The 288358-nt window shown below is 51.1% G+C and overlaps 5 protein-coding genes across 9 annotated transcripts; 3 read left to right on the top strand and 2 right to left on the bottom strand.

Moving 5' to 3' along the window:
* Positions 1-6917: 6917 nt before the first annotated feature.
* On the top strand, positions 6918-24715 carry ttc19 (tetratricopeptide repeat domain 19). 2 transcript variants are annotated; one of them, XM_059646280.1, is made up of 10 exons: positions 6918-7111; positions 8414-8505; positions 10701-10811; positions 12936-12974; positions 13166-13222; positions 13811-13872; positions 17836-17930; positions 21541-21695; positions 23565-23727; positions 24547-24715. In XM_059646280.1, exons 1-10 carry the CDS (start codon positions 6952-6954, stop codon positions 24699-24701), a joined length of 1089 nt encoding a protein of 362 aa, XP_059502263.1. In that variant the 5' UTR covers positions 6918-6951; the 3' UTR covers positions 24702-24715. The 2 variants fall into 2 exon arrangements, with proteins under 2 accessions (XP_059502263.1, XP_059502264.1); XM_059646281.1 differs by lacking the exon at positions 6918-7111 and adding an exon at positions 7939-8106.
* Positions 24716-38079: 13364 nt separating this feature from the next.
* On the bottom strand, positions 38080-50297 carry LOC125451521 (leucine-rich repeat-containing protein 15-like). Its single transcript, XM_048528697.2, has 2 exons — positions 50243-50297; positions 38080-42460 (listed from the first exon to the last, which is right to left on the bottom strand). Exon 2 carries the CDS (start codon positions 42453-42455, stop codon positions 41235-41237), a length of 1221 nt encoding a protein of 406 aa, XP_048384654.1. The 5' UTR covers positions 42456-42460; positions 50243-50297; the 3' UTR covers positions 38080-41234.
* A 15715-nt stretch (positions 50298-66012) lies between these two features.
* Positions 66013-91057, top strand: riok3 (RIO kinase 3 (yeast)). The gene is made up of 13 exons (XM_048528696.2): positions 66013-66206; positions 69195-69316; positions 72440-72582; positions 74848-74955; positions 77466-77575; positions 77942-78085; positions 80329-80456; positions 81377-81559; positions 84819-84978; positions 86078-86158; positions 87848-87937; positions 89448-89555; positions 90693-91057. Exons 1-13 carry the CDS (start codon positions 66150-66152, stop codon positions 90786-90788), a joined length of 1530 nt encoding a protein of 509 aa, XP_048384653.1. The 5' UTR covers positions 66013-66149; the 3' UTR covers positions 90789-91057.
* Positions 91058-93815: 2758 nt separating this feature from the next.
* rmc1 (regulator of MON1-CCZ1) lies at positions 93816-228666 on the top strand. 4 transcript variants are annotated; one of them, XM_048529999.1, is made up of 20 exons: positions 93816-94011; positions 179542-179618; positions 198510-198594; positions 198705-198761; positions 198857-198943; positions 200959-201099; positions 206903-207000; positions 208163-208252; positions 208341-208446; positions 209131-209242; positions 210140-210184; positions 211908-211961; positions 213923-214051; positions 216532-216638; positions 218951-219070; positions 222881-222958; positions 223045-223149; positions 225285-225353; positions 228012-228237; positions 228379-228666. In XM_048529999.1, the coding sequence occupies exons 1-20, from the start codon at positions 93847-93849 to the stop codon at positions 228456-228458; spliced, it is 2031 nt and encodes a 676-aa protein (XP_048385956.1). In that variant the 5' UTR covers positions 93816-93846; the 3' UTR covers positions 228459-228666. The 4 variants fall into 4 exon arrangements, with proteins under 4 accessions (XP_048385956.1, XP_048385955.1, XP_048385957.1 ...); XM_048529998.1 differs by having other exon boundaries at positions 222878-222958; XM_048530000.1 differs by lacking the exon at positions 210140-210184 and having other exon boundaries at positions 222878-222958.
* On the bottom strand, positions 228451-265530 carry npc1 (Niemann-Pick disease, type C1). The gene is given in 26 exon segments (XM_059646273.1): positions 228451-228819; positions 228821-228846; positions 229504-229666; positions 230995-231108; positions 232674-232905; positions 233883-234083; positions 236243-236372; positions 237754-237869; positions 238503-238693; positions 238774-238863; positions 240121-240249; positions 240842-240969; positions 241224-241338; positions 241421-241603; positions 243235-243424; positions 243972-244074; positions 244827-244927; positions 248113-248339; positions 249195-249565; positions 249765-249844; positions 249930-250179; positions 250718-250885; positions 251770-251930; positions 253348-253454; positions 254787-254918; positions 265364-265530. Coding segments are annotated over 26 exon segments (3825 nt in total). The 5' UTR covers positions 265427-265530; the 3' UTR covers positions 228451-228765.
* Positions 265531-288358: the final 22828 nt, after the last annotated feature.

Genomic DNA, 288358 nt, shown 5'->3' with positions numbered 1-288358 from the left:
CCTGAACTGGGACTCACAATTTTGGGACCATTAGGCAAGACCTAGCAGAGGTCAGTTGGGATGAGTCTGTTTGAAGGAAAAGGAACAACTGGCAAATAGGAGGCTTTTAAAAGTGAGATATCAAGTGTCCAGGGACTGTATGTCCCTGTGAGGGAGAAGGGGAAAGCTGGCAGGTTTAGAGATCCCTGGCTGACAAGGGGTATTAAGACTCTGGTCAGGAAAATGAAGAAGGCATGCATTAGGTTTAAGCTATTGGGTTATAGGGATAAGGCAGGAACAGGATTCTAATTGTGGTTGATCAGCCATAATCATAATGAATGGTGGTGCTGGCTCGAAGGGCCGAATGGCCTACTCCAGCACCTATTGTCTATTGTCTATTGTCAAATGAATCGCTAGATAACTATAAAAAGTGCAGGAGCACACTTAAGGGGGAAACCAGAAGGTCAAAACATGGTATGAGATGGATTTGGCAGATAAGGTTAATGATAGTCCCAGGGGGTTCTGTAACTATATTAAAAGTAAGAGGGTGGCTAGGAAGAGAATAGGTCCCCTTAAAGACCAGTATGGCTGTCCATGTATGGAGCCACAGGAGATGGGGGAGATTTTTAATGAATATTTCTCCTCAGTGTTTACTGAGGAGAGAATTGTGGATGCTATGGAAATAAGAGAAACAAGTGGGGATGTTTTGGATCGCACATATATTACCAGAGATGAGGTGTTTTCAGCCTTAAAATGTATCAAAGTGGATAAATCCCCTGGGCCTGATCAAGTCAATGCTGGGATGTTGTGGGAGGCTCTGGAAGAAATTGCAGAGGCCGTTGCAGAAATGTTTGCTTCAACTTTAGTCACAGCTGAAGTTCCAGAAGACTGGAAGAATGTTGTTTCATTGTTTAATAAAGGTAACAAACACAAGCCAGGGTACTACAGGCCGGTGAACCTGACATCAGTGGTAGGCAAGTTATTGGAGAGGATGCTGAAGTACAGGATCAACCACCATTTTGATAGTCAAGGTTTGATTAGGGATAGTCAGCATTGACTTATACGCAGGAAGTCATGTCTGACAGATCTTTTAGAGTTTTTCAGAGGTAACCAAGATGATAGATGAGGATAGGGCAGTGTACGTTGTCTGTATGGACTTTAGTAAGGCCTTTGACAAGGTCCCTTAAGGCAGGCTGATCATGATGGTTAGGTTGCATGGGATCCAGGGAGATCCAGCTAACTGGATTCAAAATTGGCTCAATGGTAGGAAGCAGAGGGTGACGGTTGAAGAGATAATGGGAACTGCAGATGCTGGAGAATCCAAGATAACAAAGTGTGAAGCTGGATGAACACAGCAGGCCAAGCAGCATCTCAGGAGCAGGAAAGCTGACGTTTTTTCTGATGAAGGGTCTAGGCCCGAAACGTCAGCTTTTGTGCTCCTGAGATGCTGCTTGTCCTGCTGTGTTCATCCAGCCTCACATTTTATTATCTTGCAAACTCCACACAGTTGCCTGAGACTGGGACTGAGCCTGGTCCCTAGTGCTATGAGGCACATTTTCCCATGCACCAAAGTCAAACTAGAAGGCGATGGTTGAATGTTGTTTCTTGGACTGGAGGCCTGTGACAAGTGGTGTGCCACAGGAGTCGGTTCTCGGGACCTTTGTTATTTATTATTTACATAAAAGAACTGGATGTGGATGTACAAGACATGATTAATAAGTTTGCAGATGATACAAAATTAGGAGGTATCGTTGATAACGAAGGTTATCAAAAATCACAGAGGGATCTTCCATCAGATAGAGAAGTGGACTGAGGACAGGTAAATGCAATTCAGTACAGATAAGTGTGAGATTTCGCACTTTGGAAAGTCAAACTGAGGTAAGACTTATACAGTAAATGGTAAGGTCCTGAGGAGTGTTGTGGAACAGAGGGACCAAGGAGTAGAAATACATAGTTCATTGAAAGTATCATCACAGGTGGACAAGGTGGTGAAGACAGCATTTAAAATGCTGGTCTTCACAAGTTGAGGTATTGAGTATAGGTGTTGAGACGTTATGTTACAGTTGTATAAGTTGTTGGTGAGGCCGCACTTGGAGTAATTTGATCAATCTGTAATGGGAAAGACATAGTTAAACTGGAGAATGTGCAAAAAACATTTATGAAGATGTTGCCAGGACTGGTAGGCCTGATTTACAGGGAGAGGTTGGCCAGGATAGGACTTTATTCCTTGGAATGTAGGAGAATGAGGGGTGACCTTACTGAGGTGTATAAAATCATGAGAGCTGTAGATAGGATGAATGCATACAGTCTTTTTTCCGCAGGGACGGGGAATCGGAAACTAGAAGGGCATAAGTTTAAAGTGAGAGGGGAAAGATTTTAAGGGGTATCTGATGGGCAACTTCTCCAGACAGAGAGTGGTGAGTATATGGATTGTGCTGCCAGGGAAAGCAGTTGAGGCAGGTACAATAGCAACATTTAGAAAACATTTGGATAGTACATGGATAGGAAGGGTTTAGAGGGATATGGACCAAATGTGGCCAATTGGAACTAGCTGAATGGGCACCATGGTCAGCATGGACCAGTTTGGGTTGAAGGGCCTCTTTCTATGATTCTATGACTGAGTCCCTTTGTGCTTCAGATTTCTGAAGCCTTTCCCCATTTAGAAAATGGTCTCAGCCTCTACTCTTCCTACCAAATTTCCTACCAAAGCTTTCCCACATTGTATTCCATCTGCTACTTCTTTTCTCACTCTTCTAGCCTGTCCAAGTCATTCTGCAGCCTCCCCACTTCCTCAGCATCACCTGAGTGTTCTGTCTTCCTCACTTTTTGAATAATAGAATTGCATTTGCTATCACAGGAGAGCTGGGGCCTCAGCTTCTTGCAATTTATATCAATGTTTTAGAATTTGCTGGGAGTCCATTGAGTCCATACTGTGCTTATTAAAATTATTGAATGATGCTAAATAATGATAGAAAACAAAACAGGACAAACAATGCAAACTAAGGACAGAAAAAAACAACCATCAGGGCAATTACAAGAGAACAAGGAAAAACAGCAGAAATTGACAACATTGTAAGAAATGCCTTTTTAGAATTAAAATTGTGCCCCTTATCTAAGAAAAGATGTCCTTGCATTGGAGACAGCCCAGAGAAGGTTCACGTGGCTGATGCGAGGTACAGTGTAACCGTCTTATAAAGAGAGGTTGAATAGATTGGGCCTGTACTCATTGTCATTTAGAAAAGCGAGAGACAACGTTATTGAACCATGCAAGTTTCTTACGGGCTTTACAGTGTCAATGCAGAAAGATCAGACAGTTTAGGACCAGAGGGTCTAATCTCAGAATAAAGGCTCGTACATTTAAGACAAAGATGAGGAGGAATTTCCTGTTTTGGAGGGCTGTGAAGATGTGGAATTGTTTACCACAGAGGGCTTTTGAGACAGGGTCATTAAGTATATTTAAGACTGATTTTTCATCAGCAAAGGGAATCAAGGGTTGTGAAGAAAAGGCAGGAAGGTGGAGTTGAGGATTATCAGATTAGCCATGATCTCATTGAATTGCGGAACAGACTCGATGGGCTGAATGTCCTACTATTGCTGGTCTAGGGCACTGCTGAAGCTGGTTCTGTAAAGAAAAAAAGTGATTAATTGTTTCTCTTAGGGCTATATTTAGTGACTTGGATAAGCATATGGATAATGATGGGAGAATGTAGGGGGAGGGGCTTAGATTAGTTCACAGGTCGGCGCAACATTGAGGGCCGAAGGGCCTGTTCTGCACTGTATTGTTCTATGTTCTATGACTCTTAGAAACATATTAAACAGCCCAATAAAGATGCTGTCACAATAATGTCACTGGACTTAGATTCATTTATTTGTCACATGTACTAAATACAGGAACACATAAAGTACAGCAAAAAGTGCACAAAGATACCACTCACTAGTGCTCACTTGGTTACAAAAACTTAGCATTAACTAACCAGAAGCTTCTCTGAAGTCAGAGTCAGTTGGATAATCAACACCCCATGATGGGACTGGAATTCCAACTATTGTGTTATAAAGTGCCACAGAGACTGATTGTTCCTGGGAAGAATATCATCCTCAATAAAATTAGAAGGTAGCCCTATTCTGTAGCAGACGTGTTTATGTGGAATGCAACTGTTTGTCTCAAAATAACTGGTTACACCCCTCTTCACTCTGCACCCCTCCACCAACATGCCCTCCCCCCTGGAAGCTTGATCACATGGTTCCTTCAGTTCTGAACCTTTTAATTCTGCTGTATGTATTTATTTACAGATATATTCAATGATATCGAAACACATAATTCCAGGCGACAAAGGAGAAGACTCTGCCATGTAAAAAGCAGTTAATAACGTGCTTTTTGTATAAAAGCAAAATACTACAGCATCTGGCAAACAAATTTGAAAAGCACAGAAATTGCTGGAGAAACCAAATAGGTCTGGCAGGTTCTGTGGAGAAAAAAAGACGTTAATGCTTCGGGTCAGGAATAACTCGTCAGAACCTGTATGTTGTGTGCTCTCAAAGTAATCATCCTTCTTTTGTTAAAGCAGTTAAATCAAAATTAAATTACAGCAATATTAGGCAGCATGGTGGCTCAGTGGTCAGTACTGCTGCCTCATAATGCTAGGGACCTGGGTTCAATTTCACCCACATGTGAAATTTTCACATTCTCCCTGTCCCTGTGTGGTAAGATGCTGCTTGTCCTGCTGTGTTCATCCAGCTTCACACTTTGTTATCTTGGATTCTCCAGCATCTGCAGTTCCCATTATCTCTGTTTTTTTTTCCAGGTGCTCTGGTTTCCTCCCACAGTCCAAAGGTTTGCAAGTTATGTGAACAGGCCATGGGAAATTGCCCACAGTGTCCAAGAATTGGCGTGGATTAAGCATGGGAAAGGCAGGGGATAAGACAGTTGGGATGGGTCTGGATGGGACGCTCTTCAGAGGGGTGGTGTGGACTTGATGGACTTTAATGGCTTGCTACCACACTGCAGGGATTCTATGAATATTCTTGAGTTGAGTTTATAAGGAATTTTTAAGGGGAACAAATTATCTCTGACTTCTGAACAGCTCGTCAGCCAATCGATCACCATTCATCCTCATTTCATGCTGCGACTTCTGGCCTCAACCATTTGGTTTCTATTTTCAAAATCAAAGACACTGATGAACTGGTATCACTCGGTTTGTTAGAGATAATGGGGACTGCAGATGCTGGAGATTCCAAGATAATAAAATGTGAGGCTGGATGAACACAGCAGGCCAAGCAGCATCTCAGGAGCACAAAAGCTGACGTTTCGGGCCTAGACCCTTCATCAGAGAGGGGGATGGGGGGAGGGAACTGGAATAAATAGGGAGAGAGGGGGAGGCGGACCGAAGATGGAGAGTAAAGAAGATAGGTGGAGAGAGTGTAGGTGGGGAGGTAGGGAGGGGATAGGTCAGTCCAGGGAAGACGGACAGGTCAAGGAGGTGGGATGAGGTTAGTAGGTAGCGGGGGGTGCGGCTTGGGGTGGGAGGAAGGGATGGGTGAGAGGAAGAACCGGTTAGGGAGGCAGAGACAGTTTGGACTGGTTTTGGGATGCAGTGGGTGGGGGGGAAGAGCTGGGCTGGTTGTGTGGTGCAGTGGGGGGAGGGGACGAACTGGGCTGGTTGAGGGATGCAGTAGGGGAAGGGGAGATTTTGAAACGGGTGAAGTCCACATTGATACCATATGGCTGCAGGGTTCCCAGGCGGAATATGAGTTGCTGTTCCTGCAACCTTCGGGTGGCATCATTGTGGCAGTGCAGGAGGCCCATGATGGACATGTCATCAAGAGAATGGGAGGGGGAGTGGAAATGGTTTGCGACTGGGAGGTGCAGTTGCCAAGGAGGCTTGGGGACCGCTTTGCAGAACACCTCCGCTCAGTTCGCAAAAAACAACTGCACCTCCCAGTCGCAAACCATTTCCACTCCCCCTCCCATTCTCTTGATGACATGTCCATCATGGGCCTCCTGCACTGCCACAATGATGCCACCCGAAGGTTGCAGGAACAGCAACTCATATTCCGCCTGGGAACCCTGCAGCCATATGGTATCAATGTGGACTTCACCAGTTTCAAAATCTCCCCTTCCCCCACTGCATCCCTAAACCAGCCCAGTTCGTCCCCTCCCCCCACTGCACCACACAACCAGCCCAGCTCTTCCCCCCCACCCACTGCATCCCAAAACCAGTCCAACCGGTCTCTGCCTCCCTAACCGGTTCTTCCTCTCACCCATCCCTTCCTCCCACACCAAGCCGCACCCCCAGCTACCTACTAACCTCATCCCACCTCCTTGACCTGTCCGTCTTCCCTGGACTGACCTATCCCCTCCCTACCTCCCCACCTACACTCTCTCCACCTATCTTCTTTTCTCTCCATCTTCGGTCCGCCTCCCCCTCTCTCCCTATTTATTCCAGTTCCCTCCCCCCATCCCCCTCTCTGATGAAGGGTCTAGGCCCGAAACGTCAGCTTTTGTGCTCCTGAGATGCTGCTTGGCCTGCTGTGTTCATCCAGCCTCACATTTTATCACTCGGTTTGTTTGCACTTTTTACGAACTGAACAATTGCCTTATCCTTTTCAATTTAATCCTTGTGCAGCCATGTCAGCATGTATCTGTTGTAAAGTATTGCCCACCGTACACCTGACAATGTGTGAAATAAACACTATTTCTGGTTAAATTTACACCTTAACTTTATAAAGTCCACCAAAAAAGCAGTGAGAAAACGTGTTCTCACAAAATCAGAAATCAGTCTGACACACATCCCGCCACCCAGACACTTTAATTCCAGACTCCTTTAAGAACATGGGGGTACCTGGCCCTTTAAGAACATGGGGGTACCTGGCCCTTTAAGAACATGGGGGTACCTGGCCCTTTAAATGTCTGTTGATCAAATGTTCCGCTACCTGTTTCCGGTGTTGACGTGTTTCCGCCCCGTTGCCGGGGTGATGCTGCCGTCGGCAGTATCCCGGGGCCTGAGCTGCGGCCGAAGGGTCAGGATTCGCGGCGCCTGGGCCGCGGCCCCCGCCCCCGCCCCGGCCAACGCCCACGCCCGAACGGAGAGCCGCGGCCGCCCCGGAAATGGGAACCTGAGCGCGGCGGCAGTGGGTAAGAGGGGTGGAACCGGTCGGTCACCCGGCCCTGGGCGGAGCCTGCACTGACCCCGCCTCCCCCCGACGTCCTCAGTCCCGACCTGATTCCCCTCTCTGTGGGCTCCCGTGGCCCGGGCCGCAGGGTCCATGCAGTGCTCTGACCCTCACCGTGATCCCCACCCCTCCCCGTGACCTTGCCCCACCCCTCTCCCCGTGACCTTGCCCCACCCCTCTCCCCGTGACCTTGCCCCACCCCTCTCCCCGTGACCTTGCCCCACCCCCTCTCCCCGTGACCTTGCCCCACCCCTCCCCGTGACCTTCCCCTCCCCACCCACCCTGTGACCTTCCCCTCTTTCCCCCCCCCGTGACCTTCCCCTCTTCCCCCCCCGTGACCTTCCCCTCTTCCCCCCCCCGTGACCTTCCCCTCTTCCCCCCCCCGTGACCTTCCCCTCTTCCCCCCCCCGTGACCTTCCCCTCTTTCCCCCCCGCGTGACCTTCCTCTCTTCTTCTCCCCCCCCTCCTCCACCTACCCCGTTCTCCTCTTCCCCGTGACCCCCACCCACCCGTCCCACACCCACCTGACCTTCCCCTATCACCCCCCCCGTCCCACACCCACCTGATCTTCCCCTATCACCCCCCCCCGTCCCACACCCACCCGACCTTCCCCTATCACCCCCCCCGTCCCACACCCACCTGATCTTCCCCTATCACCCCCCCCCCGTCCCACACCCACCTGATCTTCCCCTATCACCCCCCCCCGTCCCACACCCACCCGACCTTCCCCTATCACCCCCCCCGTCCCACACCCACCTGATCTTCCCCTATCACCCCCCCCCCGTCCCACACCCACCCGACCTTCCCCTATCACCCCCCCCCACGGACTATGGGGAGTCTTTCCTGAGAGGTTTGAAGTTGCTCTCTCAGTGGGGGGCAGCCTCTCGGGAGACGGGGCTGTTGTCCTGGCATCGATGGGACATGGAGCTTGTCAGGCGGTGTGCCCTGCCTCTTGGGGTAGGGCAGTGAACAGTGATCTCCAGCTGATCTCACTCCACCCAGTGTTGTGATCCTGTCCTCATGGATGTTGGTTCCCTAGTTACAGGATCAAGAGATAGGTTTTTCATGTTCTGTGGACATATGTCGCCCTCCCTCCCTGCAGTGTTCACCCCTGTTCCTCCCCCTACCCTGGTGATTGCCCCATTATAGTCAGCATGCCAATCCACTTACTTCACTCTGGACTCTCTCATAATTGTGATCACCAACCAGCCTCCTTTTCTTTCACTTTCTCTAAAGTGCTGTTTTCTGATTTCCTTCTCTCCAGCGTTTCTTGCTGCCATCCAGTTGTTCTCGCACCATGAGAAGGAGCAACAGGACCCTGAGGATGCGATCATCCTACTGATCAAAAAGTCCAAGGTTCAGAATGGTTTGCTTCTCACTCTCCCTTTATGCCAGCTCAAACATTGTCATCTCATCAGTCAGCAGTAGGTCCTCTGGCTGTCCATTCTGGCCCAAATGACGTCCACCCTTACCAGGAGGAATAAACTTGTGGTGTCAGCACGGATCAAGTATAATAAAGCTGCCAATGTAACACCTTAATTTGAAAACAGAAGCAACCAAAATGCTTGGTAACTGTAAGCCAGTTACCTTAACATCACTTGTTGGGGAAAGTGCTAGCGTCTTTTATAAAGGATGTAATAGCAGAGCATTTAGAAATATAATCAAGCAATAGTAAGATGGCTTCATCAATGGGAAACATGCCTGATAAGTTCTCTAGAATTCTTTTGAGGTAATAATGAAGAGGATTAGATAAGGGGAAAAGTGTGAATGTGATGTGTTAGGATTTTCAGAAGGTGTTTGAGAAGGTACCACACATAATGCTATTTAATAAGAGAAGGAGGCACTATATTAGCCTGGATAGAGAATTGGCTAAAACATCAGTTTGTATAACGGAGGGTATTTTCAGATGATAACCTATAACTAGTTGAGTGCCATAGGGATCAATACTGTTCTTGCAATTATTTGCAATATATCACAGAATTGTTATGGTGCAGATTGATGCCATTGGGCGCGACAGTTCCTCAAATGAACATTGTCATGTGTGACCGATCTCCTACGTCCTTGCTCCGCCACACTCTTGCATGTTATTGTATCCAAGTAATCAGTGAATGCTGCCTCGACCATGTTTCCAGGCTGCACGTTCCAGACCCTAATTGTTCACTAGGTGGAAAAGAATGAACTCTCATCACATTTGCTGCTTTTGCGAGACTTCTAATTTACGCCATCTCATTTTCCTTCCTTTTGCAAGTGGAAGGAACTTCTCACTATCCACTTCTATCTACCCTTTTCATGATTTGTACTGTAGTCCAATTTGTGGACAGCACAAAGATAGGTGGAAAGGCTCGTAGTGAGGGTGACACAAAGACTTTGCAGAGGCATATAGGCAGGTTAAGCAAGTGGGCAAAAACTTTAAATGGAATATTATGTGGTGGACATGTGAGGAAGAATAGAGGAGGCAAATATTATTTAAATAGAGAAAGCCTGCAGAAAGCTACAGCATAGAGTTTGTGATTTCTCATGCACGGATCTCAAATTGCCAGTATCCAAGTTCAGCAGGTAATAGGGAAGACAAATGCAATCTTCGCTTTCCTTTTACAAAGGGAATGAGTCATTTTGCTAAAACTATACAAGGCCTATACAAGTCAGACTGTAGTTGAATACTTGAAGCAGTTCTGAGCCCCTTATCCAATAAAAGGCACACTGGCATTGGAGACAGTTTAGAGAAGGTTCAGTAGTTTGATCCTGGATAAGGAGGGATACTCTTGTGAGATAGTTTGAGTAGGTTGAGCCTGTACTCTGAAGTTTAGAAGAATAAGCAGGGACCTACTGGAACATGCAAGGTTCATGGGTTAATGCAGAGGTTGTTTCCCCTGGAGGGCATAATTTCAAAATAAGGGGTCACACATTTGAGACAATTGAGAAAGAATTTCTTCTCTCAGATGATAGTGAACGTTCAAAATCCTTCCAGAGTTTTTATCTGGTAGGGAATCAAGAGTTGTTGGGGAGAAGGAAGGAAAGTGGACTTGAGGGTTATCAGTTCAGTCAGAGAAAACTTGATGGGTGTATGGTGTACCCCTGCTCCTAAACCTTCTGGTCTTAAAAGCAAAATACTGCAGATATTGGAGGTCTGAAATAAAAAACAAAACACTGGAGAAACTCCAAGACCTGGCTGTATCTCTGGAGAGAGAAGCTGTTAGCATTGAGTCTGATATTACTCTTCTTCAGAACTCCCTAATATAGTTGGGAAGGGGTGCGTGACTAAATCTGGAACCCTCTTCCCAACTCCCCTTGCACCTCCCCACAAAAGGCTGAGATGTTTGGAGAGATTGAGGGTACAGTTTTATGGTAGTAAGGGTCTTCTGTGCCATTGAACAACCAACTTCATGCTCTCTGTCCACAGTCAAGTTTGGAAAACCCACAGATGTTTGAGCAGTTTCCAAGCTGGTGCTCTGGCCAGTACATTTTTTTGTGTGAGCTCTGGTTAGACATTGTTTCTGTATTGATGAGGGAGGTTGTTTGGCTCCCTGTTAACCTTCCCTGCCTCTCTACAGCTGAGTGCCATGACAGGGGAGCTTGAAGATGCCGACCGTTACTTGCACCAGGCGCTAAAACTTGCCCAGCAGTCACAGAACAACCAGGCCATCACTTATACCTACACACAGGTAAGCAGCGCGGGCCTAGGGTTCAAAGGCCATGGGGAGTCTGTCCTGAGAGGTTTGAAGCTGCTCTCTCAATGGGGGACAGCCTCTCAGGAGAGGGGGCTGTTGTCCTGGTGTCTATGGGACGTGGAGCTTGTCAGGCAGGGCTGTTTTCCCTGTGCCTGGAGTGTGTGCAGCGTGTTGGGGTAGGGCAGTGAAGAGTGATCTCCAGCTGATCTCACTCCACCCCGTGTTGTGACCCTGTCCTCATGGATGTTGGTTCCCTAGTTACAGGATCAAGAGATAGATTTTACATGTTCTGTGGACATATCCACCAGTGCAGACAAGCCATTGCCTGCTGAGCATTTGCTTGCTTCACTTTTAGAGACTGCAACTATAGGGTGAGTGACACTAAGACACAACATACAGAGTAACCAGCCATGTAGTTCCCAGGTCAATCTAGAAGTCACCCCTAAATCTTGATCAAGGTATATTCTAGAGAAATGGATACATAATCAAGGCATCTCAATGGCAGCGCCAAAGGAGGGCCGTGCTGTCAGAGGGTCAAGACGGTTCACAAATGTTTCTAAGAACTGACTTTGATTTGAAGATTTTTAGTTGTTGCTAATCAGGACTGATACACAAGGATAATAAAATGTGAGGCTGGATGAACACAGCAGGCCAAGCAGCATCTCAGGAGCACAAAAGCTGACGTTTCGGGCCTAGACCCTTCATCCTACGTCAGCTTTTGTGCTCCTGAGATGCTGCTTGGCCTGCTGTGTTCATCCAGCCTCACATTTTATTATCTTGGAATCTCCAGCATCTGCAGTTCCCATTATCTCTGATACACAAGGATATTTTGCCTCCAGACTGTGAAGTCCTACGTGAGATTGAATGTGTCTTCTTGCATGATCAAATAAAGGACGTTATGTGCCTGACTGCTAATCATTCAATTTACAGTATAGAAGGAAGCCATTCAACTGATTGTGTTGGTACTGGCTCATGAAAGAGTTCCCAGTTAGTTCCCTTCTCCAGCCCAACCTCTCAACTCATCAGTTTCAAATACATAAATAGCTCTCTCTTGAAATCTCCAATGGAATCTGCGTGCACCATTTCCCAGGCAGTGCATTCCAAATCTGAGTAAAGAAGTGTCATCCCAGCTGTCTTGCTGATAGTCTTGAAATTGCAACCCCTAGTTACTGACACACTATCTAGTGTAAACAAAATATCTTTCTTCACCCTTTTAACATTGTTCATGATTTTGAAACATCTCAATAAGATCTTCTCTACTCCATGGAGAATAAGCCCAATTTCACTAATTTTTCTTTTCAAAGAGAGTTTCTGGTGAATTCTTAGTGCAATCAATATTTAGTCAGTGTTGTACAGTCGAATCACATCTATTATTGTCAACTGTGTTCTGAGTTTTGCAGCCTTTGGATGCTCATGGAAGGATTAACACTGCCACATTAGAACAGTATCCAGTGCACACACTTGCCTCAGTGAAAGAAAGAGGCGCAGTTGATAGTCAATCCCTACTACATCCCCACAGCAGGTACATTACCATCTTGCCTGTCTTGAATTTAATCTGTTAGTAAGAGAGTTAACAGTTCCTGCAGAACCTCCACGCCACCATGACTGTGATCAATCAGCACCCTCTCGTATTCTGTATAAATCAATGCTTCCTTTGTTTAAGCAGTGTGCTCAGACATGTTATGAAACTGTTCTGAGGCATGTGGGATTGAGAGTAGGGACACTATCACTGAGCAGCAAGGCTCTTTTGCTTCCTTTCTGAAGTTGGGTTTTCTTGCATATGAGTCCTGACGAGCAAGGTAGAAAGCTTTGACTCCACATCTCATGTAGCAAAGGTCATTTCCCTCTGAGGTGATTACTGCACATATTGTCTATATTTTGAATGGACCATGTTTCTCTGATGCATATTCTCTCCTTGTCCCTCCTTCCTTCCCCCTCCCTCTTCTCTCTGTCTACTCTTGTCTTTCTTTTCCTCATCCTGCTGCCCCCTCTCTCTGTCTCCTCCCTCTCCCTGCCTCACACTGTTTTATTTTCTCCACACACTTTGTCTTTCTCTCTGTCTCTGTCTCTCTTTCTGTACTCCTGTGTACCCCATCCCTCTGCCCTGATATTTTGCAGATGGCCAACCTGGCGTTTCTCCGAGGAGACCTACTTAATGTAAGTGATCGGAATGTTCAGTCCTGTCAAGCTTAAAACATCTCTGCCCCTCCTCAGCCTCCAACCCATTTCCCCTTTTGTCCTCCTCTTCCTCCTCCTCTCCTCTCTGTCTCTCTATTGCCTCCCGTTCCTGGATCTAGCTTGTTTTGTTAAATAATCAGTTCTCATTTTTTTTTTCTATAACTCTGCAGGCTGAGAAACTTTTCAAAGCAGCAATGAGCCAGCTGTTACAAGCTGGGACTCCAGAGGTAAATGTCTTTATAATCTGAGCTGTGCCAGATCAAAAACAGTATTCATTCTTGGTGTGGGGGGGGTCAGGCGTTTATTGCCCGTCCCTAATTGCCCCTTGAGAAGATGGTGTTGAGCTGCCTTCTGGAACTGCTGGAGTTGTTATGGTGTGCAAAGACACCCAATGCCCTGAGGGAGGGAATTCCAGGATTTTAACCCAGTGACAACGAAGGAACGGCGATATATTTCCAAGTCAGGATTGTGAGGGCTCGGAGGGGAACTTGCATGGGTTAGTGTTCCCAAGTATCTGCTGCCCTTGTCCTTATAGATGGAAGTGCTTGTCGATTTGGAAGGTGCTGCCTGAGGGTCTTTGGTGAGTTTCTGCAGTACATCTTGTCGATGGTACACGCTGCTGCTACTGAGCGTCGGTGGTGGGGGGAGTGGATGCTCTGTCCTGAATGATATCAAGCTTGTGTGTGGGGTACAGTGTTGGCTACTTGTGGTGGCCACAGTTCCTGTTGTGAGATCACTGAAACTTTGAACAAAGCAGAGTGATGAGTCGAAAACATAGATGGTGATTTGTAACTCCTTCCTTCTTGATCACACAGGATGATAATGCAATGATTGAGATGTCCCTCAAGTTGTGCAGCATCTACGTGAGCACTGAACAGTGAGTACACCCGCAGCAAACCAGATGCCTCGAACTTTAGCAATCCGTTTGCAACCCCTCCTCCCACTTTCCCACAGGCACTGGTGTACATGATTCATGGGCACAGTCTCTTCCAGCGGGCATTTAATCCACTCCCCATGCCAGGACAGTGCCCCTGCTCAGTCTACAGCATCCACACAGGAGGCGAGAGTGACTGCTCAAGCCACTGTCTGACAACTTGCCTGGCACTGTCACTTTCATGTGTCCCCAGCTTTGGTGAGTGCTACTGCACTGTTTGCTGAGACGTCTTCTCCATCCCCGACCCTGCACCTTGTTCCTGCTCTGAGTATAATGTCAGGATTGCAGACTGACTGAGGGGAAAGAACTGTGACCAATCAGATGGTCACCATATTGGTGTGGAGGTGACCACATACCTAAACATAACCTCGACCTTTAGCTGAACGCTCAGTTGCGAGTCGCTGACAGTTTGCTGTTCGTGTTGAGTTTCTCCAGCACTCTGTTAGTTGAAGCAACATATTAATTTCAATACTCACCTTATTTACTCTTTTCTTGCCTTCTAAATGCCTGCAGAAGCTTTTGCTGTTTGTTTTACATTTCAAACTAGCTTCCTCTCATACTCAGAGATAATGGGAACTGCAGATGCTGGAGAATTCCAAGATGATAAAATGTGAGGCTGGATGAACACAGCAGGCCAAGCAGCATCTCAGGAGCACAAAAGCTGACGTTTCGGGCCTAGACCCTTCATCGGAGAGGGAACTGTAATAAATAGGGAGAGAGGGGGAGGCAGACCGAAGATGGAGAGAAAAGAAGATAGGTGGAGAGACTATAGGTGGGGAGGTAGGGAGGGGATAGGTCAGTCCAGGGAAGACGGACAGGCCAAGGAGGTGGGATGAGGGTGCGGCTTGGGGTGGAAGGAAGGGTTGGGTGAGAGGAAGAACCGGTTAGGGAGGCAGAGACAGGTTGGACTGGTTTTGGGATGCAGTGGGTGGGGGGGGAAGAGCTGGGCTGGTTGTGTGGTGCAGTGGGGGGAGGGGACGAACTGGGCTGGTTTTGGGATGCGGTGGGGAAGGGGAGATTTTGAAGCTGGTGAAGTCCACATTGATACCATTAGGCTGCAGGGTTCCCAGGCAGAATATGAGTTGCTGTTCCTGCAACCTTCGGGTGGCATCATTGTGGCACTGCAGGAGGCCCATGATGGACATGTCATCTAGAGAATGGGAGGGGGAGTGGAAATGGTTTGCGACTGGGAGGTGCAGTTGTTTGTTGCGAACAGAGCCACCACTGCATCCCAAAACCAGTCCAACCTGTCTCTGCCTCCCTAACCGGTTCTTCCTCTCACCCATCCCTTCCTCCCACCCCAAGCCGCACCCTCATCCCACCTCCTTGACCTGTCCGTCTTCCCTGGACTGACCTATCCCCTCCCTACCTCCCCACCTATACTCTCTACACCTATCTTCTTTTCTCTCCATCTTCGGTCCGCCTCCCCCTCTCTCCCTATTTATTCCAGTTCCCTCTCCCCATCCCCCTCTCTGATGAAGGGTCTAGGCCCGAAACGTCAGCTTTTGTGCTCCTGAGATGCTGCTTGGCCTGCTGTGTTCATCCAGCCTCACATTTTATCATCTTCCTCTCATACTCAGTTTCTCTTGAATAATCTTGTAGCTGTTCTTTGCCATTCTGTATGTTCTGTCCAGCCATCTGACCTGTCACACACCTTTCTGCAGTTAAGTGCTTTTTTGTTAAGCTGATGCTTTTCTTAACTTCTTTAGTTAAACACAGATGGCAGCATCTCCCTCAGAATTTTTCTTTACAGTAAGTAATTGTTTATTCAGAACATCTGAAATCACAGAATCCCGTGAGTGCAAATAGAGGCCATTCGGCCCATCAAACCTGCACTGACCCTCCAAAGAGCATCTCACCCAGAACCAGACCCCAGCCTATTCTGGTAACTTCACGTGTACCATAGTTAACCCACTAACCTGTACGTCCCTGAACACTACGGGCAATTTAGCATGGCCAATCCACCTAACCTGCGCATCTTTGGACTGTGGGAGGAAACTGGAGCAAACCCACGCAGACATGGGGAGAATGCGCAAACTCCACACAGACATTGTTTTCTGTGGAGGCTGGAATTGAACCTGGGTCCTCGATGCTGAGAGGCAGCAGTGCTAACCGCTGTGCCACCCTTAATAGAAAAATCCCTTTAAATGCCTGCCACTGAGCCTCTATTGATCTATTAACAATCTCCGATCCCAGTTTGCTTCAGCTAGCACAGCTTTCTTGCCTATTTAGTTGCCTTTATTTAGGTTTAAAATGCTAGTCTTGGATGACTCTTCTCCCTTTCAAACTGGGAGTACAGTTCCCCCTCAATGCTAGTTAAAACTGCTGAGGGTCGTCTTAGCTCTGAGGCCACTAACTAAGCCTGTCACATGCAATACCAAGCCTAATATAACCTACTAACCTGCTCTCTAGTTGGATCCAGAATGAGCTGCTTTAAGGGACTTCGTGGAAAGCATTCAGTGAACTCCTCACCCTGGCTACCATTGCAAATCAAGTTTTCCCGTTAATATGTACATTAAAGTTACCAATGATGATTGCTGTCCTTATCACAATCACCCAATATTTCATTTCCTTTGATTTGATGTAATCTTTCACTTCTTTCATTAAGCATGATTGATTCACCTTTCCCTTTGGGTAATAGAAATGAGGAGGTGTAGGCCATGTCCTTTCAGTTTGCTGCACCATTCAGTGTGTTCATGGTTCAATTCTCTCTTCAACACCATATTCTTGCTTTCTCGTGATATCCCTGATGGCTTTAAAATCTAAAAATGTGTCTATCTCTTTCTTGAATATAATTGCTTTGTAGAGGAACGTACATCTGTTGTAGACAATGTGATGCTTCTTTAAATACTAGCCATTGCCGATCATAGAACATAAAACAGTGCAGCACGGTACAGGCCCTTCGGCCCACGATGTTGTGCCAACCTATTATCCTACTAAGATCAATCTACCCTGCATACCCTACATTTTACTATCCTCTATGTGCCTATCCAAGAGTTGTTTAAAAGTCTCTAAAGTATCTGACTTCACTACCACTGCAAGCAGCACATTCCACACGCCCACCACTCTGTGAGATGAACCTACCTCTGACATCTCCCCTATACCTACCCCAGTCACCTTTCAACTATGCCTCCTTGTAATAGTCATTTCTGCCCTGGGGAAAAAGTGAATAATGTAGTGTTTCTCACAGTATCTGCAGGGAATCGTGTATATCTTGTATATGACATTGATTCTGCCTATATATCACGGCAACTGCTCACCCAAACCAAAGACCCACTACCCACTATGGACAGGACCAACGTCATATACAAGATTCCCAGCAGAAACTGTGACAAACACTACATCAGATAAACAGGAAGGACATTAACAACAAGGGTACGTGAACGCCAATTGGCTTCAAAAAGACGTGACCAATACTCGCTCATCTCAATCCACATGGATAAGGAGAACCACCAATTCGATTGGGACAACACCAAAATCCTGAGACAAGCAAAGCAGAGGCAGGCACAGGAATTCCTACAAGCCGGTACTCCACGAAGAAAACCATCAACAAACACACAGAACTTGAACCCAGATACACTCCACTGCGAGGGAAAACCGGAAGTGAGGTAATCCAGCTGAACAGACTCCAGGGTGCAAATAACCAGCGGGAAAACACAATAGCGCTTCTTTGGAGGCTGCACTGATGATGCTTCCTGGCAGGATAATGAAACGTCTGTGGAAAAACAGCGAACCAGCTCGGCAAGCCAACCAACCACAACACTCTATTAATTCTTTCTCCCCAGCGTCAGAGCTGACTTGCTTGATCCAGCTCTATCCGTACTTTGAGTCACCTATCAATACTGTTACCTGCTTACGTGGATAATACTCTGTGAGCCATTTTAATGTTTCTTTCTCCTTTTACAGGCATGGCTTAGCTGTTGAGGGCTATAAGTGGTGTATAGAGACATTGGAGGAGAAAGTTCAGAGAGAGAAGGATGTTCCTGAAGTATCCTTGTCAGGTAGGATCGTCTGTTGATGGAATCGAAACCGTTGCAGCATTTTAGTCTGGAGAAAGTGCATGGATTGATGCTTGTCATCACCTGCGCACCATGTGGATTTCAGTGGCTCAGGAAAGCAGCTGACCACCTCAAGGGTGGTTAGGGGTAAATGAGTAATAAATGCTGACCCAGTCATCAATATCCTTGTCTTGAGAATGAATGGCAGCTAAAGGCTGCCCTCTGCTGTTTACATACCCACATGTTCACATATAACACACACTATCCCGCACACACACACAAATGAAAAGGTGAATTTGTATTTGCAGATACATTCTATTTTGTTCAGAAAGTGCACAATGTATAGACAGTCAGTCAATGTGATGTTTTATAAATTCCTTCTTTTGAAATAAAAACAGTCTGACTCCAAACTAAAGCACAAACAGATTCTAAGTAAGGCCTCACTCCTAACTTGTGTTGCCTGACCGAAAATGCCACCTCTTTACACCAATAAACCTTTCATTCATTCAGGACTGACTTGAAAGGAATTTGGTGATTTACATATACATATTAATCAATTAAAACCTTCAAACTGATTAAAGATTTGACAGCATCTTAGGTTTCTTAAGTCCATCCTCAGCAATGGTGTGACCCTTTGAACATAGAACAGTACAGCGCAGTACAGGCCCTTCAGCCCAAGATATTGTGCTGAACTTTTACCTTAGGTTTAAGGTCTATCTAACCTCCACCCCTACCTTATACTATAATCCATATGCCTATCCAATAGCTGCTTAAATACCCCTAATGAGGCCAACTCTACTACCCTCTATGGCAATGCATTCCACACCCTACCACTCTGAGTAAAGAACCCACCTCTGACGTCTCCTCTATATCTACCTCCATTCACTTTGATCTTTTACTTGTAAATTCTGTGTCGGATACTTCTTCTCTCGCTAACATAGAACATAGATAGAACATAGAACAGTACAGCACAGAACAGGCCCTTCAGCCCACAATGTTGTGCCGACCATTGATCCTCATGTATGCACCCTCAAATTTCTGTGACCATATACATGTCCAGCAGTCTCTTAAATGACCCCAATGACCTTGCTTCCACAACTGCTGCTGGCAACGCATTCCATGCTCCCACAACTCTCTGCGTAAAGAACCTGCCTCTGACATCCCCTCTATACTTTCCACCAACCAGCTTAAAACTATGACCCCTCGTGCTAGCCATTTCTGCCCTGGGAAATAGTCTCTGGCTATCAACTCTATCTATGCCTCTCATTATCTTGTATACTTCAATTAGGTCCCCTCTCCTCCTCCTTTTCTCCAATGAAAAGAGACCGAGCTCAGTCAACCTCTCTTCATAAGATAAGCCCTCCAGTCCAGGCAGCATCCTGGTAAACCTCCTCTGAACCCTCTCCAAAGCATCCACATCTTTCCTATAATAGGGCGCCCAGAACTGGACGCAGTATTCCAAGTGCGGTCTAACCAAAGTTTTATAGAGCTGCAACAAGATCTCACGACTCTTAAACTCAATCCCCCTGTTAATGAAAGCCAAAACACCATATGCTTTCTTAACAACCCTGTCCACTTCGGTGGCCATTTTAAGGGATCTATGTATCATCTGAAGGAGAAGTGAGGCTCCGAAAACGTGTGTTTTCAAATAAACCTGTTGGAGTATAACCTGGTATCTTGTGATTTCTGACCTTGTTAACCCCGGTCTAGTGAGTGGGATCTTGCATGGTTTGTTGCAGGTTAGCCATGAAGTCTGGATAGAGAATTATCACCATTTGGCTGTTAGTGTCTGGAATGTCTCCATACCACCCTGTGCTCTGGGATTTGCTGCGCTTAGCCTGGTGCTGTGTATACTCAAACCCTTGGATTCACTTTGTTTAAAGGTTTGTGTAATTTGAGAGTTGCTGGTGTTTACCCCTAGTTGCCCCTTGAGAAGGTGGTGCAGAAGACTGCTTCAGTCCGTGTGCAGTGGTTGTCATAGTGTGGAAAATAGGACATTCAGCCCAACAAGTCCACACAGACTTTCTGAAGACCACCCAAACGGATCCCCTAATCCTATCCCTGTATTTCCTATAGCTACTGCACCTAACCCATATGGCCCTGAACACTAAGGATAATTTAGCATGGCCAGTCCACGTAACCTGCTCAGCTTTGGATTGTGGGAGGAAACAGGAGCACCCAGCGGAAATGCATGCAGACGTGAGAAGAGCATGCAAACTCCACACAGACAGCCGCATGAGGATGGGTTCAGACCTGGATCCCTGGCACGATGACGCAGCAGTGCTAACCACTGAACCACCGTGCCACCCAATCATTAGTTAGTCCCATCATTCTGTTGGGCAGGGAATTCTGGGATTATGACCTAGTAGTTTGAAGGAACGGTGATATATTTCCAAGTCAGGATGGTGAATGGTTTGGAGGGGGACTTGTAGTCGGTGATGTTCCCATGTATCTACTGCCCACGTCCTTCTGGATGGAAGTAATTGAAAGTTTGGAAGGTGCTGTCTGAGGAGCCTTGGTGAATTTCTTCAGTGAATCTTGTAGGTAGCACACACTGCTAGTGTATACTGCTATTGGTGGTGAATGGGGAGGTGATGGTTTCGTGGGATAGTTGTTAAACTACTAATCCAGAGACCTAGATGATATTCTGAGGACATATTAGTGGATCCTGCCAATGGCAATGGTGGAATTTGAGTTTAATAAAATTCTTTCTTTATTTAAGAGTCTAATGGTTAACATGAAAGCCATCGTTGATCGCCCCACTTCAGAATGTCTTGTAGACATTCTGAGACATCTTTGATCCTGACGCTTGGGGTGTGGCACACGATCCTGGAGCATTGATCACAGCTGCACAGCCATCTATCTGCTCCCTGAAATTGAATCTCCAGTTACTGTGGCATTTCTGCTTGTTTTCTTGCTTTCCAATACAGCAAAGCCAACTGCTACAACTTTCCTCTGAGACCATCACCCTGACATTGTCTAAAATGTGATATCTGTATTGTAGGGGAATGACCACTGGGGATTTATGCACTGTCTGCCTCATCCTTTTACTCTTTCTGATGGTCATCCATTCCTTCATTGGCTGTGGAGTGACCAACTCTGTGTGCGAGCTCTGCATGATACTGTCAGCCTCATGCTCCACAGTCCTCAGCCGCTGTTCCAACTCTGAAAATCTGGCTTCCAGGAACCGCAGATGGAGACACTTCCCGGACACGTGCTGGGTCTGGGCACCGGAACTGTGCCTGACCTCCCACAGAGAGCAGGAGGAGCACAACCCACAAATAAGACTGTCGGAGGTTCAGTGCTGAGGGAGCGCCGCGCTGTCGGAGGGTCAGTGCTGAGGAAGCTCTCCAAGGTCAGAGTGGCGTTCAGGGTTGGCACATTTAAAAATGCAGCAAATGCACCAATGTTCTTGGGCCCATATTTACATCAGTGGCACTAAATTTGGTTAATTAATCGTTATTACATCACTGTGGGAGCTTACTGTGCAGAAAATGGTTGCTGCTTTTCCTGTATAATCACTGTGACGCTGTTTCTAAATGCTGGAAAGTGCATTGGGATGTTCTGAGTAATGGAGTGGTTGCTGTAGTGACACAGTTATTTGTTTTCCCAGCTGCTGAGAAGGACAATACCCGCCTGCTCTTGGGAATGTGCTTGGACTCATGCGCTCGCTACATGATGAGCCAGAAGCAGCTGGTGTTAGCAGAGAGTCTGTATGAGCAGGCACTAGCGATCTCTCAGCAAGTGCAGGGGGAGACTCACCCACAGGTAATAAAGCACCTGATGGTACATGGGCTGCAGTGGTTCTCCGCAGCACTGCATGTCTGTTCAGTCACGTTTAATCTGTCTGCACATACTTGCTGTCTCACTGTCAGATTTCCTATCCCTCTGTAATTTATCCTGTCATCATTTGACAGATACATGGAATGATTTGTGTGGTTTTCATATGGAATAACATCCACACTTTGATTATTTTGGCTATTTGCCTCCAGCCCACTATCTGGGAGGCTGTTTATTTGGTTAGTTATCTAGATATGGAAAGACCAGTGTTTGCTACATATCATTAGGTACTGCAGAGCCGCACTGTTTAATCCTGCGTAGCACTAACCAAACTGGTGCCAGACCTCAGAAACCTGGGAATGTGGAAGAGAAAATGCTGGAAATATTCTGTAAATGCAGAGAAAGAAACTGAGTAAACATTTCAGCCAAGACCGTTCAATGTTTGAAAGGTTGTCAGTAAATCATTAATGGTAACAGTATCCATTAACAAAGTGTTTGGGAATCTGGATGTTATAAATGGAGGCACAGAGTACAAGTTCAAATAGTTCAAACAAGCCTTTATCTAACCCTCAGCTGGAGTCTTTATTCATTCATGGGATATGGGTGTTGCTGTCTGTTGCCTGTCCTGAATTGAGTGACTTGCTTGGCCATTTCAGAAGGCAGTATAGAATTTGCCACACTGCAGTGGGCCTGCAGTCACGTGTAGGCCAGCTGTGAATAAGGAAAGGGTATAAAGTATGATTATTGACAGTGTTTCTATGGCCAGTATTAAATTAATTCAAATGTCACCATCTGCCATGGGGGTATTTGAACCCTCTCAGTGGCTAGTCCAGAGCGAATACCACCACCTCCCTCAGTATTGTGTGCAGTTCTAGATGGTGACTTTCAGCAAGGATATCAAGACTTTGGGGAAGGGGTCGAGGCGGAATACTAGATTAGGAACAGAGCTGAGGGACTTTAGCCGAAGTGGAGAGACTGAAGAGGAGACTAATAGGAGATTGAATAGAAATGCTTAAAATCATGAAGGGATGAGATGAGAAATCTGTAGCTGAATGAGTTGTGAATGAGAGGATTCTGGTCTGAGATGTTCAGCAAAAGAATTGGGTACAATCACAGTTTGTTTTCAATCAGACAGTTGTGATTTTGAGTGCACTGCTGACAGGTGAGCTGCAACAGATTCAAGTGTAACTTTGAAAAGGGAGTTGGCTGAGTACTTGAAGATGTAGAAAACATTGAGATGTGGGACAGAGTTGGGAAGTCGGACAAAAGTACCAGTCATTGAGTGAGTCAGCACAATCTTGATGGGCAGAATACCCACCTGTGATGGCTTTGCTATTTGATGACTCCTGAGCTCAGAGTCTTACAGTGTAACTCATGGATATGTATCATTCCACTCCCACTTACTAACTTGCACAGATGCCTGTGTTTTTGCCACTGACTCTGTCCTTCTCTTTTTCCCCCCATCCCCGTCTGTTCTCTCTCTTCCCTGTTCTCTCTCTTTCTGTCTCTCTCAATGTCTCTCTCCGCCCCCCCCCACCCCATCCTTTCCTGTCCCCCACTTGCTTGCTCTCTCCCTCTCCCTCCCCTCCCCCACTCGTGCTTGTGCTTTCTCCCTCCCCCACGCTTGCGCTCTCCATCCCCCACGCTCGCGCTGTCTCCTTCCCATCCCCCCCCCGCTCGTACTCTCTCCCTCCCTTCACTCCCCACTCGCGCTTACTGTCTCTGCCTTCCTTCCCCGCTTGCACTCACTGTCGCTACCTCCCTTACCCCTGCTCGCGTTCACTCTCCCTCCATCCCTTCCCCACCACTCATGCTCACTGCCTCTCCCTCCCCCTGCTTGCTCTGTCCAACACACAGACAGTGGTGTTGATGAACGATCTTGCCACCGTACTGGACATGAAGGGACATCAGGACCGGGCCTATGAATATGTGACAAGAGCCTCAAACCTGGCGAGAGAGACCAGCCACCCAGACCAATGTGTGATTCTCAGTAACTTGGCCAGGGTTCTAATGCACAGAGGTAATGGCAGTGCTGAACCACTGAGGAATGGGCAAGGTGGGTGTGGAATAGATGGAGGCCAGATTCTTGCACTGCATGACCACGAGGAAAGGGTATCTTTTCTTGCTCTAGCCCCACCACAGTATTAGCATCTTCACACTGACCTTTTATTTTCTCAATAACCTTTGATATGACACCTGATCAAATGCCATCTGGAAATCTAAGTAAATCCATTTGTTCTGGTTTATCCATAAGACATGTTGCCTTCCCAAAGAACTGCAGTAAATGGATTAAATATGCTTTCCCTTTCATAAAGCCATGGGCGGGCCCTGCTTTGGGCTTGTACAAGTGCCCCAGCCTACCTTGTTCCTATTATGTGTCTGTCCAAGGTTTCAGGGAGAATGTGGGCTAAGTGAATCTAGTTCTATTGGTGAGCAGTACAGACACAATGGTTGCATGGTCTCCTCCTGCACTGTAACCATTAGCTGCCATTACAAATGGCTGATAGGACAAGGACTTGGCGACACTGATGGAAAGTTTTAGCAAGAGATGGTGAGAAAGTGAAGCAAACTTTTCAGCGGCAATGACTAGAAACTAGTTGACTGTGAATGAGCTGGAAGCAGAGATGAAGAAGAATTTCAAAAAGAAATTAGATGGGAATTTCAGAGAAATAAACTTGCAGGATTGAAAGGGTGTGGGACTCTGGCATACTCCTGTGGGAGTCAATATAGATTTAATGGGCCAAATAGTCTCCTTCTGACCCACAAATAACTCTGCTTTAGGAAACTGCAAGTATGTTGTTCAATATCAACCTCAGATTTCCTTCTCCTTTACCAACAGGGCAGTACGACAAAGCCAGGTGTGTTTATGAAGAGGCTTTGACACAAGCAGAGTCAAAGGCTGACATGCCAGTCATTCAACATATTCGCAGTGGAATGGAGGAACTGAAGGCTAAGGCTCAGAAATCCCAGGAAGTCAGGGAAAGTTCTCATTAAATGCAAGAACTCAACAGTTGTTGTTTTTTCGATGGTGCAATAGTTTTGTAGAGTGGTTCCCCATGACATTTGGGTGTGATTAACGCAACACCAATGACTCAGCGAGCAGCGTTCTTATCTGAGTCAGAGGGCAACAGGTTCAAGTTCCAGTTCAGACACTAGAGCAAAATTATAATCCAGCGCTGTCGGGGCGCCATCTTTTTGGTGAGAGTTTTAAACCAAGGCCCAGCTTTAGCTGTCAATGCCTCTGTTTGTAACAGCAGGACAGTTCCCTGCATGGATATCATTTATTTTAAGGAAAGTACTTGCTGGGGCAGTGCCCTGTGTGACATTTGAGTGCAGTTATTTGTAGTAAAATAATCAGACCAATGCCATACCCATGGTGCAGCCTGGGGAAAGGTAAGTGTTCAAAAGAATGACAGCATTAGTACAAACAGACAGCACATTAAGCAGTTGGTTGCTGGCGGAGGGTAGTGAGGTGGGGAGATACAGTATGTACAGATAGACTCGTAGACTTGATAACTCCTGCTGCCGCCATTGCTGGCTGCCTGTCTCAGCATGAGGAGTTTAGCTCTTTCTCCCAGAGATGTATCTGATTCGGTATTGTTAGCTTTATAGTTCCTGACCTGAGTGGGAGGATTTTGTATTCCCCAGCGAGCTGGTTCAGTCATGTTCTGTGGGGTTTGCTGGTGCGATCACCATTTACTGCCTTTCAAGTGCTGGCATAGTTTCTCTCTTTGAACAGCTGCACCTTCTTCAGGTAAACCAACTTTCATGGTAACCTCAGCTGGTGTGAGGATTGAACCTGCACTGTTGGTATCACTGTGGCTAACTGAGCCCAGAAGCAGTATCTAGTGGATGGGCCAGCAGCAATTAGCAAGCTTTTAGAGATCATTCAAAGCAATCGTCCTATCACCATGTTTACCATGGATGGAGAGTTTGTGGGGGGGATGATGGCAGGGTATGGAGAGTTTTATAATCGGAGTGTTCCGGTTCCTGAGTCAACTGATCAAGTTCAAATACCACTGGGAGCAGTTTGCAAGTTGAGATTTAGTTTAAAGAAAGCAGGAGCAAGTAAAAGTGGCCATTCGGTTGTCAGTTTGTTAGTAAACGTTTCAAACTAAGACACGGGTCAGGATTTTCATTGGAGTGTCTCTCTGTCATGGTGGGTGTGGCTGAAAGCCAGGGATCATTCTGCTAAGTACAGTACCTCCTGCTTTTACGGAGTGGATTGCATTTGGCACATGTACTTTTCACATGTATGTGGGTGTGGGTGACATGGTTGTGTGAAACAAGGAGGGTGCACTAAGACCTGGGAGGAGCAGGTCTGAGCCAGGTGGCTCTTTTTGAATAGCTTGGGACACCTATGGAAGGGGTCAGTTTGCTACTGGATGGGGATAGGAGTCTTTCAGTCTCAGTACCATGCCAATATGCAGGGTAGTCTGTCTGCTCAGCCTGTCACTGCCCTCAGCAGCTTCATCTCTTCTCCCAGGGAACTCTGGCAGCCGAGAATGAGAATCTCAACTTCTGGGCCACTTCATCCCATGCTGGGCTTGTGGAGCTGGAATATATCCCAACCGCGAGCACCCACAGAGAGGGAAATTCCAGACATTAATCTTGGTATTAGCACACTGACATGGGGAGAATGTGCAAACTCCAAACAGTTGCCTGAAGCTGGAATTGAGCCTGGGCTCCTGGCAGTGCTTACCACTGAGCCACTGTACTGCCCATTGGCCATCCGTGATTTTAAAGGAGCAGAAACAGAGAGCAGTGCAGTGAAGTTTAGAGAGTGAATTTCTGAGGTTACAACAGACAGGCAGTTGGAGATATGACTGCCAGTGTTGGAGTGAAGGAATGAGAGTGACAAGATCGAAGAAGTGTAGGGATCAAAAGGGTTGTCAAGCTGGAGGAGGTATTGGAGATAGAGATGCAAGAGGCTATGGATGGGTTTGATTGAAGGATCTGAATTTTAAAATTGAGTCATTACTGAACAGAATTAACAGGTGTTCTGAGGAAGAGTTAACGGACCCGAAATGTTAACCCTGTGTTTTCCTTCACAGATGCTGCCATACCTGCTGAGCTTTTCCAGCAATTTTGTTTTTTTCCGTACGATCATTGCTGATCATCCAACTCATCCCACTTTCTCCCAATACTCTTTGATCTGTTTTACCATTAGAATTAGATCTAACCCCTCCTTGAAAACACTTAAGTGTTTCGGCCTCAACCTCTTTCTTTGGCAGAGAATTCCACTGGCTTCCCTCTCTCCAAGTGAAGACATTCTCCTCATCTTAGCCCTAAATGGCCTGCCCTGTATCCTTAGACTGTTATCCTTGGTCCTGGACTAGCCAGTCATCAGGAACATCCTTCTTATGGTAAATGTTATTCGTTTCTATGAGATCACCCTTCATTCCTCTAAATTCCACTAAATAGATTCCTGACTGATCCACTTTATCTTCAAAACTTGTGTGTGTGGAGTTGAGAAATACCAAGGAGCAAAAAAAGTAGTCATGTATAGACCCCCAAACTGCAATGGTGATGTTGAGAATGGCATTAACATTAGAGATGCATGTGATAAGGGAATATCGGTGATCATGGGTGATTTTAATCTGCACATAGATCGGGCATATCAAATTAGCCACAGTGCCCTACAGGAGGAATTCCTTGAAGTATGTAAGGGATGGTTTTCATGACTAATATATGGAGGAACCAACTGGAGAGTAGGCCATCTTAGACTGGATGCTGTGTAATGAAATGGCAATCATTACCAATCTAGCTGTGTGAGACTCCTTAGGGAAGAGTGACCATAACACGATAGAAAGTTTTTTTAAAAATCAAAATAGACAGTGAAGTTGTTGATTCAGAGACTAGGGGCTGAACCTTAATAAAGGAAACTATGAGGATGTGAGGCGTGAGTTGGTCTTGATAGATTGGGGAGAGTTATTTAAAGCAAACATTAAAGGAAGGCATGGGGGAAACTGTAACAATTGTTTATTCCTTGTCTGTTTCAAAAGCAAAATGGGTAAGAAGGCCAGTCCATGGCTTACAAAGGAAATAGGAGGATAGTATCTGATCCAAGGAAGAAGCATACAGATTGGCCAAGAAAAATACTAACTCTGAGGACTGGGAGCAGTTTAGAATTGATTGATTAAGAAGGAGAAAATAGAGTACGCAAGTAAGCTTGCAGGGAACATAAAGGCTGACGCTAAGAGTTTCTGAGTATGTGAAGAGAAGGCGATTGGTACAAATATATATAGGTCCCCTATAGACAGACACACGGGGAAATGTATAATAGGGGACAAAGAAATGGCTGAGGAACTGAATGCATGCTTTGGTTCTGTTTTCACGAAAAAGGCACACAAATCAAATACCAGCTTTGTTGGAGGATGCAGGGTTTAGTGAGACCAATATTTGTAGAGAAATGGTGCTAGGCAAATTGTTGGGATTGAAGGCTGACAAATCCCCAGGGCCTGATAATCTACATCCCATAGGACTTCAGGAAATAGCTCTGGAAATCGTGGATGCATTGGTGGTCATCTCCAAGGATTCTATAGACTCTGAAACAGTCTGTGCAGATTGGAGAGTGGCTAATGTCACTGCAATATTCATAAAAGGAATTATAGACTGGTGAGCCTAACATTGGTAGTGGGGAAAATTCTCAAATCCATCATCAAGGATTTTATAGCAGAACATTTAGAAAGCAGCAGCAGGATCAAACAGAGTCAGCATGGATTAATGAAGAGGAAATCATGCTTGACAAATCTGTTGGAATTCTATAACAATGTAGAGTTGAGTTGACAAGGGGGAGCCAGTCAATGTAGTATATTTGGACTTTCAGAAAGCATTTGACAAAGTCCCACGTAAGAGATGAATGTGCCAGATTAAAATGCATGGGATTAGGGGAATTGTACTAAAATGGATAGGAAACTGGTTGGCTGAGAGGAAATAGTAGGAATTAGAGATAACGAGGTGTGGAGCTGGATGAACACAGCAGGCCAAGCAGCATCAGAGGAGGAAGAAAGCTGACATTTTGAGCCGAAACCCTTCTTCAGAAAATTCAGTAGGAATTAATGGGTCCTTTTCTACTTGACAGGCAGTAACTAGTGCCATGAGGACCAGTGCCGGGACCCCAGGTATTTACAATTTATATTAATGATTTGGATGAGGGAACAAAATGTAACATCTCCAAGTTTGCAGATGATACCAAGTTGAGTGGGAGGGTGAACTGTGACAAGGATGCAGAGACCCTTTAGCATCTCCTGGACAGGTTGGTGAGTGGGCAGATGCAGTGGATAAATGTGAGGCTACTCAATTTGGAAGAAAAAACATGAAGGCACATTACTACCTGAATAGCTGTAAATTGGCAGAGGGGAGTGTGCAGTGGGATCTGGGTGTCCTTGTGCACCAGTTGCTGAAGGTGATCTTGCAGCTGCAGCAGGTGGTAAAGAAGACAAATGGTACGTTGGCCTTCATTGTGGGAAGTTTTGAGTATGGAGCAGGGATGTGTTGTTGCAATTGTACAGGGCCTTGGTGAGACCACACCTGGAATATTGTGTGTAGTTTTGGTCTCTTTTTCAGAGGAAGGATACTCTTGCCCTTGAGGGAGTGCAGCGAAGATTTACCAGGCTGATTCCGGGGATGGTGAGTCTGATGAATGAGGAGAGATTGACCAGATTAGGATTGTTTTCACTGGAGTTCAGATGAGTGAGGGGAGTATCTCATAGAGACTTATAATATTCTAACAGGACTGGACAGGGTAGATGCAGGGAGGGGGTTCCTGATGGTGGGTGTGTCCGGAACAAGAAGTCACAGTATGAGGATTGGGGTAGACCATTTAGGACGGAGATGAAGAGACATTTCTTCACCCAAAAACATTGAATCTATTCAAGAGGCGACTAGATATAGCACATGGGGCGAATGGGGTCAAGGGTTACGGGGAGAAAGTAAGATTAGGCTATTGAGTTGGACAATCAGGCATGATTGTAAAGAATGGCAGAGCAGGCTTGAAGGGCCAAATGGCCTCCTCCTTATCCTGTCTTCTATGTTTCAGATGTCAATCCTGCCATCCCAGAAACCCATCTAATAAAACTTCATTGCACTTTATCCAAACAGACTATCTTCCCCCAGGTAAGGAAACCAAAACTGCACGCAATGCTAAGGTATGATCTCAGTGAGATCCTTACAATTGCAGCAAGACATCCCTTGGGCTGAAGGGCTTTTTACTATGCTATAAATCACTCTGACTTGATCCCTCCTCCTGTACAAGAACCATCTCACAATGAAGGCCAACATACTATTTGCTGCTGTCCCATGCTGACGACACTAATGTACAAAGACACCCAGTTCTCAATGCACCTTCTCCTTTCCCAATCTTTTACCATCCAGAGAATAACCTGCCTTCCTGATTCAACAGGAACTTTCAGAAAAGATATTGGATCAATGCATGGAAAGGAAAAAGAATGCAGCAGTATTGTGAGGAAGTAGACATTTCATGATTAATTATGATCCCACAAACTCCATTCATTGGTTACTGTTAAACAGAGCATATTAATCAATGTAGATTTTAGTGATTCAACATCACGTCATTCTGCTCAGCCTCTCTTGATACCGCAACACATTGTGGGATTATGACAGAATGAAAGGAGCAGCATACCAGGCTCCTGCATTTGGCTCTATTCAATTTCAAAATCTTTCTGATACTGCCATTAGTTGATTGAAGCTTAACCAATTCAAAACACATCTTCCTCCTCAAACCTAGAGCTTCTTTCCCAGGGACAGGGATATTACCAACTACTCCTTCACCACCCACCGCTCCTTCCCCACCCACTGGTCTGCAGTTCCTCTTCAAGTAGGATAGATCTTACAAAGAGGCAGGCCAGGCCAGATCAGCCATACAGACTCGTGCTGTACTGTCTGATCCTGCGGGAGAGACGGATTTCACACCCTCCTGCTGGTCGTTTTAAAGATGGCTGTCTCCATGAAATTCTCTGGGTGACTTTACAAGCACTTACACAAACATCAGAAAGGTGCTATGTAAATGCAACTCCTGATATTGCACACACAACAAACTTTGATGTTTAGCAAGCAGTAGGATAAAGATGCACCTAAGTGCATCTTAGTATCAAACTCTCTCACTTTTCTTCACACAATCCGAATGTACCATTGCACAGGAAAGTTGAGTCTCAGGGTCGGTACTTCTTTGATGTTGAAGTTATCATTCCTGAATTTCCAAGTATCGGAAGTTAATCAATTCTATTCAGCTATTCCCACCCACATTAAAATCACCAATATCCATTATGGGTACAATATCTTGAATGGAATACATTGTCAGAACAAGCCGCTTTTAACTTCCAACACAATTGCAGAAATCTTGGCATATTTACTCATGAGGTTTATACTCCTAGAATCATTGTCAATCTCTTATTGCCATAGCCAGTTTGTCTAAGAGACATAGCATTTGACTGGTTAAGGTGAAAAATCTGCTGGTTTTGTCATTCCGGTGGTGACCTGTGAGGCTTGGGACACTTTCATAAATCATTCCTGTATCAGATGACCTGACACCCCGTTTTGTTGTCTGCTTTCAGTTCATTAATGAACAAGGTTAGCGAGTCACACAGGCTAGTCACTCACTTGGTGACAACGTGAGTGTCACTGAAACGAGACTGTTTCTGACTGTTGGAGAAAACAGAGTTCTGAGGAACGGTCACCGGACATGAAACATTAACTTTTTTTTCTCCTCCACAAATACTGCCAGACCTGCTGAGCTTTTCTAGCAACTTTCTTTTTGTTTCTGATTGTTTCTTTTGGTTTTTATTTTGTTTCTGACTCTTGTTGCTTTGCTCTTGTCAGGACAAATGCAAGAATGCACAACAATTTACACAAAAACGAAAGCAGAAATTGCTGGCAAACTCAGCAGGTGTGGCAGCTGTGGAGAGAAGGCAGAGTTCATGTTTTGGGTCCAGTGACAAATCTTTAGAATGATGCACAACAATTTACATGACAGAACAGGGTGATAATTAGTTGACAGATCAATTGGCCGAAACACCATCACAGAAAAATGGCATAGCAGTATTATCACTGAACTGAACTGCATCCCTTACTAATTTTAATTTTAAAGATCTGACATGCAAACATTTGCTTGTATTTACATTTGACTATATTGTGTTCCAACTTGCATACAAATGATCTTATGAATATACTGAAAAACAGGACAGTGCTCGTAACCCAGGCCTACTCGAGATACTTGGGATTGTTGGGCAAGTTCTGCCGTCCATTGAATCACAGCTAAAGATCTCCTAACAGTGGTTTACTGTCAGTGACTAGGGTTTATCCAGAATGTGTGGATCTACTTGACCCTGCACTCAGAGCTCAGCTGCTAATGTGTTGAGCAGTTTCACAGATGCAACATTTGAGGACAGGCAGTGGCATATGGTAATGTGCTAGTCATCCTGACCCCAGGCCCATGTTCTAGGGACAATGGTTTGAAATGTACTGTGGTACGTGATGAACTTTGAAATCCATAAATTAAGGAAATAAATGTTTGCCTCATGGCGTCTTTAAAAAGAAAATTGGACTTACTTTTGCCCTTTGGTGAAGGAAATCTACTGTCCTTACCCAGCCTGGTCAGTATGTGACTCCAGATCCACAGCAATGTGGTTGATTATAGTTGACCTCCGGAATGGCCCAACATGTCACTCAGTTCAAGGGCAATTAGACGTGGATATCAAACATTGGCCTTTATAGCAATGTCCACATCCCATGCAAGAAGAAAAAGTTATGATTATTAGAATCTTGCAACACAGAAAATGACCATTCAGCCTATGAAAAGGGAAAGGCACCATAGCCCTACCAGGCCATTAGGCTGTTCTCCCATTACAGAGACAGAGATGACTGGTGGTGGTTTAACTTGAGGCAAGGGGAGAGGTTAAGAAGAAGAGTCCTTTGTGATAACCTGAGCCAGTGTGAGAATTGAACCACAAACCGACCATCCAACTGGTGAACTGCCTTGATGCCCAAGCTGAACCTTTGAAAATACTGTCCAATAATCCCCACTCACTCGCTCCTTCCTCAATCCTAAGTAAATCTTTTTGAATATGCTTGTAATTCTGTTGGGGTTGGGAAGGGTAGTTCCCTGTTTTGCTCTTGTGACACTCTAAGCTGCAAGACTCTATCTCCTTTACCCAATCTCCCTCCAGTCAGTTGCACAAAGCAGAAATCCCAACAATCTTCCCAGCATGGCACGGCATCATGGTGTTTGTGCAACATGCAGTTCGGTTTGATGGGGACAGCAGACAGGCAGGGAGATGGTGGATAGCTGCAAGTCTTTCTCTTTGTGACGGGTTCAAATGGAGTTGAGATCAATGATGGGTTGCACAGTTTGCTGCATCTGCATCATTTCAGTCTCTCAGCTGACCATGAGCTCCTGTTAACAACTTCCCCCTACCCAAAAGCACACCGTTTTCATCAGCCATTGAGATAACTTGGTTTAATATTTCCAGATTGGATTCCTCATTAGGACTCAGAGACTTATGTTTGTATTTCAGACTGAAGACATTTACAGTCATTGGATTCTCAACTGCTATTAACATGAAGCTGCCTTTTAAAATGAAAAGACCTTCTGCAGTAATGAGCAACATCAATGGATGGGAACAGATACAAAGCTTGGCCATAACTGGATGGGATCTGTCTCCAGACCTTAAACATCAACTTTCCAGCTCCTCTGATGCTGCTTGGCCTGCTGTGTTCTTCCAGCTCTACACCTTGTTACCTTAGACACCAGCATTGGCAGTTCTTACTATCTCTGGGTGGGATCTGTGCCAGATCTGCCGGTTTTCCATTTGTAGAGGCAAAAAAGAAATGATATTCTGAGTTAATAAAATGTGAGGCTGGATGAACACAGCAGGCCAAGCAGCATCTCAGGAGCACAAAAGCTGACGTTTCGGGCCTAGACCCTTCATCAGAGAGGGGGATGGGGGGAGGGAACTGGAATAAATAGGGAGAGAGGGGGAGGCGGACCGAAGATGGAGAGTAAAGAAGATAGTTGGAGAGAGTGTAGGTGGGGAGGTAGGGAGGGGATAGGTCAGTCCAGGGAAGACGGACAGGTCAAGGAGGTGGGATGAGGTTAGTAGGTAGCTGGGGGTGCGGCTTGGGGTGGGAGGAAGGGATGGGTGAGAGGAAGAACCGGTTAGGGAGGCAGAGACAGGTTGGACTGGTTTTGGGATGCAGTGGGTGGAGGGGAAGAGCTGGGCTGGTTGTGTGGTGCAGTGGGGGGAGGGGATGAACTGGGCTGGTTTAGGGATGCAGTAGGGGAAGGGGAGATTTTGAAACTGGTGAAGTCCACATTGATACCATATGGCTGCAGGGTTCCCAGGCGGAATATGAGTTGCTGTTCCTGCAACCTTCGGGTGGCATCATTGTGGCAGTGCAGGAGGCCCATGATGGACATGTCATCAAGAGAATGGGAGGGGGAGTGGAAATGGTTTGCGACTGGGAGGTGCAGTTGTTTGTTGCGAACTGAGCGGAGGTGTTCTGCAAAGCGGTCCCCAAGCCTCCGCTTGGTTTCCCCAATGTAGAGGAAGCCGCACCGGGTACAGTGGATGCAGTATACCACATTGGCAGATGTGCAGGTGAACCTCTGCTTAATGTGGAATGTCATCTTGGGGCCTGGGATGGGGGTGAGGGAGGAGGTGTGGGGACAAGTGTAGCATTTCCTGCGGTTGCAGGGGAAGGTGCCGGGTGTGGTGGGGTTGGAGGGCAGTGTGGAGCGAACAAGGGAGTCACGGAGAGAGTGGTCTCTCCGGAAAGCAGACAGGGGAGGGGATGGAAAAATGTCTTGGGTGGTGGGGTCGGATTGTAAATGGCGGAAGTGTCGGAGGATAATGCGTTGTATCCGGAGGTTGGTGGGGTGGTGTGTGAGAACGAGGGGGATCCTCTTTGGGCGGCTGTGGCGGGGGTGGGGTGTGAGGGATGTGTCGCGGGAAATGCGGGAGACGTGGTCAAGGGCGTTCTCGATCACTGTGGGGGGAAAGTTGCGGTCCTTAAAGAACTTGGACATCTGGGATGTGCGGGAGTGGAATGTCTTGATACTGCATCCACTGTACCCGGTGCGGCTTCCTCTACATTGGGGAAACCAAGCGGAGGCTTGGGGACCGCTTTGCAGAACACCTCCGCTCAGTTCGCAACAAACAACTGCACCTCCCAGTCGCAAACCATTTCCACTCCCCCTCCCATTCTCTTGATGACATGTCCATCATGGGCCTCCTGCACTGCCACAATGATGCCACCCGAAGGTTGCAGGAACAGCAACTCATATTCCGCCTGGGAACCCTGCAGCCATATGGTATCAATGTGGACTTCACCAGCTTCAAAATCTCCCCTTCCCCCACTGCATCCCTAAACCAGCCCAGTTCGCCCCCTCCCCCCACTGCACCACACAATCAGCCCAGCTCTTCCCCCCCACCCACTGCATCCCAAAACCAGTCCAACCTGTCTCTGCCTCCCTAACCGGTTCTTCCTCTCACCCATCCCTTCCTCCCACCCCAAGCCGCACCCCCAGCTACCTACTAACCTCATCCCACCTCCTTGACCTGTCCGTCTTCCCTGGACTGACCTATCCCCTCCCTACCTCCCCACCTACACTCTCTCCACCTATCTTCTTTACTCTCCATCTTCGGTCCGCCTCCCCTCTCTCCCTATTTATTCCAGTTCCCTCCCCCCATCCCCCTCTCTGATGAAGGGTCTAGGCCCGAAACGTCAGCTTTTGTGCTCCTGAGATGCTGCTTGGCCTGCTGTGTTCATCCAGCCTCACATTTTATTATCTTGGAATCTCCAGCATCTGCAGTTCCCATTATCTCTGATATTCTGAGTTGTTGGATTAAATCAAATTGACAGTTATGGAACTCCGGATGTTAAAGGGCTGAAACAAAAACAAAGATTGCTGGAGAAACTCAGCAGGTCTGGGAGCATCTGTGGAGAAAAACAGAGTAATCATCTTGAGGCCAGTGACCCTTCAGAATTTTGTAAGAAATTCTGTTTCTCTCTCTGCAGATACTGGCAGACCTGCTGAGTTTTTATTTCCAGCACTTTTTTTTAATGGTGGTATTAATTTTTTTTTCATTCTTGATATATGGGCATTGCTTGGCATCATTGCCCATTCCTAGTAACCAGTTTTCATTTGATTGAGTTTCATTGATGGAACATTTGGAAAGGAAGGTAAGAGTTAATTTTGCAGTAAGCCTGCAGTCACAGGTCAGCAGATACTAGAGTAAAAACATAAGATTTCCTTCCCCAAAACACATTGATGAAGCATCATGAGAATTCAAAGTGTGGAGCTGGATGAACACAGCAGGCTAAGCAGCATCTCAGGAGCTCCTGAGATGCTGCTTGGCCTGCTGTGTTCATCCAGCTCCACATATTGTTATCTTGGATTCTCCGGCATCTGCAGTTCCCATTATCATGAGATTTCAACATGTGTTCTCAGGATTGCTGTAACAATTAGAGCAAGTTTTACTTACTTGTTATAGCAAGTAATTAGGAAGGCAAATTGCATGTTGTTCTTTATTGCAATGGGGCTTCAGGCAAAAATATGGAAGTCTTGTTGCAACTGTACAGGGCTTTAGTGAGATGTCTCCTTGATTGTGTGCAGTTTTGGTCCCAACATCTAATGAGGGCTGTACTTACACAGAAAGTGAAGGGTCTATGAGTTGCTGCCTGGGATCAGCGGCTTGACTGTTGATGAGTAAATTGAGGCCACATTCTCCGGAATAACAAGGTGTACAGCTGCATGAACACAGTGGGCCAAACAGAGTTTGACAGAATGAGAGGTGACATTGCTGAGGTAGACAAGATTCTGAAGGGACTTGATCAGGTCAACACTGAGATTGTCTCCTCTGGTCAAAGCATCTAGAACACAGGGTGGGGGTCACAGCCTCAGAATAAGGGGTCAATGGTTTCAGACTGAGATGGGGAGAAATGTCTTCACTCAGATGTTACAGAATCTTCAGAATTCTGTACACCCGAGAATCAGGGGTGGTCCTTTGTGGAGTATAGTTAGGGCTGGTCCAGACAGATTCCTGGTCTTTAGCAAATCAAGGGATATGGGGAGTGGGCAGGAGAATGGATTTCCAGACCAAGATCAGTCGTAATCATAATAAACGGCAGAAGAGGCTAATTAAAATAACTGTCAATGATGGTTTCCGCTTATATTGGCATTCTGGTGACCTGTTCTGATCAGTCTGAGATTAAAAGACTCAACTGAGTGGGTCTTTAGCCCCTCACAATACTTGGGTTTTACAGAATCGAGAATTGTTATGGTGCAGAAGGAAGACATGCAGCCCATTCCACCTATGCCAGCTCTTCAAATGAGCATCATTAGCCAGTGCCAATCACCTGCTGTTTCCCCATATCCCTGCAAATTCTTTCTGTCCAAATAACCATCCAATGTCCACCCTGAATGCCTCAATTAAACCTGCTTTCACCACATTTCCAGGCAGTGCTTTCCAGACCCTAACTACTTGCTCTGCGATCACCCTCACATTGTTTGCATGTCACTTTAAAAACTACACCCTCTCACTTCTCTTTTACAAGTGGGAAAAGCTTCTCCCTATCTACTCTGTCCAGCCCACTCGTGATTTTGAAAATCATTGTAAAGTCTCCTCTCAGATTTCTTCTCTCCAAGCAGAATAACCTCAATTTATCCTCACCACTGCAGTGTCTCATTCCTGAAACCATACTTATAAATCACATGTGCACTCTCACCAGTACATTCACATCTTTCCTGTAATGTGGCACCCACAAATGTACACAATACTCCAGCTAAGGTCTAACAAGTTCAACATCATGTCCTCGCTTTTTCACTATATGGCCTACTAATAAAACCGAGGACACTGTAGCCTTTATTAACTGCTCTCTCCACTTGTTTTGCCACCTTCAATGATCTGTGTATATATGCAACCAGTTCCCTCTGCTCTTGCATCCCCTGTAGAATTGAAAATCTTTCATAATGACTATTTATATACAGGCAGCTTGAGATGAACAGGAAGGGGTTGTACAAAATATAATGCTAAGGGCCAAATGGCATGTTTCTGTGCTGTGCACTCTTTTTATTTCCATGGACAAGCAAATTATATTTACACATTTATAAGGTAAAGGCTAAACACCATTTTACTCTAATATGAAGATTAACCCTTTTGTATGCAGAGGGAAGGAATAGATGAGACCTCACCACTGGAGTTCAGAAGATCGAGAGCTTGCCTCAATGAAACATACAATGTTTATCACGAACTTGATGGAAGACAGGTTTCCCTGGTTGGAGAGTCCAGGACACAGTCACACTTCAGAATGAGACATCAGCCATTTAAGATAGAGACAAGAATCACAGAGATGTTTGTTAAGGACAACTTTAATTTGTATTTTATATTTTTTGAGTTAACAAGGGGGAAACATAGTTTCATTTCGTTTTTGAGCATTCTTGTGAGCTTGGTGTTGAAGTGTGTGGAAGTATGTAGTTTACATGCAATTTAGTGAGATTTTACAACCATGTCTTGGATAGCTGGGGGTTAACAGGTCAGTGCAGTAAAGAGTGCCCCAAGAAAATAAAATGTGCAGTTTGCCCAGTGACAGAGGTCCAGAATCACACTGAGAGACGGAACTGTGCAGATAGCAGTGAGTCTAGACGGGTGTGCTAGATACTGGAAGGCTGAACTGTTAAACTCTCTGGCAAGAAAACTGCTGGAAGTGGGGTTAGTGGACTCCTGTATTTGCTCTGAATTAAAGTAAATTGTTTACAGTTTATTGGCTCAGCTAAAGGAAATCAACTTCTTGTGGCAGCACAGAAGTTCACTGGGAGGAAATTGATTACAGTGTGCCAGGCAAAATGTGGATATGGTGGTAACCTTTGGTGAGGGTTGGCTTTTCTAAAGATATTGCAGGAATAATGTGCATCTGAATTCTTTTTTCTGGTGTTTGTAGTGATATGTTGACAGCTGATTTCTCCAGTGGAATATAGTTCATGTTTCCCTTTCTTCATTGAACACTGTTACTTCGTGTTCAGAGTACATCAGCAGCCTCTTGTGAGTGTGTTCAAAAACTGACCTCAACGGCTATAACAAAAAGTTTACATCAAACTAGCGGGTCCCAAACTGTTCACAGCGTTCCAGCTGTGGTCTAGTGGAACCTCCACATTTTTATACTCCAAAACCTTTGAAATGAAGACGAATATTCCATTTACTTCCCCTATCATTTTCTGAACTTGGATGCCAGCTCTCTCTGTTCTGTAGCTGAACTTCTGGTCAATGGTAACCCCCAGGATGTTGATGGTTGGGGATTCAGTGATGGAATACAAAGGAGAGGTGGTTAGAATCTCTCTTGCAAGTGCTGGCCATTGTCTGGCCCTTGTGTGGTTTGAATGTGTTTGGCCCAAGCCTGGATATTGTCCAGATCTTGTTACATTTGGGCACAGACTGCTTCAGTATCTGAGGAGTCATGAATGTTGATGAACATCCTGCAACCATTGGCGAACATCCCCATTTCTGACCTTATAATGGAGGGAAGGTCATTGATGAAGCAGCTGAAGATGGTTGGGCCGAGCACACTGCCCTGAGCAACTCCTGCAGAGATGTCCTGGAGCTGAGATGACTGATCTCCAACAACCACAACCATGTTAAATTAAAGCAAAACATTAGTGGATGCTGGAGATCTGAAACAAGTGAAAACAGAAATTGCTGGAGAAGCTCAGCAGTTCGAGGAGTATTTGTAAAGACAGAACAGAATTAACATTTAAGTCCAGTGATCCTTCTGTTCGGTTTGGAACATTCTGAAGAAGGGTCACTGGACTCAAACATTAACTCTGTTTCTGTCTGTACATATGCTGTCAGATCTGCTGAGTTTCACCAGGAATTTCTGTTTTTATTTGTGCAGCAATCATCTTACAATGTGCTGGGCATAATTCCACCCAATGGATGGGTTTTCTCCTGATTTCCATTGACTCTAGCTTTGATAGGGCTACTTCATGTCATATTTGGTCAAATTGCAGTCCTTGCGGGAGGCACACTGTGAAGTGATATTGTCCCTGGCATGTTATCAGCAAGTCACCAGGGTTCCTTTGATATCAATATAGATTGGAAGTAATCGTGGCCCCATCACTGATCCCTTTGATAGGTTACAGGTTGCCATCCTGAAAATGCCTCCCTTGTCCTAACAATGGCATCTACCAGTTAGCCAATCCTCTATTCATGCTTACAAACAGCCCCCAGTACCATGGGCTCTTCCCTTAAAAGTGGCCTAATGTGTAGTACCTTATCAGATGATAACTGGAAGCTACTGGGCCCAAATTTCGGCAGCACTTAAATGTAAAAGAATGTTAAAAAAAATCACAGTGCTGCTTCTGAGATTTGGCTGTGTGAAAATTAGTTCCTTTTGTCTCTTTTATTCCAACAGGGAACTTACTTCAAAAGTCCTTTGTAGTTGGAAACTGCTGTGAAACATTGAGACTAGGAGCAGGAGTAGGCCATTCAGCCCTGCTCTGCCATTCAGTAGGAACATGGCTGATCATCCGACTGAGTTCCCTGTTCCCACTTTCTCCCTCATACCCTTTGACCCCTTTAGCCCAAAGAACTGTATCTAACTCCTTCTGGAAAATATTCAGTGTTTTGGCCTCAACCACTTTCTGGGACAGAGAATTCCACAAACTGCCCACTCTCTAGGTGAAGACATTTTTCTTTATCTCAGGGACTTCTTGAGGCTGTAAGAGGCATGATTACAATATACATTTTTCTGCTTTATTTTCATTCTTCAGAATAAATAATGTTTTTCTTTCTAATTTGTTGATGGGATTGGGTGTCACTGGCTGGGTCAGCACTTATTACCTATCCCTAATTGCTCCAGAGAAGGTTGGTTGGGGAAAACAGTGCAGGGTTACATTAGGGACAATGATTTTTGGGTCTTTGCAGAGTTCACAATTGAAGATAAGAATGCAGGTGTTAATAAACCAAGACTTTGATCTGAAAGTAACAACATTTATTAATGTGATGTGCTCATTACTAGCCAAGCCCTATTGCTTCCTTCTAATAGTCAATGTTGTTCAAAAAGCAGGTGTGTTTCTGAGCTTCTTGCTTTGCCCTCATCAGGACTAATGCAACAATACCAAATTTCAAACCATCACAACAATTTACAGTACAGGAGGAAAGGGTGTTGATTCATTGACAAGTTGGCTCTGATTGGATCTAGACTTACTGGGGAGAGAGCTCCTGTTTGACTTGATCAGCCAATCACTGGTGGTCCATGGCCTATGACCCTGACATCATGCAGGGACCTTGCTTAATTGTGTGACAAAATAGCTACATCCTGTTGGTGGAAAATACCCTTCATGGGGCCACTGCGTAGAAACAATGTGAACCAGTTGTTCAGCATGTTGATCCAGTTTCAAAAATGTTTCTCTTTTCAGCAAGTTCTCACGCTACCAAGAGGCTGAGGCAAATCTGCAATATTTTAAAACATAAAACTGAAAGGAGATTCTTTTCAAAATCATTTTCAAGCTGATTAACATTGTGCCTTTGTACAGTCAATGTCGGTGGCTTGTCTTCCTGAGCCCTTAACTGTGCAAATAGGGTTGTTCCTCAGGAGCACAGAGGTGATGTTTGGAAACACTCTGATATCCCATTGCTCAATGAGGTTGTCAGTGACTTGGAGACAGTTCAGCTTTACCAGGTTATCAGCAAATCCATTTGGAAAGCCTCGCAGCCTATTAAAGGAGAGGGTCAACTCTTCTAACTGTGAAAGCCCATCAAATACCGGCAGACTTCTGAGGTTGTTGCTATCTAAATGCAGATAGACGAGTTTCAGATTATATTTGAATGCGTCAGCTGCCAGGGTGTCAATGAAATTGTCAGAGAGTTTTAACAGTTGCAACTCTCTGAGATCGGAAAGGAAGTTCAGTGGGAGAAATGTTAATGAGTTGTTGGACAGGTCGAGCTTCAATAACTTTGTCAAGTTAGCAAACTGTTTAGGTGGAAAATAACTGATGATGTTTCCGGAGATGGTCAGATCCTGGAGATGATGCAGTTGGGAGAAGAGAGTTGCACTGAAGGTTTTGAATCTGTTTTTGTCTAATCGCAGGTCGGTCAGTTTGTGGTGGTGATTGAGGAATTGGGAAGGCAGGGAGCTAAGCTTGTTGTTTGACAAGTCAAGTATTTTGAGGAGAAGCAGTTGACTAAAACCTGTCTCTGGGAGTGTCTTGAGTTGGTTACTGTTGAGAAACAGAGTGTCGAGTTGAGGAAAATGTTCGAATGTTTCTTGGAACACTGTGAGGTTATTGTTGGAGAGATCCAGGTAGGTCAGTTTAGTGAGTGATTTCCCTAGGTGCAGGCTGTGTAAGTTATTGTGGGCCAGGTTTAACCAGGTGAGATTGGAGAGGTTTCCAAATAGATCTTCTGGGAGTTCTGACAGGTGGTTTGCACTTAGATCCAGAGCCTGCAGTCTTGGCAGAGGGTCGAAGATGTTGCTCTGAAGGAGGAGACAGTTACTGGATAAACCGAGATAGCTCAGCTGTCTCAGGTTCCTGAAGGAATCGAGAGGAATTCTAGTCAGAGAGTTTCCATCCAGGAATAATGTCTGTGTGCTGGGATCGATATCCACTGGGATGGTCTGCAGGGCAGTGCTGCGACAGTCGACAAGTTTTGAAAGGCAAAAGCATTTCTCGGGACAGGCAGAGAGAACCCCGGCCCCAAAGAGAACAACTATCAACTCTAGGATTCTCCCCATGGTGCCTACAGCAGAGAAATAAAGCCCAGTTATTACACAGGCAACTTTCAGGAAACAAGTGCTGGCAGTTCATACCATTTCATTTCCACACATATCCTATAAAAGCAAAATACTGCGAATGCTGGATATCTGAAAAACAAACAGCACTTGCTGGTAGAAACTCAGTAGGTCTGGCAAGATCCGTGGTGAGAAAAAGAGAGTTAACATTTTGTTTCAGAATTACTATTCTACCCATGCCTATTTGGCTTTGTGGTTACATCCTCACTAACACCTTCAGCTCTAAGATACATAGAGACAGTGCCTAGCCCCTTCAAACAAACCAAAAAAAAATTCAAACTCTCGCATTCATATAGAACCTTGCACAGCCTCAAGTGGCTCCAACACATTCTAAACCAATGACGAAATTTTGAAGCGTGACCATAGCTGTAACATAGGAGACACATCAGCCAATTTGAGCATGGCACGCTCCCATCAATGATAATGTGGTCGATGATCAGATAATTTGCTTTGGGCCATTCTGCTTCAGGGATAAATATTGTCCACAGGACGTCAGGGTTCTACTTCATACGGATTTCATAATTACTGATGGCATGGAATTCTGCTGTGGATTTAACAAGCAACACTAAAGAACCAATTTGACAACTGCATTCCTGACATTGCAAGTGAGAAAAATCAAGGTGGCACTGTTTTACATGTGTCATAGAGTTGTAGTGGAAACAGGCCCTTCAGCCTATCTTATCCATTCTGTTTTCCCATCTTGTCCCATTTGCCTGCATTCGATCCATATCCGTCCACACCGTTCCCATCCATGTACCTGTCTAAATGTTTCTTAAATGGTAAAATTGTATTCATCCCCACCATTACCTCTGGCAGGCCATTCCAGACACTCAACACACTCTGTGTGAAAAAATTGTCCCTCTGGGCCCTTTTGTATCTCTCACCTCTCACTTCAAACCTGTTCCCTCTAGTGTTAGACTGACCTACCATGGGGAAAGCTGTTGGCTGTCGATCTTATCCATGGCTCTCATTATTTTGACCTCTATAAGGTCACCTAGCAGACTCCCACACTCCAGAGGAAAAAAAATCCCAGCCTATCCAGCCTCTCCTTATAACTCAAACATTCTAGTCAAGGTAGAATCCCATTAAAACTTTTCTGCAGTCTTTCTAGTTAATAATATCCTTTCTATAGTATGGAGACCAGAACTACACACAGTGCTCTGAATGTGGCTTCATCAATGTCTTGTAGAACTTAAATACAACGTCCCAACTCCGACACTCAATCCTCCGAGCGACGAAAGGTAGCATGCCAAAAGCCGCCTTCATTGCCCTGTCTACTTGTGACTCCACTTTGAAGGAGCTATGAACCTGTACCCCTAGATCTCTTTGTTCTAAAGCACCCCCAGGGCCCTACCATTGACTGCATAAGTCCTACTGTGGTTTGCCTTATCAAAATGCAACACTTTGCACTTTTCAAATTAAACTCCATCTGCCATTCCTTGGCTCATTGACCCAGTTGATCAAGATGGTTTTGTAATCTTAGATAATCATCTTGACTGTGCACTATACCACCAATCCTGGTGACATCTGCAGATTTACTAACAATACCTCCTAAATTCTCATCCAGATCATTCAGATAATTGAATAACAGTGGACCCAGCACCAATCCCATGGCACACTGCTGGTCTGCCAGGCCACCAGTATGAAAAACACCTCTCTACCACTACCCTGTGTCTTCTACCATCAAGCCAGTTTAGTATCCATTGGCTAGCTCTGCCTGGATCCTGTGAGATTTAATCTTACTGAACAACCCACTCTGCGGTACCTTGTCAAAGGCCTTGGTGAAGTCCATGTGAATAACATCTACCGCACTGTCCTCACCTACCTTCTTGTTCATTCCCTTAAGAAACTAAATCAAATGTGAGAGATGATTTCCAATGCACAAAGCCATGCTGACTATCCCAAATGAGTCCTTGCCTTTCTAATTGTCTGTAGATCCTGTCTCTCAGAATCCCCTCTAACAGCTTACCTACCACAAATAGTGGTCTGTAGTTCCCAGAAATTTCTCTGCAGCCTTTATTGAATAATGGCACAACATTAGCCACCCTCCAATCTTTGGGCATTTCACCCATGGCTGCCTAGAGTACAAATATCTCAGTTAGGGGCCCCACAATTTCCTCCCGACCCTCCCACACTTCACAGATTCCCAGGGATTTATCTACCTCAATGCATTTTAAGACTTCCAACACCTCCTGTTCTGTAGTGTGGGCTCTCTTCAAGACATCACTGTTTATTTCCCCAAGTTCCGTAGCATTCATGTCTTTTTTGATGGTAAATACTGCCAAGAAATAAACATGTAGGATCTCACCCATCTTTGTGGCTCCGCACATATCCGACCTTGCTGATCTGTAAGGGGCCCTATTCTCTCAAAAGAGTTACTCTTTTGGCCTTTATTTATTTGTAGAATCCCTTTGGATTTTCCTTTACCCTATCTGCCAAAATTATCTCATATCCACTTTTAGCCCTCCTTCTCGCTTAAGCGTACTGCAACACTCTGCATACTCCTCAAGGAATTTACTAACCCCAGCTGCCTATACATGCCATATGCTTCCTTCTTTTTCTTAACCAGGGCCTCAATAACTTGAGTCATGCATGGCTCCTTACTCCTGCCAGCCTTAGCCTTCACTCTAGCAGGAACACGCTGGCCCTGAACATTAAGCCACTATTGAAAACCTTCCTCTTACCGGATGCCCCTTTGCCTCCAAACAACCTCCCCCAATCAACTTTTGAATCCCCTATCTCTTTCTCCGTTACATTGATGACTGTATCGGCGCCACCTCATGTTCCCATGAGGAGCTCGAACAGTTCATCCATTTCACCAACACCTTCCACCCCAACCTTAACTTTACCTGAACCATCTCTGACACCTCCCTCTCTTTCCTGGACCTCTCTGTCTCATCTCTGGCATCCACCTGGAAACCGATATCCATTTTAAACCTACCGACTCCCACAACTACCTGGAATATTCCTCATCTCACCCACCTTACTGGAAAAAGGCCATTGTCTATTCCCAATTCCTTCACCTCCACCGCATCTGTTCCCAAGGTGAGGCATTCCACTCCCAAACATCCCAGATGCCCTCTTTTTTCAAAAACCGCAACTTCCCCTCTAGTGATCAAAAATGCCCTTGACCATGTCTCCTGCATTTCCCGCATCTCATTCCTCAACCCCCTACCGCAATAACAACCAAAACAGAATCCCCCTCGTCCTCACGTACCACCCCACCAACCTTCAAATCCAACGCATCACCCTCCGACATTTCTGCCATCTGCAATCTGACCCCACTACCAAAGACATTTTTCCCTTCCCACCCTTATGTGCTTTCTGGAGGGATCACTCTCTCCATGACTCCCTTGTCCGCTCCGCACTCCTCTCCAGCCCCACCACCCCCGGCACTTTCCCCTGCGTCTGATGTAAGTGCTACATCTGCCCCTATAACTTGCCCATCACCCCCATCCCAGGCCCTAAGAAGGCTTTCCACATCAAACAGATGTTCACCTGCACATCTGTTAATGTGATATACTGTATCTGCTGTGCCTGTTGTGTCCTCCTCTACATCGGGGAAACCAAGTGGAAGTTTGGGGACCGCTTTGCAGAACACCTCCGCTCAGTTCGCAACAAACACCTCCCAGTCGCGAACCATTTCAACTCTACTCCGCACCACCCCCCCACCCCCACTCCTTGGACGACATGTCCATCCTGGGCCTCCTGCATTGCCACGATGATGCCACCCGAAAGCTGCAGGAACAGCAATTCATATTCCGCTTGGGAATGCCTGCAGCCCAAGGGTATCAATGTGGACTTCACAAGCTTCAAAATCTCCGCTCCCCCCACCGCATCCCAAAACCATCCCAGCTCGTCCCCTCCCCCCTGACCTGTCCATCCTCCCTGGACCGACCTATTCCCTCCCTAACTCCCCACCTACATTCACCTTCACTGGCTCTAGCCCCGCCTCTTTGACCTGTCTGTCTCCTCTCACCCTATCTTCTCCTTTATCCATCTTCTATCCGCCTCCCCCATCTCCCTATTTATTTCAGAATCCCCTTCCCCTCCCCCATTTCTGAAGAAGGGTCTTGACCCGAAACGTCAAACTTCCTGCTCCTCTGATGCTGCTTGGCCTGCTGTGTTCATCCAGCTTCATGAGATAACAAAGTGTGGAGCTGGATGAACACAGCAGGCCAAGCAGCATCTTAGGAGCACAAAAGCTGACGTTTCGGGCCTAGACCCTTCATCAGAGAGGGGGATAGGGAGCGGGTTCTGAAGAGATAATGGGAACTGCAGATGCTGGAGAATTCCAAGATAATAAAATGTGAGGCTGGATGAACACAGCAGGCCCAGCAGCATCTCAGGAGCACAAAAGCTGACGTTTCGGGCCTAGACCCTTCATCAGAGAGGGGGATGGGGAGAGGGAACTGGAATAAATAGGGAGAGAGGGGGAGGCGGACCGAAGATGGAGAGTAAAGAAGATAGGTGGAGAGAGTATAGGTGGGGAGGTAGGGAGGGGATAGGTCAGTCCAGGGAAGACGGACAGGTCAAGGAGGTGGGATGAGGTTAGTAGGTAGCTGGGGGTGCGGCTTGGGGTGGGAGGAAGGGATGGGTGAGAGGAAGAACAGGTTAGGGAGGCAGAGACAGGTTGGACTGGTTTTGGGATGCAGTGGGTGGAGGGGAAGAGCTGGGCTGGTTGTGTGGTGCAGTGGGGGAAGGGGACGAACTGGGCTGGTTTTGGGATGCGGTGGGGGAAGGGGAGATTTTGAAGCTTGTGAAGTCCACATTGATACCATTGGGTAGCAGGGTTCCCAAGCGGAATATGAGTTGCCGTTCCTGCAACCTTCGGGCGACATCATTGTGGCACTGCAGGAGGCCCATGATGGACATGTCGTCTAAGGAATGGGAGGGGGAGTTAAAATGGTTCGCGACTGGGAGGTGCAGTTGTTCATTGCAAACCGAGCGGAGGTGTTCTGCAAAGCGGTCCCCAAGCCTCCACTTGGTTTCCCCAATGTAGAGGAAGCCACACTGGGTACAGTGGATGCAGTATACCACATCAGCAGATGTGCAGGTGAACATCTGCTTGATATGGAAAGTCATCTTGGGGCCTGGGATGGGGGTGAGGGAGGAGGTGTGGGGGCAAGTGTAACACTTCCTGCGGTTGCAGGGGAAGGTGCCGGGTGTGGTGGGGTTGGAGGGGAGTGTGGAGCGGACCAGGGAGCCCCATAGAGAGTGGTCTCTGTGGAAGGCAGACAAGGGTGGGGATGGAAAAATATGTTGGGTGGTGGGGTTGGTTTGTAGATGGTGGAAGTGTCGGAGGATGATGCGTTGTATCCGGAGGTTGGTGGGGTGGTATGTGAGGGCGAGGGGGATTCTCTTAGGCCGATTATTGCAGGGGCAGGGTGTGTGGGATGTGTTGCGGGAAATGCAGGAGACATGGTTGAGGGCGTTCTCGACCACTGTGGGGGTAAGTTGTGGTCCTTGAAGAATGCGGACATGTGGGATGTGCGGGAGTTGAATGCCTCATCATGGGAGCAGTTGCAGCGGAGGCGAATGAATTGGGAATAGGGGATGGAATTTTTGCAGGAGGGTGGGTGGGAGGAGGTGTATTCTAGGTAGCTGTGGGAGTCAGTGGGCTTGAAATGGACATCAGTTTCTAGCTGGTTACCTGAGATGGAGACGGAGAGGCCCAGGAAGGTGAGGGATGTGTTGGAGATGGCCCAGGTGAACTTGAGGTTGGGGTGAAAGGTCTGGACGCCTTGTTATCTCAGGTTCTCCAGCGTTGGCAGTTCCTGCTATCTGTGTGCCAACTTCTGAAAGTTCCTGTCTAGGATCATCCAAATTGGCCCTGCCCCAATTTCAAACTTTAACTGGTGGATCAGACCTATCCTATTCCATAACTTTTTTAAAAAACTAATTAATTATGATCACTAGTCCCAAAATGTTCCCCTACTAACACCTCTGTCCTGCCTTATTTCCTAAAAGCAGATTAAGTTTTGCCCCTTCTCCAGTAGGACCATCTATGTACTGCATGAGAAATTCTTCCTGAACACACTTAACAAATTTCTCACCATCCAAGCCCTTAACCCAATGGCAGTCCCAGTCTATGTTTGGAAAGTTAAACTCCCCTACTCTTACAACCCTATTACTCTTGTAGCTATCTGTGATCTTCCTACATATTTGCTCCTCAGTCTCCCTTTGACTATTGGGGCACCTATAGTACAATGTTATCAAAGTGATCACCTCCTTTTCATTTCACAACTTTACCCATATAGACTGAATGGATGAACCCTTGTGAAATATCTTCTTTCAATACTGTCATGATATTCTCCCTAATCAAAAATGCAACTCCCCCTCCTCTCTGGCCTCCCCTTCTATCCTTAGTGTCTGTATCCTGGAATATTGAGCCACTAGTCGCGTCCCTCCCTTAGCCATGTTTCTGTAATAACTGTGACATCCCAACTTGCTCTTTTGTCTCCCTGATGGTTTGGAACTCACCCCCCTCCATTCCCACTGCCTCCCACCACTCGCCAGGTTAATTTAAACACTCCTGAGTGACGCTAGCAAATCTCCCCACTAGGATATCTGTCCCCCTCCAATTTAATTGTAACCCGTCCCTCTGGTGCAGGTCATCTCTACCCCAGAAGAGATCCCAATGATCCAAGAATCTGAATCCCTGCCCTATGCATCAGCTCTCAAAGCCACACATTCATCTGCCAACTCCCCCATGTTCCTACTCTCACTAACACAGTCCGGAAATTACTCGTCTTGAGGCCCTGCATTTGAAGCTTTTGTCTAACTCCCTATAATCCCTGTTCAAGACCTTGCCCCTTTTCCTTCCTGTGTCGTTGGTAGCAATATGTCAAATGACCTCTGGCTGCTCACCCTCCCCCTTAAGAATTTCATGCAACTGCTCAGAGATGTCCCTGACCCTGGCATCAAGGAGGCAATACATTGTCTTGGAGTCTCGATTGTGGCCACAGAAATGCCTGTGTGTTCCCCTGACCAGTGAGTCGCCTACTACTAACCCACATGGACTAAGCTCAACACTGCTCTTACAGCAGAGCCAGTGTTGGAGCCACAGGCCTAGTTGTACTCCCCTGAGAGGCCATTTATACTATGAGTTGAGCGTGAACTAGATTTGAAGGAGAGGAGGGGAGTTCTCCCTATGGCTTGATGCTCAGTGTCATCACAAGAACCAGCACACTGTCACATTCTAGTGGTTTCCTGCTGTGTACAGATTCCTACCTTACAACAGTAACTACACTCCAAAAGTTCTTCGTTGGTTGTGAAGGGCCTTTTGCTTGGTTTGACATTGTGAAAGATACTATTTAAATGAAACAACTTAGTGAACTGCACACACTAATGAATTGAAGCGGGTCAATTAGCTGGTTTGCGATGCAGAGTGACGCTGACAGTGTGAATTCGATTCCCTTATGAGCTGAAGTTATTGTAAAGGTTGTCCTTCTCAAGTTATCCCCTTGGCTGAGGCATGGTGACCCCCAGGGTAAACCAGCACCAGTCATTTCTCTCCAACGAGAACAGCCCCAATGTCTGGTAAGACTACCAGTGACTTTTATCTGTATTGAACATTAAAAATGAAAAAAAGACAAAAAGAAAACTCAGTCGAACTTAGCTGATGTCCCGTGACGGATTGCAGATAAAATGATTTCCCCTCTCTTCCTGTATATCAAACATAAATGAGCTGGATGAACTTATTCCGAATTAAACACACTAATACTCACCAGTGAACTCCGTCCTGCAAACCTCTTCTGAACAACTCCTTTATGCCAGTCCACGCCAACGCAGAAATTTGTTTTCTTGGTCATGTTTGTTCATGAGGTTAATAATCCTGGAATCATTGTCAGTCAGTTATTGACACAGTCTGTTTTCCTAAGAGCGATGATCTTTAATAGGTCAAGGTCAAAAGTAAACCTCTCTTTCTTTGGTGTTTCCAGTGTTGAATGTGATTATTTTTTAAAAATTGATTCATGGGACACGGGTGTCGCTGGCTGGGCCCAGCATTCACTGTCCATCCCTAGTTATCCCTGAGAAGGAAGAGGTGAGCTGCCTTCTTGAACCTCTGCAGTCCACCTGCTGCAGGTCGACTCATGATGTCCTAATGGAGGGAATTCCAGGATTTTGTCCCAGCAATGGTAAATGAACAGCAATATATTTCCAGGTCAGGATGGTGAGTGGCTCGGAGGGGAACTTGCAGGTGGTGTTCCCATGTATCTGCTGCCCTTGCCCTGCTGGATGGAAGTGGTTGTGAATTTGGAAAGTCCTGTTTAAGGAGCCTTGGTGAATTTCTGCAGAGCATCTTGTAGATAGTACACCCTGCTGCTACTGACCGTCAGTGGTGGAAGGAGTGAATATTTAAGAATATGGTGCCAATGCTTTGTCCTGGATAGTGTGAAGCTTCTTGAGTGTTGTTGGAGCTGTACTCACCTGGAGAAATGGGAAGCTTTCCATCACGCTCCTGCCTTGTGCCCTGGTGCACAAGCTTTGCTAAGTCAGGAAGTGAGTTCCTCACTACAGCTATCCCAGTCTCCAGCCTGTGTTAAAATTCAGGAAGTGAGTTCCTCACTACAGCTATCCCAGTCTCCAGCCTGTGTTAAAATTCAGGAAGTGAGTTCCTCACTACAGCTATCCCAGTCTCCAGCCTGTGTTAAAATTCAGGAAGTGAGTTCCTCACTACAGCTATCCCAGTCTCCAGCCTGTGTTAAAATTCAGGAAGTGAGTTCCTCACTACAGCTATCCCAGTCTCCAGCCTGTGTTAAAATTCAGGAAGTGAGTTCCTCACTACAGCTATCCCATTCTCCAGCCTGTGTTAAAATTCTTTCTTTATGAAGTAACAATTCTCTCTGTTTTCAGTTCATTTAACCAACTGGGTAAGAAAGGTCAGATAAATAACTTAGTTCAGGAGTTTTGATGATATTTCTCTGAATCAGGGCTAGATGTTGTGCTGGTATGACTTTTTAACTCCAATAAACAGATAGCAGCAGAAGGAGGCCAGTCAGCCCCATTGTGTTTTTCCTCTCCATTCAGTGTGATTATGCTGATATATACCTTAGTTCCTTCTACCTAATCTGACTCTTGAACATGACTGCCCCTGTTGAAAATAAATTAGTAATTTCAATCTGCAGTCCGCAATCTTTTGAAGAAGGGTCCTGACCCGCAACATCAAAATTTCCTGTTCCTCTGATGCTGTCTGGCCTGTTGTGTTCATCCAGCTTCACATTGTGTTATCTCAGATTCTCCAGCATCAGCAGTTCCTACTATCTGTGGCCTCCCCTCTAGTCGGCCTATTGACATATTGAGTCAGAAATCCTTCCTGGACACACCTGACAAAATCTGCTCCATCCAAACTATTCACACTAATGAAGTTCCAGTCTATGTTAGGGAAGTTGAAGTCACCCATGACAACAACCCTATTACTTCAGCGCCTTTCCAAAATCTGCCTCCCAATCCTAATTAGCACTATGGATCGAGCACCCTCCTCCCATCTACTACCTTATCACATTAAGAGTAAGCACTTTGTGAATATCTAGGTGTTTTACAACATATGTTCTGATCTAGATTCTGGCAGAATTGGCTTCATATCCCATCATACCTAAGCTACTGGCTATAGTTCCCATCATGCTTACAGAAAATGGTCATAGCTACATTTACTTAAGACATTGTGTGCTAATCAACATCAATCTTAGTCAATTGTCTCGAAGTGTCGCCCTTCACCAGCAAGACAGTATCCAACATGATATATACAAAGTCCACAAAGACCATTGGACTAACACATGTCAGAAGTCCAGGCACCCAGAGAAATCTAAAGTGTATAGTGTTCAAGATATATGTATGTTACATGGATTAACATATAGAAATCTACAAAGTGTATCACTCTGAGCACTTTTGAGCCATAAATAAGCCATAAAGTACAACATTTCCACATTGAAAATATTCATTAGAGCAGACAAGTTAAAACAAACTGTTTTTTCACTCAATTCAGTTATTGACTGTTCAGTCTTGTAAAATAAAATCAAATGGAAAATGGTTCCTGTTTTATGATAATAAGTATTACAATCATAAAGTACGTTACTAACAATGTACTAGCAATTCTCTCCCTAGAGTCCTTTGTCATCTAACAATATACAATATCTGTTATTTGCAAATAAACAGCTACAAATGATGTCTTAATAACCATAATGGAAACTAATTTCATCAGGATATCTTGCATTTGACGATCACTTTGGATGAAGTTTCACTGAAACTTTGTCTATGCAAGGAAATGTATTTTCAATGATGGAATGGGAAGAATGCATTTGGAAATTTAATTCTATCTATCTTCATTTAAGGCCTAGCAATAATTCTGCCAAAAATTGTGTTGTAAAATATTGGGCTGGGTTTTAGGGCTCCCAAATTGAACGTATTTTCAGCAAGGGAAGGGGCGCGCACTAAAAATATCAAACTGCTAACCCTTGATAATAAAATGTGAGGCTGGATGAACACAGCAGGCCCAGCAGCATCTCAGGAGCACAAAAGCTGACGTTTCGGGCCTAGACCCTTCATCAGAGAGGGGGATGGGGTGAGGGCTCTGGAATAAATAGGGAGAGAGGGGGAGGCGGATGGAAGATGGAGAGAAAAGAAGGTAGGTGGAGAGGAGAGTATAGGTGGGGAGGTAGGGAGGGGATAGGTCAGTCCAGGGAAGACGGACAGGTCAAGGAGGTGTGATGAGGTTAGTATGTAGGAAATGGAGGTGCGGCTTGGGATGGGAGGAAGGGATGGGTGAGAGGAAGAACAGGTTAGGGAGGCAGAGACAGGTTAGACTGGTTTTGGGATGCAGTGGGTGGAGGGGAAGAGCTGGGCTGGTTGTGTGGTGCAGTGGGGAGAGGGGATGAACTGGGCTGGTTTTGGGATGCGGTGGGGAAAGGGGAGATTTTGAAACTGGTGAAGTCCACATTGACACCATTGGGCTGCAGGGTTCCCAAGCGGAATATGAGTTGCTGTTCCTGCAACCTTCGGGTGGCATCATTGTGGCAGTGCAGGAGGCCCATGATGGACATGTCATCTAAAGAATGGGAGGGGGAGTGGAAATGGTTTGCGACTGGGAGGTGCAGTTGCTTATTGCGAACCGAGCGGAGGTGTTCTGCAAAGTGGTCCCCAAGCCTCCGCTTGGTTTCCCTGATGTAGAGGAAGCCACACCGGGTACAGTGGATGCAGTATACCACATTGGCAGATGTGCAGGTGAACCTCTGCTTAATGTGGAAAGTCATCTTGGTGCCTGGGATAGGGGTGGGGGAGGAGGTGTGGGGGCAAGTGTAGCATTTCCTGCGGTTGCAGGGGAAGGTGCCGGGTGTTGTGGGGTTGGAGGGCAGTGTGGAGCGAACAAGGGAGTCACGGAGAGAGTGATCTCTCCGGAAAGCAGACAGGGGTGGGGATGGGAAAATGTGTTGGGTGGTGGGGTCGGATTGTAGATGGCGGAAGTGTTGGAGGATGATGTGTTGTATCCGGAGGTTGGTGGGGTGGTGTGTGAGAATGAGGGGGATCCTCTTGGGGCAGTTGTGGCGGGGGCGGGGTGTGAAGGATGTGTTGCAGGAAATGCAGGAGACGCGGTCAAGGGCGTTCTCGACCACTGTAGGGGGAAAGTTGCGGTCCTCGAAGAACTTGGATATCTGGGATGTGCGGGAGTGGAATGCCTCATCGTGGGAGCAGATGTGGCGGAGGCGGAGGAATTGGGAATAGGGAATGGAATTTTTGCAGGAGGGTGGGTGGGAGGAGGTGTATTCTAGGTAAGCAGATGTGGCGGAGGCGAACTGCTAATCCTTCATTGTTTTCACTTAGTCACCCATGCTTAGTGCTTTTGAGGCTCTTAACCACCCAACTAGAATTGTGGACTTGAGGTTGGCATATTCTGGGGGGTGTTGGCACAGGAGGTGTCACAGAAAGCTCCATTAATGTCGCGGAATGCCAATGGTATGACACAGGCAGTTGTAGCTAGTTTTGCTGTTTGGAGACATCAAGGGGGAAATATGATCTTAAATTCAGAGCTGTACCCATCAGTGAACACGCCACTGCAATCTGCAAGTCTCAGATGGTCAGTTTTCATGCTAAACTATACAAAATATAGGGCTTCCTGGCAGGAAGTTTGCCATGAAGCTAATCCTGGGCATTATTGTTTGGAAGGTATTGCAGTAACAAGGTTCCATGGTAAATACTGACTGTGAGTGACTGTGCAGACAGAAAATAAAAAGATACCACACATATATTAAAGACAATTCAGATGTTTGTGAGTACATTTTGGGGGAAGGGATGCAAACAGCTTGGCTGTGCAACTCCATCTGGCTTATTCTGACATATTCCTAGTGCCTGCGATGCTTTTTTGGACACAGGTTGGTATTGGCTGGGCACTGAAATCATTAAATGTTAGCTAGCATGTAATTACTACACTGCTTGCATTGAAAGTGATGGAAAATGTGAACCATACACCAAGATCCTCCAGCCCAAATTCAGGAGCCAAGGAACTAATGTGATTACATAGTTTATGTGTGAAGTATTGCAATTTGACTCATCTTCATCCATAACCCAAACTTTGCATTGGCAATAGGTACGGTGGGGAAAGGTGACTGGTACAGAAATGATGCAAATTTCAGCTGTAATACTTAAAACATAATTTTGACCAGCAATTTGATGCTTTCTAAGCACTGAGACAGGGAGGTGTAATTTCCTGAAGAAATGGAGAAAAAAATCCTTGACGATGCAATATTAGTTTTCCAATATTATATTTGAACCAGCTATCCACCATAGAAAGGCATGCCCAAGTGTTCATACAGGATGGATCAATTCAGAACCAACAGTGAGCTCGTTTTTCATTGTGTCTGTTTCTCGTCCACAGAATTACAAAAAAACACTTGTGGAAATCCTGGTGTACACGGAGGCATTGTTCATGGCACAGGCTTTGATGTTGGAGACAAGATCATTACTCATGTGTGCATGGTTATATTCTCGACGGATATCCTCAACTTACCTGCGTGGCCAAGGATATAAAATTAATTTCATTGATTCTTCAATTTACTAATTGAAGAACTATCCAGTATTTACCAACGTTATTTATTGTTGGAAATTACATTGATGCTATTTCATTTTCTTACATCCAAAGACTATCCTGTAAGAAAGTTCCTTAGAAGTAAATCTTCTCCTTAACACTGAAACATTTTGTCGGGATAACAAAATGTGAGGCTGGATGAACACAGCAGGCCAAGGAGCATCTCAGGAGCACAAAAGCTGACGTTTCGGGCCTAGACCCTTCATCAGAGAGGGGGATGGGGAGAGGGAACTGGAATAAATAGGGAGAGAGGGGGAGGCAGACCGATGATGGAGAGTAAAGAAGATAGGTGGAGAGAGTATAGGTGGGGAGGTAGGGAGGGGATAGGTCAGTCCAGGGAAGAACGGACAGGTCAAGGAGGTGGGATGAGGTTAGTAGGTAGCTGGGGGTGCAGCTTGGGGTGGGAGGAAGGGATGGGTGAGAGGAAGAACTGGTTAGGGAGGCAGAGACAGGTCGGACTGGTTTTGGGATGCAGTGGGTGGGTGGGAAGAGCTGGGCTGGTTGTGTGGTGCAGTGGGGGGAGGGGGCGAACTGGGCTGGTTTAGGGATGCAGTAGGGGAAGGGGAGATTTTGAAACTGGTGAAGTCCACATTGATACCATATGGCTGCAGGGTTCCCAGGCGGAATATGAGTTGCTGTTCCTGCAACCTTCGGGTGGCATCATTGTGGCACTGCAGGAGGCCCATGATGGACATGTCATCTAGAGAATGGGAGGGGGAGTGGAAATGGTTTGCGACTGGGAGGTGCAGTTGTTTATTTCGAACCGAGCGGAAGTGTTCTGCAAAGCGGTGCCCAAGCCTCCGCTTGGTTTCCCCAATGTAGAGGAAGCCGCACCGGGTACAGTGGATGCAGTATACCATATTGGCAGATGTGCAGGTGAACCTCTGCTTAATGTGGAATGTCATCTTGGGGCCTGGGATAGGGGTGAGGGAGGAGGTGTGGGGACAAGTGTAGCATTTCCTGCGGTTGCAGGGGAAGGTGCCGGGTGTGGTGGGGTTGGAGGGCAGTGTGGAGCGAACAAGGAAGTCACGGAGAGAGTGGTCTCTCCGGAAAGCAGACAGGGGAGGGGATGGAAAAATGTCTTGGGTGGTGGGGTCGGATTGTAAATGGCGGAAGTGTTGGAGGATGATGCGTTGTATCCGGAGGTTGGTAGGGTGGTGTGTGAGAACGAGGGGGATCCTCTTAGGGCGGTTGTGGCGGGGGCGGGGTGTGAGGGATGTGTATATTCCGCCTGGGAACCCTGCAGCCATATGGTATCAATGTGGACTTCACCAGTTTCAAAATCTCCCCTTTCCCCACTGCATCCCAAAACCAGCCCAGTTCGTCCCCTCCCCCCACTGCACCACACAACCAGCCCAGCTCTTCCCCCCCACCCACTGCATCCCAAAACCAGTCCAACCTGTCTCTGCCTCCCTAACCGGTTCTTCCTCTCACCCATCCCTTCCTCCCACCCCAAGCCGCACCCCCAGCTACCTACTAACCTCATCCCACCTCCTTGACCTGTCCGTCTTCCCTGGACTGACCTATCCCCTCCCTACCTCCCCACCTACACTCTCTCCACCTATCTTCTTTACTCTCCATCTTCGGTCCGCCTCCCCCTCTCTCCCTATTTATTCCAGTTCCCTCTCCCCATCCCCCTCTCTGATGAAGGGTCTAGGCCCGAAACGTCAGCTTTTGTGCTCCTGAGATGCTGCTTGGCCTGCTGTGTTCATCCAGCCTCACATTTTGTTATCTTGGAATTCTCCAGCATCTGCAGTTCCCATTATCTCTGATAACGTTTTGTCGGGAGTTGGCTATGTTTGTTAAATATCCATTTTGAATCCTAAATCTTTTTTGCTGAGATTACATTGCTGTTATTTTATCTGAAGTGCTTCAGATTATGATATCATGTGTCATACTTATATTTTGGATCATTCATAAACAAATTAAAGAAACTGAAATTTAATAAAATTGAAAATATTTCATCCAAAGACATAAATATTGTTTTGTTATTTGTTTTGAATATGGGCTCCATTACCTGTCTATATTTGTAAAATAGAAACCTCATGTATCGTGAGTTGGTGGTTTAATGTTATAGGCAGGTTACTAATACCATGATTTTTCATTATTTAAACTAAATGCCTGTGATCTCTGAAAACGTATATTCTGCTGTACATGATGTGATCAAACTAGATAAAAGAATGCTGATGCTTATATTTCCAAATTACTAGTTTTTTTAAGCACTACTAGACCTGGTTCTTGGGAGTGAGTGAGCCAAGTTGAATGAGTGTCAGTGGGGAAGCATTTAGGCACACTAATTTAATTATAAGGTTTCATATCATAGACCAATTATCTAACATCAGTAGTGAGGAAAATGCTGAATCTATTATAAAAGACATGATAAGACTGAGACGAAAAGGAATTTCTTCTCTCAGAGGTTTGTAAGTCTTTGGAACTCCATGCCACACAGTGGGTAAAGTCAAGGCTCATGGGAAGGGGGCAAGCATTGAGAACTGGTTGACAGGGATAACTGGAAATAAATGGGTCTTTTTCTGAGTAGCAGGCAGTGACTGGTGGGATCCTGCAAGGATCAGTGCTTGGGCCCCAACAATTCACAACATATATAACTAACCTGGATGAGGGAATCAAATACAATACTTCCAAGTTTGCTGACGAGACAAAAACTGGGTTCATTTGTGAGTGGTGAGGAGGATCTAAAGAGGCTCCAAGTTGATTTAGACAAGTTGAGTGAATGGGCTGATGCAGCAGACCCTGGCTAAATGTGAAGTTATATCCTCTGATGTGGAAAATGGAAAGGCAGAGTATTATTTAAAGGAAGATATCGTGTGGATCTGGGTGTCCATCAATACCGGTCAATGAAAAAAGGTAGGTGCAGAAAGCAATTAGGAAAGCAAATGGAATATTGATATTCATTGCAATGGGGTTTGAGTTCAGAAATAGGGATGTCTTACTGCAGTTAAACAGGACCGTAGTGAGACCATACCTGGAATATTGTGTACAGATTCGGCCTTCCTAGCTAAGTAAAGATATACTTATCACAGGGGGAGTGTAGCAGATGTTCACTGGGCTGATGCCAGAGATCGCAGGACTGTTGTCTGAGGAGAGATTGGTTTGACTGAGCCTGTATTTTCTAGAGTTTACATTACTCTCAACAGTGCATGTTTACCTTCAGTGACTGGTGTGCAAAGAATTTTGAAAGACAACCAAGAATTCATTTACTATTTCTAGGGCCACTTCCTTAAGTATTCTGGGAAGACCTTGGGAATTTATTGGCATTCAATCCCATCAATTTCCCTAAAACTGTTTTCCTATTTATACTGATTTCCCTTCAGTTCTCTGTCTCATTAGACCCTGTGATCCCCAACATTTCTGCACCATAAGACTATTATGCTCATTCTCCTTCTGAAGGCTGAACCAAAATATCTATTTCCATGTCTTTGTTCCCCATTACAGCTTCCACTGTTTCTAACTGTAAGTGATCTATATTTGTCTTCACCAATCTTTTTATTTTTAAATACCTATAGACTTACCTACTTGGCTAGGACATTGATTCACAAATCGCTTAATGCCAGGGTCACCACTGATGTTAATAATTTAGATTAGACTGGATTCCCTACAGTGTGGAAACAGGCCCTTTGGCCCAACAAGTCCACACCGCCCCTTGAAGCATCCCACCCAGACCCATCCCCCTATAACCCACCCATCCCTGAACACTACGGGCAATTTAGCATGGCCAATCCACCTAACCTGCACATCTTTGGACTGTGGGAGGAAACTGGAGCCCCCGGAGAAAAACCACGCAGACACGGGGAGAACGTGCAAACTCCACACAGACAGTCGCCTGAGGCTGGAATCAAACCCGGGTCCCCGGTGCTGTGAGGCTGCAGTGCTAACCACTGAGCCACCGTGCTGGCCAAAGCATTTAATCAAAGCTTACAAAATCCCAATTTACCGTCAAGTGGAATCACTCAGCATGTTCCTGTACTTAAAAGAACTACTATTTATTTTAGAGATAATGGGAACTGCAGATGCTGGAGATTCCAAGATAATAAAATGTGAGGCTGGATGAACACAGCAGGCCAAGCAGCATCTCAGGAGCACAAAAGCTGACGTTTCGGGCCTAGACCCTTCATCAGAGAGGGGGATGGGGGGAGGGAACTGGAATAAATAGGGAGAGAGGGGGAGGCGGACCGAAGATGGAGAGCAAAGAAGATAGGTGGAGAGGGTGTAGGTGGGGAGGTAGGGAGGGGATAGGTCAGTCCAGGGAAGACGGACAGGTCAAGGAGGTGGGATGAGGTTAGTAGGTAGCTGGGGGTGCGGCTGGGGGTGGGAGGAAGGGATGGGTGAGAGGAAGAACCGGTTAGGGAGGCAGAGACAGGTTGGACTGGTTTTGGGATGCAGTGGGTGGGGGGGAAGAGCTGGGCTGGTTGTGTGGTGCAGTGGGGGGAGGGGATGAACTGGGCTGGTTTAGGGATGCAGTGGGGGAAGGGGAGATTTTGAAACTGGTGAAGTCCACATTGATACCATATGGCTGCAGGGTTCCCAGGCGGAATATGAGTTGCTGTTCCTGCAACCTTCGGGTGGCATCATTGTGGCAGTGCAGGAGGCCCATGATGGACATGTCATCAAGAGAATGGGAGGGGGAGTGGAAATGGTTTGCGACTGGGAGGTGCAGTTGTTTGTTGCGAACTGAGCGGAGATGTTCTGCAAAGCGGTCCCCAAGCCTCCGCTTGGTTTCCCCAATGTAGAGAAAGCCGCACCGGGTACAGTGGATGCAGTATACCACATTGGCAGATGTGCAGGTGAACCTCTGCTTAATGTGGAATGTCATCTTGGGGCCTGGGATGGGGGTGAGGGAGGAGGTGTGGGGACAAGTGTAGCATTTCCTGCGGTTGCAGGGGAAGGTGCCGGGTGTGGTGGGGTTGGAGGGCAGTGTGGAGCGAACAAGGGAGTCACGGAGAGAGTGGTCTCTCCGGAAAGCAGACAGGGGTGGGGATGGAAAAATGTCTTGGGTGGTGGGGTCGGATTGTAAATGGCGGAAGTGTCGGAGGATAATGCGTTGTATCCGGAGGTTGGTAGGGTGGTGTGTGAGAACGAGGGGGATCCTCTTGGGGCGGTTGTGGCGGGGGCGGGGTGTGAGGGATGTGTCGCGGGAAATGCGGGAGACGCGGTCAAGGGCGTTCTCAATCACCGTGGGGGGGAAGTTGCGGTCCTTAAAGAACTTGGACATCTGGGATGTGCGGGAGTGGAATGTCTTATCGTGGGAGCAGATGCGGCGGAGGCGGAGGAATTGGGAATAGGGGATGGAGTTTTTGCAGGAGGGTGGGTGGGAGGAGGTGTATTCTAGGTAGCTGTGGGAGTCGGTGGGCTTGAAATGGACATCAGTTACAAGCTGGTTGCCTGAGATGGAGACTGAGAGGTCCAGGAAGGTGAGGGATGTGCTGGAGATGGCCCAGGTGAACTGAAGGTTGGGGTGGAAGGTGTTGGTGAAGTGGATGAACTGTTCGAGCTCCTCTGGGGAGCAAGAGGCGGCGCCGATACAGTCATCAATGTACCGGAGGAAGAGGTGGGGTTTGGGGCCTGTGTAGGTGCGGAAGATGGACTGTTCCACGTAACCTACAAAGAGGCAGGCATAGCTGGGGCCCATGCGGGTGCCCATGGCCACCCCCTTAGTCTGTAGGAAGTGGGAGGAGTCAAAAGAGAAGTTGTTGAGTGTGAGGACGAGTTCCGCTAGGCGGATGAGAGTGTCGGTGGAGGGGGCCTGGTCGGGCCTGCGGGACAGGAAGAAGCGGAGGGCCTTGAGGCCATCTCCATGCGGAATGCAGGTGTACAGGGACTGGACGTCCATGGTGAATATGAGGTGTTGGGGGCCAGGGAATTGGAAGTCCTGGAGGAGGTGGAGGGCGTGGGTGGTGTCACGGACATAGGTGGGGAGTTCCTGGACCAAAGGGGAGAAAATGGAGTCCAGATAGGTGGAGATGAGTTCGGTGGGGCAGGAGCAGGCTGAGACGATGGGTCGACCAGGGCAGGCAGGTTTGTGGATTTTGGGAAGGAGATAGAAACGGGCTGTGCGGGGTTGGGGAACAATGAGGTTGGAGGCTGTGGGTGGGAGGTCCCCTGAGGTGATGAGGTCATGAATGGTGTTGGAGATGATGGTTTGGTGCTCGGGTGTGGGGTCATGATCGAGGAGGCGGTAGGAGGTGGTGTCGGAGAGTTGGCGTCTGGCCTCGGCGATGTAGAGGTCAGTACGCCATACTACCACTGCGCCACCCTTGTCTGCGGGTTTGATGGTGAGGTTGGGGTTGGAGCGGAGGGAGCGGAGGGCTGCCCGTTCTGCGGGGGAGAGGTTGGAGTGGGTGAGAGGGGTGGAGAGGTTGAGGCGGTTAATGTCTCGACGGCAGTTGGAGATGAAGAGGTCGAGGGAGGGTAGGAGGCCTGGGGGTGGTGTCCAGGAGGAGGACTTGTGTTGGAAGCGGGTGAAGGGGTCAGTGGAAGGAGGGTTGGGTTCCCGGTTGAAGAAGTAGGCATGCAGGCGAAGACGGCGGAAAAACTGCTCTATGTCCGACCGTGACTGGTATTCGTTGATGTGTGGTTGTAGGGGGACAAAGGTGAGCCCCTTGCTCAGGACTAACCGTTCGTCCTCAGTCAGTGGGAGGTCTGGGGGGATGGTGAAGATTCGGCAGGGCTCAGGGTGGCTGTCTCCTCTGGGGTTGCAGGCTGTGGAGGTTGTGGGCGGAGCGATGATGTCGTCGGCCGTGGGCGGGGTTCCGTCGGCCGTGGGCTGTCGAGACATTAACCACCTCAACCTCTCTCACCCACTCCAACCTCTCCCCCGCAGAACGGGCAGCCCTCCGCTCCCTCCGCTCCAACCCCAACCTCACCATCAAACCCGCAGACAAGGGTGGCGCAGTGGTAGTATGGCGTACTGACCTCTACATCGCCGAGGCCAGACGCCAACTCTCCGACACCACCTCCTACCGCCTCCTCGATCATGACCCCACACCCGAGCACCAAACCATCATCTCCAACACCATTCATGACCTCATCACCTCAGGGGACCTCCCACCCACAGCCTCCAACCTCATTGTTCCCCAACCCCGCACAGCCCGTTTCTATCTCCTTCCCAAAATCCACAAACCTGCCTGCCCTGGTCGACCCATCGTCTCAGCCTGCTCCTGCCCCACCGAACTCATCTCCACCTATCTGGACTCCATTTTCTCCCCTTTGGTCCAGGAACTCCCCACCTATGTCCGTGACACCACCCACGCCCTCCACCTCCTCCAGGACTTCCAATTCCCTGGCCCCCAACACCTCATATTCACCATGGACGTCCAGTCCCTGTACACCTGCATTCCGCATGGAGATGGCCTCAAGGCCCTCCGCTTCTTCCTGTCCCGCAGGCCCGACCAGGCCCCCTCCACCGACACTCTCATCCGCCTAGCGGAACTCGTCCTCACACTCAACAACTTCTCTTTTGACTCCTCCCACTTCCTACAGACTAAGGGGGTGGCCATGGGCACCCGCATGGGCCCCAGCTATGCCTGCCTCTTTGTAGGTTACGTGGAACAGTCCATCTTCCGCACCTACACAGGCCCCAAACCCCACCTCTTCCTCCGGTACATTGATGACTGTATCGGCGCCGCCTCTTGCTCCCCAGAGGAGCTCGAACAGTTCATCCACTTCACCAACACCTTCCACCCCAACCTTCAGTTCACCTGGGCCATCTCCAGCACATCCCTCACCTTCCTGGACCTCTCAGTCTCCATCTCAGGCAACCAGCTTGTAACTGATGTCCATTTCAAGCCCACCGACTCCCACAGCTACCTAGAATACACCTCCTCCCACCCACCCTCCTGCAAAAACTCCATCCCCTATTCCCAATTCCTCCGCCTCCGCCGCATCTGCTCCCACGATAAGACATTCCACTCCCGCACATCCCAGATGTCCAAGTTCTTTAAGGACCGCAACTTCCCCCCCACGGTGATTGAGAACGCCCTTGACCGCGTCTCCCGCATTTCCCGCGACACATCCCTCACACCCCGCCCCCGCCACAACCGCCCCAAGAGGATCCCCCTCGTTCTCACACACCACCCTACCAACCTCCGGATACAACGCATTATCCTCCGACACTTCCGCCATTTACAATCCGACCCCACCACCCAAGACATTTTTCCATCCCCACCCCTGTCTGCTTTCCGGAGAGACCACTCTCTCCGTGACTCCCTTGTTCGCTCCACACTGCCCTCCAACCCCACCACACCCGGCACCTTCCCCTGCAACCGCAGGAAATGCTACACTTGTCCCCACACCTCCTCCCTCACCCCCATCCCAGGCCCCAAGATGACATTCCACATTAAGCAGAGGTTCACCTGCACATCTGCCAATGTGGTATACTGCATCCACTGTACCCGGTGCGGCTTTCTCTACATTGGGGAAACCAAGCGGAGGCTTGGGGACCGCTTTGCAGAACACCTCCGCTCAGTTCGCAACAAACAACTGCACCTCCCAGTCGCAAACCATTTCCACTCCCCCTCCCATTCTCTTGATGACATGTCCATCATGGGCCTCCTGCACTGCCACAATGATGCCACCCGAAGGTTGCAGGAACAGCAACTCATATTCCGCCTGGGAACCCTGCAGCCATATGGTATCAATGTGGACTTCACCAGTTTCAAAATCTCCCCTTCCCCCACTGCATCCCTAAACCAGCCCAGTTCATCCCCTCCCCCCACTGCACCACACAACCAGCCCAGCTCTTCCCCCCCACCCACTGCATCCCAAAACCAGTCCAACCTGTCTCTGCCTCCCTAACCGGTTCTTCCTCTCACCCATCCCTTCCTCCCACCCCCAGCCGCACCCCCAGCTACCTACTAACCTCATCCCACCTCCTTGACCTGTCCGTCTTCCCTGGACTGACCTATCCCCTCCCTACCTCCCCACCTACACCCTCTCCACCTATCTTCTTTGCTCTCCATCTTCGGTCCGCCTCCCCCTCTCTCCCTATTTATTCCAGTTCCCTCCCCCCATCCCCCTCTCTGATGAAGGGTCTAGGCCCGAAACGTCAGCTTTTGTGCTCCTGAGATGCTGCTTGGCCTGCTGTGTTCATCCAGCCTCACATTTTATTATCTACTATTTATTTTAATTTAGTAAATTCTCATCAGCAAGCAAACAGCTATGAACTTTCAACATATGGTGTTATTAGTAAGAACTCTTTTAGCACACACACAGGTACAGATAGACAAACAAAGAAAACAAAACACAAGTTGTAAGGGTAGAGGGAAGAAATCTGGAAACCACAGTTCAATAACACAGGCTGAGAATATTCTCCTGGATTGTCAGAATTTTCTGTTCTTCAGTTTCTATTCTGAAGTCCTTTACCTCTTTGGGGAGGAATGGGGCAATTCGTGCACTAACTGCAAAGTCTCTTAATTACTGGTTAAAGGCAACATATTACTGCAACCAGAAGAAGATAAGCTTCAGGTATTTTTACAGCTGAAATGGAGACACAAAATCTGTCCTTCTGGAAGTCTGAATACTTTTCACCATATCATTCACACTGACAAACGGTTCAGTGACCAGAAACCAATCAAAGAGTTGTCTTTGTCTGATGACTTTTGATATTGACAGTGGTTCACAATTATACAAATTGGTCAGCTACTTGTTGCCAGCCAGATCTCAGCCTGCACATAGCCCCTGGGACTAGGCTATCTACAGACAACTTTCCCCTCTGCTCGAACAAAGCAGCAATATCTACAACACACAAAATGAGTTTCAGTAACTTGTTTTTAAAATGGCAATTTTTGCATTTTAGTCTCCAATCTAAAACCATGAAAATAAAAAGATGCATTTTACAGAAGTACATGAAGGTCTTGGAGACAGTTTGCTTGAATGGTTCCAGGGATAACAGCTCCAGTGGTAAAAGTAAATTGCAGGAGTTTGCAACTATTTTCATTCTTGACTGGGAAGCTGAGAGGGCATATCCTAGGAAGGTACAGGGGTTTCATAAGTCTAGGCAAAGTAGGTAATGAGAAACTGATCTCACGCCTTAAAGAATCACGAACAAGAGAGCACAGATTGAAAGTAGTTGATAAAAGAAGCAAAAGCAATGAGAGGGAAAGAGTTCTTCTCATTTTGTTTTTGTAGTTTGGGTCTGGATTGCACTACCTGAGAGGTTTGCAGTGAGGTCAGGGGAATGGTTCAGTTAAAGGATTTGAGAGGGGTTTAGCTTGATTGAAAATGAAATAAAGGTGTAGGGTTACGAGAGATGAGAAGGGAATGGCATTTCCCCTCCCTCCTCTCATTGACATTGAAGGAGCAGGATCTCAGGAGGTGGCAATGGCAGCCCTTTGCCCCGCCCCCTGACATCACGGGAAAGCCCTCTATGCGGATCACCGGGGCGTCTCACCTCTGACCCCGAGCACGGTCCGGTTTCCGGTTCCGGCCGCCGCCATTTGCAGCGGGAGCGGTTTCTCCGGTTGTGGGGGACGCTCCTGATTTCCCGGACTCTAGGCCCCAGCTCGACCCAGCGGCCAGGATCCCATCCGTCACCCGGGAGGATGGAGCAGGTAGCGGCCCCGGGTCCGGCCGCCGGATCCCAGCCCTGGAGAAGCCAGGTACCAAAGGGTCATTGGACCCGACACGTTAACTCCGTTCCCCTCCCCCCCTCCCCCCCCCACCCTGTCTCTCCCCCCCCCCACCCTGTCTCTCCCCCCCCCCCACCCTGTCTCTCCCCCCCCCCCCACCCTGTCTCTCCCCCCCCCCACCCTGTCTCTCCCCCCCCCACCCTGTCTCTCCCCCCCCCCACCCTGTCTCCCCCCCCCCACCCTGTCTCTCCCCCCCCCACCCTGTCTCTCCCCCCCCCACCCTGTCTCTTCCCCCCCCCACCCTGTCTCTTCCCCCCCCCCACCCTGTCTCTTCCCCCCCCCCCACCCTGTCTCTTCCCCCCCCCCCACCCTGTCTCTTCCCCCCCCCCCACCCTGTCTCTTCCCCCCCCCCACCCTGTCTCTTCCCCCCCCCCCCCACCCTGTCTCTTCCCCCCCCCCACCCTCTGTCTCTTCCCCCCCCCACCCTCTGTCTCTTCCCCCCCCCCACCCTGTGTCTCTTCCCCCCCCCACCCTGTGCCTCTCCCCCCCCCACCCTGTGCCTCTCCCCCCCCCCACCCTGTGCCTCTCCCCCCCCCCACCCTGTGTCTCTCTCCCCCCCCCACCCTGTGTCTCTCTCCCCCCCCCACCCTGTGTCTCTCTCCCCCCCCACCCTGTGTCTCTCTCCCCCCCCCACCCTGTGTCTCTCTCCCCCCCCACCCTGTGTCTCTCTCCCCCCCCACCCTGTGTCTCTCTCCCCCCCCACCCTGTGTGTCTCTTCTCCCCCCCCCCACCCTGTGTGTCTCTTCTCCTCCCCCCCCCCCCACCCTGTGTGTCTCTTCTCCTCCCCCCCCCACCCTGTGTGTCTCTTCTCCTCCCCCCCCCCCCACCCTGTGTGTCTCTTCTCCCCCCCCCCCCCCCACCCTGTGTGTCTCTTCTCTCTCCTCCCCCCCCCCCACCCTGTGTGTCTCTTCTCTCTCCTCCCCCCCCCCCCCACCCTGTGTGTCTCTTCTCTCTCCTCCCCCCCCCCCCCCCCCCCCTGTGTGTCTCTTCTCTCCCCCCCCCCCCCCCACCCTGGATGTCTCCCCCCACCCTGGATGGTTGTTAGATAGAATGGACTGGATGCAGTTCATCTGTGTGGAATGTGAGGGAGGAGCACAGGATCTGTGGTAGTCAACCTGGACCAACAAACAAATGTGATAGCATAAATAGGATCATCTAAATCAGCACAAGGCTGTTCTGTTCCCAAGTATAGGGATAGTGTGGGGAAAACCATGATCTGGAATATTTGATTCAGCTCAAATGCTGAAAGCCTACCCCTCTGATAATACCTCTGTTCTCTCCCTGCAGTCCTATAAATGTTTTTCTTGTATGAGTCTCAGGTCTGACTCACAGGCTGTCAGCTGATATTTTGTAATTTTGATGTGGGTGGGGATGTGCTGTTCTGCCTCTCGCCTCTTGTGGAGCTCCAGCCGTAAAAAGTTTCTTCTGTTATGAAAGCTACTGTGATAAAATTGAAATCTCTTCAAACTGATTTCATTTTGCCTCCTTTTTGATTTTATTTACTATATTGCAGTACTTGGCTAATTTACAAAGAGAAGTATTGGCTTTTGATGTAGGTGTGATTTGTTCCTTCTATTTAATGCTGGTCTACACCTCGGGAGAATGATCTGAGCATTGTAGGGTATGCTTTGAAAACTAGAGAGATGCCTCTAGTCATAGTCACCATGACCTTAGGTGGAGGAGCCTTATCTGCTTTTAAAAGCAGTGCAAGCTTTGTTAAAATGATTGATGCCATACAGATCCAGAATAGGAAGCTCCGACTGAATTAAACCTACATTTTAATAACACGTTTGTGAAGTTGAGACTTCCCAAGATGGAGGTCAGAATCACAGATGGGATGGTGCTAGGGCAACAATGTGTATTTCTGACTGAGTGGCACTGATACTCCTGAATAACAGCTTTACATACACTCTTACACAAGCATACGTTAAAAAACCCGTCTTGACATTGAGGGATCATTGTTTTTATGCTTCAGAGTAGGGTCACAGCGGGAAAGGCTTAGGAAGCACTTGCTATAAGTCATGACATGAAAGATAGAAACAACCTGATGGCAGTGACTGTTATAATAACCTGTAACTTAGTGAAAATTAATGCTGGAAAGTTGTAAAAGGGCATTTGTTTTGATATGCATAAAGATTCACATCTTGCCATAAAGAAGAAATAATCTTTGAATGTCATTCTGTATATCTTCAGTCAAGTGGAGCAATAACTTGTTTCTAGTCACCCTGAAAGCTGGAAAATGAGAGAATTTTCAGAAAAGAGATAATAGGAACTGCAGATGCTGGAGAATCTGAGACAACGTGTAGGGCTGGATGAACACAGCAGGCCAAGCAGCTTCCTGGGAGCAGGAAAGCCTTTCAGTTTTTAAAAAAAACGCTTCAGATCAGTTAACTCTTTCAATGCCTAATCTGTGCAATGGTCCACAAGCCACCACACTCTGACAGTGCATCCGCTAAGCTACAGAAAGTTAAGTGCAAGTTGTTTTTAAATATGAGCCAACATACACTTGTGCTTAGAGCTTCTCTCCTAAAATCTCAATCACTATAGCAAAAGACAGGATTATGTCAAAATTGCAGCAGAAAAACAAGCTCATAACAGTGCATGAGATAAGGGGAACTGCAGATGTTGGGAATCCGAGATAATAAAGTGTGGAGCTGGATGAACACAGCGGGCCAAGCAGCATCTTAGGAGCACAAAAGCTGACGTTTTGGGCCTTGACCCTTCATCAGAAAAAGGGCCTAGGGCCCGAAATGTCAGCTTTTGTGCTCCTAAGATGCTGCTTGGCCTGCTGTGTTCATCCAGCTCCACACTTTATCTCCTAACAGTGCACGGTTCATTAAAACAAGTCTCTTAAGTGTGCTATGCATCACAGTAAGTATCCTGAGGAACCAGGATTGCTCCCTTTGTGTCACTGTGATTGAGATTCTCTCTCTAAACTGCTTTTGATGTTGTTCACAGTGTCCTTGGGTGTCAGTACCTTCCACCGTAACTCCCTGCTCCCTTTCTGATGTAATGAGTGAAGAGCTTGCCAAAGAACTGCAGCAACAAGAGGAGAGCGCAGCATTCCCTCATGCCATTAGGTATGTGATAGTTTTTCAAAAAAATGCTAGTGTGGGGTGAGAAGGAGAGAACGTAGTTTGGTTCAGGGCTTCATTACTGTCTGCTAAGTGAGATCCACTGTGCAACTGTGATCATAGCAAAATTGGCAAGGACGAGGTCGAGTATTTTCAATCTGCCCTTGACAGAATTGGTAAGAGTGACCAATAACACCATACAGTCGTTATGAGATGATGTCCTGCTTTGAAGCTACCAAACAGGACTACTTGCAAGCTAAATAGCATGAGCAGCAAGTGATAAAGATAAGTGATCCCACAGCCAATGGATCAGATTTAGGTTTTGCAGGCCTGCCGGGCCCGGTCATGAATGGTGGTGGACAATTAAACAACTCACTGGAGGAGAATGCTCCACACATATCCCCATCCTCAATGATGGAAGAGCCCAGCACATCAGTGCAAAAGATAAGGCTGAAGCATTCGCAGCTACCTTCAGCCGGAAGTGCTGAGTGACCACCAGTAATCCCCAGAATCATAGATACCAGTCTGCAGCCAATTCAGTTCACTCACATGAGATCAAGAAACAGTTGGCAGCTCCAGATAGCCCAAAAGCTGTGGGCTCTGACAACTTGCCACTCTCCTGGCCAAGCTGTTCTAGTCCAGTTATAACACTGGCATCTATCCAACAATATGGAAAGTTGTCCAGGGTGCCCAAGTAGGACAAATTAAACCCAGCCAATTACTGCCCCAGCAGTCTACACTCCCTCATTAATAAAGTGATGGAAGGAATCATCAGTGTTATCCAACAGTAGCTGCTCAGTGATGTCCAGTTTGAGTTTTGCCAGGCCCACTCCGCTCCTGATCTCATTACAGCCTTGGTTCAAACATGGACAAAAGAGCTGAATTCCAGAGATGAGGTGAGAGTGACAGCCATGTTCGACCAAGTGTGGCATCAAGGAGTCCGAGGAAAACTGTAATCAGTGGGTGTCACGTGGCATCATACCTGACCCACAGGAAGCTGGTTGTGGCATTTGGACATTAGTTATCTCAGCATCAGGTCATCTCTGCAGGAGTCCCTAGGGTAGTGTTTACAACTAACCAGCTGCTTCATTGATGACCTTCACTCATAAGGTTAGAATGGGAATGTTTGATTGCACAACGTTCAGCACTATTCACAACTTCTCAGACACTGAAGCAGCCCATGTACAAATGCAACAACATCTGGGCATGGGCTGTCAAGTGGCAAGTAATGTTTGTACCACACAGATGCCAGGCAATGACCATCTCCAGTACAAGAAAATCTAACATTCAATAGTGTTGCCATCACTGAATTCCTCACAATCCACATTTTGGGGCTATCATTGACCAGAAATGTAACTGGACTTGCCGTATAAACGCTGGCTAAGTAAACAGGTCAGTGGCTGGGATTACTGCAGCGAATAACTCACCTCCTGACTCCTCACAGCCTGTCCATCATCTACAGTCCACAAGTCAGGAGTGTGATGGAATGCTCCCCACTTGCCTGGATGGTTGCAGCTCCAAAAACACTCTAGAAGCTTGACACCATCCAGGACAAAGCAGTTTGCTTCTTGGTACCACATCTGCATGCATCCACTCCCTCCAGCACTGACGCTCAGCAGCAGTGTATACTATCTACAAGGTGTACTGCAGAAATTCGCCGAGGATCCTCAGACAGCACCTTCCAAATCCACGACCTCTTCCATCTGGAAGGCCAAGGGGCAGCAGATACATGGGAACACCATCCCTGCAAGTTCCCCTTCAAGCCACTCACCACCCTGACTTGGAAATATATTGCTGTTCCTCCTGTGTCACTGGGCCAGAATCCCTAAGGGCATTGTAGGTCAACGTGGACTGCGGTAGTTCAAGGAAGCAGCTCACTACCACTTTGTCAAGAGCAATTAGAGATGGGCAATAAATGCTGGACCAGGCAACAATACCCATGTCCCATGATGGATTTTTAAAAAAAAACTCCTGGTCTCTGGAGATTTTGAATGTCTGTTTCCTCATACTTTTTCCCTTGACATAGTTCCATTACACTCTGTCCAGTTATACTCTGGGATCTCCTACTACGTTTTTGTACTCCGTTCCTAAACTGTTAGGTCTGGTTTCACTCAGACCTATCCATAACTACGTGTCAGGAACAAAAACAGAAGTCACTGGAAAAGCTTGCCAGGCCTGGCAGCATCTGTGAAGGAAAAAAATCAGGGCTAATGTTTCGGGTCCCACCTGTGTTACTTGTCCATGTGCTGCCCGTTTAGAAAGTCAAAACAAAGTCTGTGTGTATACTGACAGTACCCAGTTCTTCTACTTTAGACTCCCAACTGCCTATCAGTTTTCCCATGCTTAATACTGGATGTGTTAGTTTTCTTCATCTGAACTTGGGATGACCAGAGTTCAGCACCTAATCGCTAATTCTGTCTCCTTTGAAAATCAGTATCCGAGGCATAATCATCCTGTTAACAAACTCTGTCTATGTGAGCCAAGTTTTCACCGTGTTCTCCATCACCTCTCTGTCTCGGCTCATGTGCTGCAGAAACTCTCATCTTTACCTTTATCTCCAGACTTGACTACTCCAGTGCAGCTCTGACCAGGCTCTTGCCTTCCATTCTTATCTATTGCTTGTGGCTTTATGGGTCCCAAGCTGTGTTTACTTCAGTGCGCACTGAGCTAGGTTAGCTCCTGGTCCATCGGGGCCTTGATATTGAAATTCTCTCTCTCCCTATCTCTGTGCCCTTCTCATCTTGCCTGCATGCACAGGGATCTGGTGGCCGACTCCAGTTCTAACTCAAGATTTCTGTGCTTCTCCAATTCTTTACCTTTTGAATAACTCCTGCTCCCTCCTTTGCACTGTTGGTGGCCGTGATTTCAGCTGTTGCCTTTGCAGCTTTCTTTTCAAAGACATCTGCACTCCTCCTCCTTCCCCCTCTCAGTCCTTTGAAGCACTCGTTAAAGTATACTGATGTAGACAGTCTTATAGTCCTAAAAGTTGTTTGGCTCACTATCTGTATTTGTCTGATTACTTTCCTGGGCTGCGCATTCTAACCATTTTCATACTGGAAAAGTTTGAGCTTTCATTTTAATTTTCATAATCCCATGGGTTAAAAAATTAAACCCCCTTCTTGTGTTCAGTATTGATACAACAGCTCTGATTGGAGAAGGGACTGAAACCTCCAGTGATCTCCTGCTAGCACAGATGTTGCAGATGGAGTTTGACCGAGAATATGACGCGCAACTTCGCCGCGAGGAAAATAAATTTAATGGTGACAGCAAAGGTGGGAGCTCATGTACCTCGATTTTCACTGTGTTGGCCTGTTTATTCTATTGTAATCATTTTGACACCTTCTGGAAATAAAAACATTAATATGAAGTGCATGGTGTGTAAAGCAGAGAGATCATCCAGCCCACTGATCAATGCTGATATTTATTCTCCATTACCTCCTTTCGCTTCATCTCACCCCACGTCATATATCTCTATTCCTTTTTCACTTGTGTACTCATCCAACTTCCCTTTAAATAAATTTACTATGTTTATCTCAAGCCCTCCCTGTGCTAGGGAGTTCCTCACTCTGCCTGCCCTCTGTGTTAAGATGTTTCTATCGAAAGCCTTATTCAAGATGTTATAAGTTTGTTGATTGGAGATAATGAGAACTGCAGATGCTGGAGAATTCCAAGATAATAAAATGTGAGGCTGGATGAACACAGCAGGCCAAGCAGCATCTCAGGAGCACAAAAGCTGACGTTTCGGGTCTAGGCCCGAAACGTCAGCTTTTGTGCTCCTGAGATGCTGCTTGGCCTGCTGTGTTCATCCAGCCTCACATTTTATTACCATAAGTTTGTTGATTGCTTTATTTTCCCCCCTACTCCAAGGGCAACAGGAAAAGCCAATGGCCTAGTGATATTATTGCTGGACTGTTAATCCAGAGACTTGGATAACGTTCTGACCCACAGCAAATGGTGGAATTTGAATTCAATAAAATATCTGGAATTAAGAGTCTAATGATGGTCATGAATCCGTTGCTGTTTGTCGAAAAACCCATCTGGTTCGCTAATGTCCTCTAGGGAAGGAAACTGCCATCCTTACTTGGTCTGGCCTACATGTGACTCTAGACCCACAGCAGTGTGGTTGACTCTTAACTGTCCTCTGGGTGATTAGGGATGGGCAATAAATACTGCCTGGCCAGTGATGCCCTCATCCTGTGAATGAATAAAGGGGGGTAAAAAAAGTAGATAGTTTTGAGACAAAAAGCAAAGTAACCAAGGATGCTGGAAAGTTTAGAATGTACAGCATAGAAACAGGCTGAACTGGTCCATGCTGTTTATATTCCATACCAGCCCATCAAAATACCCTTTTATTCCCTTTTGCTTGTGTCAGTCTTCCCCTTAAAAGCATGTGTGCCATTCACCTTAACCACTGCCATGAGTTAACAATATGCCAGTTGTGTAAGGGATCGCTTGTGGTTCACATCAGCTTAAGCCAACCAGGCTGAGTGCTGTGCTGCTGGGTTTTGACTCTGCAACTCTAAAGTAATTCTTCCGCACTGTACAATGACCTGTAGAAATTGCCTGTCTCTCTTCCCTTTACAGGTACTAACAGAACTCTACTAATCCAGTTTTGTTTGTGTACTTTGTGTAGTATGATACTTGCATTCCTGAAGTAGTATTTCACAAACTGGATAAATCTGCCATTTTGATAGTGAACAGTCACAATTTAACTCCTCAGATTTCAATTTCTTCGGTTTACTGCAGAAATGATTTATTATAACTAAGTATTAATATTGTTTTAGAAGGTTTGTTTAGTGTCACTGGGTCAAATTTCTGATATCTGAATATTAAGCTGATGTGAAATCTCTCCCTTTATGGTATTGTCGCTGTCCCTACACTCCTTAAGTTACTTCAAAGAGGTAGTTCATTCTCCTGCTCGCCATGGCAATTAGACCAATTCTGACATCCCATGAATGAGGAAAAATGCTGATATACTGTAAAGAAATTGAGACCGTTTATTCCTATAGTTGCGAGCTATTTTGTAATCTCCCTAAGAAGATAAATTGGGATGTTCTTTATTGAATTACTAAACTGCATCATATAGAAAACAATCCTGTCTTGAAGAGATTCAGAAAATGGATCAGTGTCGTTATTCCTTGGGGTAGAAAGATGCTCCATGTAGTGTGTTATTGCCCCTGTAAAGAATAAAACTGAGTGTTTAGTAATATGAATACTAAATTATTAAACAATTTTTCTAAAAACCTCTGGCTGGCACATCAACACTGTGTTGGAGTGGGGGTGCCAAACAGCAGGAATCATAAGGAAGAGTTTATTTGAATACACTCTCTAAACTATATCAAACAGACCTCATCGTCACAACTACAGCATAGTCTCTTGATTAATCAGGATTATTTCCTTTGCCTCAATAATGGAACATAGTAATATATAGAAATGGTGTGAAATTAGTTCCACTTACAGCATTGTAGTTGTCATTAGTGGTAGGGTTTATGGTGTTTGCTTAGAAAATAAGGTTTATTGCTGTCTCTTTTGTCCAGTATCTATTTCATTTGAGAATTATCGAATGGTTCATCCTTATGAAGACAGTGAAAGCTCAGATGATGAAGTCGATTGGCAGGATACACGGCACGATCCCTATGGACCTGGTAATGTCTCCACTGATGTGACTGAGTTTTCTTTGTTTCTGACTGTATTAATTTAGTCCAGACCTTCTTTACTTTTCATGTGCCATGTGATACTGATTCAGGAAGACTACTTGAGGACATTTCTCATAGAATCCCAATAGCATGGAAACCGGCCACGGCCCAACAAGTCTACACCACCCCTCCATACAGCACCCCACCCAGATCCATCCCACTACCATTTCCCATGGCCTGTCCTCCTAGCCTGCAAATCTTTGGACTGTGGGAGGAAACTGGGAACCCGGTGGAAACCCGCGCAGACACAGGGAGAATATGCTGACTCTACATAGGCTGCTGCCTGAGGGTGGAATTGAACTTGCCTCCCTGTGAGGTAGCAGTGTTAACCACTGAGTCATTATGCTGCCCTTCTCCTTTGCTTTTTGAGAAATCCTTTAAGAAATCATAACTGTCTGATGTTGCCTCCAGAGTGAGAAAGAATACAATGAAAATATTTTGTAGCAACAGCATTTTGAGTTCAGGTTTTAATTTTTTCAGCGAAAGCGCCTGCAGGTGTTGCTAAACCAGTTGGCTCACTTGTGTTTTTAAGGTAGGAATCTTGTTTTTATTACGCTGTCTGAGCCTATACCTATCTCACAGGAACAGGAGCAGGCCAGTCAGCCCCTCGAGCCCGGTCCACCATTCAGTATGGTCATGGCTAATCTGTAGCTTAACTCCATGGACCTGCCTTTGGTCCATATCCCTTTAATACCTTTGCTTAACAGAAATGTATGTATTCAAAGTTTTGGCAAAGATTTATAGCTCTGGTTGTGGGTGAGGTTATTGACTTGCTCGCCGCACTGGCTTGTTCTTGTTCAGATGTTTCGTCACCATGCTGGGTGACTTCATCAGTGGACCCTCCGATGAAGCGATATTATTCTACTCCGCTTGGAAGTTACACTGTCTGATCTGTCATGGTGAGTAGTGTCATTACTCACTCACTCACTCACTCACATGACAGTACTCACCATAACAGATTGGTGTAACTTCCAAGCAGAGTAGAATAACCTTGCTTCATCGGAGGGTCCGCTAAATAATATCACCTGGCATGGTGCCAAAACATCTGAATGAGAACTCGCCAGCTGGGTGAGCTGGCAACAACCTCAGAAATGCAGGTATCTCAGATCTAAAACTGTATCAGAGATAATGGGAACTGCGGATGCTGGAGAATCCGAGATAACAGAGTGTAGAGCTGGATAAACACACAGCAGGCCAAGCAGCATCTTAGGAGCACAAAGGCGGACGTTTCGGGCATAGACCCTTCATCAGAAAATTTCTGATGAAGAGTCTCGGCCCGAAACGTCAGCTTTTGTGCTCCTAAGATGCTGCTTGGCCTCCTGTGTTTATCCAGCTCTACACTCTGTTATCTCGGATCTAAAGCTAACAACTGATCTAGCATCCACTGTCACTTGCAGAACAGAGTTCCAAACCTCTACTGCCCTTTGTGTGTCGAAGTGTTTCCTAACATCTCTCCTGAATGGTCTGGCTGTAATTCTCAGACTATGCCCCCTTGTTTTCAAGTCCCCAACAGATGGAAATAGTTTAGCTTTATCTACCCTATATTTTCCTGTTAATATATTTGATGAGAATACCCTTTAAGCCTCTAAATTCTAGGGAAAACAGGGAGGTCTAACCAGGGACTTGTATGGTTGAGGCATATCTTCTTTATTCTTATACTCCAGTCCAATATTCCTCTCTGAGTAGGTAGGGTCAGCTCTTAATTGTTCTTCGTTGTTCCCTGAATTGGCCATCAGTTTTAGTGTTGACCAATAAATGCTGTCCTTGTTAGCAGTACTCACATCTCAAGAATGATTTTGTTTTTATATCCCAGCTGCACTAGCTGTTTGAAAGGGTTGGCTTCTCATTCCAGTGGTGTTTTAAATGTTCCCTTTTTAAAAAGAAAGTCAGTCTGTGAATCTAGTTCCCTTTTAAAAAGTTTTTGCTGGCTAAGGTCAGCTGTGACTTGGTAGATCGGTCTGCTGCCTGAGTCTCAAGGCTCTGGGTGAAGTCATAGTTCTTTGCTTGAGTGCAAATGTCTAGCTGACACTGCAGCGGTGTGGTACTGTGATAATGGGAACTGCAGATGCTGGAGAATCCAAGATAATAAAATGTGAGGCTTGATGAACACAGCAGGCCCAGCAGCATCTCAGGAGCACAAAAGCTGACGTTTCGGGCCTAGACTCTGATGAAGGGTCTAGGCCCGAAACGTCAGCTTTTGTGCTCCTGAGATGCTGCTGGGCCTGCTGTGTTCATCCAGCCCCATGTTTTATTATCAGGGGTGTGGTACTGTCAGGTCTTTCAGATAAGACATTAAAACTAGGCACCACACAGTTGTCATGTTGCCACAAGTTAGATATGTTTCAATTTTGATGCTCAGAGCCTAGAATGAGTTTTTTCACATTTTAATTAAGGCTTTTTCTTATCTATCTTTATTTTCTGAAATAATATGTAAGGTCATGAAATGTGTGTGTCACCAGATAAACCTTCACCAATTGCAAAACGAGGATTTGTGGGAAAGGGCAAAGAGATTACTACCAAGCACGATGAAGTGACCTGTGGCAGAAGGAATACTGCACGAATGGAAAATGTAAACATTTCTGTTTTTGTATTTCTAGTGTCGTCATGAATTTATATTAGGAGTAGGGTAGGAGTGGTGGTGTTTACCTTTATTTAAATGATTGTTCCTACCTGTGAATAACGGATATTGATGAACTTGTCATGAAAAATGGCATTAAGCATTAACCACGTGCTTACCCCTCTTGTAAATGGAATCATTCCTTTTCCTAAACTGCAAAGCAAATTGAGGTGCATGGGCCTTGTGCTGAAGATATGTTGTAGGTAGTACTAGGTAAACAGATGAGATTCTTGGTAGCAATAAATACTGTCAGAGACACTCACCTTTGATAGGAACAAATTATAAAAGTTTAACAGCTCAAAATGTGTTTGTGTTCAGTTTGCTCCAGGGTTCCAGGTGGGCGATGGCATCGGGATGGATTTGAAGCTACCTAATCGTGTCTTCAATGCACTGAAGCAGTATTCTTATTCTGAACAGCGGCGCAGTGCTAGAATTCATGAAACAAAAGAACATTCTACTTCTGTACGTCTCCCTTTGTTAAATATGCCCTCATACTTGATGATATAATGTAGTAGGAGGCCATTCAGCTCATCACAACCATGCAAGCTAGTGAAAAGAATGATCTAATTTGCCCTATTGCACCCCTCCTTTCTCCATAACCTTGAGAAATTTTCCCCTGCTAGTATTTACCCAGTTCTCCCTTTTGAAAATGATTTGTTAAATCTGCTTCTCGTCCCCAACCAGTTCTTCTGATGATCCTTCGGTTTCACGCCCTCCTGCCTCTGGGAGCAGAGTAATGGATGAGAAGCTATCGGGAAATCAGAGTGACCAGTGTGGGTTTGATGGAAATGTTGACATTCTCTCTCCTACCTAGTCTTTGTTGAAATGACTGGTTCTTGAAATTAGTTTAAAATCAGCAGCTGGTGATTTATTATAAAAACAAAGTGCTGTGGATGCTGGAAATCTGAAATAAAAGCAGTGCTGGAGAGTTTGAGCAGGTCTGGCAGCATCTGTAGAGAGAGAGAGTTAATGTTTTGAGTCTGGTATGAATCCTTCAGAACTGAAATGGTTAGAAAATTGTGGTTTTTATGCTTGTGACAGTGAGGGAGGAGCAAGTGGAGCAAATGGTGAGGGTACCCAAAGCAAAAGGCAGTGATCCTGGTGAGAAAGGAGTAATAGAGTAAATGAAGGAGATAATGGGCCTATGATGTTTATTCTCTCCACCACCCATTCACCTTATCCTGCCAACACCCAAACCTAGACTAGAGATAGGAAGAACTGCCGATGCTTGAGCTGGAGGAATTCAGCAGGCCAGGCAGCATCAGAGACTTTCCTGCTTCTCTGGTGGCTTGGCCCTGCTGTGTTTCTCCAAACCTAGACTGCACTCCCTCACATCCCAGATGTCCAAGTTCTTCAAGGACCGCAACTTCCCCCCCACAGTGGTCGAGAATGCCCTTGACCGCGTCTCCCGCATTTCCCGCAACACATCCCTCACACCCCGCCCCCGCCACAACCGCCCAAAGAGGATCCCCCTCGTTCTCACACACCACCCCACCTACACTTGCTACACTTGCCCCCACACCACCTCCCTCACCCCTATCCCAGGCACCAAGATGACTTTCCACATTAAGCAGAGGTTCACCTGCACATCTGCCAATGTGGTATACTGCATCCACTGTACCCGGTGTGGCTTCCTCTACATTGGGGAAACCAAGCAGAAGCTTGGGGACCGCTTTACAGAACACCTCCGCTCGGTTCGCAATAAACAACTGCACCTCCCAGTCGCAAACCATTTCCACTCCCCCTCCCATTCTTTAGATGACATGTCCATCATGGGCCTCCTGCAGTGCCACAATGAAGCCACCCGAAGGTTGCAGGAACAGCAACTCATATTCCGCTTGGGAACCCTGCAGCCCAATGGTATCAATGTGGACTTCACCAGCTTCAAAATCTCCCCTTCCCCCACCGCATCCCAAAACCAGCCCAGTTCGTCCCCTCCCCCCACTGCACCACACAACCAGCCCAGCTCTTCCCCTCCACACACTGCATCCCAAAACCAGTCCAACCTGTCTCTGCCTCCCTAACCTGTTCTTCCTCTCACCCATCCCTTCCTCCCACCCCAAGCCACGCCTCCATCTCCTACCTACTAACCTCATCCCACCTCCTTGACCTGTCTGTCTTCCCTGGACTGACCTATCCCCTCCCTACCTCCCCACCTATACTCTCCTTTCCACCTATCTTCTTTTCTCTCCATCTTCAGTCTGCCTCCCCCTCTCTCCCTATTTATTCCAGAACCCTCTCCCCATCCCCCTCTCTGACGAAGGGTCTAGGCCCGAAACGTCAGCTTTTGTGCTCCTTGGCCTGCTGTGTTCATCCAGCCTCACATTTTATTGTCCTAGACTTGTATGTGCTTTGTTCACTTTGCTAACTTTGCTTTCAGCCAAGAAATTTCATTTTCACCCTTTCATACCTTTAATTTACACTTGTCTTACTCCTTTATTTTGCTTTCAACGTTATTGGCCACTGTCATTTGCATTCAGTACCGAATGGTTTGTCCCATGGTTTGTCCTCTGCCTCTGTCAAAGTGTTAAAAACCACCATTACCCAACCCTTTTCAATTCTGAAGAAGTCATACCAAGCTTGAAGCATTAACTGTTTCTCTCTCCACAGATGCTGCTGGTCCATGCTGAGTTTCTCCAGCATTCTGTTTTTGCTTGCCAGTGAGCTGGACAAATTCTGTTCTCACGTTTTTCTTACTGTTTCAGGACCAAGCCATAGACTCAAAAACCCGCTTGCTTCTGTACAAAATGGTGACTGCTGGGGTGTTGGAAAGCATCAATGGTTGCATCAGCACAGGCAAAGAATCTGTGATCTTCCACGCTAATGGTGGAAGGTATGTATCCATCCAAACACACAACTTTTCCCATCCCTGGCCAGCACCCAACTGCAATTCCACTTATCAGAAATTGAATTAGAAAAGTGAAGAGAGTGAGTGGGTCAACTTCTTCAAAAGGTGTATTCATAGGGCAGAATTGTGGAGTTCGGACCACTATCACATCAGTCTTGGTGTCAACGAATGAGGGAGAAAGCTTGAGGATCAAATGGACAACTCCTAATGATAAATAGTCATCTGTGATTATGTTGAGAATCTAAACTCGGGGTTATAAACGTAAAATGATCTGTGATAAATTCCAATAGAAATTTCTTTAACCAGTGAATATGGAACTAGTTATCATCGAGTGTGGTTGATTTTATCCTTTTGAGGAATTTGGAAGTCACTGGCAACGCCAGCATTTTTTTGCCCATTCATAATTGCTCATGAACTGAATGCCTTGCTGGGCCATTTCAGAAGACAGTCAAGAGTCAACCAGATTGTTGTGGGTCCGTTATCACACGTAGGCCAGGCAGGGTAAAGATGGCAGATTTTTCTCTCTAAAAGACATTTGTGAATTGGGTGGATTCATTTGCCAATTGATGATTCATCACTCGTACTAAATACCATCTGCTGCCATGTCCCCAGAGCATTAGAGACTTGGGATTACTGTCCGGTGACATTACCACTACACCATTGCCTCCCCTTATTTAGTTCCTTAATTGGGGGTACATGTGTTCCATCTAACTGCTGAAGGCCCTTGTAAATTTGGGAAGTGTATGCTGACCACTGATCATTTTGCTAACAATAAACAGAATTACAAAATTACTTCAGTTATTTCTATTACATGCCAAATGATCAAGGTGATTCTCACTGACTAACTCCAAACTTGAATTAATATTTGTACAAATTTGTTGTGGTTTCTGTCTCTCTTTCTGAAGCATGGATGAGAAAATGGTCCCTGCAGAATGTGCCATTAAAGTTTTTAAGACTACGCTTAATGAATTCAAAAACCGTGATAAGTACATCAAGGATGATTACAGATTCAAAGACCGCTTTAGCCATTTGAATCCTCGCAAAATCATTCGTATGTGGGCTGAGAAAGAAATGCATAATTTGATCAGGTACTGTCTCTTTCCTTTGAATTGAAAGATTACTCTGAATTTTGAGATGCCAGAAAGTCTGGTATGTTTTCATTTTGTATCATGCTGTTGTATACATACTTATTTTAAAATTCTGTCTGTTTGTTACAAGAGAAAATTGCAGTGGTGTAGAGTTGTGGCTAAGGTTGTGAGCGGCATCAATAAGTGCGGCCACACTTAGCTTAGTGGAATGGCTGGTTTTAGGCCTGGCTCGTGTGGGAGGGTTTGAGATGCCCAGACTGTTTGCGGTTAGGTTCTAACATACACTTGCAGCATAATATTAAATGGGAGACCCCGTATTTTTAAACCGTGTCTCCTCGTTCTAGGTTTCTACACAAGGTGAAACATCCTCTCAACATCCAATCTGTTAAGCCCTGTTAGAATCTTACGTTTCAAAAGACCACCTCTCGTTCTTCTGAATTCCAATGAGGATTGGTCCTATCTGCTTGTCGTCTTTTCATCAGGCAATGTTTTTAAACTAGGAATCATCTGAGTTTTTAAATGTTTATTTAGGGTGTGGTTGCAGAGCTAAACAATAGCCTTGTCAGTGGCCTAATGGTATTTCTCAAGCGTGACGGCAGGCTAAGTCAGTGAATGATGCTTAACAATGTGAGTCATTGTTCATACTGAACTGCAGCTGTAATTGGATGGTTTTGACTACCTCAGTGATGTTAGCAAGTCCAGACTTGGTAGGATCATCAATGAGAAAAGTTGTTCTGGGTGGATGTTGCCTTGCCAGACCCCTCACTGCTAGTCCTTGGGTGATACTCCTTGGTATGGTAACTTCCCTCATCTGGGTGTTATGAGGGAGGGTATACTGCTGGTGGATTGAGGTCGTCATCAAGGACAAGCTTCGATTGGAGTAGGCCTTTTCCAGAAGCTTGTTGTAGTTCCTTACTGACAGGGAGGACTTGGGATATAAGTCAGTCCCACGTACTTAGCCATGCTCTGAGTTCATTGGCCTTACCAGTCAGACCCCTTGCATTGAAATAGACGCAATGTAATCCAACAGGCATTCCTCACTCCCTGTTGTGTTCCAGCCTGACCTGTCTCTTCACCTTGCTATTTCTGATTGTTGTATCTCCTTCCAGCCTTGCACTTGCCTGCCTTCTGTTGACTATCCCACCCCCCTGCCAATCTAGTTTAAGACGTCCCTTATAGCACTAGCAAATCTGCCTGTCTGGATATTGAGGCAACTTGTCCCTCTTGAGCAGGTCACCTCTGTGCAGAAAAAATCCAAATGATCTAGGAGTCTGAATCTCTTGCCCCTCCACATCAGTTCTTTGCCACGCATTCATCTGCCACGTCCTCCTGTTCTTACCCTCACTAGCACGTGGCATTGGAAGTAATCCGGAGAATACTGCTGTTGAGGTCCTGGTTTTTAACTTCTTTTCTAGCACTCTAGAATCACTGCAGAACCTCATCCCTATTTCTACCTAAGCCAGTGTGCACAATGACTTCTCGCTGCTCACCCTTTCCCTTGAGAGTGTTCTGCAGTCGCTTCGAGACATCCTGGACCGTGGCACCTGGGAAGCAACACACCATCCTGAATTCCTGTTTACGGCTACAGAATCTCTTGTCTGTCCCCGTAACTATTGAATGTCCTATCACTAAAGTCCTGTTAACCTTTACCTTTTCCTGCTGTGCCCCAGAGCCAGTTGTAGTGCTGCCACTGTAGGTGCTTTCCCCGAGCGGTTATTCCCTCCACACAACCCCCAGCAGTATCCAGAATGGTATACCTGGTTTCAAAGGGAATGGCCACATGGGATTCCTGCACACTCTGCTACTCCCTTTGCCTTTCCTGGTGGTCACCCAGCTGCTGTCCACCCGCACATTAGGTGTGACCATCTCACTTAAACTCTTATTGAAGATGCACCCAGCATCTCGGATAATCCTAAGTGCATCCAGGTTCCTAACACTGTCTCCCAGGTGCCGTAGCTGGGCACACTTCTCACAGGTGTAGCCATCAGGGACAATGGAAGTCTCCCTGAGCTCCCACATCCTGTAGGAGGAGCACGCCACTGCTCTAACTGCCATCTCAAATGCGCTGAGACTAAAAAAGAAAGTTAAAAGGACTGTTATCTGAGCTAACCTGTAATTTTTACTATGCTGCTGCTCACCGAAGCCCCTTCAGCCAATGTCTTCCTTCTACCTCTGCTACCAACAAATTTTCCAATAGCATGTGTCTCTCTCTCTGCTTTTATTTTTGGTTAGAGGAGGAGGGAGGGAAACACCGCAGTGATATAATGTTTGGGTCATGATGTAGAGGTGCCGGTGTTGGACATGGTCAAAACATGCATGATACCAAGTTATAGTCCAATGGGTTTAATTGAATGCACAAGCTTTTCTAATGTCTCTTTGTCAGGTATAATGAGAGAGGAACTGTCAAGACACCGAATTTATAAGTAAAAGACCAAAGGATATATAACTGATATGAATGTTGTTTAACATTTGCATCAGTTGTATAATGCTTTGATCTTTACATAATGTTTGGGGCTAAAGCACTCCTTGATGCCAGGCCCATGATAATCGGCTCTTCCATGCTGGTGACTACTTCCAGGCTTAAATATATGCACTGGTGATGCCTTTCCCTATCAGACGCCTGTGTTGGGGGAAATGAGTAGCTGTGATGATGAGTGTTAATTTGCAGATCTGAAGACCATAAGATATAATGTCAGAATGGCCATTCAGCCCATCGAATCTGCACTGCCATTCGGTTAGATCATGGCTGATCTGATGGTCCATAATCCACACTCCACCTTGCTGCCTTTTCTCCATAACCCTTCATTTCCTTCCTGATTAAAAATCTCTCTCAGCCTTGAATATATTTAACCACCCCAGGCTTGACAGCTTTCTTGAGTAAAGAATTGCAGATTCACTACGCTGTGTGAGGGGGGGGGAGAAAAAAAATTCATCCTCATCTGTCAAATCTCATCCTTGTTCTGAACTCTGTTTCTCTCTCCACAGATGCTACAAGACCTGCTGAGTTTCTTCAGCATTTTCTGTGCTTGTTTCAAATTTCCAGCATCTGCAGTATTTAGCTTTTACTGAAGGTCAGATACTGATAATTTTGAGACAGTGCAAGAGTTAAGCGGTATGGTGTTATGGTCATGTGTACTTGTGGCTCTGTTTTGTTCCTGTGAAACCCTTTTTAAGGGTGTTTCCTTTCATAAAGATGCTATATGAATGCAAGGTGCTGATATGGCAGTTATGTATTTTACTGTGATTTGTCTTTCTGCAGAATGCAGGCAGCTGGAATTTGTTGTCCAGAGGTGGTTATGCTTAAGAAGCACATTCTGGTGATGTCCTTCATTGGTCAGGACCATGTGCCAGCTCCTAAATTGAAGGATGCTAAACTCAGCTCTGAAGATATGAAGCGGGCTTACTACCAGGTTTTGGATGTAAGTAATTTCTCCTCCACACGTGCTCAGTTTACAGTATACAAATGCTGTACTGTTTTTAATTGTTCTGGGTCTGTTTTGGTAATGGTGGGGGTGTGCGCTATCCAAAAGTCAAACCTGGATGCATTGACAATGTCTGGGCCTTGGGGATATTTGACTGGGTCTGTGTGTGTGCACGCAGGTGGGTTAGTCTGTCTCTGGTACAGGGCAGTGTTTGGATGCCTGTGTTGGGTGGTGGAGGAGAGGAGGGCATGGAGTATCTGCCTGTGTGGGATTGTGGAAGGTATGGTCTTGCGTGGGGTGGGATCTGTGTCTGTTTGGGTAGGGTTGTGCTGGTGGCACCGGGTCCTGTAAGGGGCACGCACGATTTGGCAGCCAATGCCATACGTGTACCTTGGAGGTCTGTGCAGAAGAAACACAATTTCAGGAAACGTCAGTAGCCACTGGGGTTGGTTGGGGGGTGCGTGTGCATGTTTTAAGAAAAACAATTTATTTAAACACTGCAGCTAAAACAAGAGCAAGAAAAGTGGAATTTAGAATAACTTGACTATTGGAAACTTAACCTACTTAGTCAACTTGATACAAAAGCTTAACTAATTAACTGTTCCAGTATAGTAACATCCTGTAAACACGTCTTGGTAAAAAGGTAAATTTTAACATAGATTCTTTCAGGCAGGAGGGAAGAACATACGGTACAGGAACGGGCTCTCGGCCCACAATGTTGTGCTGGACGTGATGCCGAATGAAACTAATCCCTTCATTTGCCTGCCATTGGTCCGTATCCCTCCATTCCTTGCATAGTCATGTGCTTATCTAAAACTCCCTTAAATGTCTCTATTGTATCTGCCTCTCACCACCACCCCGGCATTCTAGACTCCTACCGCTCTGTTTTTAAAAAAAAACTTGTCCCTCGTGTCTCCTTGGAGAAAAAACCCAGGACAAAATAACCTTTTTAAAGTGACAGCATTCCTTGCACCACGTCAGCATTGCCTTTCATTACCTCCAGATGCCTGCATCATATCAACTCACTTCCTCCTCTTACTTAATGTTCTTTGGTAAAAGCTTTCTTTGTGTGATTTATGTTTGTCTTCTCTCGCAGATGATGCAGCAGCTGTACACAGAATGTAAGCTTGTTCATGCTGATCTGAGTGCTTACAACATGTTGTGGCACATGGGAAAGGTGAGACTATATTTACACGTGCAGGAGGCAAGAAAGTTTGGCGGGAATGTTACTGCCTGGATGGAAAACAAAGACAACTAGCTAACCAGACATTAACTAGATAAGTTAGTGGAATGGAGTGCAAAGTCCTAACTTCATTGCATTGGTGGTTCAGCATTTATTACCCATCCCTAGTTGTCCCTTGAGAAGGTGATGGTGAGCTGCTGCCTTGAACTGCTGCAGTCCACCTGCTGTGGATTGACACAAAATGCCTTTGGGAATGGAATTCCAGGATTTTGTCCCAGTGACACTGAAGGAACGCTAATATATTTCCAAGTCAGGGTGGTAAGTGGTTTGGAAGGGACTTTGCAGGGGGTTTCCCATGTATCTGCTGGTTTCATCCTTCTAGATGGTAGAGGTCATAGGTTGTCTGTTAGAAGGCTGCAGGTAGGTTTTAAAATTTGAACACAAAATTAGCATAATTTTAAAATTTCCTTGTAAAACAAACTTATCATTTAAATGATATTAGGAATATGGAAGATGTGGCCATTCAGTCAGATCACTGCTGATGTGTATTTCAGCTTCATTTACCCACCTGATTCTAAACCATGATTCCCAAGAAAGATTATAATCACAGTTGTGAAATTTTAAATGACCCAGATTCATACTCATTACTATTGAGACTGGGTTTAAATTCCTGATTTCTTGCTATTAATTGAATTTTAATTCTGCCAGACTCCATGACGGGATTTGAACCCATGTCCCATGTCATTGGGGCATTAGTCTGGACCTCTCTAGTAGTTTACCAGATTTTTTTTTGGCTGTGTTTCCTCACCCCCAGAAAATACGTGTTGCTCACGCAGAGTGTTCTCTGAAGACAGACTTTACGAGATGCCCTGACAGTGTAAAACATGATGGCGCCCAAATAAGCACCATAAATATGGGCACATGGGATGGACTGACATCACTGGCAGTATTGGCATATTTTTCATGTCTACTGAGTGTACTTTGGGGGGTGTCAGCAGATACTCTCTCTCTTTTATTTGTTCTTCAGATGTAGTTATTGCTGGCAGGACCAGCATATATTATTGATCGCTAGTTGCCCAGAGGACAGTGAAAAGCCAACCACATTGCTATGGTTCTGGAGTCGCACATGGGCCAGACCGAGTAAGGATGGCAGACTTCCTTCACTAAAGGATGTCAGTGAACCAGGTGTGCTTTAGTGAAAGCAGTGAGCTCAGTTGGGTGGTTGGCTAGTTTGCATTGCCGATAGCATAAGTTCAATTCCCACAATGGCTGAGGTTACCAGGAAGGACTCTACTTCGCAGTAGTGATGCTCAGTTTAAACCACCAGCATCTAAAGAGAGAGCGGCCTTATGGTCTGGTAGGATATGGTGACTTTACCTTTTTATGTGGCCACAGTTAAGCTATTTTTTTAAAAATCTGGAATTCATTCAAATTTATCCGTCATAGTGGGATTTAAACCTACATCCCTCGAGCATTAGCCTGTGGTTCTGTGTTACCAGTTCAATATCATTACCACTATGGTCACTGTAAGGCAGTACACTGAGGATGATAGCATGAATTATGAAATCAATGTTGAAGACCCTTCCCACCACAGCAACTGGAATTCTGAAGGAATAGAGATGAGATCTGGTGTTTCCACATAGTTGACATGATTACAGCCTGCCTTGTTTTATTTCTTTACAGGTTTGGTTGATTGATGTCAGTCAGTCTGTAGAACCGACACACCCTCATGGGCTCAAGTTTCTCTTCAGGGATTGCAAAAATGTTTCTCAGGTATCAGTTTCATTACTTTCTCTGTTACAGAACCACATTATGCAATTGGCTTAGCTGCAATTAATTTATGAATTTTTACATATGTTAATTTACAGCCTAGATGCAGGCTATTTGGCTCAACAGTTCTAAGCCAATGCTGATGTTCTGTACCATATATCTAATTTCATCTTTTCCTATCTCACCACCTCCATTCTTTTCTCCCTCATGTAAATACTAAATGTGTCAGCATGTAAGTTGCTCAAAATCCCTCCAAAAACACTAATAAAATTAATAGAAATTCATAGAATCCCTACTGTGTGGAAATACGCCATTCGGCCCAACAAAACCGCACCACCTGTCCGAACAGCATCCCACCCAGTCCCATTCCCCTAAGTTCCCATGTCTGACCCACCTACCTTAAACATCTCTGGGCACTATGGCCAAACTACCTACCTTGCACATCTTTGGACTGTGGGAGGAAGACAGAGCACACAGACACGGGGAGAATGTGTGGATCTTGCACGGTCAGTCAGTCGCCCGAGGGTGGACTCAAACCCGGGTCCCTGGTATGTAAGGCAGCAGTGCTAACCACTGAGCCACAGTGCAATTTCCATGTCCATTTGCAACACAGCCCGTATTGTCTGCTCTATCCCTACGTCTGCTAAAAGATACCAGGAAATAAAACATTTGTGGTTGAAAAATTGAGGCTGACAGCTAATACAAGCATTGGCCGATGCAGTGAAAGACAGTAGCCAGAGGCTGTGTTGATGTTGACTTTTACAACGTGTGTACAAAACATGATTTTTCTGCTGACAGAGTCAATGTCTCCACTGTAATTTATGGTATTTAACTTTCCTTTGATTACATTAGTACTGTTTACCTTAATCACTCCTGGTAGTTGAGTTCCACATTTTACCATTCTTGGATAAACATTTCTGCTGAATTGTCTGATTTAAAGATTTCTACATCTGCCCTACTTACCCTTTTCCTAATTTTAAGACCTTCATCAGGAGGCTCCTTAGCCTTTTTTACTGAAATTCTCTGCCCTTCCCTGTAGTTTGTTCCTGTTCTAAAATTATCCTAACAAGTCTTTTGTCTGTTTGCAGTGTTTCTGCATCTTTTTGGTTACATGGAAACCAAAACAATTCACAATACTCAAGTGTGGTATAACCAAAATTGTGAAAGTTTTTAAAATATCCTTTCTTTGAATTCAGTTTCTCTAAAATAAAAACAATAAAACAGAAGTTCCGTAAAGCCCTTGTTTGCATGCTCATGGCTCTGTCTCAAATGCAGTGGATCTTGATATCCAATATTTATGCTTAAAGTAAAACATGACTAAAACAAATTGCTCTTTAACACAGCGGTGTATGGGAGCTCACTGTGTGCAAATTTGCTGCTGTTTACTATATTAGAACATCAAAATGCATGTTTCATATTTGAACTTAATTATTTTAGAATTGATATATGCTTAATTTATGGTTTTCTAATATCATGTGTGTATACAATTATTGTTATACTGCTTTCCTTGCAGTTCTTCCAGAAGTCAGGAGTTACAGATGCAATAGGTGAAAGGGAGCTTTTCAATGCTGTCTCTGGTTTAGATATTACAGCAGATAATGAAGTGGACTTCCTGGTTGAGGTAAAATCTGTTCATGGAATGAAGCATGGCTTTTAAGTGTTTTAAGATGTGTTACTATGTTAAAGGAGTGGTGAACATGCAATAAAAATTGCAAGTGCTGGATGAACTTGACAAGTCTGGCAACATCTGTAGACAGAGAGAAAAATCAGGTTAATGTTTCAAGTCCGGTATATAAAGGAATCTGGAAAATGATATTTTCCCTCTGTTGAAAAAGTGGGGCCGGGGTGAGCGGACCTGATGGTGAAGGTGCTGAGAGCAGAGAGTATTAATGATTACAGGTGAGAGGAGAGATTTAAATGAAGTCTGTTAGTAGCAGAAGAATAGGTCAGCTGTGCTGAGTACAAACCAGATATTGGGGAGAGAAGTGGGGTGTAATCAAATTGGAGTATAGTGTTCATGGTCTGAAGTTGTTGAACACAGTGAGTCCTGAAAGTTCTAAAGTGCTTATGCAGAAAATGAGTGCTCCCTCAGTTCGTGCTGGGATTCGCTGAAACACCGTAGCCAGCCTAGGACAAGAATGTTAGCATGAGAACAAGAATTATTGAAATGGAAGGCTGGGGATCATTCTTATGGACTGGGCAAAGGCCACTCACTCCTCCTCTCCCTTCGTTAACAATATAAAAACTATCACTTTTCCAGCCCCATTCAGAGAAAGTCATTATTGATTGTGAAACATTAACTCTGTATCTCTTTTCACAGAAGTTTCCAAACCTGCTGAATTTCACTAGCATCCACAGTACTTTGCTTTTATACACATGCAAATTTTTTTTGAGGGCTAACTTTGTAAACCACTCACTGTATAAGCCAATAACTTGTGCTATTCCCCAATAGTGTATTTCTGAAAGTGGGAAATATAAAAGCTACTTAAGCATTTTTCTCCAGTGGTGTAAAATTTCTTCATTCATTAAGAAATTATTTCTAATATTTACATATGACTAAATATGTTCTAGCTGCTTTACTGGGGTTTGAGATGTTGGCTTTGGAGACAGCTTCAATTTCTGAAACATTTTAGTAGTGAAAACTAATATTGTGCAATTGTTTGAAGTGTACAGTTTTAAATCAGATTAGCAGAAACACTGAGTTTAATATGTCCTTGTGCTAAAAATGTATTTGCCTTTCTTAAACAAAAATGTTTAGATTGAAACTTTGGAAAAAATCAATGAAGACCATGTCCAACAGATGGGGAAGCGTGTGAAGATGACTTACGAATGTGAAATTCCAGAAGAGGATTAAAGGAGGAGTGGCTTTTAAATGGTTTTTGCAGACTGATCTTTACAAGCTGGAATTTGACAACAATGGAAATTTGTGCAATTTAATTTGATTTCAAATTAGAGTATCAATAGATTTGTATCATTGGTATTTGTGACAGAAATTAGACTGGTGTGATGTTGAAGATGCTGCTGCAGTTCTTTCTCCTTACACTTTGTATGAGTTGGGAGCTGTGACTGTTTCTCTTGTGTTAGCAAAGTTTCTAACCAAATAAATAACACACCGACTTTAAACTTTTGTTTGAGTGAAATCTGTAACTTGACATTTAGTGCAACCACAAAATGTTGTATGTTTTAAGTTTCACATCAAAACGGAGTGAATGTAATGCACATGTTTGCTCTATTCTGTTTTTTTGAACTCACCACTTTGGGTTGTGATAGGGCAACTAGCAATGTAACACCTGAACTCCAGGTACAACTTGTTTCAACCAGATTCACTGAGACTTCTATAAACTCAGGGCAGTAGAAAGTCATCTGAAGCAGAGCTGACATAGCTTTTAATTCACTTTTTAAAAAAAATGAAACTACATACCAGAGTGCCATTAATTGTGATACTTTAAGACCATATGGCTTAGGAACAGAAGTAGGCCATTCAGCCTTTATTTGCTTGTCTATTCAATGAGATTGCGTTCAAATCTACTTTCCTGCCTTGGACCCACTTTTGCAGGCCCCACTCTTCAAGCTGCACCCAAACTCCAAATTCTTGCTACAGGACATTTACACATGACACTAGGCTGGGGGACAGTGTGTGTTGTGAGGATGATGCTAAGAGGCTGCAGGGTGACTTGGACAGACTAGCTGATTGAGGGAATCCTTGGCAAATACAATACAATGTGGATAAATGTGAGGTTATCTGCTTTTGGTCACAAAAATTGGAAGGCAAATTATTTTCTGAATCGTGGCAATTTACGAAAAGGTGAGGTGCAATAAGACCTGGGTGTCATGGTGGAACGGTCGCTGAATGTTGGCATACAGGTCCAGCAGGTAGTGAGGAAAGCTAATGGTATGCTGGCCTTCATAGTGAGAGGATGAGAGTATCGGAGTAAGGATGTTTTGCTGCAGTTATACAGGGCCTTGGTGAGGCTGCACCTCGAATTGTATACAGTTTTGGTCTCCTAGTCTGAGGGAAGGACATTCTTGCTATTGAGGGAGTCCAGTGAAGGTTCACCAGACTGATTCCCGGGATGGCAGGATTGACATACAGATCGATTGGGATTGTGCTTGCTGAAATTTAGAAAAATGAGGGGGTGATCTCAAAAAACATAAAATCCTGTTGGGACTGGACAGGCTAGATGTGGGAAGAATGTTCATGGTGTTGGGGAAGTCCAGAACTAGGGGTCACAGTCTAAGACTAACGGGTAAGCCATTCAGGATTGAGATGAGGAAGAATTTCTTCACTTAGTTGTGACTTTGTGGCATTCTCTCCCACAGAAAGCTGTTGGGGCCAGTTCATTAGATATATTGAAGGGGGAGCTGCACATGGCCCCTGCAGCTGATGGGATCAAGTGGTATCGGGAGAGGGGTGGAATGCAATACTGAGATTGATCATGGCTGAGCATACGTAGTGAATGGTGGTGAGGCTTGAAGGGCAGGCAGGCCTACACCGGCACTGATTTTGTGTCCATGACCTCTTCCTTTTTTATGCCCATGTCATTAGTACTAAAGTGAGCCAGACTGTTTACTTAATCCTTCCAGACTGCCCTGCAGTTATTCACTGACATTCTGGCCCCAGGGTGGCAACACATCATCCTGGAGTCACATAATCTGTTGCAGAGTGGTTCAGGTCTTGATGCAGTGTCATCCATCTGGAAGTTAGTTTTGGTCTCAACAGACACTACCAGACCTGGTCAGTATTTCAGTTAAAATTTCGAGTGGCTGCAGCATTTTGCATTTATAAATTTACAAGTTTTAAGTGTCAAAGGACAGAGAGCTGACCTTTACTCTCAGGAGTGAAATCAGAATCCAACTGCACAGGGGGAAGCAGACAAGTCAAAATACAGAAGGGAGACAGAGGGTTTGGTGACATGGTGTAATGAAAACAACCCCTCTCAATGTTGGCAAAACTAAAGAATTGATTGTTGACTTCAGAAAGAAAGGAGAACACACTCCCATCTACTTCAATGGAATTGAGGTTGAGAGGGTGGAGAGTGTCAAGTTCCTCAGTGTAACGATAACTGACAATCTGTCCTGGACTTGCCACTGAGATGTGATGGTCAAGAAGGCATAACAATGCCTCTTCTTCCTCAGGTGGCTCAGGAAATTTGGTGTGTCTATAAGGACCTTCACCAACTTCTAGAATGCAAGATTGAAAGGATACTGCTCAGGCACATAATGGCCTGGTATCACAAGTGCGCTGTAAGAAAGGACTGGAAGAAACTACAGAACATGCACAGCCCAGACCATCACGTCCATCCATGTACTCCATTTACACGGCTCGCTGCGGCTGAAAGGCTGCCAAAATCATCAAAGACCCATCCCATTCCCGGTTATGATCTCTTACAACTTCTTCCGTCAGGCAGAAGAAGCTGAACTGTACCACCAGGTTCTCAAGAACAGCTTCTGCCCAGCCATCATCAGACGAATGAATGGCCTCTCTAACTTCAAACAACGCTGATGTTGCTAACGTTGTGCGATGTAACCCGTGTGCCCCCGTCCTAAGGTTATTTCCAAACTATAATCTGCACATCATCCTTTCTGATTGTGATCTGCCTGTACTGCTTGTAAACAAAGTTTTCAACTGTACTTGGGGACCTACAACAATTAATTAATTAAACTGTTGCTATCACCATTCAAGAAATCCCCTGCAGATCTGTTTCCATGAATGAAGTGAACAACCCTGTGTTTTTTCTGCATGATACCTGACCTAGCTGTGCTAAGGAGAAACACCACACCATTGCTGTCACTACCCAGCCTTGGGGAAGGGAGGGCTGGGGACGAAGAGACGGCAACACGCACGCGCGGTTTTCCGGCACGAGAGTTGCGCGTGCGCGGAGGCCCCGGGGCGGCGGTGGCGCGCGTGCGCAATGCGGGGAGAGTCGGATGTAAATGGGCGGCGGGAGGCTGAGCCGGTTGTGAAGATGATGGAGGCCCCAATGGACGATCATTACCTGGAGCTGAGTGACACACCCGTGCAGTTCGAGAAGGTCTCCACCGTCAATAACGTCTTTTTCGATGAAGCTAATAAACAGGTGAGACAGAAGACCAACAACAGCTGTCGGTAGCAGCACCGCCTACAGTGCCCCCGCTCCCTCAGCACTGACCCTCCGACAGCCCCCGCTCCCTCAGCACTGACCCTCCGACAGCGCCCCCGCTCCCTCAGCACTGACCCTCCGACAGTGCCCGCTCCCTCAGCACTGACCCCTCCGACAGTGCCCGCTCCCTCAGCACTGACCCTCCGACAGCGCCCCCGCTCCCTCAGCACTGACCCTCCGACAGTGCCCGCTCCCTCAGCACTGACCCCTCCGACAGTGCCCGCTCCCTCAGCACTGACCCTCCGACAGTGACCCGCTCCCTCAGCACTGACCCTCCGACAGTGCCCGCTCCCTCAGCACTGACCCTCCGACAGAGCCCGCTCCCTCAGCACTGACCCTCCGACAGTGCCCGCTCCCTCAGCACTGACCCTCCGACAGTGCCCGCTCCCTCAGCACTGCCCCTCCGACAGAGCCCGCTCCCTCAGCACTGACCCTCCGACAGTGCCCGCTCCCTCAGCACTGACCCTCCGACAGTGCCCGCTCCCTCAGCACTGACCCTCCGACAGCCCCCGCTCCCTCAGCACTGACCCTCCGAGAGTGCCCACTCCCCTCAGCACTGACCCTCCGACAGTGCCCACTCCCCTCAGCACTGACCCTCCGACAGTGCCCGCTCCCACAGCACTGACCCTCCGACAGTGCCCCCTGCCTCAGCACTGACCCTCCGACAGTGCCCCCTCCCTCAGCACTGACCCTCCGACAGTGCCCCCCCCCTCAGCTCTGACCCTCCGACAGTGCCCGCTCCCTCAGCACTGACCCTCCGACAGTGCCCGCTCCCTCAGCACTGACCCTCCGACAGTGTGGCACTCCCTCAGCACTGACCCTCCGACAGTGCCCGCTCCCTCAGCACTGACCCTCCGACAGTGCCCCCTCCCTCAGCACTGACCCTCCGACAGTGCCCCCCCCCTCAGCTCTGACCCTCCGACAGTGCCCGCTCCCTCAGCACTGACCCTCCGACAGTGCCCGCTCCCTCAGCACTGACCCTCCGACAGTGTGGCACTCCCTCAGCACTGACCCTCCGACAGTGCCCGCTCCCTCAGCACTGACCCCTCCGACAGTGCCCGCTCCCTCAGCACTGACCCTCCGACAGTGCCCACTCCCTCAGCGCTGACCCTCCGACAGTGCCCGCTCCCTCAGCGCTGACCCTCCGACAGTGCCCGCTCCCTCAGCACTAACCCTCCGACAGTGCCCGCTCCCTCAGCACTGACCCCTCCGACAGTGCCCGCTCCCTCAGCACTGACCCTCCGACAGCGCCCGCTCCCTCAGCGCTGACCCTCCGACAGCGCCCGCTCCCTCAGCGCTGACCCTCCGACAGTGTGGCACTCCCTCAGCACTGGCCCCTCCGACAGTGCCCGCTCCCTCAGCACTGACCCTCCGACAGCGCCCGCTCCCTCAGCACTGACCCTCCGACAGTGCCCGCTCCCTCAGCACTGACCCTCCGACAGCGCCCGCTCCCTCAGCACTGACCCTCCGACAGCGCCCGCTCCCTCAGCACTGACCCTCCGACAGCGCCCGCTCCCTCAGCACTGACCCTCCGACAGCGCCCGCTCCCTCAGCACTGACCCTCCGACAGCGCCCGCTCCCTCAGCACTGACCCTCCGACAGCGCCCGCTCCCTCAGCACTGACCCTCCGACAGCGCCCGCTCCCTCAGCACTGACCCTCCGACAGCGCCCGCTCCCTCAGCACTGACCCTCCGACAGCGCCCGCTCCCTCAGCACTGACCCTCCGACAGTGTGGCACTCCCTCAGCACTGACCCTCCGACAGTGTGGCACTCCCTCAGCACTGACCCTCCGACAGTGCCCGCTCCCTCAGCACTGACCCTCCGACAGTGCCCGCTCCCTCAGCACTGACCCACCGACAGTGCAACACTCCCTCAGCACTGACCCTCCGACAGCGCCCGCTCCCTCAGCACTGACCCTCCGACAGCGCCCGCTCCCTCAGCGCTGACCCTCCGACAGCGCCCGCTCCCTCAGCGCTGACCCTCCGACAGTGTGGCACTCCCTCAGCACTGGCCCCTCCGACAGTGCCCGCTCCCTCAGCACTGACCCTCCGACAGTGCCCGCTCCCTCAGCACTGACCCTGCGACAGCGCCCGCTCCCTCAGCACTGACCCTCCGACAGCGCCCGCTCCCTCAGCGCTGACCCTCCGACAGCGCCCGCTCCCTCAGCGCTGACCCTCCGACAGTGTGGCACTCCCTCAGCACTGGCCCCTCCGACAGTGCCCGCTCCCTCAGCACTGACCCTCCGACAGTGCCCGCTCCCTCAGCACTGACCCTGCGACAGCGCCCGCTCCCTCAGCGCTGACCCTCCGACAGCGCCCGCTCCCTCAGCGCTGACCCTCCGACAGTGTGGCACTCCCTCAGCACTGACCCCTCCGACAGTGCCCGCTCCCTCAGCACTGACCCTCCGACAGTGCCCGCTCCCTCAGCACTGACCCTCCGACAGTGCCCGCTCCCTCAGCGCTGACCCTCCGACAGTGTGGCACTCCCTCAGCACTGACCCCTCCGACAGTGCCCGCTCCCTCAGCGCTGACCCTCCGACAGTGCCCGCTCCCTCAGCGCTGACCCTCCGACAGTGCCCGCTCCCTCAGCGCTGACCCTCCGACAGTGCCCGCTCCCACAGCGCTGACCCTCCGACAGTGCCCGCTCCCACAGCACTGACCCTCCGACAGTGCCCGCTCCCACAGCACTGACCCTCCGACAGTGTCCGCTCCCTCAGCACTGACCGTCCGGCAGTGTGGCACTCCCACAGCACTGACCCCTCCGACAGTGCCCGCTCCCACAGCACTGACCCTCCGACAGTGTGGCACTCCCTCAGCGCTGACCCTCCGACAGTGTGGCACTCCCTCAGCGCTGACCCCTCCGACAGTGCCCGCTCCCTCAGCGCTGACGCTCCGACAGTGTGGCACTCCCTCAGCGCTGACCCTCCGACAGTGCCCGCTCCCTCAGCGCTGACCCTCCGACAGTGCCCGCTCCCTCAGCGCTGACCCTCCGACAGTGCCCGCTCCCTCAGCACTGACCCTCCGACAGTGTCCGCTCCCTCAGCACTGACCGTCCGGCAGTGTGGCACTCCCACAGCACTGACCCCTCCGACAGTGCCCGCTCCCACAGCACTGACCCTCCGACAGTGTGGCACTCCCTCAGCGCGAACCCTCCGACAGTGTGGCACTCCCTCAGCGCTGACCCCTCCGACAGTGCCCGCTCCCACAGCACTGACCCTCCGACAGTGCCCGCTCCCTCAGCGCTGACCCTCCGACAGTGTGGCACTCCCTCAGCACTGACCCCTCCGACAGTGCCCGCTCCCTCAGCGCTGACCCTCCGACAGTGCCCGCTCCCTCAGCGCTGACCCTCCGACAGTGTGGCACTCCCTCAGCACTGACCCCTCCGACAGTGCCCGCTCCCTCAGCACTGACCCTCCGACAGTGCCCGCTCCCTCAGCACTGACCCTCCGACAGTGCCCGCTCCCTCAGCGCTGACCCTCCGACAGTGTGGCACTCCCTCAGCACTGACCCCTCCGACAGTGCCCGCTCCCTCAGCACTGACCCTCCGACAGTGCCCGCTCCCTCAGCACTGACCCTCCGACAGTGCCCGCTCCCTCAGCGCTGACCCTCCGACAGTGTGGCACTCCCACAGCACTGACCCCTCCGACAGTGCCCGCTCCCACAGCACTGACCCTCCGACAGTGTGGCACTCCCTCAGCGCTGACCCTCCGACAGTGTGGCACTCCCTCAGCGCTGACCCTCCGACAGTGCCCGCTCCCTCAGCACTGACCCTCCGACAGTGCCCGCTCCCACAGCACTGACCCTCCGACAGTGCCCGCTCCCACAGCACTGACCCTCCGACAGTGTCCGCTCCCTCAGCACTGACCGTCCGGCAGTGTGGCACTCCCTCAGCGCTGACCCCTCCGACAGTGCCCGCTCCCTCAGCGCTGACGCTCCGACAGTGTGGCACTCCCTCAGCGCTGACCCTCCGACAGTGCCCGCTCCCTCAGCGCTGACCCTCCGACAGTGCCCGCTCCCTCAGCACTGACCCTCCGACAGTGTCCGCTCCCTCAGCACTGACCGTCCGGCAGTGTGGCACTCCCACAGCACTGACCCCTCCGACAGTGCCCGCACCCACAGCACTGACCCTCCGACAGTGTGGCACTCCCTCAGCGCTAACCCTCCGACAGTGTGGCACTCCCTCAGCGCTGACCCCTCCGACAGTGCCCGCTCCCACAGCACTGACCCTCCGACAGTGCCCGCTCCCTCAGCGCTGACCCTCCGACAGTGTGGCACTCCCTCAGCACTGACCCCTCCGACAGTGCCCGCTCCCTCAGCACTGACCCTCCGACAGTGCCCGCTCCCTCAGCACTGACCCTCCGACAGTGCCCGCTCCCTCAGCGCTGACCCTCCGACAGTGTGGCACTCCCTCAGCACTGACCCCTCCGACAGTGCCCGCTCCCTCAGCACTGACCCTCCGACAGTGCCCGCTCCCTCAGCACTGACCCTCCGACAGTGCCCGCTCCCTCAGCGCTGACCCTCCGACAGTGTGGCACTCCCACAGCACTGACCCCTCCGACAGTGCCCGCTCCCACAGCACTGACCCTCCGACAGTGTGGCACTCCCTCAGCGCTGACCCTCCGACAGTGTGGCACTCCCTCAGCGCTGACCCCTCCGACAGTGCCCGCTCCCACAGCACTGACCCTCCGACAGTGCCCGCTCCCTCAGCGCTGACCCTCCGACAGTGTGGCACTCCCTCAGCACTGACCCCTCCGACAGTGCCCGCTCCCTCAGCGCTGACCCTCCGACAGTGCCCGCTCCCTCAGCGCTGACCCTCCGACAGTGTGGCACTCCCTCAGCGCTGACCCTCCGACAGTGTGCCCGCTCCCTCAGCGCTGACCCTCCGACAGTGTGGCACTCCCTCAGCACTGACCCCTCCGACAGTGCCCGCTCCCACAGCACTGACCCTCCGACAGTGCCCGCTCCCTCAGCGCTGACCCTCCGACAGTGTGGCACTCCCTCAGCACTGACCCCTCCGACAGTGCCCGCTCCCTCAGCACTGACCCTCCGACAGTGCCCGCTCCCTCAGCGCTGACCCTCCGACAGTGTGGCACTCCCTCAGCACTGACCCCTCCGACAGCGCCCGCTCCCTCAGCGCTGACCCTCCGACAGTGTGGCACTCCCTCAGCACTGGCCCCTCCGACAGCGCCCGCTCCCTCAGCACTGACCCTCCGACAGCGCCCGCTCCCTCAGCACTGACCCTCCGACAGCGCCCGCTCCCTCAGCACTGACCCTCCGACAGCGCCCGCTCCCTCAGCACTGACCCTCCGACAGCGCCCGCTCCCTCAGCACTGACCCTCCGACAGCGCCCGCTCCCTCAGCGCTGACCCTCCGACAGCGCCCGCTCCCTCAGCGCTGACCCTCCGACAGTGTGGCACTCCCTCAGCACTGGCCCCTCCGACAGTGCCCGCTCCCTCAGCACTGACCCTCCGACAGCGCCCGCTCCCTCAGCGCTGACCCTGCGACAGCGCCCGCTCCCTCAGCGCTGACCCTCCGACAGCGCCCGCTCCCTCAGCGCTGACCCTCCGACAGTGCCCGCTCCCTCAGCACTGACCCTCCGACAGTGCCCGCTCCCTCAGCACTGACCCTCCGACAGTGCCCGCTCCCTCAGCGCTGACCATCCGACAGTGTGGCACTCCCTCAGCGCTGACCCCTCCGACAGTGCCCGCTCCCTCAGCACTGACCCTCCGACAGTGCCCGCTCCCTCAGCACTGACCCTCCGACAGTGCCCGCTCCCTCAGCGCTGACCCTCCGACAGTGCCCGCTCCCTCAGCGCTGACCCTCCGACAGTGCCCGCTCCCACAGCGCTGACCCTCCGACAGTGCCCGCTCCCACAGCACTGACCCTCCGACAGTGTCCGCTCCCTCAGCACTGACCGTCCGGCAGTGTGGCACTCCCACAGCACTGACCCCTCCGACAGTGCCCGCTCCCACAGCACTGACCCTCCGACAGTGTGGCACTCCCTCAGCGCTGACCCTCCGACAGTGTGGCACTCCCTCAGCGCTGACCCCTCCGACAGTGCCCGCTCCCTCAGCGCTGACGCTCCGACAGTGTGGCACTCCCTCAGCGCTGACCCTCCGACAGTGTGGCACTCCCTCAGCGCTGACCCCTCCGACAGTGCCCGCTCCCACAGCACTGACCCTCCGACAGTGCCCGCTCCCTCAGCGCTGACCCTCCGACAGTGTGGCACTCCCTCAGCACTGACCCCTCCGACAGTGCCCGCTCCCTCAGCGCTGACCCTCCGACAGTGCCCGCTCCCTCAGCGCTGACCCTCCGACAGTGTGGCACTCCCTCAGCACTGACCCCTCCGACAGTGCCCGCTCCCTCAGCACTGACCCTCCGACAGTGCCCGCTCCCTCAGCACTGACCCTCCGACAGTGCCCGCTCCCTCAGCACTGACCCCTCCGACAGTGTGGCACTCCCTCAGCACTGACCCCTCCGACAGTGCCGGCTCCCTCAGCACTGACCCTCCGACAGTGCCCGCTCCCTCAGCACTGACCCTCCGACAGTGCCCGCTCCCTCAGCACTGACCCTCCGACAGTGCTCGCTCCCTCAGCGCTGACCCTCCGACAGTGTGGCACTCCCACAGCACTGACCCCTCCGACAGTGCCCGCTCCCACAGCACTGACCCTCCGACAGTGTGGCACTCCCTCAGCGCTGACCCTCCGACAGTGTGGCACTCCCTCAGCGCTGACCCCTCCGACAGTGCCCGCTCCCACAGCACTGACCCTCCGACAGTGCCCGCTCCCTCAGCGCTGACCCTCCGACAGTGTGGCACTCCCTCAGCACTGACCCCTCCGACAGTGCCCGCTCCCTCAGCGCTGACCCTCCGACAGTGCCCGCTCCCTCAGCGCTGACCCTCCGACAGTGTGGCACTCCATCAGCACTGACCCCTCCGACAGTGCCCGCTCCCTCAGCACTGACCCTCCGACAGTGCCCGCTCCCTCAGCACTGACCCTCCGACAGTGCCCGCTCCCTCAGCGCTGACCCTCCGACAGTGTGGCACTCCCTCAGCACTGACCCCTCCGACAATGCCCGCTCCCTCAGCACTGACCCTCCGACAGTGCCCGCTCCCTCAGCGCTGACCCTCCGACAGTGTGGCACTCCCTCAGCACTGACCCCTCCGACAATGCCCGCTCCCTCAGCACTGACCCTCCGACAGTGCCCGCTCCCTCAGCGCTGACCCTCCGACAGTGTGGCACTCCCTCAGCACTGACCCCTCCGACAGTGCCCGCTCCCTCAGCGCTGACCCTCCGACAGTGCCCGCTCCCTCAGCGCTGACCCTCCGACAGTGCCCGCTCCCACAGCGCTGACCCTCCGACAGTGTCCGCTCCCTCAGCACTGACCGTCCGGCAGTGTGGCACTCCCACAGCACTGACCCCTCCGACAGTGCCCGCTCCCACAGCACTGACCCTCCGACAGTGTGGCACTCCCTCAGCGCTGACCCTCCGACAGTGTGCCCGCTCCCTCAGCGCTGACCCTCCGACAGTGTGGCACTCCCTCAGCACTGACCCCTCCGACAGTGCCCGCTCCCACAGCACTGACCCTCCGACAGTGCCCGCTCCCTCAGCGCTGACCCTCCGACAGTGTGGCACTCCCTCAGCACTGACCCCTCCGACAGTGCCCGCTCCCTCAGCGCTGACCCTCCGACAGTGCCCGCTCCCTCAGCGCTGACCCTCCGACAGCGCCCGCTCCCTCAGCGCTGACCCTCCGACAGTGTGGCACTCCCTCAGCACTGGCCCCTCCGACAGTGCCCGCTCCCTCAGCACTGACCCTCCGACAGTGCCCGCTCCCTCAGCACTGACCCTCCGACAGTGCCCGCTCCCTCAGCGCTGACCCTGCGACAGCGCCCGCTCCCTCAGCGCTGACCCTCCGACAGCGCCCGCTCCCTCAGCGCTGACCCTCCGACAGTGTGGCACTCCCTCAGCACTGACCCCTCCGACAGTGCCCGCTCCCTCAGCACTGACCCTCCGACAGTGCCCGCTCCCTCAGCACTGACCCTCCGACAGTGCCCGCTCCCTCAGCGCTGACCCTCCGACAGTGTGGCACTCCCTCAGCACTGACCCCTCCGACAGTGCCCGCTCCCTCAGCGCTGACCCTCCGACAGTGCCCGCTCCCTCAGCACTGACCCTCCGACAGTGCCCGCTCCCTCAGCACTGACCCTCCGACAGTGCCCGCTCCCACAGCACTGACCCTCCGACAGTGCCCGCTCCCACAGCACTGACCCTCCGACAGTGTCCGCTCCCTCAGCACTGACCGTCCGGCAGTGTGGCACTCCCACAGCACTGACCCCTCCGACAGTGCCCGCTCCCTCAGCGCTGACCCTCCGACAGTGTGGCACTCCCTCAGCGCTGACCCTCCGACAGTGTGGCACTCCCTCAGCGCTGACCCCTCCGACAGTGCCCGCTCCCTCAGCGCTGACCCTCCGACAGTGTGGCACTCCCTCAGCGCTGACCCTCCGACAGTGCCCGCTCCCTCAGCGCTGACCCTCCGACAGTGCCCGCTCCCTCAGCGCTGACCCTCCGACAGTGCCCGCTCCCTCAGCACTGACCGTCCGGCAGTGTGGCACTCCCACAGCACTGACCCCTCCGACAGTGCCCGCTCCCACAGCACTGACCCTCCGACAGTGTGGCACTCCCTCAGCGCTGACCCTCCGACAGTGTGGCACTCCCTCAGCGCTGACCCCTCCGACAGTGCCCGCTCCCACAGCACTGACCCTCCGACAGTGCCCGCTCCCTCAGCGCTGACCCTCCGACAGTGTGGCACTCCCTCAGCACTGACCACTCCGACAGTGCCCGCTCCCTCAGCGCTGACCCTCCGACAGTGCCCGCTCCCTCAGCGCTGACCCTCCGACAGTGTGGCACTCCCTCAGCGCTGACCCCTCCGACAGTGCCCGCTCCCTCAGCGCTGACCCTCCGACAGTGTGGCACTCCCTCAGCGCTGACCCTCCGACAGTGCCCGCTCCCTCAGCGCTGACCCTCCGACAGTGCCCGCTCCCTCAGCGCTGACCCTCCGACAGTGCCCGCTCCCTCAGCGCTGACCCTCCGACAGTGTCCGCTCCCTCAGCACTGACCGTCCGGCAGTGTGGCACTCCCACAGCACTGACCCCTCCGACAGTGCCCGCTCCCACAGCGCTGACCCTCCGACAGTGTGGCACTCCCTCAGCGCTGACCCTCCGACAGTGTGGCACTCCCTCAGCGCTGACCCCTCCGACAGTGCCCGCTCCCACAGCACTGACCCTCCGACAGTGCCCGCTCCCTCAGCGCTGACCCTCCGACAGTGTGGCACTCCCTCAGCACTGACCCCTCCGACAGTGCCCGCTCCCTCAGCGCTGACCCTCCGACAGCGCCCGCTCCCTCAGCACTGACCCTCCGACAGTGCCCGCTCCCTCAGGCACTGACCCTCCGACAGTGCGACTCTCCCTCAGCACGGACCCTCCGACAGTGCCCGCTCCCTCAGCACTGACCCTCCGACAGCGCCCGCTCCCTCAGCACTGACCCTCCGACAGTGCCCACTCCCTCAGCACTGACCCTCCGACAGCGCCCGCTCCCTCAGCACTGACCCTCCGACAGTGCCCACTCCCTCAGTACTGACCCTCCGACAGTGCCCACTCCCTCAGTACTGACCCTCCGACAGTGCCCGCTCCCTCAGCACTGACCCTCCGACAGTGCCCGCTCCCTCAGCACTGACCCTCCGACAGTGCCCGCTCCCTCAGCACTGACCCTCCGACAGTGCCCACTCCCTTCAGCACTGACCCTCCGACAGCGTCCGCTCCCCTCAGCACTGACCCTCCGACAGCGCCCGCTCCCTCAGCACTGACCCTCCGACAGTGCAACACTCCCTCAGCACTGACCCTCCGACAGTGCCCGCTCCCTCAGCACTGACCCTCCGACAGTGCCCACTCCCTCAGCACTGACCCTCCGACAGTGCCCGCTCCCTCAGCACTGACCCTCCGACAGTGCCCACTCCCTTCAGCACTGACCCTCCGACAGCGTCCGCTCCCCTCAGCACTGACCCTCCGACAGCGCCCGCTCCCTCAGCACTGACCCTCCGACAGCGCCCTCTCCCTCAGCACTGACCCTCCGACAGTGCAACACTCCCTCAGCACTGACCCTCCGACAGTGCCCGCTACCTCAGCACTGACCCTCCGACAGCCCCCGCTCCCTCAGCACTGACCCTCCGACAGTGCCCGCTACCTCAGCACTGACCCTCCGACAGCCCCCGCTCCCTCAGCACTGACCCTCCGACAGTGCCCGCTCCCTCAGCACTGACCCTCCGACAGTGCCCGCACCCTCAGCACTGACCCTCCGACAGTGCCCGCTCCCTCAGCACTGACCCTCCGACAGTGCCCGCTCCCTCAGCACTGACCCTCCGACAGTGCCCGCTCCCTCAGCACTGACCCTCCGACAGTGCCCGCTCCCTCAGCACTGACCCTCCGACAGTGCCCCCGCTCCCTCAGCACTGACCCTCCGACAGTGCAACACTCCCTCAGCACTGACCCTCCGACAGTGCCCGCTCCCTCAGCACTGACCCTCCGACAGTGCAACACTCCCTCAGCACTGACCCTCCGACAGTGCCCGCTCCCTCAGCACTGACCCTCCGACAGTGCAACACTCCCTCAGCACTGACCCTCCGACAGTGCCCGCTCCCTCAGCACTGACCCTCCGACAGTGCCCGCTCCCTCAGCACTGACCCTCCGACAGTGCCCGCTACCTCAGCACTGACCCTCCGACAGCGCCCGCTCCCTCAGCACTGACCCTCCGACAGCGCCCGCTCCCTCAGCACTGACCCTCCGACAGTGCCCGCTCCCTCAGCACTGACCCTCCGACAGTGCCCGCTCCCTCAGCACTGACCCTCCGACAGTGCAACACTCCCTCAGCACTGACCCTCCGACAGTGCCCGCTCCCTCAGCACTGACCCACCGACAGTGCAACACTCCCTCAGCACTGACCCTCCGACAGCGCCCGCTCCCTCAGCACTGACCCTCCGACAGCGCCCGCTCCCTCAGCACTGACCCTCCGACAGCGCCCGCTCCCTCAGCACTGACCCTCCGACAGCGCCCGCTCCCTCAGCACTGACCCTCCGACAGCGCCCGCTCCCTCAGCACTGACCCTCCGACAGCGCCCGCTCCCTCAGCACTGACCCTCCGACAGCGCCCGCTCCCTCAGCACTGACCCTCCGACAGCGCCCGCTCCCTCAGCACTGACCCTCCGACAGCGCCCGCTCCCTCAGCACTGACCCTCCGACAGCGCCCGCTCCCTCAGCACTGACCCTCCGACAGTGCCCGCTCCCTCAGCACTGACCCTCCGACAGTGCCCGCTCCCTCAGCACTGACCCTCCGACAGTGCCCGCTTCCTCAGCACTGACCCTCCGACAGTGCCCGCTCCCTCAGCACTGACCCTCCGACAGTGCCCGCTCACTCAGCACTGACCCTCCGACAGTGCCCGCTCCCTCAGCACTGACCCTCCGACAGTGCCCGCTCCCTCAGCACTGACCCTCCGACAGTGCCCGCTCCCTCAGCACTGACCCTCCGACAGTGCCCGCTCCCTCAGCACTGACCCTCCGACAGTGCCCGCTCCCTCAGCACTGACCCTCCGACAGTGCCCGCTCCCTCAGCACTGACCCTCCGACAGTGCCCGCTCCCTCAGCACTGACCCTCCGACAGTGCCCGCTCCCTCAGCACTGACCCTCCGACAGTGCCCGCTCCCTCAGCACTGACCCTCCGACAGTGCCCGCTCCCTCAGCACTGACCCTCCGACAGTGCCCGCTCCCTCAGCACTGACCCTCCGACAGTGCCCGCTCCCTCAGCACTGACCCTCCGACAGTGCCCCCGCTCCCTCAGCACTGACCCTCCGACAGTGCAACACTCCCTCAGCACTGACCCTCCGACAGTGCCCGCTCCCTCAGCACTGACCCTCCGACAGTGCCCGCTCCCTCAGCACTGACCCACCGACAGTGCAACACTCCCTCAGTACTGACCCTCCGACAGCGCCCGCTCCCTCAGCACTGACCCTCCGACAGCGCCCGCTCCCTCAGCACTGACCCTCCGACAGCGCCCGCTCCCTCAGCACTGACCCTCCGACAGCGCCCGCTCCCTCAGCACTGACCCTCCGACAGTGCCCGCTCCCTCAGCACTGACCCTCCGACAGTGCAACACTCCCTCAGCACTGACCCTCCGACAGCGCCCGCTCCCTCAGCACTGACCCTCCGACAGCCCCCGCTCCCTCAGCACTGACCCTCCGACAGCCCCCGCTCCCTCAGCACTGACCCTCCGACAGCCCCCGCTCCCTCAGCACTGACCCTCCGACAGCCCCCGCTCCCTCAGCACTGACCCTCCGACAGTGCCCGCTCCCTCAGCACTGACCCTCCGACAGCGTCCGCTCCCTCAGCACTGACCCTCCGACAGCCCCCGCTCCCTCAGCACTGACCCTCCGACAGCGCCCGCTCCCTCAGCACTGACCCTCCGACAGCGTCCGCTCCCTCAGCACTGACCCTCCGACAGCGCCCGCTCCCTCAGCACTCACCCTCCGACAGCCCCCGCTCCCTCAGCACTGACCCTCCGACAGCGCCCGCTCCCTCAGCACTGACCCTCCGACAGCGCCCGCTCCCTCAGCACTGACCCTCCGACAGCGCCCGCTCCCTCAGCACTGACCCTCCGACAGTGCCCGCTCCCTCAGCACTGACACTCCGACAGTGCCCGCTCCCTCAGCACTGACCCTCCGACAGTGCCCGCTCCCTCAGCACTGACCCTCCGACAGTGCCCGCTCCCTCAGCACTGACCCTCCGACAGTGCCCCCGCTCCCTCAGCACTGACCCTCCGACAGTGCCCGCTCCCTCAGCACTGACCCTCCGACAGTGCCCGCTCCCTCAGCACTGACCCTCCGACAGTGCAACACTCCCTCAGCACTGACCCTCCGACAGCGCCCGCTCCCTCAGCACTGACCCTCCGACAGCGCCCGCTCCCTCAGCACTGACCCTCCGACAGCGCCCGCTCCCTCAGCACTGACCCTCCGACAGCGCCCGCTCCCTCAGCACTGACCCTCCGACAGCGCCCGCTCCCTCAGCACTGACCCTCCGACAGCGCCCGCTCCCTCAGCACTGACCCTCCGACAGCGCCCGCTCCCTCAGCACTGACCCTCCGACAGTGCCCGCTCCCTCAGCACTGACCCTCCGACAGTGCCCGCTCCCTCAGCACTGACCTTCCGACAGTGCAACACTCCCTCAGCACTGACCCTCCGACAGTGCCCGCTCCCTCAGCACTGACCCTCCGACAGTGCCCGCTCCCTCAGCACTGACCCACCGACAGTGCAACACTCCCTCAGCACTGACCCTCCGACAGCGCCCGCTCCCTCAGCACTGACCCTCCGACAGCGCCCGCTCCCTCAGCACTGACCCTCCGACAGCGCCCGCTCCCTCAGCACTGACCCACCGACAGTGCAACACTCCCTCAGCACTGACCCTCCGACAGCGCCCGCTCCCTCAGCACTGACCCTCCGACAGCGCCCGCTCCCTCAGCACTGACCCTCCGACAGCGCCCGCTCCCTCAGCACTGACCCTCCGACAGTGCCCGCTCCCTCAGCACTGACCCTCCGACAGTGCCCGCTCCCTCAGCACTGACCCTCCGACAGTGCCCGCTCCCTCAGCACTGACCCTCCGACAGTGCCCGCTCCCTCAGCACTGACCCTCCGACAGTGCCCGCTCCCTCAGCACTGACCCTCCGACAGTGCCCCCGCTCCCTCAGCACTGACCCTCCGACAGTGCAACACTCCCTCAGCACTGACCCTCCGACAGTGCCCGCTCCCTCAGCACTGACCCTCCGACAGTGCCCGCTCCCTCAGCACTGACCCTCCGACAGTGCAACACTCCCTCAGTACTGACCCTCCGACAGCGCCCGCTCCCTCAGCACTGACCCTCCGACAGCGCCCGCTCCCTCAGCACTGACCCTCCGACAGCGCCCGCTCCCTCAGCACTGACCCTCCGACAGCGCCCGCTCCCTCAGCACTGACCCTCCGACAGCGCCCGCTCCCTCAGCACTGACCCTCCGACAGCGCCCGCTCCCTCAGCACTGACCCTCCGACAGCGCCCGCTCCCTCAGCACTGACCCTCCGACAGCGCCCGCTCCCTCAGCACTGACCCTCCGACAGTGCCCGCTCCCTCAGCACTGACCCTCCGACAGTGCCCGCTCCCTCAGCACTGACCCTCCGACAGTGCCCGCTCCCTCAGCACTGACCCTCCGACAGTGCCCGCTCCCTCAGCACTGACCCTCCGACAGTGCAACACTCCCTCAGCACTGACCCTCCGACAGCGCCCGCTCCCTCAGCACTGACCCTCCGACAGCGCCCGCTCCCTCAGCACTGACCCTCCGACAGCGCCCGCTCCCTCAGCACTGACCCTCCGACAGCGCCCGCTCCCTCAGCACTGACCCTCCGACAGCGCCCGCTCCCTCAGCACTGACCCTCCGACAGCGCCCGCTCCCTCAGCACTGACCCTCCGACAGTGCCCGCTCCCTCAGCACTGACCCTCCGACAGTGCCCGCTCCCTCAGCACTGACCTTCCGACAGTGCAACACTCCCTCAGCACTGACCCTCCGACAGTGCCCGCTCCCTCAGCACTGACCCTCCGACAGTGCCCGCTCCCTCAGCACTGACCCACCGACAGTGCAACACTCCCTCAGCACTGACCCTCCGACAGCGCCCGCTCCCTCAGCACTGACCCTCCGACAGCGCCCGCTCCCTCAGCACTGACCCTCCGACAGCGCCCGCTCCCTCAGCACTGACCCACCGACAGTGCAACACTCCCTCAGCACTGACCCTCCGACAGCGCCCGCTCCCTCAGCACTGACCCTCCGACAGCGCCCGCTCCCTCAGCACTGACCCTCCGACAGCGCCCGCTCCCTCAGCACTGACCCTCCGACAGTGCCCGCTCCCTCAGCACTGACCCTCCGACAGTGCCCGCTCCCTCAGCACTGACCCTCCGACAGTGCCCGCTCCCTCAGCACTGACCCTCCGACAGTGCCCGCTCCCTCAGCACTGACCCTCCGACAGTGCCCCCGCTCCCTCAGCACTGACCCTCCGACAGTGCAACACTCCCTCAGCACTGACCCTCCGACAGTGCCCGCTCCCTCAGCACTGACCCTCCGACAGTGCCCGCTCCCTCAGCACTGACCCTCCGACAGTGCAACACTCCCTCAGTACTGACCCTCCGACAGCGCCCGCTCCCTCAGCACTGACCCTCCGACAGCGCCCGCTCCCTCAGCACTGACCCTCCGACAGCGCCCGCTCCCTCAGCACTGACCCTCCGACAGCGCCCGCTCCCTCAGCACTGACCCTCCGACAGCGCCCGCTCCCTCAGCACTGACCCTCCGACAGCGCCCGCTCCCTCAGCACTGACCCTCCGACAGTGCCCGCTCCCTCAGCACTGACCCTCCGACAGTGCCCGCTCCCTCAGCACTGACCCTCCGACAGTGCCCGCTCCCTCAGCACTGACCCTCCGACAGTGCCCGCTCCCTCAGCACTGACCCTCCGACAGTGCAACACTCCCTCAGCACTGACCCTCCGACAGCGCCCGCTCCCTCAGCACTGACCCTCCGACAGCCCCCGCTCCCTCAGCACTGACCCTCCGACAGCCCCCGCTCCCTCAGCACTGACCCTCCGACAGCCCCCGCTCCCTCAGCACTGACCCTCCGACAGCCCCCGCTCCCTCAGCACTGACCCTCCGACAGCGCCCGCTCCCTCAGCACTGACCCTCCGACAGCGTCCGCTCCCTCAGCACTGACCCTCCGACAGCCCCCGCTCCCTCAGCACTGACCCTCCGACAGCGCCCGCTCCCTCAGCACTGACCCTCCGACAGCGTCCGCTCCCTCAGCACTGACCCTCCGACAGCGCCCGCTCCCTCAGCACTGACCCTCCGACAGCCCCCGCTCCCTCAGCACTGACCCTCCGACAGCCCCCGCTCCCTCAGCACTGACCCTCCGACAGCCCCCGCTCCCTCAGCACTGACCCTCCGACAGCCCCCGCTCCCTCAGCACTGACCCTCCGACAGCCCCCGCTCCCTCAGCACTGACCCTCCGACAGCGCCCGCTCCCTCAGCACTGACCCTCCGACAGCGTCCGCTCCCTCAGCACTGACCCTCCGACAGCCCCCGCTCCCTCAGCACTGACCCTCCGACAGCGCCCGCTCCCTCAGCACTGACCCTCCGACAGCGTCCGCTCCCTCAGCACTGACCCTCCGACAGCGCCCGCTCCCTCAGCACTCACCCTCCGACAGCCCCCGCTCCCTCAGCACTGACCCTCCGACAGCGCCCGCTCCCTCAGCACTGACCCTCCGACAGCGCCCGCTCCCTCAGCACTGACCCTCCGACAGCGCCCGCTCCCTCAGCACTGACCCTCCGACAGTGCCCGCTCCCTCAGCACTGACACTCCGACAGTGCCCGCTCCCTCAGCACTGACCCTCCGACAGTGCCCGCTCCCTCAGCACTGACCCTCCGACAGTGCCCGCTCCCTCAGCACTGACCCTCCGACAGTGCCCCCGCTCCCTCAGCACTGACCCTCCGACAGTGCCCGCTCCCTCAGCACTGACCCTCCGACAGTGCCCGCTCCCTCAGCACTGACCCTCCGACAGTGCCCGCTCCCTCAGCACTGACCCTCCGACAGTGCAACACTCCCTCAGCACTGACCCTCCGACAGCGCCCGCTCCCTCAGCACTGACCCTCCGACAGCGCCCGCTCCCTCAGCACTGACCCTCCGACAGCGCCCGCTCCCTCAGCACTGACCCTCCGACAGCGCCCGCTCCCTCAGCACTGACCCTCCGACAGCGCCCGCTCCCTCAGCACTGACCCTCCGACAGTGCCCGCTCCCTCAGCACTGACCCTCCGACAGTGCCCGCTCCCTCAGCACTGACCCTCCGACAGTGCAACACTCCCTCAGCACTGACCCTCCGACAGTGCCCGCTCCCTCAGCACTGACCCTCCGACAGTGCCCGCTCCCTCAGCACTGACCCACCGACAGTGCAACACTCCCTCAGCACTGACCCTCCGACAGCGCCCGCTCCCTCAGCACTGACCCTCCGACAGCGCCCGCTCCCTCAGCACTGACCCTCCGACAGCGCCCGCTCCCTCAGCACTGACCCTCCGACAGTGCCCGCTCCCTCAGCACTGACCCTCCGACAGTGCCCGCTCCCTCAGCACTGACCCTCCGACAGTGCCCGCTCCCTCAGCACTGACCCTCCGACAGTGCCCGCTCCCTCAGCACTGACCCTCCGACAGTGCCCGCTCCCTCAGCACTGACCCTCCGACAGTGCCCGCTCCCTCAGCACTGACCCTCCGACAGTGCCCCCGCTCCCTCAGCACTGACCCTCCGACAGTGCAACACTCCCTCAGCACTGACCCTCCGACAGTGCCCGCTCCCTCAGCACTGACCCTCCGACAGTGCCCGCTCCCTCAGCACTGACCCACCGACAGTGCAACACTCCCTCAGTACTGACCCTCCGACAGCGCCCGCTCCCTCAGCACTGACCCTCCGACAGCGCCCGCTCCCTCAGCACTGACCCTCCGACAGCGCCCGCTCCCTCAGCACTGACCCTCCGACAGCGCCCGCTCCCTCAGCACTGACCCTCCGACAGCGCCCGCTCCCTCAGCACTGACCCTCCGACAGCGCCCGCTCCCTCAGCACTGACCCTCCGACAGTGCCCGCTCCCTCAGCACTGACCCTCCGACAGTGCCCGCTCCCTCAGCACTGACCCTCCGACAGTGCCCGCTCCCTCAGCACTGACCCTCCGACAGTGCAACACTCCCTCAGCACTGACCCTCCGACAGCGCCCGCTCCCTCAGCACTGACCCTCCGACAGCGCCCGCTCCCTCAGCACTGACCCTCCGACAGTGCCCGCTCCCTCAGCACTGACCCTCCGACAGTGCCCGCTCCCTCAGCACTGACCCTCCGACAGTGCCCGCTCCCTCAGCACTGACCCTCCGACAGTGCCCGCTCCCTCAGCACTGACCCTCCGACAGTGCCCGCTCCCTCAGCACTGACCCTCCGACAGTGCCCGCTCCCTCAGCACTGACCCTCCGACAGTGCCCGCTCCCTCAGCACTGACCCTCCGACAGTGCCCGCTCCCTCAGCACTGACCCTCCGACAGTGCCCGCTCCCTCAGCACTGACCCTCCGACAGTGCCCGCTCCCTCAGCACTGACCCTCCGACAGTGCCCGCTCCCTCAGCACTGACCCTCCGACAGTGCCCGCTCCCTCAGCACTGACCCTCCGACAGTGCCCGCTCCCTCAGCACTGACCCTCCGACAGTGCCCGCTCCCTCAGCACTGACCCTCCGACAGTGCCCGCTCCCTCAGCACTGACCCTCCGACAGTGCCCGCTCCCTCAGCACTGACCCTCCGACAGTGCCCGCTCCCTCAGCACTGACCCTCCGACAGTGCCCGCTCCCTCAGCACTGACCCTCCGACAGTGCCCCGGCTCCCTCAGCACTGACCCTCCGACAGTGCAACACTCCCTCAGCACTGACCCTCCGACAGTGCCCGCTCCCTCAGCACTGACCCTCCGACAGTGCCCGCTCCCTCAGCACTGACCCACCGACAGTGCAACACTCCCTCAGTACTGACCCTCCGACAGCGCCCGCTCCCTCAGCACTGACCCTCCGACAGTGCCCGCTCCCTCAGCACTGACCCACCGACAGTGCAACACTCCCTCAGTACTGACCCTCCGACAGCGCCCGCTCCCTCAGCACTGACCCTCCGACAGCGCCCGCTCCCTCAGCACTGACCCTCCGACAGTGCCCCGGCTCCCTCAGCACTGACCCTCCGACAGCGCCCGCTCCCTCAGCACTGACCCTCCGACAGTGCCCGCTCCCTCAGCGCTGACCCACCGACAGTGCAACACTCCCTCAGCGCTGACCCACCGACAGCGCCCGCTCCCTCAGCGCTGACCCTCCGACAGCGCCCGCTCCCTCAGCGCTGACCCTCCGACAGCGCCCGCTCCCTCAGCGCTGACCCTCCGACAGCGCCCGCTCCCTCAGCGCTGACCCTCCGACAGCGCCCGCTCCCTCAGCGCTGACCCTCCGACAGCGCCCGCTCCCTCAGCGCTGACCCTCCGACAGCGCCCGCTCCCTCAGCGCTGACCCTCCGACAGCGCCCGCTCCCTCAGCGCTGACCCTCCGACAGCGCCCGCTCCCTCAGCGCTGACCCTCCGACAGTGCCCCGGCTCCCTGAGCACTGACCCTCCGACAGTGCAACACTCCCTCAGCACTGACCCTCCGACAGTGCCCGCTCCCTCAGCACTGACCCTCCGACAGTGCCCGCTCCCTCAGCACTGACCCACCGACAGTGCAACACTCCCTCAGCACTGACCCTCCGACAGCGCCCGCTCCCTCAGCACTGACCCTCCGACAGCGCCCGCTCCCTCAGCACTGACCCTCCGACAGTGCCCCGGCTCCCTCAGCACTGACCCTCCGACAGCGCCCGCTCCCTCAGCACTGACCCTCCGACAGTGCCCGCTCCCTCAGCGCTGACCCACCGACAGTGCAACACTCCCTCAGCGCTGACCCACCGACAGCGCCCGCTCCCTCAGCGCTGACCCTCCGACAGCGCCCGCTCCCTCAGCGCTGACCCTCCGACAGCGCCCGCTCCCTCAGCGCTGACCCTCCGACAGCGCCCGCTCCCTCAGCGCTGACCCTCCGACAGCGCCCGCTCCCTCAGCGCTGACCCTCCGACAGCGCCCGCTCCCTCAGCGCTGACCCTCCGACAGCGCCCGCTCCCTCAGCGCTGACCCTCCGACAGCGCCCGCTCCCTCAGCGCTGACCCTCCGACAGCGCCCGCTCCCTCAGCGCTGACCCTCCGACAGCGCCCGCTCCCTCAGCGCTGACCCTCCGACAGCGCCCGCTCCCTCAGCGCTGACCCTCCGACAGCGCCCGCTCCCTCAGCGCTGACCCTCCGACAGCGCCCGCTCCCTCAGCGCTGACCCTCCGACAGCGCCCGCTCCCTCAGCGCTGACCCTCCGACAGCGCCCGCTCCCTCAGCGCTGACCCTCCGACAGCGCCCGCTCCCTCAGCGCTGACCCTCCGACAGTGTGGCACTCACTCAGCGCTGACCCTGCGACAGCGCCCGCTCCCTCAGCGCTGACCCCTCCGACAGCGTGGCACTCCCTCAGCACTGACCCCTCCGACAGCGTGGCACTCCCTCAGCACTGACCCTCCGACAGCGCCCGCTCCCACAGCACTGACCCTGCGACAGTGTGGCACTCCCTCAGCGCTGACCCCTCCGACAGTGCCCGCTCCCTCAGCGCTGACCCTCCGACAGCGTGGCACTCCCTCAGCGCTGACCCTCCGACAGCGTGGCACTCCCTCAGCGCTGACCCCTCCGACAGCGTGGCACTCCCTCAGCGCTGACCCTCCGACAGCGCCCGCTCCCTCAGCGCTGACCCTCCGACAGCGCCCGCTCCCTCAGCGCTGACCCTGCGACAGCGCCCGCTCCCTCAGCGCTGACCCCTCCGACAGCGCCCGCTCCCTCAGCGCTGACCCCTCCGACAGTGCAACACTCCCTCAGCGCTGACCCACCGACAGCGCCCGCTCCCTCAGCGCTGACCCTCCGACAGCGCCCGCTCCCTCAGCGCTGACCCTCCGACAGCGCCCGCTCCCTCAGCGCTGACCCTCCGACAGCGCCCGCTCCCTCAGCGCTGACCCTCCGACAGCGCCCGCTCCCTCAGCGCTGACCCTCCGACAGCGCCCGCTCCCTCAGCGCTGACCCTCCGACAGCGCCCGCTCCCTCAGCGCTGACCCTCCGACAGCGCCCGCTCCCTCAGCGCTGACCCTCCGACAGCGCCCGCTCCCTCAGCGCTGACCCTCCGACAGCGCCCGCTCCCTCAGCGCTGACCCTCCGACAGCGCCCGCTCCCTCAGCGCTGACCCTCCGACAGCGCCCGCTCCCTCAGCGCTGACCCTCCGACAGCGCCCGCTCCCTCAGCGCTGACCCTCCGACAGCGCCCGCTCCCTCAGCGCTGACCCTCCGACAGCGCCCGCTCCCTCAGCGCTGACCCTCCGACAGTGTGGCACTCCCTCAGCGCTGACCCTGCGACAGCGCCCGCTCCCTCAGCGCTGACCCCTCCGACAGCGTGGCACTCCCTCAGCACTGACCCCTCCGACAGCGTGGCACTCCCTCAGCACTGACCCTCCGACAGCGCCCGCTCCCACAGCACTGACCCTGCGACAGTGTGGCACTCCCTCAGCGCTGACCCCTCCGACAGTGCCCGCTCCCTCAGCGCTGACCCTCCGACAGCGTGGCACTCCCTCAGCGCTGACCCTCCGACAGCGTGGCACTCCCTCAGCGCTGACCCCTCCGACAGCGTGGCACTCCCTCAGCGCTGACCCTCCGACAGCGCCCGCTCCCTCAGCACTGACCCTCCGACAGCGCCCGCTCCCACAGCACTGACCCTGCGACAGTGTGGCACTCCCTCAGCGCTGACCCCTCCGACAGTGCCCGCTCCCTCAGCGCTGACCCTCCGACAGCGTGGCACTCCCTCAGCGCTGACCCTCCGACAGCGTGGCACTCCCTCAGCGCTGACCCCTCCGACAGCGTGGCACTCCCTCAGCGCTGACCCTCCGACAGCGCCCGCTCCCTCAGCGCTGACCCTCCGACAGCGCCCGCTCCCTCAGCGCTGACCCTGCGACAGCGCCCGCTCCCTCAGCGCTGACCCCTCCGACAGCGCCCGCTCCCTCAGCGCTGACCCCTCCGACAGTGTGGCACTCCCTCAGCGCTGACCCTCCGACAGTGTGGCACTCCCTCAGCGCTGACCCCTCCGACAGCGCCCGCTCCCTCAGCGCTGACCCTCCGACAGCGCCCGCTCCCTCAGCGCTGACCCTCCGACAGCGCCCGCTCCCTCAGCGCTGACCCTGCGACAGCGCCCGCTCCCTCAGCGCTGACCCCTCCGACAGCGCCCGCTCCCTCAGCGCTGACCCCTCCGACAGTGTGGCACTCCCTCAGCGCTGACCCTCCGACAGTGTGGCACTCCCTCAGCGCTGACCCCTCCGACAGCGCCCGCTCCCTCAGCGCTGACCCTGCGACAGCGCCCGCTCCCTCAGCGCTGACCCCTCCGACAGCGTGGCACTCCCTCAGCACTGACCCCTCCGACAGCGCCCGCTCCCTCAGCACTGACCCTCCGACAGCGCCCGCTCCCACAGCACTGACCCTCCGACAGCGCCCGCTCCCTCATCACTGACCCTGCGACAGTGTGGCACTCCCTCAGCGCTGACCCCTCCGACACTGCCCGCTCCCACAGCGCTGACCCTCCGACAGTGCCCGCTCCCTCATCGCTGACCCTGCGACAGTGTGGCACTCCCTCAGCGCTGACCCCTCCGACAGTGCCCGCTCCCACAGCGCTGACCCTCCGACAGTGTGGCACTCCCTCAGCGCTGACCCCTCCGACAGCGTGGCACTCCCTCAGCACTGACCCTCCGACAGCGCCCGCTCCCTCAGCGCTGACCCTCCGACAGCGCCCGCTCCCTCAGCGCTGACCCTCCGACAGTGTGGCACTCCCTCAGCGCTGACCCCTCCGACAGCGCCCGCTCCCTCAGCGCTGACCCTCCGACAGTGTGGCACTCCCTCAGCGCTGACCCTGCGACAGCGCCCGCTCCCTCAGCGCTGACCCCTCCGACAGCGTGGCACTCCCTCAGCACTGACCCCTCCGACAGCGTGGCACTCCCTCAGCACTGACCCTCCGACAGCGCCCGCTCCCTCAGCGCTGACCCTCCGACAGCGCCCGCTCCCTCAGCGCTGACCCTCCGACAGTGTGGCACTCCCTCAGCGCTGACCCCTCCGACAGCGCCCGCTCCCTCAGCGCTGACCCTCCGACAGTGTGGCACTCCCTCAGCGCTGACCCTGCGACAGCGCCCGCTCCCTCAGCGCTGACCCCTCCGACAGCGTGGCACTCCCTCAGCACTGACCCCTCCGACAGCGTGGCACTCCCTCAGCACTGACCCTCCGACAGCGCCCGCTCCCACAGCACTGACCCTGCGACAGTGTGGCACTCCCTCAGCGCTGACCCCTCCGACAGTGCCCGCTCCCTCAGCGCTGACCCTCCGACAGCGTGGCACTCCCTCAGCGCTGACCCTCCGACAGCGTGGCACTCCCTCAGCGCTGACCCCTCCGACAGCGTGGCACTCCCTCAGCGCTGACCCTCCGACAGCGCCCGCTCCCTCAGCGCTGACCCTCCGACAGCGCCCGCTCCCTCAGCGCTGACCCTGCGACAGCGCCCGCTCCCTCAGCGCTGACCCCTCCGACAGCGCCCGCTCCCTCAGCGCTGACCCCTCCGACAGTGTGGCACTCCCTCAGCGCTGACCCTCCGACAGTGTGGCACTCCCTCAGCGCTGACCCCTCCGACAGCGCCCGCTCCCTCAGCGCTGACCCTCCGACAGCGCCCGCTCCCTCAGCGCTGACCCTCCGACAGCGCCCGCTCCCTCAGCGCTGACCCTGCGACAGCGCCCGCTCCCTCAGCGCTGACCCCTCCGACAGCGCCCGCTCCCTCAGCGCTGACCCCTCCGACAGTGTGGCACTCCCTCAGCGCTGACCCTCCGACAGTGTGGCACTCCCTCAGCGCTGACCCCTCCGACAGCGCCCGCTCCCTCAGCGCTGACCCTGCGACAGCGCCCGCTCCCTCAGCGCTGACCCTGCGACAGCGCCCGCTCCCTCAGCGCTGACCCCTCCGACAGCGTGGCACTCCCTCAGCACTGACCCCTCCGACAGCGCCCGCTCCCTCAGCACTGACCCTCCGACAGCGCCCGCTCCCACAGCACTGACCCTCCGACAGTGCCCGCTCCCTCATCACTGACCCTGCGACAGTGTGGCACTCCCTCAGCGCTGACCCCTCCGACAGTGCCCGCTCCCACAGCGCTGACCCTCCGACAGCGCCCGCTCCCACAGCACTGACCCTCCGACAGTGCCCGCTCCCTCATCGCTGACCCTGCGACAGTGTGGCACTCCCTCAGCGCTGACCCCTCCGACAGTGCCCGCTCCCACAGCGCTGACCCTCCGACAGTGTGGCACTCCCTCAGCGCTGACCCCTCCGACAGCGTGGCACTCCCTCAGCACTGACCCTCCGACAGCGCCCGCTCCCTCAGCGCTGACCCTCCGACAGCGCCCGCTCCCTCAGCGCTGACCCTCCGACAGTGTGGCACTCCCTCAGCGCTGACCCCTGCGACAGCGCCCGCTCCCTCAGCGCTGACCCTGCGACAGCGCCCGCTCCCTCAGCGCTGACCCTGCGACAGCGCCCGCTCCCTCAGCGCTGACCCTGCGACAGCGCCCGCTCCCTCAGCGCTGACCCCTCCGACAGCGTGGCACTCCCTCAGCACTGACCCCTCCGACAGCGCCCGCTCCCTCAGCACTGACCCTCCGACAGCGCCCGCTCCCACAGCACTGACCCTCCGACAGCGCCCGCTCCCTCATCACTGACCCTGCGACAGTGTGGCACTCCCTCAGCGCTGACCCCTCCGACAGTGCCCGCTCCCACAGCGCTGACCCTCCGACAGCGTGGCACTCCCTCAGCACTGACCCCTCCGACAGCGCCCGCTCCCTCAGCACTGACCCTCCGACAGCGCCCGCTCCCACAGCACTGACCCTCCGACAGTGCCCGCTCCCTCATCACTGACCCTGCGACAGTGTGGCACTCCCTCAGCGCTGACCCCTCCGACAGTGCCCGCTCCCACAGCGCTGACCCTCCGACAGCGCCCGCTCCCACAGCACTGACCCTCCGACAGCGCCCGCTCCCTCATCACTGACCCTGCGACAGTGTGGCACTCCCTCAGCGCTGACCCCTCCGACAGTGCCCGCTCCCACAGCGCTGACCCTCCGACAGCGTGGCACTCCCTCAGCGCTGACCCCTCCGACAGCGTGGCACTCCCTCAGCGCTGACCCCTCCGACAGCGTGGCACTCCCTCAGCACTGACCCTCCGACAGCGCCCGCTCCCTCAGCGCTGACCCTGCGACAGCGCCCGCTCCCTCAGCGCTGACCCCTCCGACAGCGCCCGCTCCCTCATCACTGACCCTGCGACAGTGTGGCACTCCCTCAGCGCTGACCCCTCCGACAGTGCCCGCTCCCACAGCGCTGACCCTCCGACAGTGTGGCACTCCCTCAGCGCTGACCCCTCCGACAGCGCCCGCTCCCACAGCACTGACCCTCCGACAGTGTGGCAATCCCTCAGCGCTGACCCTCCGACAGTGTGGCACTCCCTCAGCGCTGACCCCTCCGACAGCGCCCGCTCCCTCAGCGCTGACCCTGCGACAGCGCCCGCTCCCTCAGCGCTGACCCTGCGACAGCGCCCGCTCCCTCAGCGCTGACCCCTCCGACAGCGTGGCACTCCCTCAGCACTGACCCCTCCGACAGCGCCCGCTCCCTCAGCACTGACCCTCCGACAGCGCCCGCTCCCACAGCACTGACCCTCCGACAGTGCCCGCTCCCTCATCAGTGACCCTGCGACAGTGTGGCACTCCCTCAGCGCTGACCCCTCCGACAGTGCCCGCTCCCACAGCGCTGACCCTCCGACAGTGTGGCACTCCCTCAGCGCTGACCCCTCCGACAGCGCCCGCTCCCACAGCACTGACCCTCCGACAGTGTGGCAATCCCTCAGCGCTGACCCTCCGACAGTGTGGCACTCCCTCAGCGCTGACCCCTCCGACAGCGCCCGCTCCCTCAGCGCTGACCCTGCGACAGCGCCCGCTCCCTCAGCGCTGACCCTGCGACAGCGCCCGCTCCCTCAGCGCTGACCCCTCCGACAGCGTGGCACTCCCTCAGCACTGACCCCTCCGACAGCGCCCGCTCCCTCAGCACTGACCCTCCGACAGCGCCCGCTCCCTCAGCACTGACCCTCCGACAGCGCCCGCTCCCACAGCACTGACCCTCCGACAGCGCCCGCTCCCTCATCACTGACCCTGCGACAGTGTGGCACTCCCTCAGCGCTGACCCCTCCGACAGTGCCCGCTCCCACAGCGCTGACCCTCCGACAGTGTGGCACTCCCTCAGCGCTGACCCCTCCGACAGCGCCCGCTCCCACAGCACTGACCCTCCGACAGTGTGGCAATCCCTCAGCGCTGACCCTCCGACAGTGTGGCACTCCCTCAGCGCTGACCCCTCCGACAGCGCCCGCTCCCACAGCACTGACCCTCCGACAGTGTGGCAATCCCTCAGCGCTGACCCTCCGACAGTGTGGCACTCCCTCAGCGCTGACCCTGCGACAGCGCCCGCTCCCTCAGCACTGACCCTGCGACAGCGCCCGCTCCCTCAGCGCTGACCCCTCCGACAGCGTGGCACTCCCTCAGCGCTGACCCTCCGACAGCGTGGCACTCCCTCAGCGCTGACCCCTCCGACAGCGTGGCACTCCCTCAGCACTGACCCCTCCGACAGCGTGGCACTCCCTCAGCGCTGACCCTCCGACAGCGCCCGCTCCCTCAGCACTGACCCTGCGACAGCGCCCGCTCCCTCAGCGCTGACCCCTCCGACAGCGCCCGCTCCCTCAGCGCTGACCCCTCCGACAGCGCCCGCTCCCTCAGCGCTGACCCCTCCGACAGTGTGGCACTCCCTCAGCGCTGACCCTCCGACAGTGTGGCACTCCCTCAGCGCTGACCCCTCCGACAGCGCCCGCTCCCTCAGCGCTGATCCTGCGACAGCGCCCGCTCCCTCAGCGCTGACCCTGCGACAGCGCCCGCTCCCTCAGCGCTGACCCCTCCGACAGCGTGGCACTCCCTCAGCACTGACCCCTCCGACAGCGCCCGCTCCCTCAGCGCTGACCCTCCGACAGCGCCCGCTCCCTCATCGCTGACCCTGCGACAGTGTGGCACTCCCTCAGCGCTGACCCCTCCGACAGTGCCCGCTCCCACAGCGCTGACCCTCCGACAGTGTGGCACTCCCTCAGCGCTGACCCTGCGACAGCGCCCGCTCCCTCAGCGCTGACCCCTCCGACAGCGTGGCACTCCCTCAGCACTGACCCCTCCGACAGCGTGGCACTCCCTCAGCACTGACCCCTCCGACAGCGTGGCACTCCCTCAGCACTGACCCTCCGACAGCGCCCGCTCCCACAGCACTGACCCTCCGACAGTGCCCGCTCCCTCATCACTGACCCTGCGACAGTGTGGCACTCCCTCAGCGCTGACCCCTCCGACAGTGCCCGCTCCCACAGCGCTGACCCTCCGACAGTGTGGCACTCCCTCAGCGCTGACCCTCCGACAGCGTGGCACTCCCTCAGCACTGACCCCTCCGACAGCGTGGCACTCCCTCAGCACTGACCCTCCGACAGCGCCCGCTCCCTCAGCGCTGACCCTCCGACAGCGCCCGCTCCCTCAGCGCTGACCCTGCGACAGCGCCCGCTCCCTCAGCGCTGACCCCTCCGACAGCGCCCGCTCCCTCAGCGCTGACCCCTCCGACAGTGTGGCACTCCCTCAGCGCTGACCCTCCGACAGTGTGGCACTCCCTCAGCGCTGACCCCTCCGACAGCGCCCGCTCCCTCAGCGCTGACCCTGCGACAGCGCCCGCTCCCTCAGCGCTGACCCTGCGACAGCGCCCGCTCCCTCAGCGCTGACCCCTCCGACAGCGTGGCACTCCCTCAGCACTGACCCCTCCGACAGCGCCCGCTCCCTCAGCACTGACCCTCCGACAGCGCCCGCTCCCACAGCACTGACCCTCCGACAGTGCCCGCTCCCTCATCACTGACCCTGCGACAGTGTGGCACTCCCTCAGCGCTGACCCCTCCGACAGTGCCCGCTCCCACAGCGCTGACCCTCCGACAGTGTGGCACTCCCTCAGCGCTGACCCCTCCGACAGCGCCCGCTCCCACAGCACTGACCCTCCGACAGTGTGGCAATCCCTCAGCGCTGACCCTCCGACAGTGTGGCACTCCCTCAGCGCTGACCCTGCGACAGCGCCCGCTCCCTCAGCACTGACCCTGCGACAGCGCCCGCTCCCTCAGCGCTGACCCCTCCGACAGTGTGGCACTCCCTCAGCGCTGACCCTCCGACAGTGTGGCACTCCCTCAGCGCTGACCCCTCCGACAGCGCCCGCTCCCTCAGCGCTGACCCTGCGACAGCGCCCGCTCCCTCAGCGCTGACCCTGCGACAGCGCCCGCTCCCTCAGCGCTGACCCTGCGACAGCGCCCGCTCCCTCAGCGCTGACCCTGCGACAGCGCCCGCTCCCTCAGCGCTGACCCCTCCGACAGCGTGGCACTCCCTCAGCACTGACCCTCCGACAGCGCCCGCTCCCTCAGCGCTGACCCTCCGACAGCGCCCGCTCCCTCAGCGCTGACCCTGCGACAGCGCCCGCTCCCTCAGCGCTGACCCCTCCGACAGCGCCCGCTCCCTCAGCGCTGACCCCTCCGACAGTGTGGCACTCCCTCAGCGCTGACCCTCCGACAGTGTGGCACTCCCTCAGCGCTGACCCCTCCGACAGCGCCCGCTCCCTCAGCGCTGACCCTGCGACAGCGCCCGCTCCCTCAGCGCTGACCCTGCGACAGCGCCCGCTCCCTCAGCGCTGACCCTGCGACAGTGTGGCACTCCCTCAGCGCTGACCCCTCCGACAGTGCCCGCTCCCACAGCGCTGACCCTCCGACAGCGTGGCACTCCCTCAGCACTGACCCCTCCGACAGCGCCCGCTCCCTCAGCACTGACCCTCCGACAGCGCCCGCTCCCACAGCACTGACCCTCCGACAGTGCCCGCTCCCTCATCACTGACCCTGCGACAGTGTGGCACTCCCTCAGCGCTGACCCCTCCGACAGTGCCCGCTCCCACAGCGCTGACCCTCCGACAGTGTGGCACTCCCTCAGCGCTGACCCCTCCGACAGCGCCCGCTCCCACAGCACTGACCCTCCGACAGTGTGGCAATCCCTCAGCGCTGACCCTCCGACAGTGTGGCACTCCCTCAGCGCTGACCCTGCGACAGCGCCCGCTCCCTCAGCACTGACCCTGCGACAGCGCCCGCTCCCTCAGCGCTGACCCCTCCGACAGTGTGGCACTCCCTCAGCGCTGACCCTCCGACAGTGTGGCACTCCCTCAGCGCTGACCCCTCCGACAGCGCCCGCTCCCTCAGCGCTGACCCTGCGACAGCGCCCGCTCCCTCAGCGCTGACCCTGCGACAGCGCCCGCTCCCTCAGCGCTGACCCTGCGACAGCGCCCGCTCCCTCAGCGCTGACCCTGCGACAGCGCCCGCTCCCTCAGCGCTGACCCTGCGACAGCGCCCGCTCCCTCAGCGCTGACCCTGCGACAGCGCCCGCTCCCTCAGCGCTGACCCTGCGACAGCGCCCGCTCCCTCAGCGCTGACCCTGCGACAGCGCCCGCTCCCTCAGCGCTGACCCCTCCGACAGCGTGGCACTCCCTCAGCACTGACCCCTCCGACAGCGCCCGCTCCCTCAGCACTGACCCTCCGACAGCGCCCGCTCCCACAGCACTGACCCTCCGACAGTGCCCGCTCCCTCATCACTGACCCTGCGACAGTGTGGCACTCCCTCAGCGCTGACCCCTCCGACAGTGCCCGCTCCCACAGCGCTGACCCTCCGACAGTGCCCGCTCCCTCAGCGCTGACCCCTCCGACAGTGCCCGCTCCCTCAGCGCTGACCCTCCGACAGTGTGGCAATCCCTCAGCGCTGACCCTCCGACAGTGTGGCACTCCCTCAGCGCTGACCCTGCGACAGCGCCCGCTCCCTCAGCGCTGACCCTGCGACAGCGCCCACTCCCTCAGCGCTGACCCCTCCGACAGTGTGGCACTCCCTCAGCGCTGACCCCTCCGACAGTGCCCGCTCCCACAGCACTGACCCTCCGACAGTGTGGCAATCCCTCAGCGCTGACCCTCCGACAGTGTGGCACTCCCTCAGCGCTGACCCCTCCGACAGTGCCCGCTCCCACAGCGCTGACCCTCCGACAGTGCCCGCTCCCTCAGCGCTGACCCCTCCGACAGCGTGGCACTCCCTCAGCACTGACCCCTCCGACAGCGTGGCACTCCCTCAGCACTGACCCTCCGACAGTGCCCGCTCCCTCAGCACTGACCCTCCGACAGTGCCCGCTCCCACAGCACTGACCCTCCGACAGTGCCCGCTCCCTCATCACTGACCCTCCGACAGTGTGGCAATCCCTCAGCGCTGACCCTCCGACAGTGTGGCACTCCCACAGCGCTGACCCTCCGACAGTGTGGCAATCCCTCAGCGCTGACCCTCCGACAGTGTGGCACTCCCACAGCGCTGACCCTCCGACAGTGTGGCACTCCCACAGCGCTGACCCTCCGACAGTGTGGCACTCCCACAGCGCTGACCCTCCGACAGTGTGGCAATCCCTCAGCGCTGACCCTCCGACAGTGTGGCACTCCCTCAGCGCTGACCCCTCCGACAGTGCCCGCTCCCACAGCACTGACCCTCCGACAGTGTGGCAATCCCTCAGCGCTGACCCTCCGACAGTGTGGCAATCCCTCAGCGCTGACCCTCCGACAGTGTGGCACTCCCTCAGCGCTGACCCCTCCGACAGTGCCCGCTCCCACAGCGCTGACCCTCCGACAGTGCCCGCTCCCTCAGCACTGACCCCTCCGACAGCGTGGCACTCCCTCAGCACTGACCCTCCGACAGTGCCCGCTCCCTCAGCACTGACCCTCCGACAGTGCCCGCTCCCACAGCGCTGACCCTCCGACAGTGCCCGCTCCCTCATCGCTGACCGTCCGGCAGTGTGGCACTCCCACAGCGCTGACCCTCCGACAGTGTGGCAATCCCTCAGCGCTGACCCTCCGACAGTGTGGCACTCCCACAGCGCTGACCCTCCGACAGTGTGGCAATCCCTCAGCGCTGACCCTCCGACAGTGTGGCACTCCCTCAGCGCTGACCCCTCCGACAGTGCCCGCTCCCACAGCACTGACCCTCCGACAGTGTGGCAATCCCTCAGCGCTGACCCTCCGACAGTGTGGCAATCCCTCAGCGCTGACCCTCCGACAGTGTGGCACTCCCTCAGCGCTGACCCCTCCGACAGTGCCCGCTCCCACAGCGCTGACCCTCCGACAGTGCCCGCTCCCTCAGCACTGACCCCTCCGACAGCGTGGCACTCCCTCAGCACTGACCCTCCGACAGTGCCCGCTCCCTCAGCACTGACCCTCCGACAGTGCCCGCTCCCACAGCGCTGACCCTCCGACAGTGCCCGCTCCCTCATCGCTGACCGTCCGGCAGTGTGGCACTCCCACAGCGCTGACCCTCCGACAGTGTGGCAATCCCTCAGCGCTGACCCTCCGACAGTGTGGCACTCCCACAGCGCTGACCCTCCGACAGTGTGGCAATCCCTCAGCGCTGACCCTCCGACAGTGTGGCACTCCCTCAGCGCTGACCCCTCCGACAGTGCCCGCTCCCACAGCACTGACCCTCTGACAGTGTGGCAATCCCTCAGCGCTGACCCTCCGACAGTGTGGCACTCCCTCAGCGCTGACCCCTCCGACAGTGCCCGCTCCCACAGCGCTGACCCTCCGACAGTGCCCGCTCCCTCAGCGCTGACTCTCCGACAGTGTGGCACTCCCTCAGCGCTGACCCCTCCGACAGTGCCCGCTCCCTCAGCGCTGACCCTCCGACAGTGCCCGCTCCCTCAGCGCTGACCCCTCCGACAGTGCCCGCTCCCTCAGCACTGACCGTCCGGCAGTGTGGCACTCCCACAGCACTGACCCCTCCGACAGTGCCCGCTCCCACAGCACTGACCCTCCGACAGTGCCCGCTCCCTCAGCGCTGACCCTCCGACAGTGTGGCACTCCCTCAGCACTGACCCCTCCGGCAGTGTGGCACTCCCACAGCACTGACCCCTCCGACAGTGTGGCACTCCCTCAGCGCTGACCCTCCAACAGTGTGGCACTCCCTCAGCACTGACCCCTCCGACAGTGCCCGCTCCCACAGCACTGACCCTCCGACAGAGCCCGCTCCCTCAGCACTGACCGTCCGACAGTGTGGCACTCCCTCAGCACTGACCCTCTGACAGTGCCCGCTCCCTCAGCGCTGACCCTCCGACAGTGTGGCACTCCCTCAGCACTGACCCCTCCGACAGTGCCCGCTCCCACAGCACTGACCCTCCGACAGTGCCCGCTCCCTCAGCGCTGACCCTCCGACAGTGTGGCACTCCCTCAGCGCTGACCCCTCCGACAGTGCCCGCTCCCTCAGCGCTGACCCTCCGACAGTGCCCGCTCCCTCAGCGCTGACCCTCCGACAGTGCCCGCTCCCTCAGCACTGACCCTCCGACAGTGCCCGCTCCCTCAGCACTGACCCTCCGACAGTGTGGCACTCCCTCAGCACTGACCCCTCCGACAGTGCCCGCTCCCTCAGCGCTGACTCTCCGACAGTGTGCCTGCTCCCTCAGCGCTGACCCTCCGACAGTGCCCGCTCCCTCAGCGCTGACCCTCCGACAGTGCCCGCTCCCTCAGCGCTGACCCTCCGACAGTGCCCGCTCCCTCAGCACTGACCCTCCGACAGTGCCCGCTCCCTCAGCACTGACCCTCCGACAGTGCCCGCTCCCTCAGCGCTGACCCTCCGACAGTGCCCGCTCCCTCAGCGCTGACCCTCCGACAGTGTGGCACTCCCTCAGCACTGACCCCTCCGACAGTGCCCGCTCCCTCAGCACTGACCCCTCCGACAGTGCCCGCTCCCTCAGCACTGACCCCTCCGACAGTGCCCGCTCCCTCAGCGCTGACCCCTCCGACAGTGCCCGCTCCCTCAGCGCTGACCCTCCGACAGTGCCCGCTCCCTCAGCGCTGACCCTCCGACAGTGCCCGCTCCCTTAGCACTGACCCTCCGACAGTGTGGCACTCCCTCAGCACTGACCCCTCCGACAGTGCCCGCTCCCTCAGCGCTGACTCTCCGACAGTGCCCGCTCCCTCAGCGCTGACTCTCCGACAGTGTGCCCGCTCCCTCAGCGCTGACCCCTCCGACAGTGCCCGCTCCCTCAGCGCTGACCCTCCGACAGTGTGGCACTCCCTCAGCACTGACCCCTCCGACAGTGCCCGCTCCCTCAGCACTGACCCCTCCGACAGTGTCCGCTCCCTCAGCACTGACCCCTCCGACAGTGCCCGCTCCCTCAGCGCTGACCCTCCGACAGTGCCCGCTCCCTCAGCGCTGACCCTCCGACAGTGCCCGCTCCCTCAGCGCTGACCCTCCGACAGTGCCCGCTCCCTCAGCGCTGACCCTCCGACAGTACCCGCTCCCACAGCACTGACCCTCCGACAGTGTGGCACTCCCTCAGCACTGACCCCTCCGGCAGTGTGGCACTCCCACAGCACTGACCCCTCCGACAGTGTGGCACTCCCTCAGCGCTGACCCTCCGACAGTGCCCGCTCCCTCAGCGCTGACCCTCCGACAGTGCCCGCTCCCTCAGCGCTGACCCTCCGACAGTACCCGCTCCCACAGCACTGACCCTCCGACAGTGTGGCACTCCCTCAGCACTGACCCCTCCGGCAGTGTGGCACTCCCACAGCACTGACCCCTCCGACAGTGTGGCACTCCCTCAGCGCTGACCCTCCGACAGTGTGGCACTCCCTCAGCACTGACCCCTCCGACAGTGCCCGCTCCCACAGCACTGACCCTCCGACAGTGCCCGCTCCCTCAGCACTGACCGTCCGACAGTGTGGCACTCCCTCAGCACTGACCCTCTGACAGTGCCCGCTCCCTCAGCTCTGACCCTCCGACAGTGTGGCACTCCCTCAGCACTGACCCCTCCGACAGTGCCCGCTCCCTCAGCGCTGACCCTCCGACAGTGTGCCCGCTCCCTCAGCGCTGACCCTCCGACAGTGCCCGCTCCCTCATCACTGACCGTCCGACAGTGTGGCACTCCCTCAGCACTGACCCTCTGACAGTGTCCGCTCCCACAGCACTGACCGTCCGACAGTGTGGCGCTCCCTCAGCACTGACCCCTCCGACAGTGCCCGCTCCCACAGCACTGACCCTCCGACAGTGCCCGCTCCCTCAGCACTGACCGTCCGACAGTGTGCCCGCTCCCTCAGCACTGACCGTCCGACAGTGTGCCCGCTCCCTCAGCGCTGACCCTCCGACAGTGCCCGCTCCCTCATCACTGACCGTCCGACAGTGTGGCACTCCCTCAGCACTGACCCTCTGACAGTGTCCGCTCCCACAGCACTGACCGTCCGACAGTGTGGCGCTCCCTCAGCACTGACCCCTCCGACAGTGCCCGCTCCCACAGCACTGACCCTCCGACAGTGCCCGCTCCCTCAGCACTGACCGTCCGACAGTGTGGCACTCCCTCAGCACTGACCCTCTGACAGTGCCCGCTCCCTCAGCTCTGACCCTCCGACAGTGTGGCACTCCCTCAGCACTGACCCCTCCGACAGTGCCCGCTCCCTCAGCGCTGACCCTCCGACAGTGTGCCCGCTCCCTCAGCGCTGACCCTCCGACAGTGCCCGCTCCCTCATCACTGACCGTCCGACAGTGTGGCACTCCCTCAGCACTGACCCTCTGACAGTGTCCGCTCCCACAGCACTGACCGTCCGACAGTGTGGCACTCCCTCAGCACTGACCCCTCCGACAGTGCCCGCTCCCACAGCACTGACCCTCCGACAGTGTGGTACTCCCTCAGCGCTGACCCTCCGACAGTGCCCGCTCACTCAGCGCTGACCCTCTGACAGTGCCCGCTCCCTCAGCACTGACCGTCCGACAGTGTGGCACTCCCTCAGCACTGACCCCTCCGACAGTGCCCGCTCCCACAGCACTGACCCTCCGACAGTGCCTGCTCCCTCAGCACTGACCGTCCGACAGTGTGGCACTCCCCCAGCGCTGACCCTCCGACAGTGCCCGCTCCCCCAGCGCTGACCCTCCGACAGTGCCCGCTCCCCCAGCGCTGACCCTCCGACAGTGCCCGCTCCCACAGCACTGACCCTCCGACAGTGTCCGCTCCCTCATCACTGACCGTCCGACAGTGTGGCACTCCCTCAGCACTGACCCCTCCGACAGTGCCCGCTCCCCCAGCGCTGACCCTCCGACAGTGCCCGCTCCCTCAGCACTGACCGTCCGACAGTGTGGCACTCCCCCAGCACTGACCCCTCCGACAGTGCCCGCTCCCACAGCACTGACCCTCCGACAGTGCCCGCTCCCACAGCACTGACCGTCCGACAGTGTGGTACTCCCTCAGCGCTGACCCTCCGACAGTGTGGCACTCCCTCAGCGCTGACACTCCGACAGTGCCCGCTCCCTCAGCGCTGACCCTCTGACAGTGCCCGCTCCCTCAGCACTGACCGTCCGACAGTGTGGCACTCCCCCAGCGCTGACCCTCCGACAGTGCCCGCTCCCCCAGCGCTGACCGTCCGACAGTGCCCGCTCCCTCAGCACTGACCGTCCGACAGTGTGGCACTCCCCCAGCACTGACCCCTCCGACAGTGCCCGCTCCCCCAGCACTGACCCTCCGACAGTGCCCGCTCCCCCAGCACTGACCGTCCGACAGTGTGGCACTCCCTCAGCACTGACCCCTCCGACAGTGCCCGCTCCCCCAGCGCTGACCCTCCGACAGTGCCCGCTCCCCCAGCGCTGACCCTCCGACAGTGTCCGCTCCCACAGCGCTGACCCTCCGACAGTGTCCGCTCCCTCAGCACTGACCGTCCGACAGTGTGGCACTCCCTCAGCACTGACCCCTCCGACAGTGCCCGCTCCCTCAGCACTGACCCTCCGACAGTGCCCGCTCCCTCAGCACTGACCGTCCGACAGTGTGGCACTCCCTCAGCGCTGACCCTTCGACAGTGTGGCACTCCCTCAGCGCTGACCCCTCCGACAGTGCCCGCTCCCACAGCACTGACCCTCCGACAGTGCCCGCTCCCTCGGCACTGGCCGTCCGACAGTGTGGCACTCCCTCAGCACTGACCCCTCCGACAGTGCCCGCTCCCTCAGCACTGACCGTCCGACAGTGTGGCACTCCCTCAGCACTGACCCCTCCGACAGTGCCCGCTCCCCCAGCGCTGACCCTCCGACAATGCCCGCTCCCCCAGCGCTGACCCTCCGACAGTGTGGCACTCCCTCAGCACTGACCCCTCCGACAGTGCCCGCTCCCTCAGCACTGACCCTCCGACAGTGCCCGCTCCCTCAGCGCTGACCCTCCGACAGTGTGGCACTCCCTCAGCACTGACCCCTCCAACAGTGCCCGCTCCCTCAGCGCTGACCCTCCGACAGTGCCCGCTCCCTCAGCGCTGACCCTCCGACAGTGTGGCACTCCCTCAGCACTGACCCCTCCGACAGTGCCTGCTCCCTCATCACTGACCCTCCGACAGTGCCCGCTCCCTCAGCACTGACCCTCCGACAGTGCCCGCTCCCTCAGCGCTGACCCTCCGACAGTGTGGCACTCCCTCAGCACTGACCCCTCCGACAGTGCCCGCTCCCCCAGCGCTGACCCTCCGACAATGCCCGCTCCCCCAGCGCTGACCCTCCGACAGTGCCCGCTCCCTCAGCGCTGACCCTCCGACAGTGTCCGCTACCTCAGCACTGACCGTCCGACAGTGTGGCACTCCCTCAGCGCTGACCCTCCGACAGTGTGGCACTCCCTCAGCGCTGACCCCTCCGACAGTGCCCGCTCCCACAGCACTGACCCTCCGACAGTGCCCGCTCCCACAGCACTGACCCTCCGACAGTGCCCGCTCCCTCAGCGCTGACCCTCCGACAGTGTGGCACTCCCTCAGCACTGACCCCTCCGACAGTGCCCGCTCACTCAGCGCTGACCCTCCGACAGTGCCCGCTCCCTCAGCGCTGACCCTCCGACAGTGCCCGCTCCCTCAGCGCTGACCCTCCGACAGTGTGGCACTCCCTCAGCACTGACCCCTCCGACAGTGCCCGCTCCCTCAGCACTGACCCTCCGACAGTGCCCGCTCCCTCAGCACTGACCCTCCGACAGTGCCCACTCCCTCAGCGCTGACCCTCCGACAGTGTGGCACTCCCTCACCACTGACCCCTCCGACAGTGCCCGCTCCCTCAGCGCTGACCCTCCGACAGTGCCCGCTCCCTCAGCGCTGACCCTCCGACAGTGTGGCACTCCCTCAGCACTGACCCCTCCGACAGTGTCCGCTCCCTCAGCACTGACCGTCCGACAGTGTGGCACTCCCTCAGCACTGACCCCTCCGACAGTGCCCGCTCCCCCAGCGCTGACCCTCCGACAATGCCCGCTCCCTCAGCGCTGACCCTCCGACAGTGTCCGCTCCCTCAGCACTGACCGTCCGACAGTGTGGCACTCCCTCAGCGCTGACCCTCCGACAGTGTGGCACTCCCTCAGCGCTGACCCCTCCGACAGTGCCCGCTCCCACAGCACTGACCCTCCGACAGTGCCCGCTCCCTCAGCGCTGACCCTCCGACAGTGTGGCACTCCCTCAGCGCTGACCCCTCCGACAGTGCCCGCTCCCTCAGCGCTGACCCTCCGACAGTGCCCGCTCCCTCAGCGCTGACCCTCCGACAGTGTGGCACTCCCTCAGCACTGACCCCTCCGACAGTGCCCGCTCCCGCAGCACTGACCCTCCGACAGTGCCCGCTCCCGCAGCACTGACCCTCCGACAGTGCCCGCTCCCGCAGCACTGACCCTCCGACAGTGCCCGCTCCCTCAGCGCTGACCCTCCGACAGTGTGGCACTCCCTCAGCACTGACCCCTCCGACAGTGCCCGCTCCCTCAGCGCTGACCCTCCGACAGTGCCCGCTCCCTCAGCGCTGACCCTCCGACAGTGTGGCACTCCCTCAGCACTGACCCCTCCGACAGTGCCCGCTCCCTCAGCACTGACCCTCCGACAGTGCCCGCTCCCTCAGCACTGACCCTCCGACAGTGCCCGCTCCCTCAGCACTGACCGTCCGACAGTGTGCCCGCTCCCTCAGCGCTGACCCTCCGACAGTGCCCGCTCCCTCATCACTGACCGTCCGACAGTGTGGCACTCCCTCAGCACTGACCCTCTGACAGTGTCCGCTCCCACAGCACTGACCGTCCGACAGTGTGGCGCTCCCTCAGCACTGACCCCTCCGACAGTGCCCGCTCCCACAGCACTGACCCTCCGACAGTGCCCGCTCCCTCAGCACTGACCGTCCGACAGTGTGGCACTCCCTCAGCACTGACCCTCTGACAGTGCCCGCTCCCTCAGCTCTGACCCTCCGACAGTGTGGCACTCCCTCAGCACTGACCCCTCCGACAGTGCCCGCTCCCTCAGCGCTGACCCTCCGACAGTGTGCCCGCTCCCTCAGCGCTGACCCTCCGACAGTGCCCGCTCCCTCATCACTGACCGTCCGACAGTGTGGCACTCCCTCAGCACTGACCCTCTGACAGTGTCCGCTCCCACAGCACTGACCGTCCGACAGTGTGGCACTCCCTCAGCACTGACCCCTCCGACAGTGCCCGCTCCCACAGCACTGACCCTCCGACAGTGTGGTACTCCCTCAGCGCTGACCCTCCGACAGTGCCCGCTCACTCAGCGCTGACCCTCTGACAGTGCCCGCTCCCTCAGCACTGACCGTCCGACAGTGTGGCACTCCCTCAGCACTGACCCCTCCGACAGTGCCCGCTCCCACAGCACTGACCCTCCGACAGTGCCTGCTCCCTCAGCACTGACCGTCCGACAGTGTGGCACTCCCCCAGCGCTGACCCTCCGACAGTGCCCGCTCCCCCAGCGCTGACCCTCCGACAGTGCCCGCTCCCCCAGCGCTGACCCTCCGACAGTGCCCGCTCCCACAGCACTGACCCTCCGACAGTGTCCGCTCCCTCATCACTGACCGTCCGACAGTGTGGCACTCCCTCAGCACTGACCCCTCCGACAGTGCCCGCTCCCCCAGCGCTGACCCTCCGACAGTGCCCGCTCCCTCAGCACTGACCGTCCGACAGTGTGGCACTCCCCCAGCACTGACCCCTCCGACAGTGCCCGCTCCCACAGCACTGACCCTCCGACAGTGCCCGCTCCCACAGCACTGACCGTCCGACAGTGTGGTACTCCCTCAGCGCTGACCCTCCGACAGTGTGGCACTCCCTCAGCGCTGACACTCCGACAGTGCCCGCTCCCTCAGCGCTGACCCTCTGACAGTGCCCGCTCCCTCAGCACTGACCGTCCGACAGTGTGGCACTCCCCCAGCGCTGACCCTCCGACAGTGCCCGCTCCCCCAGCGCTGACCGTCCGACAGTGCCCGCTCCCTCAGCACTGACCGTCCGACAGTGTGGCACTCCCCCAGCACTGACCCCTCCGACAGTGCCCGCTCCCCCAGCACTGACCCTCCGACAGTGCCCGCTCCCCCAGCACTGACCGTCCGACAGTGTGGCACTCCCTCAGCACTGACCCCTCCGACAGTGCCCGCTCCCCCAGCGCTGACCCTCCGACAGTGCCCGCTCCCCCAGCGCTGACCCTCCGACAGTGTCCGCTCCCCCAGCGCTGACCCTCCGACAGTGTCCGCTCCCTCAGCACTGACCGTCCGACAGTGTGGCACTCCCTCAGCACTGACCCCTCCGACAGTGCCCGCTCCCTCAGCACTGACCCTCCGACAGTGCCCGCTCCCTCAGCACTGACCGTCCGACAGTGTGGCACTCCCTCAGCGCTGACCCTTCGACAGTGTGGCACTCCCTCAGCGCTGACCCCTCCGACAGTGCCCGCTCCCACAGCACTGACCCTCCGACAGTGCCCGCTCCCTCGGCACTGGCCGTCCGACAGTGTGGCACTCCCTCAGCACTGACCCCTCCGACAGTGCCCGCTCCCTCAGCACTGACCGTCCGACAGTGTGGCACTCCCTCAGCACTGACCCCTCCGACAGTGCCCGCTCCCCCAGCGCTGACCCTCCGACAATGCCCGCTCCCCCAGCGCTGACCCTCCGACAGTGTGGCACTCCCTCAGCACTGACCCCTCCGACAGTGCCCGCTCCCTCAGCACTGACCCTCCGACAGTGCCCGCTCCCCCAGCGCTGACCCTCCGACAGTGTCCGCTCCCACAGCGCTGACCCTCCGACAGTGTCCGCTCCCTCAGCACTGACCGTCCGACAGTGTGGCACTCCCTCAGCACTGACCCCTCCGACAGTGCCCGCTCCCTCAGCACTGACCCTCCGACAGTGCCCGCTCCCTCAGCACTGACCGTCCGACAGTGTGGCACTCCCTCAGCGCTGACCCTTCGACAGTGTGGCACTCCCTCAGCGCTGACCCCTCCGACAGTGCCCGCTCCCACAGCACTGACCCTCCGACAGTGCCCGCTCCCTCGGCACTGGCCGTCCGACAGTGTGGCACTCCCTCAGCACTGACCCCTCCGACAGTGCCCGCTCCCTCAGCACTGACCGTCCGACAGTGTGGCACTCCCTCAGCACTGACCCCTCCGACAGTGCCCGCTCCCCCAGCGCTGACCCTCCGACAATGCCCGCTCCCCCAGCGCTGACCCTCCGACAGTGTGGCACTCCCTCAGCACTGACCCCTCCGACAGTGCCCGCTCCCTCAGCACTGACCCTCCGACAGTGCCCGCTCCCTCAGCGCTGACCCTCCGACAGTGTGGCACTCCCTCAGCACTGACCCCTCCAACAGTGCCCGCTCCCTCAGCGCTGACCCTCCGACAGTGCCCGCTCCCTCAGCGCTGACCCTCCGACAGTGTGGCACTCCCTCAGCACTGACCCCTCCGACAGTGCCTGCTCCCTCATCACTGACCCTCCGACAGTGCCCGCTCCCTCAGCACTGACCCTCCGACAGTGCCCGCTCCCTCAGCGCTGACCCTCCGACAGTGTGGCACTCCCTCAGCACTGACCCCTCCGACAGTGCCCGCTCCCCCAGCGCTGACCCTCCGACAATGCCCGCTCCCCCAGCGCTGACCCTCCGACAGTGCCCGCTCCCTCAGCGCTGACCCTCCGACAGTGTCCGCTACCTCAGCACTGACCGTCCGACAGTGTGGCACTCCCTCAGCGCTGACCCTCCGACAGTGTGGCACTCCCTCAGCGCTGACCCCTCCGACAGTGCCCGCTCCCACAGCACTGACCCTCCGACAGTGCCCGCTCCCACAGCACTGACCCTCCGACAGTGCCCGCTCCCTCAGCGCTGACCCTCCGACAGTGTGGCACTCCCTCAGCACTGACCCCTCCGACAGTGCCCGCTCACTCAGCGCTGACCCTCCGACAGTGCCCGCTCCCTCAGCGCTGACCCTCCGACAGTGCCCGCTCCCTCAGCGCTGACCCTCCGACAGTGTGGCACTCCCTCAGCACTGACCCCTCCGACAGTGCCCGCTCCCTCAGCACTGACCCTCCGACAGTGCCCGCTCCCTCAGCACTGACCCTCCGACAGTGCCCACTCCCTCAGCGCTGACCCTCCGACAGTGTGGCACTCCCTCACCACTGACCCCTCCGACAGTGCCCGCTCCCTCAGCGCTGACCCTCCGACAGTGCCCGCTCCCTCAGCGCTGACCCTCCGACAGTGTGGCACTCCCTCAGCACTGACCCCTCCGACAGTGTCCGCTCCCTCAGCACTGACCGTCCGACAGTGTGGCACTCCCTCAGCACTGACCCCTCCGACAGTGCCCGCTCCCCCAGCGCTGACCCTCCGACAATGCCCGCTCCCTCAGCGCTGACCCTCCGACAGTGTCCGCTCCCTCAGCACTGACCGTCCGACAGTGTGGCACTCCCTCAGCGCTGACCCTCCGACAGTGTGGCACTCCCTCAGCGCTGACCCCTCCGACAGTGCCCGCTCCCACAGCACTGACCCTCCGACAGTGCCCGCTCCCTCAGCGCTGACCCTCCGACAGTGTGGCACTCCCTCAGCGCTGACCCCTCCGACAGTGCCCGCTCCCTCAGCGCTGACCCTCCGACAGTGCCCGCTCCCTCAGCGCTGACCCTCCGACAGTGTGGCACTCCCTCAGCACTGACCCCTCCGACAGTGCCCGCTCCCGCAGCACTGACCCTCCGACAGTGCCCGCTCCCGCAGCACTGACCCTCCGACAGTGCCCGCTCCCTCAGCGCTGACCCTCCGACAGTGTGGCACTCCCTCAGCACTGACCCCTCCGACAGTGCCCGCTCCCTCAGCGCTGACCCTCCGACAGTGCCCGCTCCCTCAGCGCTGACCCTCCGACAGTGTGGCACTCCCTCAGCACTGACCCCTCCGACAGTGCCCGCTCCCTCAGCACTGACCCTCCGACAGTGCCCGCTCCCTCAGCACTGACCCTCCGACAGTGCCCGCTCCCTCAGCACTGACCCTCCGACAGTGCCCGCTCCCTCAGCACTGACCCCTCCGGCAGTGTGGCACTCCCTCAGCACTGACCCCTTCGACAGTGTGGCACTCCCTCAGCGCTGACCCTCCGACAGTGTGGCACTCCCTCAGCGCTGACCCTCCGACAGTGTGGCACTCCCTCAGCACTGACCCCTCCGACAGTGCCCGCTCCCTCAGCACTGACCGTCCGACAGTGTGGCACTCCCTCAGCACTGACCCTCTGACAGTGCCCGCTCCCTCAGCTCTGACCCTCCGACAGTGTGCCCGCTCCCTCAGCGCTGACCCTCCGACAGTGCCCGCTCCCTCATCACTGACCGTCCGACAGTGTGGCACTCCCTCAGCACTGACCCTCTGACAGTGTCCGCTCCCACAGCACTGACCGTCCGACAGTGTGGCACTCCCTCAGCACCGACCCCTCCGACAGTGCCCGCTCCCACAGCACTGACCCTCCGACAGTGTGGTACTCCATCAGCGCTGACCCTCCGACAGTGTGGCACTCCCTCAGCGCTGACCCTCTGACAGTGCCCGCTCCCTCAGCACTGACCGTCCGACAGTGTGGCACTCCCTCAGCACTGACCCCTCCGACAGTGCCCGCTCCCACAGCACTGACCCTCCGACAGTGCCCGCTCCCTCAGCACTGACCGTCCGACAGTGTGGCACTCCCCCAGCACTGACCCCTCCGACAGTGTTCGCTCCCTCAGCACTGACCGTCCGACAGTGTGGCACTCCCCCAGCACTGACCCCTCCGACAGTGCCCGCTCCCACAGCACTGACCGTCCGACAGTGTGGTACTCCCTCAGCGCTGACCCTCCGACAGTGTGGCACTCCCTCAGCGCTGACACTCCGACAGTGCCCGCTCCCTCAGCGCTGACACTCCGACAGTGCCCGCTCCCTCAGCGCTGACCCTCTGACAGTGCCCGCTCCCTCAGCACTGACCGTCCGACAGTGTGGCACTCCCCCAGCGCTGACCGTCCGACAGTGCCCGCTCCCCCAGCGCTGACCGTCCGACAGTGCCCGCTCCCCCAGCGCTGACCGTCCGACAGTGCCCGCTCCCTCAGCACTGACCGTCCGACAGTGTGGCACTCCCTCAGCACTGACCCCTCCGACAGTGTCCGCTCCCTCAGCACTGACCCCTCCGACAGTGTGGCACTCCCTCAGCACTGACCCCTCCGACAGTGTCCGCTCCCTCAGCACTGACCGTCCGACAGTGTGGCACTCCCTCAGCACTGACCCCTCCGACAGTGCCCGCTCCCCCAGCGCTGACCCTCCGACAGTGCCCACTCCCTCAGCGCTGACCCTCCGACAGTGTGGCACTCCCTCACCACTGACCCCTCCGACAGTGCCCGCTCCCTCAGCGCTGACCCTCCGACAGTGCCCGCTCCCTCAGCGCTGACCCTCCGACAGTGTGGCACTCCCTCAGCACTGACCCCTCCGACAGTGTCCGCTCCCTCAGCACTGACCGTCCGACAGTGTGGCACTCCCTCAGCACTGACCCCTCCGACAGTGCCCGCTCCCCCAGCGCTGACCCTCCGACAATGCCCGCTCCCTCAGCGCTGACCCTCCGACAGTGTCCGCTCCCTCAGCACTGACCGTCCGACAGTGTGGCACTCCCTCAGCGCTGACCCTCCGACAGTGTGGCACTCCCTCAGCGCTGACCCCTCCGACAGTGCCCGCTCCCACAGCACTGACCCTCCGACAGTGCCCGCTCCCTCAGCGCTGACCCTCCGACAGTGTGGCACTCCCTCAGCGCTGACCCCTCCGACAGTGCCCGCTCCCTCAGCGCTGACCCTCCGACAGTGCCCGCTCCCTCAGCGCTGACCCTCCGACAGTGTGGCACTCCCTCAGCACTGACCCCTCCGACAGTGCCCGCTCCCGCAGCACTGACCCTCCGACAGTGCCCGCTCCCGCAGCACTGACCCTCCGACAGTGCCCGCTCCCGCAGCACTGACCCTCCGACAGTGCCCGCTCCCTCAGCGCTGACCCTCCGACAGTGTGGCACTCCCTCAGCACTGACCCCTCCGACAGTGCCCGCTCCCTCAGCGCTGACCCTCCGACAGTGCCCGCTCCCTCAGCGCTGACCCTCCGACAGTGTGGCACTCCCTCAGCACTGACCCCTCCGACAGTGCCCGCTCCCTCAGCACTGACCCTCCGACAGTGCCCGCTCCCTCAGCACTGACCCTCCGACAGTGCCCGCTCCCTCAGCACTGACCGTCCGACAGTGTGCCCGCTCCCTCAGCGCTGACCCTCCGACAGTGCCCGCTCCCTCATCACTGACCGTCCGACAGTGTGGCACTCCCTCAGCACTGACCCTCTGACAGTGTCCGCTCCCACAGCACTGACCGTCCGACAGTGTGGCGCTCCCTCAGCACTGACCCCTCCGACAGTGCCCGCTCCCACAGCACTGACCCTCCGACAGTGCCCGCTCCCTCAGCACTGACCGTCCGACAGTGTGGCACTCCCTCAGCACTGACCCTCTGACAGTGCCCGCTCCCTCAGCTCTGACCCTCCGACAGTGTGGCACTCCCTCAGCACTGACCCCTCCGACAGTGCCCGCTCCCTCAGCGCTGACCCTCCGACAGTGTGCCCGCTCCCTCAGCGCTGACCCTCCGACAGTGCCCGCTCCCTCATCACTGACCGTCCGACAGTGTGGCACTCCCTCAGCACTGACCCTCTGACAGTGTCCGCTCCCACAGCACTGACCGTCCGACAGTGTGGCACTCCCTCAGCACTGACCCCTCCGACAGTGCCCGCTCCCACAGCACTGACCCTCCGACAGTGTGGTACTCCCTCAGCGCTGACCCTCCGACAGTGCCCGCTCACTCAGCGCTGACCCTCTGACAGTGCCCGCTCCCTCAGCACTGACCGTCCGACAGTGTGGCACTCCCTCAGCACTGACCCCTCCGACAGTGCCCGCTCCCACAGCACTGACCCTCCGACAGTGCCTGCTCCCTCAGCACTGACCGTCCGACAGTGTGGCACTCCCCCAGCGCTGACCCTCCGACAGTGCCCGCTCCCCCAGCGCTGACCCTCCGACAGTGCCCGCTCCCCCAGCGCTGACCCTCCGACAGTGCCCGCTCCCACAGCACTGACCCTCCGACAGTGTCCGCTCCCTCATCACTGACCGTCCGACAGTGTGGCACTCCCTCAGCACTGACCCCTCCGACAGTGCCCGCTCCCCCAGCGCTGACCCTCCGACAGTGCCCGCTCCCTCAGCACTGACCGTCCGACAGTGTGGCACTCCCCCAGCACTGACCCCTCCGACAGTGCCCGCTCCCACAGCACTGACCCTCCGACAGTGCCCGCTCCCACAGCACTGACCGTCCGACAGTGTGGTACTCCCTCAGCGCTGACCCTCCGACAGTGTGGCACTCCCTCAGCGCTGACACTCCGACAGTGCCCGCTCCCTCAGCGCTGACCCTCTGACAGTGCCCGCTCCCTCAGCACTGACCGTCCGACAGTGTGGCACTCCCCCAGCGCTGACCCTCCGACAGTGCCCGCTCCCCCAGCGCTGACCGTCCGACAGTGCCCGCTCCCTCAGCACTGACCGTCCGACAGTGTGGCACTCCCCCAGCACTGACCCCTCCGACAGTGCCCGCTCCCCCAGCACTGACCCTCCGACAGTGCCCGCTCCCCCAGCACTGACCGTCCGACAGTGTGGCACTCCCTCAGCACTGACCCCTCCGACAGTGCCCGCTCCCCCAGCGCTGACCCTCCGACAGTGCCCGCTCCCCCAGCGCTGACCCTCCGACAGTGTCCGCTCCCCCAGCGCTGACCCTCCGACAGTGTCCGCTCCCTCAGCACTGACCGTCCGACAGTGTGGCACTCCCTCAGCACTGACCCCTCCGACAGTGCCCGCTCCCTCAGCACTGACCCTCCGACAGTGCCCGCTCCCTCAGCACTGACCGTCCGACAGTGTGGCACTCCCTCAGCGCTGACCCTTCGACAGTGTGGCACTCCCTCAGCGCTGACCCCTCCGACAGTGCCCGCTCCCACAGCACTGACCCTCCGACAGTGCCCGCTCCCTCGGCACTGGCCGTCCGACAGTGTGGCACTCCCTCAGCACTGACCCCTCCGACAGTGCCCGCTCCCTCAGCACTGACCGTCCGACAGTGTGGCACTCCCTCAGCACTGACCCCTCCGACAGTGCCCGCTCCCCCAGCGCTGACCCTCCGACAATGCCCGCTCCCCCAGCGCTGACCCTCCGACAGTGTGGCACTCCCTCAGCACTGACCCCTCCGACAGTGCCCGCTCCCTCAGCACTGACCCTCCGACAGTGCCCGCTCCCCCAGCGCTGACCCTCCGACAGTGTCCGCTCCCACAGCGCTGACCCTCCGACAGTGTCCGCTCCCTCAGCACTGACCGTCCGACAGTGTGGCACTCCCTCAGCACTGACCCCTCCGACAGTGCCCGCTCCCTCAGCACTGACCCTCCGACAGTGCCCGCTCCCTCAGCACTGACCGTCCGACAGTGTGGCACTCCCTCAGCGCTGACCCTTCGACAGTGTGGCACTCCCTCAGCGCTGACCCCTCCGACAGTGCCCGCTCCCACAGCACTGACCCTCCGACAGTGCCCGCTCCCTCGGCACTGGCCGTCCGACAGTGTGGCACTCCCTCAGCACTGACCCCTCCGACAGTGCCCGCTCCCTCAGCACTGACCGTCCGACAGTGTGGCACTCCCTCAGCACTGACCCCTCCGACAGTGCCCGCTCCCCCAGCGCTGACCCTCCGACAATGCCCGCTCCCCCAGCGCTGACCCTCCGACAGTGTGGCACTCCCTCAGCACTGACCCCTCCGACAGTGCCCGCTCCCTCAGCACTGACCCTCCGACAGTGCCCGCTCCCTCAGCGCTGACCCTCCGACAGTGTGGCACTCCCTCAGCACTGACCCCTCCAACAGTGCCCGCTCCCTCAGCGCTGACCCTCCGACAGTGCCCGCTCCCTCAGCGCTGACCCTCCGACAGTGTGGCACTCCCTCAGCACTGACCCCTCCGACAGTGCCTGCTCCCTCATCACTGACCCTCCGACAGTGCCCGCTCCCTCAGCACTGACCCTCCGACAGTGCCCGCTCCCTCAGCGCTGACCCTCCGACAGTGTGGCACTCCCTCAGCACTGACCCCTCCGACAGTGCCCGCTCCCCCAGCGCTGACCCTCCGACAATGCCCGCTCCCCCAGCGCTGACCCTCCGACAGTGCCCGCTCCCTCAGCGCTGACCCTCCGACAGTGTCCGCTACCTCAGCACTGACCGTCCGACAGTGTGGCACTCCCTCAGCGCTGACCCTCCGACAGTGTGGCACTCCCTCAGCGCTGACCCCTCCGACAGTGCCCGCTCCCACAGCACTGACCCTCCGACAGTGCCCGCTCCCACAGCACTGACCCTCCGACAGTGCCCGCTCCCTCAGCGCTGACCCTCCGACAGTGTGGCACTCCCTCAGCACTGACCCCTCCGACAGTGCCCGCTCACTCAGCGCTGACCCTCCGACAGTGCCCGCTCCCTCAGCGCTGACCCTCCGACAGTGCCCGCTCCCTCAGCGCTGACCCTCCGACAGTGTGGCACTCCCTCAGCACTGACCCCTCCGACAGTGCCCGCTCCCTCAGCACTGACCCTCCGACAGTGCCCGCTCCCTCAGCACTGACCCTCCGACAGTGCCCACTCCCTCAGCGCTGACCCTCCGACAGTGTGGCACTCCCTCACCACTGACCCCTCCGACAGTGCCCGCTCCCTCAGCGCTGACCCTCCGACAGTGCCCGCTCCCTCAGCGCTGACCCTCCGACAGTGTGGCACTCCCTCAGCACTGACCCCTCCGACAGTGTCCGCTCCCTCAGCACTGACCGTCCGACAGTGTGGCACTCCCTCAGCACTGACCCCTCCGACAGTGCCCGCTCCCCCAGCGCTGACCCTCCGACAATGCCCGCTCCCTCAGCGCTGACCCTCCGACAGTGTCCGCTCCCTCAGCACTGACCGTCCGACAGTGTGGCACTCCCTCAGCGCTGACCCTCCGACAGTGTGGCACTCCCTCAGCGCTGACCCCTCCGACAGTGCCCGCTCCCACAGCACTGACCCTCCGACAGTGCCCGCTCCCTCAGCGCTGACCCTCCGACAGTGTGGCACTCCCTCAGCGCTGACCCCTCCGACAGTGCCCGCTCCCTCAGCGCTGACCCTCCGACAGTGCCCGCTCCCTCAGCGCTGACCCTCCGACAGTGTGGCACTCCCTCAGCACTGACCCCTCCGACAGTGCCCGCTCCCGCAGCACTGACCCTCCGACAGTGCCCGCTCCCGCAGCACTGACCCTCCGACAGTGCCCGCTCCCTCAGCGCTGACCCTCCGACAGTGTGGCACTCCCTCAGCACTGACCCCTCCGACAGTGCCCGCTCCCTCAGCGCTGACCCTCCGACAGTGCCCGCTCCCTCAGCGCTGACCCTCCGACAGTGTGGCACTCCCTCAGCACTGACCCCTCCGACAGTGCCCGCTCCCTCAGCACTGACCCTCCGACAGTGCCCGCTCCCTCAGCACTGACCCTCCGACAGTGCCCGCTCCCTCAGCACTGACCCTCCGACAGTGCCCGCTCCCTCAGCACTGACCCCTCCGGCAGTGTGGCACTCCCTCAGCACTGACCCCTTCGACAGTGTGGCACTCCCTCAGCGCTGACCCTCCGACAGTGTGGCACTCCCTCAGCGCTGACCCTCCGACAGTGTGGCACTCCCTCAGCACTGACCCCTCCGACAGTGCCCGCTCCCTCAGCACTGACCGTCCGACAGTGTGGCACTCCCTCAGCACTGACCCTCTGACAGTGCCCGCTCCCTCAGCTCTGACCCTCCGACAGTGTGCCCGCTCCCTCAGCGCTGACCCTCCGACAGTGCCCGCTCCCTCATCACTGACCGTCCGACAGTGTGGCACTCCCTCAGCACTGACCCTCTGACAGTGTCCGCTCCCACAGCACTGACCGTCCGACAGTGTGGCACTCCCTCAGCACCGACCCCTCCGACAGTGCCCGCTCCCACAGCACTGACCCTCCGACAGTGTGGTACTCCATCAGCGCTGACCCTCCGACAGTGTGGCACTCCCTCAGCGCTGACCCTCTGACAGTGCCCGCTCCCTCAGCACTGACCGTCCGACAGTGTGGCACTCCCTCAGCACTGACCCCTCCGACAGTGCCCGCTCCCACAGCACTGACCCTCCGACAGTGCCCGCTCCCTCAGCACTGACCGTCCGACAGTGTGGCACTCCCCCAGCACTGACCCCTCCGACAGTGTTCGCTCCCTCAGCACTGACCGTCCGACAGTGTGGCACTCCCCCAGCACTGACCCCTCCGACAGTGCCCGCTCCCACAGCACTGACCGTCCGACAGTGTGGTACTCCCTCAGCGCTGACCCTCCGACAGTGTGGCACTCCCTCAGCGCTGACACTCCGACAGTGCCCGCTCCCTCAGCGCTGACACTCCGACAGTGCCCGCTCCCTCAGCGCTGACACTCCGACAGTGCCCGCTCCCTCAGCGCTGACCCTCTGACAGTGCCCGCTCCCTCAGCACTGACCGTCCGACAGTGTGGCACTCCCCCAGCGCTGACCGTCCGACAGTGCCCGCTCCCCCAGCGCTGACCGTCCGACAGTGCCCGCTCCCCCAGCGCTGACCGTCCGACAGTGCCCGCTCCCTCAGCACTGACCGTCCGACAGTGTGGCACTCCCTCAGCACTGACCCCTCCGACAGTGTCCGCTCCCTCAGCACTGACCCCTCCGACAGTGTGGCACTCCCTCAGCACTGACCCCTCCGACAGTGTCCGCTCCCTCAGCACTGACCGTCCGACAGTGTGGCACTCCCTCAGCACTGACCCCTCCGACAGTGCCCGCTCCCCCAGCGCTGACCCTCCGACAGTGCCCGCTCCCCCAGCGCTGACCCTCCGACAGTGCCCGCTCCCCCAGCGCTGACCCTCCGACAGTGCCCGCTCTCACAGCGCTGACCCTCCGACAGTGTGGCACTCCCTCAGCGCTGACCGTCCGACAGTGTGGCACTCCCTCAGCACTGACCCTCCGACAGTGCCCGCTCCCTCAGCGCTGACCCTTCGACAGTGTGGCACTCCCTCAGCGCTGACCCCTCCGACAGTGCCCGCTCCCACAGCACTGACCCTCCGACAGTGCCCGCTCCCTCAGCATTGACCGTCCGACAGTTTGGCACTCCCCCAGCGCTGACCGTCCGACAGTGCCCGCTCCCCTAGCGCTGACCCTCCGACAGTACCCGCTCCCCTAGCGCTGACCCTCCGACAGTGCCCGCTCCCTCAGCACTGACCCTCCGACAGTGTCCGCTCCCTCAGCACTGACCATCCGACAGTGTGGCACTCCCTCAGCACTGACCCCTCCGACAGTGCCCGCTCCCCCAGCGCTGACCCTCCGACAATGCCCGCTCCCCCAGCGCTGACCCTCCGACAGTGCCCGCTCCCTCAGCGCTGACCCTCCGACAGTGTCCGCTCCCTCAGCACTGACCGTCCGACAATGTGGCACTCCCTCAGCACTGACCCCTCCGACAGTGCCCGCTCCCTCAGCGCTGACCCTCCGACAGTACCCGCTCCCTCAGCGCTGACCGTCCGACAGTGTGGTACTCCCTCAGCGCTGACCCTCCGACAGTGCGGCACTCCCTCAGCGCTGACCCTCCGACAGTGCGGCACTCCCTCAGCGCTGACACTCCGACAGTGCCCGCTCCCTCAGCGCTGACCCTCCGACAGTGCCCGCTCCCTCAGCGCTGACCGTCCGACAGTGTGGCACTCCCTCAGCGCTGACCCTCCGACAGTGTGGCACTCCCTCAGCGCTGACACTCCGACAGTGCCCGCTCCCTCAGCGCTGACCCTCCGACAGTGCCCGCTGCCTCAGCACTGACCCTCCGACAGTGTGGCACTCCCTCAGCGCTGACACTCCGACAGTGCCCGCTCCCTCAGCGCTGACCCTCCGACAGTGCCCGCTCCCTCAGCACTGACCGTCCGACAGTGTGGCACTCCCCCAGCGCTGACCCTCCGACAGTGCCCGCTCCCCCAGCGCTGACCCTCCGACAGTGCCCGCTCCCCCAGCGCTGACCGTCCGACAGTGCCCGCTCCCCCAGCGCTGACCGTCCGACAGTGCCCGCTCCCACAGCACTGACCCTCCGACAGTGTCCGCTCCCTCAGCACTGACCGTCCGAATATGTGGCACTCCCTCAGCACTGACCCCTCCGACAGTGTCCGCTCCCTCAGCACTGACCGTCCGACAGTGTGGCACTCCCTCAGCACTGACCCCTCCGACAGAGCCCGCTCCCCCAGCGCTGACCCTCCGACAGTGCCCGCTCCCTCAGCACTGACCGTCCGACAGTGTGGCACTCCCCCAGCACTGACCCCTCCGACAGTGCCCGCTCCCCCAGCACTGACCCTCCGACAGTGCCCGCTCCCCCAGCACTGACCCTCCGACAGTGCCCGCTCCCCCAGCACTGACCGTCCGACAGTGTGGCACTCCCTCAGCACTGACCCCTCCGACAGAGCCCGCTCCCCCAGCGCTGACCCTCCGACAGTGCCCGCTCCCTCAGCACTGACCGTCCGACAGTGTGGCACTCCCCCAGCACTGGCCCCTCCGACAGTGCCCGCTCCCCCAGCACTGACCCTCCGACAGTGCCCGCTCCCCCAGCACTGACCCTCCGACAGTGCCCGCTCCCCCAGCACTGACCGTCCGACAGTGTGGCACTCCCTCAGCACTGACCCCTCCGACAGTGTCCGCTCCCTCAGCACTGACCGTCCGACAGTGCCCGCTCCCTCAGCACTGACCGTCCGACAGTGTGCCCGCTCCCCCAGCGCTGACCCTCCGACAGTGCCCGCTCCCACAGCGCTGACCGTCCGACAGTGTGGCACTCCCACAGCGCTGACCCTCCGACAGTGTCCGCTCCCTCAGCACTGACCGTCCGACAGTGTGGCACTCCCTCAGCACTGAACCCTCCGACAGTGCCCGCTCCCACAGCACTGACCCTCCGACAGTGCCCGCTCCCTCGGCACTGGCCGTCCGACAGTGTGGCACTCCCTCAGCACTGACCCCTCCGACAGTGCCCGCTCCCACAGCACTGACCCTCCGACAGTGCCCGCTCCCTCAGCATTGACCGTCCGACAGTTTGGCACTCCCCCAGCGCTGACCCTCCGACAGTGCCCGCTCCCCTAGCGCTGACCCTCCGACAGTGCCCGCTCCCCTAGCGCTGACCCTCCGACAGTGCCCGCTCCCCTAGCGCTGACCCTCCGACAGTGCCCGCTCCCTCAGCACTGACCCTCCGACAGTGTCCGCTCCCTCAGCACTGACCGTCCGACAGTGTGGCACTCCCTCAGCACTGACCCCTCCGACAGTGTCCGCTCCCTCAGCACTGACCGTCCGAGAGTGTGGCACTCCCTCAGCGCTGACACTCCGACAGTGCCCGCTCCCTCAGCGCTGACCCTCCGACAGTGCCCGCTGCCTCAGCACTGACCGTCCGACAGTGTGGCACTCCCCCAGCGCTGACCCTCCGACAGTGCCCGCTCCCCCAGCGCTGACCCTCCGACAGTGCCCGCTCCCCCAGCGCTGACCGTCCGACAGTGCCCGCTCCCACAGCGCTGACCCTCCGACAGTGTCCGCTCCCTCAGCACTGACCGTCCGAATATGTGGCACTCCCTCAGCACTGACCCCTCCGACAGTGTCCGCTCCCTCAGCACTGACCGTCCGAATATGTGGCACTCCCTCAGCACTGACCCCTCCGACAGTGTCCGCTCCCTCAGCACTGACCGTCCGACAGTGTGGCACTCCCTCAGCACTGACCCCTCCGACAGTGCCCGCTCCCCCAGCACTGACCCTCCGACAGTGCCCGCTCCCCCAGCACTGACCCTCCGACAGTGCCCGCTCCCCCAGCACTGACCGTCCGACAGTGTGGCACTCCCTCAGCACTGACCCCTCCGACAGTGTCCGCTCCCACAGCACTGACCCTCCGACAGTGCCCGCTCCCTCAGCACTGACCGTCCGACAGTGTGGCACTCCCCTAGCGCTGACCCTCCGACAGTGCCCGCTCCCCCAGCGCTGACCCTCCGACAGTGCCCGCTCCCACAGCGCTGACCGTCCGACAGTGTCCGCTCCCTCAGCACTGACCGTCCGACAGTGTGGCACTCCCACAGCGCTGACCCTCCGACAGTGTCCGCTCCCTCAGCACTGACCGTCCGACAGTGTGGCACTCCCTCAGCACTGAACCCTCCGACAGTGCCCGCTCCCCCAGCGCTGACCCTCCGACAGTGCCCGCTCCCCCAGCGCTGACCCTCCGACAGTGCCCGCTCCCACAGCGCTGACCCTCCGACAGTGCCCGCTCCCTCAGCACTGACCGTCCGACAGTGTGGCACTCCCTCAGCACTGACCCCTCCGACAGTGCCCGCTCCCTCAGCACTGACCCTCCGACAGTGCCCGCTCCCTCAGCACTGACCGTCCGACAGTGTGGCACTCCCTCAGCGCTGACCCCTCCGACAGTGCCCGCTCCCACAGCACTGACCCTCCGACAGTGCCCGCTCCCTCAGCACTGGCCGTCCGACAGTGTGGCACTCCCTCAGCACTGACCCCCCCGACAGTGCCCGCTCCCACAGCACTGACCCTCCGACAGTGCCCGCTCCCTCAGCATTGACCGTCCGACAGTGTGGCACTCCCCTAGCGCTGACCCTCCGACAGTGCCCGCTCCCCTAGCGCTGACCCTCCGACAGTGCCCGCTCCCCTAGCGCTGACCCTCCGACAGTGCCCGCTCCCCTAGCGCTGACCCTCCGACAGTGCCCGCTCCCACAGCACTGACCCTCCGACAGTGCCCGCTCCCACAGCACTGACCGTCCGACAGTGTGGCACTCCCTCAGCGCTGACCATCCGACAGTGTGGCACTCCCTCAGCACTGACCCCTCCGACAGTGCCCGCTCCCACAGCACTGACCGTCCGACAGTGTGGCACTCCCTCAGCGCTGACCCTCCGACAGTGCCCGCTCCCTCAGCGCTGACCCTCCGACAGTGCCCGCTCCCTCAGCGCTGACCCTCCGACAGTGCCCGCTACCTCAGCTCTGACCCTCCGACAGTGCCCGCTCCCACAGCACTGACCGTCCGACAGTGCCCGCTCCCTCAGCGCTGACCGTCCGACAGTGTGGCGCTCCCTCAGCGCCTACCCTCCGACAGCGCCCGCTCCCTCAGCGCCGACCCTCCGACAGCGCCCGCTCCCTCAGCGCCGACCCTCCGACAGCGCCCGCTCCCTCAGCGCCGACCCTCCGACAGCGCCCGCTCCCTCAGCGCCGACCCTCCGACAGCGCCCGCTCCCTCAGCGCCGACCCTCCGACAGCGCCCGCTCCCTCAGCGCCGACCCTCCGACAGCGCCCGCTCCCTCAGCGCCGACCCTCCGACAGCGCCCGCTCCCTCAGCGCCGACCCTCCGACAGTGCAACACTCCCTCAGCGCTGACCCTCCGACAGTACCCGCTCCCTCAGCGCTGACCCTCCGACAGTGCCCGCTCCCTCAGCGCTGACCCTCCGACAGTGCCCGCTCCCTCAGCGCTGACCCTCCGACAGTGCCCGCTCCCTCAGCGCTGACCCTCCGACAGTGCCCGCTCCCTCAGCGCTGACCCTCCGACAGTGCCCGCTCCCTCAGCACTGACCCTCCGACAGTGCAACACTCCCTCAGCACTGACCCTCCGACAGTGTCCGCTCCCTCAGCGCTGACCCTCCGACAGTGCGGCACTCCCTCAGCGCTGACCCTCCGACAGTGCAACACTCCCTCAGCGCTGACCCTCCGACAGTGCCCGCTCCCTCAGCGCTGACCCTCCGACAGTGCCCGCTCCCTCAGCGCTGACCCTCCGACAGTGCCCGCTCCCTCAGCGCTGACCCTCCGACAGTGCCCGCTCCCTCAGCGCTGACCCTCCGACAGTGTGGCACTCCCTCAGCGCTGACCCTCCGACAGTGTGGCACTCCCTCAGCGCTGACCCTCCGACAGTGTCCGCTCCCTCAGCGCTGACCCTCCGACAGTGCAACACTCCCTCAGCTCTGACCCTCCGACAGTGCCCGCTCCCTCAGCTCTGACCCTCCGACAGTGCCCGCTCCCTCAGCGCTGACCGTCCGACAGTGCCCGCTCCCTCAGCGCTGACCCTCCGACAGTGCCCGCTCCCTCAGCGCTGACCCTCCGACAGTGCCCGCTCCCTCAGCGCTGACCCTCCGACAGTGTGGCACTCCCTCAGCGCTGACCCTCCGACAGTGCCCGCTCCCTCAGCGCTGACCCTCCGACAGTGCCCGCTCCCTCAGCGCTGACCCTCCGACAGTGCCCGCTCCCTCAGCACTGACCCTCCGACAGTGCAACACTCCCTCAGCACTGACCCTCCGACAGTGTCCGCTCCCTCAGCGCTGACCCTCCGACAGTGCGGCACTCCCTCAGCGCTGACCCTCCGACAGTGCAACACTCCCTCAGCGCTGACCCTCCGACAGTGCCCGCTCCCTCAGCGCTGACCCTCCGACAGTGCCCGCTCCCTCAGCGCTGACCCTCCGACAGTGCCCGCTCCCTCAGCGCTGACCCTCCGACAGTGCCCGCTCCCTCAGCGCTGACCCTCCGACAGTGTGGCACTCCCTCAGCGCTGACCCTCCGACAGTGTGGCACTCCCTCAGCGCTGACCCTCCGACAGTGTCCGCTCCCTCAGCGCTGACCCTCCGACAGTGCAACACTCCCTCAGCTCTGACCCTCCGACAGTGCCCGCTCCCTCAGCTCTGACCCTCCGACAGTGCCCGCTCCCTCAGCGCTGACCGTCCGACAGTGCCCGCTCCCTCAGCGCTGACCCTCCGACAGTGCCCGCTCCCTCAGCGCTGACCCTCCGACAGTGCCCGCTCCCTCAGCGCTGACCCTCCGACAGTGCCCGCTCCCTCAGCGCTGACCCTCCGACAGTGCCCGCTCCCTCAGCGCTGACCCTCCGACAGTGCCCGCTCCCTCAGCGCTGACCCTCCGACAGTGCCCGCTCCCTCAGCGCTGACCCTCCGACAGTGCCCGCTCCCTCAGCGCTGGCCGTCCGACAGTGTGGCACTCCCTCAGCGCTGGCCGTCCGACAGTGTGGCACTCCCTCAGCGCTGACCCTCCGACAGTGCAACACTCCCTCAGCGCTGACCCTCCGACAGTGCCCGCTCCCTCAGCGCTGACCCTCCGACAGTGCCCGCTCCCTCAGCGCTGACCCTCCGACAGTGCCCGCTCCCTCAGCGCTGACCCTCCGACAGTGCCCGCTCCCTCAGCGCTGACCCTCCGACAGTGTGGCACTCCCTCAGCGCTGACCCTCCGACAGTGTGGCACTCCCTCAGCGCTGACCCTCCGACAGTGTCCGCTCCCTCAGCGCTGACCCTCCGACAGTGCAACACTCCCTCAGCTCTGACCCTCCGACAGTGCCCGCTCCCTCAGCTCTGACCCTCCGACAGTGCCCGCTCCCTCAGCGCTGACCGTCCGACAGTGCCCGCTCCCTCAGCGCTGACCCTCCGACAGTGCCCGCTCCCTCAGCGCTGACCCTCCGACAGTGCCCGCTCCCTCAGCGCTGACCCTCCGACAGTGTGGCACTCCCTCAGCGCTGACCCTCCGACAGTGCCCGCTCCCTCAGCGCTGACCCTCCGACAGTGCCCGCTCCCTCAGCGCTGACCCTCCGACAGTGCCCGCTCCCTCAGCACTGACCCTCCGACAGTGCAACACTCCCTCAGCACTGACCCTCCGACAGTGTCCGCTCCCTCAGCGCTGACCCTCCGACAGTGCGGCACTCCCTCAGCGCTGACCCTCCGACAGTGCAACACTCCCTCAGCGCTGACCCTCCGACAGTGCCCGCTCCCTCAGCGCTGACCCTCCGACAGTGCCCGCTCCCTCAGCGCTGACCCTCCGACAGTGCCCGCTCCCTCAGCGCTGACCCTCCGACAGTGCCCGCTCCCTCAGCGCTGACCCTCCGACAGTGTGGCACTCCCTCAGCGCTGACCCTCCGACAGTGTGGCACTCCCTCAGCGCTGACCCTCCGACAGTGTCCGCTCCCTCAGCGCTGACCCTCCGACAGTGCAACACTCCCTCAGCTCTGACCCTCCGACAGTGCCCGCTCCCTCAGCTCTGACCCTCCGACAGTGCCCGCTCCCTCAGCGCTGACCGTCCGACAGTGCCCGCTCCCTCAGCGCTGACCCTCCGACAGTGCCCGCTCCCTCAGCGCTGACCCTCCGACAGTGCCCGCTCCCTCAGCGCTGACCCTCCGACAGTGCCCGCTCCCTCAGCGCTGACCCTCCGACAGTGCCCGCTCCCTCAGCGCTGACCCTCCGACAGTGCCCGCTCCCTCAGCGCTGGCCGTCCGACAGTGTGGCACTCCCTCAGCGCTGGCCGTCCGACAGTGTGGCACTCCCTCAGCGCTGACCCCTCCGACAGTGCCCGCTCCCACAGCACTGACCCTCCGACAGTGCCCGCTCCCTCAGCTCTGACCCTCCGACAGTGCGGCACTCCCTCAGCGCTGACCCTCCGACAGTGCGGCACTCCCTCAGCGCTGACCCTCCGACAGTGCGGCACTCCCTCAGCGCTGACCCTCCGACAGTGCGGCACTCCCTCAGCGCTGACCCTCCGACAGTGCGGCACTCCCTCAGCGCTGACCCTCCGACAGTGCGGCACTCCCTCAGCGCTGACCCTCCGACAGTGCGGCACTCCCTCAGCGCTGACCCTCCGACAGTGCGGCACTCCCTCAGCGCTGACCCTCCGACAGTGCGGCACTCCCTCAGCGCTGACCCTCCGACAGTGCGGCACTCCCTCAGCGCTGACCCTCCGACAGTGCGGCACTCCCTCAGCGCTGACCCTCCGACAGTGCGGCACTCCCTCAGCGCTGACCCTCCGACAGTGCGGCACTCCCTCAGCGCTGACCCTCCGACAGTGCGGCACTCCCTCAGCGCTGACCCTCCGACAGTGCGGCACTCCCTCAGCGCTGACCCTCCGACAGTGCGGCACTCCCTCAGCGCTGACCCTCCGACAGTGCGGCACTCCCTCAGCGCTGACCCTCCGACAGTGCGGCACTCCCTCAGCGCTGACCCTCCGACAGTGCGGCACTCCCTCAGCGCTGACCCTCCGACAGTGCGGCACTCCCTCAGCGCTGACCCTCCGACAGTGCGGCACTCCCTCAGCGCTGACCCTCCGACAGTGCGGCACTCCCTCAGCGCTGACCCTCCGACAGTGCGGCACTCCCTCAGCGCTGACCCTCCGACAGTGCGGCACTCCCTCAGCGCTGACCCTCCGACAGTGCGGCACTCCCTCAGCGCTGACCCTCCGACAGTGCGGCACTCCCTCAGCGCTGACCCTCCGACAGTGCGGCACTCCCTCAGCGCTGACCCTCCGACAGTGCGGCACTCCCTCAGCGCTGACCCTCCGACAGTGCGGCACTCCCTCAGCGCTGACCCTCCGACAGTGCGGCACTCCCTCAGCGCTGACCCTCCGACAGTGCGGCACTCCCTCAGCGCTGACCCTCCGACAGTGCGGCACTCCCTCAGCGCTGACCCTCCGACAGTGCGGCACTCCCTCAGCGCTGACCCTCCGACAGTGCGGCACTCCCTCAGCGCTGACCCTCCGACAGTGCGGCACTCCCTCAGCGCTGACCCTCCGACAGTGCGGCACTCCCTCAGCGCTGACCCTCCGACAGTGCGGCACTCCCTCAGCGCTGACCCTCCGACAGTGCGGCACTCCCTCAGCGCTGACCCTCCGACAGTGCGGCACTCCCTCAGCGCTGACCCTCCGACAGTGCGGCACTCCCTCAGCGCTGACCCTCCGACAGTGCGGCACTCCCTCAGCGCTGACCCTCCGACAGTGCGGCACTCCCTCAGCGCTGACCCTCCGACAGTGCGGCACTCCCTCAGCGCTGACCCTCCGACAGTGCGGCACTCCCTCAGCGCTGACCCTCCGACAGTGCGGCACTCCCTCAGCGCTGACCCTCCGACAGTGCGGCACTCCCTCAGCGCTGACCCTCCGACAGTGCGGCACTCCCTCAGCGCTGACCCTCCGACAGTGCGGCACTCCCTCAGCGCTGACCCTCCGACAGTGCGGCACTCCCTCAGCGCTGACCCTCCGACAGTGCGGCACTCCCTCAGCGCTGACCCTCCGACAGTGCGGCACTCCCTCAGCGCTGACCCTCCGACAGTGCGGCACTCCCTCAGCGCTGACCCTCCGACAGTGCGGCACTCCCTCAGCGCTGACCCTCCGACAGTGCGGCACTCCCTCAGCGCTGACCCTCCGACAGTGCGGCACTCCCTCAGCGCTGACCCTCCGACAGTGCGGCACTCCCTCAGCGCTGACCCTCCGACAGTGCGGCACTCCCTCAGCGCTGACCCTCCGACAGTGCGGCACTCCCTCAGCGCTGACCCTCCGACAGTGCGGCACTCCCTCAGCGCTGACCCTCCGACAGTGCGGCACTCCCTCAGCGCTGACCCTCCGACAGTGCGGCACTCCCTCAGCGCTGACCCTCCGACAGTGCGGCACTCCCTCAGCGCTGACCCTCCGACAGTGCGGCACTCCCTCAGCGCTGACCCTCCGACAGTGCGGCACTCCCTCAGCGCTGACCCTCCGACAGTGCGGCACTCCCTCAGCGCTGACCCTCCGACAGTGCGGCACTCCCTCAGCGCTGACCCTCCGACAGTGCGGCACTCCCTCAGCGCTGACCCTCCGACAGTGCGGCACTCCCTCAGCGCTGACCCTCCGACAGTGCGGCACTCCCTCAGCGCTGACCCTCCGACAGTGCGGCACTCCCTCAGCGCTGACCCTCCGACAGTGCGGCACTCCCTCAGCGCTGACCCTCCGACAGTGCGGCACTCCCTCAGCGCTGACCCTCCGACAGTGCGGCACTCCCTCAGCGCTGACCCTCCGACAGTGCGGCACTCCCTCAGCGCTGACCCTCCGACAGTGCGGCACTCCCTCAGCGCTGACCCTCCGACAGTGCGGCACTCCCTCAGCGCTGACCCTCCGACAGTGCGGCACTCCCTCAGCGCTGACCCTCCGACAGTGCGGCACTCCCTCAGCGCTGACCCTCCGACAGTGCGGCACTCCCTCAGCGCTGACCCTCCGACAGTGCGGCACTCCCTCAGCGCTGACCCTCCGACAGTGCGGCACTCCCTCAGCGCTGACCCTCCGACAGTGCGGCACTCCCTCAGCGCTGACCCTCCGACAGTGCGGCACTCCCTCAGCGCTGACCCTCCGACAGTGCGGCACTCCCTCAGCGCTGACCCTCCGACAGTGCGGCACTCCCTCAGCGCTGACCCTCCGACAGTGCGGCACTCCCTCAGCGCTGACCCTCCGACAGTGCGGCACTCCCTCAGCGCTGACCCTCCGACAGTGCGGCACTCCCTCAGCGCTGACCCTCCGACAGTGCGGCACTCCCTCAGCGCTGACCCTCCGACAGTGCGGCACTCCCTCAGCGCTGACCCTCCGACAGTGCGGCACTCCCTCAGCGCTGACCCTCCGACAGTGCGGCACTCCCTCAGCGCTGACCCTCCGACAGTGCGGCACTCCCTCAGCGCTGACCCTCCGACAGTGCGGCACTCCCTCAGCGCTGACCCTCCGACAGTGCGGCACTCCCTCAGCGCTGACCCTCCGACAGTGCGGCACTCCCTCAGCGCTGACCCTCCGACAGTGCGGCACTCCCTCAGCGCTGACCCTCCGACAGTGCGGCACTCCCTCAGCGCTGACCCTCCGACAGTGCGGCACTCCCTCAGCGCTGACCCTCCGACAGTGCGGCACTCCCTCAGCGCTGACCCTCCGACAGTGCGGCACTCCCTCAGCGCTGACCCTCCGACAGTGCGGCACTCCCTCAGCGCTGACCCTCCGACAGTGCGGCACTCCCTCAGCGCTGACCCTCCGACAGTGCGGCACTCCCTCAGCGCTGACCCTCCGACAGTGCGGCACTCCCTCAGCGCTGACCCTCCGACAGTGCGGCACTCCCTCAGCGCTGACCCTCCGACAGTGCGGCACTCCCTCAGCGCTGACCCTCCGACAGTGCGGCACTCCCTCAGCGCTGACCCTCCGACAGTGCGGCACTCCCTCAGCGCTGACCCTCCGACAGTGCGGCACTCCCTCAGCGCTGACCCTCCGACAGTGCGGCACTCCCTCAGCGCTGACCCTCCGACAGTGCGGCACTCCCTCAGCGCTGACCCTCCGACAGTGCGGCACTCCCTCAGCGCTGACCCTCCGACAGTGCGGCACTCCCTCAGCGCTGACCCTCCGACAGTGCGGCACTCCCTCAGCGCTGACCCTCCGACAGTGCGGCACTCCCTCAGCGCTGACCCTCCGACAGTGCGGCACTCCCTCAGCGCTGACCCTCCGACAGTGCGGCACTCCCTCAGCGCTGACCCTCCGACAGTGCGGCACTCCCTCAGCGCTGACCCTCCGACAGTGCGGCACTCCCTCAGCGCTGACCCTCCGACAGTGCGGCAATCCCTCAGCGCTGACCCTCCGACAGTGCGGCAATCCCTCAGCGCTGACCCTCCGACAGTGCGGCAATCCCTCAGCGCTGACCCTCCGACAGTGCGGCACTCCCTCAGCGCTGACCCTCCGACAGTGCGGCACTCCCTCAGCGCTGACCCTCCGACAGTGCGGCACTCCCTCAGCGCTGACCCTCCGACAGTGCGGCACTCCCTCAGCGCTGACCCTCCGACAGTGCGGCACTCCCTCAGCGCTGACCCTCCGACAGTGCGGCACTCCCTCAGCGCTGACCCTCCGACAGTGCCCGCTCCCTCAGCGCTGACCCTCCGACAGTGCAACGCTCCCTCAGCGCTGACCCTCCGACAGTGCCCGCTCCCTCAGCGCTGACCCTCCGACAGTGCCCGCTCCCTCAGCGCTGACCCTCCGACAGTGCGGCACTCCCTCAGCGCTGACCCTCCGACAGTGCGGCACTCCCTCAGCGCTGACCCTCCGACAGTGCGGCACTCCCTCAGCGCTGACCCTCCGACAGTGCGGCACTCCCTCAGCGCTGACCCTCCGACAGTGCCCGCTCCCTCAGCGCTGACCCTCCGACAGTGTGGCACTCCCTCAGCGCTGACCCTCCGACAGTGCCCGCTCCCTCAGCGCTGACCCTCCGACAGTGCCCGCTCCCTCAGCTCTGACCCTCCGACAGTGCCCGCTCCCACAGCGCTGACCGTCCGACAGTGCCCGCTCCCTCAGCGCTGACCCTCCGACAGTGCGGCACTCCCTCAGCGCTGACCCTCCGACAGTGCGGCACTCCCTCAGCGCTGACCCTCCGACAGTGCGGCACTCCCTCAGCGCTGACCCTCCGACAGTGCGGCACTCCCTCAGCGCTGACCCTCCGACAGTGCGGCACTCCCTCAGCGCTGACCCTCCGACAGTGTCCAATCCCTCAGCGCTGACCCTCCGACAGTGCGGCACTCCCTCAGCGCTGACCCTCCGACAGTGCGGCACTCCCTCAGCGCTGACCCTCCGACAGTGCGGCACTCCCTCAGCGCTGACCCTCCGACAGTGTCCAATCCCTCAGCGCTGACCCTCCGACAGTGCGGCACTCCCTCAGCGCTGACCCTCCGACAGTGCGGCACTCCCTCAGCGCTGACCCTCCGACAGTGCGGCACTCCCTCAGCGCTGACCCTCCGACAGTGCGGCACTCCCTCAGCGCTGACCCTCCGACAGTGCGGCACTCCCTCAGCGCTGACCCTCCGACAGTGCGGCACTCCCTCAGCGCTGACCCTCCGACAGTGCGGCACTCCCTCAGCGCTGACCCTCCGACAGTGCGGCACTCCCTCAGCGCTGACCCTCCGACAGTGCGGCACTCCCTCAGCGCTGACCCTCCGACAGTGCGGCACTCCCTCAGCGCTGACCCTCCGACAGTGTCCAATCCCTCAGCGCTGACCCTCCGACAGTGCGGCACTCCCTCAGCGCTGACCCTCCGACAGTGCGGCACTCCCTCAGCGCTGACCCTCCGACAGTGCGGCACTCCCTCAGCGCTGACCCTCCGACAGTGTCCAATCCCTCAGCGCTGACCCTCCGACAGTGCGGCACTCCCTCAGCGCTGACCCTCCGACAGTGCGGCACTCCCTCAGCGCTGACCCTCCGACAGTGCGGCACTCCCTCAGCGCTGACCCTCCGACAGTGCGGCACTCCCTCAGCGCTGACCCTCCGACAGTGCGGCACTCCCTCAGCGCTGACCCTCCGACAGTGTCCGCTCCCTCAGCGCTGACCCTCCGACAGTGCAACACTCCCTCAGCGCTGACCCTCCGACAGTGCCCGCTCCCTCAGCGCTGACCCTCCGACAGTGCGGCACTCCCTCAGCGCTGACCCTCCGACAGTGCGGCACTCCCTCAGCGCTGACCCTCCGACAGTGCGGCACTCCCTCAGCGCTGACCCTCCGACAGTGCGGCACTCCCTCAGCGCTGACCCTCCGACAGTGCGGCACTCCCTCAGCGCTGACCCTCCGACAGTGTCCGCTCCCTCAGCGCTGACCCTCCGACAGTGCAACACTCCCTCAGCGCTGACCCTCCGACAGTGCCCGCTCCCTCAGCGCTGACCCTCCGACAGTGCGGCACTCCCTCAGCGCTGACCCTCCGACAGTGCGGCACTCCCTCAGCGCTGACCCTCCGACAGTGCGGCACTCCCTCAGCGCTGACCCTCCGACAGTGCGGCACTCCCTCAGCGCTGACCCTCCGACAGTGCGGCACTCCCTCAGCGCTGACCCTCCGACAGTGCCCGCTCCCTCAGCGCTGACCCTCCGACAGTGTGGCACTCCCTCAGCGCTGACCCTCCGACAGTGCCCGCTCCCTCAGCGCTGACCCTCCGACAGTGCCCGCTCCCTCAGCTCTGACCCTCCGACAGTGCCCGCTCCCACAGCGCTGACCGTCCGACAGTGCCCGCTCCCTCAGCGCTGACCCTCCGACAGTGCGGCACTCCCTCAGCGCTGACCCTCCGACAGTGCGGCACTCCCTCAGCGCTGACCCTCCGACAGTGCGGCACTCCCTCAGCGCTGACCCTCCGACAGTGCGGCACTCCCTCAGCGCTGACCCTCCGACAGTGCGGCACTCCCTCAGCGCTGACCCTCCGACAGTGTCCAATCCCTCAGCGCTGACCCTCCGACAGTGCGGCACTCCCTCAGCGCTGACCCTCCGACAGTGCGGCACTCCCTCAGCGCTGACCCTCCGACAGTGCGGCACTCCCTCAGCGCTGACCCTCCGACAGTGTCCAATCCCTCAGCGCTGACCCTCCGACAGTGCGGCACTCCCTCAGCGCTGACCCTCCGACAGTGCGGCACTCCCTCAGCGCTGACCCTCCGACAGTGCGGCACTCCCTCAGCGCTGACCCTCCGACAGTGCGGCACTCCCTCAGCGCTGACCCTCCGACAGTGCGGCACTCCCTCAGCGCTGACCCTCCGACAGTGCGGCACTCCCTCAGCGCTGACCCTCCGACAGTGCGGCACTCCCTCAGCGCTGACCCTCCGACAGTGCGGCACTCCCTCAGCGCTGACCCTCCGACAGTGCGGCACTCCCTCAGCGCTGACCCTCCGACAGTGTCCAATCCCTCAGCGCTGACCCTCCGACAGTGCGGCACTCCCTCAGCGCTGACCCTCCGACAGTGCGGCACTCCCTCAGCGCTGACCCTCCGACAGTGCGGCACTCCCTCAGCGCTGACCCTCCGACAGTGTCCAATCCCTCAGCGCTGACCCTCCGACAGTGCGGCACTCCCTCAGCGCTGACCCTCCGACAGTGCGGCACTCCCTCAGCGCTGACCCTCCGACAGTGCGGCACTCCCTCAGCGCTGACCCTCCGACAGTGCGGCACTCCCTCAGCGCTGACCCTCCGACAGTGCGGCACTCCCTCAGCGCTGACCCTCCGACAGTGTCCGCTCCCTCAGCGCTGACCCTCCGACAGTGCAACACTCCCTCAGCGCTGACCCTCCGACAGTGCCCGCTCCCTCAGCGCTGACCCTCCGACAGTGCGGCACTCCCTCAGCGCTGACCCTCCGACAGTGCGGCACTCCCTCAGCGCTGACCCTCCGACAGTGCGGCACTCCCTCAGCGCTGACCCTCCGACAGTGCGGCACTCCCTCAGCGCTGACCCTCCGACAGTGCGGCACTCCCTCAGCGCTGACCCTCCGACAGTGTCCGCTCCCTCAGCGCTGACCCTCCGACAGTGCAACACTCCCTCAGCGCTGACCCTCCGACAGTGCCCGCTCCCTCAGCGCTGACCCTCCGACAGTGCCCGCTCCCTCAGCGCTGACCCTCCGACAGTGCGGCACTCCCTCAGCGCTGACCCTCCGACAGTGCGGCACTCCCTCAGCGCTGACCCTCCGACAGTGCGGCACTCCCTCAGCGCTGACCCTCCGACAGTGCGGCACTCCCTCAGCGCTGACCCTCCGACAGTGCGGCACTCCCTCAGCGCTGACCCTCCGACAGTGCGGCACTCCCTCAGCGCTGACCCTCCGACAGTGCGGCACTCCCTCAGCGCTGACCCTCCGACAGTGCAACAGTCCCTCAGCGCTGACCCTCCGACAGTGCGGCACTCCCTCAGCGCTGACCCTCCGACAGTGCCCGCTCCCTCAGCGCTGACCCTCCGACAGTGTGGCACTCCCTCAGCGCTGACCCTCCGACAGTGTCCGCTCCCTCAGCGCTGACCCTCCGACAGTGCAACACTCCCTCAGCGCTGACCCTCCGACAGTGCCCGCTCCCTCAGCGCTGACCCTCCGACAGTGCCCGCTCCCTCAGCGCTGACCCTCCGACAGTGTGGCACTCCCTCAGCGCTGACCCTCCGACAGTGTGGCACTCCCTCAGCGCTGACCCTCCGACAGTGCCCGCTCCCACAGCGCTGACCGTCCGACAGTGCCCGCTACCTCAGCGCTGACCCTGCGACAGTGCCCGCTCCCTCAGCGCTGACCCTCCGACAGTGTGGCACTCCCTCAGCGCTGACCCTCCGACAGTGCCCGCTCCCACAGCGCTGACCGTCCGACAGTGCCCGCTCCCTCAGCGCTGACCGTCCGACAGTGTGGCACTCCCTCAGCGCTGACCCTCCGACAGTGCCCGCTCCCTCAGCGCTGACCCTCCGACAGTGCCCGCTCCCTCAGCGCTGACCCTCCGACAGTGCCCGCTCCCTCAGCTCTGACCCTCCGACAGTGCCCGCTCCCACAGCGCTGACCGTCCGACAGTGCCCGCTCCCTCAGCGCTGACCGTCCGACAGTGTGGCACTCCCTCAGCGCTGACCCTCCGACAGTGCCCGCTCCCTCAGCGCTGGCCGTCCGACAGTGTGGCACTCCCTCAGCACTGGCCGTCCGACAGTGCCCGCTACCTCAGCTCTGACCCTCCGACAGTGCCCGCTCCCACAGCGCTGACCGTCCGACAGTGCCCGCTCCCTCAGCGCTGACCGTCCGACAGTGTGGCACTCCCTCAGCGCTGACCCTCCGACAGTGCCCGCTCCGTCAGCGCTGACCCTCCGACAGTGCCCGCTCCGTCAGCGCTGGCCCTCCGACAGTGCCCGCTCCCTCAGCGCTGGCCGTCCGACAGTGTGGCACTCCCTCAGCGCTGGCCGTCCGACAGTGCCCGCTCCCTCAGCGCTGACCCCTCCGACAGTGCCCGCTCCCTCAGCGCTGACCCTCCGACAGTGCAACACTCCCTCAGCGCTGACCCTCCGACAGTGTCCAATCCCTCAGCGCTGACCCTCCGACAGTGCGGCACTCCCTCAGCGCTGACCCTCCGACAGTGCGGCACTCCCTCAGCGCTGACCCTCCGACAGTGCGGCACTCCCTCAGCGCTGACCCTCCGACAGTGCCCGCTCCCTCAGCGCTGACCCTCCGACAGTGCCCGCTCCCTCAGCGCTGACCCTCCGACAGTGCGGCACTCCCTCAGCGCTGACCCTCCGACAGTGTCCAATCCCTCAGCGCTGACCCTCCGACAGTGCGCCACTCCCTCAGCGCTGACCCTCCGACAGTGCGGCACTCCCTCAGCGCTGACCCTCCGACAGTGCCCGCTCCCTCAGCGCTGACCCTCCGACAGTGTGGCACTCCCTCAGCGCTGACCCTCCGACAGTGTCCGCTCCCTCAGCGCTGACCCTCCGACAGTGCGGCACTCCCTCAGCGCTGACCCTCCGACAGTGCGGCACTCCCTCAGCGCTGACCCTCCGACAGTGCCCGCTCCCACAGCGCTGACCGTCCGACAGTGCCCGCTCCCTCAGCGCTGACCGTCCGACAGTGTGGCACTCCCTCAGCGCTGACCCTCCGACAGTGCCCGCTCCCTCAGCGCTGACCCTCCGACAGTGCCCGCTCCCTCAGCGCTGACCCTCCGACAGTGCCCGCTCCCTCAGCGCTGACCCTCCGACAGTGCCCGCTCCCTCAGCGCTGACCCTCCGACAGTGCCCGCTCCCTCAGCTCTGACCCTCCGACAGTGCCCGCTCCCACAGCGCTGACCGTCCGACAGTGCCCGCTCCCTCAGCGCTGACCGTCCGACAGTGTGGCACTCCCTCAGCGCTGACCCTCCGACAGTGTGGCACTCCCTCAGCGCTGACCCTCCGACAGTGTCCGCTCCCTCAGCGCTGACCCTCCGACAGTGTCCGCTCCCTCAGCGCTGACCCTCCGACAGTGCAACACTCCCTCAGCGCTGACCCTCCGACAGTGCCCGCTCCCTCAGCGCTGACCCTCCGACAGTGCCCGCTCCCTCAGCGCTGACCCTCCGACAGTGTGGCACTCCCTCAGCGCTGACCCTCCGACAGTGTGGCACTCCCTCAGCGCTGACCCTCCGACAGTGTGGCACTCCCTCAGCGCTGACGCTCCGACAGTGTGGCACTCCCTCAGCGCTGACCCTCCGACAGTGTGGCACTCCCTCAGCGCTGACCCTCCGACAGTGCCCGCTCCCTCAGCGCTGACCCTCCGACAGTGCCCGCTCCCTCAGCGCTGACCCTCCGACAGTGCCCGCTCCCTCAGCGCTGACCCTCCGACAGTGCGGCACTCCCTCAGCGCTGACCCTCCGACAGTGCAACACTCCCTCAGCGCTGACCCTCCGACAGTGCCCGCTCCCTCAGCGCTGACCCTCCGACAGTGCCCGCTCCCTCAGCGCTGACCCTCCGACAGTGCGGCACTCCCTCAGCGCTGACCCTCCGACAGTGCGGCACTCCCTCAGCGCTGACCCTCCGACAGTGCCCGCTCCCTCAGCGCTGACCCTCCGACAGTGCCCGCTCCCTCAGCGCTGACCCTCCGACAGTGCCCGCTCCCTCAGCGCTGACCCTCCGACAGTGCGGCACTCCCTCAGCGCTGACCCTCCGACAGTGCAACACTCCCTCAGCGCTGACCCTCCGACAGTGCCCGCTCCCTCAGCGCTGACCCTCCGACAGTGCCCGCTCCCTCAGCGCTGACCCTCCGACAGTGCGGCACTCCCTCAGCGCTGACCCTCCGACAGTGCGGCACTCCCTCAGCGCTGACCCTCCGACAGTGCGGCACTCCCTCAGCGCTGACCCTCCGACAGTGCGGCACTCCCTCAGCGCTGACCCTCCGACAGTGTCCAATCCCTCAGCGCTGACCCTCCGACAGTGCGGCACTCCCTCAGCGCTGACCCTCCGACAGTGCGGCACTCCCTCAGCGCTGACCCTCCGACAGTGCCCGCTCCCTCAGCTCTGACCCTCCGACAGTGCCCGCTCCCACAGCACTGACCGTCCGACAGTGCCCGCTCCCTCAGCACTGACCGTCCGACAGTGCCCGCTCCCTCAGCACTGACCGTCCGACAGTGTGGCACTCCCTCAGCGCTGACCCTCCGACAGTGCCCGCTCCCACAGCACTGACCGTCCGACAGTGCCCGCTCCCTCAGCACTGACCCCTCCGACAGTGCCCGCTCCCTCAGCACTGACCCTCCGACAGTGCAACACTCCCTCAGCACTGACCCCTCCGACAGTGCCCGCTCCCTCAGCGCTGACCCTCCGACAGTGTGGCACTCCCTCAGCGCTGACCCTCCGACAGTGTGGCACTCCCTCAGCGCTGACCCTCCGACAGTGCCCGCTCCCTCAGCGCTGACCCTCCGACAGTGCCCGCTCCCTCAGCGCTGGCCGTCCGACAGTGTGGCACTCCCTCAGCGCTGGCCGTCCGACAGTGCCCGCTACCTCAGCTCTGACCCTCCGACAGTGCCCGCTCCCTCAGCACTGACCGTCCGACAGTGCCCGCTCCCTCAGCACTGACCGTCCGACAGTGTGGCACTCCCTCAGCGCTGACCCTCCGACAGTGCCCGCTCCCACAGCACTGACCGTCCGACAGTGCCCGCTCCCTCAGCACTGACCCCTCCGACAGTGCCCGCTCCCTCAGCACTGACCCTCCGACAGTGCAACACTCCCTCAGCACTGACCCCTCCGACAGTGCCCGCTCCCTCAGCGCTGACCCTCCGACAGTGTGGCACTCCCTCAGCGCTGACCCTCCGACAGTGTGGCACTCCCTCAGCGCTGACCCTCCGACAGTGCCCGCTCCCTCAGCGCTGACCCTCCGACAGTGCCCGCTCCCTCAGCGCTGGCCGTCCGACAGTGTGGCACTCCCTCAGCGCTGGCCGTCCGACAGTGCCCGCTACCTCAGCTCTGACCCTCCGACAGTGCCCGCTCCCTCAGCACTGACCGTCCGACAGTGCCCGCTCCCTCAGCACTGACCGTCCGACAGTGTGGCACTCCCTCAGCGCTGACCCTCCGACAGTGCCCGCTCCCTCAGCGCTGACCCTCCGACAGTGCCCGCTCCCTCAGCGCTGGCCGTCCGACAGTGTGGCACTCCCTCAGCACTGGCCGTCCGACAGTGTCCAATCCCTCAGCGCTGACCCTCCGACAGTGCGGCACTCCCTCAGCGCTGACCCTCCGACAGTGTCCGCTCCCTCAGCGCTGAGCCACCGACAGTGCAACACTCCCTCAGCGCTGACCCTCCGACAGTGCCCGCTCCCTCAGCGCTGACCCTCCGACAGTGCCCGCTCCCTCAGCGCTGACCCTCCGACAGTGCAACACTCCCTCAGCACTGACCCTCCGACAGTGTGGCACTCCCTCAGCGCTGACCCTCCGACAGTGTGGCACTCCCTCAGCGCTGACCCTCCGACAGTGTCCGCTCCCTCAGCGCTGACCCTCCGACAGTGCAACACTCCCTCAGCGCTGACCCTCCGACAGTGCCCGCTCCCTCAGCGCTGACCCTCCGACAGTGCCCGCTCCCTCAGCGCTGACCCTCCGACAGTGTGGCACTCCCTCAGCGCTGACCCTCCGACAGTGTGGCACTCCCTCAGCGCTGACCCTCCGACAGTGTGGCACTCCCTCAGCGCTGACCCTCCGACAGTGTGGCACTCCCTCAGCGCTGACCCTCCGACAGTGCGGCACTCCCTCAGCGCTGACCCTCCGACAGTGCGGCACTCCCTCAGCGCTGACCCTCCGACAGTGTCCAATCCCTCAGCGCTGACCCTCCGACAGTGCGGCACTCCCTCAGCGCTGACCCTCCGACAGTGCGGCACTCCCTCAGCGCTGACCCTCCGACAGTGCCCGCTCCCTCAGCTCTGACCCTCCGACAGTGCCCGCTCCCACAGCACTGACCGTCCGACAGTGCCCGCTCCCTCAGCACTGACCGTCCGACAGTGCCCGCTCCCTCAGCACTGACCGTCCGACAGTGTGGCACTCCCTCAGCGCTGACCCTCCGACAGTGCCCGCTCCCACAGCACTGACCGTCCGACAGTGCCCGCTCCCTCAGCACTGACCCCTCCGACAGTGCCCGCTCCCTCAGCACTGACCCTCCGACAGTGCAACACTCCCTCAGCACTGACCCCTCCGACAGTGCCCGCTCCCTCAGCGCTGACCCTCCGACAGTGTGGCACTCCCTCAGCGCTGACCCTCCGACAGTGTGGCACTCCCTCAGCGCTGACCCTCCGACAGTGCCCGCTCCCTCAGCGCTGACCCTCCGACAGTGCCCGCTCCCTCAGCGCTGGCCGTCCGACAGTGTGGCACTCCCTCAGCGCTGGCCGTCCGACAGTGCCCGCTACCTCAGCTCTGACCCTCCGACAGTGCCCGCTCCCTCAGCACTGACCGTCCGACAGTGCCCGCTCCCTCAGCACTGACCGTCCGACAGTGTGGCACTCCCTCAGCGCTGACCCTCCGACAGTGCCCGCTCCCTCAGCGCTGACCCTCCGACAGTGCCCGCTCCCTCAGCGCTGGCCGTCCGACAGTGTGGCACTCCCTCAGCACTGGCCGTCCGACAGTGTCCAATCCCTCAGCGCTGACCCTCCGACAGTGCGGCACTCCCTCAGCGCTGACCCTCCGACAGTGCGGCACTCCCTCAGCGCTGACCCTCCGACAGTGTCCGCTCCCTCAGCGCTGAGCCACCGACAGTGCAACACTCCCTCAGCGCTGACCCTCCGACAGTGCCCGCTCCCTCAGCGCTGACCCTCCGACAGTGCCCGCTCCCTCAGCGCTGACCCTCCGACAGTGCAACACTCCCTCAGCACTGACCCTCCGACAGTGTGGCACTCCCTCAGCGCTGACCCTCCGACAGTGTGGCACTCCCTCAGCGCTGACCCTCCGACAGTGTCCGCTCCCTCAGCGCTGACCCTCCGACAGTGCAACACTCCCTCAGCGCTGACCCTCCGACAGTGCCCGCTCCCTCAGCGCTGACCCTCCGACAGTGCCCGCTCCCTCAGCGCTGACCCTCCGACAGTGTGGCACTCCCTCAGCGCTGACCCTCCGACAGTGTGGCACTCCCTCAGCGCTGACCCTCCGACAGTGTGGCACTCCCTCAGCGCTGACCCTCCGACAGTGCCCGCTCCCTCAGCGCTGACCCTCCGACAGTGTGGCACTCCCTCAGCGCTGACCCTCCGACAGTGCCCGCTCCCTCAGCGCTGACCCTCCGACAGTGCCCGCTCCCTCAGCGCTGACCCTCCGACAGTGCCCGCTCCCTCAGCTCTGACCCTCCGACAGTGCCCGCTCCCACAGCGCTGACCGTCCGACAGTGCCCGCTCCCTCAGCGCTGACCGTCCGACAGTGCGGCACTCCCTCAGCGCTGACCCTCCGACAGTGCGGCACTCCCTCAGCGCTGACCCTCCGACAGTGCCCGCTCCCTCAGCGCTGACCCTCCGACAGTGCCCGCTCCCTCAGCGCTGACCCTCCGACAGTGCCCGCTCCCTCAGCGCTGACCCTCCGACAGTGCGGCACTCCCTCAGCGCTGACCCTCCGACAGTGTCCAATCCCTCAGCGCTGACCCTCCGACAGTGCGGCACTCCCTCAGCGCTGACCCTCCGACAGTGCGGCACTCCCTCAGCGCTGACCCTCCGACAGTGCGGCACTCCCTCAGCGCTGACCCTCCGACAGTGCGGCACTCCCTCAGCGCTGACCCTCCGACAGTGCGGCACTCCCTCAGCGCTGACCCTCCGACAGTGCAACAGTCCCTCAGCGCTGACCCTCCGACAGTGCCCGCTGCCTCAGCGCTGACCCTCCGACAGTGCCCGCTCCCTCAGCGCTGACCCTCCGACAGTGTGGCACTCCCTCAGCGCTGACCCTCCGACAGTGCCCGCTCCCTCAGCGCTGACCCTCCGACAGTGCCCGCTCCCTCAGCTCTGACCCTCCGACAGTGCCCGCTCCCACAGCGCTGACCGTCCGACAGTGCCCGCTCCCTCAGCGCTGACCGTCCGACAGTGTGGCACTCCCTCAGCGCTGACCCTCCGACAGTGCCCGCTCCCTCAGCGCTGACCCTCCGACAGTGCGGCACTCCCTCAGCGCTGACCCTCCGACAGTGCGGCACTCCCTCAGCGCTGACCCTCCGACAGTGCCCGCTCCCTCAGCGCTGACCCTCCGACAGTGTGGCACTCCCTCAGCGCTGACCCTCCGACAGTGTCCGCTCCCTCAGCGCTGACCCTCCGACAGTGCAACACTCCCTCAGCGCTGACCCTCCGACAGTGCCCGCTCCCTCAGCGCTGACCCTCCGACAGTGCCCGCTCCCTCAGCGCTGACCCTCCGACAGTGTGGCACTCCCTCAGCGCTGACCCTCCGACAGTGTGGCACTCCCTCAGCGCTGACCGTCCGACAGTGCCCGCTCCCACAGCGCTGACCGTCCGACAGTGCCCGCTACCTCAGCGCTGACCCTCCGACAGTGCCCGCTCCCTCAGCGCTGACCCTCCGACAGTGTGGCACTCCCTCAGCGCTGACCCTCCGACAGTGCCCGCTCCCACAGCGCTGACCGTCCGACAGTGCCCGCTCCCTCAGCGCTGACCGTCCGACAGTGTGGCACTCCCTCAGCGCTGACCCTCCGACAGTGCCCGCTCCCTCAGCGCTGACCCTCCGACAGTGCCCGCTCCCTCAGCGCTGACCCTCCGACAGTGCCCGCTCCCTCAGCTCTGACCCTCCGACAGTGCCCGCTCCCACAGCGCTGACCGTCCGACAGTGCCCGCTCCCTCAGCGCTGACCGTCCGACAGTGTGGCACTCCCTCAGCGCTGACCCTCCGACAGTGCCCGCTCCCTCAGCGCTGACCCTCCGACAGTGCCCGCTCCCTCAGCGCTGGCCGTCCGACAGTGTGGCACTCCCTCAGCACTGGCCGTCCGACAGTGCCCGCTACCTCAGCACTGGCCGTCCGACAGTGCCCGCTACCTCAGCTCTGACCCTCCGACAGTGCCCGCTCCCACAGCACTGACCGTCCGACAGTGCCCGCTCCCTCAGCACTGACCGTCCGACAGTGTGGCACTCCCTCAGCGCTGACCCTCCGACAGTGCCCGCTCCGTCAGCGCTGACCCTCCGACAGTGCCCGCTCCGTCAGCGCTGACCCTCCGACAGTGCCCGCTCCCTCAGCGCTGGCCGTCCGACAGTGTGGCACTCCCTCAGCGCTGGCCGTCCGACAGTGCCTGCTCCCTCAGCACTGACCCCTCCGACAGTGCCCGCTCCCTCAGCGCTGACCCTCCGACAGTGCAACACTCCCTCAGCGCTGACCCTCCGACAGTGCGGCACTCCCTCAGCGCTGACCCTCCGACAGTGCGGCACTCCCTCAGCGCTGACCCTCCGACAGTGTGGCACTCCCTCAGCGCTGACCCTCCGACAGTGTGGCACTCCCTCAGCGCTGACCCTCCGACAGTGCCCACTCCCTCAGCGCTGACCCTCCGACAGTGTGGCACTCCCTCAGCGCTGACCCTCCGACAGTGTGGCACTCCCTCAGCGCTGACCCTCCGACAGTGTGGCACTCCCTCAGCGCTGACCCTCCGACAGTGCCCGCTCCCTCAGCACTGACCCTCCGACAGTGCAACACTCCCTCAGTACTGACCCTCCGACAGTGCCCGCTCCCTCAGTACTGACCCTCCGACAGTGCCCGCTCCCTCAGCGCTGACCCTCCGACAGTGCCCGCTCCCTCAGCGCTGACCCTCCGACAGTGCCCGCTCCCTCAGCGCTGACCCTCCGACAGTGCCCGCTCCCTCAGCGCTGACCCTCCGACAGTGTGGCACTCCCTCAGCGCTGACCCTCTGACAGTGCAACAGTCCCTCAGCGCTGACCCTCCGACAGTGCCCGCTCCCTCAGCGCTGACCCCTCCGACAGTGCCCGCTCCCTCAGCACTGACCCTCCGACAGTGCAACACTCCCTCAGTACTGACCCTCCGACAGTGTCCAATCCCTCAGCGCTGACCCTCCGACAGTGCGGCACTCCCTCAGCGCTGACCCTCCGACAGTGCAACACTCCCTCAGCGCTGACCCTCCGACAGTGCCCGCTCCCTCAGCGCTGACCCTCCGACAGTGCCCGCTCCCTCAGCGCTGACCCTCCGACAGTGTGGCACTCCCTCAGCGCTGACCCTCCGACAGTGTGGCACTCCCTCAGCGCTGACCCTCCGACAGTGTGGCACTCCCTCAGCGCTGACCCTCCGACAGTGTGGCACTCCCTCAGCGCTGACCCTCCGACAGTGTGGCACTCCCTCAGCGCTGACCCTCCGACAGTGTGGCACTCCCTCAGCGCTGACCCTCCGACAGTGCCCGCTCCCTCAGCGCTGACCCTCCGACAGTGTGGCACTCCCTCAGCGCTGACCCTCCGACAGTGTCCGCTCCCTCAGCGCTGACCCTCCGACAGTGTCCGCTCCCTCAGCACTGACCCTCCGACAGTGCAACACTCCCTCAGCACTGACCCTCCGACAGTGCCCACTCCCTCAGCGCTGACCCTCCGACAGTGCCCACTCCCTCAGCGCTGACCCTCCGACAGTGTGGCACTCCCTCAGCGCTGACCCTCCGACAGTGTGGCACTCCCTCAGCGCTGACCCTCCGACAGTGCCCGCTCCCTCAGCACTGACCCTCCGACAGTGCAACACTCCCTCAGTACTGACCCTCCGACAGTGTCCGCTCCCTCAGCGCTGACCCTCCGACAGTGCAACACTCCCTCAGCACTGACCCTCCGACAGTGTCCGCTCCCTCAGCACTGACCCTCCGACAGTGTCCGCTCCCTCAGCACTGACCCTCCGACGGTGCAACGCTCCCTCGGCGCTGACCCTCCGACGGTGCGGCGCTCCCTCGGCGCTGACCCTCCGACAGTGTGGCACTCCCTCAGCGCTGACCCTCCGACAGTGTGGCACTCCCTCAGCGCTGACCCTCCGACAGTGCCCGCTCCCTCAGCGCTGACCCTCCGACAGTGTGGCACTCCCTCAGCGCTGACCCTCCGACAGTGTCCGCTCCCTCAGCGCTGACCCTCCGACAGTGTCCGCTCCCTCAGCGCTGACCCTCCGACAGTGCAACACTCCCTCAGCACTGACCCTCCGACAGTGCCCACTCCCTCAGCGCTGACCCTCCGACAGTGCCCGCTCCCTCAGCACTGACCCTCCGACAGTGCAACACTCCCTCAGTACTGACCCTCCGACAGTGTCCAATCCCTCAGCGCTGACCCTCCGACAGTGCGGCACTCCCTCAGCGCTGACCCTCCGACAGTGCAACACTCCCTCAGCGCTGACCCTCCGACAGTGCCCGCTCCCTCAGCGCTGACCCTCCGACAGTGCCCGCTCCCTCAGCGCTGACCCTCCGACAGTGTGGCACTCCCTCAGCGCTGACCCTCCGACAGTGTGGCACTCCCTCAGCGCTGACCCTCCGACAGTGTGGCACTCCCTCAGCGCTGACCCTCCGACAGTGTGGCACTCCCTCAGCGCTGACCCTCCGACAGTGCCCGCTCCCTCAGCGCTGACCCTCCGACAGTGTGGCACTCCCTCAGCGCTGACCCTCCGACAGTGTCCGCTCCCTCAGCGCTGACCCTCCGACAGTGTCCGCTCCCTCAGCGCTGACCCTCCGACAGTGCAACACTCCCTCAGCACTGACCCTCCGACAGTGCCCACTCCCTCAGCGCTGACCCTCCGACAGTGTGGCACTCCCTCAGCGCTGACCCTCCGACAGTGTGGCACTCCCTCAGCGCTGACCCTCCGACAGTGTGGCACTCCCTCAGCGCTGACCCTCCGACAGTGTGGCACTCCCTCAGCGCTGACCCTCCGACAGTGCCCGCTCCCTCAGCACTGACCCTCCGACAGTGCAACACTCCCTCAGTACTGACCCTCCGACAGTGTCCGCTCCCTCAGCGCTGACCCTCCGACAGTGCAACACTCCCTCAGCGCTGACCCTCCGACAGTGTCCGCTCCCTCAGCACTGACCCTCCGACAGTGTCCGCTCCCTCGGCACTGACCCTCCGACGGTGCAACGCTCCCTCGGCGCTGACCCTCCGACGGTGCGGCGCTCCCTCTGCGCTGACCCTCCGACGGTGCGGCGCTCCCTCGGCGCTGACCCTCCGACGGTGCGGCGCTCCCTCGGCGCCGACCCTCCGACGGTGCGGCGCTCCCTCGGCGCCGACCCTCCGACGGTGCGGCGCCCCCTCGGCGCCGACCCTCCGACGGTGCGGCGCCCCCTCGGCGCCGACCCTCCGACGGTGCGGCGCCCCCTCGGCGCCGACCCTCCGACGGTGCGGCGCCCCCTCGGCGCCGACCCTCCGACGGTGCGGCGCCCCCTCGGCGCCGACCCTCCGACGGTGCGGCGCCCCCTCGGCGCCGACCCTCCGACGGTGCGGCGCTCCCCCGGCGCCGACCCTCCGACGGTGCGGCGCTCCCCCGGCGCCGACCCTCCGACGGTGCGGCGCTCCCCCGGCGCCGACCCTCCGACGGTGCGGCGCTCCCCCGGCGCCGACCCTCCGACGGTGCGGCGCCCCCCCCGGCGCCGACCCTCCGACGGTGCGGCGCCCCCCCGGCGCTGACCCTCCGACAGTGCGGCGCTCCCCTTGACTGTCTTGCACCATCTTTTGTGCCCAAGATTTGGAGCGTCTCTTGTGATATTCACCTCACTTATTGACATGTTGATAGTTTGCTCAGTTTAATGAAAAAATTGCCGGCAATGCTTAATCTGCTAAAACCTATGGAGAGGCAAATAAAATGTTTTCGGTTCATGTCCTGGTGAAAGAATGGTTGTTACTAATAATGTGTGATTAATTCATTATTTCTTACTCGTGAATACACATCTGTTAAAGCTCATGTCGTTTGTATGTTCTCCCAGTTGAAGTTTCTGGTGTGCCATATATTCCTTGCAGCATCTGAAGACTGATTTACGGTCCTGAGGTCGCAGTTTCTGGAGAATTTTAACAAATCAAACTTTCAACGTCGCAAGAACATCATTAATACAGTTGTCAACTCCCTGATCTTGCTCTGTTGCGGTGCCCCATCTTTGAGTTCTGTCCTACCACAAGAACCTCATTGGTACAGTTCAGGAGGAGGCCATTTGGCCCATTTTTTTGGATCTGTTCACTGCTCTGACTGAGCATTTCACTTTTTGCAGTTCTGCTTATACCCCATAACTAGAATGGGACCCATCAGATTGAAAACTGGCAAATGTGATGCCGGTCTTCAAGAACCAAAACCAATAGAAAGCAGGAACCAGTTGGCCTAATGTCTACAGTGATGACGATACTGGAATCTAGATTTCACTGGATACAACTAGGTTATAACTGGACACTTGGAAAATCTCAAGGAGGTCAGACAGTCAACAAACTGTGGAGCTGGAGGAACACAGCAGGCCGGGCAGCATCAGAGGAACAGGAAAGCAGACGTTTTGGGTTGGGTCTGCTTTCCTGTTGTGTTCCTCCAGCTCTAAACTTTGTTACCTCTGACTCTAGCATCTGTCGTTCTTGCTGTCTCAGACAGAGTCAATACGTTTTTGTGAAAGGGAAATCATGATTGATTATTCGAGTTCTTTGAGGAACTAAGCAGGAATATAGGGGTACCTCTGGATGTACCAGAAGGAAATTAACATCGTTCAATATCATGGTTTCTGTGCAAAGAAAGGGCCCATTGTCTTTAGAGTAACACAGTGAATGGATTGGTTGGCTGATTAAAAGCAAAGGATGTAAATAAATGGGCCGTTTGTTTTTTGGTGTTTTTGATGTGTAGTTGGCCCCAGATTTCAGTATTGGTGCCTCAATTATTTACAATCTATGTTAATGATTTAGATGAAGGGACCAAATGAGGCACAATGTTAGGAGAATATATCCAGAAGACTCAAGTCTGTAAAAGAATGTAAATAGCTAAATTGGATCTGTAAAAAAATTTGCAAACGGAATATATCATGGAAAAAAAATAACTTGTTGATTTTGCTGGAAGAATAGGACAGCAGCCTATTGTTGACATTTTGGATGATGTCAATGGTGGTGGTTAATTAAGGAACTTAGTTGAGGAGGCTCCACCAATTTGCCTATCCTCAATGATGGAAGAGCCCAGCACAAGATAAGGCTGAAATATTCACAGCAATCTTCGGCCAGAAGTGCCAGGTGGATGCTCTATCCTATAGTGGCCTCAGGAAGATGCCAGTTTTTGGCCAATTCCATTCTCTCCGTATGAAATCAAGAGATGCTTGGAGGCCTTGGATACTACAAAGACGATGGGCCCTGATAGCATTCTAAAAATAACTAAACTAAAAATTGAAACACCCAAAGAACAGCACTTCACCCTTTAATCTGTTAAAAGGAATGTGAAAACTGGTGTAACCTACTTTGCCTCAACTTCTAGTGGTTAAATAAAACAAGTCGCTGACACTTTACAATCAACAAGTAACAATTTATTCATCTAAATCTAATAGCGAACAAACTAACTTAATTATTAACAACCGAATAAACCCCTTCTATCTAATTAATTATTCCTGAATAAAACAACTTTCTAATGGCAGAGATAAAAGTGTGAAGCTGGATGAACACAGCAGGCCAAGCAGCATCTCAGGAGCACAAAAGCTGACGTTTCGGGCCTAGACCCTTCTTCAGAGATCTGATGAAGGGTTTAGGCCCAAAATGTCAGCTTTTGAGCTCCTGAGATGCTGCTTGGCCTGCTGTGTTCATCCAGCTTCACACTTTATTGTCTTGGATTCTCCAGCATTTGCAGTTCTCTTTATCACTGATACAACTTTCCAATGGCATGCTGTTCCAATAAATAGAAGTCCCATCAATATAAAATAAAATAAGAAAACGTAGGCTTTAGTCTTTCTCAATTACAGGCAGGTTATGTCTTTCGGAATGTTACGTCTTTCTGGGTGGGATGCTCTGAGGTTTGAGGATTTGTTGGGGTGAAGGGCCTGTTTCCACACTGTAGGGATCCTGTGTTTTGTGTTTTCTCCATGGAAAGTTCTGTCAGGAACATTAACTAGATGTGCTGTAGGTAAGCTTGATTTAGATGGTGCTTACTCTTAAGCATTAGAGAAGACTGTGAGAGCTAGCGATTCTCTCTTGAGAGCTGTTGACTCTCCTGATTTTTTAAAAAATTGCCTTCGCCTTTTATATCTTTTGATATATTGATTTCTTTCTTACGATAGGATTGGTCTTGTGTTGTCAAAACCATCGGATTTAATTGGCTTTTAGCCTCTGAAGTGCCTAATTCCCTTGTCTTGATAACAAAACAAAACTGCTGCTTTTGTGATGCAAATGTTTCAACTCAAGGGATCTCAGTGCAAACCCACAAGCTGCAGCCCCCAAACATCCTTTTTGGAATCGCTGAGCATAGAAAAAGCATATCACCTTTTAAAATGACCACACACTGCTTCTCTTTTTCCCCCACCCACTATTTTACAAACACCAAATTCTAACTTCCTGCCTTCCAATCCACAAGTACTGCACCCAACTTTTGCAACATAAGACAGATGAACAGGAAGTGTTTAGCCTGGGATGTTAGTCTTTGGAAATCTTCCTCCAAGGGATTGAGAGTCATTCGCTTACGGCATTGGTAAATAGATTCTTACCGATTAGAGGCTCAAAGGTTACGAGGCTTATGTGGTGTTTACAGTTGAGCCTACAATTGGATCAGAGGGACAGAGTACCCTGTTCCTTCTTCTAATTTGCGTGTTCATATGACTATCTACCTTTTCAGATGAAAATCTAAATTCGCATTCCATGAATGAATTTTAAAAAATAATCTCTCTGTCCTGTCCAGTCCCCTCATGATTTTGAACATCTCCAATTCAGTGTTTATTCTCCGGCTATGGGCTTCACTGGCTGGGTCAACATTTGCTGTCCTTCCCCGATTGCCCTTGTGAAGGTGGTGATGAGCTACCTTCTTGAACTGCTAAAGTCCATATTATGTAGGGCTACTCAACACTGTTAGGGGGGAGATTCCAGGATTTTAACCTAGTGATGCTGAAGGAGCAGTAATGTATTTCCAAGTCAGAATGGTAAGTGGTTTGGAGGGGTTCTTGCTGGTAGTGGTGCATCAGCTGTTTGTGTTTCACTGACATGACCTGCAAGTCTTTCCCCTGTGGAGGATGACAACTGACCTGTTTCCCAGCTGATGGGAGAGTCAGTTGTGCAGTTTGTGCATTAGGTGAGGTGTCCCGCTTTGACCCACTTAGCCACATATTATGACCATATTGTTGTCTCTGAATTGACCATTGGACTGATCACTGTTCCTGCTACTCCAAGGCACAAAAGGAAGACAAAACAAATGTGCAAAAACTATTACTTTTAAAAAATAAAATAGTAGAAATAAAATTGAATTGATAGAAAAGGAGGCATAAGTAATGCAGAGAAGTAATGAATTTGAAAGAGTGAATCTAGATTTGATTGTTTCAGTACCCTCGTGACCAGCCTTACATTTAAAATTTGAAACTTGGGTTAGAATTGACTGTGCTAAGCATAAAATAATGGTAATTACAAAAGAATGAGGGCAGAACTGGCTGGTGTAGACTGGGAAAAGAGTTTAGCAGCAAAAACAGTTGAGCGTTGTTGGCAGACATTTAACCTCAGGACATAGTCTCAGAATAAGGGTTTGCCTGTTTAAGACCGATGAGGAGGAGTTTCTTCTCCTGAGGGCGTTTGAATCTGTGGAATTCTTTATAGCAGAGGGCTGTTGAAGCTGATGTTTTAATTAGTAAGGGAATTGAGGTTTATGGGATAAAATCAGGACAATGGAGTTGAGGATTATCAGGTCAGCCAGAATCTCATTGAATGGCAGAGCAGACTTGTTGGCCTGAATGACCTACTTATGGTCTTGCCCTTGTCTCCAAATTCCTCCTTGGTCTAATATAACTGTCTTCCATCTCTGTAATCTTCAATCTCACATTCCTCCAATTCTCCAGTTGCTCCTCTTGATTTTTTAATCCAGTGTCATTGGAAACTATGCTTTGAGATGCCAAGGTCTTGAGCTGTAGAATTTTCTGCCTAATCATCTCCATCTCTCTGCCATCCTCTCCTCTCCTCTTTATAAGACATTTCTTTTAAAACAGCCTCTTTCGACCAAACTTTGCCTATCTCTTCTTGAGCTCAGTATCAAAGATTTTCTGTGGAGTGTCTTGGAACAGTTGACTCCATCTATGGGAAGTTTATAAACAGAAGTTGTGAAATGAGAGAAGGATTGTGGTGAAGAGCTGGGTGCGGTTTTTATTTCACCAGAAATGGGATTCTCTAGTAATTCTCGCATTGTTCTATGGAAATTGACTGCCAGTTTTCAGTAACAACAGTGCCTGTGCCTTTAAAGTTTCTAATTGACTGTGAATCATTTGGGACATTGTGAGCTTGTGAAAGGTGCTATGTAAATGCAACTTTTTCTTGGCACAGCATAAGTAAACTTTGTTTTACAGTACAGAGCTTGACTTTTGGTGATAGAAGACTTTTCATGAGTGCAATACATAAAGCCCTAATGAGAGATTTTGCGAGAATACAAAATCAAGGTTCGTACTAATTTAGGTGTCAGCTTATATCAGGATGCAAGATGAAAAGCTTTGACAAGACATCTTTTTTATTCAGCAATAAAATTCAGTTTTAGCCTTATATGTTTGGCATAGTTAGCTTTCTACAAATGCAGCAGAGGCTGGCTGATAGAACTGATAAACTTCTAATAAGCTCCAAACTTGGTGATTATGTAGAAATATGTTTTTTTTTAATTCATTCATAGCATGTGGGCATTGTTGGTTGAACCAGAATTTACTTCTCAGCCCATATTGCCCATTGACAAGATGTCCCTGAACTTCTTTACTGTTACAGTTGTTGGAGTGTAGGAACGCCTGTGCTGGTTTTAGGGAATGAGTTCCAGGATTTCGAATTGGTGACGCTGAAGGAATGCTCCTGTATTTCCATGTCAGGATGGCATGTGATTTGGATTGGAATTTACAGGTGCTGGTGTTTCCAATCGGTTCTCGGTGGCCGTGTTGTGGGATTTGTAAGGTGCTGTCACAGGCCCCCGGATGAGTTACTGCAGTGTATCAATAGTAAAGGGAGTAAATGTGGAAGTTGTTAACTGGATGCCATTTAAATGATAATAAAATGTGAGGCTGGATGAACACAGCAGGCCAAGCAGCATCTCAGGAGCACAAAAGCTGACGTTTCGGGCCTAGACCCTTCATCAGAGAGGGGGATGGGGGGAGGGAACTGGAATAAATAGGGAGAGAGGGGGAGGCGGACCGAAGATGGAGAGCAAAGAAGATAGGTGGAGAGGGTGTAGGTGGGGAGGTAGGGAGGGGATAGGTCAGTCCAGGGAAGACGGACAGGTCAAGGAGGTGGGATGAGGTTAGTAGGTAGCTGGGGGTGCGGCTGGGGGTGGGAGGAAGGGATGGGTGAGAGGAAGAACCGGTTAGGGAGGCAGAGACAGGTTGGACTGGTTTTGGGATGCAGTGGGTGGGGGGGAAGAGCTGGGCTGGTTGTGTGGTGCAGTGGGGGGAGGGGATGAACTGGGCTGGTTTAGGGATGCAGTGGGGGAAGGGGAGATTTTGAAACTGGTGAAGTCCACATTGATACCATATGGCTGCAGGGTTCCCAGGCGGAATATGAGTTGCTGTTCCTGCAACCTACGGGTGGCATCATTGTGGCAGTGCAGGAGGCCCATGATGGACATGTCATCAAGAGAATGGGAGGGGGAGTGGAAATGGTTTGCGACTGGGAGGTGCAGTTGTTTGTTGCGAACTGAGCGGAGGTGTTCTGCAAAGCGGTCCCCAAGCCTCCGCTTGGTTTCCCCAATGTAGAGAAAGCCGCACCGGGTACAGTGGATGCAGTATACCACATTGGCAGATGTGCAGGTGAACCTCTGCTTAATGTGGAATGTCATCTTGGGGCCTGGGATGGGGGTGAGGGAGGAGGTGTGGGGACAAGTGTAGCATTTCCTGCGGTTGCAGGGGAAGGTGCCGGGTGTGGTGGGGTTGGAGGGCAGTGTGGAGCGAACAAGGGAGTCACGGAGAGAGTGGTCTCTCCGGAAAGCAGACAGGGGAGGGGATGGAAAAATGTCTTGGGTGGTGGGGTCGGATTGTAAATGGCGGAAGTGTCGGAGGATAATGCGTTGTATCCGGAGGTTGGTAGGGTGGTGTGTGCGGTTGCACCCTACCAACCTCCGGATACAACGCATTATCCTCCGACACTTCCGCCATTTACAATCCGACCCCACCACCCAAGACATTTTTCCATCCCCTCCCCTGTCTGCTTTCCGGAGAGACCACTCTCTCCGTGACTCCCTTGTTCGCTCCACACTGCCCTCCAACCCCACCACACCCGGCACCTTCCCCTGCAACCGCTGGAAATGCTACACTTGTCCCCACACCTCCTCCCTCACCCCCATCCCAGGCCCCAAGATGACATTCCAGATTAAGCAGAGGTTCACCTGCACATCTGCCAATGTGGTATACTGCATCCACTGTACCCGGTGCGGCTTTCTCTACATTGGGGAAACCAAGCGGAGGCTTGGGGACCGCTTTGCAGAACACCTCCGCTCAGTTCGCAACAAACAACTGCACCTCCCAGTCGCAAACCATTTCCACTCCCCCTCCCATTCTCTAGATGACATGTCCATCATGGGCCTCCTGCACTGCCACAATGATGCCACCCGTAGGTTGCAGGAACAGCAACTCATATTCCGCCTGGGAACCCTGCAGCCATATGGTATCAATGTGGACTTCACCAGTTTCAAAATCTCCCCTTCCCCCACTGCATCCCTAAACCAGCCCAGTTCATCCCCTCCCCCCACTGCACCACACAACCAGCCCAGCTCTTCCCCCCCACCCACTGCATCCCAAAACCAGTCCAACCTGTCTCTGCCTCCCTAACCGGTTCTTCCTCTCACCCATCCCTTCCTCCCACCCCCAGCCGCACCCCCAGCTACCTACTAACCTCATCCCACCTCCTTGACCTGTCCGTCTTCCCTGGACTGACCTATCCCCTCCCTACCTCCCCACCTACACCCTCTCCACCTATCTTCTTTGCTCTCCATCTTCGGTCCGCCTCCCCCTCTCTCCCTATTTATTCCAGTTCCCTCCCCCCATCCCCCTCTCTGATGAAGGGTCTAGGCCCGAAACGTCAGCTTTTGTGCTCCTGAGATGCTGCTTGGCCTGCTGTGTTCATCCAGCCTCACATTTTATTATCTTGGAATCTCCAGCATCTGCAGTTCCCATTATCTCCGATGCCATTTAAATGAACTGCTTTGTCCTGGATAATGCCAAACATCTTGATGTTGGAGCTGTACTCATCCAGGCAGGTATGCAGTATTACATTGCTCTGCTGATTTGCACCTATAGCCAATGGTTCGACATTAGGGAGACTGGAAGTGACTTACTACTGATTTTTTTTTTTTCTAATTCATTCTTGGCATGTGGGTGTCACTGAGCCAGCATTTATTGTCAACCTTTGTCCTCCTTGAGGAGGTGTTCATATGCTGCCTTTTCAAACAACTTCTGTCCATTTTGTTTTTATTTGTTGTTAGGGATAGAGTTCCAAGATTTTGATCTAGCAGCACTGAAGGAACAGCAGTTATATTCCAAGCCTCTGACCTGTACTTGTCACAATATTAGTATGTCTGTCCCATTTCCATTTCAGCACAATTTTAATTTAGTTTTTTGATAGTAGGGAATTTATTGGATTAGGTCTCTTTTTCTTAAAAAAAGTTAAATTTTTCTGTTTGCTGTCCATAGGTGTTTGCTGTTCGATCTGGGGGTGCTACTGGTGTGGTGGTTAAAGGGCCTGATGACAAGATCTGCATCTCTTTCAGGTAAGGCATGATGTAAAAATACAAGGTAGGCTATTCAAACTGTATACTGGAGACATTGAGTAGAAATTGGAAGGACGTTTTGAAATGGCATTAATTGAAACAATCCTTAAGGCAGCTCCTAGATTTGCAGATGAATGTTGATAAACTGACGTGTGGTGAAAATACATATGGTTCACTGGGGGTAGTACACCTCAAACTTAACTTTACATGTGTTCGTGTTTAATGGGTTTCTTTTTATTTCTGCGTTCAGCCTAAATCGTCAGAATGGTTTTACTTCACTGATTCTGACCCACCAGCTGCATCGGCTGAGGGGGACAGTGATGTCGTGATAATGTCACTAGGCTAGTTATGCGGAGGCCCAGTCTAATGAGGACCTGACTACAAAAGTGGTGAAATATAAATTTAAACTAATAGGAGATCTGTAATTGAGATCTACTGATGGTGGCCGTCACAGCTAGCCTAATGGGAACCATGTAAGTATTGTCAATTTTCGTAAAAAAAAATCATCTTGCTTGGGGAACGAAATTTGCCATCCTTGCCTCGTCTGGTCTCCCTATGTTTCCAGAGTCACAGCAATGTAGTTGATTCTTTAAAAGCCTCTGGGCAGTTGGGGATTGACCACAAATGTTGGCCTAGCCAAATGCTGGTCTTGCCAGCAATGCCCACATCCCATGAAAAAAATAAACGTAGGTGATAATGCATTTTTCAATCTTTATTCCAGCTGGAAACCAAAACTTAAGAAATTAAATTATTTTGAGTGAGTCAGTCTCTTTCCTTTTAAATAATTTTATGTACAACCATCTCTGCCAAATCGATTGAAATATGAAAAAATGCTGAGGCAAACGTGGAGATAGAAACCGTTAACACCCAGGATGGATGGGCTTCTTTTTGAGCTGGGAAAGTTGAGATGTAACAGATTAAAAGGCCAAGTTTAGTAAGGAACAAAGGGAAGACCTGTTATGTGCTGGAAGGTAGGAAAAATTAAACAGGAGAAGACGAAAGATGATGAGGAGATAGGTCTCAAAAGAACAGCTGGAACTACAGACTGACAATGGATTCTGCGGTTGTCATTTGAACGAAATAGGAACAGCGATTTGATTTCAAATGAAACTGAAGTTTTTGAACAAGTTGGAAGTTTCCTAAAGTAGCCGTGAATAGTTTAATGTTCTTTTCAAGCAGTATTGTTTTATCCTCGCCAGCAGCACCTACATGTCCATAGAGAGGAGCAGAGAAACTGACTGGTTCCTGATTGTGGTGGTGCCCTGTGGCAGGGCTGTAGATAATTATGGTTTTGGTACCTTCCTTAGGAACCTTCATTTCCACTTTCTGACTTATTTTTTAAAAAATAGGAAATGTCTTGTCTAGACAGAAAAATGTTTACCATTTTTTATTAATTTATCGAAATGATCTCTTAGTTGAAGTTGAAATGATCCCTTGCTGTGAACAAAACATGCATATCACAAATAACAGTGTGGAGCTAGATGGACACAGCAGGCCAGGCATCATCAGAGGAGCAGGAAAGCTGATGTTTCGGGTTGGGCCTGAAGAAGGGCGGCAACCCGAAACATCAGCTTTCTTGCTTATCTGATGCTACCTGGCCTGCTGTGTCCCTCCAGCTCCACGCTGTGTTATCTCTGACTATCTCTGCATATCACAACCAGTTTTGCATGGCTGTTTATTCTAAGGCCGGTGGAATTTAAACACTGTCTGCAACTTTGCCAGCTGTTAAACCACAAAAGTAAATTTACTGTAGTAAAAAAAAACACAGTAATCCACTTTTTAAAAAATGGGCTTATCACAGCTTATAATATAGCATCTGTCCTGGACTTTAAGAGTTGACACCAGTCCACATCATGAGATGTTAGAACATGTGTTCAAAAACTTGGTCAAAGGCAAAGGTTTTCAGTAGCAGCAGGGAGGAAAGGGAAGTGTGGAAATTTGAGAAGGAAATTGCAGAATTGGGACCTAGGTAGTTGCCAGTGGGTGGTTGAATCGTCCTCAAAAATGCATAAAGCATAAGAACAGGAGTAGACCATTCAGACCCCCGAATCTGTTCTTCCATTCAGTGAGATAGTGGCTAATTCTATATGCCTGTGTTTGGCCCATATCACTTAATACCTTTGTTTGTCAAAAATGTATCTGCCTTAAACTTAACAACTATTCTAACGTCAACTGCTGTTTGTGGAATAGTTTTCCAAAGAGTATTTAGAAATATTTCCTAATGTCTCTCTTAAATCATCTGGCTGTAATTTTTAAACTATGCCTCCTGGTTCTAGGATCCCCAGCCAATAGAAACAGTTTATTTTCTCAGTTTTTTTTGTCTCATTACATCAGCGTCTTGTACTCCAGCTCTTTAGTTGTGAAAGGCAGCATTACATTAGCTTCTTGACTATTTTCTGCAACTGTTCACTGCGTTTTAATGAGCTGTGTAACTGAACCTCCAGATCTCATTGGACTTCCTCTTTATTTAACTTTACTAGTCTGGAATGGATAACCTCACAATCGCTTATGTTAAAATCCACCCGCCACAGCTTTGTCCATTTTCCTAATCTGTCAATATCCTGTTGTAATTGTATGCTGCCATCAACACTATCTACAACTGTTGCCTAATTTTGTGTCATCAGTAAATTTTATATATTTGACTTTTATGCCATTATCCAAGTTGTCATTGAATATTATGAATAATTGAGGCCCCAGCACTGATCCCTGCAGGCTACCACCAGTCATGTCTTACCAATTTGTTTACTTACTCATTATTCCGACTCTCAGTTTCCACCACTCGACCAACTTCCTGTCCGTGTCTGTAATTTGTCTTCAATTCCATGGGCTTGCATCTCAACTAACAGTTTCTTGTGTGGGACTTGATCAAAAGTCTTGCAGGTACTCTTCCCATGTACCTGCTGTTCTTGTCCTTCTCGATGGAAATGGTTGTGGGTTTGGAAGGTACTGACTAAGGGTCTTTAGCAAAATTTTGCAGTGTATCTGGTAATGGTACACACTCTGTCAGTGGTGGAGGGAGTGAATGTTTGTGCATGTGGTGCCAATTGAGCAGGCTGCTTTGTCCTGGATAGTGTTGAGCATCTTGGACATCGTTGGAGGTGTACCCATCCAGGCAAGTGGGGAATACTCCATCACACTCCAGACATATGCCTTGTTGATGGTGGACAGGCTTTGGGGAGTCAGGAGGTGAGTTACTTATTGTAAGATTCCTGTCCTCTGACCTACTGACCTACTGTTGTAGCCACTGCATTTATATGGCTAGTCCAGTTGAGTTTCTAGTCAATGGTAACCCCAAATCTGTTGAAAGTGGTGGATTCAACTATGGTAATGCCATTGAATGTCACATGATGATTGGTACATTCTCTCTTTTTTTTGGATATGGTTGCCTGGCACTTGTTGAATACATTTATGACTAAGGTAGACTTTTAGTCTCTCATGGAATCAAAGGATATGGGACATGTTTGGGAAAATGTAGGTCAAGATTGACAATGACTGTATTGAAATGCGGGGAAGGTTCATTTGGGAGGTGCTTACAGCTGCCCCTTGTATATTTTTGCATTCTAATAAGATGGTGGAGTTGTGGAAGGAAGCTGGTGCAGAGTATAAACGCAGCCTATTTTAAGTGCTGTACTTATGTAACTGTGCAGTATTCTTACAAAATGGTGAGAGAACATTCAGAACACAACCTTGTCTTTGCTGAGTGATCACTCAGCAATCAGGGACACATGGTGTCACTGTTTCAGCATGATCAGTTTTCCAGTAAAATCAAGAACAATTTCATCAGGTACTTTTTCTGTGCTGTAAACCTGCATGTTTCTATTATTTTCTGACTAATGAAACCACTTGTAAAAAGAAAGCATTTGTTTGTCTAGCATTTTTCACAATCACCTTTAAAGTTCTTTATAGCCAGTGAAGAATTTTAAGAAATGCAGCAATGAATATGAACTTGGCAAACTCCCACAAACAGCAACGTGACAATGGTGGGTGGCTTGGAGGGGAACTTGCAAGTAGTAGTACCCCATGCCCTTCCAGATGGAAGTGGTCATCGTTAAAAGATTTTGAATAAGCCTTGATTAATTACTGCCATGCATGTATATTTTTCACACTGTATTGCAACTGTATCTCAGGTGAATGGAGAAAAGATAAAGGTAATGGGACTGGTGTCAAACAATTCATAGAATCATAGAGATTTGCTACACCAAAACAGGCCCTTTGGCCCATTGCATCCGTGCTGGTCAAAAATAACTACCAGACAATTCTTCTCTCATTTCTAATACTTGGCCCATAGCCTTGTATGCCTTCATATTGCAAGTGCACATCTAAATACTATTTCAGTATGATTGTAGGTTTCTGCCTCTTCCACCATTACGGGTGGTGAACTCCAGATTCCCACCACCCTCTGAGTGAAAAAGGTTTTCCTCACACCCCCTCTACACCTCCTGCCCTATACTTTAAATCTCAGCCCTTTGGCCGTTGATCTCTCCATCTTGGGGAAATGTTTCTTCCTATCTATCCTAACCATGTCCTTGATCATTTACACATGCCTGCTCTCAATCGTCTCTGCTCCAAGGGAAACAACCCCAGTCTGTCCAATCTCCTCTTCAAAACCAAAACTCACCAGCCCAGGCAACATCCCGATAAATCTCTTCTGCACCCTCTCCAGTGCAATTACATCTCTCCTATAATGTAGATTTCAGAACTGCACACAATACACTTGCTGTGGCCGAACCACTCTTTTGTACAGTTCCAGCACAACCTCCCTGCTCTTAAACTCTATGCCTTGACCAATTAAGGCAAGAATCCCATCCCCTCTGCTGCCTTAACCATTCTATTCACCTGCCCTGGTATGCTAATGTACCTGCAGACATGCACATCAAGGTACCTCTGATCCTCGGTGGTTCTTTCTTTACTCAGAACATAGAACATTACAGCACAGCACAGGCCCTTCGGCCCTCGATGTTGTGCCGACCTGTCATACCGATCTGAAGCTCATCTAACCTACACTATTCCATGTACATCCATATGCTTGTCCAAAAGTAGCACTTAACAAGAGTAGTAAGGGTGTGGAATGCCCTGCCTGCAACAGTAGTAGACTCGCCAAGTTTAAGGGCATTTAAATGGTCATCGGATAAACATATGGATGATAATGGAATAGTGCAGGTTAGATGGGCTTCAGATTGGTTTCACAAGTCGGCGCAACATTGAGGGCCAAAGGGCCTGTACTGCACTGTAATGTTCTGTGTTCCCTTGCCTTATTCATCCTGCCCAAGTTCATCATCGCATATTTATCCGGTTTGACTTCCATTTGCCATTGATCAGTCCATCTCTCCCCTCTTGTAATCTAAGGCTATCCTCCTCACTATTTACCATCGTATTGTATTGTCTGCAAACTTGCTAATCACTTTTCTACATTCAAGTCGAAGTCATTTATATAAACTACAAACAGAAAGATCCCAACACTGAACCCTGTAGAAACCCAGTGGACGCAGACCTCCATTTCGTAAAATGCCCCTCAGTAATAACTTGCTTACTGCCACAATTGTGGATCCAATTTGCAAATTTTCTTGGATACCATGAACTCTTACCTTTGCTATTTGTTTCCAATGCTGGGACATTATCGAAAGCCTTGTTGAAGTCCAAGCACACTATGTGAAAAGCATTGCCCTCATCTCCACAATGGGCTGCTAGTAGTGGTCCTGGATGGTGTCAAGTCTTTTCATTGTTAGAACTGCATCAGGTAAGTGGGGAATATTTCTTACTCCTGACTTGTGCCTTGTAGATGGTGAGATAGGTTTGGGGATTCAGGAGGTGAGTTACTTGTTGCAGGATTCCTAGCTACTGACCTGCTTTTATAGCCACTGTATTTATATGGCTAGTCCAGTTCAGTTTCTGGGCACTGGTAACTTCCAGGATGTTGCCAATGGTAACGTCATTGAAAATCAAGGGGCAAATGGTTAGGTTCTCTCGTTGGAGATGGTAATTGCCTGTTTCGTATGTGATTGAGATATTGAGTTATACTTCGGAATCTGAGGAGTTATGAAATTTGACTTTGACACACATTTCTATTTATTAGAGCTGAGTAATACAAATAAAAGCAAATGACTATATGGTCTTGAAGAGGGTTCAGTGTTGAAAGTGGAAGTGGTGTGAAGAAAGGAATTAACTTCTGATTCAGATACCAATGTATTTCTGCAGCTGGTGACCTTCCTCTATGGGTTTTAGGAGATGTTTATTTAAATGACAAAATCATGTTGGAAAATTAATAGTGTGCCAATCATAATTTATGCCAGTATTAGTGTGGAAAACAGTTAGCAATTTCAGACAGATTTTGCTGACCCTGATTTGTGCCACTTGCCCTTTGATTCACAAACAACATCTTGTTGTTTGCTTGCTGTATTTTAAGACCATAAGACATAGGAGCACACATTAGGCGATTCAGCCCAGAGTCTGCAATGCCATTTGATCATGGTGGATAACCTATCTATCTCAGTCTTTAAATATACTCAATGACCTGGCCTCCGCAGCCTTCTGTGGCAGTGAATTCCATAGATTCACCACTCTCTGGCTGAAGAAGTTTCTCCTTATCTCCGCTCTCCTACCAATGGAAGCATCTTCTTAATATCCACTTTGACCATGTCATTCAGTATTCTGAAAGTTCCAATTAGATACCCCCCTCCTCTTTCGTCTAAATTCCAATGAGTATAGTCCCAGAGTCCTCAAACGTTCCTCGTATTAAGCTTTCCATTCCTGGGATCATTCTTGTGAACTTCCTCTGAACCCGCTGCACGGCCAGTACATCCTTCCTGAGATATGGGACCCAAAACTGTAAATAATACACCAAATGTGGCCTGACCAGCATCTTACAAAGCCTCAGTAGTGCATCCTTGCTTTTATATTTAAGTCCCCTCAAAATAAACGCTAACATTGCATTTGCCTTCCTGACTACTGACTCAACCCGCAAGTTTCCCTTGCGGGAATCCTGGACGAGAACGCCCAAGTCTCTTTGCACTTCAGGCTTCTGAATTTTCTCATCATTTAGAAAATAGTCCATGCTTTTATTCTTCTTACCAAAGCGCATGACCTCACACTTTCAAGCTTTGAACTTGCTATACACGTGTGTCTGTTATTCATTAAAGTCAGCACAGAAAGTTGGGCTGGTGACAAGTATGCAGCAAATCCAGAGATAATGGGAACTGCAGGTGCTGGAGAATCCGAGATAACAGTGTGAAGCTGGATGAACACAGCAGGCCAAGCAGCATCTCAGGAGCTCAAAAGCTGACGTTTCGGGCCTAGACCCTTCTTCAAGGGTCTAGGCCCGAACAATCAGCTTTTGTGCACCTGAGATGCTGCTTGGCCTGCTGTGTTCATCCAGCCTCACACTTTGTTATTTATGCAGCAAATCCATGCTGACTGTTGATGCAAACTGAGAAATCTCTCTGACCTCCAAAAGAGAATCATTTACATTGTTTTACTTTCATTGCAGCAGTAGGACACCAGTCATTTAGAAAGCAAGATAGTGGCATTGCGTGATTTTGAGTCACTGTGCAAGAAATCCTGAGGCCCAGGCTAATGCTCTGGGCTTGGATTCAAACCCTGCAGCTGGTGGAATTTGTTCAGTTAGTTAATCTGGAATTGAAGGCGAGCCTCTGTGATCATGACCTTAAAAATATCATCATTTGTTGTAAAAATTGATCTGGTTCACATGCCATTTTGAGAAGGAAGCTTGACTTTATCACATGTCACTCCACAGCAATGTGGTTAGGAACATGTGAATTAGGAGCAGAATGTAGCATGTTTGATCTGTTTGTGTTTCAAGTTCCAAATTCGCACCCAGCCCCAAAGATTGTCAGACGAGGCAGTCAGTCTATTTTTTTAAAAAAAAAATTCAATAACTGCACCTTCATTAGAGTATCTGTGGAAGAGTTCAGGATCAGAAGACATAATCTTGGAGTAAAGGTTGCCCACTTAAGACAGTGATAAGAATGATTTGTTTCTGTGAAATTCTTCACTAGAGGGCTATGTCTGTAAGGGCTGGGTCATTAAGGCTGAGATTTTTTAAAAATCGGCAAGGATAAGGCAGAAAAGTGGAATCGAAGATTATCAGATCAATTATGATCTTTTTGAGTCTGCAATGATCTTCAATGACCCAAATCTATTTCTGCATTTTACAGTTTGAGGCAGATATTTCCAAAGTTTTACAACCCGTGAATAGAAGAAAAAAAAATGCGTGCCTTTGCTCTGAGAGGGTGACCCCAATTCCAAAACAGCGCACAACATGTTGTGGAGCATGTCTTCAGTCCAGTTGCAGGAATATTGTCAGGGCCCATATCCTTTGAAGCGTTCAGTGCCTCCTGCTATTTTTTTTATCATGCAGAGTGAATTTAATTGACTGAAGATTGGTATCTATGATGCTGGAATCTCCAGAGAGGACCAGGATGCATCATCCACTGACCACTTCTGGCTAAGTATTGTCACATGTGCTTCAGTTTTATTTTTTGGTGGCTTTCCCATTTTTGAGGATAGGAATATTTTTGGACCACCTTCCTCCAATGACTTGTTTAATTGTCCACCCACATTGAGCTGTGCATGGTGAAGAACTGCAGAATTTAGATCTGATCTGTCAAGTTACTGCTTTCTCTTCTGAACAGTAGTAGCTACTAGCTGAGCCTGTTTAGCATTTCCTTATGAGACAACCTGTCCGTTCCAGGTATTAGTGTGGTAAACCTTCTCTAAATAGCTTTCAATACATTTACATTCTTCTTAAAAAAAATTTTGTTAACGCATGCGCTAGAATACTTTGATAATGCTGCACGTTGGAATGCTGGAGTTATATCTGTTTAATTATTGCCCTGCTTTTTCATGCTTCCTGACTGACTGACTGACTCCTAACTGCCCTTTGAAACGACCTAGCAAATCATTCACTTCAAAGTCAATTAGGGATTGGCAACAAATACTGGCTTGTCAGTACTGCCCACATCTGATGGAAGAGTAAGAAAGCAATGTGAAATTTTTATAGCCATATTCCTTCTGTGCTTCTCTCCCATAAGGCCCTAAGGAGTAGGAACATGAACAGGCTGTTTGGCTTGCTGTCATTCATGAGTATCATGGTTGATCCGACATTTCTTACCCTTTCCCTGTAACCCTTAATTTCCCTAGCAGCCATTGACATATGCAAGGACGTTATCCACACAGCGCTCTATGGAAAGGATTTCCAAAGACACTCAACCCCCTCAAAAAACAAGAAGGACTTGACTGCAATGTACCTACTTTCCTTTTCCATCATTCTTCTGAGTTCTTCTCAATTGTTAAATCTCATTGGTTTAGGAGATAGACATTTTCAGCTCTTTAACAACACGGATGTGGCCCTTTTGTGGTTTTGTTTTAGTCTGGGCTGGAGGTGATACTTGTGTATTTATTGCCGTGACTCTTAGGTATTGACGACACATCCGTTAGATAGAGAAAGCCTATACAGTTATAACTTTCTACAATCTGCGTTACGTGTTGATGAAAATCATTTATTGGGCTTGGCTGTGAACTGAAAATGCAACAGCAATTTTATTGTTTTATTGTAGTCCTCCCGAGATCCCTTCTGAAAAGAGTACATTCCCGTAATGGGGACAAAGGGAATGTCTAGTGGATGATGCAAGTTTGTAATTCTAATGTTCTGAAATGTGGCCTCCCCAACATCAATGGTTTGGATGCAAGAATAGAGAGTTATTTATTCAAGTTAGCTGATGACACTAGTGTTTTTTTTAAAATCTTCACACATGGGATGTGGATGTTGCTGAATGAGCCAGCATTTATTGCTCATCCCTAGTTGCTCTTGAGAAGGTGGTGGTTTGCTGTCTTCTGAACAGCAGCAGTCCCTGTGCAGTAGGTAGATCCACAATGCTGTTAGGGAGGAAATGTCAGGCTTTTGACTCAATGGCAATATATTTCCAAGGCAGGAGGGAGAGTGGCATGGGGGGGGTACTTGCAGGGGGTGCTGTTTCCCATGTATCTGCTGCCCTTGTCCATCTAGGTGGTGGTAGTCATGACTTTGGAAGGTTCTGTCTAGGGACCCTTGGTCAATCTCTGTAGTGCATCTTGTAGGTGGTACACACTGCTGTTACTGGGACTGGATGCTCGTGGATGTGGTGCCAGTTAGGCAGCTGCTTTGCCCTGGATGGGGTCAAGCTTCAAAACAAACAGTTTTTTATTTTTTAAGAGCTGCACCCATCCAAGGCAAGTGAGGAGTATCCCATCACACTCCTGACTTGTGCCTTGTCAGTGGTGGACAGGCTTTGGGAAGTCAGTAGGTGAGTTACTCGCTGCTGGGCTCCTCAGTTCTGATCTGTTATTGTAGCCACTGTATTTTTGTGGTGTGATTCGGTGATAGTAATGCCATTAAATATGGCGGGGTGCTGATTAGCTTCTCTTATTGGAGATGGTCATTGCATGGTTCTTGTATGGCAACAATGTTGCTTTGCACTTTTTAACCCAAGCTATGACATTGTCTCAATCTTGCTGCATTTGGACATGGGCTGCTTTTGTATCTGAGAAGTCAAAATGGTTCTGAACATCAGCCCCACTTCTGACCATATGGTAGAGGGAAGGTGGCATAGCTGGAGATAATTTTATGTAAAGTCAAGGATGGATTAAATGCACAGAACTGTGGCAAATGGAGGAGGTCAGTATGGGTTGTGATAGAGAATAATTGGAACTTTTTTCTTAAGGTAAGAAACTGGAAGCTGTGGAGAAGGAAAGGAATTTGGGCATGTTGCCTGACCAAAGTACTGAAATCCAATGGTAAACTCCAAAAAAGTGCTTAAAATAGAATGTTGGCCTTTATTTGGGGGGTGGGGGGGTGGTGTTGAAGGAGGGAAATGGCATAAAGTGAAGTGATCATTTGGAGAAACAGGCAGACATGATAGGCCTAGTGGCCCCTCAGTGTTGCAATAGCTCTACCAATCTTAAGGATGGTAAAGTGCTTTGGGGTGCAAGTCAAACTATCAGTAGCAAAGAGCATTAGGCAGACCGTTCCTGGTGTAACTGCATTTCAGCTAACTGTACCCAGAAGATAGACATATCTTGGTGGAGGTGGGGTGTCATACAGATTTGAATTTCAGTTCAAAAGGTTAGATTGTGAAGAACCTAGACTAGCAGTTCTGAAGAATGGTTGTGTTTGAATTGATATTCGTTCTGTTTCTCTATTTGCAGACGCTACCAGTCTTGCTGAGATTCTTCACCAGTTTCTGCTTTTGTTTTAGGTTGCCAGCATCCGCAGTACTTTGCCTTTGTTTCAGGTTGTATAAACTTGGCTTGTGTTTGCTGGATTTTGAGAATTAATTTAGTTGAAGTGTTAAATGTGTTTCGCAAACTCGGTAGGGAAATGAGTCCTGATCAAGGGGTCCTTTCAAGGTAGGGCCTGGTTTCTAAGGTTTTGGAGTAGATTTGTAGCTCAGGTTGTGGGTGTTGAAGTTGGTTGGCTCGCCGAGCTGGTTTGTTCTTCCACAGATGTTTCGTTACCATGCTTGGTTACATTCTCAGTGCATCCTCTGAAGCATCGATGTGTTTTCCCGTCTGGCTTTTAAATTCTGGGGTCCGTTGCAATGGATTGCCTCACTTTCAGGTTTCCTCTGTAGTGGAATGTATATGGGGCCGAGTTCAATGTGTTTATTAATAGTGTGCTTCATGGAATGCCATACGTTGAGGAATTCTCATGCTTGTCTTAGCCAAGCCGGTCCCAGGATCTTGGTCTTGTCCCAGTCTAAGTTGAGATTCTCCTTGTCCATGTGGATTGAGATGAATGAGTATTGGTCATGTCTTTTTGTAGCCAGTTGGTGTTCATGTACTTTTGTTGTTAGTTTCCTTCCTGTTTGTCTGATGTAGTGTTCCTCACAGTCTCTGCAGGGGATCTTGTAGATGACGTTGGTCCTGTTCATGGCAGGGGGTGGGTCTTTAGTTCAAGTAAGTATTTGTCGTATTGTTGATGTGGGTTTGTGTGCCAATCTGATGCCCAGTGGTCGTAAGAGTCTTGTGGTGAGTTCTGATGTAGGTTAGTGTGGTGAGTGTGTCGGGTTGTGTAGGACATTTCTGATGCAGTTCCTGTAGGCATCTCCTGACCCAGTTCCTTGGATATCCATTATCCTTGAACACTTGGAAGAGGTGCTCTTTCTCCTCTTGGTGTAGTTCCATGTTGCTGCATTGCGTTTGTTGCCCTTTTAAATAGTGTTCGCATGCAGCTTAATTTGTGTCTGCTGGAATGGTTACTGTTGAACTTCAATACCTGGTCTCTCTGTGTGGCTTTTCGGTGTACTTTCGTTTGCAGTTCCCCATTTGTCTTGCGCAATACCATGACCCACAGGAATGGGAGTTATTTGTTCTTCTTCTCTTTGGTGAATTTTATTCCAGAGAGGGTGGTGTTAATGAGTTTGTGTGTCTCTCTAATTTGGTCCATTTAATGATGACAAAGGTGTGGTCTACGTAGCATATCCATAGTTTAGATTGGATTTGCAGAAGGGCAGTCCTTTCTAGTCTTTGCATCACTGCTTCTGCCATGAGCCCGGACATAGGTGATCCCATGGGTGTCCCGTTGATTTGCTCATATGTTTGGCCGTTGAAGGTGAAGTGGGTGGTCAGGCATAGGTCCACTAGTTTGAGCATGTTGTCCTTGGAGATGGTTTCACGGGGTCATGTTCTTGTTCAAGTAGTGTTGTCATTGTTTCCCTTGCTAGTGGTATGTCTATTAATGTGAATAGGGCAGTGACATCAAACGATATCATGGTCTCTTCATCCTCCACCTTTGTCTTTGATGGAGTTGAGGAATTCTTGGACTGCCAGTATATACCCTTTAATAATACCCTTACTGGCATAACATTCACAAAAGAGGAGGAAAACAACAACAAACTGCCATTCCTAGATGTCACAGTAGAGTGAACAGCCAATGGGGAACTTCAAACCAGCGTCTACAGGAAAACAACACATACGGACCAAATACTGAACTACAGGAGCAACCATCCCAACACCCACAAACGCAGCTGCATTAGAACATTATTCCAACGAGCCACCACACACTGCAGCACAGAGGAACTACGCAGAGCAGAGGAAAATCACCGATACAGCGTATTCAAAAAGAATGGGTACCCTATGAACACAGTCCGCCGATTCCTCAGCAATAAACCCAAACAAACAGACAAAACGGGCTCAGAAACCATAGCCACTCTCTCCTACATCAAAGACATTTCCGAAATGACTGCCAGACTACTCGGACCTCATGGCATCAGGGTAGCCCACAAACCCACCAACACACTAAAGCAGCAGCTAATGAACTTAAAAGACCCTATACAGACAACAAATAAAACGAACGTCATCTACAAAATACCTTGCAAGAACTGTGACAAACACTACATTGGACAAACTGGCAGGAAGCCAGCCACCAGGATACATGAACATCAACTAGCCACAAAACGACATGACCCACTATCACTAGTATCCTTACATACAGATAAGGAAGGACACCACTTTGATTGGGACAACACATCCATCCTAGGACAAGCCAAACAGAGACACGCACGAGAATTTCTAGAAGCATGGCATTCCAACCGGAATTCCATCAACAAACACATTGATTTGGAGCCAATCTACCCTCCTCTGAGAAAAAGAACAGGAAATGACATCACCAATGCAGGAAATGACATCACCAACCCAAGGAAACCTAACTAGATAAATAGAAAGCGGGACATTACACCAGCGCTTCGTCGGAGGCTCACTGATGATGTTACCTAGAATGGTGACGAAACATCTGAAAACGAACCTTCCAGCTCAGCGAGCAAACTCGCATCCAAGTCCTTGGATAAGCATATGGATAATTAGATTAGATTCCCTACAGTGTAGAAACAGGCCCTTTGGCCCAACAAGTCCACACTGCCCATTGAAGCAATCCACCCAGACCCATCCCCCTATAACCCACACACCCCTGAACACTTGGGCAATTTAGTATGGCCGATCCACCTAACCTGCACATCTTTGGACAGTGAGAGGAAACCGGAGGACCCGAAGGAAACCCACGCAGACACGGGGAGAACGTGCAAACTCCAGACAGACAGTCGCCCAAGGCTGGAATTGAACCCGGGTCCCTGGCGCTGTGAGGCTGCAGTGCTGACCACTGAGTCACTGTGCCTCTCCATGATGGGATAGTGTAGGGGGAGGGGCTTAGATTAGTTCACAGGTCGGCGCAACATCGAGGGCCAAAGGGCCTGTTCTGTGCTGTATTGTTCTATGTTCTGACTCCCACTCTTGGACGTTGTGATAGAGCGCGAGACAAATGGGGAACTGCAAACGAAAGTACACCAAAATGCCACACACATAGGCGAGGTATTGAACTTCAAGAGTAACCATCCCGGCACACACAAATGAAGCTGTGTGCAAACACTATTTAAAGGGGCAACAACACACTGCAGCAACATGGAACTACACCAAGAGGAGGAAAAATAACTTGCAAGTGTCCGAGTATCATGGATATCCAAAGAACTGGGTCAGGAGATGACTACAGGAACCGCATCAGAAAGGTCCTATACGCCCCAACACACTCATCACACTAACCCACATCAGAACTCACCACAAGACTTCTACAACCTCTGGGCATCAGAGAGGCATACGAACCCACATCAACCCAATGACGATTGCTCACCCGAACTAAAGACCCACTCCCCACCATGAACAGAACCAATGTCATCTACAAGATCCCCTGCAGAGACTGTGAGGAACACTACATCGGACAAACGGGAAGGAAACTATTAACAAGAGGACATGAACACCAACTGGCTACAAAAAGATATGACCAATACTCACTCATCTCAATCCACAGGGACAAGGAGAACCACAACTTGGGAGAACTTCAGCTGGGACAAGCTAGGCAGAGACAAACATGAATTCCTGGTAGCATGGCACTCCTCGAAGCAGGCTATTAATAAACACATTGAACTCGGCCCCATATACATTCCACTACAGAGGAAGCCCAGAAGTGAGGCAATCCATTGCAACAGACCCCCGAGTTTTAAAAACCAGGCGGGAAAACACACTGACGCTTCATCAGAGGCTGCACTGAGAACGTTACCCAGCACGGTAACAAAATGTCTGCGGAATAACAAACCGGCTCGGCGAGCCAACCCATCTCCAATAGGGTAGTAAAATGTGAGGCTGGATGAACACAGCAGGCCAAGTAGCATCTCAGGAGCACAAAAGCTGACGTTTCGGGCCTAGACCCTTCATCAGAGCTCTCTGATGAAGGGTCTAGGCCCGAAAAGTCAGCTTTTGTGCTCCTGAGATGCTGCTTGGCCTGCTGTGTTCATCCAGCCTCACATTTTATTATCTTGGAATTCTCCAGCATCTGCAGTTCCCATTATCTCTCTCCCATCTCAATAGGGCCTGGTTATTCAGCATTTCTTCTCACAAAAAGGGTCGGGAAATCTGCAACTTTTTGCCCCCTAACAAATATTGAAGCTGGGGCTCAATTAGAAGTTTTAAAAGTTAACTGGTTACTTTCTTGAGTAATTTTTATTAAAGGTTAAAAACCTTTGATAAATGTGATGTCTTTTGAATGATACAGATCTCAGAGGTTGAATGGTCTCTTGCTTTTTGTCCTGCTGCTGCCTTGCCATTGTCCTAGTGACGTATTCAGGAGTGAATGAACTTTTATTTGGTAATCTCAGCATGTAATTTAAATAGAGGCTTATCTACTCCTCACCCAATATCCAAACACATTGATTATCAACAAGGGTTCTGGTTAGCTACATAAAGTGACAAAGCGTGGAGCTGGGTGAACATAGCAGGCCAAGGGGCAGCTTAGGAGCACAAAAGCTGACATTTCGGGGTCTAGGCCCGAAACATCAGCTTTTGTGCTCCTAAGATGCTGCTTGGCCTGCTGCGTTCAACCAGCTCCACGCTCTGTTATCTCGGATTCTGCAGCATCTGCAGTTCCTATTATCCCTGATACAATATGGTATACTATTCCACCACCAGCAACACCTCTTCTTCCCCCCCGCCCACCACCCCCACCGCGCATGCACACGACGGACAGACCAACAGACAGACACACACGGACGCGTGCACAAGCTTGAAAGAAAACAGCTTTTAACTGCAGATCTGGATATGTATAATTGTATTGAGAACTGGAAACACTTTCCAACAAATTACACATACCTCCCCTTCTGATTTTTGTCAAGGGATTGTTGGGGAAGGCATTAAACAGGAAACTAGAGATGTTAGCAATGAAGGTATAGCTGTAATTATGGTCAAATTCAATCTGCATATAGATTTCAGCAAATCAAATCAGTAACAATTACTGTATGGAATGAATTTCTGGCATGTGTTCAGCGTGGTTTTCTAGATCAATATGTTGAGGAACTGACTATAGAATATACCATCCTAGACTGAGTATAGTGACCATACTATTCTAGAATCCATCGTTAAGATGGAGAATGACAAAGTTGATTTTGAGAATCCGCCAGCTTGCCAGGAGCATACAGAATGATTGTAAAAACATCTATAGGCATGCGAAGACAGATGTAGATCCTTACAATCAGAAACAGTAAAGTTATAATGAGAAGTAAAGAGATGACAGACTAATTTAAATGGATATTTTGGTTCTGTCCTCACAAAAGAGGATACAAATAATATCCCAATAATGTTGGAAATACAGGATTTAGCAAGAGGGACGAACTGAAGGAAATCTGTACTCATTGTGAAGTGGAGATTGATGGAATAGAAGGTAGATAAGTTCCCAGGGCCAATCTACATCTCTGTGTACTTAAGGAAGCAGCCGTAGAAATAGTAGATGCATTGGTGGTCATCTTCCAAGATTCTGTAGTCTCTGGAACAGTTTCCATGGACTGGAAAGTAGCTAACATGACAGTTCTATTTAAGTAAAGAGGAGAGAAAACAATTACAGACTGGTTAGCCTGACATTTGGTACTGGAGAAACTGCTAGAATCCATTATAAAAGGCTTAATTTGTTGAGCACTTCGGAAACAGTGACAGGATCAGACAGAGTCAGCATGGATTTACAAAAGGGAAATTGTGATTGACAAATCTGCTGGAGTTTTGTTTTTGAAGGTGTCACTTGTAGAGTTGATTAGGGGAACCGGTGGATGTGGTACACTTAGGACTTGAAGAAGGTTTTTGATAAGGTCTCACATGAGAGGTTAGCTTGCAAAATTAAAGTGCATTGGATTGGGGGTAGTGTACTGACATAGACAGAGAACTGTTTGGCATACCAGCAACAAAGAGCAGGAATAAACAGAAACAAAAACAGATGTTGCTGGAAAACTCAGCAGGTCTGACAGCATGTGTAAAAGAAAAAAAAATCAGTGAGCATGTGAACCCTTCCTCAGAGCATGAGAATAAACGGGTCTTTTTCAGGTCTTTTACAAAGTGGCAGGCAGTGACTCGTGGAGAACTGCAGGGATCAGTGGTTGGACTCCTAGTCACAATATAAATTATTGATTTTTAAATTACTGACACAGTGGTATTATCACTAGACTATTAATCCAGAGACCTAGGTAATGTTCTGGGGGGGCTGGATTAAAATCCCGCCATGGCAGATGGTGGAATTTGAATTCAATAATAAAGAGTCTAATGCTAACCATAAAACCATTGCTGATGGGAAGGAAATTTGCCATCCTTACCTTGTCTGGCCGACATGTGACTCCAGACCCACACCAATGTGGTTAGCTCTTTACTGTCGGATGGGCAATAAATTCTGTTCTAGCCAGCTATGCCCACATCTCATGGATGAATTTTTTAAAAAAATGCAGCTAAATGCAACTCGACACAAAGCTGGGTGGAAGTCTGGGCTCCGAGGAGGATACAGATGTTTCAGTGTGATTTGGACAAGCCTAGTGAGTGGGGCAAATGCAAGGTAGATGAGGAAATGTGGACAAATGTGAGATTATCTGCTTTGGTAATAAAAACAGGAAGCAGATTATTATCTGAATATCAATAAAATGGGAAATGTGGAGGTAGAGCAAGACCTGGGTGTCCTAGTAAGCAGTCACTGAAAGGAAGCGTGCAGCTGCAGCTGGTGGTGTAGGACACACATGGTATGTCGGCCTTTGGAATGAGAGGATCTGAATACAGGAGCAGGGATGGCTTGCTACAATAACACAGAACCTTGGTGAGACCACACCTGAGTAGTTGTGTGCAGTTTTGGCCTCCTTTATCTGAGGAAGGATGTTCTGGCTACGGAGGGAGTGAGGCGAAGATTTACCAAACTGGTTCCTGGTGGCAGGACTGACATATGAGGAAAGACTTAGTCGATTAGGACAATATTCACTGGAGTTTAGAAGACTAAGGGGATATCACGTAGAGAGACAGACAGTTGTAACAGGGCTAGACAGCGCAAGCACAGCAGCAATGTTCCTGATAACCACTGAGTTCTAGGAGACTGGGGGTCACAGTTTAAGGATATAGGCCAAGCCAATTACAACTGAGTTGAGGAGACATGTCTTTACCCAGAGAATGGTGAGCTTGTGGAATTCACTGCTATAGAAAGTGATTGAAGCCAAAGCAATGAATGTTTTCAAGTGTAGACTCCTAGGGATAAAGGGATCAAAGGGTACAGGGAGAAAGTGGGAACAAGGCACTGAGTTGGATGATCGACCGTGATTTCGTTGAATGGTGGAGGAGGCTCAAAGGGCCGAGTGACCTACTCTTGGCCCTGCTTTCTGTATTTCTGTACTCGGATGAAATTTAGCTCGCTTCCCCATTTAAGGAACGGGTTTTAAAATTCTTGTGTGTGCTTTCATAATCCCAAAATAGCTGCTGTTTTCTGTTACCTCTTTTCCCACTCTTCATGATTTGTACTCGTGGCTTATTCTGTCTGCACTAACATCTTTATTATTTCTCTCAAAGAATGGAAGATAAAGGAGAAGTGAAATGCATTAAGTTTTCACTTGGGAACAAGATTCTAGCTGTACAGAGAACACCAAAGGTTGTGGTAAGGAAAGGTTTTAACAATTTATTTTTAAATGTAAAAGCTTAGGATTGAAAGGAAATAGACTCTTGTCAGTTGTTAATGTTGTTAAATGTTTTTGTTTTTTTTTGCAGGATTTCATTAATTTCATTCCTGAACTGCCCCAAACAGAATACTCTCAAGAATGCAAGGTAATGATTGGAATTGAAATTTGTATACTTTGAATCTTAAAATATAACTTCCTGCCCATGTAAACAGTATCTTTCTTATTTTGTTTTCTCTGTAGACTAAAAATGCCAATATCCTCAGTTTCTGCTGGATCACTGCTAATGAGATAGTATTTATTACTGACCAGGGCATTGAATTTTATCAGGTAAGTACAGTACATGTGACTGTAGCAAAAGCAAAGTTGCTGGAAAAGCTCAGCAGGTCTGGCACAATCTGTGAAGAGTTAACATTTCAGATCCAGTGACCCTTCGTCAGAACAGAATAGTACAGTACATGTGACTGTAGACCCAAAGTGAAGACTAAACAGGTTGGGAATCTACTCCATGGAGTTTAGAAGAATGAGAGGTGAACCCATTGAGACGTAGAGAATTCTTAAGGGGCTTGACAGACAGGGTAAATGCTGAGAGGATGTTTCCCCTCCTAATATAGTGTATAATCTCAGAATAAAGTGCCACTTTGAGACTGCTGTGGAGGAACTTCTTCTCCCAGAAAGTTGAGAGTCTTTGGAATTCCTTGCCACGTGGAGCTGTTGTGGCAGAGTTCTTGTCTTTAAATTCTTGATCAGTTGGGGAATCAAGGGTTACAGGGAAAATGCAGGAAAGTCGACGTGCAGGATGTTGTTTCAGCCATGATCACAATGAATGGCAGAGTAGTCTCGAGGGGCTGAATGATTGTCTTCTGTTCCTATTTCTTATGGTCTTAATACGAATTATCGCCCTCTGAAATGGGCTTAGCAAGCACTTAGTTCAGCAACAGTTTAGGATGTGCAATAGTTGCTGACCTTACCTTTGACACCCATGTCCCAAAAAAGTATAAAGGTAAAGAGCACTGCAAGTTCTAAGAGCAAAATATTGCAGGTGCTGAAAATCTGAAATAAGGAGGTAAGGAAATACCCAGGAATTCAGGCAACCTGTATGGAGGAACAAAGAAAGTTAACATTTCATAGAACATAGAACATTACATCACAGTACAGGTCCTTCAGCCCTTGATGTTGTGCCGACCTGTCATACAGATCTCAAGCCCATCTAACCTACACTATTCCATGTACGTCCATATGCTTGTCCAGTGATGACTTAAATGCACTTAAAGTTGGCGAATCTACTACCGTTGCAGGCAAAGCGTTCCATTCCCTTACTACTCTCTGAGTAAAGAAACTACCTCTGACATCTGTCCTATATCTTTCACCCCTCAATTTAAAGCTGTGCCCCCTCGTGCTCGCCATCACCATCCTAGGAAAAAGGCTCTCCCTATCCACCCTATCCAACCCTCTGATTATTTTTTTCAGTAAGGTAAGATCACATGAGATCCCAAGACAGCTAGCCAACTGGATACAAAATTGGCTTGACAGGAAAGAGAGAGGGTGGTGGTATAGAGTTGTTATTCAGATTGAAGGCCTGTGACCAGCATTGTGCCAAAAGGATTAGTGATAGGTCTGCTATAATAACAAAGTGTGAAGCTGGATGAACACACCAGGCCAAGCAGCATCTTAGGAGCACAAAAGCCGACTTTTCGGGCCTATGTCTCACTTAGAAATGCTCATACTTACGATCGTGATCTCATGCAGGGGTGTAATTTTTTTTTAAAAGATCTGACGTACAACCTTTTCCTGTGCTTAAGAACATCTCCTTTTATATTGTCCTACATTATGTTCGTAGAATCCCTACAGGGTGGAAACAGGCCATTCAGCCTAACAAGTCCATACTGACCTTCTGAAGAACATTCCACCCAGACCCATCCCCGTACCTTTTCCCTGTAACCCTGCATTTCCCATTGCTAATTCACCTAACTTGCGCATCTTCGGACTGTGGGAGGAAACTGAAATACCTGGTGGAAACCCATGCCGACACGAGGAGAATGTGCAAACTCTACACAGATGGTCACCCGAGGGTGGAATCAAACTTGGGTCCTTGGTGCTGTGAGGCAACAATGCTAAGCACTGGGCCACCATACTGCCCACAGTGTTCTGAATTATGTACAAAATCACTTGCAAACTGACTCCAGAACGGGACCCTTGCAACCTGGGGACTATGGTAATTAGGAAAATGCTTTTTGATCTAAATCTCTAGACCAACTTCTGCAAACTGAATACAAAATGTTGAAATTCACAGTTACACCTTTTGGAATGTGGCCTCAGCTGCTGCTGTTTTTATTGTTCCTCAGGTATTACCTGACAAGCGTAGTTTAAAGCTGCTGAAAAATCAGAGCATTAATGTTAACTGGTGTATGTACTCACCAGAAACTACTGTTCTCCTCCTGTCTACCACAGTACATGGGAATGTTCTCCAACCGTTTTATTTTAGGGTAAGTTAGATTTCTTTCTTTGTCACTGTCACTATCTGCAACTTGTGCATATTTCTTCTGACCTAAATTGTAAAAACAAAGTACACAGAAGGCCTAGATAATGTGTGAAGATAAATATAGCAATAACAGGTCTGCGAGTTGTCAGCGAAGGGTGGGGGAGGGGCGCAAGCTTGTGGCAGGTATATCTATGGGGAAACATTTGCAGATTGTTGCACTTTTGCCTCAAAGAGAAGACTGAGTGGCAAGATGAAAGAGATTTTAAAATGGTAACAGCATTCAGTAGTGTAGATTCTTAATTCCAGATGTGTTTTATTGTATTCAAGGCCTGCAACAGATGGTTGCATCTGAATTCAATAAAAAATTTTCTAACTAAGAATGTACTAATGACCATGAAATCATTACTGATTGTCAGATAAACCCGTCTGGTTCACAAATGTCCTTTTAGAAACTGCTGTCCTTACCTGGTCTGGCCTACATGTGACTCCAGACCCACACTGTGGTTGACTCTCAACTGCCCTGTGAAATAGCCCAGCAAAGCACTGGGAAGTCTTGCGAAAGGAGTGAAACTGGAGGAACCATCTGGCATTGACCTAAGCACCAGAAAAAGCAATGGCAGAAACAGCCCTGTTGACCCTGCAATGCCCTCCTTACTAACATCTGGGAGTTAATACCCAAATTGGGAGAGCCTTCTCACAGACTAGTTAAGCAACAGCCTGACAGAGTCAATCTCATTGTCTGTAAGGTACGATTCCATGTCCCAGACACCACCATCACCATAATAAGAGATAACAAAGTGTGAAGCTGGATGAACACAGCAGGCCAAGCAGCATCTTAGGAGCACAAAAGCTGACGTTTTGGTCCTCGACCCTTCACCGTCACCATCCCTGGATATGTCCTGTCCCACCAGCTACAGACCCAGCAGACGTGGTGGCACGGTGCTATTCAATTGGGAGGGAGTTGCCCTGGGAGTCCTTAACCTTGACTCCACACCTCATGAAGTCTGGCTTCAGGTTTAACTTGGGCATGGCAGCCTCCTGCAGATTCCCACGTAACGTTCTCCCTCAGCTGCTGAATCAGTACTTTTCTGTTTTGAACAAAACTTGGAGGAAGTACTAAGGGGAGTAAGAGTGCAAAATGCACTCTGGGTGGGGGTTTTCAGTGCCCACCAGCAAGTGTGGCTTAGCAGCAACACTACTGATTTGAGCTGGTTGGGTCCTAAAGGACTTTGCCACAGATAGAGTATCGCAGCTGGCGGTGTGGAACCAGCGAGATGCAGACTTGACCTCGTTCTCTCCAATCTGCTGACTGCAGATGCATCTGTCCGCAACAGTTTTGGTAAGAGTTACCACTGCATGGTCCTTGTGGAAACAAAGTCCCACCTTCACATTGAGAATAACCTCCATCATGCTGTGTGGCTCTATCACTGTGTTAAATGGGACAGACTTCGGACAGATCTAGCAACTCAAGACTGGGCATTCATGAGGCACTGAGGGGCAACAGTAGAATTATATTCCAGCAATTTCATGCAACCTCGTGGCCCAGCATATTCCCCCACTCAACCATTACCATCAAGCCAGTGGATCAACCCTCATTCAATGAAGGAGGGCATGCCAGGAGCAGCTCCAGGCATACCTTAAGATGAGGTGTCATCCTGGTGAAGCTACCAAACAGGACTACTTGCATGCAAAACAGCATAAGCAGCAAGTCTTAGACAGAGGTGGAGGATGAGGCTTCACACACATCCTCATTTTCTATTATGGAAGAGTCCAGCACATCAGTGTAAAAGATAAGGCTGAAGCATTCACAGTAATCTTCAACCATAAGCGCTGAGTGGCCGTTCCATCTCGATTCTCCCTCCAGTGGTCCCCAGCATTACAGATACTAGTCTTCAGCCGATTTGATTCACTGCACACAAAACGGTTGGAAGCGCTAGATATTGCAAAGGTTATGGGCCCTGACAACTTCCTGCGATAGTACTAGAGACTAGTGCTCCAGGACTTGCAGCTCCCCTGGCCAAGCTCTTCCAGTACAAAGACAACACTAGCATTTACCTGACAGTGTAGAATATCACCCAAGTATGTCCTGTACACAAAGCAGGGCAAATCCAACTTGCCACTTGCTGCCCCATCAGTCTAATCTCTATAATCAGTAAAGTGATAGCAAGTGTCATCAATAGTTCTGTCAAGCAGCACCTGATCGGCAATAACCTGCCCAGTGACGCCCAGCTTGGGTTCCCCCAGGGCCACTCAGCTCCTGATCTCATTACAGCCTTGGTTCAAACATGGACAAAAGAGCTGAATTCCAGAGATCAGGTGAGAGTGACAGCCCTTGACATCGAGGCTGCATTCAACTGAGTGTGGCATCAAGGAACCCCCTAGCAAAACTGGAATCAGTAGATATCTAGTGCGGGGGGCGGGGGGGGGGGGGACTACCCACTGACTGGAGTCACACCTGACTCATAGGCAGATGCTCATAGTTTTTGGAGGAGAGCCATTTCAGCTCCAGGTCATCTATGCAGGAGTTCCTCGGGCTAGTGTCCTAGATCTAATCATCTTCAGCAGCCTTCATCACTGACTCCAACAGAAGGCCAGAAGTGGTGATGTTCGCCAATGATTGTGCAATGTTCAACACCATTTGTGACTCCTCAGATACTAAAACAGTTCATGTTCAATTGCGACAAGATCTGGATAATATCCAGGCTTGGGCTGACAAATTGCAAGTGACCTTCGCACCACACAAATGCCAGGCTATGACCATCACCAGTAAGATAGTATCATCACTGCCCGTTGACACTTAATGGTGTTGTCATCCGTGAAACTCCCATTATCAACATCCTTGGGGTTACCGTTAACTACAATCTCAACTAGACTTGCCATATTAACACAGTGGCTACAAGAGCAGGTCAGAGGCCAGGAATACTGCAGCAAGTAACTCCCCTCCTGACTCCCCATTGTCTGTCTACCACCTCCAAGGCACAAATAAGGAGTGTGATAGAATATTCCTCTTTTGCATGGATGGGTGCACAACACTCAAGAAAATTGATACAATCCAGGACAAAGCAGCTCGCTTAACTGTCACCACATCCACAAGCACCCACTCCTTCCACCACCGACACTCAGTCGCAGCAGTGTGTACCATCTACAAGATGTTCTGCAGAAATTCACCAAAGATCCTCAGACAGCACCTTCCAAACCCATGACCACTTCCATCTAGAAGGACGAGATTCGTGGGACCACCACCCCCTGCAACTTCTCTCACCATCCTGACTTGGAAATAGATCACTTGAATGTTGCTGGGTGAAAATCCTAGAATTCCGTGGGTCAACCCACGGCATCCGTGGGTTGACCCACGGTGTCATGTGGACTGCAGCGATTCAAGAAGGCAGCTCACATAACCTTCTCAAGGGCAATTCAGGCTGGGCGATAATTCTACCCAGTCAATGATCCCCATATTTGATGAGTGAATTTAAAAACAGAAGTAGAAAAATAGTTTCAGTTTGTAAGGTGACCAGTTGTAGGGATCCTCAAATCAAACAGTAAGGTTCTTTTTTACTCAGAGAATGGTGAGAATATTCTGCTCACCACAGCAAGAAATGCAAAGTCCAGTTGCATTAAAGTATTAAAGGGTTAATACATTAGGAGGAAGGGAATAGAACAGTATATCAGTGGAGTTTGAAGAAGATGGGTAGGAAGAGGCTTGTGGAATGATACACCAGTGTTGACCTTTTGGACTGAATAAGCTGTTACTATGCTGTGTATATTGATTAGATTAGATTCCCTACAGTGTGGAAACAGGCCCTTTAGCCCAACAAGTCCACACTGCCCCTTGAAGCATCCCACCCAGACCCATCCCCCTAGAACCCACACACCCCTGAACACTATGGGCAATTTAGCATGGCCGATTCATCTAGCCTGCACGTTTTGGACTGTGGGAGGAAACGGGAGCACCCGGAGGAAACCCACGCAGACACGGGGAGAATGTGCAAACTCCACACAGACAGTCACCTGAGGCTGGAATCGAACCCGGGTCCCTGGCGCTGTGAGGCTGCAGTGCTAACCACTGAGCCACTGTGCCGCCCTGTATATGTTTTAATACTTCCCTGCACTTTCAAACAGCTTTGAAGTATCTTAAAATATTATGGTCCAAGTTTCCACCTCTGGCAGATGTCCCTGAGAATCAGAAGTCATGCCCCAAAAACATCATTTATGACTTTTGGAGACCAGTTAAACATGGCCCAGGCTTCATGCGTACACCTGTATATTGGCTAGCCATTAAAATGGTCAACTGTTTTCACCTAAATCCTGTTTTAGTATTCCTGTTGTCTGGAACACAGTATACAGAGCAGGTTTGTTTCAGTGAAGTCTGTGTACATCTATCTTCAGCAGTGGTACCCCTCTGTCAACGGTCCCAGTTCATATGGAGGTAGAGACAATGATATAGAGCCCTTAATGATGTTTGTGGGTTACTTTGAGTTGTTAAAAGTGGACAGCAATGTTCTTTTTAAAAGTACATAAACCCATTTGAAAGGTTAAGAGTTGTCAGAGAACTTAGACAACTTGAATGTTCAATCTGTGATGTTTTTGTTAAAATATACAATGCAATTATCAATAGACATGACTTTGTTTGATGTCACCATGTCTCCTGTGGTTTGCTGAATATTATGAGTGGGAATAGGTGGTAATTGGAGAGGTGTAGGTTGGCATAAGGAATATGGAGAAACATGGCAATGGGAACAGGGGCATAGAGGTGCTACAGGAGAACATGTTGGGTAGTTGAAGTAGTCATAAAGTCACAAAGCACAGAAAAGACAAGATCCTTCCGTTTGTTGGTGATAATGGGAACTGCAGATGCTGGAGAATCCAAGATAATGAAATGTGGGGCTGGATGAACACAGCAGGCCCAGCAGCATCTCAGGAGCACAAAAGCTGACGTTTCGGGCCTAGACCCTTCATCAGAGAGGGGATGGGGTGAGGGTTCTGGAATAAATAGGGAGAGAGTGGGAGGCGGACCGAAGATGGAGAGAAAAGAAGATAGGTGGAGAGGAGAATATAGGTGGGGAGGGAATAGGTCAGTCCAGGGCGAGCAATTTCAAGGCTGAAGAGATTACAAGAGAGTTGCAATGGGAGAGAGATTCCCTGAGGTTGTTTGTTGGCTATGCGCCAACCTGTCTGCACTAATTCAACTTTCCAATTCCCAATCTTTCAAACGGTCCTCATTTTAATTTTTTTTTTAGTTGTTTCTTCTGTGGAATAAAGCCAAATCTGCAGCATTGCTTATTCATGTGTTGGTATTTCATTGAAGCTTAAAATAAATAATCTATCTAACCAGATTTCATTCTGGGGTCTCGTATCCAGAAATAACACAGGTAATAGATCAACAAATGACGCAATGGACCAGATGGCTGAAACTTGGTCGTAGAGTTTTAGGAAATGTTCTAAAGGAGGAAAGTGAGGTAAATGGGAGGAGATGTTTAAGGAGGATGTACCATAGCTCGGGGCCTGGATAGTTGACAGCATAACTGCCAGTGGTGGAGTGATTATGATTTGGGACTCTCAAGAGGCCACAATTAGATGAGTGCAGATATCTTGGAGCACTCTGGGACTGGGAGAAGTTACAGAGATAGGAAGGGGTGTGAAACCTTGGAGGATTTGAAAACGAGGATGAGAAATTTTAAAGTGAAGACGTTTTGACCAGGAGCTGTTGTTGTACAGTGATTTACCTATTTAGAAACCAATCCATATGTCCTAATGAACAGTTGCAGATGTGTTTTGAGTTTCAAAACAATTTGATTTCACTTTTCCAGAGTGGAACAATGTCCAAAATGCCAAAGTTTGAAATTGAATTACCAGCCTCTCCTAAATCTGCAAACCTCAGCCTTTCTGATATTATAATGGCCACTATGTAAGTAAGAAACTTTGCTCTGACTGCTAATGACTAATTGGTGTTTACCTTTCGTGCTTCAGAAGAGCATCTCTTACACTACTACCAGGCCCAGATGGTGCTACCTCATGGAATTGGTTTAAAATGACTTTTAGCTTTACTTGGTCCTGACTGTTCAGTTATCCCATGTTCCGGGGAAATGATAAAGCTATCCAGTCTCTTCTGCTATTTATTTATGGGCTACTTAAGAAGAGGATGGTTAACTGGTAATAATTTTAAAAAATGCGAAACATAGAAAGTTAAGTAACAGATATGTGGAATTTCTGGGCAACGTCAGGTTATTTCTGACTTAAATAGAGTCCCTTTTACCTATTATTGGTAGTGGGAAGGGTTGGGATGTAGTTTGAAATGACTGTTCAAACAAAGAACAAATTACAGCACAGGAACAGGCCCTTTGGCCCTCCAAGCCTGCGCCGATCGAGATCCTCTGTCTAAACCTGCCATCTATTTTCCAAGGATCTGTATCCCTTTGCTCCCTCCCCATCCATGTACCTTTCCAGATACATCTTAAAAGACACTAGACGTCTACCACCTCCGCTGGCAACGCGTTTCAGGCACCCACCGTCCTCTGCGTAAAGAACTTTCCACGCATATCTCCCATAATCTTTCCTCCTCTCACTTTGAACTCATGACCCCTAGTAATTGAGTCCCCCACTCTGGGGGAAAAAGCTTCTTGCTATCCACCTTGTCTATACCCCTCATGATTTTGTAGACCTCTATCAGGTCCCCTTCAATCTTTCTGATGAAAATAGTCCTAATCTACTCAACCTTTCTTCATAGTTAGCACCCTCCATACCAGATAACATCCTGGTGAACCTCCTCTGCATGCTCTCCAAAGCATCCACATCCTTTTGGTAATGTGGCGACCAGAACTGTATGCAGTACTCTAAATGTGCTTTCTCCACTTAGTTTTGATTTTTATCTGGACATTATAGCATGTTACAGCTATTAGACAAGTAGTGATTAAGAGGCTGTTCAGAAATCCCACCAACTGTCCTTACGAGTTAGTCAGCATCAATCGTTCCTGCCATGTGCCTGACATAGAAGTTTACTGTATCGCCGAATGGCAGGATTAATTTTAAGATGGGAATAGTAATTTTTAAAAATTTTACTTTTATTCGAGATATGGACAACTTTATGTACTTTATCTGAAGCACCAACCAAGAACTCCAAATAATCCAGGGGCGGAAGTGATCTTGTACTATTTACCCAGGTAAGACTGGCTAATTCAGATCCCATTTAGTCTGTGTATTACACTTTTAAGATGAATTTCCTAAATATTTACTGCGTTTTAATTGCAGGGAAGGTCAGTGTAAGAAAATGCACATATTAAAACTAAATACCACAGGAAAATTTGCCTTGAATGTTGTTGATAACTTGGTTGTGGTGCATCACCAAAGTTCTCAGGTAAAGAATTTAACTAAAGACTTTTTCTTGTTCAGTGCTGAAGGGTTAAAATCTCAAATGAGGTCTCTTTCGTGCTGTCTTGCTCTCACCCTGCACGTCTCTAAGTCTACAGGCGTGGAGCAGGAGTAGGTTGTTCAGCCATTGTGCCTGTTTCACTATTCGATACAATTGTGGCTGATCTAACTCACATTTCTGTCTGCTTCTGAAAATCTTGCAATCCATTCCTTAACAAGAAACAATCTACCTCTGCCTTAAAAATGGTCAAGGAGCCTGCTTGCAACTTTTTTCCTGAAAAGGGTTTGGAAAGATTCTCAGTCCTCGAGCAGGGTTGGGGGGTGGGTAGAGAAAGCACCTCATTTCTGTTTTAAGTGGATGCCCCTGATGTTTAAAGAGAGACCCCTAATTCTAGCTTTTACCATAAGCAGAAATCAGGCTCTGTGCAGCTCACTGTCAGAACCTTGTTATCTGTCTTACATGGTCTCTTACTCTGCCAGGCTTTCCAATGGTAATTATGTTTCTAAATCAGGATGGTTTGGATGTATTTATCTTGATGTTTGGAAGTGATATAGTCGTAAGCCCTTTGGGAAGCAGTTTATCTCTCAGTTGGAGTCAATCTAGGAGAAAGTGGGAAGAAATTGTCTGTCTGCCTACCATATGACCCTGCAGTTTCTTTAATTTTTTCAGACATCAATGCTCTTTGATATAAAACTGCGAGCAGAATTTGATGGAGCTGTCACCATTCATCATCAAGTGCTTCCAGCTTTATCTATTCACCCATGCAAGATTCCTCGGGCAGGTGAGTATATTCAGAATAATCTTAAATACAGCTGCTAGTTTACATACTTTGCTAGTGATTTGCTTGACATTGAGCATAGTTTCAGTTGTCACTTAAAATAGATTTAATATTGAAAATAAATTCTCTGTCAGCCTATCTCCCGTTTCAGAAATCCCACCAACTGTCCTCTTGAGTTAGTCAGCATCAATTGTTCCTGTCATGTGCCTGACACAGAAGTTTACGTATCGCCTAATGGCAGGATTAAGTTTAAGATGGGAATAGTAATTTTTAAAAATTTTACTTTTATTCAAGATATGGACAACTTTATGTACTTTAGCACCATCCTGTGAGATTTCCTGATGCAATGGGATTGTCAAAACTGCTCTCCATGTACTCCCCAGTTCCGGAGGGGAAGGTCAGCAGGATTCCCCTTGCTCCAATGACCTCTGTTACCTTGTGCACGTGTGTCCCTTGTACAGGGAACATGTGCTTTGAGTCAGCTTGTGGCCAATGAAAGTAGCTCATTAACACCTGAGTAACCTGCTAACATGTACTGCCTACAATCTGCCATATAAAGTGGTCACTTTGGGGAGGTAACAGAGACTACTGTTTCCTCTGTCTGAAGCACCTCCTATTCAGCTTCTTTGCATCTTTTCACTACCTCTACCCTGCCATTGGCAGCCATGCCCTAAGCTGTAGAATTTCCTCCCGAACTCTACTTCTCTCTCCTCTTTTAAGCTGCTCTTTAAAATTTACCTCTTTTTGATCTAGCCTTTGTTCTCCATTCCTAATATATGGCTTCATATCAAATTCCGTTTGATAAAACCCCTGTGGAGTTGAATCCTAATTTAGAAACTACATCTCTTTAGGTGTTTGTATTCATGCAATATTGTATTAATGTCTTAATTCTTTGTCCAGGTCCCTCGGCTGTAACAGCACAAAGCCCTGTCCCATGTGAACTTTGTATCCTTCAGAATGAATCAAATGCCAACAGCTAAAATTACAATCTTGTGAATTTCTGACAGCATTAAAATGAGGAAAATTCCACCAGTGTGGTAATCTATTCGAGAGTCGGGCAGCATCTGTGGAGAGGATAACAGTTAACATTTTTGTACCAATTCATCAAAAGAACAATAAAGTCAGAGAGAACATCTTCTGGGAGCTGGGTGGGTGGGGAAGGGAAAGCCCATGATTGGATGGAGGGCAAGAGAGATTGGAGAAGTCGGAGGATTAGACAGGGAGTGAGAATCTCCTGGAAGCTGACAGGAAGTCTTTTGTTGAAGAGCTAGAAGGGATGACGGATGAAATCAAACGGCAGACCAGGACAACTCCTAAATTGAGTTGGTGCTGTAGAAAACAGATGACTGTCCAACATGGGGTGCTTACATTAATTCACAGCATCTGGCTATGCCATCACTTATTGCTTGCCTTCATTGCTTAAAAAGCAATTAAGAGTCAGCCACATTGCTGTGGGTCTGGAGTTACAGGTAGGCCAGACTGGGTAAGGATGGCAGATTTCGTTCCTTAAAGGACATAAGTGAACTTTGGATATTTTTTATGACAATCAACAGTGGTTTCATGGTTATCTTTAGACTATCTTTAGATTCCAGTTTTTATTGAATTTTATTGGTATTCAAACAGTATTCCCAGAACATTTAACCTGGGTTCTGGATGAATACTTCACTGACATTATCACTAAACCATAGACCTGGCTTGTGCATGGCATTAAGTGTGGGTCTCTGGAAGCAGGAATGGTTATAGGGCCTGGGACGGAAAGGCCTGGGCCAGAAGCTGCACTGTGGCCAGTGATTCCTGCTCCTACCCGTAGATAGTAATAACGGTCTTTATGTATTTGGGCTACTAATCTAGAGGCCTAGGTAATGATTGGGGCCAGTGTTCGAATCTTGTCACAACATCTTGGGGAATTTAAACTCCATTCATAAAATTATTTTAGGAAGCTTGTGCTGTATTGTTGTAGGAAGCCACCTAGTTCATTAGGGAAGGAAATCTGCTGAAGTAGGTGTGACTCCCAGAGCCACAGCAATATTGAATTTTAACTTGTCTGTCAAATGGTCTAGTAAGCCACTTGTCTGTTTCCTAAGAAACAGCTCTCCACCACCACCACAAGGGTCACCTTGGGGCGTGCAATGCCTGAACCTGTTAACTTAATATAATGGCTGGAAGTCATGGAGATAATTATGATCATGGGTGGAAAATGAAGTGGAATCCATGTGAAACCCAGAGATGGTTGCTGTGAGAGTTAGTTTTAATGGACATGTGGTTGAATACAAGGAGAGAAACCTTTGCAAACTCTTCTGGGTGAGCTGTAAAACTGGGGCCAACCTGCCCCCTCAGAGGGCACTATTTGGACAAAGTGCTGGAGAGTTGCTTATCGTTTCCTGGTGAGTGCTGATTCTTCAGGTCAGCATCAAAACAGAATATATGGTCACTGTTGTGTTGCTCTTTGCAGGTGCTTGCTGTGTACAAATTCGCTGTTGTGCTTCCTACAACACAGCAAGTGATAGTACTTCATCGGCTATAAAGTGCTTTGAGTCGCACAGTGACTGTGAAAAATGCGATGTATATTCCAGCTTGTCTGTTTTTAAAATCGAGTACAAGTAAATTCTGTTTTAAAAACAAAACCCTTGTCTTGTTGATACCTTTTTGAGGTTTCTTTAACTTTTAGATTCTTCCTCCTGGACTGTGTTTCAACCTGACATTATAATCAATGCAAGTGAAGGTGAGTGAGTTCTAGGAGTTTCTTCATATTTGTATTGTGGGCTTTTATAAATTTACAATATGTCAATAAAGTGGTTTGCAACATTCTCTAACTTGGCCTGAAAATTGTTTTTGTAGACAGTGATTCCTGTCCAAATCTAGAGCATTGGAGTGCAGAGCCTTATTCGAGGAGGATGGTTTATTCCTCCTTCTTTTCTCCCTCATTCCTTTAGCCTTGTGTCCTTCCCTGTTATTGTGTAAGTCTTCTGGGAACAAGGATAGAGGCGATGGGAAGAATTTTATTTTTTAAATCAGTCTGCTATTATTATTTGGAAAGTGCTGCCTGAAAATTTGATGGCAGATGCAAAGAAACTGTCAGAAAGAAATTTGGTGAGCTCTTGAAAAGGAAACATTAACAGAATGATAGGGAGTTGGACTAACACTTGTTACAAAGAGTTGGCACAGCCATGATGGGCTGAATAGCTTCCTGCACTGTAGAATTCTGTGAACAGTCTCAAAATGGCTTTTTTAATTTTAAACACCGGAGAGTTGACTTCTTTTAGAGACAACCTGACCAAAATTATTCAACTGTTTCCCTTTTTAATTCTCTTTACATTTGTCTAGAAAAAGAGCTGTCTTGTTCTCAGTTGCTGCAACTATGTTGTTTCCCAAGTTAAATATTCATTTTACAATTCACTGTTTCATTCTTTCCCAAGCAGCAGATGAATATTTGCCTTGCCCATTCATAAACACTGGGATTTAAAGTAAGTGGTGGGTGGGGTGTTAGGGGTTGAGATCTCCAAGTGGTCCAACTGGTCCATACCAGCGATCATTCTTCACAAGAATCTTTTATAAAACTGAGCAAATAGGGTGTGGGCATCGCTGGTTGGGGCAGCATTTATTGCTGAACCCTAATTGCTCTTCATCTTGATGAGCTACCTTTTTGAACTGCTGCTTTTCTTGGGGTGTAGGGACACTGCAATGCCAGGAACTGCAACTGTTTTCCTGAGTGCCAGATATGACTGTAAACAGCAGAGAGCTTTCATCCTGATGCCCAATGATTCCAGTTTTGCTAGGGCACCTTGATGCCATACTCAGTAAAGTGTGGCCTTGATGTCAAGGGCTGTCACTCTTTCCTTCACTCTGGAATTCAGTCTTTTGTTCATGTTTGAACTAAGGGTATAATGAGGTCAGGACCTGAGTGGCCCCAGCAGAACTCAAACAGGGCGTCACTGAGCAAGTTATTGCTGAGCAGGTGCTGTTTGATAGCACTACTGATGAGACCTTCCATTAAGTTACTGATGAATGAAAGTGGACTGATCGTGCAATAATTGGTGGGGTTGGATTTGTCCTGCTTTTTGTGTACAGGACATATTTAGGCATTTTCCATCTTTGTCAGGAGATGCCAGTGTTGTAACTGTACTGGAAGAGCTTATGACTAGGGGAGCGGCAGGTTCTAGAGCCTGTTGCTAGCCCTAAGTTTGGTTCTCTCCCTCAAGTGGACATTCCCCTTTGTCTGTCCTGTCAAATTGTTTGTGATTTTAAAAAAAATTCTGTTCCCTGTTGGCCGTCCTTCTTTAGAGGAAAGAGCTGTGATGTACTTAGTCTTTTGATGTCTATACTCTCTTAATTCTGGTAGTATTTTTGAAATCTTTATTTGCTTCTTCCCCCACTATCTCTCCTTTTTATAATTTGGAAACTGCTACTGAGCGGATTGTTGTGTGAGAAGCTAGCATCAATTCAGTGGTCCCCTTCTGGACTATAAATTACTCTGACTTTAATATCTTCATAATTTTGAATCCCTTTAAATCTCCTTTTTATCCTTGCAGTGCATCTCCTGTGCACCATTTTTGACATCGTTCCTAAAGTGTGAAGATTGGACCCAGTATTCCAGCTGAGACTTGAGCAGTTTTTATAGAGGTTTACTGTAACTTTGTCCTTGCTGCAGCTTTCATATTGACTAGGTTCTCTGATTGTGGATAGGTTACCTATGGTGTCTCCAGATAAAGCTGCAGCCCATTGTCCACATGCTTCAAGACAAGGGACGGCTAATGGATTTCCTCCTACAGAGGAAGGATTGTAAAATGGTCATCTTGTCAGTGTGTTGTCAGAGTGAGTATTTTCATGCACTTAGGATGAATCATAACCATTTGTCTGGAATCCATGTGAAAAATAAATTAATTTTTAAGTGAGTCTTTAGCATTTTGTGCAGAATGTCCTCCTATATTTTTTATTGTAGTCACTGGTGTCAGTTTCTGTTTTGCAAGACAGAGAGTAATATAACTCTGACAACGTGATACCAGAAATTCCTCCTGATGGATCACAGAGTTTTATAAAATGTACTTTGCCTGATAGTAGAAATAGGGAGTTAGAAGGTTAAGTTCTGAGCACAGGTTGCACAGGCTTAAATTCCAGGAGTATTGGTGATATAAAAACCAAATGAACTGCGGATGCTGTAAATCAGGAACAAAAACAAAGTTGCTGGAAATGCTCATCAGGTCTGGCAGCATCAGTGAAGGAGAAAATACGGAGTTAACATTTTGGGTCCGGTGACCCTTCCTGATGTACTTGAGGTGTTTAAAACAATTTGAAGGATTCAATAATTCCAGTGTACAGAAAGTACTACTCCCCCGGGGGGGGGGGGGGGGGGGGGGGGGGGGGAGGAACTCGCAGGGAGGGAGTGATGCTGCAGAAATCTCCCAGAACAAGGGGTCAGAACCTTAAAAGTCATGCTTGGCCATTTGGGAGATTGTGAAGGAGTTCCTTGGTACAAAGTGCAAGTCTGGAATTCTTCCCCTGGCAAAAATAGGCTGGAAGTTAATTAACAATTTCTAGATGGAGATTGGTGAATCTTTGTTGGAACCGAGGCAAGTGCAGGTCAGACAAGATCTGATTAGGGCTCTTCTGGTGCAGTGGTGGTGTTACTACCTCTGGATCGCAAGGCCTGGAATCAGATTACATCTGCTCATTGAATGGTAGAAAAGATGAATGATCTCCTGTTCTGAGACAGTAAGATATTGGAGCGGAATTAGGTGATTTGGCCCATCAAGTCTTCTCTGCCATTCAATCATGGCTGATGTTTTTGTCAACCCCAATCTCCTCCTTCTCTCCATTTTACACTTGATCCTCTTACTAATCAAAAACCTATCCATCTCTGTCTTACACTCAATGACTTGGCTTTCACAACCTTCTGTGGCAATGTGTTCTACAGATTAACCACCCTCTAGCTAAAGAAATTCCTCCTCTTCACAGTTCTGTAAGAGTCATCCCTTTATGCTTGAGAGTGTGCCCTTGGGTCCTAGCCTCTCCTACTTGTGGAAACATCATCTCCACATCCACTCTACCCAGGCGCCTCGGTATTCTCTCTAAGTTTCAATCAGATCAACCCTAATTTTCCTAAAGTTCAAATGCAGACCCAAAGTTTTCAACTGCTCCTCATATGGCAGCAAATAAAAACTGAAAGAACTATGGACGCTGGAAATCAGAAACAAAAGCCAGAAGTCGCTGGAAAAGCTCAGCAGGTCTCCCAGCACCTGTGGAGAGAAATCAAAATTAACGTTTCGGGTCTGGTGACCCTGTTCTGAGGAAGGGTCACTGGACCTGAAATGTTAGCTCTGGTTTTTCTCCACAAATGCTGCCAGGCCTGCTAAGATAACACAGCAGTTTCAATTTTTGTTCCTTTTTTTTTCATGCACTGGATATGGATGTTGCTGGCTAAGCAGCATTTATTGCCCATCCCTAATTACCCAGAGGGCAGTTAAGAATCAACTATATTGCTGTGAGTTTGCACATTCACTCCGTGTCTGCGTGGGCTTTGGATTGGCCATGTTAAATTGTCCATAGTGTCCAGGGATGTGTAAATTAGGTGTGTTATGTGGGATGCTGTGAGGGTCAGTGTGGACTTGTTGGGCCGAAGGGCCTGTTTCCACACTGTAGGGATTCTATGATTTGCTTTCCCAGCTGCCAACTAAACCTGCAAATTATCCTTGAGAATCCTGAACTATATCTCCCAAGTCCCTTTTTCAGGCTTCAGATTTCTGAAGCCTTTCCATTTAGAAAATAGTCTATGCCTCCTGTTCTTCCAAAGTGCATAACCTCTCACTTTCCCACACTGTATTTAATTTGCCACTTCTTTGCCCATGTTCCTAGCCTGTCCAAATCCTTCTGCAGCCTTCCTGTTTCCTCAATGCCCAGTCTCTCCACCTATCTTTGTTTTCTGCAAACTTAGCAACAATACCCTCTGTTTCTTCATCTAGATTGTTAATATGTAACATGAATAGATGTGGTTCCAACACTGACCCCTATGGAACTCTGCTAATCACCAGCTGCCACCCTAAAAAAGACCTCTATCCCTACTCTTTGCCTTTTGCCAGTCAGCTAATCCTAAATCCATACAATATCTTGCCTCTAACACTTCGCACTCTTGTCTTGTTTCACAGCCTCCTGTGCAGCAACTTGTCAAAGGTCTTCTGGAAATCCAAATAGATCATGCCCACTGGCTCTCTTTTGTCTAATGTGCAAAGAAATTTGATAAATTTTGTGTGTCAATACATAGAGATTGCAGTAACCCTGTTGCATTTCTTTTGTTTTAGTGTTGAGTGCAGCAGAGCGTGGTAGCCTGCCGGTGATTGCTATCATATTTGATAAACTCAATCAGGTCTACAAGGAGTATTTAGAAGCTGAGCAGAACTACACCTTGGTGAGAACTGCCTAGAGTGTGTTCGTGTTTGTAATGTTTAGTGTGGTATGTTGATGTGCTAGGCAGTTTGACTTATTGCTGGATGACACAGAGCAAAAACACTGCATTCTGCACTCTGTTCTACTACCCTCATGCACTTTGTACAATCTGCCTATATAAGCATGCAAAACAACACTTTTCACTATCTCGGTAAATGTGACAACAATAAATCAAACTCCAACTCAGTGTCCCTGCTCTTTCCCTCTCTATAAGCTGACCCTCCTGTGAAATTCAAAGCATGACAAGGTTGCTAAATGGACAAATTACTCACATGAGAGCTGTTTGTAAGTATCCCTTTGGAAGAAGGAACAAAAGAGTTTAAAAAGATGAAACCGCTTTCATCTGGTACTCATTGGAACAGACTGCAAAACAAGAAAATGTTGAAATTTTGGCAAGGTTTTGTGAAAGGCTAATCATATTTGACCAATCTGTTGGAGCTCTTTTGAGGAAGTATGTGACATGGATAAAGGGGAACTGTGGACTTACTGGACTTAGACTTCCAGATCTCTCATGATGCCACAATCAGAGGTTATCGTGGAAAATAGAACCACATGGTGTAGCGGGTAGCACGTTGACATGGATCGAAGATGGGTTCTCTAACAGGATGTAGAGAGTAGGCGCAAATGGGGTTTTTTTTTTCAGGTTATCAGTGCTGGTACTTTGGTTTACCACTTACATAAATAACTTGGATGAAGAAATAGAAGGTGTTGTTTCCAAATCGGCTGTTGACACAAAGATAAGGAGGGAAAAAGAAGTTCTGAAAAGGACATTAGGCATCTACAATGAGATGTATATAGTGAGTGGGCAAGAATCTGCTGATTGTGGAAAAATGTGAAATTAGCCATTTTTTGGCAGGAAGAATAACCATTTTGTTTTGATGGTTAAAGGAGATTTGCTAGAATAATATCAGGATTGAAAGATTTTCGATACAGGAAAGATTAGAGAAATTGGGCTTATTCTCCTTGGAGCAGAGAAATTGACCTTATTGAGGTGTTCGAAATTATGATCAACTTTGCCAGGTAAGAAGGGATATTCTGTTTCCACCAGCTGGTGACAGGACTAAATAGCTCTTCCATGAGCTGCTATGAACACAATGGATCATAATGGCCTCCTTCTATACTGTAAATTTCTATGATAAGAGATTGAAGAGGATCTGGGTGTTCTTGGGAACTGCAAAAGGTTAGATTGCAAGTGCAGCAAGTAATTAGGAAAGCTCATACGATGTTTCCATTTATCACGAGGAGAATTGAATTCAAAAGTTATGCTTCAGTTATACAGTGCACTGATATGACAGTATCTGGGGAACAGTACTGGTTATCCTAATCAAAGAATGATGTTAAAGCATTGAAAGCAGTTCAGAAAGTAGTCACCAGACTAATACCTGGAATGGGTAGGTTGTCTTATGAGGGAAAAAATGGACAGGCTAGGCTTGAATCCTGCTGGTATCTAGAAGAGTAGAGATGACTTGATTGTGCGTGTTTCAATCATGAGAGGTCTTGGCAGGGTGGGTGTGGAGCGGATGTTTCCTCTTGTGGGAGAATCATGAACTAATGGTCACCTATTTTGAAAGTAAAAGATTGTCCATTTAAAACAGGTTAGGTGAATGTTATGTTTTGAGGGCATTGAGAGTCTTTGAAATTTCTTGAAAAATGATGAAAGCACTTTTAAGTCCTTGAATATTTTCACCACGGAGTACGCTAGATTCTTGTTAAGCAAATGGGTAAAATGTTCTTAGGGGTAGGCAGAAATGTGATATGAGGTTCCAATCCAGTGAGCCATGATCTTGTTGAATGACAGATGCTGAGTGAGCCAATCTTGCTCCTAATTCAAATGTTCATAAATTTCAGGAGTAACGGTTTATGCTCCATGTCAAACGAGTGCAGCTTGGTTAGCAAGCCAGTTCTTGTCAAAATGTTACTGGACACCAATGCCTTAGGATTTTTTTGCCAATTAAATACTTGTTTTTATTTTGAACTAAAATCACTGTTACCATGTAGGAAGTATGGAAGATAATCTGTGCACAGCAAGATCCTACAAATGGCATTTTTAGATAATCTCTCAACCAACATCAGCAAATTTTAATAGTGACCCAGGAGGAAAGGGGATGCTCCCTTCCAGTTCTTTGAAATAGAGATGAGGAATATTCTACCTCTGCATAAGATTCTTCCCTTTAGGATCCTTTCTCTCACCTTGCATTCTTTCCCACCTCCAGTCCCAGAATTTGAGTAATGATGTTGAGTGTGATGATTTGAAATGGTTTTTCTTTTGCCTAGGCTGTGGAGTCAGGAACAAGTCGCAGCAGCGTGACTCAGAAGAGGCCAGTGCGCACACAGGCTGTCATTGACCAGTCTGACATGTACACCCATGTCCTGTCAGTTTTCACTGAGAAGAAGGTTTGTCATACTGAATGAGAAGTCAGTTTTTCCTTTCTCAAGTTCAGCTAACAAAAGCAAGATGGACCAGAACTCCTCCTAATCCAATGACATGAAGGGACTGTTGATCCCAAGGAGAGAATTAGTATCATCAAGGTTGCTATGAGAAGCTAACTTGATACCTAAAACTTAAATACCTAATTGTTGACCATTTAAATACTTGATGAAGAAAGGACAAACTTGCATTTATAGTGCACCTTTCATGATCTCAGGACATCTCAAATAGTGATGAAGAAGTTACCTAGGAGGATACGTTGGTGCAACATCTGTTGGCCTGATCATTTCTCCCCCTCAGAACTTGCATGGAACGATTTGTACATCAATGTGCAATGAAGTGAATTGCTGTAAAATAGGAAAAGGTGCTGCCAATTCATGTACAGCAAGCTCCAACAAAAAGCTCTGAGATAAGAATTGGGCATTTTTGTTTAAAATTATGTTAATTGAGGGATAGATGTTGACCTGAACACTGCAGAGGGCTTCCCTGCTCTCATTTGAAATAGAGCTGTGAGTTTTTTGTGACTGCCTGAGGGAGCAGATAGGACTTGGTTAACATCTGCTGACTCCATTCCTGCCGCCACTCAACTGCTGAAACTCTCATCATCTCGATATTGTTGATCAATAGACACAGCTATTCCAATACAATCCTGCTGGCTTCCAGCTTTCTCCGCACACAAACCTAAGCTCATTCAAAATTCTGTTGCCCGTGTCCTGTTCATCCAACAGTTTCTTAACACTGACTAATGTTGGCTCTCAGTTAAGGAATGCCTCAATCTTAAAACTCTTTCTTGTTTTTACACCCCTCCATGGTCACATTCCCATTCTATTTCTGAAACCTCCTCAACCTTTATGGCCCTCTCTAATTAAGGTCATTTTAATCACTTAACACCCCCTTATGCGGTTTGGTGTCTGGACAGATAACACTTGTGAAGGGTATTGGCCTGTGTTGCTGCATTGAGGTGTTACATAAATGCAAGTTGTTGTCATTTGAAAGATAGCTTCATTGATAATACAGTACTGCCTCAGTATTTCACTGGGGTGTTAGCCTAGATTTTGTGCTCAGGTGTTTGAAGTGTGACTTGAACTGAAAATTCTTTTTTGAAGAAAACTACTACTAACTGAATCATGTCTAACTAAATGGTAGATGGATTTTTCTTGTTTGCTTCTGCAAATCTATATTTTGCTTTGAGAACCATAGAAGATCGGAGCAGGAGTAGGCTGCTTGACCTCTCAAACCTGTTCTGTCATTCATAATGATCACAGCTGATCATTGAGCTCAGTATCCTAATCCTGCTCTTCCCCCGGATATGCCTCGATTCCTTTAGACGCTATGTAGCTCCTTGAAAACTTGAGAATTGAGCCACATTATTATATTGTATTTTGCTCACAAAGCAGGACTTAGCCATGATGAAAAGGAGAGAAGTTGTTGAAACATGAGATTTGTAGCTCAGGTTACAGACCTGCTTGCCAAGTTGGTGTGTTTGATTGTAGATCTTGCGTCACCATGCTAGGTATCCAAAGCTTTCTTCTGTTAAATGTGTTCCATTTACCTTTTCTGCTCCGTGTTGGGACTGTCATCTGTCTGATGGTCTGTTGTATTTTCTCCATGAGTCTGTTGCGCTTCAGTGTTGATTCCTTTTGTTGTTGGATGGTGATGGCTTGTTCCAGTGTGATAATCCATTCTTGATCTGTTGCATTTGATACAAAGTTTTTTTTTTGGGGCACACTTTCCCGTTGTGGGCATTGTTGATCATAACACCACTCTGCGGTCATTCTGTGCAGCCATGCCTGTGAATGGTTGATAGGTAATTTATATTTTAAACTTTGTGGTAGTACCTGTTTTCTGAGGCAGTTGTGTAGGAAGTATAGTTGTTCACAGGTTGCGCTCAGATGATTGCATTTGTCTCCCATCTGTTGGCCAGTTTGAGGATGTTGAATACCTACAGGTGCAAAGTGTTTTGAGAAGAATTGTGGCTTGGGTTGTGGATGAGGTTGTAGACATGCTCACCAAGCTGCTGTGTTTGATTGCAGACATCTTGTCAACATGCTAGGTCTGCAATCAAACACAGCAGCTCAGTGAGCAAGTCTACAACCCCAAGTTGTTGAAACCTTTCCTCTTGCATTCTTCAGGATAAGGACACAAACCAACCTTGAAGAAAGGGACACCAATTAATGTCATGGGAGCAGAGGGTGAGAGGAGGTTGCCAATTTCTGCTGCATTCTCATGGCAACACTATAACCAATCAGAGTCCACTTGAATGATTTGAGGATGAAGATTGTCAGTTAACTGTTCTTGCTGCATATCCATGCCAATGATAGTCCAATTGATCATCCTCTTTTCTCATACAGTATGCCAAGAAACTTGACCTCATACAAGTCAAAGCAGCTCACTTGATTGGCACCACATCCTTAAATATCAATTCCCTCCACCACCAATCCTCAGTAACAGAAATGTGTACTATCCACAAGATGCACTGCAGAAATTCACCAGATATCCTTAGACAGGATCTTCCAACCCATGGCCATGTCCATCTAGAAGGGCAAAGGCAGCAGATACATGGGAACACCACCCCCTTCAAGTTCCTCTCCAAGCCACTCACGATCCTGTCACTGGGTCAAAATTTTGCAGTTCCCTCCTTGAAGGCACTGTGGGTCTACCTCCAGCAGGTAGACTGCATCAGGTCAAGAAAGCAGCTCACCACCACATTCTCCAGGGCAAGTAGGGCTGGGCGATAGGGTTAAATACCAGCCCAGCCAGCAATGCTCACATCCCATGAGTGAATAGAAATAACATTCGTGGCATTATATGCTGAGTCTGTTGGTGATGATTGGCACAGGATAAACCTGTGGTGGAGTGGGTTCTGTCTGACAGCAATCTATTGATTTCTGTGACTGTGTCAAGAGTTGCTGTATGCTTTGCCCTGTCACAGTGAGTGCTGATATAGAATGGTCACAGCACTGAAGGAGGTTTGGGCCTATTGATTTCAAACTGACTTACTTTGAGAGCAATTTCACAAGTCCCACCTTCCCACACATCATCTTTTTCAAGTGCTTATTCAGTTCCCTTTTAAAAGATACAACTAAACCTGTTTCAGCTGTCCTCGTGCAGTGTTTTCCAGATCCTAACCACTTGCTGGGTTTAAAAGCAAAAGCTTTTGCCTTGTTTTGTTTTTGGCTGTTTTATCAATCACCGTGAGTGAGTGATTGGTTGTTGATCCTCCTACCAATAGGAGCAGTATCTCCCAGCCCCTTCATGATTTTTTTTTGCACCTCTATCAAATATCCTCCAAATCACCTCTTCAGTAAGATAAAAATAACACTCGTCTATTCCTCATCCCTCTGGCTCAGCCTTCACACCCTGAAAGGGCTCTTGTGATGTGGTGGTAATGTCCCTACCTCTGAGCCAGGAGGCATGGGTTCTAGTTCCACGTGTTCCAGGAGTATGTAATAACATCTGATAGGTTGATTGATTTAAAAGATACTCACTGCTTGAAGTACAACACCCAGGTTGGGGTGCAGTACTCCAAGTGTTAGCCTCACTGTTGTTGCAAAACCTGTACTCAATTTAGTTTTTTATATATATAAAAAAAATTACTGATAAGATTGTAATACTGGAGTTCCTAATAGCTGGTGTCCTGGAAGCATTACCTGTACGTAGTTAATGTACCCACACAGCTGGTTTTTTATGTATGCTGCTAAAAAACAGAATTGATGGCTGATTGGTTTTGTGCACCCTTGTTGTTTCATATGATTTTCTACAACTTCTGTTAGCAGGATCTCCCCCACAAGTTTGTTAGTGCAGTGTTGATGGAATACATCCGGTCTCTTAATCAGTATCAAATTACAGTCCAGGTAAATCCATGCCCTTCAATCAGAACTGTTAATTTTTCATGTAATAAGTTTATTTGCTTCCTCTAAAACATGGTATTTTATTACAGCATTACCTGTATGAATTGGTTATAAAAACCCTTGTCCAACACAGCCTTTTCTACATGCTTCATCAGTTTCTACAGTACCACGTGCTTAGTGACTCCAAACCACTGGTGAGATACTAAACTTCTGGAATTATTCACGACTTGTTGAATTGACCTTTTAACTGAATGACGTATGGACATAATGTGAACAAGGAACAAGAGTAGGCCCCCTCAGGCCTTCGAGCCTACTCGACCATTCAGCTGAGCTGAATTTCACTTCAACTGTGCATTCTGCATATCCTTAACTAATCTTTCACCTCGTTGGTAATCGAACTCTTCCAAGGTAGATCAAATTGTATGAATCATGTGTATTTCATAATTTCAAAGTGAAGTTGAAGTGATAAACTGGTGCAATTTCAAAAATTGGAATTGAGCAAATAAGCACCTGTCCTAACATGTTTCTCCCCCCCCGCCCTCTCTCTCTTCCCCTCTCCCCCCCTCCCTCCTCTTTTCCTCCCCTCCCCCTTTCCTGGACAAGGGCATTGCTGTGGGTCTGGAGTCATGTGTAGACCAGACCAAGTAAGAATAGCAGTTTCCTTCCCTGAAGGACATTAATGAACCAGATGGGTTTTTCCTGACCAATTGACAATGGATTCATGGCCATCATTAGTCAGATTTTTTTTTTTTTTTAAACAGAATTAAATTTCCACCTCCTGCTATGGTAGGATTCAAACCCCTGGTCCCCAAAACATCTGGGTCTTATTGTTGCTGGACTGTTACCTCTCCTCTGACCCTTGCTATACAATCTCAGATTTCTGAATTTTAGTCTGCCCATTTCATTTTTTTCTTGGTTTGTACTTTCTCCCTCTCTTTCCCCCTTTCTTTGAATAGCTGGCAGATGGAGTTTAATTTGGGTAACTAAGATGTTGCATTTTGGTAATACAAACGAGAGCAGGAGTTGAATGGTAGGGCCCTGGGGAGCGTGGTTGAAAGTAGCATCACAGGTAGACAAGACTGTGAAGGTGGTTTTTAAGACATGCTTGCCTTCATTGCTCAGACTATTGAGCATAGGAGTCAGGATGTCACCGATGTTGTGCAGTAAGTTGGTTGGGGCAATTTGAATCTTATGTGCAAATCTGGTCACCCTGCTATAGGAATGTTAAAGGTGGAAAGAGGGCAAAAAAATTTTCCAGAACTGGAGGGTGAGTTATAAAAGGAGAAGCCAGATAGGTTGGGATGATGATTCTGGGGGTGTAAGAGGTTGAGAAGTACCCTCACGATTTTATAAACTTCTAAAGGGAGGAACAAAAATGTCACTTCCCTAGGGTAGATGAGTGTAAAGCTAGATGTAATTTAAAAGTGAGGAGAAAGACTTAAGGTACCAAGAGGGGCATCATCACTCAGGTGGTTCATATGTAGAATAAACTGCCAGAGAAAGTGGTAGATGCAGGTAGAATTACAACATATATAGACAGACAGTTTAGATGAATAGGAAAGGTTTAGAGGAAAATGGGCAAAACAGGACTAGTCTAGTTTGTGGGAAACCTGGTCAGCATAGATGAGTTAAAATGGCAGGGTCATTTTATGTTCTGCATGATTAAGCTAGGACACTACAGAAGGGACTTAAGACTAGGAGAGTGGGCAAAAAGAACAAGGGGGGGTAAAATCTGTGGAAGTTACTGTTGAAGGATGCAGGCCAAGTCATTGAGTAGCATTAAGGCAGAGCTAGGCTCGGATTCCTTTTGTAAAAAAAGGAAGTTATGGGGAAAAAGCAAGAGAATGGGGTTGAGAAACAGGTCAGCTATGATTGACTGGAGGAGAAAAAAAGAGCTTGGATTGAATGGCTTAATTCTGCTCCTGTCTCCTTTGGTCTTATTGACCTATGCACACTAGCTGTGGCACAACTAATGCTATATACAGCTCCATCTTAGCTCCCTTCCAAAATAATCAGATGCTTGATCGAAAAACAAACGCAGGAAAAGCTCAGTTGGACTGGCAGCATCTGTGGAAGAATCTGGAGAACAGTCTCAAAGTAGACTTGTATTAGATTTGAAACATTGACACTTACCACAGATGTTGCCTGTTCAAAGTGACTAGTGCTGTTTTTAATTTCACATCTTAAAAAGACTTTGCATTCTGCTACTTGTTGCAAGCGCAACATGACAACTCAACCATTTAAAGAAAATTTCCTACTTAAAGCCTGACAATTATTTTCAACTTTAGATGTACAAAAGTAGTGTTTTAGGTGTGCTTGTGTATTCCAGGCCTGCCTACTTTTGTCACTGGAGAGCACTTATCCTCCTGCACATCAACTGTCCCTCGACATGCTGAAGGTAGGAACTTGCATTCAGGTTTATTCACTTACCCTTATGGCCTGCTAAAATAATCCCCAAATGCATTTTGGCAATATTTTACTTAACTTTGGATTCCTTTTAAAAGAGGATGTAGATTGTAGAAAGTTCAATGGCATTCACTGGATCCTTAACTGATTAGAATATATGGTGTCCACTTACCCATTCTCTGAAGCAATCTTTTCTAAAAAACTAAAATAAGGCTGACTACAACCTTCCCTAACCCCTAAGTGTTTCCTTTAGTCGTTACCAGTCTTTACATATCTTCTTTGGAGGGAAGAGGTGGAACTGTGCCAGATCTTGTTAGCCATTGTAACAAAATAGTAAAAAGCAACTCAAAGTACTAGCAGGGCAGTATAAAGCTGTATTGTTTAATACAAAACCTTGCCAAGAACCAAAACACTAGTGGCACAAAAGTAATCATTGCTGAAATATGGTAAAGAAGCACTCCTGCTACAACTGGAGTATATGACCTCATTTCAGAAAGAGCAGAGTATGTCACTGGCTACTCCAGCCTGCTCTGCTGTTCAATAGGATCATAGCTCATGTCCACTTGTCTGCCTTTTCCTATAACTCAAGGGGAGAAATGCCTGTTCTTGTGCTGTAATTTTGTTCTAACCCTTCATTCCCCTACTGGTCAAGAATCTCAGCCTTAAGTTTACACAGCACTATGTAACCCCTCCAAAAAGGGCACTTAACCCATAGAAGAAATTCCTCAGTCTAAAATTTTACTTGATTCTGAAGCTATGCCCTCCTGGACTCTCCCCTATGGGAAGAATATTCTCAGCATTTACACCGAGTCCCTTAAGAATCTGTTTCAATGCAATCACCTCTCCTTTAAAGTGTACGTGAGTCAGTTTAACCTTTTCCTCCAAGGCAATCCTGCCATACCAGGGAACCTTTTTCTTCAATGAAATCAAAAGGAACAAAACTGCTCTCTATACTCTTGATATTGTCTCACCTTGTACTGTTGCAGACTTGCCTACTCTATTTCAAGGAGCTTGGAATAAGAGGCTATTGGAATAAGAGGCTAATGGAATGTTGGCCCTAATGATTACTTGCTGCACTTAAGTGCATGTTCTTATTCCAAGTTTAATTCCCATTTGAGCATACAGAAACTGGATCATCCCACAAAAAAGCTGTTGCAGGGTAGAAGAATGTAATGTCTCAGTTTCAAGCAGTTCAGCTACCACTTAACTTTAGACTACTAAAGTGAGATCAGAGTTGTAAATTAAGTCTGCTCCTATTAATTGAATTATAGTTCTGGTTCACTGTCCAGACCAGGAAGACCCTGGGTTTTGGTCTGAAAGCTAGTTTCCTCTATAGCAGAAAGAGGGCCTAGTATTGTAATTGGATTGCTACTTGGGGAAGATTGGATTCATTGTGGTCACATGTACTCAGTGAGTGCAGTGGAAACAACCAGCCAACCTGAGCAGTACAGGCAGATAAGGGCAGAGCATGGCATTAAAATATAAATTCTACAGGGAACCATCCCCTCTGACATCTTGCCCCCTCTATTCCTACCTTAAACACCTTCCCTTGCAAGAGAGTGTGTGCCTAAAAGTGACTATAAAATGTGAAGTAGCAAGGTACAGAGTGCAGGTACTGTGGTCACTGCTTGTTGACATCCCAGCATTGTGAAGAGGGAGCATAGACTGACTCATTTTAGACAGTGCTTCTGTGAAGCACTGACCACAGAGTGTGTTGCCTGCCATTTCAGTGATCCTTGGCCAACATGTCTCAGGTGAATCTCAGCATGCTGCAGAAAGCCAAAGCAAATATTGGCAGAACAGCACCTTTTGTATGTGAGCCCTTCAGTATTGACTGATCTTCCGTGTCCCTATTCCCAAACCCCACACAGCAACCCTTGAGGCAGAGGCTGCTAAAACAAACTATGGTTGTCAGCCACTAGTGGCCCTGGTAACAGCTATTGATTCTCCCAGGCTGCCCTATCCCACACCTTCATTTTGCCCAACTGTTTGAGCTGTCTCCAACTAGTTTGCCTAGCTGCATACTGTGGTGCAGTGGGGGAAAAGCTGGTTGTCAGTTCTGAAGGATGGTCATTGGACCTACCACAATTGCTTTCTCTGCAGATGCTGATTTGCATCTTATGCCATTTTACAAAAATCTATATGCACTAGCTTGACTTTATATACTTAGGCCTATCTCCCTTTTACTTTAAGCTACAGGTCAGCCAGAGGGGTTGAATGATCTACATCCATTTTCAGTTAAACAGCCACATGGCAAGATCCACACTGTCCAGAGTAGTTAAAACCCTGGACTGTCAGCATCACTGATTCCAACTGGGACCTTGCAGCAGTTATGCACAATGCCAAGTTAGGAATTGTTAGTATGCCCTTGTCAGAGATATCCTGCAAAGTGGAAAGAGACAGAGGCACCTAGCGTATTGTCAAACCTGTTGGTTTTCTTGAAGGAAAGGAAAACCAAAGTGATTAAAATCTCATTTGTATTTTCAAAGTGCCCCGCAATATTCCCAAGATTGGACTGGATGACTACATTTGTCAGTTAGAATAATTCTTCCCAGGAACAGGAAGACACTTAAGACTACAATGCAAAAACTTGAATCAGGATGAACTAGTGGGATTTCTAATCTGTCCAGTTTTGTTTTTAAACTTGCAGCGACTCTCTACAGCCAATGATGAGATTGTGGAAGTCTTACTATCCAAACACCAAGTTTTGGGTGCCTTGCGGTTTGTTCGTAGTGTTGGCAGCCATGATAATATATCAGCACGCAAGTTCTTGGATGCAGCCAGGCAGACTGGAGATGCAATGCTGTTTTACACCACTTTCAAATTTTTTGAACAGCGGAATCAAAGATTACGAGGAAGCTCACACTTCACACCAGGTGAGTAAAATGGAGGAGTGTGAGACAGCAACTTGAAAAGGTGAAGCAACCATTCAGGGAAATAGCAAGAGGCAAAAAGTCATGCAAAACATGACTCTAATCCCAGATCACTTCTACATTTGTGGGTTGTTTTAATTTCAGGAGAGCACTGTGAAGAGCATGTCACCCACTTCAAAAACCTTTTTGGAGAACAAGCACTTCTGACATCCACAATGGTATGAACTCTGGACACAAGCTTTATTAAATATGCATTATAAAAGGCCATAAAATTATCCACAATTTCAGCATGTATTAAAAAGTCACTTCCAGGTGTCAAGTGATTGACCAGAAAAATGCAATTTGTAGTCTTAGATTCATTAATCTGTTGTTAACAATCCATAAAACTGGAAACAGTTGGAACTTGAAATAAATATTTCTGCTAACTTACAATTTCCTGAGTTCACAGTGGCAATCTGCATTAAACTGCAAATAGTTCAAAATCCTTCATTTAGGATCAGTCAGTCCTTTCTGCAAAAGCTCAGTTGTGATTTACTTTGGCAGGTGCTCCTTTTCAGTGTTCTTGTAATGATTTTGCAGAGTATAAAACTTTCCCTTTGTTCATTGTTGGCCCTAGGAAAGTTAATTCAATTAATACTTACAAAAGAAACATTTGAATAATGTAATGAGCAATAGGAGAATTTGCTTGCTGTAGAAAGCAAAAACTGAGACACTGGACTCTAAGAGGTATCAAAAGAACGACTGGTAGCCTATGGGTTGTTCATAAATTAGGTGCTGTTTAGAGATAAGGTGGCTCTTTTAAAAAAGAGCCATAAGTGAGCATAGCCACAAATTTATCCCATCTGAACCATGTGCTTGTAGACTTAGTCTTATCTATGCCAGTGATTTCACAGGGCACCCAAACACTTAGTGGAAACACTGGTTGAGGCTGACCACTTAAATCATTCATGCATCAATTTTGAATGTGGTTTTGTAGTGCCTCAAAAGCAAGTGTCTGCTATTCATAGATTTCCTTCAGTTTCATAGTGATGGTAGTATCTAACTTGCTATTTATCCAATTGAAGTCCCTTCTCAAAGTCCTTTGCCTAGACTCCAGGGAATAAAACCTGGGTTTTAAATACTTAGTCCTAGAAACCCTGGTAATTAGTTTACCAAGTAAGTGGTATACTAAGAGTGATTAGTAGTCAGATTCACTGGATCAAATTCTAGCTGTAGAAAGCCTCTTAGCAATCAGTGTCAAGTTGTAGAAAGAACTAGTTTGATTCTTACCCATGTAACTCAGCAAGACTGGAAGGAATATGAGACCATGAGCAGCTCCCAAAAGCACTATTGCCAAGTACATCCTGAAGTAGAAGATCTGGAAAATCTGGGATTTAGCAAATGCCAGGACCACAATACCTCCAAACTTTGTCAGTGTGATGCCACTAAACACCTGTGTGAGGAAAAGATAAGATAACTCACTGTCTTTGTGGACTGGAAGCACAGACCCTTCAGTCCAACTTGTCTGTGCTGACAGTTTTCCCCACATACCTGCATTTGGCAGGCATCCTCCAGCCTTTTTCAGTTGTTTACATGTCTGAATATCTTATTTAACTCAGCTTCTGGAAGTTCGTGCTATATGAAAAACACCTCAGGTCCCTTGATATCTCACCTTAAATTATGCCCCTTTTGAACTCCGCACCCTAGGGAAACCTTCTATAGAACTACCCCCCCCCCCCCCAGCCTATGGTGGGGGGGGGGTGCACAGCAACAGCAGTCTAGCCTCTTAACAGGTTGCCAGAACTAGAACTCATTAGTCTTCAGCTTACTCCAGTTTGATAGTGTCCTTCCTATCAAGGACAGGAGACTAGAACTGTACATGGTATTCCAAAATTGGAGTCATTTTCTGTATGATGTCAAACTTCCATACTCGTGTTTTAGTAAAGGCAAGTGCACCCAAAAAACACTGTCATCCTGTCTGCGGTAATAAAGTTTACAAAAGCTTTGTACAGGGGAGATACGTTAGAGCACTATCCAGAGCCACCATTTTAGGTGTACAAGGCCTGCCTTGTTTTATCCAAATTAAAAAGTCAAAGTCAATTTGCCACTCAGCACATCAGCCTAGTTGATAATAATCCCTTTGACACCAGTATTTAGCAAATGTCAATTTCCCTAATCATGCCTTCTATACAGTCATTTAGAGACATGATTGAAATGAGAACTGTGGACCCAGCACTGATTGAACAATCACTTTGGTCACAAGTGTCTGGTCCTAGAAGGATCCTACCATGTCTCCTACTGTCAAGTGGGTTTTGTATCCAATTGACAAAGCTCCTGCATCCCATGAGATCTAACTTTAGTAAAAAGTCTAGTAAATGGAAACTTGTTCAAGCCTTTAAGCCAAGTCTGTTAACAGCTTCTGATCTGCCCTTCAAGTTGAGGCAAATTTTCCCCATGCATAACAATATGTTGATAGTCCCCTTTAAGTGTACCCACCACATGCCAGACTCCAGTTTAATTCCCCAGGTTCTCCAAGGCACAAGATTAGCCACCCATCAGCAGGAGACCTCAAAAAGGAAGAACTCTAGTACTCAAGGCTGTTACCAGGGGAATCCCATGGTGGGTCCAACCTACTCTAGGAGGCTAGAGCATAGATTCAGGAATAGGTGCTGGCCTGGTTGAAAGCTGACATTTACCAGGTTGAGATGTCCAAGGAGTTAAAAGTTGCTAATTTGGAGTTACAGTCATAGACCTTGAGTGGTATCATAAATATTTACTTACAGAACTGCCCATATTTGCCAATGCTTCCTCAGCACGCTGCACTCTGGTTTGCTTGAGGCTGACTGAAAATGCTCTAACAATATGGCTGCAGAACTCAACTGAAATACCACAGCACTGGAGGGGGGGGGGAGAAGAAAAAAGAAAGTAGTTATGGCATATCCATCTTATTGCCAGAGACCAAGCCTGCAGCCAGATTACTTTCGATACAAGTGCATTGGAAGAAACATTTTCTACTCAATAGGAATGGATGACAGTTAGGGTAGGCTGCAGGTAAATTGAGAAAGACAGCTGCTGCTTTAAGCTATTAGCTTGTGGGGCATGGGTATTGGCCAACCAGCATTTTGCTGGTTGAGGTGCCTTTGATGGTAGTGAGCTCTTTAACTGCTGCAGTTTGTGCTGTAATCTGTTGAGCCAAGTACAGCTTGAAAGCAGAGGAAAAAATCCAAAAAGCAGGACACAGGTGGGAAAAGTTCAGGAGCTTGAGCAATATCAACCATACACTTTTGCAGAAGTGTACAAAGTGCTGGAGTCATAGCAATTCTCATCATGCAGCATCCAACTTCTGTTCTAATCCATGTATTAAATCTGTGGTAAAACACCAAGATCTGCATCTTGTGCTTTTAATGCCCTAGTATCACACGTGGAAGAGGCCAACTGGAACATCCAGGTAGTGTTTTCACCTTGCAGACACTAGTAACTTTTTGTTCATGGAATTTACAGCACAGGAACAGGACCAGGACCTTTGGCCCTCTAGCTTATGCTGAGCCAGATCCTCCATCTAAACCTGTTGCCTATTTTCCAAGGATCTGATCTCTCCTCCCTGCCCCTTCATGTATCTGTCTAGATGCATCTTAAGTGATGCTATCGTGCCTGCCTCTACCACCTCCACTAGCAGTGTTCCATGTACTCACCACCCTCTAGACAGCTTCTCCCCCTGCCCCCCAACCACCTTGAAATAGTGAGCTATTGAATCCCCCACTAAGACATCTTACTGCTATTCACCTTGTCTATAGCTCATGATTTTGTAGACCTCCATCTGGTTCTTTTGTCTTCCCTCCTCCAGCCAGTGTAACAGGCTTACTATTACACCATGGGCAACTGGAGCCAAACTGATAATAAAATCAGTTTTTGACAAGTTGCTGACTGGCCAGCACTAATTGCCCATCAAGGTCTCCTGTATCTGTTACCCTTGTCCTAGGGAGGAGCAGGTGAGTTTGGAAGGTGCTGAGGATCTTTGAATTTCTGCAGTGCATCTTGTAGATGCAAGATAGAGGTGCAAAATAAAGTGGACTGCTGTGTCTGGGATGATGTCAAGCTTCAAGTACTGTTGAAGCTACACCCATCTATGCATGTGACAGTATTCCATCATACTACTGGTGTGCTTCTAGATGGTAGACAGTTTCAGTTGGGGGAAGGGGAAGAGAATGGAAGGGGATGACTTGTGGCAATAAATCAGCTTCTGATCTGCTTGAAATCACTGTTTGTAGTAAATAAAATTCAGTTTCTGGCAAATGGTAACCCCCAAAGTGTGGGTAGTGGGAATTAACTGTAGCACCATTGAATGAAATGGAGGAGGAGTGGTCCAACTGCACTAGAAGATAACTAGTCTGGATGATTCCAATTGCTCTCCCAGAACTAAAACCATAACTGTTAGATAGAATGCAAGTTAATCTACTTACCATAACCAGATTTACCAATGAGACTGCATTAAGACTGATGTTCCACAACCACATAACTCCAAACATGTTTGTTATGATCATAGAAATGGTGATGCAGACCATTATGGCAGACCAAATTTCACAGCCCAGCAGGACTGTAGTCACAATGAATACTGCTCCCAGTGACATACAAATGTTGAAAATAGTGTCTTTCACAATTGTGAAATATTGTTCATAAAATACATAAAACACACTGTAAAACAAAACAGAACAAAGCAAAGTGAGTGCTTATATAAAAACAGGCATTTAAAGTTTTAGGATAGAATGAGGAATGCAAAGAGAGGCTAAAAGCACTAATTTATTGCTTCAGCATGAGAAGGCTATTCTTGTCTCTTGGTTTGGGGGTGGGGGCAAACCAAGGCACCCCTTGGCTTTGACATAAACCACCACTGCGCATTGGATTTATATAGAGGCCCTGGTGAAAGTTGGTTTTCCAGGATCTATGGCTAGACCTGAACCTTTTCAGGTGAGGAAAAAAGAAACTTGAGTATGTGACTTGAGTAGCTGACATGTCATGTCAAATTGTTGTCTGGATGATTTAGTGTAGCCTCATAAAATCTGTTATTGTAAAAGTCAAGTCAAGTGCACCTAGAGTCCTTGGAAAATTGACATTGCATATGAAAAGCCCCATTTCTGCTGTTGTCTAGCTGAGCTGGCAAGTTTGCAAAACTTGTCACCATATCAAGCACAAATAGTGCCCTGATGCTCCAAAAAGTGTTCTGTTTCAGTTGGCTAGGATGGGTGGTATTGCTTCTGAATTTGTGGTTGGTATGTAGAATCACAATATATAGTGTTGAAAAAGGTCATTCAGCCCAACAAGTCCACACTGTCCCTCCAAAGAGGATCAGACCCAGACATTATCCTACCCCTGATTTCCCATGTCAAACTCACCTAACCCAATTATCCATGGGTAATTTCCCCATAGCCAATCCCACCTACCCTGCACATCTTTGGACTGTATGAGGAAAGTCATGAGTCTTGGACAGATCACTGGACCGAAAACATTAGCTTTCCCTTCAAATGCTGCTAGACCTGTTGAGCTTTTCTAGCCAGCTGCCTTCTAGGCTACTGTCCCATCTGCTATAGGGTGATTGGTGTACTGTAGGAGGGTGGATACTCAGTGCTTTAGTCAGTGACGGACTTCTTTGGAGTAAAGAGTTATATAGTTACCTATATGGGAAGACACGATAGCCTTTGTCAGAAATGCCCATTGCTTCTGTTATGTTTTCTGCCAGACTCCGTGCATTCTTGGCAGCAGCAATGAAGTCAGCTGATGTTTTCAGTACTGTGTGGAATGTCATGAAATAGGTGGCTCCCACAGTGGTGTTGTTTTCAAGCAAGTTCACTGCAGAGCTGTATGCTGCATGGCCTCTATGCAGAAAGAAAGTAGTTTAGGACACCATTAATATCTTCTGCAGTGGGCTCAGGTGTTCAATTTTGTACAAGTCTTCAATATCAAGTGATAATTTGAAGAGGTAGTTGGGAAGAAGCCTTCAGAACTATCCTTAACACTAGACCAAAAACACCTGCTGAAATCCATAAGTCATGAAATACACTAAATGCAGGTGTTGAATACTGACATTGGAAAAGAAACTAGATCACCAAATATATTTAAGATTGTGATAAAGTTGAGATCAGTTTTAAGTTTAGAATAAAAGCAAACAGCTGTTACAACTGAAATCAGAATGACCATGTTCTAAGGCAATCCTACCTGCTGGCAAGATTTGAGCCTGCCAGTATTTCTGACAAGTGGAGTTCATTTGTTACAAGTGAAGGAACTGAAATTGATTTAATAAAAAATCCGAGTAATACTTAGACAAATTAAGGTCACCCCAACTTCATACGAAAAACTTGCTGTTCATCAAGTGCTATTACTGAAGCTAATATTCCTAAACCATAAGTAATGCTGCACTGGTGGCTTAACATTAGTTTTAATCTCAAAACTATCCAACACACTTGCAAGTTCTTTGGATGCAAAACTTGCATCTGGGAATTGTGCTAGTTTAAAAAGTCCAAAAAATTTTAGCTTTCAAGTTTTATATTTGAAGGCAGCTCAAAACACATTTCAGACACTTTCCTTAAATCAACTAGGAAGGACAGGCTGAAAAAGCCAGCCAATTCAAACCACTCACCATTTCCATTTTGAAAGGGTGCAATGAAGTCCTGCCTTCTACCATTTTGGGGCACTTAGCCATTTTAAAAAGAGTTTAGATTCTAACTAGGTCTAGATCTGACCTGAACCAACAGTATCTCATGGCTGCCATCAGAATTGAATCAAGTGGCGATTTGTAACCTCTTCACTACTATCACCAAGTAGAAGCACAAATCCTAGTTCAATGATAACAGGAGCAGATGCCTGGAGCAGCACCAGCTATTTCTAAATGTGTCAAACAGACATGACCACATGCCAAATGGCAGTTAACTCTTAAAATGCTAAGAACCACACCATTAACAAAGCTTTTTGTCCTGCAACCAATTGCAAGTGGTCAGCAGTTAACAGGAGGAGGATGAAGTCCCAGAATTTGATAACTGTGCACAAAGACTGAAGCATTTGTATCCATCTTCAGCTAGACATACTAAGTGGATCAGTACCACTTGATCCCTTAGCACCACAGATGCCAGTTTGCAAGCTTGATTACAGTATCCATTGCCTCCATATGGAGGTGGATGGCCATGGGCTCAACAACATTTCAGCAATGCAGTCTTCAAGCCAGCTCTAGGATCAACCATTGTGACGGAGAGGCAGTGGCATGGTAAAGGTCAGTGACAATTCAGATACTTGGTTAGCATTCAAATCCCACCACAGCAGGGATGGGAGCTGATGACCCATTGCAAACCAGGAATTACTTGAAGGATGACAACTCTGGAATAGGTAACTAAACTGCAGCAGATGCTGGGACTGGAAAAAAGTTGAGTTAGTCAAAAGTTGAGGTCAGGATGAGATTGACTATGCTTGTATTGAGCTAACAGGGCAAGCTGAAGGGGCTGGAACTGCCTCCCCAGTTCCTAGTTTTGTATTCCTCAGGTGATTGAGAGCAAGGCAACCTATAAAGCTGGTCAAATAATAAGCATGGGTAGGAGCTGCCTGAGTTCAAGAGAACCAAGGCTTGATTTACAGGAAGCTCATGCCCAAGGTGTTGTTAGATATGCTAGGAAAAAGTAATTCTTTGAAATGTAAAAACTTGTGTACTGTATTCAAGCCTTGAGGTTAACATCCTTATTTACAAGCACAGCCAAGGAGGGAATTAAAAGCAACAGAATTTGAAGTTTAGGCAATTAGCAGTTCAGACAAGCTAGTCTTGGATCACTGTAGATGGAGTTTTTCCTCCTACTTCCCTAGTCAGTTTATTAAAAAGAGTTATATAGGATGACCCTTGCTCAGGTGATACCTCATTTGAGGAGGAAGGGTCACTGGACACAGAACACCTGTTCCCCCCCCCCCCCCCCCCCCCACAGATGCTGCCAGACTTGCTGGGCTTTTCTAGCCAGTTTCAAACACTATGGAATGCAAAGAGGATTTAGTTCCTTACCCTTTGCCACATTTGGGACTTGGATTATCGGACAGAAACATGGGGAGAAAGGTCATGAAGTCTTCTCCGTGTGGTCTCTCTTTTCCTTCTTGGGAAAGTGGGCGGCAACGAACACAAGAATCATCTTCAACTATAGGGTGAAAAGAGCAGAGGACAATCAAGTTTGCTTCTTTCCAGAAGCTTGGGTGGAGGTTTTTTTTTAAACTCCAACTTCACCTCAAGGACTGGTTGGTTTACAATGTGCTAACAGGAGATGCAAGAACTGTTGATGCTGGAAATCAGTTCCTGCAGCGTGGAGGAACACAGCAGCTCAGGCAGGGGTGCAGAAAAAAAAACCAAGTGTTGAGTCAGAACCCTTCAGGTTGACTTGGCTCCTCTGATGCTGCCTGACCTGCAGGTGTCAAGCTAGAGCAACACAAATCAACATTAAAAAATTCAATGCTGGGCCAGGGCTTAAGTCAGGAGTCCAAAATGGGACCAGGAAGAGTTTACCCAATGGCCCAAGGTACCTTAAACTCACTCCTCTTTAAAGCAGACTATTGATGAGTGAAGGTTTTAGGACAGTAGGGTCTAGTCTCATCCATTGAGGATGGATGAGTCAGTGCTTTTAGACTAGTACCAAGTTGAAGTTGTTAACTATACCATTTTCAGTGTTACTTGGAGGCCTTCAGTTGGAATCATGGCAGTGAATTTGCCGATCTTGTTCCAAGACATGTCCACAAGGTCTACATTAAAAATAATGAATTAAAACTGCCTGTTTTGCTGTAGGCCCCAAGTCTTTGAAAAAGTAACTGACCTGAAGTTATTGGTTTGATGGGTTTTTTGAAAGCCATCTGGTCTACAAGTTTAATTTAGTAGACAACCCAAATTTCTTCTTTTCAAAAAAGGAAGATTAGTCTTGCAGAACACTTGCTCAAGAAAGAGTGCAGTGACTTGACCATATGCTAGTTCACAGTAACCAGCAGAACATGGTATATATTAACAGACTTCAGACAAGGCCAATTAGATACTTGGCTAGAAAGCCAGCCAATATAAGCCAAACCATCTTTCACCCTTGTCCCCAGGGCTTTATGGTGTGAGAAATATTGGTGTATTAGAGTGTAGCAGAAAGTGTATTACTTGGTCTTGATAAGACCATGTTTAAGAAGTTAGTTAGAAAACTTGAAACAAGGTATTTATTGGGTCATGTGACACTAAAGATTGATCAGTTATAACTATTCTCTTTCAACTTCAGCTGATGATAGAGATTATAGCCAAGTAGCCCAATTCACAATACCTTCAAGAGTTTAGTTTACTTTAAAACTTAATTGGCTTAACCAACTGGAGCAGGATTTAGGATGTCCCAATTTCCATCAGTACAAGGTGCTGCTGCTTTTTAAAAAGAAAGTCATCCCAATAGCCTCTTGTCCCATACATCCTTTGGGAGGAATACTTTATCTACTGACAAGAGTAGAGTGGTGTTCCCTACAGTGGCTAAGCAAAAAGTTAGTCAGTCAAAAAAGTGCAGTCACCTGAAGCATTGCAGAACCTTTCTGTAGTATTGTAGACTCTGCAACAGGAGGATTGTGGCTTCACCCAGTCAAAGTAATCATCAATCCATGATGATGGTGGAAAACCAATTCTTGTACTGAGGTGGGGGAAGAAACAACAATTGAAGTCATTTATAATACTGGTTTGATAAAACAAGTAGTCTACAAGACTTAAAACCTCCAAGTTGTCTTTGTGGAGACAGTACAATTGCAGATTCTTTGATGGGTTAGACCCAAACTGGAATTGTCTAGAATTGGTCATTAAGTCTTTAAAAAGTTACAAGAGGATTTACTTGAATGATCTGAAGTCAAAGGGTCTGTTTATGCTGCATGACTGGTTTAACATTTGGTCTATTGTTTGTTTCATCTTCACCTGGTTTAAAAAACAGCCCAGAAACAATAAAGCACATTAGTTCAGTCTGAGGGTAGAAATGTTTCTAGTTGATACATTTCAACTTAGACCTTTGAACAACTTAGGAGTAGTCCACTGTACATAAGTTAGAATGCTGTTTGTCTGCAGTGCCTAGTTGGCAGCAAAGCTAAGTGTATTCCAGAGCTTCAGTGCAATAATTGCACTGTTTTGGCCAAAGCCAAAAAATTAAAACGTGACAGAACATTACAAATAATCTACCCTAGAAAGAAGGGAGAGAGTTTGGCTGAATATAGCTGGGGGATTGTACAATTGATAAAGATGCTAGGCATACAGCAATGCCCTTGATTAAAATACTTACTAGTTGTCTAGTAGAGCAGCTGTATAAATTTGTTGGACAAGGGAGTCGTTGTTACAACGAACACCACCACACACTGTATTTTGACCTTCTAGAGAAGTGTAGTCATGTCCTTTTTCTATCACAAAGTAGACAGGTGGGCCTGCATGCAAGTACTCAGCCATAGATTTAAAATAGTGCAGAACGTATGAATCCTGGAAAGGTAGAGTAATCCAGTTAGTTCAGAGAATACATTACTACAGCAAACTGATGAACATGCCAAGGTTGTACTTACATCTGGCATTGAATAACTCTGATTCAGTCCAATCTCAACTTTATTTAATACTGCAATACTGAATGACAGGAGACCAACAAAGACAGATATCTATGGGGAAAAACAGTTTGATGTTAAATTGGAAAGCCATCAACAAATACAAGATTAACCTCAAAATCCAGTGAGTGGTCTAATAGTTAATTCTCAAGCAAGGTTTATCCCAGCATTACCTCAAGCTGGTAGTGTTCCCAGGGGTAGCTTAGAGGAATTTTCCAACAATTCCAGGACTCCATTCCCATTGAATATCTAACCAAGTGTTTTAGGCATGGTCATGCCTAATTTGTTTGAACATATTATGAGCAGAGTCAACTTGTGGCTCAAGTTAAGTATTGCCACAGTGAGAAGCAAGAATCTCTTCCACAAATGCAACCCACACCCCACATCTAGTGGTAAAGCAGCTTTAGTCATACTTGGTCTTAGGGCTACTTGATTTGGAAAACCTCCACAAAAACACAGCAATTCTAGTTTTAATCCATTACTGAACTGGCTAGTTTTTGCTCTACCACTGTTCTACAAGAGACTCCCCTCAGGATGCTTCTTTTAAAAGCATCCTAAGGGGCTTTATTGTTTATGTAAAAGTATTTCCAGAATGAATACTAGCAGTTACATTCCAAATCAAGTCTTTGGACTGTGGTCACATTTCAGAGTTAGGCAAAACATTGCGACAAACCAATAAGCTCCCAAATTTGTGAAGTCTTGCAGTCTGGCTGCTCCAATGTTTACCCCCCCGGAGTCTGAGGAGGTCTGTTAGAAGTCAAAGCCAGCTAGGGTTACTGTTAACAATTAGCATAAGGCCCCTTACACAAATCAAGGCAAGCACTTAATACCTTCTGTAAAAAGGAGGAAGAAATTCCCCTGTATTTACAGAAGAGAAATAAAATATGCTTATTAGCTCACTGAGCACAATAGCTGTAGAATGACAAGTGGTAGAACCTAGAACAGTACAGCACAGAACTGGCCCTTCAGCCCACGATGTGCCAACCATTGATCCTCATGTATGCACCCTCAAATTTCTGAGAGCATATGCAAGTCCAGCAGTCTCTTAAATGACCCCAATGACCTTGCTTCCACAACTGCTGCTGGCAACGCATTCCATCCTCTCAACTGTGTAAAGAACCCACCTCTGACATCTCTACTTTCCTCCAACCAGCTGAAAACTATGACCCCTCGTGTTAGGCTTTTCTGCCCTGGGAAATAGTCTCTGGCTATCAACTCTATGCCTTGCATTATCTTGTATGCCTCAATTAGGTCCCCTCTCCTCCTTTTCTCCAGTGAAAAGTCCTTAGAAGTTTGACTCCTGACACTTACCACAACAGGTCGCATCCAGTTAGTTAATAGAAGTGGTGCATAATGTTTGAAGACTCTGAAAGGGAGTTCTTCTGAGTGACCATCAACATTTTCTTGTTTCACACAGCACATAATATCCATACGTTTACTCTAAGTAGTAACAATACTTTGTTAGTTTTGTCACCAGATAGAGGAGACATCTGTAACAGGTGCCAAAAGGAAAATGAACAAGCAAGCTTGAAGGAAAGGAGGCACTGGTCAGAAAATAGAATGCTCACATGATTTGTCAAAGTTGAGTCTGGGCAATTGAAAGAGGGGTAAAAAAAGTGTGAAGAACAAGCCCATGACCTTTCATTAAGGGGAGGTTAATCTCAGATGTGAACACCTTAACCTGCAAGTTCTGAGCCACAGAATGGTGATATTTCCAGATCTGCATGCTGTCAGAACTTCCTTCCCAAACAATACCATGCAAGGACTACAGTAATTCAAGGTGGAACTCAGTAAACTTCAGGGAGAATTAAGGATGGGCAATAAAATATGAAGTTCAAGATCTGCAGATTTAATGCACAGTCAGGACTTAAGGTAAGGTGTGGCCTGTTTATAGGGCTAGGAAGGAGAAAAGAGGTATTGAAAAGAACCATAAACAAAGAGTTCAGACTATGGATCTCCAATCTGCTGCCAATGTTTAGAAAAGATGGAAGCTGACTAGCACTCATCTCAATCCAGTATCGGGACAACTCACCTCTTGGCGCTGTACATCTAACCCGAAGAGACTTACAAAGCAGGTTATTTGCAGTATGAAGTCTATAAGTACAGCCATTCCTGCAAAGAGGGAGAAGGTGCGGACTGCTGGCATTGTTGATAATGAACCTGAAAAGTTGAACACCAGGTGTTAGTTCAAAAATGTTTCTTGCCCAATAGGTCTGCTCTAAAAAGATATCCTCCCATTTCTGTTACACTTAAATGTAATCAGTTCTGCACTAGTGGCTGGTTATATTAAGACACATTAGTATTTTGTAAATTGTTGTTTAAGTTACACTTGAAACCTTAGGCAGCATTTTCCTCTTTTCACCCAACTAAGCTTCAAATTTTAATACTGCTGAAGATTGCAGTAAATCACATACCCAAAAAGAAGGCCACTGTCTCAGAGAAGGAGGAGAGGAAGATACTTGGTGCAACTTCTCCCAAAACTCTACCAATCTGTTGGTCAATGGACTCATTCTGTAAACGTGTGTCTCTCTGAATGGAAGAAATGACACTTCATGCATACATGCAAGTAACTGCAGGTGAAAAACATTGAGCACAAGAATAGAATCAGTACCCGAAATGTCTGAACAATGATAAAGATGTTGTCCACACCAACTGCCAACACCAAAAAGGGAATGACTTCAATCACAATTAGCGTGAGGGGAACACCAGCATAACTGAAAATACCAAGAGAACAGGCCACGGAGCTTAGGACAATCACAATACCAGCAAATCCCAGTGAAATCTTGGAGTCCACCTACAGCAAGGTTACAAACAAAGACAGTAAATCATTTGCAACATGTGACAACTTCAAGCATTGAGAATCAGAACACTACAATTGACATGTGGAAAGGAGTAGTTAAGCTGAAAGTCTGCTATGCAGATTGTAAATGTTGTTTGGTTTGAAAAAATGTTGCCAGCCATGGAGCTCTAAAGATATTTGCTTGGTAGCGTGCCTTACAATGCTCCTGTTTTAACTTTAAAAAAATCATTTTAGTCTGGAGACTGCAGTACTAACCATTTATCTAAAACTATTTGAAACCCAGAAGCCAACCTTCATCACTAGGGTTGTATCAAGTGTTGAAGCCAAAGTTAAGACAAGCACAGGACAAATGTTTGGGGTGGGGGGCTGATCCTCTAGCCATTGAGAGAAAGGAGTGAGGGAGGAGAATACTAAAGTAGATTACAGCTCTACTGGGACATTGGAGAAAATTTCACCACAGGAGACAGCTAATACCAGTCCTTTATCCTTAAAGAAACTGGAATTTCCAGCTTGGTGGGCCTTGTCAGCCATAGGGAAATTGAAGCTTTTTCTAGCTAGGAGTTGGGGTAATGACAAATGATTAAAGGCAAGGCAGTTGCTGTCTATATTGACTTTGGCAAGGCCATAGAAGATGCTCATGGCAGGCTGATAAAAGCTAGATCTGCAGTGAACCATTAAGATTGATACAAATCAGGCCTGGTCCAGAAGTGAAGGTGTTTGGCTGAAAATCTGTGACTAGTGATATGCTGTAGTGATCAGTGCTGAAAAAACAGCATTTGAGATATGTACAGATTAAGAATTTAAGGGCTCTGATTTGTACATTTGTAGGATGTTCAAAGACTAGGGGAGCTGTAGATAGTTTGGTGGGGGGGGGGGGGAAGAATTGCCTGGAACAGGCTAGGCTTGAGACTTGGGCAGAGAAGGAATTTAGTGTGGATATAGTGTAATGGTGGTTCTGCATTAGATCTCTAATGCAGAATGGATGTGTACAGTAACTGGTAGAACCCTTCATAAAATCAACATTCAGGGAACCTGGGCAACCAGGTCCACAGCTCAAAAACCACTGCAAGTGATAATGGTCGTCAAGAAAGCATGTCATGTGCTCTCATCGGCTGGTACACAGTTTATAAAGAGGAGTACAGTTTGTTCACAAGAATGAGGCAGCTCCAGAAAGTGGAAACTGTTAACCAAATTGCCTGGATTAGATGGTGTTAGCCATGGTGGATTGGGCAAACTCCCCACTGGAGTTAGCCTGTTGCTAGACACCTAGTGGGGTGACCTGCTAGGTGTTTAACAGGCAATCATGGAATGGGTCACTGAATTCTACTGAAGGCAAAAGTATTAATAAAAATAGTAAAAGAAAAGTCAGAAGGGCAAATTTAAAAAGACAAGTTTTATTTTATTGGAGGAGTGGCAAGTGCTGCCAGAGGTGGGGATGAATATGATAGCAGTAGTTAAAGTCCATCTTTACATGTGATTACACAGGTTAAGGAGGGATTATGGACTTCATAGAAGTATTTTGTTTAGAAAGGCAGTGTTGCTAGTCTTGGTTGGCTAAAGAGTCTGGTCCTGTTTCTTATTCTAAGAATACTTTAGTGGTTAAGCAGTATGCTATCTATACCCACCATGAAAGTCCAGCAGCTCCTGATGTGTCCCAGAGCAATGGAGATGTACAAGAACATGACTGCATAGCTAATAATAATGGTGTTGATATCACCGTCACTCTCACGATTAATCTCATCTTCGATGCTCCGTTCAGTTGAGAATGCAATTGTCAAGTTAGACTCATTGTAAGCTTTCAGAAAATCAATAAGTCTGGAGAAGACAACAGACAGTCATTTGGGCAATCTAGTGTTGGACAGTATTCTAAAACAATTTTTAATCATTTTACTTTTGGATTCTTGTCAAGTGTTTTCTTCATTGCAGAGTGTCTGCACCAACTGAAAACTGAGCATCTTACCTAGTGCTGTTTCCTGGCAAGAATGCCAGAAATTCCTTTTGAACAGCTCAATTGCACCTACCTCCACTAGGAGACAAATCCCAACTACCCACTGAAGTTAGTTGCTTATTACTATGGAGTGTATAGACTCCGATGAGGTCTCTTGATTAATACCTCCATTCTGATTCCCTCAAAGAGAGGGAATCATCCCAGCTTCTAATTTAGAATAAATGCCTCACCTGATGCTATTTAAAGCATTTACTGCTTAACAGCTTTCAGCACATTTTTCCTGAAGTGGTGCCTGGAACTATGTAGTAGTTTAGCTAAGGCTAAACAAGCATCTTAATTGAGATACTCCTCACTCTTGTTCTAGAGAGTTGTCATTTTCAGCAAAATGCATAGAGATTAAAAAGGATTACTTACACCTTCTCCCAAGCTAAAGCTTTTTTCAGTTTCTCAGTGTCATTGTGATAGTTATTTACAGGGAAAGTGATTACTAGTGCTGTGGCATTATTGTAATCGTCACCTGTGGAGATGAAAAATATCATTTAAGTTTTCTAAATGCATTCAGCTTCCAATGCAAGAGGGAGCTTTTCCATTCAGACTCCCACAACTGTAGTTTGAAATACAAATACCAAGCTTATGCTGTTTCAATTAGAAGCCAAGTTAGCAGTCTTTTCTTACCCAAGTAAATCCTGAACACAAACAAATGGCTTGGCTAGGTTCAAGCATGTGCAGATTCACCAGTTAAACTGGCATCTGGGCTCAATTTTAGATGGGCAGATAGTAAGTGAGCTTGTAGGCAGAAATACAAGTTAGGCCATGTCCATTTGTATGGTGCAGAATCTGAAATCTATGTTTGTGTACACAGCTTCATTGAAGACAAGGAAGTCTATTGTCTTAAGACTATAGATTCTAGGAATCGCAGTGGTGTTTCCCCTGTGAAAAACAGCAACTAGAGACATGATCACTTGATTCAACAGCTCATCTTGAGGGTCAACCAACTGTTCTTTATGGAAGTTAGTTTAAAATCCACACAGTTTAGACTGCTGCATTGAGAAATTCTACATGCAAAAATCAGTTGAAATATCTGACCTGAAGATCAATGTCTAAGTGTTTATTTTAAGGAAGAATTTACTTCTCAAATCATTGCAAGTTAGTTAGAAAGAGCAACTTTGATTGCTGACTGAACAAATTGAAGTGTTACTAGTGACCTGATAACAAGTAAAGTGAACAAAGATCAGAAATACTTGCTCTACCTAAAAGAGGCTAGCTTACCATTATATCCACCTAGAACTAGCCATGGAAACACAGGTCCACCAAATGTGCCCAAACAAGGATCATGAAGCATAGTTGTGTCATTCAGTGAAGCTGGTGCCCTGTTTTAAACAAATAGTTTAAAATTAGAGTTGCAGTTGATTAACTGAAATTTGGATTTCAACAGGCTTTTCTTTAAGAAAGGCTTAAAGAAAATGTTATCAACTGTTTAAAGTCAAACTAGTGTCACAAGTGACCTTCACCCATCATATCCTACTCTTATGAATTAGAAGAAAATCTACTGGTGTATTACCAGTTTTGTGCTTGAGCACCCTCCATTCAATTGATGTGATTTACTCAGGGGTTTTGAGATTTTGTACATTCCTTCCCAGAAGTCCTCGTTTGTGCTTCAAATGTTTTGATGACAAGTCAAAAAGTCATTGTTAGTAAGCTTAAGTGACAAAAATTGGTAGTATAGTGAACAGAAGGTTATCCAGGAGTACAAGGGATCTTGATCAATTAGGTCAGTGGGCCAAATGGCAAAGAGTTTAATTTGGATTAAAAGTGAGGTATTACATTTTGTTACTAAAAAAGGTAGTCAGGATAGCATGGTGCTTCAGTTAGCACTGCTACTGAGTGCTAGGGACAAACAAACATTCATTCAATTCTAGCCTCAACTGTTGAGTTTGCATGGGTTCTCTCCCAGGAGGAGAGAATGTGCAGGTTAGGTGGCTTGATCATAAGAAATACAAGGATTGGGGTGGGGAAAGGCAATGGAGGACTTAAAACAGTTGATGTTAGGGCCCTGGATAGCATTGTCAAAGTAATTTTGGGGGTCCAGGTGATGAGTTCCTTGAAAAACAGGAAATCACAGGTGGCTAAAGTGGTGTTGAGCATGCTTTCCTTCATTACTCAGTGTTGGATACTGATGTTACAATATCAACATAACATCCTGTGGGATGTTGGTGTGGCCACTTGTAGTGGCCAGTTCTGGTATCCTGCTATAGGAAGCACTTTAAATTGTGGGTTCAGAAAAGATTTGCTAGGACTGGTGTTTGAAAAGGTGGAGAGGGGGACTGTCTTTTAGGAGAAAGATCTTTGCTATTCATCTTGGTGTGTGTCCTTGTCCTCTGAGTTTGGGGGCGGGGGGGGGGGGGGGAATGTGAAAATGACCTGCCAGAGGCAGTGATAGAGACAAAGTACACTCAGACATCCAAGACATTAGGAAAAGCACATGAATGAATAGGGAAGCCTGAGGGATATGGGCCAAATAGAACAGGTTTAGTTTGGGAAACTTGGTTAGCATGGACAAGTTGTACCGATAAGTGGTTCTGCTTCCTTACAGCAGGCCTGACTATTTTAAAAAAGTAGTGTCAGATAAACTAAAGGACTGAATAGTGTTTGTAGATAAGGTGGTCTGTGTTTATGTAGTGAGATTAAGCATGGTCAGCCAACACATTTAAGGTATCTAGGTTTCAAGGTCACAAGTAAAACTTTACTATTTAAAAAAGGACAAGCTATGGAGCTTTGTTTCAACAAAGCTTGTTTCTGGATGTTGCATCATTCTTTGCAGTACAGCCTGCAATACTCTGTTCAAGAAACTTGCTTGCAGTAAATAGACCTAAACAGGCATATTTTCAGATGGAATATTAAACTGCCAGTCTGCCACAAACAGAAGTCAGTCAACTGGTTCTTGGGTTTCACCAAGAGTGAGTACTTTGAGAACACAGAAAAGTACAACAGTACAGGCCCTTAGGCCCACACAATGTGGTGCTGTGGAATAATCCTAATCAAGAGATAAATAACCTACATTCCCCTCAATTCACTGCTGTCCAATTGCTTAAGGGTCACTAATGACTCCACTGGTAAACTATTCCATGTGCAAACCACTTTAAACAGCCTCAAGTTTAAAGTCTAGGTGAGTATAGCTTTTGAACTGTATTCTCTAAATCTTATTCACTAGGCAATAAAATATGGTACAAAGAACAAATTGCTGGAAAAGCAGCAGGTTTGACAGTATCCGAGGAGAGAAAAACAGAACAGGCCCTTTGGCCCAGGATGTGTGGCAACCTGCTACTAGCAATAGTAGCTTACACAGCATATGTTTCACTATCCTCCATGTGCCTATTCAAGGAGTTGCTTAAAACTGAGTATCTGACTCCACTTCCACTGCCAGCAGCTCATGCCAACCACTGAAGCACCTGCCTCTGGCTTCTCCCCATACCTTCTTCCAATTACCTTAACATTATGCCCCTTGAAATGGGGGTTTGCAGCCTGGAAAAAGTCTGACTATCCACTGCCTCATTAACTTGTACACCTATCATGTCACCTCTCATCCTTTGCTCTAGTAAAAATGGCTAGTACTGCTCAACTTTTCCTTACAGGCCTACCCTCCAGTCCAGGCAGCATCCCCCTAAGTGTCTTCTGCACCCTCTAAAGCTTCCACATCCTGCACTAAAAAGGTGACCAGAACCAAACTTATTCCAAGTTTGGAATAATGGGAATTTGAGATACAGCACAACCCTGCAGCTCCTAAACTCAAGTCACCTGCCAATAAAGCCAACACACCAGACCCCTTTACAACAACCTTAACAACTTGGGTAGCAAGTTGAGGGATCTATGGACATGGACCCCCAAAATCCTGTTCCTCCACACGAGAATCCTGCCATTAACCCTGTGTTCTGCATTCAAATTTGGCCTTCAAAAAAAGAAAGGAGTGGAGTTAACTGTTTGGGTTAAGTGAAGCTTGTTTTAAGTTTTGTTTTAAAAATGCTGTTGCATTTAAATTCAGTTGATGATTCCACTAGGTACTACAGCTGAAGGGTCTGACCCAAAACATTAACTCCACTTTTCCTCAATGGAAAGAGTCTAAGCTGGTTAGGTTCTGCATTTTCCTAAAAAAGGTTCTTGACAGATTTTAAAAAACCAAGGTAGCACAAGGATATTCAGACCATCACATTGTGCTTAGAATACTGAACAAAAGTCTTTCATTGTCCACAGCGCTGTAGATTTTCCTGTTAACTGGGACACAATTATTGGACCTGGTTCTGCACTTTTTTTAAAAAGCAGGTAGCACATTCTAGATGTGAGACAAATCTTGTAATTGCCAAAGAGGAGGAGATTGGAACCCATGTCAACTATGCCACTAGTATTTCAGTCTAGTTCAAACCCCGGTGCATTATGAATGGTAACATTTTGCTTATCTTGCCCTGTGAAGTACATAATCCTTATTCCCAGGATTGAAAGCTCCAAGTTATGGCAGATCATGGTGTACAGAGAAGATTCTAGACAGTTAGTAGTTACATACCTAGTGCAGTACAGGAAGTGACTATGGTAGTCAGCATATACAAAAAAGTCATCACCAACAGAATGATCAAGGACAGCATGACTGTTTTGGTAATAGTTCAAGACACTCAAGATGGTACAGTTGTTGTTATATGGAGCCAATGGTGCCAAGCATATGTCCTTCAGCTTCACAGTTTCATTTTTGTAATAAGCTTCCAAATCTTGAATAGCATCCTGTAAGTCAAGTACCTAAAGAGAAAAAGTGGTCTTAATTGGAAACAGCACTTTTCCCCCCAGTTAGAAAAAATCAAGTGCCATGAGCAACATGTATTCTCTAGCTCATGTTTCTTGGGCACAAGTTTGTGCTGTACAAACAGAGCAGTGTTTTGACTGTTAAGATTTTAAATACCAAAAAGGTTGTGTACAGAGTGTGGGCATTGGGGGGGTGGAAGTAAAGTGGCAGTATTTGAATGGCCTCAGAGCTGGCATGAATACAATAGGTTAGTTGTCTGACAGCCTAGATGGACTATTGTTTTAGCAAAGTGCTTAGATACAGTTAAGAAAACCAAACTTGCATGGTTCCCAAACATTCCCAGGACAGGTTTAGCATGTACACAGGTTGTAAAAGCAGCTGCCTTGGTTTCCTTTAACTATTGCAACACTAGTCTCAAAGTCCAGACAGACCTCCATCTTGGTCAGTATTTAAAAAACTAGTGAGATTTACACTACCTGGACAGGTGCGCAGGGTCACTTATTCAGCTTGAACAAGGAATTAGATTTTTAGTCCAAAACCTAGGGGTTTGGGAACTGTGGGAAGGAGGAGTTTTAAAAGAGGAAAAACCCTGCCAGATTTGAAACAGCATGGCAGGTTCAAGATGCTCAGTTTACTTACATCCACACTCCTATGGAGTGAGGCATCAATTGCCTTCTCCCTACATAGAAAAATTTAAGGAAGTTAGGATAAAGTAAACCTCCATTCTGCTTATCAACTCTTCACAAATTCAAAGTGGGATACTAAACCAGTTATTTCAGATGCTTATCTCAAATTGCAGATTCAACTCTGCACTAGGAGTGAGTAAAGTTACTGATTCTAAGAGAACAAACCTGATGTAGGATGTCTTTGTCCAGTGGAGGGCCAAATGGCACATCTGACCCAGATGGATAAGGAGAATAAGTGGTCCATGAACTATTTGGAGCTGTAATAATTAGCTGCTCTGTGCGGAAAAAGGGTCCAAAGTGGGTGTCAAAATAATACTTTTCCTTGCGAGCTTGGCTGGATGGGGCAGACCAGATTTCAACTGGATCAGTAGTTATTTTCATGTATACCAAACCAGAGCTACAAACTCCCACAGCAATAATGGTCAACATAACAACTAGAAGAGGTTTTCTCACACAAAAGGACCCCCACTTTGTGAATAGGTCACGTAGGAGAGCTTCAGTTTTTGCACCAAGTTGTTCACAGCAGGAGATATTATCTGGAGGAGAGAAGAGGCAAGTGATAAAGAAAGTACACCAATGCCCCTTTATTTAGGGGATGTTTAGTTGCCTAACAGAAGCCAGCTCCTCAACTCATTAAACTGAAGAGTCATTTATACAGCCAGAATTTCTGGTGTCAACTTTAGTGACTGTTTGTTTACAAAATTGGGTCACAATTTCAACAAGAAAGTAACCTACCTAAATCATGATGCCTATTAACCATATGATTTGCACTGGGATCACTGATTGGTGTATATTCAGTCACCATGTGCATTTTCCTGTAGATGTATTAATTGCAAGATTAGTCAATGAATGCACTTCAGAACTTCAAGTTATGCTAGGTTTGGTGTAAAAAGTTCTTACCTGCAATAAGACATGCTAATAACTGCTCCCCCAAAGATAGCCAGGAAGATCAGGTAGGAGATCCACATTATAACAGCCATAGCATCCAAACCAAAAATGGTCCATGGGATAGGTGGTGGTGGGGGTGCTGGTTTTGGGCCACAAACTAGTAAACAATCTTGGCAACTGCATGCTGGAGACCCATCATCTAGTGTCTCATTGCAGCCTTTTGTTTCATTATTCATTGGGATCATTCTTCCAATTGGATTATCTACCAAGGAGAAAATATATGTTTTCAGTACTACCAATCATGTCTACTGTTGTAGCAGGCTGTCATTGTAAACAAAGAAGACCTTGATTAGTGCTATTAATGAGCAACTCCTTTCAGATATGCTAAGTCTCTTGTGCCTAATAAATACTTCCAGAATGATTAAAAGGTGAAAAGTGTATTCTAATTGATATTGTGCAGACGTTTTGCTGCAGTGTTTTGAAGCAAGGAAACCAGCACTTGCATTACCCCTAGTCACTCATCCATTGTGCTTAGGCACTAGATCAGAACGGTGAACTCATTTTTCAAATCAGTTCAATTGAAATATTGTTGAGGGTTTTAAATACACATTACATGTCTTAGGAATGGTTTGGTTCAGTGTTTAACACTTAAAGGCATTTGGATCTAACCAAATAAAGCTTAAGCAATAATTTCATGAAGCCCAAGAACTTCAGTGCACAGGCACCAAATGAGAAGTTAACTAGGTCCTTGAAGCAAAAACTGAAGAAGTTTAAGTAAATGCACATGCTTAAAAACTTACCACTGAAAATGGGAATAATGTTGAAAGGAGTCTGTGCATTACTTGTGCTACACATATATTGAATCCAGTTGGTTGCATTGCACTCTTTTACATCTTTTCCACAAAGAAACCCTAGAGCTTTGTCATTACTGGATGGTGACTGAACATCCTTACAGGCATTGTACATACCTGGAAGACAACAATGATTCAGGAGCAAGTGGTCAGACAGTTAAAGTGCAACACTGTTTGTAACACTAAACTAAATCCTGCTTGATATGCATATCTAGTGGTTTAAGTAGACCATTGCTACTTAATTCCTACACTGAATGACTTCCAATGTCTTATTCCTGGCATGCAAGGAAGTTTCATGAAAGTTACTTTGCATGGAAAGTGTTTCCAAACTCAAAACTGAACTTAGTGAAATAATCCAAAAACAAAAACCTCAACCCAAATCTGAAACATTGCATTAAGTTATTTCTCACTTAAGTCTGTCATTCTCCTAGACCTGACTTGAGTTTACAAATGCACTTGACTAGTCAAGATTAGTCAGTTTGGCCAGTTATGCAGTACTGCCTTTCTAGTCAGTCAAAAGAAAGCACTCGTGCTGATGGGGTTTACAACTGGAACATGACATTAGTCTTGGAACTAGCTGTTGGAGGATACCTAGCTGATCAGGTTCAGCTAAAAAAGTTAGAGAAAAACCATTACAAAAAGGAAGAAAAAATCTCAACTGAAGCATTCAATTTGAGTGATCTCACTGGTATGAGAATCCTTTGTCCTAATCATTAGTTCAAGGATAAAAGTCATGAGTAGATGACAGTCTCCAGGTTGGGGCAATGTGATCTGCTGATCGAAAGTAGCCAGAGATGTTACCCTAATATGTAGGCTCTTCTCCCCCAACCTGCTCAAAAATCTAAAGTTAAGTCTTAGAAATACTCAAAGCCTGCTTCTACTGCAGTGGAGCATTGTAAAGAATCAACCCTTAGCTTACGTTGTGGTCATAGCAGCATTAGAACTGTCCTCTATTTCTAGCAAGAACATGCTTGTTATTTTCATGATATCTGGTGTCTCACCATTTGCAAAGTGTGATCCAATGTAATATTCTATTTCTGTGATGCTGATTTTGTCCTGAACATATTTTTCAAATTTGGTGGCATTCAGAAACAGGCTCTGAGTGGGACTGCAGGTCAGTTCACAATAAAAGGTCATAAAATTGTAGAAACAGGATGGACACCTGCAAGATAAAAATGTTTCAGACAGATAGTCAGAGCTTCTTTTACAGAAAAGCAATTTTGCACAATATCAACCTCATTAGACTGGTCTAAGTGCTTAGCATGTCTCCAAAGAGGAAAGCTGCTGTTCTTGAGCTTGTCACAAGTTGATCATGATCTAAATTTACTGTATTTTAAAAACATGTTACTCTTGACTGCACATCCTTAAGATACTCCTGCCTAGAAAAACTTTGTGTTTGAGTCCTCAGTTCAAGTCTAGCTGCTGCAACATCTTGTTGGGTACTAGAAATTTTGGAATTACCTATGTTGAGATTCTTAATCACCCCCTGTCTGGTTTAAGGTTATCCTCCTCATTAGGATTTTCTCCAGGAGATCACTTAAGTTTTTTGGTGGTCATTTGTTGTAGCAGTCACTGGCCTAGTAATCTAGAAGCCCAGGCTAATGCTCTAGGGCCATCATGGTTGATGGAATTTCAAGCAAAGATCTGGAGTGACAGCCACTTTTAAAGAAAAAAAAAACACGTGTTTTTAAACTAATGTCTTCAGGAAGTAGGTCAGCCATCCTTACCCAGTCTGGTCTACATGTGTAGTAATGTGATCAACTTAACTCTTGAAGTAGGGACATGCAACAGGATAGTGACCATCTAATAATAAATTGTAGATCCATTACAATAGGAACATTTAGGTGTGTGAACAGACATGAAACTAGAGGGGTGTACACCCTGAAGGATGCAGTTCAAGATGGTTCACTTTCAAGAGTTATTAGGGACAGGCAACAAGTCCTAATGATTTCTGCCAAGTTGTGGCCACCACTAGTAATGTCACAAGTGACCTTGAAAAATCAAATTACTAACAGTGGAACTCCTACAGATTCTGGTTGTTAGCTAGTTAAGTTTTGGGTAGAAGTCACTTAAAACATTTGTCTGTTTAAAAATTTAGCTATGTCATCAGGACTGTGCTTTGTCAGTTAACAAACAAAAAGGTTTGCGATGACCTTAATGGCAGCATTCAGTCTCAACTTTGAGAAGCCAGAGCCATGATATGCCTCATCTGATGAGGCATACACCAAAGTGGTTGTTCCAGTAATCCAGGGGCTTGGACTACACTGAAAAGTTTCAATTCAGAAAAGAAAATAAATTCAGAGTTGCTAGTCTCATTTTTAGCCAATTATGCTTATTGGTCAATGCAACTGGAGTTACCAGTTAGATGCAGCTTCAGGCCTATGAAAGTGCATTTGATTCCTAACTGCCAACAAGTCACTAAGTTGAGGTAGGTCCTCAGAGGGTAATAGACATGTAATGAACATTACCTTACCTGCAAGGCTTACAGATAAACCCTTTCTGAAAAAAATCAAGGAACAGGGATTAACCTGAATCCATCTTGGTGTTGATTATAATGTTAGTTTAGAAGAACAAAATACCTGGACAGGAACTGTAGTGGTAGCTGCATATTATCCTTCAGTGTTTGAAGTTGTTGGACATCACAGCAAAGACTGAGGTTCCCATAGTGAAAACTGGGGCACAGTTCCTATAGAGGACAGAGTTAAAATTCACTGTCATAACAGAGGACTTGATAGTTTATTTAACAAGACCCCAAACCAAAAAAGCTTCAACTGTCAGTTCAAGATTAGTTAAAACCTGGCATGTTATTAAAACAGCCAGGAGTAATTCTTAGCTTTAAATTGTTCAAACATTGAACTGGGATTGCCAGCATGTTGGAGGTTCAGTGGTCAAAACTGTTAAGGCATCATGAAGGAACAGGGGGGAAATTCTAGAGCTCTAGGCATGGCCATAATGGCTGAGCAAAGTCAGATGTTCAGTAGGAATGCAGAGATGGAGCACAATTTAGATGCATTGGAACTTTAATTTGGTTCAAGTGAAACAAGGTCCAAAAGGATGACAAAAGCAAACCACACAACTTGTCATGAGAGCTAGATTTGCTGGATCCAATTTATTTTGGAAGGCAGCAGCTAGTGGGTGACCTGGGGCAGTCTTTGAAAGAAGTGTCCCATGTTGCATAGTGTTTCCTATTGTGGAAAACAGAAGTCATGACAGGGAATTCAGAGAAGACTTTGGCCCAAAAAGGAATGCAGAAGTTGTGGCTGAAGCAACTAGCTGGAGATATACTGAAGAGGAAGGACTCAGTTAGCATTGCTGCCTCAGTGCTAGAGAGGCATGTTGAATCCTATCCTTGGTGTTTGCATGTTCTCCTCATCCGCATTGGTTTCTGCCAGGTGCCCTAGTTTCTTCCTGGTCTAAAGATTTGTAGGCTTGATGGATTAGCAGTGATTAAGAGCAGAAAGGTCTAATAGATTGAGTCATTCGTCAAAGTGGATGATGACCTAGTTGGGCATATTGATGTCTTTGTGCTGTGTATTCCATTACTTACTAAAAATAAAAAGCCAAAAAAGGTATCACTAAGCAAGATGTTCACCTACAATTGGTGAACATGGACACAAGCCATCAAGTCTGACTACAACTAATTGATTGTACATTTACATCAGTCATGTATTTCAGCTGGCAGATCAGCATTGGAAAGAGCCAAGCAGTTATAGTGAGCCAACTAGTACACCTGCTTACAACTAGGGGCAAAAAAAACTAAGTTAGAGAATTGAAAAATGCCATTTCCCCAAAACTCAGTATCATGTAAAATTAACCTTTTCACAGCTATTTGCTGAAAGCATAAGATGATTTTATTCAAAGTATTGATAAAGGGGGGTTGATCTTCAAATTTGTAGCTTCTCTGCTGGCATAGACATTTGTACAGGCTTGGTTTAAGTGTTTACAATAAAATCCATCCAGATGCTTTGTGATTTAGCAGTCACACAGTTCAAAGTTCAGATAGTCATAGATCACTTACATCAATTAATTCATATCCTGCTTTTGGAAGTGCTTTTGGCGGTCCATTATATTTACAATTATATCGCTTGTGTGTGGCAGGATCTGTCCCACATTCTCCATACCATATGCAAGTTCCATCCTGTAAAAATATCTGAAGAAATGCAACTTTTTGTAAAAATTGTAAGATAAATAAATTATTGGTGACAGATACTTAGCATTAGTGTACTGCAGTTTAAAGGCATCCCATACTGAATTTGGGAGTTCTCCTTCCAGTGTTTCCATACCTTTGCCAGCCCAGCCAGCAAGCTTTATCCAGTGGTTGAGTCTGCATGGGCTCCTTTAGGAGCCTGTTGTTTGTCCCTTTTTAGTTTATTTCAAGAAACTGGATAATCCTCAGTTATTGCATGTGGTCCACTACAGTCTAACATTCAGCTGTTAGTTGTTAAGGACAGCATTGTTCTTCTGCCAGTCACCCTAAAAACCTGAAATTGGAGTGGAGTGATGATCCTTCATCCACTGAGATTTCTTAACCACCACACTTTTTTAGTTCTAAAAAGACAGCACCAGCTTCTACAATCCATCCACAACATATTGCTCTCAACTAAAAAACAAATTCACAATTAAAGTTCTTGAGTGCCACTGGACATAACTGCAGATTTAAAGGTAATTGATTAAAAAAGTGTTATTGTAGAACCAGGCCTAAAGATTGAGGGAATAATCTCAGTAATAGACAACTGCTCAGCTGGGAGCAAAATATATGTTAGGGGTGTGGCCATCCATTCAGGACAGGCAAGATAAGTGACAGAGGTTTGAGAGACTATGTACCATGGTAGATCAAGGCCTGGACTATTGAATATTTAGACCCAGTGAACAGATTCTTGTTGGGTGGGGTAGATGAGTGTGGCATTTGAAATATTGCTCAGCTGAGTCTTACTGGCTAGCACAGTAGGGTTGAGGGACCCAATGGCCCTATATCAGTGATCACAAAACCAAGTTTCCGACACCAGTGAACCAGTCAGTTCAGAAAGATTTGAACATGTACAACTAAACTGTTGTCATCTGTTTGCTTAAAACAAAGTTGTTAAAAGCATTAACACCCTTTAAAAGTACAATGACTAACCCCAATAACTAACAGGACAGTTAACTTTGATATACTAAGCCAAACACAGGAATGGAGTTGTCCAGTACCACCATTAGCTGATATTACTATAGGGAAGTAAGTTCAATTAGACACTGAGGGTCCAGTGCTAGGAGTAAGGTCAGCATGTACAGTAGTACATGCTGGTTAACAGCCTTCAATGTCAGCAAACTTTAAAACATCTATTAAGGGATCACCAATTGCAGATTTTTAATGTGTCCAAAACAAAAGAGACAAGACATTATATAGACCATGTCAAGTTGCTTACAACAAGCTTGAACTTTAAGGTTAGAGTGGATCTGTGGCTTGGGTCGTGTTGAGGTTGGTTGGCTTGCCAAGCTGGTTTGTTGTTCTGCAAACATTGGTAACAATCTCAGTGCAACCTCAGATCAAGCACTGTAACAAAGTGTCTGCAAAACAAACCAGCTCAGTGAGCCACCCAACCTCAATCTTTAACTTCTTTGGCTTGGAGAACAAGTAAAATACATTCACATGTTTCCAAGTTGCTTTAAAAACAGCAAACCCCTGAACAATTAAATCATAACTCTAGTCTGGTCAGAAGACCAAGTATTTGTACAAGTTTACACCTTTAAACAAGCAACTGGAATGCTACTTAACTTCCAAGCAATGCAAGACTTTAAACTGATCTTGCATTTAGACAAAATTGTCTAGTCTACCTGTTCTGTGCCACCCCCCCCCCCATCTCACCCTACACTTTGCTATTAACCTAGTTAAATCTATTCCAAGAACAGACCTGGGACAAATGAGACTTCAGTCTCTAATTTGCTGTTTGTTGGTTGGGCAGAGTGGGGTAGCAGTGATTTATGACCACAAATCATTACAGTATTCAATTATGTCCCAAATGGAGATTAAGTAGTAATAGTGTACTTGTCATTAAGAAAGAAGTTACATAAAAGCAGCAATTTTCTGTTCAAAAGAAAGTGGGGGTCTCACGCACAGCTTCAGCCAAGGTCTCTAAAGTGTTCTGGTCCTCCAGGCAGGACTCTGATAACAGTGACAAATGACTGTGCTCCAGGAGATCCCTGCTCTACTACCATGGAACAGGATGGATGAATTGAAAAGAATCACTTGGCTTAAAAAGTGGGTTGCCTCCAATGTCACAAGACATGGAGCAGAGGTCAGGCCATTCAATCATGGCTGATAAGTGCCTCAACCCCATTCTTCATTTCTCCCCATAACCCATGACATTCTGAAATAACCACTCCCCTACATCAAAGGCATTTCCAAAATGCCTGCCAGACTGCTTAGACCTCTTGGCATCAAGTTAACCCACCACCACACTAAAACAGCAGCTAATGAACTTAAGACCCTATACAGACAACAAGCAAAGTGAACATCATCTACAAAATACCTTGCAAGAACTGAGACAAACACTGGAGCCAATCTACCATCCTGATAAAAGTGAACAGGAAGTGACATCAACCCAAGGAAACCTAAACAGTAAATAGAAAGCAGGACATAACACCAGTGCTTCAGAGGCTCGCTGGTTACCTAGAATGGTGACAACACATCTGAAAAACTAACCTTCTAGCTCAGCAAGCAAACTCACATCCTGATTCTTGAAGTGTATCTTAAGTCTTAAATATACACAATGACTTGGCCTCCACAGCCTTCTGTGCAAGTGAATGCCATAGATTCACCACTCTGGATAAGAAGTTTATCCTCAAGTCTCCATTCTAAGGTGGTCTTCCCTTTACTCCAAGGCTCTGCTCTCAGGCCTAGTCTCCTACAAAATGGAGGGGATCTTCCCAACATCCACTGTCTAGGCCATTCAGTATTCTGAAAGAATCAATTAGATTCCCCCACCTCATCCTTCTAAAAGAGTGTGTATAGTCCAAGTCCTCAGATGTTCCTCATGTTAGTCTTTCCATTCTTGTGAACCTCCTCTGAACTCACTGCAGGGCTACTACATCCTTGATGTATGGGGCCCAAACCTGCATACAATACTCCAAATGTGGCCTGACCAGATCCTTAGTACATCCCTGCTTTTATGTTCAAGTACTCAAAGTAAACACCATTGTGTTTGCCTTCCAGACTGACTCAACTTGCAAGTTTACCGTGAGCATCTTGGACTAGAACTCCCAAGTCTCATTACACTTCAGATTTCTGAATTTTGACCCCATTTAGAAGTTAGTCCATGCTTTTATCTAACTTGAAGTACACAACCTCACTTTCCCCATGTTGTACTCCATCTGCCTCTTCTATGCCTATTCTCCTAGAATGGAGAAATCCTTCCACAGCCTCCCCTGCTCAATACTAACTGTCCCTCCACCTATCTTTCTATCATCTGCAAACTTGCCAGAATGCCCACAGTCCCTTCATCTAGAAGGGTGTATAAGTGAAGTTAAAATTGTATCAGAGATAATGGGAATGCAGATGCTAGAGAATCCAAGATAATAAAATGAGGCTGGATGAACACAGCAGGCCAAGCAGCATCTCAGGAGCACAAAAGCTGACGTTTTGGGCCTAGACCCTAGTCAGCCATGGTTGCCTCATCCTCCCTGTACCATGCTTCATTCTTCTTAGGGAAGAATTTTTGCTGCATCTCCCGAATTACTACTAGAAACTCCTGCCATTGCTGTTCCACCGTCTTTCCTGCTTAGGTCCTCTTGAGAATTCTGCCCAGCTCCTCCCTCATGCCTTTATTCAGTGATCATTCTTATAGTAGTCATGGAAGAGGATAAAGTACATAAGGCAGGACAAGGGTAATAATTGTTAGGCAAGAACTGGGTAACAAATGGGAACTGATGCTGTCAGGGAAGAGCACTGTTGAAGTGTGGAGATTAAGGAATGCATATTGTGTATAATCACTGTGTTCCTAGGAAGCAGGGAAGATGTAGTTGATTGAGGGAACCTTTGTTCTAGAGAGGCCAAATGACTAGTTAAGAAGCAGAATGATGCTTATGTAAAGTTTAGGAAACAAGGACTAGAAAAGGCTCTAGAGGAATACAAGTTAGCCAGGAAGAAGCTGAAGGGTCTAAGACAGCTATAAGGGGGCATGGAAAAACCTTGGTAGGTAAGATCAAGGAAAGCACCAAAGCTTATTAATGTATGTGAGGCATATGACCAGAAGAAGGACAGGGCCAATCAAGGCATGAAGGGAATTTGTGCATGAGGACAGATGGGAGCTCCTTAAGGAATACTTTTCAGTATTCACAACCGAGGGATGTAGTCAAAGGGAAGGATAGCGTGAAACATGCTGTTAGGTTATGTTAGTAGGGAATATGTACTAGGAATTTGAATATAGATAAGCACCCCCCCAGCCTGATGGAATTTATCCCAGGATTCTGTAGGAATCATGGGAAGAGATTGCAGGGCCTTTGATGATCTTTTGTCCTCACTGTCCATGGGCATAGTGCTGAAACTGGACAGTGACAAAATGTCATTCCTTGTTCAAAAGGGAATGGGGATAACCCTGGAAGTTACAGGGTAGTTAGTCTTAACTCAGTGGGCAAATTATTGGAAAGGGCTGAGATAGGATTTAGGATCACTTGGATAGTCACAGTGATTTTTTTGTAGTCAGCATGGATTTGAGGGGGTAGATCATGCCTCAAGCCTTACTGAATTCCTTGAAGGGGTGACCAAACACGTGGATGAAGTATCATGGATTTAAGTAAGGCATTTGATAAAGTTCCCCATGGTAGGCTCATGCAGAAGGTAAGGAGGCATGGGATGGGGGGGGGGGGGGGGGGGAGGGGAGGGGAAGAGAGAGAAAGAAAAAAGTGGCAGATTGGATTCTGAATTGGCTGACCCTTAGAAGGCAAAGGGTGGTAGTGGACAGAAAATATTCACTGTGGTTCAGTTACAAGTGGTATACCACCATGATCTGTCCTTGGTCCACTGTGATTTTACTAAAATGATTTGGATGAAGGGGTAGAAGGGTGGATTAGCAAGTTCACAGATGATACAAAGATGGGTCATGTTATGGACAGTGCAGAGGGCTGTTCCAGGTTACAAAAGAGACTGGATAGGATGCTGAGCTGAGATGTGGCTGATGGAGTTTTACTCTGAAAAGGCGAGGGGATTCACTTTGGAAGTACAAACTAGAGCAGAATGTAGTGTTAATGGAAAGATTCTTGGCAGTGGGTTCGTGTTTACTGAAAGCTGCCATCCAGATGGACAATTCTGAAGGCATGCTGTTAGCTTTCATTAAAGGGATTGAGTTCAAGAGCTGTGAAGTTATCCTCCAGCTATACACAAGTGGTTTGGCCATGTCTGGCATGTGGTGACCAGAACTGGTCACCTCATTACAGGAAAGATATGTAAGCATTTGAAAAAGGTGTAGAGGAGATTCACCAGGATGTTGCCTGGAATGGAGGAAAGGCCAACCACACTAGGGCTTCTCTTTTGAAGAGAACAGATGACTTGATAGAGGTGTACAAAATGATCAGAGGTATATACAGTGGACAGCCAGAGACTTTCCTAGGGTGGAGGTAGCTACTATGAGGGGTGTAGTTTTAAAGTGAGTGGGGGGTAGATATAGGGGAGATGTCAGTGGTAGGGACAAGGAATGCATTGCCAGAGAGGCTAGTGGAATCAGCCTCATCAGGGACATTTAAGCAGCTATTAAATAGGATTTTAATAGAAGGTAGGGGGTGGAGACAACTGCTTCTTAAGTGTTTGTTCACCTTAAGCTCCTTGGCAAGTCTGCCTCATTGCAGAACACTAAATCCAGTATTGCCTGTTCCATTATGGGCTCCACCACAAGCTGCTCCAAAAAGCCATCCCACAAACATTTTGCAATCCATCATGATTTTCTAGTCCACCTACATATTAATATCCCCATAATCACTGATTTTGCCTCTCTTACATACCTTTATCCCTGGTATATCTTGCAGCGCAACAAGGCCTGTACACAGTTTTTTTTTAAAACCCCTACATCTTTGCAGTTCTACAAGTCTACCCACAGATTCTACACCAGCTGACCCCATTTAGTTTCTTCCTATTGATTTGATCTCATTTCTCACAAAAGAAACCTCCACCCCCTCAGCCTACCTTTCCAATAGGATGTATATCCAAGGGTATACAGTTCTCAATCCTGAGCCCCTTGCAGCCATCTGAGATACTTACCATTTGCCAGTTGCAGTCTGTGCCACAGGCTCATTTAGAACATAGAACAGTACAGCACAGAACAGGCCATTCAGCCCACAATGTTGTGCCGACCATTGATCCTCATGTATGCACCCTCAAATTTCTGTGACCATATGCATGTCCAGCAGTCTCTTAAATGACCCCAGTGACCTTGCTTCCACAACTGCTGCTGGCAACGCATTCCATGCTCTCACAACTCTCTGCGTAAAGAACCTGCCTCTGACATCCCCTCTATACTTTCCACCAACCAGCTTAAAACTATGACCCCTCGTGCTAGCCATTTCTGCCCTGGGAAATAGTCTCTGGCTATCAACTCTATCTATGCCTCTCATTATCTTGTATACCTCAATTAGGTCCCCTCTCCTCCTCCTTTTCTCCAATGAAAAGAGACCGAGTTCAGTCAACCTCTCTTCATAAGATAAGCCCTCCAGTCCAGGCAGCATCCTGGTAAACCTCCTCTGAACCCTCTCCAAAGCATCCACATCTTTCCTATAAGAGGGCGCCCAGAACTGGACGCAGTATTCCAAGTGCGGTCTAACCAAAGTTTTATAGAGCTGCAACAAGATCTCACGAGTCTTAAACTCAATCCCCCTGTTAATGAAAGCCAAAACACCATATGCTTTCTTAACAACCCTGTCCACTTGGGTGGCCATTTTAAGGGATCTATGTATCTGCACACCAAGATCCCTCTGTTCCTCCACGCTGCCAAGAATCCTATCCTTAATCTTGTACTCAGCTTTCAAATTCGACCTTCCAAAATGCATCACCTCGCATTTATCCAGGTTGAACTCCATCTGCCACCTCTCAGCCCATCTCTGCATCCTGTCAATGTCCCGCTGCAGCCTACAACAGCCCTCTACACTGTCAACGACAGTTTACCTTATTCCTTATATGGTGTGCATTCAAATAACATCTTCAGTCCTGTATTAACTCCCTCTTATTTTCATGAGTTTTTCCTAGTCTGTTTGCTCGCCCTTTCCAAATAGTCCTGTGTGTCTGTGCAGGAGACTTTAAAACAGCATGTCCCAAGTTCTCTTTTCCCATCATCTTTCATATTTTCCATGTAGCCGAATCCACCATTAGAGATACAAAGCAGCAGGTTAATGTTTTCCCAGTAGGGAAAGTCACTATTTCTCCCCAAACCCAGTTTTGAGGACTGTTGACCAACCTATTTACCCTTGTCACCAAGTCAGAAGTCATTGACTCAATAGATCAATTGTTTGACTAGAGTAATTGGCTGAAGTAGCAAAGTGAGACCAGTCCAATCTCATGTCACCTTTACAAGTGACAAATGCCAGCTTACTGTCAAAGCTTGTATTCTCTAGTATGAAGACATTATTACCACATCAATTCAGCTCACCAACTTACAAGCTTGATTTCTTGCTAGTTCTGACTTTTGGGACAAAACCTCCCTCACCAATAAGCCACAAAGTACAATTTCCTTCCCATTTTTAATGGTTAGATCATTAACCAATTGCCTTAGCATGCTGCACTTCTAGTAGTCAATCCTCTTGTACATGTATAGTCTCATGCTGTCCAGAATGTTAGTGAATGCTGATCAGTCCTAAGGCAATTTGACATTAGAGCAAATTGCCATCTAGAGTCAGACGAATACTCATCAAATTTTCAGATAGTAACAAACATCCTCTTGCAAAGAGTTTGGGGGCCTCAAAGGCCCAAAAAAGTCAAGACAAGTGATGCACCATGATTGCTATTGTTCAATACAGGCTTTAAGTTCATGTGGTCTACTGTTCCCATGTGGGTTGTCCAATTGGGACATGGAAAGCATATGTAATTTGTGGCTGCTCTGTCAGGGAAGTTCAAGTTTAAAAAGGTTTAGGACCAGTGTCAGGAGAAAGCAGGTAGTCAAGATCCATGATGTATACATAATGGAGAACTTGAGTGAAAAGCTTCCCACTGGCAGAGACAAAGAATTAAAACAGATCAAGAATTAAAACTTCAGAGCAAGTCAATCTTTAATTCTCCACTTTCAACTAAAGTGGATCCAACAGTAACTTGAGGGAACATTGGAAGAGGAAAAGGTTCCAAAGATCAGATCTAAGAACATTAGAGCACAGGAACAGGCCCTACAGCCCACAATTAGATCCTCTGTCTAAACCTGTCACTTTTTCCACCCCCCTCCCCACGGGTCTGTGTCCCTCTGCTCCCTGCCCATTCATGTACCTGTCTAGATAGCATCATTTAAGCTCTATCACGCCCATCTCTACCAGCAACATGTTCCAGGCACCCACCACCCTGCATAAAGGAAAGAACTTTTCCCCTCAAATTGAAATCGTGACCCCCTAGGGAACAAGCTTCTTACTATCCATCTTGTCTATACACCACTCTTGTAGACCTCAAGTCAGGTTTCCACACCTCTGCCACCCAAACCTCCATATTTCTATGGAAAATAATCCTAACCTACCCAACCTCTCTTCAGAGAGCACCCTCCATGGCAGGGAACATCCTGGTGAACATCCTCTGCACCCTCTACAAAGCATCCACATCCTGTTGTTAGTGTGGTGATCAGACTTGTACACAGCATTCCAAATGTCAAACCAAAGTCCTATACATTGTAACATGCCAACTCTTGTACTCAAGAATCCACCCAGTGAATGAAAGCATGCCATTTAACCACTTAACCACTATCAACCCACATTTGTACCCTGAAGGTGGCAATGGACCTCAACACTCATCCCTCTAGGCAGCCATTCAGGCTATTGAACTCCTGTCAACATTTAATACCAGAGATAGCCTAAACTGCACTTCCCTGCTCATCTTTGTAACCAGACTCCCTCAGGAATCAGTGTACTCATTCACAGCTGGTGAAGTGAATTTGTTGTGGCATCTTCAAGCAGGGGAAGGAAAGTTCTCCTCAAGCCACTTAATGAGACCTCACTTTAAAAAAGGTGGTCTCTACCCAGTTTTAGGTTCTAGAGAGAGTTATACACCTTCATAAGTATACCAGGTGTGATCACTGCTTGGTACAGTAGTAAACATCTTACAGCCCATCAGCTTGCATTGGAGGATTTTAATCCTAGGAAAATGAGTATCACTGGTTGATCCAGCATTTGCTGGCTTTCAGAGATAAAAATGTTTAAAGCTCAAATGAACACAGCAGGCTAAGCAGCAGAGGCCCAGGAAGGCTGACATGTCAGGCCTAGACCCTTCTTGGCTTTCCCTAGTTGTCTAGGAAGTTGGTAGAGAGCTACCTTTTTGAACCACTGCAGTCCAGTTAAGCCGACAAAGTCAACTGGGGAAAGGAGTTCTAGGATTTAGGTACATTCCAAGTTCAGAAATCAGGTACCAAAAAATTGCTAAAGGAAGTCAGCAAGTGTTACAGACTCGAACAGAAGATAGTTAACATTGATCAGAGATCACCGGAACTGCAGATGCTGGAGCCAACTTCTGGAGAGTTGCTGAACTGAGTGTTAGCTTTGCTCTCCGATTCGTGGAATTTCGCCACTGGATTCTACTGGTTCCAAGTCACCGTTTAAAAAAGGGTGATTTTATTTGTTCGACTGTTACGAATCGCAACTAAGCTTTCATCCCAAAATTAGAGGCACACGATCAGGGAGTTTTGGGGGTGGGAAACGAATCAAAGTAAGCGGTCTCGTTACACAAAGCAGCACTACAACGGACAGTATTTGTTGAGCGCCAAGCGCAGCACCTTGCGCTCTGCAGCAAGTGACTACAGTGGAAAGCCCAAGTCACGCGGTAACTCCACACGCAGGCGCAGTAAGTGACCCGATCTGACTATTAAGAGGGGACAAGTCAAGTCACGAGCCGTTGACTCACGTGGAAGCGACTAGAGGGAGAGGGTCTGATGGCGGCCTCGGGGCAACAGAAACAGTTCCAATACGGCCGGGGGGGCCACAGGAGATAAACAAAGACACCCTTCCCGTCCGCAAGGTGTATGCCGATCCTTCCACATACACCACGCAGGACCGGGAGCACCCGTTTGCTCAGCCGGGAGAGCTGGCAGTCTGAGGGAAGAGACGTACTCACTTAGACATAGAAGTTTAAGTTATGGGTAACTAAAGCCATCAACTGCACTGACAGCACTTCTGCAGATACACCCAGTAGTCTTCCCACACACCGACCAGCAGAGGAGCCCGTCGGTTTACACTCCATGACTAACACCTCAACCCAGCACAACAGATTGACATAAGCCGACTGCAGCTTCAGCCCCGGGAATCCCCGTCAGACCAAAGGAGTCACACTCTAAACACCGGTAGAAATCAATCAGTCTCAGCCAGCGGGAAGATGGACTCCGCCCGCCCGCCCTGTCAGTGCGTCCGCGCGCCGGGCGGTCGTTAGGTTTGAACGCGGCTCGCGCCACTCACCGAAGGTTCTGGAAGGCTCAGGACCAGCAGCGCAGCGGCAAAAACGGCGCTCCAACGCCTCATGGCTGCCACCTCCACGCAACGGTAACACGCACAAAGCCGGCAACTACTTGTACAACTCAAACCAAGCGACCTCCTCTTTTATACTCAAGCCAGCCCCGCCCAGAGACGGAACTGAAAGAATGCCCACCTCCAAGTTAGCCGCTGTACCCAGTCCCACCCACAAACCCTCCTCCGTCAATTAACTTCGTCAAAAAGGACGCGAAAGGGAGGGAGATTCAATTAAAGTCGCAGCCTCTCTCCTTCCGCGAAAACCCACATCAAAGACTTTAGAGCAAAAGGACGTTGGTTGAGGTTTTCAATGCAGCTTTCAGGGAGCGGGCACTGTCGGAGGGTCAGTGCTGAGGGAGCGGGCACTGTCGGAGGGTCAGTGCTGAGGGAGCGGGCACTGTCGGAGGGTCAGTGCTGAGGGAGCGCCGCACTGTCGGAGGGTCAGTGCTGAGGGAGCAGGCACTGTCGGAGGGTCAGCGCTGAGGGAGCGGGCACTGTCGGAGGGTCAGTGCTGAGGGAGCGGGCACTGTTGGAGGGTCAGTGCTGAGGGAGCGGGCACTGTCGGAGGGTCAGCACCGAGGGAGCGGGCACTGTCGGAGGGTCAGCGCCGAGGGAGCGGGCACTGTCGGAGGGTCAGCGCCGAGGGAGCGGGCACTGTCGGACGGTCAGCGCCGAGGGAGCGGGCACTGTCGGAGGGTCAGCACCGAGGGAGCGGGCACTGTCGGAGGGTCAGCGCCGAGGGAGCGGGCACTGTCGGAGGGTCAGCGCCGAGGGAGCGGGCACTGTCGGAGGGTCAGCGCCGAGGGAGCGGGCACTGTCAGAGGGTCAGCGCCGAGGGAGCGGGCACTGTCAGAGGGTCAGCGCCGAGGGAGCGGGCACTGTCGGAGGGTCAGCGCCGAGGGAGCGGGCACTGTCGGAGGGTCAGCGCCGAGGGAGCGGGCACTGACGGATGGTCAGCGCCGAGGGAGCGGGCACTGTCGGAGGGTCAGCGCCGAGGGAGCGGGCACTGTCGGAGGGTCAGTGCCGAGGGAGCGGGCACTGTCGGAGGGTCAGTGCTGAGGGAGCGGGCACTGTCGGAGGGTCAGTGCTGAGGGGAGTGGGCACTGTCGGAGGGTCAGTGCTGAGGGGAGTGGGCACTGTCGGAGGGTCAGTGCTGAGGGAGCGCTGCACTGTTGGAGGGTCAGTGCTGAAGGAGCGGGCACTGTCGGAGGGCCAGTGCTGAGGGAGCGGGCACTGTCGGAGGGTCAGTGCTGAGGGAGCGCTGCACTGTCGGAGGGTCAGTGCTGAGGGAGCGGGCACTGTCGGAGGGTCAGTGCTGAAGGAGCGGGCACTGTCGGAGGGTCAGTGCTGAGGGAGCGGGCACTGTCGGAGGGTCAGTGCTGAGGGAGCGCTGCACTGTCGGAGGGTCAGCGCTGAGGGAGCGGGCACTGTCGGATGGTCAGCGCTGAGGGAGCGGGCACTGTCGGAGGGTCAGTGCTGAGGGAGCACTGCACTGTGGGAGGGTCAGTGCTGAGGGTGCGGGTACTGTCGGAGGGTCAGCGCCGAGGGAGCGGGCACTGACGGATGGTCAGCGCCGAGGGAGCGGGCACTGTCGGAGGGTCAGTGCTGAGGGAGCGGGCACTGTCGGAGGGTCAGTGCTGAGGGAGCGGGCACTGTCGGAGGGTCAGTGCTGAGGGAGCGGGCACTGTCGGAGGGTCAGTGCTGAGGGGAGTGGGCACTGTCGGAGGGTCAGTGCTGAGGGGAGTGGGCACTGTCGGAGGGTCAGTGCTGAGGGAGCGCTGCACTGTCGGAGGGTCAGTGCTGAAGGAGCGGGCACTGTCGGAGGGTCAGTGCTGAGGGAGCGGGCACTGTCGGAGGGTCAGTGCTGAGGGAGCGCTGCACTGTCGGAGGGTCAGTGCTGAGGGAGCGGGCACTGTCGGAGGGTCAGTGCTGAAGGAGCGGGCACTGTCGGAGGGTCAGTGCTGAGGGAGCGGGCACTGTCGGAGGGTCAGTGCTGAGGGAGCGCTGCACTGTCGGAGGGTCAGCGCTGAGGGAGCGGGCACTGTCGGAGGGTCAGCGCTGAGGGAGCGGGCACTGTCGGAGGGTCAGTGCTGAGGGAGCACTGCACTGTGGGAGGGTCAGTGCTGAGGGTGCGGGTACTGTCGGAGGGTCAGCGCTGAGGGAGCGGGCACTGTCGGAGGGTCAGCGCTGAGGGAGCAGGCACTGTCGGAGGGTCAGCGCCGAGGGAGCGGGTACTGTCGGAGGGTCAGTGCCGAGGGAGCGGGCACTGTCGGAGGGTCAGCGCCGAGGGAGCGGGCACTGTCGGAGGGTCAGTGCCGAGGAAGCTGGCACTGTCGGAGGATCAGTGCCGAGGGAGCGCTGCACTGTCGGAGGGTCAGTGCCGAGGGAGCGGGCACTGTCGGAGGGTCAGTGCTGAGGGAGCGGGCACTGTCGGAGGGTCAGTGCTGAGGGAGTGGGCACTCTCGGAGGGTCAGTGCTGAGGGAGCGCTGCACTGTCGGAGGGTCAGTGCTGAGGGAGCGGGCACTGTCGGAGGGTCAGTGCTGAGGGAGCACTGCACTGTGGGAGGGTCAGTGCTGAGGGTGCGGGTACTGTCGGAGGGTCAGCGCTGAGGGAGCGGGCACTGTCGGAGGGTCAGTGCTGAGGGAGCACTGCACTGTGGGAGGGTCAGTGCTGAGGGTGCGGGTACTGTCGGAGGGTCAGCGCTGAGGGAGCGGGCACTGTCGGAGGGTCAGTGCTGAGGGAGCGGGCACTGTCGGAGGGTCAGTGCTGAGGGAGCACTGCACTGTGGGAGGGTCAGTGCTGAGGGTGCGGGTACTGTCGGAGGGTCAGCGCTGAGGGAGTGGGCACTGTCGGAGGGTCAGTGCCGAGGGAGCGGGCACTGTCGGAGGGTCAGTGCCGAGGGAGCGGGCACTGTCGGAGGGTCAGCGCTGAGGGAGCGGGCACTGTCGGAGGGTCAGTGCTGAGGGAGCGGGCACTGTCGGAGGGTCAGTGCTGAGGGAGCGCTGCACTGTCGGAGGGTCAGCGCTGAGGGAGCGGGCACTGACGGATGGTCAGCGCTGAGGGAGCGGGCACTGTCGGAGGGTCAGTGCTGAGGGAGCACTGCACTGTGGGAGGGTCAGTGCTGAGGGTGCGGGTACTGTCGGAGGGTCAGCGCTGAGGGAGTGGGCACTGTCGGAGGGTCAGTGCCGAGGGAGCGGGCACTGTCGGAGGGTCAGTGCCGAGGGAGCGGGCACTGTCGGAGGGTCAGCGCTGAGGGAGCGGGCACTGTCGGAGGGTCAGTGCTGAGGGAGCGGGCACTGTCGGAGGGTCAGTGCTGAGGGAGCGCTGCACTGTCGGAGGGTCAGTGCTGAGGGAGCGGGTACTGTCGGAGGGTCAGTGCTGAGGGAGTGGGCACTGTCGGAGGGTCAGTCCTGAGGGAGCGGGCACTGTCGGAGGGTCAGTGCTGAGGGAGCGGGCACTGTCGGAGGGTCAGTGCTTAGGCGGTGCCAGACTGTCTGAGGATCAGTGCTGATGGCGGGCTGTACTGTCAGTCAGGGAGGGGTGGTGGTGTGGGTGTTAGTATGTTGAGCCTCAAGGCTCTAAAGTGCTTAAACAAAAATGAGTCCTGTGTGAACATTGCAGCTGGCCTAGGACAGAAATGTTAGCATGAGAGCATGCCTAATATTAAAACTAAATGCAAACTCATGAATACTTAAGACTTGGCTTTTATCAACTTGTGTTTAGGTTGCCTAGATTAACATAAGTCGAAATGCCACAAATGAAGAACATTTGTCTGGATGAAGCAAACAGAGTTGATGTGCACTAAAACAAGCTAAAGAACTACAGAACTACTGGAAATCTGAAACAAAAACATAATTTCATGTGGAGAAACTCATCAAATTTGGCAGAATCTGTGAAGAGAAAGCAGAATTAATATTCCAAGTCCTGTGACTTTTTCAGGGGTGTTTGTGCAATTTGCAGTCATTTTGAAGCCGTTTATGCAATGTACTATAATATTTGAAAGTAGCAGAGCTGGCAGCATCTATGACAATAGAAATAAGGCAAACATTTAGAGTTCAAAGAACTGCTGTTCAAAGATCATGCCCAACATCAAGGAACTAATCTCTAAAAATCAGCTTTGCTGAGGAATGTGTGGTTTGTATGCCTGACAACAGACTCCCAAAGCAATTGCTGTACTCAGAACTTAGAATCAGCATGAAATTCTCGAGAGGAAAGCAGAAGGATTTCAGGGGATGTTTTCAAAGTGTGTCTGAAGAAGTCAAACATCTGCAGCAGCTCATGTGAGTTCCTGGTGCATAACCAAACAGAATGGGGAAGGTGAATTTGCGAAGGCACTGAGCAAACCAAGAAACTTTATTGGGGGCATGCAAAGGCAAAGTCCAGTTGTCCAAAACAGCACACAAACTTGCAAACAATTCATCTATCCAACTTCCAGTCTGAAAACAGGAAACGATAGGATAATAAAATGTGAGGCTGGATGAACAGAGCAGGCCCAGCAGCATCTCAGGATAGTTAGCTTCACATCTGTTGTTGGTGAAATGCTACAGTCAATTCATGTTGGAGAAATAGCAGGATATTTTGTAAAGCTTAATGTAATCAAACAAAGTTAACATGGTTTTGTTAAGGGAAAATCACATTTGACAAATTTACTAGAGTTCTTTGAGTGTGTAACAGTCAGTGTTGATATAGGAGAACAAGGTGTAGAGCTGGATATAAATATATATGATAGAGATGTATTTGAGTTTCCTTGAGGCTTTTGATGTGGTGCCACATAAAATGTTATTGCAGAAGGTAGTAGCTCACAATATTGAGGATAATATATTTGTTCAGATTGAGAATTGGTTAACACACAAAAGATAGAGTTATGACCCCAGCCCCAACCACTAAAACATCATCTCCCAGACCATCCACAACCTCATCACCTCAGGTGACCTCCCACACACAGCCTCCAACCTCATTGTTCCCCAACCCCGCACTGCCCGTTTCTATCTCCTTCCCAAAATCCACAAAACCGACTGCCCTGGTATACCCATTGTCTCTGCCTGCTCCTGCCCCACCGAACTTATCTCCACTTATCTCGACTCCATTTTCTCCCCCCAGTCCAGGAACTCTGCACCTACAACTGTGACATCACCCATGCCCCCCACCTCCTCCAAAACTTCCGATTCCCTGGTCCTCAACACCGCATCTTCACCATGGACGTCCAGTCCCTACATAATTGCATTCCCCATGCAGATGGCCTAAAAGCCCTCCGCTTCTTCCTCTCCTGCAGGCCCGACCAGTACCCCTCCGACACCCTTTATCCACTTAGCCGAACTTGTCCTTACCCTCAACAACTTCTCCTTCAATTTCTCCCACTTCCTGCAGACAAACGGGGTGGCCATGGGTACCCATATGGGCCCAAGCTATGCCTGCCTCCTTTATAGGATACGTGGAACAGTCCCTCTTCCATAACTATACTGGCCTAATCCTCCACCTCTTCCTGTGTTATATCGATGACTGTATCAACGCCACCTCGTGCTGCCACGAGGAGCTCGAACAGTTCATCCACTTTACTGACAATTTCCACCCCACCCTTAAGTTCACCTGGACCGTCTCCAATACCTCTCTCTCCTTCCTGGACCTCTACTTCGATCTCTGGTAACCACCTGGAAATTGATATCTATTTCAAGCCTATCGACTCTCACAGCTACCTAAAACACCCCTCCTCTCACTCACCTTCCTGCAAGAATGCCATCCCCTATTCCCAATTCCATCTGCTCCCGAACTGAGGCATTCCATTCCTGAACATTCCAGATGTCTTTGTTTTTCAAGGACCGCAATTACCTCTCCACAGTGGTCGAAAACTCCCTTGACTCCATCTCTCACGTTTCCTGCAACTCATCCCTCACAACCCCTCCCTGCAATAACAACAAAGACAGAATCCCCCTCATCCTCAAATATCACTCCACCAACCTCCGAATTCAACACATCATCCTCCACCACTTACTCAAACTGACCCCACAACCAAGGACATTTTTCCCTCCCCATCCTTTTCTGCCTTCTGAAGGGACCGCTGTCTCTGAGACTCCCTCGTCCGCTCCACAGTCCCCACTAGCCCCAACACCCCTGGCACTTTTCTCTGCAACTGCAGGAAGTGCTACACCTACCCTTACACCTCCCTCCTCACCCCCATCCCAGGTTCCAAGAAAATCTTCCACCTTAAACAGATGTTCACCTGCATATCTGCTAATGTGGTATATTGTATCCACTGTTCCCTATGTGGCCTTCTCTACATCGGGGAAACCAAATGGAGGCTTGGAGGCCGCTTTGTGGAAAGTCTATGCTCAGTTCATGACAAATGACAGTACCTCCCAGTCACGAACCACTTCAACTCTCCCTCCCACTCCTGGGACGACATGTCTATCCTAGGCCTCCTCCAATGCCACAACGATGTCACCTGAAGGCTACAGGAACAGCATTTCATTTTTCGCTTGTGAACCCTGCAGCCCAACGATCTCAATGTGGACTTCACAAGCTTCAAAATCTCCCCGACCCCGACCTCATCCCAAGGCCAGCCCAGCTCATCCCTGATTCCTTGACCTGTCTGTCTTTTTGCCCACTTATTCACTCCTCCCACCTCACTGACCAAACCCCACCCTCACCCCACTTCCTATCTACTAGCCTCATCCCTGCCTCCCTGACTTGTCTATCTTCCCTCAACTGACCAACCCCTATCCTAACTCCGTACTTACACTCACCTTTACTGGCTCCATCCCCACCTTCTTGACATGTCTGTCTTCTCTCCATCTCTCTGCTACTTTTTCCACCTGCCATCATCACCACCCCTTCTCTCTATTTATTTCAGAGTCCCCTTCCCCTCTCCCATTTCTGAAGAAGGGTCCAGACCCAAAACTTCAGCTTTTTTGCTCCTCTGATGCTGCTTGGCCTGCTGTGTTCGTCCAGCTCTACACCTTGTTACCTTAGACTCCAGCATTGGCAGTTCCTACTATCTCTTTAGTCAGAACTAATAGATCTTTCTCAGTCTGGAAATAGGTAGCAGTCCTAAAGCCACAATTTTACATTAATTAGTAATTAATATATTCATCAATTTGAGAAGGATCAGATGTAATGTGCCTTGACGTGCTGACAATTCAAAAGCAGATGGAGGGCATATTATAATGAGGACAGAAGGAATAAGCAAGGAGATATGATACTTTGATTGAATGGGCACAACCTTGGCAGATGGAGTTTTTTGAGGAAAATCTGGAGTTATGCATTTTGTTAGGAAGAATCAAAAGGCAGAATATTATTTAAATGTTAGGAATGGCTCCATGAAAGTGCAGTGCAGGATGATCTAGTTGTTTTTATTTATGAATCAAAAAGACAGTAAGCAGGTGCAATAAGTAATTAAGGCCAAGCTTTTATTGCTTGGGGTTTAAAAATAGGGAAATCATGTTGCAAATATATGGGTGTTGTTTAGGCCGCACCTGGACTACTGTGTACAACTTTGATCCCTGCATTTAAGAAGGGATGCACAGGCGTGGGAGACATAGAGCATTAGAATCCTACAGCATGGAAACAGACCCTTAGCCTCTGATTTCTCTCCACAGATGCTGCCAGACCTGCTGACTTTTTCCAGAAATTCTGCTTTTGTTTCTGGTTTCCAGCATCCACAGTTCTTTTGGTTTTTAAAACTATTTTTATTCATTCACAGGACAAGGGTGTCACTGGCCGGGCAGCATTTATTGCTCGTCCCTAGTTGCCCAGAGGGCAGTTAAGAGTCAACCACATTGTTGTAGGCCAGACCAGGTAAGGATGACAGTTTCCTTCCCTATGGGACATTAGTGAACCAGATTGTTTTTTCTTGACAATCAACAATGGATTCATGGTTATCATTAGATTGTTAACTCCAGATATTTATTGAATTCAGATTCCAGCATCTGCCATGGTGTGATTTGAACCCAAGCCTCCAGAACATTAGTGATAATGGGAACTGCAGATGCTGGAGAATCCAAGATAATGAAATGTGAGGCTGGATGAACACAGCAGGCCCAGCAGCATCTCAGGAGCACAAAGGGTGACATTTCGGATGAAGGGTCTAGGCCCAAAACGTCAGCTTTTGTGCTCCTGAGATGCTGCTGGGCCTGCTGTGTTCATCCAGCCTCACATTTCATTATCTTGGATTCTCCAGAACATTATCTGGGTCTCTGGATTAACAGTCCAGCGATAATACTACTAGGCCATTGCCTAGTGGGCAACGTGTAGGTTTCATTGTGAGGACCTTATTACTCTCAAACTAAACCCCTACAAATGGTTCAGAATGTGTTCTCTCCATCTGCCTCTTGACTCAAACAAGGCAAGATAACTTCATGTTTAATTAAAAACTTAGAAATACTGAGCAGGCCAGCACATTTCTAAAAATATGCAAACATAGAGGATGCTGGAGAAACTCAGTAGGTCTGGCAGCATTTGTGGAGAGAAAAACAGAGTTAACATTTCGAGGCTGGTATGACTCAGGACAGCAAGATGGCTCAGTTATTAGCACTGCTGCCTCACAGTGCCGGGGACCCAGGTTTGATTCCAGTCTTAGGTGACTGTGTGGAGTGTGCATATTCTTACTGTGACTGTGTGTGTGTTTTGTCCCACAGTCTGATGATGTTCAGTTTTGGTGGCTTGGCCATGCTAAATTGCCCAAAATGTCCACAGATGTGCAAGTGAGATGGATTAGCCATGGGAAATGCAGAGTTACATGCATGGGATGGGTCTGGATAGGACACTCTTCACAGGATTGGTGTGGATGTTATGGACTGAATGGCATGCTTCCACACTGTAGGGATTCTATGACTCCTCTTCAGAATGAAGGTGTTGAAAAGTCGTTTTTTTTAAGATACTATTAACGAAGGGAGAAATTTTTAATATACTTTCAATAAAAGCAGGGGTGCAGATGGTATAGAGACCCAATGCAAAAGACAAAGGGGCTATTAATGGTGGAGAAGAAGAGATGTAAAATGTATGTAAATTGAGGTGTTAAAGTGAAAGAATTCGCCCTTGCTTAATCTATATTGCAAACAGTTGTGGTCATAGTGCTGTTTCCTGTGGAACTCATGGTTCACAGGTTGACGGTTGCTTATATTTTTCTGTGGAACTTGGAGAAACACTCCTGAGTCTCAAAAATAATTTAAAACTTCCTGCTGTATGTTTTACTGAGCAAAATAATATGGTGCATGAGCATGATTGACACCAACTTTGGCTTTAATTACGTGAGATCTTTTAATGCCAGAGCATAGAGTCTGCAAGCATATTGACAACAGAGATAACAGGGCCATGATTTTTATAGATTAATGGAAAAGTCCTGCTTGCTTTGGGCATGCTTCAACCTCTCAGCAGGAAATCCCCGGGAAAAATATGGACTGGTGAGTCTTTCACCCTCATTCTAAAGACACTCCATACCAAGTTTATGTCAGGTAGAAGGAGTCAGAATTTCCTGTTGGATTGGTGATAGCTATGTGAATTCTCTGACGTAATATGGCCTGACTCGTGCTGCTGTTGAAATATGAGAGGAGCCTCAAGTCTGTAACTGAGTAAACCACTCAGTTAGTTTCACACTCACTTGCTATTTCAGCAAGATATTTGGAAAGTACGTTGCAGTGTTTTCTTTGTACAGAAAAATAAAAAACTGAGAGGCAATCAGAGATAGTATCATTAATGGCTGATAAAGGTTTATATCCTTAGAATGAGCAAAACGTACTTACAATTTGATCAAATATAATGTCAGCATCTGATTTTTCATTAAATATTTTTTCATAGACATTGAACTTTACATAGCAATTACAATACAGGACATTTCACTTAATAGACCCATGCCAGTTCATACAAATCTTCTTGCGTGCTATACTTTATCCAACCTTATCACAATTTCTTTCTATTTTCTCCCTCAATGATTCATCTAACTTCCTGCTAAATAAAAGCAAAGTAACCACAATCTCACACTCATTAAGAGACACAGCCCATGGTGAGTTTAACCTAACAGTCACCGCACCTCAAGTAAGGGGCAAGGTTGAGAAGGCAGGACCTTTATGGTGACCTCAGCTGGTAAGGAATAGAACATACACTGTGGCACCACTCTGCATCACAAACCACTAATTCAGCCAACTGAGCTAAACTGAGCTGGGAATGGAGGTATAAGTCTGGAACTTGTTGGGTATCCACTATTGATACTATGGTAAGGCGACATATACCTGTGTGTGTCTCTGAATTCCTTCTGCCAAAGTCCTGAACTACAGCAACTCTTTACTTTGCAAATTTTACATTCTTCTCCACAAAGCAGGGGCATGGAATTAGATACCAATCAACTATGATCTCAGAGAATGGTGGAATGGGTTGTAAAATTGAATGACCTGCTCCAGTTCCTGCATTCTCGTATTTTCTGCTATTCTCCTGTAACCAATGATTTTGTACTTAGCATCTTTTTTATTGGTTTAATTGTTATTTCAGTCACTCAATGATGATTCATTGTTAATCACTCCTCTATTACCATCTTTCTGACACTGAAATTTTTCTTTCTCTGACTACTTGTCTTTTATCCTTGTAATTGTTTCAAAGTTATTCATCCCTAACATCTTTCAATTCTGATTAAATATCATTGAACTTTTGTAAATTCTTTCATGCTTTAAGAGTGTTTGCTATTTGGTGGTTTGTTTCTATCTAGGCTTGGGCTGACAGGTGGCAAGTAACATTTATGTGTCACAACTGCCATGCAATAACCATCTCCAATGTAAAAACTATTGTCTCTTGACATTCAGTGGCATCACTATCACTGAATCTACTACTGTCAACACACTGGGGGTTACCATTGACCAGGAATTGAACTGAATTAGCCATATACAGTTAGTTCTGATATAATGCGATAATTCTGTTCGCGTGTGATCTTGCATTATAAGAAAATTGTGCAGTAGATGTGCCATTTAAACTAATGGGGCCAGAAGCACGTTATAGCCAATACAGGTAAGGAGAGTTTATATTCTATAAATAGCAGTTTAATTCTTCAATTGTGTTAAAGCCAATTCGTATTGAAGAAACACATGTTATAGCAGAACAGACTGTAAGTACTGTGGCTATGAGACCAAGTCAGAAACTAGGAATCCTACAGTAAGTAACTCACCTCCTGACTCCCAAAGGTCTGCCCACCATCTACAAAGTAATAATCAGGATTGTGATGGAATACTCTCCACTTGTCTGGATGAAAACACTTAAGCTTGTAACCTCCCAGGACAAAGTAGCCTGCTTGATTGGCACCATATCCACAAACGTTCATTCCCCCCATCACTGACGCAGTTGCATAGCAGCAGTGTGTACCATTGATATGATGTCACTGCAGAAATTCACCAACCTTCTTCGACAGCACCTTCTAAATCCACAGACTCGAATCATCTAGAAGGATAAGGGAGCAGATGCATGAGAACATGACTACCTGCAAATTCCTCTTCAAGCCACTCATCACCCTGACTTGGAAACATATTGCTGTTTCTTCACTGCCACTGAGTCAAAATCCTGGATCTTCCTCCTAAATGAACGGTGTGTACCTAAACTACATGGACTGCAGCAGGTCAAAAGGCTGGTTGACGCTTCACTTTCTGAAGGAAAATTAGGAATGAATGGTATTGACAAGGATGTGTGTGCTTAATGTTGACAAGGAACCAGAACAAAATGAGGCACATCTAGGGATACTGATGGAAGTGAAAATGGAAATTGATGAGGCACTGGCAATTATTTTTCAGTTTTCTTTCATGTCAGCAAGCTGAGAAATAGCAATTATGCCTAACTTTCCAGCTGTTGGCCCATAGCCCTGTAAGTTACAACTCTTTGAGTATGGATCCAAATTTTTGTTAAATATGACAAGTGTTGCTGCTATCACTCTTTCAAACAGTTCCAGATACCCACCACTTGGGTGCAAAAAAATCTTCTTAACTCATCTTTAATCCTTTTGATAATAACAGCAGAGAAAGAGACGATTCAGTCTTTCATGTCTCTGTAAACTGTAGAAGAATACAGGATAATCACACTTTTCAGCTTGGTCCACAGCCCTTTCTTGAATCCTATGCTCTCCACCCTCCTCCCCAGTTATTGATCTCTCTGCTAAGGGAATTATGTCCTTTCACTTTATCTCGGCCTCTCAATTTCTACACCACAGTTAAATCTTCCCTGAGTTACCTACCTCTTTGCCAGACAAAACATTCTCAGCCTTTAGGGGAACCTGTTGCATAATGGTAAGTATCACTGGACTAGTAATCCAGAGGTCCGAGATAATATTCTGCTTTGTGGGTTCTAATCCCAATAGAAACTGGTGAAATTTATATTCAAAAAATAAAATCTGGAATTAAAATTTTGTTTTGTTGTCACCATCACAGAGACTATTAGCCATTATTGTAAAAACCCATCTGGTTTGCTAATGGCTGTTAGAGAAGGAAATCTGTCAACTTTACCCCGCTGACCTACATATGACATCAGACCTGCAGCAAAATAGTTGACTTAATTACCCCCTGAAATGATCCAAAAGCCACTCAGTTTATGGGTAATTAGGGATGGGCAGTGTAGTGATTGGAACAATGTTGACTAGGTAGAACTCATTGAATATGAGTTCCCTGGTGGGTCTGTTAACCTGGCCTAATTAGGGAGCTTGACTGACAGATTCAAATGAGAGTCTCCTCAATCTAGGGACTAGCTCTGAGATATCTGGTCAGAGTCCATGTACTTGCACTTGTGAATAAAGCGTGATTTGGTGATGGGATACCAGTCTCTGTGCAGTTATTTCAGGTAACAAATTCTGCCTTCACCAATGACTTAAGCGTGACATGAAAGAATATAAAAACCTATTCAATCATTCCTAACTACTCCATTCCTGGCGACATTCTCATAAATCATAAAGGAGTAAATGGGTATAGCAAGAGGGTTGGTTGGAATTAGACGGGACGATGTTCATGTGAAGCATGAGTTTTGGTAGAGCTATAGTCATACCATTGATATTCATTGTAGGCGTCAGTTTGTCATTATACCTTGACTTCACCTGCCCAATCCTGGCTCTGGTTCACGATTAGGACTGTTGACTTCATAGCTGAGTAACACTGGGTCTGAGAACCAGAAAGTAGCACCTGTCCCTATCTTGATACGTATTTTGTATATCTGTTACACAAAAAACACCCTTCAAATATGGCTGCAAACATTAAGGGCAGCATGGTGGCTCAGTGGTTAACGCTGCAGCTTGACAGTGCAAGGGAGCTGGGTTTGATTCCACCCTCGGGCGACTGCCTATGTGGAGTTTGCACATTCTCCCCGTCTCGGCATGGGTTTCCTCCGGGTGCTCTGGTTTCCTCCCACAGTCCAAAGATGTGCAGGCTAGGTGGATTGTCTGTGCTAAATTGCCCATAGTGTTAAGGGATATGTAGCTTAGGTGGGTTATAGTATTGTAGGGGGACGGGTCTGGGTAGGATGCTCTGAGGTTCGGAGTGGACTGTTTGAGTCGAATGACCTGTTTCTACACTGTAGAAATTCTATGATAGGCTATCTATTTATCTATGATTAACATTACAAGAATGCAATTACCTGGACAAATGTTTACTATTGTCTTATGTCAGTTTATGACTGTACAATAGAAGGTTTCCACGGAGCAACTATAGGGATTCTCACAATCTAGACAAGGCCAAAAGATGTGGGAGCAGAAACAGACCATTCACTTCATCAATGATATCAAAGTATGGAGTTGGATGAACACAGCAGTCCAAGCAGCATCTCAGGAGCACAAAGCTGACATTTCGGGCATAGACCCTTCATCAGAAAACGGGGAGGGGGAGAGAGTTCTGAAATAAACAGGGAGAGGGGGGAGGCTGATCAAAGATCCCCTGAGGTTTGTCCGGATGGAGGAGGGTAACTTCTTCACGTTAGGCATCCCTGGAAGAGGCTTCGCAGTGAGATTAAAATTGTATCAGAGATAATGGGAACTGCCTAACCTGAAGAAGTTACCCTCCTCCCTCTGGACAAACCTCAGGGGGTCTATCCATCTTTGATCCGCCTCCCCCTCTCTCCCTATTTATTTCAGAGCCCTTTTTCCCCCTCCCCCTTTTCTGATGAAGGGTCTAGGCCTGAAACATCAGCTTTTGTGCTCCTGAGATGCTACTACACATTGTCCCCCTCCACCCACACATCAAAGGTAAGCCCCTTGTTGAGGACTGACTGTCCACCACCGACGCAACTCCACCCACCGCCGATGTAATCCCGCCCACCGCCTACGCCAACATCGCTCCGTCCACAGCCAGCTACCCCAGAGAAGACAGCCACACTGAGCCCTGCCGAATCTTTACCATTCCCCCAGACCTCCCCCTGACTGAGGATGAATGGTCAGTCCTCAGCAAGGGGCTCACCTTTGTCCCCCTCCACCCACACATCAATGTGTCTGGACATAGAGCAGCTTTTCCGCCACATCTGCCTCCACGTTTACTTCTTTAACCAAGAGACTAACCCTCCCTCCACTGACCCCTTCTCCTGCCTCCAACACATGTCCTCCTGGACATCACCCCCAGGCCTCCTACCCTCCCAGACCTCTTCATCTCCAGCTGCCGTCGAGACATCAACCAACTCAACCTCTCCACCCCTCTCACCCACTCCAACATCTCCCCTGCAGAACGGACAGCCCTCTGCTCCCTCCGCTCCAATCCCAACCTCACCATCAAACCCGCAGACAAGGGAGGCGCAGTTGTAGTATGGCGCACTGACCTTTACACTGCTGAGGCCAGGCGCCAACTCTCCCACACCTCCTCCTACCACCCCCTTGACTGCATCTGCTGTATACGGTGTGGCTACCTCTACATCGGGGAAACCAAGCGGAGGCTTGGGGACCGCTTTGCAGAACACCTACGCTTGGTTCGAAGTAAACAACTGCACCTCCCAGTCGCGAACCATTTCAACTACCCCTCCCATCCCTTAGATGACATGCCCATCATGAGCCTCCTGCAAAGCCACAATGATGCCACCTGTAGGTTGCAGGAACAGCAACTCATATTCTGCTTGGGAACCCTGCAGCCCTATGGTATCAATGTGGATTTCACCAGCTTCAAAATCTCCCCTCCCCCCGACTGCAACCGAAAACCAGCCCAGCTCGTCCCCGCCTGCCTAACCTGTTCTTCCTCTCAACTATCCCCTCCTCCCACCTCAAGCCGCATCTCCATTTCCTACCTAACCTAATCCCGCCCCCTTGACCTGTCCATCCTCCCCGGACTGACCTATCCCCTCCCTACCTCCCCACCCATACTCTCCTCTCTACCTATCTTCTCCTCTATCCATCTTCAGTCTGCCTCCCCCCTCTCCCTATTTATTTCAGAATCCTCTCCCCATCCCCCTTTTCTATGAAGGGGCTAGGCCTGAAACGTCAGCTTTAGTGCTCCTAAGATGCTGCTTGGCCGGCTGTGTTCTTCCAGCCCCACACTTTGTTATCTTGGATTCTCCAGCATCTGCAGTTCCCGTTATCTCTGATGACACTTGAAATAGCAGACTTGTTGCAACTAGCAGCCAACTAAACTTGAGCATGCGAGCACACAAAATGGTGGCTGACAGGTAAGCATCAATGCAAACTCAAAACTGCTGGTATAAAGAAGTTGTATGCAGGAACTGTGGCAAAAATGGGCACATTAAACAGCCATATTTGAGGATGAAATACAAACAACATAGAGCAAGAGTACAGAAACTGAAAAGTTGGAAGAAAACTTACACGGCACGAAAAGGGCAGGGGAAAAGCCAAGATTTATAGTCCAAAGTGGAGCTGTCAGACCTACGTTGAAAAGAAGCTATTATTAAGCATACTGGCCACTGTGGGTGACATCAACCAATAATGGATTACCCCCTCATTGAATGGCAAACCAGCAAGAACGGAGGTGGACACCAGAGTAGTGGTTTCATTGAGACCTGGAAGTGTGTATCAGAAGCAACTGAGACACATTGTGCTGCAACCCTCAAACTTTCACCTCTATATAAAAACATATAGGGGTGAAGCAGTGGGGGAGACGATGGCCGAGTGGTATTACTGCCTTTCTGTTAATCCAGAGACCCAGGTAATGTTCTGGGGACCTGGGTTCAAATCCTGCCACAGCAGATGGTGGAATTTGAATTCAGTAAGTATCTGGAATTGACAGTCTGGTGATGATTGTGAATCCATTGTTGATTGTCAGGAAAAACCCATCTGGTTCACCAATGTTCTTTAGGGAAGGAAACTGCCATCCTTACCTGGTCTGGCCTATATATGACTCCAGATCCACATCAATGTAGTTGACTCTTAACTGCCCTGTGGGAAATTAGGGATGGGCAATAATGCTGCCTAGCCAGCAATGTCCTTGTCCCATAAATGAATAAAGGACAAAAAAGAATATTCAGTTATATGGTCAGTCTGAAGATTTGCCCTTAAATGTTGTCAGAAGAAATCTTCCAGCCTATTGGGCAGAACATGGTTAGAGGATCGCTAAGGTTTTGGAGTTGATTTGTAGCTCAGGTTGTGGGTGTTGAGGTTGGTTGGCTCGCTGAGCTGGTTTGTTGTTCCACAGATGTTTCATTACCATGATGGGTAACATCCTCAATGTAGCCTCCGATGTAGCATCTGTGTGTTTTCCCACCTGGTTTTTAAACTCTGGAGTGTGTTGAGCTGGATTGACTCACTTCCGGTTTTCCTTCATAGTGGAGTGTATTTGGGGTCCAGTTCAATATGTTAATTAATAGCATGCTTTGTGGAGGTGCCATGCTTCTCGGAATTCCCGTGCCTGTCTCTGCCTAGCTTGTCCCAGGATTTTGGTGTTGTCCCAGTCGAATTGGTGGTTCTCCTTGTCCATGTGGCTTGAGATGAGTGAGTATTGGTCACGTCTTTTTGTAGCCAGTTGGTGTTCGTGTATCCTTGTTGTTAGTTTCCTTCCTGTTTTTCCTGTGTAGTGTTTCTCACAGTCTCTGCGGGGGATCTTGTAGATGACATTGATCCTGCCCATGGCAGGAAGTGCGTCTTCAGTTTGGGTGAGCAGTTGTCGTAGGGTTGATGTAGGCTTGTGTGCCACTCTGATGCCCAGCAGTCATCGGAGTCTTGTGGTTAGTCCTGATGTGTTCCTGATGTGAGGTAGTGTGATGAGTATGTTGGGGCTTGTAGTGTCTTCCAATGTTGTTCGTTTAGGCATCTTCTAAGCCAGTTTGTCGGATATCCATTATCCTTGAAAACTTGGAAGAGGTATTCTTCTTCCTCTAGGTGTAGTTCTGTGTTGCTGCAGTGTGTTGTTGCCCATTTAAATAGTGTTCACACGCAGTTTCATTTGTGTATGCAGGGATGGTTACTGTTGACGTTCAGTACCTGGTCTGTGTGTGTGTCTTTTCTGTGTACTTTCATTTGGAGTTCCCCATTGTCTTGCACGCTACCATGATGTGCAGGAATGGGAGCTGTTTGTTCTTCTCCTGCTCTCTGGCGAATTTTATTCCAGTGACGGTGTTGTTTATAAGTTTGTGTATCTTCTCTAGTTTGGTCCCTTTAATGATGACAAAGGTGTCGTCCACGTAGTGTATCCATAATTTTGGTTGGATTAGTGGGAGGGCCGTCCTTTCTAGAGGTTAGGAGATATTAAACTCAACTGGCTGAAGTAAATGCTGGTCAGATTCTGAGGCTGACCCGAATTCCTTTGTGCTTTAGATTTCCAAAGCTTTTCTCTATTTAGAAAATAGTCTACTCCTCTATTCATCCAACCAAAGTGCGTAATCTCACTTTCTAAGATCGTATACCATCTGCCACTTCTTTGCCCATTCCCTAGCCTGTCCAAGTCCTTCTGCAGCCTCCCTGCTTCTTCACTACCATCTGACCCTCCACCTATTTTTCTGTCACCTCTTCATAGCAAGAGGCTTCAAGTACAGGAGTGATGTGTTATTGTAGTTGTACAGGGCCTTGGTAAGACCACACCTGGAATATTGTGTGCAATTTAAAGTCTTAGCAAAGATTTGCAGCTCAGGTTGTGGATAAGGTTGTTGACTTGCTCGCTGAGCTGGCTTGTTTTCGTTGCTGGCCTCTGATGCCTCACTGATGCAGTTGCCTAGCATGGTGATAAAATGTCTGAATGAAAATAAGCTAGTTTGTCAAACAAGTCAACACCTCATTGTGTGCAGTTTTGGTCCCTTTTTCTGAGGAAGGATGCTTTTGCTCCTGAATTACCCACAAAATCTCCTTCCATTGCTACTCCACCATCTTCCCTGCTAGGCTCCCTTTCGAAGTAACTCTGGCTAGCTGTTCCCTTGTGTCTGTAGTTACCTATATTCTGTTATAATACTGTTTCAGCTCCCCCCTCTCAAACTGTAGTGTGAATTTTTGGTTACTGCCCCCATTGGGTTTCTTCATGTTAAGTTTCCTTATCAAGTCTGCCTCAATACACATCAGCTCAAGTTGGATTGAAGAGGAGGTAAACACCATTCAACACTGACCTCCTGTGCCTACATACATAATGCTACTGCATTCCAAGAAATATTGGTAAACAAATCCAAATCCAAAGGGCCGTGCAATGGTAAATTATGCTTTCCATTTCTGTGAACTGTTGTATATGTGATTGCAAATGTTTTCATTCCAGGAACGTATGATGTAAAGGGGAGGGACACTGTGTATTTGTGGCGTATTAAAAGTCTGATCACACGATGTCACAATGCTATCATAAGCCATTTTGGAGGGTAACAGCTTAGTCTAGCTTGATACCTTGTAGAGCAAACACATCCTTAATAAAAGCTTTTGCTGTTGTTAAACACTTCGGCCTTCTAGTTTTTCTCAAACATAACAGTCCAAACATGAACAAAAATGCCGTACTTCATAGTTGAGATGAGAATGACTGCCCTTGATATCAGGAAGCATTTGACTGAGTATGGTATCATGGACAGCTAGCAAAACTGGAATCAATAGGAATCAGGGTGAAAACTCTGTATTGGTTGTAGTCATACTGAGCACATTCACCAAGGTAGCACTGACTACCCTCTGAAGGGCAATAACAGTAAAATCATTTCAGTCCTAGGACACTACTGCAGGAGTTCTTCAAGATAGTATCCTAGGCCCAAGTATCTTCATCTTCTTCACCAATAACCTTCCATCCATCATATGGTCAAGAGTGGTGATATTTGCTGATAATCACAATGTTTAGTATCATTTACAACTCCTCAGAGCAGCCTATGTTAACATGAAAAAAGAGCTGGACAACATTCAGGTTTGGGCCATTAAATAGTAAGTAACATTCACACTATGTAAGTGCCAGGCAGTGGCTACATGCAACAAAAGAAAATCTGACTATGAATCTGAAAATGCCTCTTGACATTCAATGGCCTTATCTTGCTGAATTCTCCCACTATCCTGGGGTGACCACTGAACAGAAGGTAAACTGGACCAGCCAAATGAACACTGTGGCTACAAAAGCAGGGTCAGAGGGTGGGAATTCTGCAGTGGGAATATTATTTGATTGAGGAAAGACTACAGAAAGCTGCTTTGCACAGGAATTTGGAGGTTCTTGTGCATGCATCGAATTTCAGCAGGTAATAGATTTAGCAAATGTATCTTTAATGCTAAACGAATGGAGTATAAAAATAGGGAGGTATTGATAAAACCATACAAAGCACGGTTTTGGTTCTTTCTCTAAGAAAAGATATATTGGTATTGAGAACAATCCAGATAAGGTTCACTGGATTGATTCTTGGAATGGTGGGGGGGGTGATTTTCTTAAGAGGAGAGCTTTAGTAGATTGGCTTTGTGCTCATCCAAGTTTAGAAGAATGAGAGAAGATCTTACCAAAACATATACAATTTTTAGGCGGGGGGGGGCTCAACGGGGCAGATGCGGAGAGGTTATTTCACTTTTTGGGAGAATCTAGAACCCAAGAGCATCATCTCAGAGTCAGGGCTCACTGAGTTAGGATGGAGATGAGGGATTTTTTTTTCTCATGGGTAATCAATCAGTGTAACTCTTTACCACAGAGAGCTGATAAGGCTGGTTCATTAACACATATAGACAGAATGACAGACTTTTCATGTATAGGGAAATCAACGGTTCAGGTGATAAGCTAGGAAAGCCGAGTTAAGGATTATCAGATCAGCCAATTATCACATTGAATGGTGGAGTGCACTTGTGCCAAATGGCCTACATTTGCTCCTATATCTTATGATCACTCCTGACTCATCTGTCTATTATCTAAAAGGCGCAAGTCAAGAGTCTGATGGTATATGCTTAACTTGCCTGGTTCAGTGTAGCTCCAACAACACTCAAAAGTTTGATACCAATGAAGACAAAGTATGCTTGATTGGCACGCCATACCCCACGTTCTGCTTTGATTTACTTCATCAATAATACTCAATAATAACAGCATGGATCATCTAGAAGATGAGCTACAACAGTTCACCAGTGGTCCTTAGGCAGCACCTTTCAAACTTACGACTTCTAATACCTAGAAGGGTTAGGGCACCTGATACATGGGAATACCAGGTCTGCTGTAAGCCTGATTTGGAACTATATTGCTGTTCCTTAATTGTTACTGCAACAAAAATCCTGGAACTCCTTCCCGAACAGAATTGTGGGTGTACCTACATGACAAGGATTGCAGTGGTTCAAGATGGTACCTCATCACTACCTTTTCCAGGGCATTTAGGGATGGGGAAATAAATTTTTGCTTTGCCAGCAATGACCACATCCAATGAATTATTTTTTTAAAAAATGCTGATAAGAGCTAGACTCCAACAAACCTGCTCACTTGGTCTTCCTCGAGAACCTCTAGTAAAGAAGTAACACCTAATAAAGTGGCCGATGAAGATGAGAGATATTAAGAACTGCTGATGCTGGAGTCAGAGATAAAACAGTGTAGAGTTGGAGGAGCACAACAGGCCAGGCAGCTTGAGAGGAGCAGGAATGTTGACGTTTTGGGTCAGGACCTTTCTTCAGAAACGGGGATGATGAAGATCATTCTGTTTGTAGCCTTCAATTATCAATTGCAAAAACATCTAATTTGGATGTTAAACAATACTAAATCTGAAAAGTGTTGAACATATTTAGGGACAAAAAAATAGCTGTGTTTTCTCATTATTTAGATAAATATCAAATATGTAGTGTCTTTTTAAGTTGGAAGGTCATGGGTTGAAGTTCCACCCTGAGACTTGAGTAAAAAGTGCATTGCTGAAAAGGGTTTGTTGCACTGTCAGAGGGAGTGTTCCGTTATTTGAGATGTTGACTAATGGCTGATCTGAAATAAAAGCAGGAATTGCTGGAGAAACCAATCAGGTCTGACAGCATCTGGGGACAGAGACACAGAGTTAATGTTTCGAGTCCAATATGATTTTTCTTCAGAACTTATGAAGTCAGGAAGTCATATTGGACTTGAAACGTTAACTCTGTTTCTCTGTCCATAGATGCTGCCAGACATGATGAGCTTCTCTTGCAGTTTCTGTTTTTATTTCAGATTTCCAGCATCGTGACATTTTGGTTTTAATAAAAGCTGTGTCAGTGCTCTCCAGTTAAGGCAAATGACCCCATAGTGATATTCAAAGAAAAGTAGGTGAGTTCTCCCAACTGTCCTGCCCAATATTTATTCAACCAGAAGTAAAATTGATTAAGTGGCCATTTATCTCATATTTAGTACTATGTAAGAGCTTTGTGCCAAACAGTTTTATGGGTTAGGACCTGTTTCTGCAGTTACATATTCAATCATACTTGCACTATAATCTCATTGCTATATACTTTATTATAATACTCCACATTTTTCAAAGAATATTTGCAGTGTTCAATGAGTTAGTAAAGGGAGAATAAAAACTTAAGATACTCAATTCTGAAACTCTCAATTCTCTGTCAGAAATCATTGTCGAAGCAGAATTTATAAATTCTTTTAATGTTAATAATATATCTGCTTGAAACCTAGCAGGAGAATAGATAAGATGAGATAATTCAAAGAAGGAAATAAAAGACATTGATACAGAATTTAGGGTAGCATGACATTTACCTATATCGTTGAGATAACATCTTGGAATTCCCTCCCTAATGTCATTGTGGGTCAGCTCACAGCAGATGAACTGCAGTGGGTCAAGAAGGCAGCTTGCTATCACCTTCTCAAGGGCAACTAGGGAATGGGCAATGAATGCTGGCCAGCCAGCGATGCTCACATCCCATAATTTAATAAAACAAAATATATGCTTTAGACCTTTGGTCTATGGATTTCTATGATGCTTGTCTGCGGAACAAAAACCACCTATGGTTACTGGAGTTAGATCTTACTATCAGATGTATTGGAATGCCTGCATAAAAGTTAATCCACAAAACATGGCTCAATCTTTGTAAAATATGATTTTTTTTGTTATTGTTCATTATGTTTAGAACATTTTAAGTCAACAGAATAGCCTACCAGTGATTTCAGTGGTTGTGCAGGACCTATGGTGTGACCAATTCTGGGACAAAGATTTTGAAAGAGGCATTATTAGATTATCGATATTAGATTATCAAGGAGTCTAACACTTGGCTTTGATTGATACTAGATAACTTTCTACAATGAATAGTCACTGTGGTGCTGACAGTAGTTCTAATGATGTTTGATCCTGATAAATTGACCCCTAATTTGGATTTCTGACCCATGAACTAAAGCTATATTTTGTTTATTCATTTATGGGATTTGGGCATTATTAGCTGGCCAACATTTATTGCCTGTGTCTAGTTGCCTTTGAAAACGTGGTGGTGAGCTGTCTTCTTGAATTATTGCAGTGCACTGCTGTGGGTTAATCCATAATGACATTAGGGAGGTATTACAGGATTTTGACCCTGTGACATATATAAAGGTCATTAACCCCTGTTATCTGCCGCTTGCAACTTCCTTTCCTTTGACCCTGTTCATGGTGCTTCTTCTGATGGGCTTTCAAATTGCCATTGTTTCATCTTCTGAACCTTGTTCCATCAGTTA

This window comes from Stegostoma tigrinum, chromosome 5 (assembly GCF_030684315.1).
Source record: "Stegostoma tigrinum isolate sSteTig4 chromosome 5, sSteTig4.hap1, whole genome shotgun sequence".
Taxonomy (NCBI): Eukaryota; Metazoa; Chordata; class Chondrichthyes; order Orectolobiformes; family Stegostomatidae; genus Stegostoma; species Stegostoma tigrinum.
The sequence above is the reverse complement of the archived record's forward strand: the minus strand, read 5'-3'. Positions and strand labels throughout refer to the sequence as shown.

Coding starts and splice junctions, on each gene's coding strand:
- ttc19 (XM_059646280.1), top strand. CDS start 6,952: ATGCTGCCGTCGGCAGTATCCCGGGGCCTGAGCTGCGGCCGAAGGGTC. Junction 13,873..17,835: donor ATCTACGTGAGCACTGAACA/GTGAGTACACCC, acceptor CTCCTTTTACAG/GCATGGCTTAGCTGTTGAGG. Junction 17,931..21,540: donor TCCTGAAGTATCCTTGTCAG/GTAGGATCGTCT, acceptor TTGTTTTCCCAG/CTGCTGAGAAGGACAATACC.
- riok3 (XM_048528696.2), top strand. CDS start 66,150: ATGGAGCAGGTAGCGGCCCCGGGTCCGGCCGCCGGATCCCAGCCCTGG. Junction 69,317..72,439: donor GCATTCCCTCATGCCATTAG/GTATGTGATAGT, acceptor TCTTGTGTTCAG/TATTGATACAACAGCTCTGA. Junction 81,560..84,818: donor GAAATGCATAATTTGATCAG/GTACTGTCTCTT, acceptor GTCTTTCTGCAG/AATGCAGGCAGCTGGAATTT.
- LOC125451521 (XM_048528697.2), bottom strand. CDS start 42,455: ATGGGGAGAATCCTAGAGTTGATAGTTGTTCTCTTTGGGGCCGGGGTT.
- rmc1 (XM_048529998.1), top strand. CDS start 93,847: ATGCGGGGAGAGTCGGATGTAAATGGGCGGCGGGAGGCTGAGCCGGTT. Junction 207,001..208,162: donor GATATTATAATGGCCACTAT/GTAAGTAAGAAA, acceptor CTTTTATTCGAG/ATATGGACAACTTTATGTAC. Junction 216,639..218,950: donor CTGAGCAGAACTACACCTTG/GTGAGAACTGCC, acceptor TCTTTTGCCTAG/GCTGTGGAGTCAGGAACAAG.